Raw genomic sequence first — 239776 nt, 5'->3', positions numbered from 1 at the left:
AAGGACCCGAGTCAATATTTCCTTTTCTCTTCGCTGAGCCGAGGGATGGGATTTTAATTATTTATCCGCCCGAACCCTCTCCGGGCGAGGAGAGGCTGCCGGAGCCAGCGGGATAGTCCTGCCTCGCGCGATTATTGAAGGGACTGAGCACGTACCGGGGGAGGAAGGAGAAGAGGAGCCTCCACCAGCCAGCCCCGCTTCAGTCCAATAATAATAATAATAATAAAAAAAAATCAAAAAAAAAAAAAACCAACCCACAAAAAAAGAGGAGAACCTCGCCACTCCACCGAACAGACCGCTGCCCCCCACCCCCCTCCCGGCCCCCCCCGGCCCCCCCCGCCCGGAGCAGCCCCACGACACACACGCACACACACACAAAAAACAAGCAGCCGGGCTCTGCCTGCCTGCGCCGGGACCTCGGTGCCGTCCCTCCCCCGGCGGGGGCTGCGCGCTGCGGGGCGCACACAGGTGCCGAGCGCGGCCGGGCCCGGCCCGCGGGGGGCGCGCGTGTCCGCGGGGGTGCGCGGGGGCGCGCGCGGGCACCGGGAGACGATGGAGAGCGGCGAGCGGGACATGTACCGGCAGTTTCAGGACTGGTGCCTCAGGACTTACGGGGACTCGGGGAAAACCAAGACGGTGACCCGTAAAAAATACGAGCGGATCGTCCAGCTCCTGAACGGCTCCGAGTCGAGCTCGACGGATAACGCCAAATTCAAATTCTGGGTCAAATCTAAAGGCTTCCAGCTCGGCAACTCGGACGAGGTCAGTGGTGGTGCTGGAGGAGGGAAGCAAGTGCTGTACGTGCCAGTCAAAACCACGGTTAGTAGAGAATTGTCTTCCTTGTTCTATGTCGGCCGCTGCAGCCCGCTCCGGGAGCGAGAGGCAAAGGGGGAGCCGCAGCCACAGTTGGCTCCTTCCTCCCTCTTCCCCCAAGTCATCATCACCATGTTGCGTTTGCCTGTCACATTAGACACCGCCGAGCTCTTTGTGGTCCTTTTATTTAAAGCGAGCGCGCACCAAACACACCCCGCCGCCTCGCTGCCGGTGCCCGGCATCCCCGGTGCCCGGTGCCCGGTGCCCGGTGTCCCCGGTGTCCCCGGTGCCCCCGGTGGCTGTGCGGGTCGGGGCTGCGGGCCCGGCCCCGGCTTTTGTCCCGCCGCCGGCCCCGGCCATTGTGCGGGGCAGGCAGCTGGCACAAAGCCCCTCTGCCTGCTCCGGGGGGTTTCCCCGGGAGAGCGGGGCTTTCGCCTGCTTTTTTATTTTTTTCCCCCTTTATATATATATATATATATATATAATTTATTTATTGTTAGACCGCAGCCCTCGAGACGGCGAGCAGGGGGAATGCGCCTCGCTGGCTCCGGAGCGCGGTTCGGATGCTGGTGGCGGCGGCGGGGAGAGGATGCTCAACAAAGGGAGATGGGCTCGCACATGACCGCACGCTCTATTTTGTTACTCTTCCTGGGATTGCGCGAGTCTCGCAGCCATAAAGCCCAAACTCCATTGATGCCATACGGTAGCGTGGCATCCCCCGGCAGGCTCCGGAGCCGCGGAGCCCGGCGCGGGTCTGACAGCGGCAGGGTTATTATGCTCGGCGGTGGCAGAGGCTACAGATTTTCCTATGTGAGAAGATGGGAACTGTTGGCTCCAAGTAGGTTTTGCCTATTGAACTCGTTATTCTTACTTCTTGTGCTCCGGGTCACCCAAGCTAAGCTTCTTTTGTCTGCGTCTGGGGTGGCGGGGCGGGGGGGGGAGCAGCTGAGAAAGGAAACCCAGCAATTAAAAATATTCCGGCTTGGGCACTGGGCTCGGGTGAGCACCGTTCTCTTTTTTATTTGCAGTGGCAGCTTATCCTGACCCGCTGGGGAGGCTGGTGGGTGGCGCAGCGAAGGGGGCTGCTCGCGAAAGCGTTCTGGGCCTGGCCGTGACGTAGGCTGCTGGGGAAATCTGCCGCTGCCTGCTTCGCCCAGGGCACCGAGCTGGGCATTCCCAGGGCCTGGCGAGATGGGCCCCCTCGCCAGCATGGCCTCCTGGCCATGGGCAGGCTGAGGTGGGGGGATCCCTTTGGAGGAGGTTATGGATATGAAGACCGAGAGCGAAGGGGAAGCGCTGGAGGGAGCTTGTCCCCCCTCCGTGGCTTTTATTCACCAAGGCGTTCTAGGTGTGCCTATAGAGCCGGGTGATTTGGCGGATGTCTGTTGGACAGTTAGGTGACTGATGGTTAATCTCGGACCCCAGCAGGTACTGTAGAGCAAATTTATTTTTCCGTGCAATTTGACAGCAAACGGAAGTCACATAAAAGTTGTCCAAAACAAAAGTCTCCATTTAGGTTGGAATTTTTTAATATCTCCTCTGCTTACTGGGATAATAATTGCAAAGAGCCAGCAGGCAAGACCTTTTATTCCTAAGACTATCCTTTTCACTGCAAGTTCAAAACTGTAAGCAAATTCAGTGCTTTTATGAGTGAAATTACACTGACTACCCTGCTAAATAAAAAGGCTATCGTTACTTTTATGAGGTGGAATTTAAAAATTAAGGGCTCTTCTGGGTCTCTGAGACACAAGATTCACTGATGATCAACTTGTTTATTTTCTCCCACCTTTGCCTGGCCATGAGAGCTTGGAGTACCTCCTTGCATCCCTTCTTCTATTTTATTTTCAGGTCAAATATTCTTTTTTTTTCTTCTTTTTTTTTTTTTTTTTCTTTTTCCATTTTTCCATTAGAGATTTCAGTGAGACGTCGAGCGCCTTGCTGGTCCTACCTTTGTTCTTTTGGAGGATCATACCCTCAACTGTGAATACTAGTGAATGTCCCTATAAATGCATATATGTGTTCATATTTGTATAGAAATAACTATCTTTAGATATTTAAAGCAACTAAGCAGGCATCGTAATAAAAGCAAAGAAGGAAAGTTAGCATGAAATATTCGTAAGCAATTTCAGAATATCTGCACATTAGATGAACAAGGACATAAAACCCCTTATGGAAATGGTCTTGCACTTAGGAAAAAAATCCCTCTTTCCTTCTGCTGTCCAGCACAGATTCATTGTCCAGCAGAAATGAGAAGAGGCTGTACTCAGCACTCTTACACCGCAGGCAGCTCTGAGAAACAAATGTCCTCCTACAAACATGAAGCTAGTGTTACTATCCAACCGCACAAGGCAGAGGAGGTATTTCTATAGACCTGTAGCGTGGCAATTACATGTGTGAGCTGCTGCTAGGGCAGGTGCAGTGCGTGCCCAGTGCCAGGTGCTCCGAAACGCCCCATGGTACGAGCAGGGATGCAGCCCCTCTCCCAGTGGCAAAGCTCCTATTGACTTAAACAGGGCTGGGATTTCACCCAGACAGAAATGGTGTTACTGGGGGAAACACTAGCTTTTCACCGGACAGCAACTGTTGGTAAGCCTTTAAAGCCCCTTCTCTCATTTCTTTGACTCTTACTAACTACTTAAGAGTTTATTAATTTATGATCATTTAGAGACATCCCCATGTACTGTGATTATTATTTTTTTCTTACTGTTATCACATACAGTTGAGCTTGTCTGGAGAGAGACACAACTGGTAACAGGTCCCCAAACTGTGATTCCCTCCCTTGTCCTCTCCCTCTTCTGTGCATCACTTGATCTCACCATAGAGATAAAAGTAATTTCAATTTAAAATTAATCACTGCTGGCAGCATGAGCGCTCCCTCTGCAATAACAGAATGGATGAAATTACAAGTTGGACTCTAAAGTCACAAGCTGGTCAAAAACAAGAAAATAATATTCAAATACTTTGTTAGGAATTATTCTCTCCTTGAAGCTTTAAGATTTGCTGCTCAGCTTTGCTGTCAGCCAGAGAGATTTGCTCCTGATGGTGCTGTAATCCACTGCTGCTGGTAATTAGACATCATTACTGCTGCGTTAAAGGGAAAGAGAGAAGGAGAGAGGACAGGCTGGGGCTAATTAACTACTTGATTCTAATGAAAGGAAGAGAGCCTGATAGCAACTGGGAGGTTGCACCGGAACAGGCTAGATGTACAACACAGGTTTAATTGAAGGAAGGGTATCTTGCAGCCTCACACTAACTGAGGCTTGGTCTACTTTCCTGTTCTGTGGACAGTAGCACGCTAGGTTTTGTTCTGCTTTTTCCTTGCCTGGTTGGTAAGTAGCTCAAAATCACAGGCCTGCTTTAAATATCAAGTTTAAACACACCAGCAAGGAGAATGCATAGATGATTATGTGTCGGCTTAATCTATTTTTGGGTATGGTCTCCTCAAGAGCAACAGGAACAAATCAATTTCTGAATGTTCACATCCCTCTGTGGCCTAGGAGATGCACTGTTGGTCACCAAGCAACAACATCCCCTGCAAAACAGCCATTTTAGGTCCAGAGTGGGACAGCACACAGCACGTTATTTGTATGTGCAACTCAGTGAACATCTCTCTTCCGCAACTTTTCAGATCTCTACCGTTACCATCACGCGTTTTCTTTCTTTACGCCCAAGCTGCGCTTTACGCGAATCGTGAGATGATGCCTAGCCTAGACACGCTGTATAAACGTGCTAAGCCAACAAATATGCCAAATGGCTGACAGCAATTGCTATCGAGTTTTGATGGTTGGTACTCACAACCCATAAGGAGGTGTGGAGCTAATATTACCAGTATAGTATCTTTTCAAACTGTGTACATGATTCTTATGGTGGATTTTTTTTTTTTTGTGTGTGTGCATTTTCTGCGTAGTTCTTAAACTGGAATTATTTTTTGACTGGCAATTGGAAAACAAATTTATTTTCACCACTGCTCTTTCTCCCGCTTTATGTCTTCCATAGACCTCAATACGGCTCCTAAAATCAAGCTTGACTTAAACATAAGTTACAAAATAATGGCCCAGGCTGTATCAGCAGGTTCTAGGCAGAATTTTTCTTTAAAGAAGAAGGGCTAAAATGATTGTGAGATACTGCTCTGATAAAGAGTGTGCAATTAGCAAACTAGCAGAATATAACCTCAAACGCCAGGCTTAGGCTGGTTTTATGTCGTTTTTAATTTGGAATGACTCCACAGACTTTAATGAAATCCCAAGCCTAATGTACGAATTTTCCTGTGTCTCCTTTTATATTTTCCAACTATAAGCATAGAATGGACTTTCATTCAGAAACCAAATTTTGTTCAGTTTAGTTCAATCTTCAGATCCTCCAGCAGGATCTGGTACCTCTTGGATAGCCGCAAGCAGAACAGGGAGGCTCTCCACGCATGTAGGGCTGTACTACTCAATCTGATTACAGGATTTAGGGCTTATAAATTATAGGCCAGTCAGTTCTGAGGAACAGGGTGTATCCCAGCCCATCTCTTGTTCTGTTAGTGGTGAAGAATAGTGGATGGGCGTATGAGTTTATGGTTCATTTGATTTTATATAAATTACTTTGCTTATGAACAATAAAATATAAGAAACAGATCACTCTATAAAATAGCTATATGTCAAAATACGGTGCTTTAAATTATCTTGCATTTTAAATTATGTTCATTATTTGGGGGCATTTTATAGCAATCTGAAAATACAAAGCTTTGCTTCACTGCATTTCTCTCTGGTTTTGTAGCCATCAATATCAAAAATGAATAAATGGGTTTCTCAAATATATATTGGTAGTTCTGTAGCCTGCTGAACTGCCAATGCATAATGAGAGCAAGCACCAAAGAAAGGTGATGCTGAGGGTGAGCAGTAATTTGTCCCAGGGTACAGTTCTGCAGTAGTTTACAGTCCTGTTAAATGCACCTTCCAGGCTCAGCAGCTGTGTTCAAGCCCTGCAGTATCCGTCCCATTTATCTGCCAGCCACATTTTCCCAGTTCAGGTCTCCAGAGCTTCGCCTCCCCCGGTTACCCGTAGCCTCCGTTGTGTCGTTTTCAGACTCCCAATGGACTCCGTGGGGAAGGAGGCTGGTGAATCAGACAGATAGTGCTGGAAAATGGTCATAGCAGATGGAACAAAACCGGTTTAGTTGGCAACTCTTAATGTAGGCATTCAGCTCAGTGTTCCTGAATAAGGAGAATAGCTCCGTCCTGAAACCGAAAAAAATGTTAGTGGCCATATGTAAGGTGCTATCCCCACACGCGTGTGTGTGTGTGACAGAGAGGCAATGGGAGAGGAGGATTTGAGATTTTGTAGTAACAATGTTGAGCTAGAATTTTCCAAAGAAACATGAGCCAAAGAGAGCAAAATTTTAAGAAGGGATTATTTTGAAGTGCTTCTGTAACACTAGTAAATACCATAACAAAAACTGCTACTGATATATCCACCCTGTATGGTAATGCATACAGCGAGAGAGAGGACAACAGATTCAGTGCTATCACCTGGTAATGGCCAGGGTTGTAGCGTGAAAGCCCAAGTCTCCCCAGTGATCCAGAATAAACACTTCCAGTTTAATGTTCATGCTGCTGTGAAACCTTGCTGAGAAGACTGAGGTGACAATGGACTTGCATCTTTGCTGTCCTTCCATAGCCTCTTGCCATAGCCGCTTGCATTGGATTCAGCCACGATGCAACGTGGTAGCGACTCTGTTTCAGACACTTGCATGCTGACTATCTTCAAAGGTACCAAGTATTGTTTCTGTAGCTGCATGGCTATGTGATCACTGAGAGGTAGGAAGGCATTTTTCAGCAGGCTACTGCTCAAATGGGCTGAGAGGCATCGGTAAAACATAATGATACATTGCCTGATCTTTTAATGCTGATAGGTTTTTTTCTTCCCCTAACTTTTGTGGTGTTCACTATTGTCCTCGTTCAATGCTCTAGACAGAAAGGACATGTAATCTGGAGACTACACATAAATACTCAGAAAGACTCCATGTAGAGAGCGCTTATCATGACCATGGGAAGAAGGCTATGTCAGAGTTAATGACTCAAACTTAATTTTACACTATGGAAATAAATTAAAATGGGCTCACACCAAACCATGAGGTTTGGTCTGCTGTTGGAGGAGGCAACTAGCGGCTGTTGGTTTTGGTCTAATGGAAGCGATTTGGGTCCCGATCTTTCCCAGTACACACAGTAAAGCTGTTGAGATCTTGCTGCTAAAAGAGGAACAAAACAAGCAGGGCAAATGTTGAAGAGAGATATAAATGAGGTAAATCTGGAGGAAGATCATGAGATAGCATGCCAGAAAACATGGATCTCTGGGCAGATCCTACCAGATTCTGCAGCCTCCTGTGCACTGCAGAGCGTCACAGGAGTCCTTTTTTCTTTGTTGAGTAGGTGACCCTGGTCAACACAGCGCCCAAAATGAGTAGAGCTTTATAGGACATAAAAGATGTTTTGCTCATGTATATGTCATTTCTGACCTGCCAGAAGCCTCTCTGGCTTTAAAAACACGTGAAGAGATGATATTTGCTGGTGCATGGGAGTTGTTGGCATTGCCCTGCTGAAGCAGTGAATGTGATTCGTGTAGCTTTCTTAAATTACCTTTCTGTTCTGTTTAAATAGATGAGCCAAACAACCTTACATTTCCACTAGCGAGGTATATTTTAATGGCTTGTAAACATAAAATATCCTGGTAGGCAAGAAAGACTTGCTACAAGTTATGGCATTGGACATTCTTCCAGATGCAATGGGCTTCCTTACAGATGATCACCTTAAGCAAAGGTAGTTGTTCAGGCTTATAACTGTTTATTCAATAATTTTGCAACCTGCAAAACCTCACATTTACTGTGTGCATGTGCAGGCATTAGAGCTAGTTGCTGAAATTGAATTGTAGGATTTGAACCATTTAGTTGTATCTGTGGATGCTTGTCAACTTAAGGAGCTATTTGTAGTGAACATTTGACACGATAAATCTGATCTATGGCAGACAACCTCAAGCAAAGACTTTTTTTTTTTTTTAATTATTTATTTATTTTTTTTTTTCAGAAATAAATATTCTGTATAGACTCGGAAGGGCAATTTTTATTAAATGACCTACTTGAGCCTAGGATGAAACTCATTCAGCCTTTTTGACTTGAGAAGCTGTAATTAGGCTCCTCTAGGAAATGAGAGGTTACATATCTTATATTCCAATAAGGCCTGTGTGTTTGAAGGTTTTGTAAATGTTGTTACCCCAAAATTTTTAATACAACAAGGGATGGATACTATAATATTTTGAAAAAAAAAAAGAAAAAAAATGCGGATGAGATCACTTGTACTTAAATAACTTACAGCTCTAACTCACCATACAAATTTTAAATTAATAACTCTTTCATTGTTGCCTACAGACTTAGGCATAGCTCTAGCAATACAGCCAAGTGGATTTTGTACAAGACTTTTGTTTAAGGCAGACTCAGAGCTGAAGTGTCTGCCACTAAATCATGACCTATCTGTGAGGTAAAGCAGCATTGTCTTGGCACATGAGAAGTCAGACTTTTGAATTAACTAATGATTGTTGTCCTGACCTGATAGATAAATAACAAGCAAGTAATTACACAATTATTTGATACATCAAGAGAAGAACAGCTAAAGTATGGCCAAAGGTTTCAGCAGACAGGAAAGACAATCAAATAGGATGAAAAGTTTTCACAGAATTTCATTTTTTCAGTTGATGTCTTCTCTGTGGTGGGTAATGAGGAAAAGCCTATTCTGGGTATACATTTCTCAGATGATGAAACTGAAGGAGTGTCAGAAATAGAGAAATAAAGAAAGAGGTGGTGGTGAATAGAGATATTAAATCGCAGTACATCACCAGGATTAATGCAAATCCAAGAAAACTGGAGAATTCAAGAATGAAGCAACCAAAATATTATCAAAATATATCATTTTCCACTATATATGGTGATGATATTGGAATAATTAGAAAAATCTATTAGAAAGTGGAAAAAAAAAGGTGGTGAAGATAGTTGGTACAAAATAACAGACCAGTGAACCATATTTCAACACCAGAAAAAAAATCATTAAGAAAATCATTAAAAATAGAGTTGTTAAGTGACAATATGAACTGTACCTGGTTGATGCAACTAGTTTAAATTTTGGAAGGGTCAGTTATGTTCCTCTTACCTGTCATATTCAGAAGTCATCTAAAAGTAATTTTCAGGTGAAAATTTACTTCTGGTTTCTTTCTGAAATGAAAACAATCTGATACTGACTTTACTAAAGCTAGATTGAAACTTTGGCTGTGATGACAATCTAAAACTGGTGAAAAGTTGGGAAACCATAGGAAGTGACTTGAGAGCTATATAAATGCAGTCCAGTGTGCATACACAGAGAGATATATATGAAGTATACAGATAAAACCCAGACAAATAAAGAGGTTTCAACACTGGATATAGATGCAAATTAATTAGGTTAAGCAAGTCAAGGAAGGATTGGGAAGGAAAATAGAAATATCATAACGAAGGACAAAAGGAGAAATCATGGCAGGCAGAACTCCCTGCAGACCATTGCCAGGTAATTTACATTTTATGCCATTGTAACACTAGCTTTTTGAAAGGAGTGGAAGATTTCAAGCTTTTCAATCACATTTAAAATGTATAGATTTAGCATAACATATCGAGGGAAATATTTAGGAATAATTTCAAACAAATCAATAAGCGAATATCTTCAATAAGCATAGCAGGGGTAATGAAAATCAGCATTGGGAAAAGTATAGAGAATGATATTGAAAACTTATTCGTCTCATTAATTAAATGATATGTCCTTGCCTTTAATAACATGCTTAGTGCATTTGCCTCATCTCCAAAAGGTCAAGACAGATGAAAGGTCCAGGGAAGGTAACTGAGCTAATTAAAGAAAAGGGGTACTTTTAAATGAAATACATTTTAATTGGTTATACCATACAGAAAGATGAACAGTAAGAGAAAATGCACAATAGGAAACAGAAAACATACAAAAAGGTAGAGAAAAGTTGAGAGAAGTGGTGCGGTGTAAACACTGATGAAGAACAGAAAGAAAATTCTGCACCCACCACTTTTAATCCTATTCCATTCTAGTAAGACTTTTTGACAACTATCTTAAAAGGGAAATTCAAGGCTAGGCCATTGTTTTATAGCTTTTAGTATTGGGGTTGGAAGGTCATTGCAGCCTCAGGAGAAACTCTGACCGCTTCAGCCAAAATCTCTTCCAAGGATTTTACAAGAGAGTGATAGCTCCATGATTCTTGTAAGGATGCAGTATGCTCTTTATGTCCGTTCAGCTTTGCTGACCCCAGCAGAAGTGAGGACAAGGTCATGTTCCTGCCCTTCTTCCTCTGTTCCCCTGGGAGCACCGGCACTGCCGATGACACTTACCTGCAGCAAAGCACCTTGCAGTTACCTGGTGTTATTTTTGCAGCAGCTCTCTGTGCACTGTCCCATACAGCGTTTATTGGGGTTAGTCACATTCCAGCCCATACGGTCAACATAAGGAAAGACCCGTAGAGTGCGGTGAAATCCCAGCATTTTCCCATGCCCTTCCCCTTTGTACTGAATTTTAGTATTGCTGGTGGTCTCAACCTTTCTGCTCTTACTTCATGTCTAGTTGTATTAGTAAGTTTTAGGTATGTTTTCTTATGTTGGTTGACGCTAGGAGAGGAAAATAATTTGGTTATTGTTGTACAATGCAATTAGATGTATCATATTTTGCTTAGGGATTTATTTGTTTATTTGCTGATTGCTCTGAATCATCTTTTACGGACTCCCTTGGAGACTGGGACTAGATGGTTTGTTGGTCACTTTGACAGTAGCATTTTCTATGGCTCGTTGCTGTAGGGATATTACTATCCTGGAAGAAGGAAGGAGATGGTCAAGTTTCAGAGCTCCAGCACTATCCTATGTGGATCAGTGCATGAGATTGCAGTGATTTACATGGAAAGTTTGCAATCAACCACGTCCATTTTCCCATTTACTCTACTTGTGATGAGAAGGGACATGCTGATTTCACCTCCATATTTTTGCCTACTTGTGCAAGCATTTTTTTGTTGGTTTTTGTTGCAATTATTAGCAAACTCTTACTGTGGAGGGAAGAAAAAGGGAAGGAAAAAAAAAGCAGAATTATTAGAGAATTAATTGTAAATGTGAGAGGAATTGGCTCATTCAGGTCAATAAAATTTCTGAAAGATTTTGCTTTTGACCAGCCTGACCAGTAAGAATGGCAAAAATCTAATTAGGTGACTCGTCCCACTGCAAGTCTCAAGATGCAACTGTGGAAGGAAAGAAAGTATGTAACTCATTCTCTTCTCCCTTAATCTACACAGTCACATATATATATTTTAATGACATCTTTTGATAACCTTTATCTTTTTTATCCTGAGAGTTCAGTAAAGCCCCAAAGCCATGGTTACCATAATACTGAAGAACTCTGTCTGGAGTGAGCAAACAGGTCAGCCTTCTTTTACTGAATACTCTATTCCAATGCCAGGCATCCATTTAAAACCTGTAGTTCAGACAGACCCTGTTCTAGTTACCCCTTTTTGTCTCAATTTGGGACTATCCTACAAGGAGACAGAGTAGTAAGTTCTGCATGGATGCGTCAGCAAAAACCAGAACTTCTCAAAGAGATGTATATTGGAAGCTCATTGGACTGTGACACTTTTTTTGGAAAACCTACACAAATCCTCCACTTTGTTCCACCAGTGCAAAACACCTGGTTATCATTGTTTTGGTGTAACTGAGAAATAGGTTTAGCATACGGCGAGCTGTCAGGGAGTTATGTTTACGCCAAAGCAAATAATAAAGCAATAGAAATTAAGCTAGTTCTAAAACTAAATCTGGTTAAAATAAAACTACTTCCTTTCTTTTTTTATTGCCCTTCTATATAGCAAATTCTAATGTTATTCTCTTCAAATCAACCCAATTTTGGCGAGATATAGTGGACAGTGAGGAAACAGTGGAAATGAAAATATTCTTTTGCCTGTATTCCTACTTGAATCCTACATTTTCAACTTGAACCAAAAGAGCTGCTTTCAAAAACTGTGTTAAAATAAATAAACAAAAAACATTCTTAAATAGGAGAGATCAGGTCAAATTTTATTAGTAGCAGTTAGTAGAACATGTTAATTAATAGAATTCTAATGAACTGTGCCTTCTCTGCTATTTACCTTTGAACGTTAATAAATTTACAGGTAATTGCCTGATATTTATTTATTTTTTTATAAATTTGATTCTTAATAAATGTTAAGTCAGGAAAATTTTCAGATATACAAACTTGAAAAATTTTGACAAATTTGCTTTTATCATGTTTGCTGTAATTTGAAAGCAGGCAAATAAACAATGCTCAGAGTAGAAGGCTATATGAAAATATTCAAAGTGAATTAGCAATTTGTCTGGTGGATCCAAAGAGTGACCTACCAGACCTACAAAAGTGCTGAAAAACTGTAGCTGTAGGAAGCTAGAAGGAGTCAAGCTGGTTAAATCCAAGAGCTATGAAGGACCAATTCTGTCATCCTAAATGGCATGGGATAAAATCCCCTTGTGGGACATGACAAGCAGAAGGCCTGTGAAACATATTTTTTAGCACAAAGATGATGCCCCTGTTTCAAAGGCACAATGCACTTGTTCAGTGATGCTTAGGCTTTATAATGGCTGGTACCCAGGGAAGGAACCCACCCAAAAAGCACCTGCCCTTAGTGCTCAATGCCCTGGCCAGTCCATACTGCTTGACTGAGTGACAGTGGCTGGGCTTGCAATAGGATATGCTCAAATAAAGTTCCTCCACTTGTAAAGAATAATTTACCTATACCTGCTAGCTCTTTATGCTATAACATATTCCAACATCATAGACCAGTGCTTGATAAATGTATAAATGTGTTTATAAAGCTTATAAAAGTACATAGAAAAGCTTATTTCCAGCAAGGCCAATGCCAGCTGTAAATACTGGTAGAAGCAAGCTGCCCCCACCTTCTTGGTTGTGATACAGCCTTCTGCAATGCTGGGGCTGTGCTCATCACCCCAGACAGTTCTCCACTGCAGAAATCCTCATATTCTGACTGTTCAGGGAGGGAACCTGATCTTAGTCCTTTAAACTCTCCATATATTTAAGTACATTACAATTGCGTATCTCTCATCTTTTCCCCTGCCCAACTAAACATATGCAACCCATATGCTTATCTTCAGTCACGCTTTTGAGGTAGTTTGCTTGTTTTTAAATATTCTCCCGTTTCTGTGGATTTTGCATTAGGATATGTACTATGGGGAGAATTCAGATCTCTTTCCCTTTTCTGTGTCTCTTTGAACTATGTTTACATTAGAGAAGAGCTGCTTCTAATAAGACTGAAAGAAAAGCGAGATGAGAGAACAAATGTGGTAAAGTGTTAAAGCAAATAGCAGATAAACAAACTTTCACTTAATAGCTCCCTGTGAGCTCATCCTAATGAAAGTAAGTCAGCTTTGGGAGAGGTGGAGGCTGGGGAAAGTAAAGTCAGCCTGGAAAATGCATATTACAAATTTCACAATAACAATAATAAAACTAATGAAATAAACCAGGTAAAATAAGGACAATGCTTCCTGTTAATGTGGTAATAAGACAACTACTGATCTTTAAAGCCAGTATTTATGCAACTAAGCATACCTGTTGGCCACCTATAAATACAGAACAACCTTAAGATGCTAATCACCTAACAATTTAAACTGCCTGGAAAATGTGAGGAAGATGAAACAGATTACTTTTTTTTTATTGCATTTTTCACTGAAATTTCATTTCAGCAGAATTTAAAACAAATTCTGTGCATCCTTCCCAGTATTCATTTCAAATTGGATCTTATTAGTCAACATTTAATTTAATGAATATCACAGAAATGATATAGCAGAAAGTAGCTAAACAGAATGTTGCTAGACTCTAAAAAGCTTGTCTTTATACAAATAGGCAAATAATGAATAGGTGCTGGCTATTCCTCGCAATGCTAATGTGAATATGTTCACCATTGTACAATAGGCCCAATATCTATCTGATGTGTGCAGAGCTACACATTTTCTTCAATCCTTGTCATTTGCCTTTGCTGCTGGAGATTATTATTTACTAATAGGCGCAGAACAGTTTTTTTCCTTATGTTGCCTTTATTTCCAGACGTCAAGGCCTGCTGTTTCTCATTCTGAATTCCAATCCGATGGCAGGTGCCAAGATTCAAATGTATATTATCTATGGGCAGTAGGATCAGCACATTTGTGTAACTGAACTGAACCACTCACTGTGCTGGCTGCATTTTAATATTTTTAATCTTTCTTTGGAAGGCACGCTATTTTGGTGAGCAACCAAATGCAGTCTAAGCTGTGCACAAGAGGAGATCTACAAATGGGTTTCTAAATGTAGGCTTCTGTAAAATCAGAATTAAAAAATAAATATATATATAAAAAAAAAAACGAACTCAAAAACATGTAACTGGAGAACCTATTAGGTTCAATCCACCCACAACCATCTGGAGCAATAAGTTATCTATCTTATTTATCTAAACAAAACTTTGGACATGACATGAGCAGAAATGTGGTGAATAAGTTGAGCTGAAATAATTCGTACCTTAATGTTTTCAAATGTCCAAGACCAGGAAGACTGATTTTAAGAATTACTGAATGACATTACCATAATAATGTGAAATAGACCATTTTAAAGGCAAAAACTGTTCCTATTAGTATCAAAATCCCACTGACTACAATAGTAATGGGATCGGTCTTTTAAGTAGCAAACCATGCTTTAAAAAAATCAATACTTCAATTTCACAAGGTAATATGGATAGCAGTATAGTTGCCTATTCTCAGACACCGTAGTTTGTGGATTTTATCTCTCTAATAATACAGAGGTTCAGCACCTATCTTATGAATCACAGAGAGGAAAGGCACAAGCCGTTTCAAAGCCGTTCCACTGACACTGGCTGAGAAAGCTCTCCAAAGACAGGATGCACCCAGTGTGTCTCCGAAACGAACTGCTACCTCATGACAGAAACAGTGTACATCAGCACAGGTCTCTCTGTGGCACTGATGGCAGGAACTTCTCATTGTGACCCATCCCACTCCTCTGCAACGCCCTGAGATGGATCAGCTTTTCATCTCTCAAAACAAAATGAAAAAAAATACTGGCAGCATTTTATTTTATTTTTTTTTTATTTTTCCTTTTACGTTTCATGTATGGCAGTGTGGATTCAAAACCGAACTGCAGCCCGTGCATCACACAAAGAAAAGATCTGCTCGGGTTTTGGCAGAGAGAGGCACAGGCTTTGGGGAAGGGATAGCATTTGTACCCCTGGCGTGCCCGCTCTCCTGGAGCCTCCAGCTCCCTGTGTCTCACTCCTGGCGAGGCCCTGCAGCTCGCAGTGATGCTCAAAGCCGAGCCTCTGGGGCTTTGGGGCACGCTGTACCCCAAAATCTGTCTCTGGTGGTGGCTGGGAGGAGGAGTTACCATGCCCCAAATCAGGGCTGGTGTGCTGGGGGAAACCGGGGGGAAAGCTTTGATATTGTGTGCCGGCGAGGCGAGGCGCGACGCGGGTGACTGTGACTCCATCGGACATAATGAGTGCACCGGTTCAGCAACCGGCAGACATTTCCTCCACCCCTCCCCCTGCAGCCATATGGTACAGTAAACAACCACCACAGGATGGTTTTTTTTAATTATTATTATTTTATTATTTATTTTTTTCTTCTTCTCCCCCACCCTCCCCACCCCGGGTGCCCCTCGGGGCTGGGGCGAGGCATTTTCTTCCTCTTCTTCGTCGCCGTCGTCGTCCTCCTCCTTCCTACACCCCCTCGCCCCGGCCCGGTGCCTCCGCGGCTCCGTGACTGGATCCAGGGCCGGGGCTGGCATCGAGGGCACGGGGAGGGGGAGCAGGGAGAGGGCGCGGCCGCCCCGCCACCGCTCCCCCCTCTCCCCGCCGGTTCCTATAGTAACAGTGCAATACCTCCGGGACACGCACACACACACACTCACACACACTCACGCACACCCGCCCCTCACGCCCACTCGCGGCAAGCAGCGGGGGGAGCTGCGGGCACGGCCGCGGCGCCCTCCGCCATCTCCCTCCCTCCTGTTCCCCGCCGTTCCCATGGCGACGGGCTGCGGCTGCACCTGGGCGGCTTCTCGTCCCCCCCGCCGGGCCCGCAGCGCGGCCTGCCGGCCCCCCCCGGGCTCCTTAGGGGCGGTGGGGTGCTGTGGGGTGCCAGCGGGGCCCCAGCCGCCATCCCCCAGAGCCAAGGGTTGTGGCTGGGCCCCTGCCGCCTGTTAGCTGCAGGGCCAGCTGCCAGCAGCCGAGCGGTTGAGGGAAAATAGCTCAGATGGCTGTTCTGAGGGACTCTGGCTGCCCCCGGGGGGTTCTCCTCCTCGCACCCCCAGACATCCAGGGTTGGCCCCCGGTTTGATTTCGGGAAGCCCTTGTCTTTGGCAACAAGGCCTGCATCTCGCAGTAAATCCACCGTACCGTGGCGCGATGCCACATGAGACCTTGCTGGCAGATGTCGGGCTGCCCAGCGGCGCGGCAGCTACAAATACACACTGTCAGCAGTGACGTGCCGTGGTTGGCATGGCTAGAGGTGCAGGGAGTGACAATCTTCCACCACTGTCGCTGCTGGTGTTTGCCCTCGCTTGCTGCTTTTGCTCGAAACCAGCACTCGGGACACCTCTTGCCTACAAACCCTGGTGGTCTTTTACAGTGTGTACATAGCTATATGGTGTATAGCGCAGTATGGAGTTACACCTATCGTTGAAGGGTAGTGTTGCTGAACTTACGGCCCTCGAGGTGTTAAATGGGCTGTTACGGGCAATAAAAATGCTTGCATGTGGTTGAGATGTGAAAATGTGATCTCAAGTCTCTGATGTGCAGTTATTAATCAGTTTGAAGTCAGGTCTGCCCCTCTGCAAGTCCCTTCCTCCATGCAGCTGGATGGCAGCCCAGAGGAGATGGGTAGCAGGAATGGCCGTAGCCCTGGGTACCAGAGCGGTTTCTCTTCCAGCAGTAGTATACAAAAACTATTTTTTATCAGCTTCAATAAGTGGTGGTTTGTGTGTCATCAAATACAGCTGGAGGACTCCCATTGTCTTCAATGGAGCACAGCTGAGACCTAAAAGGATAGTAAAGCACCTGACCAATAACAGCATTACCCGTGAAAATAACATTGAATTCCTTTGTGAGAGACTAACCACAGAACCCCATCTGTATCCTGAAGATGTTCATGTACAAAAGAGCAGGAAGCTTTCTCTTCCTTTAAAGTTGTTAAAATAGCTTAAAAAGGGAGTGTTATCAACTGTTACAATTTCTTTGTGAGTCCCATGGTGTTTGTCATTTTTTTTTGAAAAATCCCATCTACAGTCAAATGCTTGTGTGAAAATTCTACTTTTGTGTTAAAAAGAAAAAAAAAAGGAAAAAAGGAAAACAGGCAAAAATCTTTTAGTAATCCTCCTAGCTGTATAGAAGAGATTGTCAATCTTAGCAACAGCTTCCTGTCAGTTCTCAAAATCTCTCAAGGACCCTGGGTATTTCATTATCAATCTTTTGACTGGTGAGTGTATAACCTGCTAGTGGTTAGTGTGGTTCCAGAATTCTACTGATACTGTGGTATCAGTAGAAGCTGATACTGTTGGTTTGTAAACCATGAATGGTCAGCAGGCTGCTGTTAGGGAAATTTGAATTTAAAGTCTGCAGAAGTCCCAAGTGGACCCTGTATACTTAGAAACCAACAGTTTGTTTCCTAAATCAGAAGATTTTTCAGACCAATTTCAGGATTTTCCTTACCCTATTTCAATAATTTTTAATGCTTCAAATACAAGTTAAATAATTATTCTTAAAACAAAGGCCATCAGCATGAAAGATGAGAAAACAAAGGATATAACTTCAGTCAAATTCTTTCAACATAATGCTTAGTAAGCTCTTTGAAAAAAAAATCAGAAGGTGTTCAAATTAACAAAAACAGTCTAAAATTTAATTACATAGATAGGAACACTGAATACATCTTAAATTATATAAAGCTCAGCTTCATAATAGGAGAGTCTAGAAGCTTCAGGTTTTGAAGTTTACAAATCAGATTGTAAAAGCATTATTTGAAAAAAGTTGCATGACTATGCTGCTGCATCCAGAAAGGCTCTGGAAAAGGAGAGCACTCTGGTAAATGACTTGTTGAAGAGCATGCTTCCCAGGTGCCATCTCGACCAAATTCCTTCTGCTGCAACTCTGGGAGCATGGGAGGATTAAACATGAAAGTAACATCATTGCTTTACTTCTTGGGCTCTGTAGTTCTAATCGTTTGACTTGTGAGGGACCAAAAAATCCAAATAAATTGCTACAATACCTGCATCATCAATAGCACACAAGAATTAATTCAGAGAATTTATGCAGCTTGAGTTATACGTAATATTAGAGTCAAGATGAATATAATGTTTTTTTTTCTCTAATAACTCATGAAATCCAATATAACTGATGTCTAGAAAGGATGAAGACAAACAATAGGATACTAGACTGGATGCTGTATCATCTTAATAGTTTTATTTATTTATTTTATTTTGGTGAATAATCAGAGCAGAGGCAGGTATGCTGAGTGGAAAACGAATGGCCATGACCTAGAAGTAGAAACACAAGGAGACAAAAAAAAAAAAAAAAGACAAAACAAAAATGAAAAAAAGCAAAGCAAAGCAAACTAACCAACCAACCAACCAACCAAAAAACAAAACAAAACAAAACAACAACAACAAATAAAAAAATAGAAAAAGGAGCAGCTGAGTGGAAGATCTAACGGGAGAAAATTAAATGAAGCAGCCCTTTTTGCTTCATCATCCAAAACGTGAGGGAGTTTTAGAAAGATTTTTTTTTTTAAATATCAGAAATCATAAAATATATTTGTCAAAAAGCTGATGAGAAAGCATTCCTGACCCTGGGAGAAAGAAAGTGCAATGATGGCATTGTGTTGTGAAGTACTTTCAGATGGCAGGTTCCTGTTAAAAATGACTGAGCAGGATTGGAAATGTTGGCAAATAGATAGAAGGGATAAAATCCCAGATACAGAATAAAACCCCATCCTAAACGCATTGTACCAGCTGCTGACAGCTACCTCAAGGGTCTGTTCGCTTTTCTTAGGCAATGGACAGGCAGCCTGCCATGCCAGTAACATATTATTGAATCAGATTGAATTTAATTTCACACACACGCATAGATAAAAACCAAATACACATATTTACCAGACGTGCAGCTGTGCCTGATGTCTCCCCAGAAAACAAATGCCAGGATACATGCAGAATACCCCCAATGAAAAGTTATGCTGGAAATGATTTGATTTGATGGGAAATTACTGTGTCATTTCCTTTTAAATTCTGTAGCAATCAACATGTAGTACCATAATAGGCTATTTGCAAGAGCAGAGCAGGGCTTGTCTGTGTGGTCTTTTAACATCTTTTTGGTGACCCATGCTTCTTTGGCCACTGTAGATGTAGGATTTTTGCATTTAGTTCTCTTAGTGAGGGCGAAATGGCCTTGTATGTGGCTTGGGTAGCAGGTGTGATTCATCAGTAACGTAACAGTGTATTTCTTCGAGCAGACAGGGCATAAGTGATGTAGATACAGTACATATTCAGTCCGCACAGCTGACTCCATCTGTTGGTGCAAGTGCTGCAAAGCCTTTTAGGATATTTGAAGTTAGTGATTGCAATACAGTGCGAGCAAATGAGTGGGCGCAATGTATTTACAAAGAGAGGGATGTGATACAAAATTTCCTACTACGTTGGCATCCTTGATTTTACTAAATGTTTCAGGATACACATGATCTCCTTCTGCAGTGTGTCTTGGGAAACGTAGTCCAGGAAGAAGCAAGCCTGATAGGAGAAGGTGAAGGTTTGAGGAAAGCAAGCTACAGCTTTCTGTAGGCAAAGCAGTGTCTCAGAACATGAAGTTTAATGTTGAATTGATGCAGAAAGAAACAAAAGGTTTCACTTTCAAATTCCATTCCTGATAACATTTTGCTCTACAGAATAAAAAATGTTATCGTTCATGTTGTCACCAAGATGAAAATAAATGACGGCTCTCCTTGTAATGTAGATTTGAAGCCTTAAACCCTTTGCCATCTCTAGCATGGGTGTGAAACTGTGATCTCCCTCTTTATTTGTATCAGCTTTGCTGAGAGGCTGAAAGTGCTGACAGCATGTCCCTAGTCCTTTGCAGACAGAGCAAGATTTTAGAAAGAATAGAACAACTTGGGAGTTTGAGTCATAGTATATTAAAATCAATGTGAGTCTTCAATGGGATTTTGAATAATGTTATTATTCTAGAAGAAATAATTTTCTGGATCCTTTACAAAGGAAGCTTTTTTTTTTTTTTTTTTTTTTTTTCCCCAGTGCAGGGGCACAGCAGGGATTGGGAGCTGTGGCAGAGCTCTGGGGAGGTGATCACTGATTTCTCACTGCCACCGAGAGGCCCTTGCTGACTTTCTTGGTGGATGTGATCTTGTATGGCACAGAGACTTCCCCTGAATGAGTCCTAGGGAGTGTTCGTATAGTGTCTGTCTTCCAAGTGAACATAACTAAGGGATAGTGGCACAGCAGTTTGCAAACATTTTGTAGCAGGCTGTTGTTGTAGGCTCAGCCAACAATTCTGCATTTACCTCTGCTGGTATGTAAGACTGCCTCTCACATGAAGTGATGAATGTTACCTTTGAAAAGACATTTAAAACAGGACTGAAGATAGTAGATTGTAAACAGTAGGAGACAATCCCTGTACTGTAGGGGAATGGGCTAAGTGACCAGATGATTTTTCTTTCGTCTGTAATATCCCTGAGTTTGTATAGTACTATTCAATTCAAGAAATCCCATAGCACATTGCAAGCTAAACCACGAATTACAGCCGGCTCTAGGAGGGATGGCCGTATCAATCAGTCAGGCTGTACACAACATGTGTACATAATGAGAGGAAGAGAAACATTATTATCATTATTATTATTGAACACATCCGAGAGCTGTATCCCATTATCTTAAGACAGCCAGTATACACAGAGGAGCGAGAAAATGGGCAAGTTACTTAATATTGGTGAATTATGGTTTTGCTTCAGTTTGAACAGACTAGCTTAAACTAAGATATTAGGAGACAGAGCACTGAATTCTAGTGAACCTGATGAATAATATAATCATTATACTGTATTTAATACATAATTGAATTCTAATGCTATGTTTCAACTTTTTCTTCCTGTTCTGGTAAAGAGCTGAGAAATTGATAACTTTATTCTTTTTGTATAAAGAGAGCAAGTGCAGTTATGGATACATGCTCAAAGAAAAAAATGTTAATATAGTGCTGGGTTTGTGTTTTGTTGCACAGAGCAGTACTAATAATTATGAAGATCCTTATAGTTTGCATATTAACTGTTACAGATTTGAAAGAATAATCATGAACTTTAATTATACAGAGCAGACTATTTCATCTGCATCTTTCCTTTTCTTTCATCAAGTGTGCTTTACGTATACTAACATTAGCATGCAAAGCAATACTTACGGTAGTAAATTCGTGGGCATGCGTAGATTAGGGCAGAGACTTGCAAGCGTTTGATTAATAGGGAGTCTTTAACTTGCAAATACTCCAATTTCCTATCTTCTATCATGCATCAAATGTTGGGGAAATCTGGTTACCTACTCGTTCAAAACATCTATTTTTGAAGTACTGTTGAAGAAGTAATGTTTTCCTTCATTATCTATATGTTTCTTTCATTCTCTTAGAAAAGGGATGGTGCTCAACATTATTAGTGATCAGATTTGGAGAGGACCTCATCTTCACTAAAAAAAAATGAGAGGAAAAAACCTACTCTTTACCCAGCAAAACAGCATTTACAAATTCAAGGTTTCAATTTGCAATTACTGATGTTTTGAACTGTTTGCTGTTTAGGGTTGCTCCAGATTCTATGCAGGGAATGTTCTGGGTAAAATTCATGTAACTGAACTCCTTTCTACTAGGAATTTGCAGTTCAGAGATGTATGTTCATTTCAGAATCAAAGGAAATAAAGAAAAATAGTTCCAGTCAATCTCCTGTTTTTACAATTGATGATATTTGTGCGTATTAGATAAGGTTGCAAAATATACACAGGACAATTCATATAGAGACATGTCGTTTCAAGTCTAGGCTTTCGAAGAAGGGGACTGGATTGGAGTAAAGGCCCAAAGGAAGGACACAGCAAGCACGAACCCACTGAATTTCATTGCCAGTGGCAGAACAGACACAGCTTTTGATTCCTGGCCCTCCGATGAGTGGTGCCTGAGCATGCCTGAGAGAACATGCACACAGTCCCTGTGGAAATTGCTGACCATAAATCTGTTTAAGCCCTGAAAAATAGTGTTTGGAGTGCATGAGGAGCTGCAGCTAGACTAAGAGAAGAACAAGGGGGAGAAACAGCAAAAAGTAGTGGGGAAAATGCATTTTATCTTACTGCTTCTCTAAGAAGAACCAATATCGCTCCCACAAACATTAAGTAATCTCACTGCTTTCAGAAGGGCATTAAGTAAGGCGAGGAAGGTTTATATTCTTATAGTGATTATTGAAAAAATGGTTGAAAGAGTTTATTTGGAGAAAAATTAAGTCTGCTGAGTCTTGAAAGAAGTTAGGGAGACCATTTTATGTGGTTGTATTCTCCTAGGGCATAACCCTACCGGCCAAAAAGAATTTGGTGGGCTTTCATGAAGGTTCATCATTGGCAAGTGTTTTCTATCACAAAAACAGCTTCAAGATAGCATTTGATACAGAAGAATGTTCTTTATAAAGAGGATTACCAAAAGGGGTTGTAAAGGCTCCATTTTTCAGTCACTGCCACCATTTTTTCTTAGATTCTTTTTAGATGCATATTTTGTGTGTGTCGCTGTAGCAAAAATTAATCAGCATGGCGATATTGCAGGCCAGTGCTGAGCGTTTATCCTGAGCAAAGTCTGGCCAACGTTGACTTCAGTGTACAGTAGCAGCATGTTTCTGCTGAATGGTGATATGAACCCTCCATCTGCAGATGTCAGCCTCCTAACGATCGTGCTGGTCAGGGCTGAACATATGGCTGCGCAGTGTTTTTCAAAACTTGCTTCTGCTGGCAAGGATTGGCCTCTTCATGCTGTAGGTTTTGTTTACAGTTAGGGAATGGAGGAGGAAAAAAAGGAGAAAAATTGGTGTAAATGATCTGTCTGCAGCAGTGCTTCCTCACAGAAACGTAAGGATTGCATCTGGCACCTGCTCCTGCCTAGGTTACCCAGGAGAGAAAAATGCTGTTGTAAGAGAAAAAAAAATGGAATTAGACAAAAGTAATTTAATTGAAGATCAAGCCTACAAATAAGTTGTTATAGAGCCCCATATAAGTCTGCTGAGGTCATTTCATTTTGTAAAATCTGATCTGCACACACAAACGCACACACATTAACAACTATTATAAAAAAGGCAATATTGTCTGTTTACCAGCTAATTTAGTTTGATGTGCACTTTTGAGTGCACAAGCCCTCCCTCGGGTCTGACGTCGGAGTAGAGTTTTATAAATGCATTTTTGGAGCGATAACTTCTGCAACCCTCATAATGAATTTTCCTGAAAATCATTGTTAGATATTTGTTCACGACATTTGCTGGCTACACTGAAGACTTATTGCCAATATCTGACATGACATTTGCTACTTCTGTTTCAGACCTGGTGGGAGCCTAATTCTCCCTACAGTTCCTTGCTTGTGCTCCTAGCTCATCAGGGCTGTAACATCAGTACTGCTAAAGCTGTGTGCAGACAGAAATAGTGTGTCATGCACAGCCCTGTGAATTCAGTTTTGCACTAACCTGACAGCTGAGTGAGCAAAGGCCTGTATCGCTGATCAGGTAACGCTACCTGCGTAATTACAGCAAGCCCTTCGTAATCCCTGTCCATTAGTCCTTGCAGAAATCTAGAGGCACCTCCAGTAGAGACTGTTAGCTTGTACTCCAGGAAATTCCCACCTCAGAAATATCTCTGTGCTCCCCACCAGCAAGCAGCTTTCTCCCAGTGTGGGCAGTGTATTGGCTATGCAAACAGAGCAACAGCCCCTGTGTGGAGCACGATGTATGCTGGAGGCTCCTGTCCCCTTAGGCACTGGGGCTGGGGACAGCTCTCTCTATTCTGTGCTGTGCCTTGCGAATGAACTTGCTGAATCGGCACCTGGGTTGTACCAGAACCAAGGTTTTGTGTGGGTGATGCAAAACCGCTAATGTTTTCTCATCCATCCCTACCATAAGCTGCCTGTGCAGCACCAGTGCAGCTGAAAATCTGATCCCCAGTGCCTTTACTGATGTTGCTAATGAGGTTACCAATTAATGGCACCTAATGGTCTGTTGTAGCAGTGGTTTTGGTGATGGAGACAGCTGTCCTCTGGGAGCTGTGCTGAGACCATGAACTCATTTTGTATAAGCAAGTGAACAGCTGTTGCAGAAACATAGATGGGAGAGATTAGGTCACACACTTCATCTCCCTGCCACCCCAGGGTTATTCCTTGCAGTACATGGCAGGTGGAAGCAAGTTTAAGGGACAAAAGCCCTTGCTGGAGTTGAACCCAGAGGTCCAGACACAATAACACTATATCCTATTAGCAGTCTTCTGATCCATCTCATTCCCCTGACTTTTTTGACTATTTTACAAATTAGCCAGGCTTTTAAAGCACTTTATTATTATTATTATTTTAAGTTTTCTCACTGAGCAATGTTGATCTGTGGTGTGGTATCCTCCTGGAACCTGATTCTAGTATGTAACCCTTGGCACATATATATTACATTATTTATTAAAAAAGCTCCTCCTGGGAACACCCGTGTATCACACAACTGTGAGTATTTGGAATATAATTCAAAAATACACATTTAATTTCAGAGCCAGCACTTTTGGGTAATGAGTTCTCATCATTTAAACTTCACTTCAGTGTTAGGTTACTTTTGGCATACACTAGTTGCATTTCATCAGTCTGAAAAAAGGTGGCATTATAGATCTACCTTGCATTCCCCTACTGCTTGAATACCTGTAGCACATTTTAAAATATAATTATGCACTTTTGGAAACATCAAAGGAATGTTAAGAGTTAATATTCAGTTAGTAGCTTTACAATTTATTTTTGCTGAGCTGATGACAATGCCAGAGATTGTAGTTTAGAAAAATAAAAACAAAACATATCAAACAGGACCAATCTAGGACCAAACCCCATTAATTTTAATATCCCCTAAAGTCAAAAAAATATTAGAAGAGAATTAGTTGTTTTATGTGATCCTGGTAAACTTATCTGGGACAAACAATTTTTATAATTTTCACGGAAGTGCTATATAGATGCAAAGAACTGCTTCAAGACAAAAATAAAACTAAATTTTGCATGTATTGCCATTTCTAGTAACTTTTAGAAACAAAGTTTCATGGAAATTAGTATGCAATGTGCTGAACTGTTAGACTGGGGAGCTGAAGTCCCCTGTCTTCAAAATATCCACCAGTAGCAGCTGACCCTTCCAGCTTACCTGTAAGACTGAGAAGGCAGTTACCTTGTTAAGCTTTTAGCTTAGCATTGCTATCTCCTCTGTAAAAGTCTTGAAGTCACTGTTTACAGTTTGGCTGATATGATTATTACATAAAATTTAAGAAGAGCACAAGCACATGAAAAAGTGTTTAAAGAGACTGTCATTTCAGTATTTGTACAACTCATGGTCACTTCTGCTTTGCTGACCTGCTGTCCTTCTGTTTTGGGGCTTTAACCTGATGATATTTTTACATTTTTTTTTAGTACAATTGAAGAGATACAAAAAAATTACTACTCAGAGTAACTTATTTGAACTTTTTTTTTGTGTTGCTTTGTAAGGAGAAATCATATTTTATAGCTATCCTAATAATTACCTCTATGTTCAGTTTTACTTTCAGTCAAAGAATGACAGATTATTGTAATAGGACAAATTTTCACACACTTTCATCATGTTAGATGGTAGAACTGAAGTCTTGGCTGTTTTTTAAGCTTAAAAAGTGCCATTTCTTAGAAATCACACAATTATAGAAAATTCTGTTCCTCGTTAGTCCTCTAATGAATCACCAAGAGGGAATAAGTGCATTAAATCTTTGATCATGAATGTGAGCTCAAGCAAAAAGTTCAGATGATATTTGGCTATGTTCCACTCCTCCTCTGTTTGGTTATCCTTACTGTCCTAGTTAAGTGTACTACCTCTCAGCTGCTTACAAAACAGCGGGTTTGAAAAGGGCAAGTGAAATCTACTGAATGTTTCCCGAACTGTAATGAATATTAAATAAATATTAAATAAATTCAAAGACAAAACTTAATTAGCTCTAATAGAAAACTAACCCCCTAGGAAACGGACAGCATCCTTCAAAGAACAGGAAATAATACAATCTGGTAAATATTACATATTAAAAAAAAAAAAAGAAATAGTTGTCACTTTGCCGTTTTAAATATAGACTTCTGGACAAACTATTTGGAAGCAATGTAAGATCAGGAATTCCCCTCTGTAAGCTTTTTTAAAATGAAGAATTCATTGGTGAATTATAGCTAAATTCAAATTAATCACTAAAAAATGCAATTTGCTGAGTTAATTTGTTTTCCCGGTGTTAGGAATCACCAAAAGTGCAAACTGCAGTCTTCCTGGAGGTGTTGTATGTGCTCTTCCTTTCTTTCTGTACAGTTCTAGCTTTGGTTTCATTGGAAATTTTCCATACTTTTCACTAAAAATGATGCATATGGGTTTATTGTTCCTATATTAAATATACCAACTCCAGATAGTTCTGTAGACAGAATACAGCATTAAATTGCTTTCTTTGTCAGAAAACAAAGAAAAGCAAAAGAGGCAAGCTGTAATAAGACTGCATCTAGTGATGAAGTCATCATCTGTCATTTCAGCAGGCTAAGCAGGCAGGAATTTGCTGGATAGGAGGCAGGTAGATGGAGTAACGTGGCAAATACGGCCTCCATGTCAGAACACGTGTTTGTTCAGTTTCTTCCTTTCTTCTGCTCTCCCCAGTCACACCAGGGCAGTGTGTGCCCTGAGTTAGATATGTAAGTGACTTCCTCATCTCTTTGGGTAATGTTCATCACAATGTGCACATGTGAAAAATGCTAGTTATATTAACAAAGCTGTGGCTGCATCTGCACTGGTGTTTTGGTTTAGGAAAAGGAACATGCACTTGAAACAGGTCTCCTGACCACACTCGCTTACTGTGCTTTGTTTCACCTCCAGTGCTTTTTCAGTGCATGAACTGGATACTTTCAGTGAAAGAAAACTGGCATTTTTAACACATGGGCACCTACTGGATTTCAACCAGAGGTGGGTGTCCAAAGCCAGGGACCAGACTAAAGCTAGCCTGAAATACATGCAGGATGGCATCAGCTCCTTGGTATCAACTGCTTTGCTTTACAGATCTGCTCCTCTTGTGCTGCTCTGCTTGCTTATATAGATATCACTCATGGTGTTTGGTTAGCCTGGATCAACAGACTTAACAAATAGTCAAATGTGGCCTGTCTTGTGACTCATTTTTGTTCAGAATGGTTGTGTGAATGTTTAAAAATCTAAGAAGAAATAAAAAAATCAAGTGTTAGTGTGCTGAGGCAAAACAACATCCAGACCTTAGTTAAGAAGTACCTCTTAACTATGAAGAGTAGTCTGCAGCCTAACCTGTGTCTGCTTGTCCATCCATAATTCTCCCAAGACAGAGGAAAAAGAAAAGTTTCTGTCCATCTCCAATATGGAAAGAGCTTTAAATATTTATCTCAGAGACATTGGCCAGGTTATTATCCTGTTCATGCCAAAGGGGCTTCTGAAGATACCTCTGGAGGTACCTTGTCTGTCATGAAATCATTCCCTTTCCCGTGTTACTACATTTCAAGGAAATAAAGGTGACAGACCTTCCTTTTGCTGTTTGGCAAGCTGGTTTTCACAATCCATTATCTGTAATTGCTAGAGCTTAATTTAATAGAGCTAACAATTCATATCAAAAAGATGACCTCGCCTAAAACTTCACAGTAGGACAGTTCTTTCAAGTGAGATCTTTTACATTTATTTGGCACTCAGCACTTCCTGTGTTATGGTCTGTTGACAGAGATTTTGCTTTGGTGTTTTACCATCATCTGGACCAGTCCAAGAGACAAAGGAGTAAGGGACTTCTGCTCAGAACTGATTCGGTCTGTTACTGTTTATTGGGTCTCTTAAGCTTCCCCATCTGGACAGCAGAGGACTTTTTTTTCCACCTAAAGCTTCCATAAAATTTCTGTTCAGAAGAAAATTGTAAACTTTGTGTCTATTGTTTAGTTTTAGTCTCTCATCTCAAATGATATATTATTTTGCCATTTTACTTCACTTGATTCTTTTCATTTTTAAGATTTATTTCCACAGTGAAGTTTGACTTGATAATGTCACATCCAAGCTTTTAGGTTTATTCTTTGTGGGGTTTATTGCTCTAAAAGTTCCAGGTAGAGGATTTGTCAAGTGGAAATGGTGTACATCTGCCTTAATGTAACTTTGATTTTTCTTGTCTCCATCTGCTGGTAGAAGATGAGACTAGCTGTTCAAATGGATCATATAACGAGTAGCAGAAACAATACATTTCAAATAATAAATACCCCTTTTGCTCTTATAGACACCTTCCATTAGGAACTGGATAGAAATGATCAATTTATTTGTTTTACATCACTTAATAACAGCTAGCAAATGCTAATATTTTTGATCTATTGTAGATTTATGCTGCATTGACAGGAGAGTTAGATATTCGAATGGATATACTAATAACCTGAGAATTCAAATCAGTGTGCTGATGAAAATAGATTTGTTCGTTTCTATGGGAGCAAGAGACATTCTTAAATGGTCATCACTCTTCTTAAATATTAATATTTTTTACAGTTACTGAGCAAGCAGATAAAGGCAGTAACAAATAATGGGATTTTCAGTGTGATCATTTAACTTATTTCTGCAGACAGATATATAAGGATTATGTTATACATAAACTACTGGTTTCTGCTAATGCTTATGATACAAAGTTTTTCTGTGTTCCGTTCAAAAGGAATGAAATACCTGCATACAATCATGTCAGGAGTTCATTATGTATAGGCTAACAAGGAGGCTGTGTTATATGCAGAACTTTTTGTAAGGATATATAGTACACTCAGGGTACAGTGAAAATGCATATGAAAGACAGAAAAACGTGATACTAGGCAGCAGAGGTGTGATGGCATGGTTGTGCTTTAACTCTTCTGTAATCTAAAGCGGTATGTGTCAGAAAAATGTTACACAAATATTGCAGCATTCAAAGGAGTCTTACATTTGTGTGTGATTTACGTAATGTAATTAAATATTTAGCTTGATTGTTATTTCCATCTACCCTTAATGATTTGTAGATGCTTCTGACTTTGATGTTTTTACAAGAGGTTTTTATAGATCTGCACGTTTTTATAGAACCACCAACCAAGCCTTTACTTTTATTTTCCATTTCCTTTTATCATGTGTTTATAGGAAGATTTTTCAAACACTGTAAAGATGCCAATAGTTATATTCATTCATGAAACAAGAGGATGTTTTATGAGACCTATTTCCCCCACAAAATTTCAACATGAGATGGTGCCAGGTATTCCCAAGCAAGAAACTACAAGCACTTTTGTTTTGGTGGCTTTAATTTTAAAGGCTTGTGTTAAATCCTCTGCAAAGTAACTGCCCAAATGACGGCCTTTTATTTAATAGATGTTTTTGTAGTTTGCACTAAGAGTTTTATATGTTTGCATCACTGGCAAGCTTTTTCCTCTTCTTTACTCTTGCTAGCCCTGCAGGTTCCACCTCAGTAAAGGAGACTGACTCTCTCCTCAAGCACCATTGTTCAAAGGGATCCTTAGCAGTGGATCCTTAGTGAGAGGTGAACAACTGTCAGTAAAGGTCAATTCTGTCCAGAAACGTATTCTTTATGTCGATAACTAGAAACAAACGAACAACTTTAATCTCAGAGTGCAAATGCAATTTTTAGGGCTGAAAAGGAAAAGGAAAAGAAACATTTATTTGTATCCTAAGCACATAGGAAGATGAATGAATAAAGATAAAAACAAGGAAAACCTGCAATGCAAAGAGTAAAATAAAGTAACTTTTTCACTGGTAGATACTGAAAGCATTCTAGCTCTTACAAGGATGAGTTGCATTTTGGCAGTGCCTGCTACACTGATAACCAAAGAGAAATCTTTGGAAACTGACTTAGAATAGGGGCATACCTCTGTGATGGCTAAAACAAATGCGATGACAGTCAACCTAAAAGATTTAAGAGTCTAAGACCAATTTTTGAAGAGAAACATTCAGTGAGGATTCTATCCTTAAGTCATTTTTGAAAGTGGGACTTGGGCTCTTACCATGATGAAAAAAATGCCTTAGAATACCCCAGTGATTTATAAATATCCTTCTTGCGCTCTTAGAGATGTTAGTAGCCAAGTTGCTTTGAACATGGTCTTTGAGCTTCTCTGTCATGGAGTTATCAAGAAGGGACTCAATTAATATCTGGTCTATCCAAGAGAGGATTTACTCAAACTATCCCTGACAGATACTTGTCTAACCTGGTCTCAAAATTCTCCTGTGACAGAGATCCCACAACCTCCCCAGGTAAACTGTTACTGTACTTGACTATCCACGTTTATAGTAAGTTTTTCATAATGTGTAATGTAAATCTCCCTTGCCGTGGTCTAAGCCTATTACTTGTCCTGTCCCTTGTGGACATTTCATAGCCTTTTAGACATCTGAATAGCATTATCATGTATTCCCTCATTCATCTCTTTTTAGACTTAGTTGAGGCTAAAAAAAATGTCCCCTTAGGCACTGTGAAAATTTTACCCAAAGCCAGCTTAAAAAGTAGAACTGCTTTGTTAATGCCTTTATCAAATAGCAATTTCAGGATAAAAGTGTAGTGTAATGGCACGTGGTAGGAAAGTAATACAACTGCATCCACTTCAGAGACATTATAGTTTAAATGGAGATTTGGGGTTGTATCATTTGCCCAGCTTTTTCTTTGCTGGGATGTCAGTACTGGGATATCAAAAATCTTAGTAAATAGCTATCTCATTCTCATTCAAGTTACTCATCTGGTGTATTGCTTCTGCAGTTAAAGCTTACGTCTCTGCAGAGCATTGCATTGTGCCAGATATACTTCACAGCTTACTTGCAGCAGTTCAGCACCTTTTAAGCACTGTTTTCTGAAACAGGGTCTACCTTATCATCTTATGCAGCACCATGTGGAGTGAAGCCTGACCTACTCATTGCCCAGGCCCAGCCAGATATCCTTATGGTGAAGTTAGGAGTATAGTTGCTAAGTAATAATTCTGTCTTACCCTGAAGGAGTTTCCACTCAGTGTACATCATTTTTTCCTACCCTCTTTGACTGACAAGATTTTCTAAGTTTTTATTCATTTTCTGGCATTTCAATTAGAAGGCATGACATAAGGTTGTGCAAATTTTATTTCCTTGTATTTTTGAAAGTAGTAGTCATGCTTACTATTTTATTCAGCTGAAAGGAGAACACACACTTGAAGAACACAGCCACGTCATGTCTACCTGCCTTTGGATCTCTGTCCAGTGAGGGGACATCTGGGACTACGAAAAAAGAGCACTGGACAGTATGGCCACCAATAGCAGCAAAAAGAGTTTTCTTTTTGAGGTTCTTCTTTGAATGTGTTCTTAATGTTTGTATGTGTCAGTTCTGCTGATGTAGCATCTCAGGTTTTAAATTAATATCATTGTAATGCATTTCTCTTCAATTAAAAAAGAGAGCTCCCCTGTAGGAAATTTCCTAAAACAAAACTCATTAGTAATAAACAGATTAAATCTTTATCAGTTAATCAACACTATAAACTTCTGAGTGTTCTGAGAGTGGCGAGAGATAACACTGTCATAATAAGAGTGTTTGAAATCATTAGGGATCCCACCAAGCCGTTTGGGTGGTGAGAAAATAATGATTGAGGATGGGTCCCCCTGCAGAGATCATGTGTGAATTTCCCTAAAGGTTAAAACTGCAAAAATCTGTTGCCCCATCTCTAAAGATTATTATTATTATTATTATTTTAATAACACACAACAGCAGTGGGTAATACCAAACAAACTCTTACTGATGCTGATATCTGAACATACCATGATGCCACAGAATTTTCATGCAGATGGTTAATGAAATTTTAGGGACTGCTCATGGGATGGGAGCCTCTCCATGAAGGCTAGGTGACACTGTTGCTTCCTGAGGTCTAAATTCAAAGACTGAGTTGGATTGCAAGTGAATTGGCCATTCTCACTTTATTCCTCACAAACTTATTTTGTACTGCGAAACACAGCCTGCTTCATAGCTGCTTGCTCTGGAAAAACAAGATTCCCAATTCTTTCCCCTTCATTAGAATTGAATCCATAGACAGCTGTAAAACAAAAAACCCTCATATGGATGGTCCAAATTGAACTGCGCTGATTAATTTCAGAGCCACTGGGGACTCTTTCTATTTAGAAGTCTTTAGCTACCACGGCACTGTCAGTTATGGAAATCAGTTGGTAGATGTCCTCACTTTTCTGTCACTCATTCCAATCTGACATTTGTGTACAAAAGCACAAATTTTAGAAATATCTCTTTCTTTTCCTCTTATTGTGGTATGTCTTCAGGCAGTATATTTTCAAGCAGGTTTTCTGGGGGTAAATTGTTTATAACAACTTCCTTTGTATTCATAATTACAGTCAGCTCTGTCACCTGTGAATTAAAACCTTTTATTAAATACCTTTATGAAATGCTAGGTACAGATTTACTGGGAGGGGAATAAGAGGATGAAAGAGCTGTTGCATTCTTATTAGCAGCCATATAACGCATTTCCATGCCACGACTGGGACTGCTTCTGCCTTTGAATGTTGTTTGTGCATTTCGAGAAACAAGCATGGATACTTTTTGTATCATTTTTGAAATAATGGAAGATCACTTTCTGTCAAGAAACCAAATGCCCTGCCTTGGCAAAATGGACTGTTTGCAAGGGATAGTGTCATACGATCTTTCTGATCATACAACTTTTTTACCTTACTATTTCTGTCATTCACAGACATGTCTGGGTGACCTTCAGATCTCAGAGGAAGGGTCTTTAACTCCTTGCTGAAAGAGGAGAATGTGTCTCATGATTATCACCACTTACTTATTCCTCCTCTCCTCCTTACTTTTTCCTTTCTTTTTTTTTTCTTTTCAGGATGGAGTAGGTGTAGATGAGAAGCTGTCTTTACGGCGGGTAGCCGTGGTAGAAGATTTCTTTGACATTATCTATTCCATGCATGTTGAAACTGGGCCTAATGGAGAACAAATCAGAAAACATGCTGGACAAAAGAGAACATATAAAGCAGTAAGTAAAAAAAGACAACAACCAACCAACTAAAAGTAAACAACAGTCTCTAAAAGTGTGAATTATTTGGGCTTAGTCACATGGCATACAATTGTGTTTTCTGTTTTTTGCTTTCTTTCTTTCTTCCAGCTGGATTAGTACAGCAGCCTTCACCCTCAAGTTTATGTCTGAGATCTTTCAGTAGTGCATGACAACATACAGTTTACAAATAAGGAGGGCCACGCTTCCTGTGCCATAAGGGCCAGATCCATTGGCTTCAGTAGAGATGTTCTTACTGGTACAAGCAGAGATTTTATTCTTTCTATAATGGTTTGACAATTTCTCTAATAGCTCAGTATTAATTCATTGCTATTAATAGGATGTAGTCTGAAAGAAGACTTATAAGGTATTGTCACAACTTTGCTAAATGAGGTGCTGTACTTCAGCATATGAATGAAGTTTCCTTATAGTTTCTTGCTGCTGACTAAGTATTGTTTTTGGCTTAATGGTATGAAAACTTGTAACTTGCTGAAATTGAAAAGGCCGGACAGCTACTAGGTACAACAAGAGGAGTGTTGAGAGGGCAGCTGCCAAATCTATATACACTGGCTGAGGAGAAAAAAAATATTATTTCTAAGATTTTTAATTGTGTTTTATTGCTTGAACTAAACTGTTTGGCCACTGCCTTAAAATAATGGTAAGTAGCTTTTGTGTTTAGTGGCACAAATATAACACTTTCTTTGCTTGTGGAGAACTGACAAAACATCTACTACACTTTCCCATGGTGCTTGGGATAGATGTGCTTCCTTAGACTCCGATGGGCAAGCTTCCATGCACAGTGATGTGATAGTGCCAGGAACACTGAATGGTTGAACCTGGTCCACCTGCCCAGCTGCTGGACCTTTCTGCACGGCCCCAGAGGGATGGAGCTGGCAGGGGACTGTGCATGGGGTCCTAAGGTGATCTGTCACCCTGAGTACAGTGTTCTTAATCTTAAAATCAACCTGCAGTCATGCCAACTATTTTTAGAGAAAGGCAACCAAAATATGTGGGCACTCCAGGTTTTTCTACACATATCTCAAATTTTAGCCGGAAGAAATAGCTTTCTTGCCATTACTGTTTCCCCCCCCCTCCCCACCCCGCAGGTATATAAGAATCTTTACTATGTATCTCTGAATCCCTTTACAAATATTTTATTTATAGGCTATTTCAGACAGTTTGTTGTGTGATAAGCTCTTGGCAAGGCTCCTGATAATTTGTTCCCGGCAGTATTGACCTGAAAGTAGATGTATGAAGGAAGATACCAGTCATCTGGGTGTGCTTTGTAAGGCTTGGAGTGATATTTCAGGATGAACAAACACAAACTGTCTAAATTAATTTTCATCTAACACCTCAGCCATTTTTATACTTGGCATTGTGTTTTAGAAAGCATTAGAAAAGTAATATTTTCATTGACCTTTATCTTTCTATTTTGTTTTACTTCAGTAAGCTGTTCAAAGGTATAGATCTCAAACTTTGTAGAATAATATATAAGCATAAGGAATGTTGCCAAGTACAAACAGAGGGCTTCAAGTCATAATCCCACAAATGCATAGGACATGTATAATGTTTACTATTACAGATATTTATAAATAATATTTACTACTGTATAACATATACTAAGTATAATATTTACTGCTATAAGAGTCTCGTGATTCCAGGTCAGATAAGAAATTTGTTTATTGTGAACAGCATGAAAGACAACTAGTGTCATTTCCGTGAGAACAATTTGTGCAGATTCAATAGTCTACACAGTACTTTTCATTTGACGTTAACTTTTATTGTAATTGAGACATAGGTTTACTACATTGCTATGAGCAGATAATCAAGGTGCCCAAATGTAAATTTCCATATCATTACCAAAGTCTGTAATATTTTTGTATTCATTTTATTGCTTATTTGTTTGCTAAGGGCATTGAGTCATATTTCCCAAAGATAGGATTCACACATATAATTTTAAAACATTTCCATAGATTGAAAAAAGAAGATAAAATGACTCCAGAATGCCATGTAGTATCTCCTTCTGTGATGATGCTGCAGGAAAGAGGTAGTGTCTTGGGCAACTGTCTTACAGAAATTGTACCCTAAGAGCTTTATAAATCAAACTGAAGTACTTTGGCGGGGTTTAATTTTATTAAGTGAATTGGAAACAAGATTAATTTAGTCTTGTTTCTTTATTCACAAGTCAAAAGTGAGTCATCCTTGACATCTGTAAATGTATATAACATGCATAAGCATTCACCAAGCAGTTTGAGTGAACAATTTTTACAGGAAGGGTCGTTTGCAACTGTATACCACAACTGCTATTTGTTATTCATAATTCCTGGCATGTGATGATCACATTGCTTCTGCTCTCTGACTGGATAACTGGAATGTTTTATCAGAAAAACAACTGGGACAAAGCCACCTCACATTTTGTACAAATTGCTAAACTTTTGAAATTCATAAATACTGTCATGGATTTTCAGTACCTGATTATTTCTAAAAAAAAATAGATGGCACAGCCCTAAGAGTTGCAACATAGTAATTTCAAGTAATTAATTTGCTTATATATGTATGAATCTCTATTTTCAATTGTGAACCTGCTCCATTCAAAATTTTGAATAGTACTCAAGCATGATTAGAAAGGTAATGAAATTGTCAAAGGTAACTTAATTAACCACTGCATTTATATGGAATAACAAATTTGGAATTCGTAGTGTCTTTTCTCTTTTGATAAAGTGTCACCCCAGATGCTGGAGTAGTCAAATACATCAGTATTTCTCTCTGAAAACATGTTCAGAACAGCTACAGGCTCCATTACAAATCTGTATTCTATAGTGACTTGTTTATATTAACTGTGTGGAAATGAATGGTGTTTTTGCAACTTATTTCTGTGTGACTTCCTACAGTGGTGCTGCACAGGAAGGTAAATATGTTGTGGTGCTTGGTACCTCTAAAAGAGCGGCATATTGGAAGGGAGCTTTTAAAATTTTCATGGTACAGCGATGTACCGAACTCAAACTTTAGGATTTCTTGGCACAAATTGGTTATTCAATATTTAAGCATTGGTTATCCAATATTTAAGATTAGAATAAGGTCCCATTTTTTTCTTCTCTGAACACTAACACAAGAGAAAGGAAACGTACATATTCTGTGTGGATGATGTGGTAGAGTAACCTTGAAAATATATGAAAAAGGGTGAGCTTCCCATTTAGCTAGCAGGTTTCATGCTCATTTCAAGTGCTTGACTTGTATACAATATAAAATTGATGGGCTATGTTCCTTGCCAGCATAAGCGTACTTGTAGGTAGACTTACACCAGCAAAAAAGAAGACCTGACTTTGATATGTAAAATGAAATCAAGAGTTGTTATGCTTTTAAATTATATCCAGAATGTTGCAATATTGACATTCATCAAATGGAAGGAGTACTTAATCAGGCATTTATAATTTTGGTTAGTTTCATGGTTCCCAGGGAAGTTTACAAATAGGAAGGCCTTGACTGGGAGATGATTCCCTCACAAATGCAGGATATGGGACAAAAGGCCAGGCCAAGTCTGTGGCTCAGCAGGAGGACAAGTGACTAGGGAGGTGAAAGGAGAGTGGTCCCTGGTCTGAAGAAGGGAAACATCTCTGCCTCCTCCCAGGTCCAGCTCTGAGTACAGTTAGGCCAGACTTTGTGGTCAAGAACTGTTTTTAAGAGTAGATTTTACTTTCCTGTAGTATTCTGAAAACAAACAAACAAACAAACAAACACTTTAGATTTTTATGTTATTTAAACAATAAACTATGAAGAGTAAGTTCCTCACCTCCTTAGTGTATTACATCTGGACAAAGCTTCCATCACTAAGTGAGATGTCTACCTGAGAATAGATAGTGTAAGTCTTGCAGCCACCTTAAACACCTGAAATTCTATGCACTTGAATACTTTTACCTGTGAATCTGATATCTGCCTGTTGAGCCGGCATAGCCACAGTGCAAAGCCTTGAAACATTGCAGCAGTGAACTTGAGTTGTGAATGAGTTGTGATGTCTGAGCAGGGGAAATGGGTCGGTTAATAAAATTCACAGTCCATGAATGAAAAAAGAGCACTAAGATGATGAGCTAGAAGGGAAGTAGGCATGCAAAACATGTGGGAGATATTGATGTGTCAAGGGAACGTAGCTAGAGGCAAGACTCTGATCAGAAAGGTAGTACATACATATACAACATCTGAGGAGTAACAGGAGTCTATTAGGTGCGGGGCAATATCTGGGGTCCTGTTCTCCATCCAGCTCTTGCAGTAATGAATATTTTTCTGTCAACCTAAGAAAAACCTTCAAATTGTGAAACATTACATGACTTTTTTCCACTCTCAAACTAAGAATGTGCTTGTGAGTCCCTTCTAAGCACCACACTGAACATGTCTTCTTTGGGGGAAAAAAATTAAAAAATCACAGGTTGCATTCCCTTCCAGTCCTTCCTTCCCTTGATCAAACAGGGTTAAAGCAGGTTTGTGCCCTAGCTGGTCTCCATCCAGAGCAAATGTTATACTTGGGAAAGCAGAAGAGTATGAGGTTTGTGCAGGGCCTTAATACACTAAAGTACTTGTATCCACACTGTTCCTTTGTGCAAGGTGAAACATCTAAGCCCTGCTCACTTTTTTTCTTCTGACTTGTTCCTGCTTTCTTGCAAAGGGCAAGCTTTGAGTGTCCTGGCAAGGAACCAGCTAACAGGTGCTGCCCATTGCTTTCCTCTCAGAAAGATGGTCCTGTTACATGGGGAGGAAGTGGAGCTGTGAAGTAGAAGTTGAGTATGAGAGAGAACAGCATTTTCCACAATATAGCAGGGTAGTGAGCTCTTGATAAAACCCCCAGCAATAGTATATCTGCTTTCTTACATCAGTCTTCTATTCTGACCTCTTGCTGAGGAAAGGAGAGGAGTTTCCTTGGCTGGTTTGCCCTCCTGTCATCAAGAAACCAGTTTCTGCCACCTGGTTTGATGGCTGTGGGCCCAGGACTGATTTCCATCCTCTCTCTCTCTCTGTCTCTCTCTCCTCTTTGAATTCTTCTTTGAGTCATCTCCCCTCCCCTCATTACCCTTAATTAAAAAAATATACACGCACACCAAAAATTCTCTCTGTTCTGACACATTGTATCATCCAGACTACACATACATTCTTCATGTTAATGCTTTAGGGGTTAATAGGTTCACTTGCAAAATTTCACTCTCTTTCCTCACACTTGTCTTTCCTACTATGCCATATGTGTCCTAAAAATCTGCCTTTCAGTTTAGTGTTCATTAATTTTCCAAATAAAACTTTTCCAAATAAATGTAGCTCTGAAAGCTACATCATCAGAACGTCCTGCAATTAAGTCATCTGGACATTGGGGAGCAAAAAGTCAATTTTGCCCATTTTCTCTGCCCACAGTAACACAATGGGAAGGCAACATGGTTCTCATAGACAGTTAGGGCATACTTCACTTAGCTCCAGTGTAAAACAGATTACATGATCAGGTACTGGATTACTTCCCTCATAGTAGTTGTGTTCTGCATAGGATCCAATAGACAGCACATAGACCAATTCCAGATTTAGAAGGTCTTTTTTGCTGGGTGAAGTTTTGGAAGGGTTAACATATGTCAAAATCTGTTATATTGTAGACCTCTTATGAACAGTGGAATAAATTCATAAAAGTTTTGACTCTTATGCCACTGATGTCAACTATGTTTATATTTTCCTTTGTGTTTAGAGTTAAAACAAAATATACGTAGGCCTGCATGGACTGTATTGTTAGGGAATGTTTTGCTTCTTAACCTGTAACTTTTGGGGTTAAACTAAACACTTATTATTTTGGCACTCTTTGCTTAATGCTCCAGATGTCTAGTTTCTTCTTCATATTTCTTTCCCTTCACAATATTAACAGCATTCAGCTGTAATAGCTATACCTAGCACACAACACCTAAACGTCGACCTGCTAGAATCTGCATATTTTCTGGCTTGTCCATGACGTGGGATACATGATAGTGCATTTCTACAAAGGAACAGAAGATATACTAATGTGCAATAAAACCTCCAGTAAGAATAAGGAATTATATAAAGCTATTTCTAAAGCATCACATTTGAAGAAAGCATGTGTATAATTTGTTTTTAAAGCAATCCAAGTCATATTTCCCTCTTTGGATGCACTCTGGGATACTTTATCAATATGGTAAATCAGATGCAATCTGGGATATTATATCAGTATGATAAATCAGCTCTGCTTGTTCTCTGGTTGGTAGAGACATATGCATGACCAGTTTCCTGTAAATGATACCAAATATATGCCTGTCTGCATCATGAATGTGTGGATGTAAACAATGTAATATCTCCTTTTTTTTTTTTTTTTTTTTAAGAATTGCAATAATATTATTTATATATAATAACATTATTTTATTGCAGGGCATCATTGAATGAGATGGTCTGGCTATATTTTTTTTAGTTAGCTAACGGCCTTGAGAAGAGAACTAGGAACAGTGCTACTGAAGGCAGTGAGAATATACTGCATCAGTGAGGACTGAGTCATTATTGCTTTCTTTCAGATAGAATAGAGGTTAGAAACATTTTTTTTTTTCTGATGAAGTCAGACCACTAAGGTATTTCTGTGTAGTTACTTACAAAGTGTCATAGGCCTCCACATTTTGCTCTGAAAAACACGCAAGCCATCTCCATGAACTTCATCAGTCCAACCTTGAGCTCAAGCTCATAAACTCCACTTAGAGGTAAAATATAATATTTTGTATTCAACCTTGTGTTGATTTTGTTAGAGATCTTCTAGTCTACTGCTGGTGCTAAGCCAGCTGGTTCAGAGCATAGCCAGAGCTAGCAAGCTGCTATCTCCGTCTCACAAAGTAGATGTGCCCTTCTTCAATGAGAAAAGCAAACAGGAGTCTGCACTGCTGGGGGGTGTGAGATTTTTTTTTAAACTTTCTGCCACTGAAAATTGAAAAGAGATTTTTTAGATATATTTAAGCAGCAAGATTAAGGAAAGTTGTGGGTCATGTCCTCTACATATCTCTTTTAACTTGATACCTATTGTGTTATGCCAATTTACACAAGCTGAAGTCTTGGCCTGTAAGTGATTGATACAAATTACAAAGTAAACACGGGAAGAAGTTGGTGAAAACTGATGTTATTTAGGGAAGGGCATCCTTAAAACTGTGTTGCAGTGGGAGGTTGGAGACACAAGCATCTGCTGTGTGGAAAATTTAGTTATAAAACCTGGTTCCCTTATAGTGAGTGGAGCATACCTATCAAATCTGGGACTTAGCTCACTTGCTTTCCATGGAGGATTTTCATCTTTTCTGAGCAGAAATGGAATTTTGACAGAGATGTTTGATTAGAATAAATGGAGCATTCCTATCAAATGCAGGCAACTAATGAATCCATGGGTAAGCTCCATTAATTTCAATACAGTGTTAAATGTGCTAAATGTTATGAGAGAGAGCTTGCTGCATATATGCACTTAGCAATTTTCTTAATGCTAAGTTCCATCTTATTTTCTTTCATTTTATATTCCATAAAGTCTGAGTATAACCAATGTTTTCAAACCTAGAAAGGTAAATAGGCATCTGTTCAATGGTACAAAAAAACCAAGTAAAATGATCTGAAATATATTTGGTAGGATCTCCCACTCAAAAGGGATTTCATTTAGTTCCTGCATTTTCAGATAAATTGTTTTGGGCCCAGGGACAAGTTATGCCAGTTCTTCTCACAGAAGAATTTTTGCTTTTATGCTAATCCCCTTCTCTCCCACCAAATAATATCATGCACTGATCTCTGTGGTGACCAGCAACAGGACCCAAGGGAACAGCATGGAGCTGGGACAGGGGAGGGTCAGGCTGGGTGTTAGGGAAAGGTTCTGCACCCAGAGGGTGGTCGGGCACTGGGACAGGCTCCCCAGGGCAGTGGTCACGGCCCTGAGCCTGCTGGAGTTCAAGAAGTGTTTGGACAATGCTCTCAGATATCGTGTCTGATCTTGGGGTGGTCCTGTGTGGAGCCAGGAGTTGGACTCAATGATCCTTGTGGGTCCCTTTCTGAATCAGGATATCATATGGTTCTATAATTCTATGAAGATTTCTGTTATATATTTTAAAAAAGAAAACAAACAAACAAATGAACAGGAAAAGGCAATATACAGCCTGAACAACAATTCCATGAACAGGATGGAATAATTCTTATTTTATAGTGCATAATTTCCCATGTATTTCCAGACCAAACTCATGTCACATCAAGAAGCACTAATATAAATTCCACCTATATTCCAAAATACAATGTCACTGATGACTTTGGTCCACAGGGTTTCAGGAAATGTGACTTTCGACACAGGTTAAGTAGGTGACAAACAAGCCAAGAAGAGTGTAAGAGGGATAAAGCAGGTCATTCTCCCTGCTCTTAGCATCCTTGTGAGAAGCACAAGCTATTTGTACAATATTTAATCCCATTTACGTCTAGTTAAAGGAAGGTATCTTGTCCTTTCTGTATGCACACTTTCATACACCCCACCTCCATCTTTCTGCACTTCCTACGTAGACTTGGATCAACATAGCCTCTTGATAGGAAATTGAATCCTGCTGCAGGTTTTACAGTAAGGGAATACAAGTGGATATCAGCTGATTCTTCCTTTAATCTCTATTGCTGGGACTTTGTCTTTTTTTTTGGGAAACATCTCTATTGCAAGAGTCACCTTGGTTGGGAAAAGAAGGGCTAGAGATTCTTCAAAAAGCTTGCATTGTTCTGTATATATATATATGTCCTGTAAACATGGGAGTGTATAATAGAATCACAAAAAAGCCATGGCTTTGCCTGGCAATGTCTTGAAAACATCCAAGTTTGGAGATTCTTTCACCCATCTGATAAACCTGTATCCTAGCCTGCTAGTGGAAAAGTTTTTCCTGATGTCCTGTCTGAATGTCCCAAGCCACAGTTGGTGGCTGTTGTTGCTGAAGTTGGTGGCTGAAACTGAAGGTTTTCTCTCCACAGTTCTTGTAACTCCCCTTCAGGTAGTTGTGGGCTGCAATAAGATCTTTCCCTGCCTCATAACTTACTCTTTGTCGCAAAACAAACCCAACCCCCTCAAATCAAGTCCAAGTCAGTTGCTTTGGGCTCCAGGAGCCGTGGTGGCCTGCCATAGGGCCGCCTTCTGCTTCTGAGCCATCTTCTTGAATTGTGGAGGGGCAAACCAGACACAATGTTCCAGCTGCTGCCTTACCAGCACTGAGTAGAGAGGTATAATAACTTTTCTTGATCTGTTGGCCATATGCTTAATGTAGCCAGTATGAAATTTGTTTTATCTGTGATCAGAGTTTGCTGTTGGCTCATTTTCAGCTTGGCACCAACCATCACTTCCAAGTCCTTTTCAGCAAGGCAAAAATATCTATAAAGATATACGCATCCCTAGAGAGAAAGGGGGAAAAATGCAATCTTTCAAAACAGCAATAAGTCCTTCCAAGTCCTTCCTCCTCTCTTTTCTCCTTTTTCCAAAATAAATAAATAAATAAATAAAAATTCCTCTGACCCTCTGACATGTGTGAGTATGTGGTTGGAGAGAATGATTATATTGAAAGAAAGAGACAACCAAAGTCTGTTCTTTCAATGTATCTCCAGGTGATGCACAATCTCTAAAATTGAGTGACTCCCAAATTCTATAACTGTTAATAAAAATAATTTACCTGCCCTGCAATATTAAATCACAAGCTTTCCAAGAATATCTTCATGAACATTCAAATACAAAGTTAGAATAGCAAGGAAACTGTCATCACTGCTAATGCACTGAATCCTGTATCTGTCTACATATTGTTACAATCAAAACAAATAGAGCATATAAGCCAAGCCTTTTTTTTTTTTTTGTATTGATTATAAGAAAAAGATTGCTTTTCAATGTTTTTTTTTTCTAAAAACAAAACAAAGCAAAACAAAAAAAACAGCCCCTCAGCAGGAAGCCAGTTATGTATGAATCTTTTTGTTGAAAGGAATTGAAAAAAACTATAAACAGAAAATGAAGCCCCTATTGATATGAGTGAAATTTTGTTCAGTATCTACTATTAGCCACTAGATGAGAAGTAGGCCGACTGGATAGATGTTTCTTGAAATTCTGTATAGTATGCAGAACACTCTTTCATTGTACTTCCTGGCATTATATGAAAATATGCCTTATTTGGAAATATAACGATCAGTTTTGTTAAGTCATGTTCAATCATCTTATATAATAACACCTATATTTTGTTATTCATTTCAGATTTCAGAGACCTATGCCTTCCTACCGAGAGAAGCGGTGACACGATTTCTAATGAGCTGCTCAGAGTGCCAGAAAAGAATGCATTTAAACCCAGATGGAGCAGATCATAAAGGTAGTTTTAGTGTCAAATAGTGGGATGTAAAGTAATTTTATTTCTAATACCCATTTATATTTGCCTAGCTTAAGTGAGGGTTCATAAAAATTTGGTAGACTGGAACAGTTCAATAAGTCAGATCATCTCATTTAGTTAAGCTGGAAGGTAGTGAATCTTCTGCTTTTGCTTAAGGATGAAGTGTAATGCCATATGCACCCTTGATAGAAAGATGATTTTATCTGGAGGAAATCATTTATTTTGCTAGGGAAATGTTTATATGGAGGCTTAAACATAAGGAATAGATAGACCGCATGTGTTGTCGTTTGGGATAGACATACTCATCACTTTTCAGGTTTCAAACTTGATTTTCATTTTTCTTCAGGAGATTTCCATCTGCACAGCCTACAAGCAATTGAAAATGCCAAAGTTAGAACTAAATGACATAACTGTCTGACTTTGACTGCAAAGTAGGCTGAAGTAACCTCCACAACTAACATATAATGCATAATAAATGTTTTTATTACAGATAATGGAAAACCTCCAACTTTGGTGACCAGTATGATTGATTACAATATGCCAATTACCATGGCCTATATGAAACACATGAAGCTGCAGCTACTAAATTCACAGCAAGACGAGGTACAAACTGAAACCTTTTAAATTTGTTTTTTGTTGTCTTGTATACTTTGGAGGTTGTCTTTGTGGTACCCAAGTAACAGAACTGAAGATTGATGTGGATCCCATCTTTATAATTCATTGCTAGAATAGTAACTCTGAAATCAAACCAAGGCTGTGTGCAAGTAATCAGTTTGAGAGAAAATGTCATGACTTAATGCCCTTCCGTGGTTGGGGGTAATATGTTGTACTGCTTCAAAGAACCCGAAGGTGCCCTCTTACTGTCTGAACCACTGGAAACGATAAGGGGGGCAGCATGTTTGCCTCAGACTTAGCGCTACGCTCAGCAGTGACTTTCATTGTCCTCGTCTAGAGAGCAATACCATCAAGAGCTGAAATGAACACCATGATGTTCTCAAGGTTAGTAGCCAGGATGCAACACATTACAGTGAGATAGATGGAAACCTTAGCAACATCAGCTGATATCTATAAGGCAAAAAGCTTGATAAATAAGAGTTTCTTTTGAAACTTCAAATAAAAATACAGTGAACAAAAAAAGGAAGAGACGTAGGCTGAGAATCAAGCTTCTTAGAGAGAACTGGAGTTGAATTGCTTTGAATTCATTTCAAAAATTATTTTTGTGATTTATTCAGATTTTTCTCAGATATTAAGAAATACTTTGTCAATTGGAGGGCACCTACCGAATTATTTGCAATAAACTATTTTTCCTAGAAATATGTTCATTTACCATTTGAACTGTCAAATACTTAGAAGCCCAGCCATGTGCCAGCCAAAAAGCAGTCCTGCATGCTGTGTCCTTCTGCCTGACTACAAGATTTTTTATTATTATTATTTTTTATAAAGAAAACCTCCAAAAACAACCTTAGCAGCTGGATTATGCCAAAGACCCTGACTGACTCTTGACTTTTGTGGAGTCAGCCAGATTTGGTTTCATAATAAGTAGCTATGGGCTACTGCTGGAGATGTATGAATTATTCAACACCCCATAGAATGAGGATTTTGTCACTGTTGTAGAAATATCAGGATCCTAGTTTCACTTTTGTCTGATACATTTTTTTTAATATTTATTTATTTTTATTGGGGAGGGTGTGGGGAGAGATCCCCAACTCTGTGTTCTTCACACACACAAATGCAGCCTAGTGTGTGCTGGCCCTTTTTAGAAATCTGACAGCAGGATTTCAAGCAGCAGGAGGTAAGAGGCTTTGTCCCTGCACTAGCCTTAGGAGTTAAAGGACTCTTTGATTTCCCCACTTCCCCTCTTTCAGAATTACTCATCCCACAGTAGGGTCAGGCACTCATGATGGATCAGGGCCATCTTCCACAGTGTCTCTATAGCCTGAACGTTTTGGTGTTGTCCTTCTGGTCTGATGACTGATATTTTCATTAAGCCATTTTTTTCATCTGGATGAACCAGTGGCAACAATACAGGGATAGCAGGAAGCAGCATTGCTTGGTATCTCTGTGCCCGGCTCAGTTTTGTAACTCTGATGTTACTGTGTATGAAATGTCTGCAGTGCTGGATTTATAAAAAGAAAAGTAGTTTTTGACATGTTTTAGTCATAACATGTTTGCCAGGGCAGAACGGGCACAAGGAGAGTTCTCAAGATAATCTTTGTATCCTTTCTCAAAGAAACATGGCTAAGAAGTTCTTTTTTAATCCAGGCTGTACATTTCTTACACTGAGAAAAAAAAAAAAAAGACAGTGAAATGTTACAGTACAAAGCAGGAAGATTCCTGGTGCATACATTCAGATTATGTCATGCACTTAAAAACATGCTTGAGTTTGTAAGAAGGTTCTGTTTCCAAGGTTTCATCAGTCCTATCTGTGTTCTTATGGAGGGGGTGGAATTGAGACAGGAGTGAACTGAGATGCCACAACTAGCTAGCATGGTGTTTGAAAGCCTCCAAGTTCCCTCATCCTCAGTTCATCATTTGTCATTTGAGGCCATTGATGAAAGGGAAACAAGCTTGATCTAATAGGAGAACTCATCCACATAAGGGAACTTACATCTGTGCTGTTAACTGGTACAAAGGCCAGTGGCTACCAGTTCTGCTCCCCTTGCCTGTGGGTACATCCAAATTAGAAAAAAGTTGTACATGGTTTGTACAGTGAGGTGGAGATGTTCTACACAGGCAAACACAGGCTGCCCATGTTTGGTGTTGTTTTTTTATACCTATGCAAGTAGCAGATAGCCAGAATTGCGTTATTGGGAGCCCATACAGATTGCCCAGCCTCAGAAACAGAAAATTGTTTTGGTTTAACCCAGCCGGCAGCTAAACACCACACAGCCATTCGCTCACCCTCCCCCCTCCCTCTCTGGGATGGGGGAGAGAAAAGGGAAAGTGAAGCCTGTGAGTTGAGATAAAGACAGTTTATTAAGACAGGATAATAATAATAATAATAATAATAATAATATTACTAATAATAATGTGTACGAAACAAGTGATGCACAATGCAATTGCTCACCACCTGTTGACCGATGCCCAGCCTATCCCCGAGCAGCCGGCCCCCCACCCCGGCTAGCCACCCCTATCTATTGTTCAGCATGACGTCAGATGGGATGGAATACCCCTTTGGCCAGTTTGGGTCAGCTGTCCTGGGTCTGTCCCCTCCCAGCTCCTGCTGCATCCCTAGCCTGCTCGCTAGCAGGACAGAGCGAGAAGCTGAAAAGTCCTTGGCTTGGTGTAAGCACTGCTCTGCAACAATTAAAATATCAGCATGTTATCAGCGCTCTTCTCATCCTAACCCAAAACATAGCACCCTACCAGCTACTAGGAGGAAAATTAACTCTGTCCTAACTGAAACCGGGACAAAAATGTAAGCTGCTGCTTGCTGATCCCTGCAGGGATCAATGAGAAATACCACTGTGCCTTAACACTAGCACAATGTTCCAGAAGATCTTGGAGACTTTATGTCCTGATCTTGCTTTATGAGAAAGCAGCATGCATTTTCCCTAAATCTCAGAACCAGTTTGTTGTGCACCTTGGCCCCATCTGTCTGGGGCACAAGGCTGGTGGACACCAGCTCCCCGTGCCCAGCTCATGCAAGGGCATGACTCTTTTATTTGCTTCTCGCCCTGTCTGGGCAAGGTAGAAAGGTACCCACTAGAGAAGCCCTCACTCTTCCATTTCATTTTATTTTTATTTTTATTTAAATAAAACTTTGAGAACAAGCTGTGTTTGTGCCATTACGTGACGTTGTCCTGGTGTGATGCTGCAGAACAGCATGACCTTGCATGCTGTTCCTCTCTCACTCCTGGATGGCATTTGGTAGTGCCATCCTCGTTCAACAAGAAACACCCATGCAAGCTGGAAACAACACCAAGATCCAAGACAGGAATTGATCTAAGGGCCAAATGCTCAGAAAGAAGAAAGAAAAAGTTAGCATCTGTAGAAACCAGTTCACAATAAATACATGGTAAATCAAATTGTAAACTTTGCTGTTTTTCTAGGTCACTTCTGGTAAGCAACCCAGACAACAACAGTCTGCTGTTTGTTAAAACAAAGTTTTAATTTTGTTCTTTTCTTTTTTCTTTTTTTTTTTTTTAAAGACTTAAGTTAATTGGAAAAGAGTTTTAAGCTAATCTTTAAGGGATACAAAGTTATTTGCCTTATTCTTCTGTATGCACTTGAAATTGCTTTTCTTCGCAGCAGGAGTAATTATCTCAGAAAAATTGTTACTGAAAATATAGCACTGTAGGTTTGTGTGTTGCCTCCACAGCTTACAGAATAAGACTTGTGAATGCTAAATTTTTAGTCCATAAGTGGTTGCATGAACTTCAGTGGGCCTGAAACAAGTGAAATTAAACACGTATTATACACATATTAAAGACGTATGTGAACACTTGTGGGACTAGATCCAAAACTGTTTTGCTTGTGTAACTGAGGACAAACTTTCTGATTGGGACTTTTTGCACTCTATTATCATCCCTAGAAGAGTCTCTGTAATTGGACTTGATGGATAAGTCATATTAAAGATGTATGAGGTAGAATAAATTCCAAGTGATTTTCATGAGATTATATTACTTTGGTCTGCCATTGGCTTTCATTTGAGCATGATAAACAATATTCACCATTTTCATAGATGCATCTGTAAACACAATGGCAATGTAAATTGATGTCATGTTAAGAGAATTTGGTTGTGGTTTCTTATTAGGTCAAGTTGCCATTTAGAAATATTTTACTGTAAGTGGTATGCACAGGGTTACTTGCTTTGCTTGAGAAAGGTGGAAGATTCAGGTACAGAATGTGGAGAGCTCTCCCCAGCCATGCCTGAGTAACAAGGACTTTGCATGGGGTCTCTAGTTACAACCCTGTTTTACAAAATGCTATGGAAACAGTTATGAGTGTGGTAATGCAGTATCATCATAGTTGATCAAACTGCATTTGTCAGACTATCATATCACACAAATGCTGCATGTTCCTTGCTCTTTATGTGCTTTGCTTGTTTGCTTATATACATGAACTATTACTATGTGAATGTATTCCATGCCAGGTATGAGTGGAATGAATAAGAGTGGGTGAGCTCCACATATAATGTGAACAGCATACAGTGTTTTCTGACATGTCTCTGAAACTTTCAATTTGCAGGATGAAAGCTCTATAGAAAGTGATGAGTTTGATATGAGTGACTCTACTAGGATGTCAGCTGTGAACTCCGACCTCAGCTCAAATCTCGAAGAGAGAATGCAAAGTCCTCAGAATCTCCAGGGCCAGCAGGATGGTAAGGTTCTCCTTTCACATAGAAAATGTGGTATTGTCTTGTCTCTCTCCCATTCTGTGCCTTCATTTAGTACCTGCTGTGTCCTTTTCTTCATAGCGAGTTTCATTAGGTAATTTGAAATGTATGTTCCCTTTGTATCAGTGTGAAGAGGATGAAGTTGGTTGTGTTTTTTTCTTTTCCTTTTTTTTTTTCAAGTTAATTTACTTGTTGCTTAGGCAACAGGTGAGTGCTTAGATCACTATATGTTAAGTGTTATTATTTTATTACTTTTATATATGAAATGTGACCATACACAGGCATAAAAGGAAATGAAACTCAAACCTTTCCAAGGCAATCCAGAAGGCTGAGAAAGTTGTTTTTGGTGGTTGAAATGAGGGGGAAGGGAGAAGTATGTAACAGAAGTGTAGTAGTTTGGGAGCAAGGAACGGGATGCAATATTCAGAAAAAAAGGATGAAAAAGACAAACTCCAACAGAGAAATAGAGATAAAAGATGAGAAAATATGACCAGCAGCATTGTAACTCTGAACATTAATTATTTCTAGGTTAGTTGCAACATAAAGCTAATTTGTTGGTGAAAGAGATTGAAGTCTTACTTTGCACAGAAAGAGCACAAATGAGTACACTGATTTCAGCCCTTGTTACAGAATGAGTTAGATGGGCCTGGCTTTAAGTTAAATTTCTCCTTGGGTGTGGAGCTCACGCACAGCCTGTCCTATACAGACTGTTATGGTGGCTCATGGGTGGCACATGAATGAGAAACACCCAAAGTGCAGGTGTGTTCTGTTGCTATCAAATACAACATATTGGTATTCTGTACATGTTACTGTGTAATTTCCTGAACATGTGTGCCAATTCAGAAGGGCTTCTTATATTTCTCCTGAACACTATATATATGGAATTTGACAGTTAAGCTGGATTCTTTCCACTTTTTGCATCATCGTCAGTTGTTACCTTGTAAGGCTATGTAGGTTAGAAAGTGTGCGTGTCAGTGACTGATAGGATCTAGCTATGGGAAGGACCTTCTGCTGTGTTGCTCTCTAGGCAAATAAAGGAGGAGGATGTTGAAGATAATTTGCTAGGCAATTATGAACAAGAAGCAGGGGAAGCCAGTTCACTTTCCTGCTAAGTCTGACTTTTCAGGGCTAGTATGCAATAATACTGCTAACTTAGAGTTTTCAGGGATTCTTTGGAAGGTGCCAGTTTTACGTGTCTGGCACTCAGTGAAAACTGTGCTTTAGAGGTTATCATTTACATATATACTCAGTCTATTTCACATATGAAGTATTTCCTAATAGTGATAGTGTGCATGTGTAACTCTGAAGTAAAAATCACAGCTCAGTGCCATAACCTGGAGAAATGCCTGTCATACATGTCTTAACACATTCTGCAGCTAGTGTAATGCTCCACATCTGATCATAGTAGAACATACGTACGGATGATAAAATGCTGCAGAGCTGTCACTTGCTATTCAAAATCTGTGGCAAATAAATGCACTGTGGTCTTTGAACTACAGGTAGCATGATTTTACAGAATTGTTTTAAATCTCTCTGCTTTTCTTCCCCTCCTCCCAGATGGCACTTGCTCACCTTCTTAAGGCAATACTATTTTTTGTTGATTCTTCTGGCTAAAGCATCAGCTGATAGAGAGATCTGAAATAAGAGCTCTGCCTGCTTCATGGTTTTCCTGTGTTAGATGCTGTCAGGTAGCAAACCTGAGTGTGGCCAGTTATAGCAATACTGTGTTTCAAGATATTGGAGAAGAGGCTGAAGGAGAAACTGGAAGACATCAGAGAAGGGGAAGGAAAGAAGAATGATAGGAGAGGGCAGGGGTGGAAAAAAAAAGAAGATTGAAGGAAATGAATGAACATAGGAACATAAGAAGCAGGACAGGAAGGAAGGAAGACAAAGGGGAACTTAAGTGAACCTAACAGTAGCATTCCTTTTGCTGTCACAGCTTCTACTGTAAAATTTCACAAATTTAATACTTAATTATAGTGTATGCCCACCCAAATTATCACTTAAGCATAGATGTGTGTGTCTGAAGTGATTCCTTCTCCTTTCCCTCGAACTACTTTATATGTCCACGAGAGTTTGCGTCAGCCACCAGATAGTCTACTGATAAAGACACCTGACATGTGGCTTATGTGGAATGTGTTTGCTGCGTTTTGGCAGGTGGAACCTTACTGCTGTGTGTGATTGCCCATGCAAACATGGTTGGGAAAGGTGCCTGTGGTGGAATGGGACAGCTGCTGCAAATGTGCCCTCACTGGTAGAATGATTTGCTAATGGGAATTGTTTGCTAACAGGACTCACTGCTGCCTGGGTTGGATTAGTGACAGATCCAGAATTGGTGTGTTCTGCCACTGGGCATTAGCATGGCCTTCCATACAAGGTGGTGTAAGAATATTTTGGGACGTCTAGCATTCTTTTCCCACGAATTTCAACTGATTAATACTATGATATAATCAGTGTACCCTATAGGAACGCAGTGGTGGGTCTGGCCACGCTAATGAGGGATAGATGGGGACCCCTCTTCCATTTCAGTTTGTCAGAGCACCGTGGAATGCTGACACTACGTCAAGAGAACAAGATGGTTTCATACTCTTTTACCTGTAGCTATACCTGCATCATATTCAGTCAGGTATTTGCCTTTGGAACCCTATTGCAAAGATCATACTAGAAAATTTGACCTGTGGTTTCTCAACATCTTCTAGTCTAGTACTCTGTGTTCTCTGTTTCTCGTGGTTAGGTCATTTGAACCTGAATAGAATTAAGGCAAGTATGAGAGCAACCCACAGTATTGGCTGAAAGCGATTGACTTCTTCATCCAGGAATACCATGGTCAGTAGAAAAGTGCTGAGAAGGAGGACACAGAGAGGGAGTGTGTGTGTTTGCTTGTAACGGATGGGCGTTGATACTGCACAAAAGTCCAGGGCTCTGCAAATGCACCAAGGCTTTGTATGATTCCCTGTATAAAGAATATTAGATTGAAAGGAATGAAGAACTGAGGAAAAAATAAAAAGTAGAGAGAGCTGGTGAACTCTGCCCATAGTAGAGAAACTGTCACAATACTGTGAAGGACAGTTCCCACTTTAAATTAGCCTTTGTGTGCTTTTAAATAACAGGGCCTTGAGTCACACCTGCTGGTGGATGGCTGAAAATAGCATCGTGAGCACCTGCAGGGCTGCTGCAACTATGGGGGAGGAGTTGGAAAAGAGCTGCTGCTCTTCCCTGGGGAGTTAGAAAAGGAAAGCAGCTCTAATATGCAATCGGTTTGTTCCCCAGCTGGGAACGGGGTAGGGCTATCTGGTTACCAGTCCCTGGGAGCTGCTTCCCCTAGCAGCAAGCTGAATAATAGGGCTGCAAATTGCCAAATTGTTCCTTTCTCTTTTGCATCCCCCCCCCCCCCCCCGCTTACCCCTGTTTTTTTGCTTACCTATTCTGGGAGTCTTGTCTGCTTCCTTATACATATATGTGCTACAGCTCCCTTGTCCTAAGCTGGTTCTTGGGGTGAGTGCTGCACGCTGCTCATCTGCAGGCAAAGCTCCCGCATGACAGCTGTCTTTGATTCTCCTTTTTTCTAATAATGCTCTAGGGACTTGGATGTGAGTGGATCAAAACCTTTTGCTCTTGTCTCAGACTGCAGGCAGCAGGCAAGGTTTGCCAACTGAGTCTGAAATAAAGGAGATAGTCTTTTTTTTTTTTTTTTTTTAAATTAGGAATTCAGTGCTTCAACCTGTACAAAATGATTTCTGTAGCAAAAAAAAAAGGACCTCTAGACAGGTCTGTTTGAGGGGCAACAAGATCTTTTGCCCAGAGGCAAAATAGGAGTCTGGTTGCCTTTGCCTGTTAGCTGAAGCTCTGTGCAGAACAGCTGAGTGTGTTTTGCTCACTTGCCTTGGTGGTTCATTGGTGACCAAGGCACAGGAGCAGAGCAGGGGTGCTCTAATTGGACAGAATGTAGAACACACACAACTCTGTCCCTAGAAGAAACAAGGGGCTAAATTTGATACCTCACCATGTGAACTATCAAATAAAAATCAGAGATGAGGTTCTTTGTAAGTCAGTGCAAGATGGAGAATTCTCCTGTTTGCAGTTTTTCTCACTCTACCAAGGTACAGCAAAACATTTTAATGCTTTGTTTGAGTTTGGGTGGAGGGACTTATGTTCTCTTCAGACCAGTTTGTAGAAAATTATAGTTACGTATGTATATATATTTATATAGAAATACCCCTCACAGACATTGTATGGAGACTGTGCTTATAGAGGCTAGATATGAAAAAACGTGTCATGATTCAACCTTTGACAGGGGTTGTGATATAATCTTAGGCCTGGAGATTAGTAATAAGCTTTTCCCATTTTTTTTTTTTTTTCAATTTACAGAAAGTTGGGCAATAGTACTGTTATGTAGTGGAGGACTATTCCTTCAAGTAGCTTGTGGTCATTTGGATGGTGCCGATTCTTTTTCCGCAGCATGCTTAAGTTGCTAGGCTTTCCACAGTGTACATTTAGAAGGTGTTTAAGATTCACTTGAACTATTCCCTTCTCTCATATGCTGTTTGTGGTAAATGGAAGTTTAGGATCATCTAAATACCTGTTTTCTACATCAAAGATGTAATCTTTAATCAACAGCTTCACCTGAAACAAGTAACAGTAGACAATTAAGTAGTTAAATCTGTGCCTCTGTGCAGGGGTGTGGAGTTTACTAGACCCATACTTGCCGTTGTTTTTTTCTCTCTGAACTGAGCCCAAGCTAAATTTTTAATCCATCTTTCCATTCTGAATTGGTTGTACTGTAGTAGTTCTTTCTGCTTTTATCTTTATTCCACTAAAACCTGGACTCTCTGTCTTACAATACTGACTTTTCTTTTTCCACAATTTAAGTGAGATGCATGGGTTCAAACACCAAGTGAGATGCATGGGTTCAGGCCAAAGTGAAGACAGATTGGCAAAGGAGTATATTGGAGTAAATCCTCCCTGCTGTTGCCTATGTTTTGACTGTGCTAGTGATGTAGAGTAAATCAAATGGTAACAAAGCCAACATGAGAGCAGGAGATTCTCAGCACTAAACCCGTTGCAATCTTTTTGCTGCTAATTAAAAAGTCTGTGGAAATGATATTTTAAATTAATGTAAAAAATTATTTCACATTAAGGGGGATTGTGCCTTTAACTTCTGTTCAAGTACTGAAAGGTTTTGCAGATAGGCTTGTTGTGTATGAGGTCTAGTTGTGCTTGATTTCAGCAACGACCCACAAAAGATTAGCCCAAATGTTTGTAGGGTTTGCTTGTCTTTTACTTAAAATCTTGACTTCTTTAGGCTTCAAAACAAAGCACCTGACATTTCTATAGTGCATGGGGTGGACTGAAATTACCACACAATGTCATAAAGCTGTAATAACTTGTGCTATTAAACATAAAATGAAAAGCAGCCTGCTAGTTTTCCTTCATACAACCTCATGTACTTGTAGAAAGTTTTTTAATGTGGGGGACTATCTGTGGCTTGACTGGTTTTATTTGCAATTTGTAGATCATACCAACACAGCTATAATGCTATAAAAGTTGCTTATTATGCTTGTACTTTATACAGGACATTAGGTTAATAAGCATTTTACTCTAAAGCAAAAGGTAATTTTTGCTTAATAGTGTGGGTTTGGGCTGATTAAGAATGGAGGATGTAGCACTGTTAGCTTATAAAGAGCATAGAAAAACAACTGCTACTTCTTTTTTTTTTTTTTTTTTTTTTTTTTTCCAAAATGGTAGAGCGTTTAAAATTGCATTAATGTTGGGGCCAGGAGAACTTCTTAATTTTGTGATATATCCAGACTTTTTGGTCTTGCTCAAGCCAGTGAAACTTGTGACATTTTGGACAACAATCTCTATTCATATGAGTAAGGATGAAACAATAAATACTAGTGTTCTGAATAAGATCTATGATACCTGTCTGTCTCACAGCAATGGAAAAGAAGAGACACATAGCATAAAAGCAGTGCTGATAATATAGTAACTTATGCACAATGTTTTGTGGTGTTGCTCTAATTTCCCTGGAGAGGAAAACCCACCTGTATGGACAGGTTTTATCTTTCCCTTATTCTGGGAGGTTGAGCAGATGCAGCAGAGGCTGAAAGAGGACAACAAGCACTTCCCAAAGACGAGGGCTGAGACAAACTGGCAGGAGGGAATGAGGAAGGTCTCTGCTTCTGCTGCCCGGCAATCTGTTCTGAGGATAAGGAAAAGTCTCCTGTCTCTGCAGTTGTCAATCTGCCGCCTCTCACAAGCACCAGCTTCATTACCGAATAAAGCACGGGATAGCAGAATCACATATGCACGTTGCTGAATAAGTCTTTGGGCTGCGCTGAAGTATTATCTTACTCTTGTCAAAATTACAGGGGTTTCTTTACACAGGGAATTAGGTATAATACATTGCTCTATTTGAGAAAATTAATATCATTTTCACCTAAACAGAGTTAAAGTGGACCTGAGAACTTGGCATACAATAATACTATTATTTTGCTTCAGTGGAGCTACTCCTGGGGTGATTTGGCCCATCAGATTTGCTTTGATGTAACTTGATTTGCACAAATACATGTAAGAGAGAGGTAAAGAAAAAAAAAAAAGCTGAAACCAGAACAGAAATCCAGACAATTGTACAAATCTCATTCCACTTTCGCTTTAATGACTTCTTTAGAGATGATATGTTATCAGCGTGAAAGGCGCTACGAGTGACACTGAAAGGACTCTTGAATGCTGTTACGATGTCAGTGATAATGCATTGTACTGAGCCTGTGCAATAGCTTGAAACGTTGGCCCTGCTGTATTAGAAACTTTCAGTCCTTGGGATTATTAAGGATTCTCTGGAGTACTGGGTGGACTTTTCAGCAAATCAAGTATTTTAATGTACTGGTTACTTATTACAAGGCAGCTGATACTTGGACTGTCATCAGAGGGCTGAGCAGATAGTCTCTTCTACAGTCTGACAGATAAAAACCTTCCTTTGACTCTTTGTACAACTATATATGTTAACTATTTAGCAACAGTGTTTCTCCGTGCAGATTAATGTTAAATGAATACATGGCTAAGACCAGAACTTCAATAACTGGGTGGATCTGCCTAATCAGAAAGAGCTCTCACACCAGAATTTGGGCGTGAACACCCATCTCACTGAAGTGTAGCACATAGATTACTTTTATAGTTGACTTTTTTTCATATGAAAAGCTACAGTACATTCATTTGCTGATTGCAACTTCACAGTCATCTTGTGGGTTGGTTGGGCTGAATGTCTTTCCCTGTACATTTTAATTCTGTCTTTTCTTATCTTTTTTAATAACTTGTGTTCTTTTTTTTTTTTTTTGACACTTTTTAAAATCTTATACTGTAATTAGTTTCAGAGACTAAAATATTATTAAATGTGAATTATGCATTCCATAGAATCTCAGCTACAGTGTGAGTGGTCTGTTGCAAGCAGGGAAAAATCCCATTTCCCGCACCACCCTCCCAGCTGCACAACTGTCACTTTCCATTACGCTTGCCTTGAACAATTGAGTGTGGCTTGTAATGACAATAATTGCCTCAAAATTGTTTGTCATGTTTGGCTTGTTAGCAACAAACTACTAACTGTTGGTTACAATCAAGTTCTCAGCTATTATTCCATAATTACATAAGGGAATACTTTCAGCCAATAATAGTTCCGAAATGAGAATTATCTTCTCACAAATAATGCTTGCAGACCATTCACTCTATTCACAGCCATTTTTTTTTTAACATGAGCAATCTAGTGTTAAGTGAAGCCTACTCCTGTGTAAAAGGCTTGCCTCAGACCTGTATCCTTTTACATCTTCAGAACATGTCTGCAGGTTGCATCAGTGTTGTACAAATCCTCTGTTAATAGATGTTTCACTTTGGCAATAGTGCTCACTCATCAAGCTCACTCTTCCTTACACAGGTACTGAAAAGACTCAATTTGCTTTTAATTTCAATACACAACTCCTTGTAACTAAGCTTAGAAGGATTTCTGAAAATGTTGGTTTGGATTTGGTTGATTTTCTTTGTTTCTTTTTTTTCATTACCTTACCATTCCTCAGGCTTTTCTTTCCCATTTCTCTGTAACCTCAAAATTAAGGAGGGGCATTCTGGCATATGGGTTTAATTTAGCTTTCCAGTTTATCCTTTTGTAGGTAGCAGTTGACTTTAGCATGAGCTATATTCAGAGATGGCTTGATTGAATTTGGTTTGCTTCATTACAGTATAGGTAGAGGTTTTTTGATAATTATGGTTAAAATATATGGCAGACGTTGATTCCACATTTTTTTTCCTATTACATTTAATATAGAGAAATATTTTAGTTTCAGTAAAAGTAATGTACTTTAAAGAAGATTAAATATAGCCATTATTTCTTTACTTCGTTATATTTTAATTAAGAAAGTTCCTTTTTTTTTTTTTTTTTTTTTTTTTTTTCAGGAAATTCCCTGAAGACACTGGGCTATCTTGCAATTTTTCTAATAGAAATTTCTTTAGAGCATATCTCACTTGATTTTTTTTTTCCATGCTGAAAGTTTAAAAATTAGAAGTCATTTGCTAACTAAACACAAATACTTCATCTGCAAAAAGAGCGCAGTATTTTCTCAGCACTATAGAGTTTTGCAATATTTAACACAGAGGAAGTAGATACATAAACTTTCCTGAGATCTGTGAAGCAGTGTTTTTCAAATAATTGATTTCATCTTGCCAAATAGTAACCATATTCATTATTCTGAGGCAGAGAGACAACCTATTTCTAACACTTAATAACAGGAAGGAAGAAATATATAATCTTTCCAGAATTTTCAGGATAGGCTGAACTTCAACGATCTCCTCCAAGTATTCGTAAATTCTAATGGCCTGGTTATTGTGGGAAAGCTAGAAGCGAGAGTTTGCAGGTTGTCTGGAGACAGAAAAATACACAAATAATTAGACAACATCAAGACAGATTAAAATGCAGACAGACTCTGTTACAAGTTTATTTAGCAGTTGGTGACTGGCTCGCAGCTTGCTGGGGGAAGCTCAAGGCTCAAGCAGACTCTTCAGTGCTGCATGCCAGGTGGGCACTGGTGGAACACCCAGACAGACAGACAGACTTCATTAGCTACTCAACCCACTTGGGGAAATGTTGTGGAGATAGACACCTTGTTTGTGTGTTTTGTAAATTGTACTGTAAGTGATGCTGAGAAACCAATCCAGGGCCTCAACTTTAAGGGTTGGCATTCCCATTAGAATATGTTCAGATAAAAGGTAACATAAAGGAAGTATCCAAATTTATGTTATTTACAATTTTCAAACTTAGGTGCACAGAAAGGAAGAGAAATTAATGCATTAGGTCAGCTCCAAGAAACTTTTCTTCATTTCCATCAGAAACCAACTCATTAGTGCACTTGCCTTGCAACTAGAGCATGGCTCTCCAGCAGAAGCATTTCCCTGAGATCTCTACTGCAGAAATCCTTGGTCATAGGCATATTTGCATCTTTACCTCTTACATCCTTCCTCAGATCTTCAGTTTCATTTCAGTTTTTACAAACCCACTTTCTCATGAACTGGATCAAGGAGTCAGCTTAACGCATGTCTGAGAGAACTAGTGATGGCATCTACCAAGCTTCTAGCAGTCCTGATGTCCCATGTGCTTTATTGGGTGGTGGTGTTCCTTAAGAAGAAGGTAGAGTGATTTCTGTTAGTAACTGTTCCAGGTCCCTGCTGTAAACAAAAGGTTAAATTTGTGTACAAAGCAATAATTATGTCTGACTGGAAGGTGCAGTTCAGACATCTCTGTTTAGCTTCATATACCCTGAAACTTGAATTTCACATCACTGTAGACATGGACAAGGATATTTGAATGAGATCATAAACAAGGAAAAATGATGTGGTTCATTAGCAGCTTTTAAATAAGACAAGAGTAACAAGTACTTAGGGGTGATAATTGATTAGAAAATATGATTCTGTGATTTGAGAAACACTGTGATAAAGCTGTGATATCAATGGACTGGTTTGAATTCTTAGTAACAATAATTGCTATTATTGGTTAGATGGGAAAATAGGAGATAGAGCAGGGAATATTTTTATTTTTTGTTTGCAAAAACAACAAAATACAGCAATGTCATTTCACTTACACGTAGTTATTCTTCCAAGAAGAACCAAAATAAGAACTGTACTAAAAATTTTAATGACTTAACTGGCAGAGACATGCAGTGGATTTGTTATGTCGCACTATTTAAGTGTCTCTTGGATGATTATCCTGAAGGCAGCTGAAGCTGCAGCCTATCAAATAGAGGATGAAGAGACAGAACTACAAGATGTGAGGACTCTCAATGTGAATTACCTGCAATGGGGAAAATAGACCCTCTTCAAGAGGTGATGCAAATAGTGAGAGCAGCCAGATGGTCTAGAGAGGCTGAGAGTAAATGTAAGCAAAAAATGTTGTGAAGTGTCTTTTAAAAAGACTCCTTGTTTGTGTATAAAGAATCTATAAATAATATTGAATACTCTACAGGTCTATACCCATCTTCTTGATCAAGGATTTCTATCTGTCTAAAAAAATAAAACTGGTCTGAAAACTGGCAACTTTTTCTAAATAAGCCTCTGAGTTAACTGTCCAAGGACCATATTTTAATGAAAAGTTCAAAAGAACTTTCACCTCTAGTGACCTGACTTTTGGAAACTGCATCCTGCATGATCATGCCCAAAAAATAAGGGTGCAGCTAAAACTTTACTTAAGTCAACAATAAGAATTTCTACAAAGTCCACTGCAGACAAGCTTTCATTTTTCACATTTTCATAATAGGTCCCAAGCAGTTGAACTGATCCTGCAGTAGTTAATGTGGATGATGAAATTGTCAATGGTTCTTTAATTAAACCATTAGTGCAGTTTATGTGGAGATGATAAGCTTGAGATGATATTTAGTGAGTTAGCCAGGCTCTGTCTGTGTTCCTCTATCTTCCTTTTTTCTTTCTGCCACATTTCTGCAATTCTGTGCTAGCTGTTATGTGTGCTCTCTAGGAACTATGCAACTGCTTAGATTCCTGGCTCGGACTATAATCCCTGCTACAACTGTAATCACAGACTTGTAGTTGCACATATTGTTATATCTCTTGCAAATAGGCTCTATTTTAATTAAAAGCATGGATGTTGTAAAGCCTGTTAACAAGGACAAATATTTTTCTGTTCTCTGAATCAGCTACTCAGCAGCATGCTTCCATCCTTTCCCTGGAAAAAAAAAAAGGACCTAAGATTGCTTACCCAAAGAAATGGGGAAATGGTGATGAAAGCATTAAAAAGCATGTGCTACGGTTAGATTTTGAAAAACAAGATGACAGCCTGGCCAAGTTCTCCCCACTGATTTAAAAAAGAGGGTTCTGGGGTGATTTTTGAACATAAATTTTTCTGTTGGCATTGTACAGTGTTGATTTCAATAGAAGCTTACTTAAATGTAGCTTTGCAAAGGAGAGGGTGGACATGGTAAAACAACTGTTTTTCTGAGAAATAATTCTTCACCAGCTAGGAAACCGTGTATATCCCTCACCTTCCAGCCTTTCACAGGCAGCTCAGACACTGCTTTGGCCACACAGAAGAACAAGGTTCTGTTAAGAAGAGCTTCTACTGCATAGATAATTTACTTGAATGGGTAGGAGTAGATTATTAGTCTTTTCTGTTTCTGGTTTTGAGTATTGTGGTTGGTAGTCTGGGGGGCGGTGCTGTTCGATCTATTCAGGCTGGATTTGATTTCTCTGTCTTCTGCTGTTTCTGTTGGTGCTTAGTATGATCCTCTGTTAGTAGAAGATTATGCAGCGATAACACTTGAGATGGGAGCACAGCAAGGGGTTCCAAATCTGACACGTGGCCCACCAAAAAAGCATGCTATAATAGAAATAAAGCCCATTGCTTCTTAGTTGATGTAGGTTGTAGGATCTTGTGTAACACAAAGGCTGGCTATCCCCTGGGGGTGAACACACTGGCTAGTAAGACCCCATACTTACCTGATCATCAAGCATGATGGAGGGAGTGGGTGTTAGTGGTACCAATACCCCCTCCCCCCCCCCCCCAGTTATTTCTGGTCAGACTGAAAACTGTCCTTCAGCGCCTTTCAAGGCAGTAAAATGTTACTTATTCTACTTTTCTATGTAAGTGTATGCTGGATGCCTTTTCATTTGTTACAGTCAGGCAGAATGCACAGGTGTGAAGAGGAGTCAGTTCTGAGGAAAAATCCAGAGAACAAAGGGTTGAAAAGACTGCTTAGGGAGTGGCAGAAATTGAGTTGCCAACTTGACAAGGTTATTTTTCCAGCAGTATTTATTAAAAATAAAGTTAGCATCGAATTATGGAACCTCTGGCCCTCTTGTATATTCCATTACACAATATGGAACAAGCACAAAACTAATTCAAATATACACAGAAGTATCAATTTCTAGGAATAGATTTTATATTTACATACTGTATAACTCTATTTATAAATCTGTATTTCTATTACCAAATATATATCTATTTCTGTACTCATCTATTTCAACAAAATGAAATGATCATTGAAAAGAGAGAGAGCTTTATGACATGGGAATCTGTTATTAAGCAGATGTTACATTTTTCTGTGCTCTAGAGACCATCTCAGAGTGTTCAGAAATACCATAGACTTGGATTTCTGGAAGGGTCAATTCTGTGAATGCCAAATCAAATCAGAGCCAAACACTTCTTGAATTTCCAAGACAAAAAAAAAAAAAAAAAAAAGTAAGATATCTTACTTTCTTGTTGTTCTGATGTGGGTGGAAAAGCTTTTGATTGAATGCATTTTCAGACAAGTCACAAGATGTGTGCCGTCTCAGCCAGCTTGTGTTTTCCTGTTCAACAGAAGCAACAGCAAGAAATAGTGGCTGTCAGCATCTGAAGCTCAGATCACAATATTGCAGGTTGTACCTGAGAGGCAGCTGTAGCTACAACAGCTTAACAATGTATTCTTCTTCCAGGGAAGAAATGTCAAAAATAAATTTGGATGACTGTCTTGTAGAAGAAGGTTCCATAGTGAAGCTTATGTGAAACCTATCTACGTATATATGAAATCTACAGTGAAACTCTTTGCTTCCCTCAAAATTCTTTCCTAATATAGGACAGTGCCCATCTTAGGGGCTTCCTCTTGGAACCATTTCTGGAGGTGCTTTGCAGGTCAAGTCAGAAGTGGCATGGAGAACACAGAGATGGTGTGTACTTGATAATTGGTACTGGTGAGTAAACGGTCTCCTGAGGTTTAGCCAGGGCAATTCTTTAGGTGTTTTTGTTCTTCAGTATGATCATAGAACCATAAAACATCCTGAGCTTATTGAACTCCACAGGCTATGTGCTGTGACCACTGCCCTGGGGAGCCCGTTCCAGTGCCCTATGATGATAGCTGTAATCAAGGCAAGGACTCATAAACTCCATAGCTTTTAAGGCCTGTGCCAAAAAGGAAAGGTGATTTCTGGCTCATTACAGGTGAAAGATTATTTGTTTATTTTTGCTGCTGTGGCGAAGTGCCCAAGTGGGCGGCCACTAACCTAGCATTTTGAAAGGTCCTAAAATTTAGACTGGGTTGAGTAATTTAAAGTTGGATGTTCTTGTTACAGGGAGACCATCAGGAAACAATTCCTTCCTCCTATCACCTTTCATTTGTTCACCTTCATTTTTTAAAGGCCATTTTTTCTGTCATGTAAACATCAAGACAGATAAGGAGAGAGATGGACTGGGGACTGAAAGACTTTTTGCATTAGTGTCAGGGGGATAAAGAACTTTTTTTTTTTTTCATAGCTTCCTGTAGTTATTGGTAAAGAACTCCGATGTTTTTTTTTGTCTCCAGGGCAAGAGTTATCGAAGGAAATAAATAATTTTCAAAACAATCCTTAGCTCACAGTCTAAGGAAGTTCTGAAATATTTCTCCTCAGTACTGCATATTTGGTTATTTGCCAACTGTAACTATGTAATATCAAAGATGAATGGTAGTAAAGGATGGGGGCTGGTGGTTGTAAGACATGAGAACAGGATGGGGTAGAGCAAATGAAAAGTTACGCTCTCTTCGTGCTGATTTCTGGCTGGGATTCCGAGTATGAGAAGAGAAAGGCAGTTTTAGAAGCAAGCAAAAACAATTTTCCAAAGAGTTGTCTAGAAGACAGGAAGAGAGGCAGTAGTGAGGGGCTGGCAGAGGCGTAACTGGTAGTTAGACATCTAACTCCTGCAGAGATGTAGCAGGAGAGAGAGCACTTTTCTGCCATTCAGCCTTTGAAAGTGCTGCTCTTGGTGAAGGTTTGCAAGTTCTCTTACAGTGACTCCATGAAGAAGCTGTTTAAAAGTGTATTACTTGTCAGTGTGTGAAAGGAAAATGTCAGTGCAGGCAAATATCTTGCATCATATTCTCAGTGGGCCTACATTGTTTTAGAGCAAATGAGGTTCCGACCTTGTTTAAAAACAGATGTTATTTTCTGTCCACCATGTTGATTTCTGTGATAGCTGATAGTTGTCCTTACATCCCTGTAAGTATGAAAAATGTAATGTTAACCTCCTTAATTATTAGGCACATTTTATAAGTCCAATATACAGTGACAATACAAAAATCTGCTGAAGTCCACTTGCTATCACTTCTGATCTTCAAACGGTGAAGAAACCAAATAGATGTTTGTGGTAAATGCTTGCTTGATTTCAGTACAACAAAATCTGTTCGAGAATGCCAGCTAGTCAGTAACATGGCATAAATGGCATGCTGTATTATGTTGTCTAAATTCCAGAAGAGATGCTGTCACCTCTTCCACCCACCCTGTACATGTGGAATATCTTTTCAAAGCAATCTGAGGGTGTTTGCCTGTGCATTTAAATTGATGCCCTGATTCAGTTTTATTGTTCTAAGTAGTAATACTAAAGGAAGTGTTTTCAGTTGGGAACATTTGGGGGAATATTACCATCTTTGTCAAATGTACCCATCCATACAACAAGAGTGGCAGCAATTGCCAATGACTCAGAGCGTCATTAATCCAGAACGTTTAGAGCTATTAGCAGGGATAGCAAAGCTTAGAAAGGTTACTCTCCTATCTCCCTAGTTAAATCTGAAGGCCAATGGAGCTGAGGAAATGAAGCAAGAATGAGATTTAGAAGAATGTCCGTTGCCTTGAGTCACAGCACTATATATCTTTTAGAACCTGAAGGTATCAGAAATTGCCACTAATATGACTGAAGGCCAGAACATAGATTGCAGAAATTAAAAACAACAACAACAAAAAAAAAACTTAGCTGTAAAATAATTTAAAGACAATACTCAAAAGGATACATTTCAGATTATAAACTGAGTTACCTGTTTGGGGATGCTGGAATTTATTGACGCTTTAAGAAATGTGCCCAAGGACCCTGGTGAATGGGTAAAGAAGAGGGAGGACGTTATTATCATATTGCTCACATGACAGTGAATGGAGGTGTTGGAGTTTTTTTGACATCTATAATCTCTAATAGGAGGGAGCTACAGAGTCAGTGGAAAAAGTTCTGTCCTATGTTAAATCTGCACTACTCTTTAATGAAATTTGACAAGCTTTCGGAAGAAGGGATGTTTTTTGGCCCTGAAAACTGCAAATAAATTGTATTCATTTTTTTCCTGGATGTTCACACTGATTCAGCACTGACTATATATAGATTTTTCTTTTCTTTTGACAAATCCACTCCTCTGATATTGAGGAGCAGCTTTCAGACTAAGCTGGAAATCTGAATGGCATTTTAAGATCCACCTACATCTTATGAGATAGTCTTTACTACTCTAAATTAGATTTTGTAAACATGTCAAATATGAGAATGGGTGGAACATATGGTTTGGCCAAAGGTATCTGAAGTAGGAGCCTTTTCTTTCTGCATGCTACAGCTCTGTTCAGCCTGAAGCATGATAGGCACTTTTAGTGACACATTCACACAGGAAAGAAGAGCATATCTGTGAAGATAGGCCAGAAACTTCCTCTGCTTGTTGTATGACACGGTTACATAAAAAGCCATATGGAAGCTGTTAGATGCTAGTGTCTTCAAGGTAGGGCTTAGGCCTTGCTTTTGCATTTTGAGTCATGACATTTTTCTCCTTATATCTAACTAGATCCTGTGCAAAGAAGTGTTGACTATAAACACAAAACACCAGTGAGTTCCTTTGTTCTTTGTTTTAAGCACAGTCATTGATAAACCCTTTGGAGTCCTCATTAAAAAAAAAAAAATGTCTGTGATGTTTAGGTTTGAAATCAGGTCCTAGGTCTTTATTAGCTATTGTTAGAGTCTCACAGATCACACATCCACATGTTTCACCCAAATGAATTTTATATAGTTGAAGTGTACCAATGTACCCTGCAACACAAAGAAGATTTTGGTAGAATAAATAGATGGATAGTTTCACTGGTTATTCTGATTCCAGATCTTCGGTCTGTAACAAGGTCTACCTTGGGCTGACATCCTCTCAGAATCATCGGAGCCCAGAATATTCCTCAAACTCATAGCTTTTTACTACTAGCTTTCAAATGAGAGTTGCTGACACTCTTAGCATTCTTGTTCCATTTCAGGAACATTCAAAGAAGTACATAAGAGAGTTCAAACTTAGTTTCCATTGAGCTTGTAACTTCATTACTAACACATGTGACCATCCCATGCTACTCAGTAGTTTTCAAGCCACACCTGGAGTACTGTGCCTAATTCTAGGCTCCACAATTCAAAAAAGATGCAGACAGAGGCTCTAAAGGAGTACCACAAAGATTATCAAAGGGTTGGAGAATCTGCACTGTGATGAGGTAGGTTTTTTCACCCTGGAGAAGAGAAGGCTCAGGGAGACCTCATCACAGTTTTCTAGTACTTAAAGCCTGGTTACACAGAGGACAGATGCTCCCTTTTCACATGGAGACCATGGGCAACAGATACAAGCTGCAACAACCGAGGTTTCATCTTGATATAAGAAAGAAGTTTTTTATAGTGAGGACAATCAATCACTGGAACAACCTCCCCAGGAATGTTGTAGAGTACCCATCACTGGAGATTTTCAGGATGTGATTGGACAGGGTGCTAGATAATCTCACCTAGGCTTCCTTTCCCATTAAAGGTTGTACCTGATGATCTTCTGAAGCCCATTCCAACCTGGGCTGCTCTGTGATTCTATTTACATTACGCTGAGGTAGATGCACTCCTGTGCTTAGTGCCAATGAGAGGACCTCAGTTAAACGAAGCTGTTTCCTACTGTTTGCCTTTTTACTGTTCATTTTCCAAAGACTCCATAACAGGAATATACAGGAAGAGCTGAAGGTTGTCCAAAGGCTGGCTCTCCCCAGCTTTTGGCTCTGAGAAAGCTTCAGAGCAGCAGAGTAAGGAACAGGAATTTGAACTGTTTAGCTGAAGGTTTGTCTTGGCAGGGTGTGTCAAGAATCATCAGAGCTGCAAATTCATCTCATTTACAGACAGCATTCTTCCTGGGTTTGGAGGATCTGGCTGGTACGCTGCCAAAGGAAAATGCTATTTGAATAGAGAATAAAGAATAATAAATGGTGCACATCCAAGGTATGTTCAGATCCTGAGAAGTGTTAAATACTAGGAACTAGGATATTTCTTAAAGTTTCCAATTTGTAGCTGTGTATACATTCAGAAATGCAAAGAATCCTTGTAAATAAAATAACCAAATCACGTGGGACTCTTTCCATTTAAAATAGAAGATACGTATCTTTTTTTTTTTTTTCTCATTTTTTCATGGCTCAAACAGCCTCACAAGAGCAGGTTATCACTGCTGGCACAAAACACAGTTTCTGCAGAGTAATATTGCTTCCAGTGTTATCCAGGTTGCTCAGCCAAACTTATCATTAACAAGTTTGGCAACACCCTTAGGCAAAGAGATGATTTGATAATGAATAGCCGTCATTCTATCTGAATAGACAGCTATTGGACACAGACTGCCAAGAGATCATCTGCTGAACTCTTTGAAACTATGAATGCTTAGCTGCAAATATTTTAAACGCTCTCTTTTTGAACTGCTCAGCCTACAATAATCAGTCAAAAATAGCTTCAATGAGAGTGTATTGGAAGTTCTTCCTCAAGGGAGAGATTTTGACTCTGGCACACATTTTAAAACATTGTGCTTCCCTGTGTGTGCTCAGATCTCTTTGGACTCATTTCACAGTGTTTCATTCATTAAGATGATCTATTTTTGATTATAAATGCCTTAAATTCTTTTTAAAAATCCCGTGGCATGGTAAAGGTTTAATGTTTTAGGTGTTGTATTTTCTGTCTTTGTGTACACTAAGATGTGTAACGTATACATAGGAGATATTTTCTAGATACTGCTTAGGTTCTAAAACTAAATACATGGTGCAGAATTACATTTTTCTGATCATTTTAGGTGATGAAAGTCAACTTGGCACAAAGGTCCATCAAAAGGCAGTTGGTTTCATGCATAGATGCCAGGAGTGTTCTTTAAACAAGATTCAACTTTTCTGATTGTACATATCAGTTCTTCACCAGCATATTAAGGAGATCCCACCAAAAATCTGTTGAACCCAATAAACAGTTTTTACTTAGATGAGTTTTTTTGATTTGGTATTTTCTTGAAGATACAACACTGTGAAGAAAACAAAATGATAGGTATTCCGAATCTGAAATATATATGAAAGAAGTAGTATATGGAAACCAACTAAAGTGGAGCCTCTTATATGGGTAAAATGGGAGGCACTCTGGCAATGAAAATTTTAAATTTCATACCACTTTCTAACTGATGCTGCAAGATGCCAAGTGTATCTGCTTAGGAAACAAAATCCCTTTGGATTCCAAGAGAGAAAAAGGTAGTTAATAGCATCTAAATGAGCAGTTAAGTGTTAAGCCTAAATATCACCAAAGCCTTTTAACTTGTCACATGAGAGAAGCACGATAGCCAAAGTCTGGATACACAGATTTTTCTCTTCATCTCTTTGCCTTTCTGTGTCTTGCTGAAAGCCTGAACCTTTCATTTTGAGAAGCGTGAGAAAAATAAAAATTATAAATGTGTAGCCAGGCCTCTGTTTATCTGAACCACCTGGTCAGATAATTTAGGGAAATTTCATGTCATGCCAAAAGTTCTAAATAGGCAGATTGAATAAACAAAGTCTTAAACTTTTAGTCTTGAGAGTCTTATATTCAGGTATTAAATCTATGTCTTTGAAATTATGTTAAGCTAATGAAGCCTGATTTTTTCAAAGGTCATTGGGACTTGTCATTTACCAGTTCCTTTACTACAAATCATTGAAGGGAATCCTATCTGTTTTACATATACTTACAGGCACTGCAGTGTGATAACTATGCCAAAATGAATAAAGAATAGCTAAAATTATTATTATTATTGTTATTTTTTACCAAATACCAGCTATGTGACTCTAGTTATGGCTAGCTTAGAGTCACAGCTAGCTATCTATAGCACATGACGACATTGTCCTGTCCTTCAGTTCCTTCTCCAAACTAGGGACCTGTCCCAAGCCATCTGAAGATGACTTCTGACTTGCAGGTCTAGGTTTCTTTCCACCAGTGAGCAAAGTGAGGAGGAACAGTGTATGTGCAGCTGGGACACGTGCCCAGACTGGGGAGGGTGGAAGTGCTTTCATGTCCCTTTTGAGACTCAACCTGTAAGCATCTCTCTTAGAGTGTTTTGCAAATATTTTTCATTTAATCTCAGGAAATTTTAAAATGTCCACTGCTGACTCAACTCAGATTTTGGTTTTGATGACTAGATTTGTAAAGGTATTTAGCTATGTAATTTTATTAAAACCAATGAGAATGAGACCTCTAAATACTTGCTGAATAACAGTTGTGAAATAAAATATTTATTATGTTTTTTCTACTTTAATAAAATTTTGCTGCAGTTTTGCTCCTTAGTTTTTTCTGTATTAATTTCTGAAGAAAATATTAGGAAAAAAAAGTCATGTAATCACCAATTACTCTAATAGCCACTAGAGGTCTACTGATATCAAAATTCTGCCAACATCAATTATTTCTGCAAGTATTAAAAATTCTTCATCCAAAAGAAAGTGCTTCTCATTAAGCATTAGTTGTTTGCTTTGTGAGGTGTATCATTTAATTTTTTGAATACTTAACCTCTCGGTGCTGTTTTTAGTCAAGCAGTATTTTGCTGAAGTAGGGAAGAGTTGTAGTGTAAAACCTACAACTGAAAGGAAACTGAGACTAAAAAGATCCCCAAGTATGTTTACCAAGTGAGTATATTATAATGTAAATCACTGGGCAGAATATTTCTTAGTGGTTAACCTTGCAGCAAACAGTGCTTTAATGAAATTGTTAATGGCTTTTTATGGCATTATTGGTTTCCATCTGCCTCGGAGGATTATATTTATATTTCTAAAAGTAAAAGAATCTTCCTCTTTTAAACGCTCTTAATATGATGCTTTTTAAATTTCTAACAACAAGTGGGAATTAGATTACTGTATTTCCTGTAGGCCTAGTTATTCATCACAAGAACAGGAATGTATTCGTTGGAATAAAAGGGTTGATGCATTATATTAATGACTTTCCTCTAGAGAATTCTCTGAAATCAGGTGACAAATATTGCTTCTCAGCCAAAAAAAAACAAACCAAACCAAAAAAACAACAACAAAAAACACAACAACAAACCAAACAACAACAAAAAGGTAGATCATAGCTGCCCTGTGATTCCTGAGCTCCTTACCTAGAGTTTGTAGGGAATCTGTCCAGGGCATGAAAAGACCCATATAAGACCTGATTGATGCATAGAATTAAACATGACTTTATTCGTTCCTGATCAGCAAAATGTTTTTACATTCTCTTTGTCATGGCCTATTCCAGCCACAAAACAGCAGCCTGTTTGCCTCAACTTGTTAATGCACAGATAACATGCGTAGTTTTCATCCCTCACTGAAGGATGAAGGCTGTAACTGTGTGTTGATTTCAATTAGCTGTCTAAGGCAGTGGCAGGTGGCTGGCAGCTAAAGAAAAGCCAATAAAATCTGCCTTTCTTTCAGACTATTTATTATAACAAAAAAATCTGATGGCCACATCTGTCAGTCCATGTTTATGAAGGTGTCCACACATTCCTCCTCCTGGGTCAGAGTGCTTGGTGTGAGAATGTCTCTTTAATAGGATGGGAAGTCATGAGTGTGACAGCAGAACAACTCAGAGGAAATCTTCTTACTATGGGATTTGTAAAACCCTTGTACAAATGGCCACTGTATACATCAGTCATGCCTGAGGCAGTTCTCACTTATTGCCCTTTATGGAAATATTTCATTTTTCTCCCTCTTCACTTTAGAGTGAAAATAGTATATGAAGAGGGCAATGCTTTTCCCTACCCAAAGAAAGACCTGTGAAATGAGTTCTTTTGAGAATATCCTCGCTTTCCTCATTGAACAGGGAGAGAACCAGCCAGGTCCTTTTTTGCAGAAGGCAGACGAGCAGATTTATTCGAGACAGTGCTGGGAGGTGCAATCACGTCTCACTGCACCCGTCCAGACCCAGCACCCCTGCAGGGATTCCTCTCTTGGGAGAGCAGGTGGTGGAGCTGCTATGCCCTCCCTTATGTTACGGGGGAAGGGTAATTTTAAGTTGCTGTCAGGGCTCCAAAGGAGTCTTGCCAGTGAGGCTGGATGGAGCAAAAGAGATATGGCAGAGTAGCTGGGATGCATGAGGACAAAGGGTATGCTCTCCAGCCATTGTCTCTCCTAGTCATTATCATCCATTCACCACTTCCTAGCTCAGCTTCTGAATGATTTGATCTATTTTTATCTAGTACTGGAAGCTGGAGATTATTATTATTGCTGTGTTTGTATTATTAGTAGTATCTCTCTTTCCATAGTGGCCAGGCATTTTTGTGGTGCTAGGACCCCCATACAGAATTTGTGATGACCATAGCTTCGTACAACCCTGAGTAGTTCTTTGAGCCTTGGGCAGTGGGAAAAATACTGGAATTGTCTGACTTTCTCTGAGCATCCCATACTTGAGAGGAATGACTGCTGAAAATGATTAGTGTGAGGGAGAGAAAAGGTAAAAGATATATCATGGGCATGGGCCATAATGTTTTTCATATTTAAGTAAAAACAGATGTAAACTATATGAGGCTAATGGGGCATTGCTTGCAGAGTCTCAATGTAGCAAAACTAATGGAAACATTTTTTTCTTTTTAGCTATAAAATGTAGTGTTTAAATGGACTTATATGGCAGAAGGGGTGGAGCCTGTATGGCATTTTTTCCAGATGTTTGAATTCCTAGTTATCCTTGCCCCAGAACTGGTGACTCACCTTTTCAAAGCTTTATTCCCTGTATCTATGCCAACAATATATGAGCACCTCCACAGTTTTTGTTGTTGTTGTTTAGTATGCTTGAGGGAAAATGGAAAGGGCAACTTCTTTCTCCTTCCCTTGGGTAAAATGTGGCAAATTTTCCACTCTCTGCCTTCCTTTCCCTGTGAGGAAAAGATGAGAAGTCAAATGACAGTTTATTAGCACTAGCTATGCTCACCCCTGTCTCAGGCTGGGACCTCAGCCAGAAACATGATTCAAGCATTAGGAGTAAATGAGAGGAATATTGTTCACTGCAAGATTCCCAGCCCTTCCTCAAACTCACAGATAAACCCAACAGATTTGACTGAAATCACTATGAAAGCATCCTGAGGACCTTAAAAGATTTATTTATCTTTTTTAGCTTTCATTTATTTTGTTTCAGTTTTCCAGAAAATGTGGTTGGTTTTAAGACAACTGTAAGCAGAAATAATTATTCAAGCAAGACCCAAAGAAACACCTAAATGATATGCAAAAGTCCAGTTTGGTAAACAAAATACAGCTTTCAGGATATACCCATATGTACATATATAAGTATAATTTAGTAATGATTTTGAGAATTCTGGGCTTCTAATTTGGGGACTTGTTACCATGAGAGTGAAACTTATAGATAAAAGTTTCTGGAGTTTTTTTCACTTTATGTGTGAGACCAGAAAATCTGGAAACTTGAAGTATTTAAATATTGTGTTCACATTAACCACATTAATTAAATATCAGAGATTCAGTGAACTGGATATGGATAACATGCTGGTGAAAGCCGTCTATGGTGTTGGTTTTATTAACTGAATCAGTGTACTGTATATTTGACTTAAGGGTAGGGTGTCTATAGATAGAAAGCCCTCAGGCCTGTGACTTAGAGACAGGAGTTGGGTTTGTGCGCTGCAAGCTGGGTGAAAGCAAGTCTTGGAAAGGGTTTCCCCATGGTATTGAGTAATATACATATAAATATGTGCAGGGAAAAAAATGGCTTTCATATGTACCATGGATGCAGTGTCTGGAATATTAATATCCCTGCATTTGAAGCCTTTACTTCCCATGACAGCCTAATGAGCCACTAAAAGTGTCTGTCTGCTTGTCCTGAGTGAGATGATGTTGTTTGTGTTGTACTGCAGGATGCTGAAGTGGGGTTGTTTGACTTCCATCCCCTTGTGAACCTCAGGAAGAGATGTACTGAATCTCCCTCCCATAAGGCTATCCTGAGAAACTGTTTTCTATCTAAATAAATACCGTCTCCTGGGGATCTTTTAGAATAGTAACCACGCTGTGACTGCCAGCATCTCCAAGTCAAAATCTAAAAAGCTGAACTACAGCATCTTTAATATGAAGGCACAGTTAAGATGCATTCCCTTTTTGATGCTTTATTACTTACTGGCTGAATAGCATTGGCTTCCTACCTGTTTCTATATGTAATTTAATTTGTACACATTTAGTATTGTTTGGGACTAAACTTCCTTAGGGACTTTTGTTCTACTTATTTGCTATACAAAAGCTAGGGTCATCTGTGATTTCTGAAATTTCTTAGAGTTATATACTAAACAGGGGAGGGAGGAGGTTAAGGTATACTACTGTATTCCTGTGTGAGATTTCTTAGCTGGAAATATATATGTGTGGCCTGTAGTATGAGTCTAGTCCATCAGTACCACTGATGCGAGCTTCACAAACAGTTTGTGTGTTCACAGTAAGTGGGATACAAACCGAGTACACCAAGTTTGTTGTTAATACAGCAGACATTGTGCAGTAAGTTCAGTGTGCTCTGGCAACACTACTCTTTTTGCACACTGCTGCACAATTGATATATGCATAACAAATTATGCCAGAAAGCACGAAATGAATTTTTTCACCTATGTGCAAAACAGTCATCACTGCTGTGCTTATCCAGTTTGAATGATGCCTTCTAAACATGTTGGGTTCACTATGTGTGCCAGAATATGTTGGTTTCCAACAGTTTGGCAGTCCAGAATGGACAAATGTCCAGAGTTCTCTGGCTCTGTATAGATAAAACTCTTCTGCAGTAGAAATTTCATAAAAAGCCTTTGTGATGATAGTTTTATAAAGAAGAGTAGCAGATTTGAACTTTCAAGTCTACAGCTTCTGAATCTTTTATACATAAACTGATCTCACTTTTGTATACTTATGAAACGTTAGCTAAAAGTCTTAGTTGCTTCTTCAAACTCTGCTTAAACACTACAGAAATGTTTGATATGGAATAAGAATTCATTACCATATTATGCTTCATGCCTTTCCTTGAACTTTACTGCATTGCTACACCTTGAAAACTGATGTTAGAAAATAAAAACTGGCACAAGATGCTCTGGGCTTAGAGGAGACACAATGAAGAAAAACTAGAATGGAAGGTAGTGTGGAATGAAGAGACATCAAATAATCTCTTGGGCTCTTCAGTCTGAAAAAAAAAAAAGTTGTCTGCGAAAGAGGTATGACAGGGATTTGTACAATTGTAATGGTTGTATAGAGATAAGCATGGTATTATTCCACATTTTCTTATACTGCAAAAATTGGGGCAGTTCATAAAATGAGCAGGCAGTAAGATCATAAGAATCAAAAGATGGTTTCGGACTCAGGACATCATTAAGTTGTGGTATTTACTGTCACAGAATGTTTCAGAAGACAAAAATATGAACAGCTCAAAAGTGGAGTGAATGTAGTCCTGAAGCATAGATCCACTGATGACTATTCAGCACAGCTTCTGAAAATCTTAGAAGCTCATGAAGGATTGATAGCTCGAAGTTGCAAGGATGTACCAGAAGGATTATCATACATTTTATTGTTTGTATGGTCTTAACATCTGCTTAGTATTGGGATACTTAGCAAAATGAATCTGCTCAACCCACTGTGATTATTTGTGCTTGCTTTTAGATATCCAGGCATCGCCTCTGTATGTTAAATCCTTGATAGCACATGCAGCATAGTATCAAAGAATCAAAAAAGAGTCCTGCAGATACGGGCAGTGAGAGGATTTGATTCCCCTAACAGATCAGCAGAGAGAGAATCTGTAGCCAAACAGGAAGAAAAGGCAGTGCTCAGTTGCTTGCAGTATTATGAGCGTGCTCTTTGATTTTGTGCATATGTTGTGTTAATTATCATAACAAACCATCATAAGGCTGAAAGTTACCTGAATCTCTGTTTTACCACCCCCAATTGTTTAGTATACTAAATAGAATAGAAATAGAATAAATAGAATTCTTCACTGAAAAGCATCTGATAATTATGTAGAAAAATATTTAGTTCTGCCATCCTAATGTCTTTTGGAGTTTGTTACTGTTGACAATTTGATCCTTCCCCTTCCCTTTCCCCTGCACTAGTGGTTGCAGGAGAAAAGAAAAAAAAGAAGAGGTCAGACAGAAATGAAATACCACTGAAAAATTAATCTTTATGGGATGGTAGGAGAAAATGTCTAAGCAGCCACTATGGAAGTGACCAGTGGGAAGTGACCCAGTATTGAGAGGAGGGGATGCAGAACTGGGGTCCATTGGATTTGTGTGTTTCCTAGTTACCTCTGCCCTGGTCTCTTAATTTCTCTTCGTCTCATTTCCTGTCTGGAGGGTGAAGGTGATAATATTCCTTTAAATCCCTTTATTTTCTGTCTTGTTTGATTTAACAGTAAGCCTCTGGGCCAGGGAGTTTCTTACGATGCGTATGTGCAAAGCTGGCAAAATGGTGACCTAAGAGCAGTCAGGGCATGCAAACACTAATGTGCTTTCTTACATGTGTGCATATGTTAAACAGAAATACTTAAACAAAAAAAAATAGCCAACCAATAAAAAAACTACTTGAGAAAAAAAAAATAAATACATGGGGAAGTCCTTAGCTATTCATTTCTGCCCTTTTTTCTCTCTTTCTTTCTTGTACTCTGCTGCCATTCTCTCACTTTCTTTTCCTTAACCTTTCTCAGATGGCAAGAAGGCGGCGTAAAAACAAAAGCTTCTCTCTGTTTGATGGCATACTTTAAAAGAAAAAGTAAACTGTGAGGGAATCACTGCCTGAACTGAGTGTGCCTCCTCCTCCAAGCATGTACTTGGGTGGTAACTAGAGCGCTGCTTGATGGCTGCTCTGCGCTGCAGCTGGTCCCACCAGCTTGGCTGCTCGTGCCACCCTCGTCTCCCTCTTCTGTGCTGCAAAGAGTGACACACTCGTACATGCCTTGGAGGCAGAGCTCAGTGAGACGCAGGTGTCACGGGCAGCCCTGCAAGGCATGCCTACTGGCAGCGTCAAACCAGCGTGCCAGCTTTGCAAAAACAAATCAGAAACACACAGCCATCCTTCTTGTGGGGGGACCAGTACCCTCTAGCACACGCTGGTTCTAGGAAGCAGAGCATCCATGACCTTTTAGTGATATGGTTTCAGGAAATGTGGAAAAGCATTAAAAAATAAAATAAAATAGACTTTTTTTTTTCAGTGAAAGTTATTTTCAGTTTTAAGCTTGAGATGTGGAGGGAAAATGTTGCCGTTCTCATTTTGATGTAATTGAATCTGAGTGTTGGTGGGTAACCGTCCTCCTGAATCATGTTTCCTAGTGGGAGATTGGGAAGTGATGCCCAGATGGGAGCTAGCAAAACCCCACACATCTCACCACTTCTCTGCATGGCTGGGGCTAGGCTGGTGCCAAGACTAGCTCTCAGTGTTAGCCTCACCAATTTTGACTCATATAGGGGAATATTAGGCTTGTTAGCATTTCTATTTTAGAGCTACCAGCCATGGGATGGAGGACTGGGGAAGAAGTAGCACTTAAATTCCTCAAGATTTGGCTACCCCACCCTATGATGCATTTAGTATAACGTTGAATATTTTTCATTTCTTAAATTAGAAGGTCACAATATCACTTAAGTCACCCAGTGGAGACAAATTAAATTATGCAGGACCCACATAAGCCTCTGTGCATGACTGGGATTCCAGCCCCTAGTCCTGACCATCCGCATCTCACTGAAATCAGTTTTGCACCATGGGACCCCAAAATGGTTTTGTCACTACTTAGCTAGGTTTTGAGCAATTGTTTTATTGTTTGTCCAAATGTCTTAGCCCAGGTTGTAAATCTCAGTCCAACTATCATTTATAGTGAATGTCATAGCATCTGCCCCTCTGTATCTGAAGCAGCCAGACCCTGATGCAAGCCTGCATGACATCAGTGAGTACCAGACTAGATCTTTATTAAACAAAAGTTAATCAAGGTATTCTGAGATCTCATATGCAGAATATATTCATGTAGTCATGACTAGAGAATACAATTAAATGTGTATCTTTGCCTTTTTCATGGTGAGCAAAGTATTACCAGTTAAAACCTGAATGTTGCAAGACACACTCTATGAAAAGATTGTTAAATATGTGCAATAATTCTCATAGACTTTAAATGAATTTGTCATAGGAATTTTCCCCATTATAAATGTAGTGCTTAATCTCATAATGTACTGCAGACCAGCTGTATTTGGTCTTAGGGAATAAGCAATAAGGAAAGTTTTCACATGATCTGAGAATTAAGGACTACATTTATACTTTTTATTTGATGCCTTAGGGTGGACAGTCCATGGAAGTTCATTCAGGTAGTGCTGTTTCCCTCTATTGTGCAACCTATTGGAAATTGGCTTTCACAAATTCACTATTCGAATGTTTGTTTTTCTCAAAGCAGGAAAGGGAAAAAGATATCAATCATTGTCTTAACATGATATTTATTATTTTTTTTTTCTGCTACCTTACTGTATGCATGTAGTGTGCTTTGCTTTGAGCATTACAATACCCTGTGTATCAATTTTTCCCCACTTTCCTCCTTTACAGCGTGTACACTTAGATCAGTTTTACTGTACCATATCCATTCTGTCCCTGTTAACGGTTCCTCAACTTTTATGTCTGTCTCTGAGAATTAGATAGCAGATGTAATAAGCAGCCAAGGTTATGGCCCAGGCAATGCTCTCACGTCTCAATTTTTGTTTATTTATTTTTCTTATATGCAATACATAAACCATTTATTGAAGTATTGGTGTCCCTTCAATAATTTCTGCAATCTAATTCTTTGAGTCTAATGCCAGGTGAGATATTGAATCGGTCTCTTCTGTTGAGAATGTAAAATAAAAATTTAAGGGATGGTCTCATAATTCCTGTTCGAGATTCCCATTCTGGAAACTGAGTTTAGCTGTTGCTCCTACCAGGCCCAAAGAATTATTCTTTACATGCCTGCCAGTGAAACTTAACAGAGCTTTGGACAAAGGTGGAAACAGTGAGAGGAAGTAAATTTTTCTTCATAATCTTCTTCATGTCCTCTTAACGTGCTGTTGCTTCAGCATCTCATACAAGCCTTCCTGTGATGCACCTTGTAGCAAACTGGAGAACTGAAGGTATTTTGGTACAGATCTTGGTACTTTAAGAGTCTTAGACCTAACTATGTAACTGAATGTATGAAAAGCATCTGTCTTACAGCTTGCATGTTCTTTAGCTCCATTTTATTCTCTTCCCCAATTTTCATTCAAGCAGTCATGTGATATTATGGGTACATTTCTTACAAATGTGATGACATACACTGAACCAGAATAAAAATTTGAGTATTCAACACTTTTCCTGTACTATAAGTTCCTTGATTATGATGTTTTGTCAAGCCAGAACTGGCTGGCATAGATTTCTTGTCACTTTTTGTAGTTATGCAATGAAACATAAATTGCTTCTCTTTTGATTTTGGTACTCTTGGTCTTACACCAAATATTCATCCGCAGAATTTTAGAGATAAATAACTCGGATAATTTTTGTCACTTTGCTGGGCCATTAACGTGGTACCACTTTTCTTATTTTTCCCTCATCTTGATTCCTCTGTGTGTCTGTCATAAATGGCAGCTCTTGGGGAAACATCATCAGCCAATTTGGTATATGTAAAAATTGTTATTTTCTGTGATCTTTAAAATAGGAATTACTTAAAATATTTTTTCTCCAGTTCTGAATTCATAAAGCTATTCAGGGAGCATTAAATATAACTTCTTGCCTGGCATGATTGGGAAATTGGCATTTTTTGGTCTTTCAAAGCTATTTGTTTACAGAACTTTCAGTCATCTCACTATGTTTTTGGATCCTATTTCCAGCTTATTTTTAACATCAGTGTCTTTATCCTGAACTGTAGCTTAAATTGATAAATGGGAGAAGAAACTAAATTTTCCTAAAAGATCCAATATTATATGAGGGAAAAGCAGACTTCTTGTTATATTGAAAACAGACCTAAGCCCATTCAAACATAGAAATGCACAGCAGGTTGGTCATCCAAAGCACTGTAGTGACATGACTTGAAGTACCAGGAAGAAAATTTGATGCAGCTTCTAAAATTAATTTCATTTGAAACCGTAAGGACTATAAAAAGCATCTACCATACTGATAATACCTATTTCAATTGCATTATGCTGTGGTATTTTTTTTTTGAAGTAATGGAAAAGAATTTATGCATTTAGAATGCATGTTCCAGTACAGCTATTTTGGCTGCTGGAAAGGAAATATCAGAGAAATATGTACTGAAGAGTGGAGCACTTTTTTTTTTTTTTAAATCCTTAAAATTTATCCAGAAATTACTTTTACAAAGCTAATTAAGATTAATTAATTTATTTTTCTTAACTAGTTGTACTACTTGATTTTTGTTTTCAATGCCTAATACTTGGATTTTTAAAAAATGCTTGGATATTTAAAATTAGCTGATAAAGTCAGAATGGATATTGTGTTCATTTTAACATAGAGATGCTCCTTTCTGACCAAAGTTATGAGCATTAAAAGAAGAAAGAAATAAACACACTGGTCATCATGAAATTTTATTTATTTATTTATTTTCTGACAAGCCCAGCCTGATGCTAGCTGTTTGGGTAGATTATGCACAAAGACAGGTTGTAGAGCAAAATTCACATGAATAAAGCTAAACAGAAATCAATGAGCTTCTTTAATAGAGTTAAATGTAAATATTTGAAGTAATACATACAGAAAAGAAATTATTTCAGAGAGTGTATTTTAACAGTGTATAAATAAAGATAATAGCACTGAACTTGGAAACCAGATTTGGAAATGGACTCTCTTATTTCAGAATGTGAATAGGTTTTCCTGTCTAAATTTACATGATGCTAAATGAGACTTCTTGTGATATTACCTAGATGACATTTAATTTAAATATTTTAAATATCCATGCCTAGATTTTTCTGTTTGGGAATGTACAATTTAAAGTTCACGCTTATGTTTAGGTAGATACAAATGATCTGACCTTCAAAACATCTTGCATTGAGAGGGAAGATAGGAAATGTGAATTTTTCAGTGTTACAGCTGGTATCCAGGGAACTGCACATGAAAAACTCAGAGGTCTTTGCAGGTCACGTTGGTAGAAACTGCCCTGAAGAACAGGGTTACTATGCAGAAGTACATAATAATGCAGTGTATAAATACAATGTACAGAGGAAGAGTCAAGAGCTCAAACACATTAAGAGCCCAAACTATTAGTATGTGAGAGAGCCGCTGAGCTTGTGGCTGTTGTAAGGTACATCTATCTGCTGAAAAGAAAAGAGTCAGGGCTACAAGTCTGAGCACTAGAATGCCCAAACATTCACTCAGTTTAATTGTTAGCTCTCTTCAAGACCTGTGTTGGGCCATTTCAGCTTGCTTGCTCCAATGTGAATCCGTTGTACGCGAGAGTATCCCTCAGCAATGGGGATGAAAGCATAACCCACATGGGCTTCCTGAAGGCTTTTAAGAAGGCCTCTCCTAAAGGTTCTGTAGTGTCCCAGTGGCTGAAAAATCAGAAATGGAGAGTATGAATAAATATTTATTTTTCTCAGTGGAAAGAGGTCATCAACGGAGTCTAAGTGGATTTGCAGTAGGACTCTTATTGTCCAAAATATTCATAATTAGTTTAGAAAAAGGCTGGATAACTAGGTGACAGTTGTTGTTGACATGGCTAAGTTACTCAGGATCAAAAAACTAATCCCGATTGTAAGGAGTTACAGAAGAATCTCATGGTACTAGGTGATAGAATAGCATAAGAAAATCATCTGTAGTGAATGTAAAGTAATAATAGTGAAGAAATATGATTCTAAATTTATATACAGTTCACACTGGCTGTCAGCTGGCTGTTACCATTTTGGAATAACATCTTTGGGGGATAGTAAATAGGTCTATGTAAGCATCAGCTCATTGGTCAGTAGTGGTTGACAAACATGTTGGTATGAATTGTTAGCAATAGCACTAAAGGTATGGGTTAAACAGGGTTTGTAGTTAGATGTTAAATCAGCTAGTGCAGTTGGAGAAAGTAGACAAACTTTTTTGTATACAAATCTTGATGAAGTTGGGGATAGAAGGAAGAGACTAAAGAGCTTAATACAGATGAAGAACAATGGGATCCAGCAGGAGAGAAATAGGCAACAAAACAGTGAACAGTACCATCTGCTTTTTCACCACCATCAAAGAAAGAATGTTGGGCTAAATAGACTTTGTCTGACCCAGCATAGCAATTCTTATACTCATGCCACATCCCTGTATAAATTTATGTACCTACAGTGCCATTCCACCCTCCCTTTCAAAAAAAGGGTATTGAAGAAAAGGTACAGGGAAAGGTGACAAGGAAAATCAAACAAATGAAATAGTCTGCATGAGAGACTGGACTACACACTAAGACACTTTAACCCAGAAAAAGGATGACTTAAGAGGACATGACTGACGTCTATAAAGTCACAAGTGGCAAGCAGAAGATTAAGAAGGACTGTTTATTTGTTGTCTTTCATAATAAAAAATGTATGATGAAATTACCAGAGGTCATGACCAGAATAAATAAAACAAGACAGTTTTTCTCTGCATCACAAATGGAGGTTGTAGATGCCAAATGCTTATACAGGGTCAAAGAACAACAACAACAAAAAAATAATAGAGAGAAAATCCTTGAAGAGCAGAGTCTTTAAACAGATTTTTGCATTTTTTAGATGCAGATCCGATCTGCAGATCATCCACATCCTGTCCATGAAGTTCACATTCAGGCTTCTCTTGGGAACAAGTCAGCCAAGTCCCTCTGAGGATTTGGACACCACAATGCAATGTCATTAGTGTGCTTTTTACAACCAGCACTATGGAGGATTGTATCATCATTTGGTTAACTTGGGCTTACCATGCAGATGAGAGGGTTTCAGCGTTATGCAGTGTGGACAAAACTGGTCTAGCATGGACACAACTGGTCTAGCATGGACACAAGTCAGTCTGCTGTAGTCGGCCCAAAGGACAGAACTCACTTCCTGAGGAGGTCCACAAGGTTAAGAATGTAGCCAAAGTATATTAGGTTGGGTCTGGGAGCTGTCTGACCTAAAGGTGGTAGAAGGGTAAGATAGGGAGGCATGCTTGCTCTGTTCTCACTCTTGTGTCTAGTCTCTAGCTGGTGCCTGGTGTTAGGGCCAGGAAATTATGTCTGTTCTTACGCTCTTTTAGGAGAGTGGTAAGAGCTCATTGCTGGAAATTACAGCTTGTATTTTAAAGCCAGTGTTTATTTCTAACCCCTTTTTGAATAAGACTGTCTATCAGGCATAAATATGACGTAATCTTTTATTTTTGGTCTCACTCATCGGAGTTTGTACTGCCTCAGACTAGCCTGTGTAGTTAACAGAACTGCAGAATCTTTGAGTCTGGAATGGACCTCTGGAAATTGCCTCGTCCAACCCCATTGCCTGATTAAGAAACTGAGGAAACTAATTTTTAGAAGACATATAAGCAACAGACATTTGAAAGCGCGTATTTATCTTTGCTATGCCTCTCCACCACTCCCAGTCTGATGAATTAATCCTACAGGCCTAGAAGAAAGAACATCTTACTGTATCTTAACTTCTGACCTTGTCTTGCGTTTATGATTTCAACGGAGAAATAATTTTGTTTAATGTTGTTAAATGTTGCCCATGTCTCACAATAGGGTATCTTATCCTTCCAGTAAGTACTTCTACATTTGGCACTACATTCCCCAAATCCAAAGCATTGTTTTAAGAAGATAAAATGATATTATTATTATTTTTTATAAGTGCAGGCTGTTTTATTTTATTTTATTTTATTTTATTTTATTTTATTTTGTGTGTAAATTACTTTGGCAATTTGAATGAAATCACAATGATTTTTGCATATTCAAAGATCATCTCTTGAAATGTGTCATCATTTACAATATCACTTCATTCAAACCTGACCCTAATTCTGTTAATACCTACTGCTATTTGCAAACCTTGAGTAAAGTCAGTGAATTGAGAGGAACCAGAGATGTAAAAAAACAGTGTAAGTGGTACAGGAAATAGATCCTGATTGCTTAAATTAACCAATGGATGGAATTACAAGAGGCGAATGCTAAATTGTATGAAACCTTTCCAAAAATGAGATTGTGTTTAAGAATAGTTTTGTTACCTTCATGAAGTGCAAAAGCAAAATAATTATTTTTAATTTATATACTTAGATTTATTCTAACCATTCATTTTGCTCCTTTAGTTCTGTGTTTAGAATATTAAAACTGATGTTTGCTATCACAAGGTGGTTGTACAGCTTGCACTGGTGTAGACTTCTCATTCTTGATTTATCACTACATTAGAACTGAAATGCACTCAGTGTTTCATACCAGGAATTCATCTGACAAATGCAGAATGTGAGTTACCAAGATGTTTTTAAAGAGAGAAAGGAACAGATAGGGAATTAAGGGTTTTAAAATCCCAAATCAAGGGTTTGATCCTGCAAAGTACTGGGCACAGTAGCTCTGTTCCAGCAAGACTTACATGTGCTTTTGTTCAGCCCCAGTATTTAGCATTGTTTAATTTCAAATTAACAGTTCTTAAAAAGAAGATTGATATTCCCTTTCACCCACAGATTTCAAGCACTCTGTGAATAGATATATGTACAGAAACTATACAATAAAAATGAGAATTCAATGGTGATTTCTCAGTTAAGCATAGTAAAGAAATAGAAAGGAAATCAAAACAGAAACCTTCACTTTCTTGTGTCAACTTTTCATGTTGGACTCACATATTAGCTTTATATTCATTTCTTCTTTCTTGTTTATTTTCAACATAACACCCTCAGACTCCTCATTTGTGGCCAAAGCTGTGAATTCATGCAGAAACGAAGGACAGGATGCATCTTCTGAGCTCCCACATTTTTTCCTTAAACTGTGGGTGTCTTGTTGAGAGGAAAAGTGCTTGCTGCATATTCACCTCTCATCCCCTTCCCAAACAACAGGGTAGACAGAGGGCAAACTTCAGACTCCACCCTCATTAAAGGGTAGACTGCCTTTGAAAAAGGTAGAGCAGTGGTAGCAGCTTATTTCTGCTAAGGACCGAGAGCTGACTTATATACTTTTGAGCCTTACCAACATGTTTCTTTTCTCCTAGTATGTTACAGGTACGTGTTGCTCCCTAGTCAGACTAGATTGCTTAAATATGTGCCATCATCTTTAATTTTATCTCATTCCTCGTTCTGGCAACTTCTACCCGGTTTTATTAAAACAGTTGACTTTCCCTGGGTATACATATATGCATATACATATGTAATAGAGATAGCTGTGAGTTCTTGGATGTTCCAGGAGATCTCTGAACTTTGCAGAGTTAAAGTGCCACTGGTTCTCCACATGTGTGAGAGGGTGCATTCCTGCTGAGGGAATGATATGGGTATCCACCAGCAATAAAGTCCAAGAAGTTTCAGCCTGAAATGGGAAAGATGTTCAGGGCAAATTTGGACCCAGTTTAGTAAGTGGATACTATGAGTTTAGGGTGCTGGCAGGGGAATCCATTTGCTACTCAATTACTAAAGGAATACAGTACTTATATTTTGTGTTTGGTCAAAAGACTGATTTTCCAGAAGAACGAGACTCAGTATTATCAAATGTAAGTTCTGTACATGAGCATTAAGGAATGCATGTTTGCATTCTAGGGGCAATATTTACTGATTTCTACAGTTATAGTTTGTGAAACAAAAAAGAAACAGAACTTCACTTTCATTAGACATTATAGTAGTTTAGCTATTTTCACTGCATTAATCTTGCTGATAACTATTTCTTTCACATTGTGAGAAGACAGCGTATGACAGGAAAAATCTGTAACATCATTCAACATCTGATTTTTTTCTTCAAAACCAGTTTGCATGCCTACAAATATCAGCATTTCCCAGTGGAATTGAAGGTGTAAAATATTGTCTCTTGAGCTCAAAATCATTTAGCCAAAGATTCTTCAGTATTTGGGAATTCTGGCTGGATGATTTCAAAAGCGAAACCATATGTCATTTACATGATTTAGAATTTCTCCAGTTGTATAGAACATGAGTGGAAAGTGGTAAAAAAAAAAAAAAAAGGGAAACTAACACTAATTAGATGTTAATAAATACAGGTGCTATACTGTGTAGTGTAATTCATTTCACAGCAAGCTGTGGGATGAGTCAGAGACAGCAGATTCTGAGTGATACTATTTTGTACATAGGCATGTATATTCTCAATACACACTAAGATCCAAATTAAGGTAAAACTGAAGGGGTTGTGTAACAGATATTTTTCAAAATTCAAGAAGTGCAATTCTGTCTAGCCATGGAAAATAAATGTAATGATTTTTGTTGGGTTTTGTCTGTTCACTCCTCACTGTAAATGCAACCAGGGTAGCAGCTGGAAAAGATGGCCATTTAATTATAAGTCTACCCAAGAAGATCCTGACCTGACCATCCTCATGCCCCCATTCCCCCAGACTTCCCCAAAATTTCCTTACCCATCCCAGGCAGTGAGGTGCCTGTAAGAAGAGGGTTCCTTCCCTCCCCAACCAAAGCCTTATTCCTGGCCATACCAGGTCTGCTGAGACCAAGTTAAGTTGGGACTAACCTGCTAGCTCTCCTGTATGACTTGCTGTACAGGGAAAGCTGTTATATCTCTGCACACTGTTTTGCTCCCCTCCCCTCCCCAGTAGGAGATCTGGCTCATGTGCAGCTTGTGGGCTCTTTCTCTTTCACGTGTCAGAAAGCATAGTGGAGGCTCCTTGCTTTTAAAATTTCCAGAGAGAGAAATGGATTCAGATAGTGTAGATTTGACTCATCTACAGCTCTTTTAGTACTCAGATGCAGCAAGACATTTCTGGGGCTGAGGGCTTGTGTGTCATATCTGCTGATGCTGTGTTGTGTGTGTAGCCACACACATCACATGCTCAAGAGAGAAGGCACAAAGGAGTAAGGAATCAGTTCTGTGCAAATGGACGGTTAAAAGCATGGTTAAAGACTGGCCTTACGTTCTCAGCTACTGCTTCTTTAACGTGACAGCTCAGAGATGTGCTTGTGTCTGAAATAACACAAGAAGGCACAGTCAAGCTCTAGCCTCCAGGAATTTACCATAATAATATGTTGTGTGGTGTTGTAAAAAAAAAAATATGCACAAAGAAAAAACTTTTGCATGAAAATTTGATTGAACAATTAAAAATGCATAAATAATTGAAGTGACTATAAAAGCTTTCTATTATTCTCATTAAGAAAAAATGCTTAAAGCATAGGATCCAGACATTATTCTGGGGCAGCAAATAGCTGGTATTTACAGTATGGATTACTTGTTTTTCTTTAGCCTGATGAACAGGGCTCCCAAAGCTTATTGTGGCTGTTTTCTCATTTATATGAGACACGTGGCCGCTGTGATTTGCTTTTGTCAGCATCCCCTCCCCCCTCAGCATAAACCCCCGCGCCTCAAACACAGATGTTGTACCGTGCTCTTTGTGTGCATGTATGTCTACAAGTGTAAAACCGGGAAAGAAAGGCTGTGGCTAATACGCTGGAAAACCAAAGCTGAAGCTCAGGACTTGGCTTGAGACTTCATTTCTTTATTACGGTGAGATGTTAGCATGGACTAAGTGTAGGACTAATGTGTGTGAACGAGTAGTGTTTAATAGCAGCCACACTGCTTAGAAAATCAGCAATTTAACGTAAGCAGGGATGGCAGTTTCATTAAATAACGCTATGATCTCTCAACCATATTCTTAACTAGTAATCTCCCCGTAGCAAAATACATAGATAATCAACCTCCTAGCCTGCCAGTAAACTTGCAGGGGAATTAAATCCTGGAGGAAGGAGCCCGTAGCCCCGGAGGAAGGCTGAGTGCATGTTTCACTGTCGTCTTTTCAGCTCATCTCAGTGGTCCCACTGCTAGAATGTGCTCTGTTGTCATGGCAACCCCATCTCCTGCTTCCTACAGGAAAGATTAGCTCGTACTGTGCACTGGAGAGAATTTAGGGGAAGTCAAGCTAATCCCTGGGTGCACTGCGAGAGAAAGGTTGGACCTCGCCTGAGGGATGCTGTATCTGCAATGATAGAATTGGCCTGCCACAGACACTGGTATTTAAGTTGAAGAGCAGAATTCACAGTAAGTGTCAGATCCTCCAGAGAGGAATATTGAATGAGGTTTTCTAAGTCTTGCCGAAGACTGTCCCATGCCAACAGTGGAATGACAGCAGGAGGCTGTGTGTGGAATACCAATATGTTTCACCCGTTTAGGTGGTATTTCAAATACAGATTCAGAGCCTTAGTTCCCTGGAAACTAGGTGATAAAATTTTAAAACATCATTGTGAGACGCGCACCTAAGAACCTGGAGCATGTCTCATTTGGTGCATAACGCTGAACAAGCGATGATGAGCATGACTTACAAATTGTGTATGCCCTGTGCGGCGTGCTTAAGAATTCCTGTGTGCTGAAAAATAAGCGGGAAAGTGTGATTTGTGTGTGCTGCAAAGTCAACTGAAAAAGTGCTGAACTATCAATATTAAGCATGAAAACGTACAACTCTGATTCAACAGTGGTTTTTGCTTCATATTAAAACCCAAACAGAGGGAACATGAGCTTTTTAAAGGTATAGTCATGATACAAGCTTTTATTTGAGGAAAACTCATTTTAATGTAGCTAAATTAAGATGGTGTGTGACATGATGCAGCATGTGAAATGTGTGTCTGTTTTATTGCTTGTAGTAGTTAAACAGAGAATATTCTAGCTATTCAATTTCTGGTTATTTTAATGCTCTAGCTGTCTTTGATATGGTCCTGTATTTCACTTTAATAGATGCTCAAGTCTCCCAGCTTTTAACTAGATGATTTGCAATAAGGTTTGAACTGTCTTTTATTACTGTCAGCTTTTCCTAAACTTATTATTTTTAACAGAGTTTATATGTTCAGCCTATGTATTTTTACAATGTTAGTATGTGTATTTTTCCTGTTGAGTTTTTAAGTAAAAAAGTAACTTTATGATTAATATATACAAATACTGTCTAATTTAGATCTATTTATGCATATGTTTTACATGTATAAAATGTATGCGTATGTGTGTGTGTTTCTGCAATACATACATGCATATATATATGCAGACAAATGGGGTCTTTGTTTTAATGAGGCCCGTTAGTGATTCATGATTATATATCACTGGGGAAATAAAAGACCTGTTTTCACTTTGAAGAATAGGCAATTTTCGCATATCTAAAACCTTTCTTGTTGCAAAAACCTAATAAACACACTCAGTCTGCTTGAAGAAACAGCATATGTATGGTTCTCTGTGTGCCTGTAGAGTAAAAAGGGAAATCATCTTGACTGATATGATGAAAGAACACTGTGTTGCCATTCCAGTGACCTGGGTCTATGAAATGGGTAGTGAAGGGACATTTGTTTTCTTTTATTCCCTCCCAGGGCAGCTCAGAAAGAGTCACGCATAAGCTCCAGATTGGTTAATACGAGTGATCTCAGAAAACTTTTTTTTTTTTGGTTTCATTTACCAAATAGTAAGAGCATTGATAATCAAAGAGAATGTCTGTCTTCTCTGTAGATGATAAAATCAGTAGCCAGTGTATACTTATTATATAGAAGACTATAAATAAGCACAAAATGTACAGAAGCTTTATGCCATTATTCAAGCTGGCCCTTGAATCTGTGGGAGACATATGGGTGACAGAGAATCCACACAACTGCTGAGCAAACTGAGAAAGCACTCAGAAATTATTCTTCATTATCCTTCCAGTTAAAATATTGGTTTTAAAAGTCTCTTCTGTGATAAAATAACATACGTTTGCCAGATAATTCATTGTGTATTTTCACAACCTCTGTGAGGCTATTTTATAGTTACACTTTTTAACATAGCTATTTATACCTTTTTAAAAACTGTAAATGTTTAATTGCACAAATTTTCTACCTTGTGTGTCATTTTCTTAAATTAACCAAGATGTTGGATTTTTTTCTCTCAAGGTCATGTTTTGATACCTTTTTTTTTTTTTTTTTTTTTTTCCCCCCTTCCCCTAATGTTTAATTTCTGTATTGTGTAAGGTTGGCTGGTCAAACATTGACTCAACTTTTTCTGTCTTCTGCAAAATGTGGGATTTTAGGAAGTTGGTCCAAGTTTTATTACGGCTGAATTTTCATAAAGGGACTTGAACTCCTTATCTGTATTTTTAGACAACTTTAAGCACTAACACAGTAAACAGGACTACTTACATGTGAGAAAGTGCAATAAGGTTGAAAGCATGCACCTAAACCCATTACCTGTGTTGCATTCTCTTCTAAGAAAAGGCTGAGCATACTTGTAACAGTGTGAGAGTATCACACACAAGGGCAGATCCAAGTAGCAGAGACAGCTCAGACTCAGGAGGTTAGGCCTCCAAACTTGAGGGAGTTCCTATATAATCTCTGTCCTTTGATTAAAGATAATTCATTTCCTAGAGTTGCCAGAAACTAAGAAACAGAGGAATGTCTGATTATTGTATACAAAAATAAACAAATATATAATTTAATCAGAGTCCCTAAACTCCTAAAAATTACAGATGTAGCCTCTTCTACCAGGTTTCCTCATCTGGACTTTTCCTGCTGTGAGAACTCTTTGCTGCCTTACTGCAGCAGGTTACTCCCCTGCCCAGCCTCTTGTCTTCATTCCTGCTCCCTGCAGGTACTGCCCTCTGCCTGAACTGCCTCCTCCCTATGCCACCCTGTCCTAGTATTCAGGCTGTCTGCTGGCTAGATGTTGAACTGACTAACATCATGCTCTCTGATGTGTCTTTTACATGCATAAAAGTAGTATGATGTAATGTATATACTGGATCACCAGGTCAAAGTTGAGAATTATGACACCAATCAGAAAAATATTGTTATTAGTGTGTTGCTCTCTTTCCTTGAAACATTTCTCACTATTGCCAAAATTAAAAATATAATAACAATAATAATAATAATAAAATATTTATAAAGCACAGCCCCTGCCTACAACCTGAGATCTTCCTCCATTTGGAATTCATGGCTAAAAATTTGTCCCTTTCTCATTCAGGTACTAATTCAGGGAAAAAGAGGTAAGATGTTCAACACTTCCCAGGTGGTACACTGCACCTCACAGAACCTGGCCATCTGTTAACATCCAAAAATATGCTAAAATCACAAACTCTATTCTACCCCAGCAGGAATCTTGCTGCTGGTATTCTCATTAAATCAGTAACAGAAATCACAAATTTATACTACATACAAACTTCAGGCTCCATTGCGTCTTTACATACAATGTATGTCTCTCCACATTAGAGTTTTATCCATCACATTTTAATAAGAAGACATGATATTTTTTCTTGGTTGCAAGGCATTTTTTTTCCTGGGGCTTATTTGTCTCTTTAATTCTTTTAAAATATATGTAGATGTCTCATATTTCTAAAGAGACCATAAATAGTTTGAAGGTAGTGAAAGTGGCCCTCAATGAAAGAAAAGTATCTTCAGCTGAAACAGGTAGTTTAAATCTAGTGGAATTTTATTTGTCTTTAAACATAAGCTCAGATCTTCTGATTTTTATTTATTTATTTATTTTTATTAAACAAACCAAGGATTTAAAAATATTTTTGAGTTGAATTTGACTTAATTCAAAAAAGTAATAGCCACATGGCAATATTTTGGATATTTTAAATCTCTTTTATCTCCTTTTCTTCCCCAAAGTAAAACTCTGAAGCCAGTAGTTGTATGTAAATTGATTAATTTAATGGACTGAATTATTTCCCAGGCAATGAACACTGGCTGCTGTTGACTCTAGTGAGATTAAGAACATATATATCCAAAGGTAGATTTCAGCCCTGTGTATGGTGTTCTTCTGGCCAGTTTTGTAGCAGTTAATTAAAAAGTGTTTTCTCAGTGCTGTGCTTCTGGCTTTGGTGTAATAAGTATTTTATATTAGCTGAAGGACTGGGCAAAATAGCAATGCTAATTTTCAGCAAGGACAAATACAAAGGGTAAGGAAACAAGACTTCCTGGGCAAATTCTGTTTCTACTGGTAGTTGAAATACCATGTGTTTTCTGGATGACAACCCTAATACTAATATAAGTGGAGTTGTTGTTGTGACCCCAGTATTATTGTAATTTTTTACACTGCTAGCCGTAGCAAACTGAATTTTTCAGCCTTCCCTAGAGGTCATTTATGAGACTGTGACAGCAAGGGTCTACAAGGAGCATGAGGGGCATACAAGCACCTTATTGAGGAATACAAAGGTTTATTTTACTGGCAGAATATTAAAATGTAAAACACTAGTATAAATAATAAGAAAATTGCAGCTGAGGTAGAAATTTATACAATGGGAATCTGGAGTTTCTCTTGTTCTTTTACCAGAATCATCCAACTGGAATTTTACAGGAGTTAGGAGAATAGTGTGAGCCCAAGATTTGAGTGATCAGTCTTTTCACATGTAGTACGTTTTAATTTCTCATTGCACATTTATTCTTGACAATATATTAGTTATTGGTGTATTCTCGTGTGGACCCCTTTAATAGTCTGTGTATAGGTGGATAAGTAATTTTGTGTTTGTCTTTCTCTGCTCATTATAGTTGGAAGTGTTTTCTGAAACATGCTGAGTAGAGGAAGATAAGAATTGTTTTTGTATTATTGTAAGTTAGGTGTTTCATTATTTATGTACAAAAAATAAAAATAATAATAAAACGTGCGTGAACCAACTTTTTAAGTCTGGGGTTCTTTTCCCCTATATTTCAGACAATATCCCTTTATGGTGGGATTCTATCAACGCCATAAATACATTATCGTTAAGAATAGTTACTATCCCTATGTTCTTTAAGCCGTTTATTTACTTCAGGTTTCCATTGCTTTATCACTTTCTTATTTTCAAAATATGTTTTGTGTATGTGAGTAGTTGAGCTGAAGTTAGACATAAACCACCTGAGATGTTTGGCCCTTGCAAGACTGCTGTTTGTGTGGGTTGATGACAACATTATCAGCAGTCCTGAAAGCATCTGTGATTCGTGAATACTTTCAGCCGGTGGCAAACCAAATGGGATCTGATCAAAACTGTGTTTTGGAAATTCAGCTCCAAGAGCAAGAGTGCCATGATATTCACTAATGTAATTCTGTTCTGCTCTTCATTGCTATGTAAACTACTGAAGATTGTTTTTAATGGCTCATATTGTGGTTATCACATGATACAGAGACTGCATTAGCAGTACCAGTCCTTTTTCTATCTGCAAACATGCTGTCAGCATGACTCTACTTCCACTACAAAAGCTAAGCCTCTACTCCCTGTATTTCATCTTAATTTCCTGCAGCAGCAGCAGCTGTGTTGTTGAGCTTGGCAGGTACTTGTAGTGTAGGAAACTCCAGGCACTGCAGATTTCATTGTGAAGTTAGAAAGAAATGCATTTTGCAAAAACAGACTGTTTGAGAACCTGGTTGTAACATCTACAGAAAAAGGACTTCCACGTCCACGATTTTCAATACAATTATCAAGTGTTTCTTACCCTTTGTTAGAAATATGTTAAATTATGGTTGTCCCAGGTGTTCTTCAACAAAAGAAGATAACATTGAAATTAAAGCAGCTCTCACAAAATTTTGATCATGAAAGGCTTCTCAAGTTCAGCCTGAAAGCTTTTGCACCAAAAGCCCAAAAGCATTCCAGGACATTTTAGCTAGGGTTGAGAGATGAAAGTTCAAACCTCTTATCTGAATCAAGTTGTGCAGCAACTGGAATTTAGGTATTTTCTTCATCACTGATAATTGCTCTATCTCCATCTATATGGATTTTTCTCATCTTTGCTCTGTTGATGTGTTTACAACAGCATATTCGTTGTACAGGAGACAAGCACTGACTTTGTATCCTGCTGTTCTAGGGCTTCATCTAATTTTGGGGAGACAGGAACCAAACTCTTATACTTAGCTCTTTGCAGAAAGAGGAACGCCAAGAATATCTTTGAAGTATTACAAACTTTTCTGAAGAGGAAGACAATATTCTTAGAATGCTTTCTAAATGCTTCTCTATTGAAGCTGCTATAGTTGACACAGGCTAATAAAGAGAGGTGTTTTCTTTTAGGAAGGCTGCCCTTTGAGTCCTCCAACATGTCTTTGTTCATGTGTTGGAGGATCAAAGATGGCAACTATTTCTTTTCTTAGACAGCTGAAACTTTTTAAAGTATTTGGACTGACGTATGCAGTATGATTGGTCATTTTGTGTAAATATTTTACTATATGCTGGAGACTTGCACTCACTTAATCAGGGGTAATAAAATTATGCTTTCCCCAGATTGATGTGCAATTTTTGGATCAATTCAGCATCTAGCCTTGAGGCCTTCTTGTGATTCCAAAATGAAACAATCTCAGAAGCTGCCATACCTGGAGCACCTCTGGGTAACATCAGCAACAAGCTTTTCCACCCTAATTTGTATTTGAAGTGGAAGTAACAGATTTGATTGGAGTACTTTTACTGTTGCCAACTTTACCTTAGATTATACTTTTTGTTGCGTTGGTTGTATTATTTCTTCTGATGGCAGTTATTTACAATTGCAGAAAAGGAAAAATCTGTTCTGTGTAAGAGGACACTCTAGGCATTTCATGCTGTTGAGTATGAGTATTAGTGTTTGCTTTTGCACTAAATACAAAAATAAGAGCCCACCCAGATTGTAATAGTTATTGTAAATAACATTCTATTCATGATCAAGATTGATACCATGTGTTCTACTTTGCAGCATGCATAACTTTTCTGCTTAATCCAATGATAATAACTTCCACACAGAATTAATGAGCTTATTCTATTCTCAAACCCATTTCAGATCCATGTTCTGCTTCTAAATATTTTAGCTAAGCTTCTGTTAAACACAATTCCTTCAGAATTGGTACATTGTTATTTAGGAAGGAAGGAGATCTGTTTATGAAGGTGATGATAGAATTGCATAGCAATGATCTGGAATTTGAAAGAACTTCCCAGGAACCCTGGTGTTTTGAAGGACATTTTTATCTTATTTAAGGAAGAGAAAGCAAGTGTTACTCATTGTTTTCATTGGTTTTGCAAACACTTTATATTGTCCAATTTCTCTGGACGCTTGGGAACAGGTTTGTCATACGCTAATAAAAACAGTGCTGTTTCTGTTCCTAATGTGCATTTGAGTTAGATTGAAGTAGCCATACAAGGATGACCCCTTCAAGATGCAAAGTGTGTTGTGGGCCAACCAATCTTGTTTGCAAAACAATTTTAAAGAGAAAACAAATTATATAGAGGATTTTGCAATATCATTGTCCTCTACTTTGTGCTTTAAAATAACTCCAAGCATTTTCATTAGTGCTCTCGACCCAAGTTTCCCTTTCCTCTCCTAGCTAGCTTGACAACAGAGAACATCATTGTGCTCAGAACGCTTTGTTTACCAGCAGCAGCCTGCCACTTTCCACAGACAGAGTAGTTGGGCCAGCTCAACAAATGGTCATTTCTCACAATTGTATGCTATCCTTCATTCTTACCCAATCCCATATTATAATGAGGCCGAGTGGGTATTGTGGTTGGGTATGGCTTTATCATTTTCTTTTCTAGTGCTTTGAGCTTTAACTTGTACATAAATAGTTAAAATTTTAGTGAGAACAAGACTGATTCACTGTGATTAAAACTTTCTCAAATACTCTGTTTTCTTTGGTAATGGTTCCTCACCAATACTGTAAAACGCAGGAAAAGCAGGTGCTACAAATACCTGAGTGGACTCCCCCATGGCTGAATCCTGCAGTGACACCATAAGCCTTTAACTGAAGTAGAAATAGGGACCAGTTAGTTTCTTTCATAAGAAATCTCTCCAGTCTGCAAAGAACTGCAAAACCGTTCATGGATTCTCATGGAAGAACGGTGTTTTTGCTCTACTTCCTGGCATTGTTGTTTATTTTGGTTTTGAGTCTAGGTCATGATGATATTTCAGCAAGGGCAACCTGGCTACTTTTAAAAGGAAGGAAAGTTTTGAAAGTTACTGAAATAGTATTATATCCAAGAACACATAGGTGTGTTTCTGCTGGCATTAGCTTCTCAAGAAGGTAATCTTCTTAGTCTTCATGTAAAAGTTTTCAGGTTTGCCATCTTTCATTTATACTTTTTTTCAAGGCACTCTCTTATGCTTGTTCTGTTTCCCACCCAAGTGCAGTCCACTGCATTGCAGAGTCCATGGGAAGTAAAGGTTTAAAAACTTTACTCAGGTGGCTCGAAAGTTAAAATTTTTAAGTCTGCAGCTCTAGAGAAGAATAGCAGTGGATGTACCAGAGCTATTTGTCAGAGCCTTTGGGCTTTTGAATTTTCTACTCATTGTATCATATTAATTTGGTTTACCAGAGATATTGTGCTGACAGATTACCTAGCAAAATCATTCTCTTTTGTCTTCAGATACCTGTTATTCTAGTTGATTTGTAGATGATGCATGAGCAAGTGCTCAGCTATACTTTAGGAACTGTAAGGAATGTATTGGCTTTGATATCTCTGCTGAAAATATTTTCTGAAAATGAAGGAGCATGTTTTAATATTGCTAGTTAGATTGGAAGCCAACATGTCTATCGGTATCAGTAGTATGATGCAGTCAGGATTTAAAAGTGGTGACTTTAATGAAGGCGGAAAAGACCTTGCTGTAGTATTAACATCTTATGGAAAGTCCATGGTCTTCTATCTGGTATCATCCAATCGGTGATAGACATCAAATCATGGATGTGGATTTATGGACATAGTTTGCAAATCTGGTGTTTTTCAATGAAGGTTACGTTATATGATTCAGGATTATACTGTCCTGAGGCATGTTACTGGAAAACGCTAGGAGCTATGCCATGCTAGTAGGAAAAAATACTAGAAGTAAACTGTCATATAATGCCTGTACATCTCTCAAGGCCATTCTGGCATTCACTACATGAGAGAGGTTTTTCAGACTGATCAAAGATAGGCTAAGCACTGTTTTTCTTCCTTCTGCTTGATGTTTATAACTGTAATCAACATGCTGGTGAGAATCCTGGTGTGGTTATGTCATTTTTCTCAGTGGCAATATTTTTGTGTTCAGGTAGAGCTTCAATAGCACTGATGACTGTTGTCACCTTTTGCATTGTTTTGCTGATGTTTGGGCTGGTGTTTTAACCTTGTAGAAGCTTAATATTTTTAACTTGTGTTTATCAGATATAGTGAAAAATAAAATTAAGAAGGCATAGTGGATGCATCGTTCAAAAATCATTGCATTCCAGTTGGAGAGAGGCCATCAAGTTTGGTATTAAGTGTTGTCCTGTGTGACCAGAATACTGCTTTAACTCAAGCAGTGAGGAGACCACTCACTGTAGTTTCCCAAGGCATGCTCAAATCAGGAAACAGTAACGTACATACTGCCAGGGACATTTTGGAGTGACAGGATAAAAAGCAAACTGAATTCCAGGGGGACACTATATCCCCCCAACATGATTATTTACTCAGGTTTGTAATAGCAGCTTCCCAAGCCCTGGAATTATTTATCAAGTTTCTGGACTGCAGTTTGTCTGTAACAGAATCCTGCACTTGACTCACTGAGACTCTGTCTTTGCAAAAGCATTAATTACATTATGGTAGTTTAATAAGAAAAAAGCAACCTTAACAATTCACTAACACTCACTTTCCTAACATATCAAGGAAGTTTTAGTTCTTTGTTGATGATGCTAGAACTAGAAAGCCTGTAAGTTCCTACTTCCCATTTCATATACTTTTCCACTAGTTCTTCTCAATTACCTATTAATTACCTCTTTTTAAACTGAATTTCAGTATATGAATATTAGAGGCACTTATTTTACTCTGTCTACTGAGTTAGAAATTTTTTCTGGAAGCCTATATATTAATGTAAGTGGAGAGAAGCCTATATATTAATGTGGTTGGAAAGGATGTGACTGAATTATTCTAGAGCAAAAAGCAAATATTTTGAAAGAAAAGAAGAAAAAAAAGGTTGCTTTTACCAATATTATCAAATAAAAATGAGAAAAAATATCAAAATGGGAGGAAATGAAGCATTTTCTGTCTTCACTTTCATTGTACACTTGTGAATAACAATAAAATATCTTTAGCTTACTTGATACAAGTCTTTAAACTATACTTTCCTGTGTAAAAGCATCAAAAAATTAACATTTTGAAATCCTGAGAGGTACAAACCTGATGGTGATATGTCCAGTAAGTCCAAACTGTTTGTAGAAATATTTTTCCTGAGAGCTATACTATTAACTCTCTCTCTCTCTCTTTAATTTATTATAGAGAGACTCAAAATATAGGTCTGATTGGGTCAGAATGACATTTTGAACTTAGAACTATGCTTGGTTTTACTAACCTAAATAGCTACATTATAGCCACTAAGACTGTGTAAAAATACAAAAATAAAGCAAAAAAATTTTTTTGCAAGTCTTCTCTAGAATGTTTCTAAAATAAAACTTAAAATATAATCCCAGCATTTGTTGAACTTCAGCAGTACTCTTGGTTCTCCTGTATTCAGGCATGTGCAGGTATCTCTTCCGAATTCTCTTCTTTTTCACTGGGTATGTAAGACTTAGTTTTACTTGTTATCTTCTAATGACAGGGAAGATGTTAAGAGACATATGACTTATTCATATTTCAAGAGGAAACTTCTGCTCAGACTTCTACTAGAAATACAAGCAGACAAGCAGATCCAGCAATTTATACTGTAAAGTTTGGGGCCTCAAGTAAGAGTTTGGATTACATGTTGCTAAGGCTATATGAAGCTCAAAGTAGCCATTTGAGTTTGCTCTCCAGGCTTCTCTCCTCTTTCTCTCCCAGTTTTACTCACAGAGTGGTCTATAATGAGCCTTAGTTGTTCAACCTTGTTGCCTTTATAGCAAAAAAGATGGAGGTTTGCTGAGGGGGTGCAGAGCTGTCAAGCAATCACGGGTCTTGCTTGAGCTTGTGCTAAGGTCTTCACCCTTCCAGAATGAAGTGCAGACTGCTCTCTGTGTGAACCCACTCAGCACACCAAAGCTGGCAAGCTGAACTGTAGATTTTTAAGGGTTTTATTGAAAACACCAGTATTTGGGGCAAGCAGTCTGTGGAGAACTTCCTCTACTGACTCCAACTTGATCTTTTGTCTTTGCTTTTGTCTTCTGGCAGATCCTGATAAAATAGAATCTGACACTGCACATGTGCACTAGATACAAGTGGCAGATAAATTTAGCATAATTCCTTTCAGCCCCATTTGGGTTGATGCTTAGGAACCAAACTTGAACCTACATGTTACTCTTTGGTCTGTTGCTGGCACAACACCACATTGTTTTTGATGTCGTAAATGGCTGCTGCTGCTGCTGCCTTTAGCTAGAGAAGCATAAGCCTCTTCCAGGATGGGCAACTTTCTTTTCACTTTAAGGAAAATGTTTTTTTTTTTTTTCTTAACACATTGCTCTCTCAGACTTCCTTTTTTGTAGATGTATTATGTCTGTAGTTGGAATTTCCCTCAGAACTAAGGGATGATCTATCCCTAACCCTGCTTGCCTCCCTGTCTCCCAGCCTCTGCCAGTTCCTAGTTTTGTATCAGTAAACTCTTTAAGCCTGTAGTCCTGTTGAGGAGGAGTACAAGTCAATATGTCTGGCACCACTCAAATGTCCGGCTGAGAACTTGTTCCTGCAATGCTTGTCCAGAAGTGGAGCTCTAAGCCACAATTTTCAATGCCAAATGACATTTTGCGTGTCAGATAATACAGACTAATAACTTTTAGAAGAATTGCAGGTTTTCTATATCAAGAACTGCTTGACAGAGCTTTCACCACAACAGTGCCCTAGAGGTTTCTCCAGAATACAGAGAAAATGAGAGATTTTTCTCCCCAGATGCAGTGTGGGCCATGTCTTTTGATGTGGAAATGCCAAAGCACAAGTACGAACTAGATGCATTGTGATAATAAGACTACTGTGCACCCAGTGAGCTATTCAATTGGTTATTTACATGTGCAGTACCCTCCTAATAGCCATTCTGCTTCATCTCCTTGTGTGCATGCAGGAACAGAGCTCTGCAGGCAAAGTAAGCTTGCAGCACTCAAGATTTATAAACGAGCCCTTCTCTGACACTTATCAGTGCTGTGACTGACAGGGAAGTATTATTTTGCTGATAGCTGCTGATGCCATGGAGTGGCAGTTGTTCACTGTTCTCTTATTTAATGTTGTAATTGAATAAAATGATCTGCCTGTTTTGTGCCTGCACCAGGAAAATAGAGACATTTATCCATGGGAAACTTGTTAATTACTGGTTTTGTTGTTGTTGCTGTTTTGTTTGTTTGTTTAATAACAAAATAAGATTTACAGCCTGGTGAAAGCTGATTCCACAGTGTATTGCATGTGGTATACCAAACCTATAAAACTTAACTTACTGTACCCTCACTGACAATGGCAAAGGATTAGTTTTGTAGTTTTTTTTTTTCTTCACCCTTTTCATAAACTGATACAGTGGGTGATCACAAAAAGTTACTCCTGACCTAATCTGTCACCACTGAAGACAGCAGTGAGGAGTTCACTGATTGGCATCACATTGAAACTGATGGAAATTGCAGGCTCAAATTTGAGAGCAGCAAGTTCCATAGTTGAATTCACAAAAGCCAACCATGTCAGGAAAGCTACATGTATAAAAAGGAGGAAAAAAAATGTTAACGTTAGTAATGTTAACTGAAGAGGATGACTAATACATATTCTTGCAATGAAGCAAATGCAGTCCCACTGAGAATGAAGAGACTGAGTTCTTTGCACATCATCCGACTCCTGTCATCTGAAAGGCCCTTGCCTACCTCTTAATTCCAGCTCCTTGTTTCCTTGTCACAGTACTGACATTTCAGTGAAAACAGTGGTAGTAACTTTTGTGAGGAGCAGAGAAGGGTGCTTGAGATTTACACAGGTTCAAAGAGACACTGGATATTTGCACGGAAAATAAATCTGTTGAGTGTCAGTATGCTCACAGAGACCACCTCCAGCTTAGGAAGACCTTGAGCTGAAAATCACGAGGGGCTGGGCAAGCCATAGGGGGAAGAATTCTATATACTTGCCTTATTCTCTTCCCTAAACATCTCCTAATAACCACTGCTGGAGATAGGATGTTGGACTAAGTGGATTTTTGATCTAATCAGCTATGGCCATTCTTATACTTTCTGAAACAGGAAATAATAGAGGGTCTGAAATCACCTTTGTACCTCCAATAATTCACCTGCTGTTCTTTATCATAATATGAAAGGGAATGGAGAAGATGAATAGATATAGTTGATTTTGACTGGCTTTTAAGTTATGTATTGAACTCATGCTTGAAACATGACTTGTGATATAAATGAAGCATAACCGAATACATAACTGTGACAAATTGATATTAAATGGTCATTGTGAGAAGTGGTGGGAGTGAAATGTGACCTCGCTTTTTTGTTAGTTCCTTTAGAAAAGTCTCTGTAATTATTTTGTACTACAGAAGTTTCTGTGAGTCAGTAGTCTATGCCACCTTTTGTCTGATTCACTGTGTTCCTCTTCCAAAATTGCCTGCCATTGGTTGCCACTAGTAGAGAGTTTTTTTCAATAGCTCCAGTTTTGAAGGATTGGTAGTGTGACTTGGGTTTGTGGAATTACAGAAAGAATGTAACTAACTTAGTTTTAAATGTTTGCTTTTGTAGCATATTATTTTAATCAAAGTTGTATTTTAACATTGAAAAAGTTAAAGCAAGTGCAATGCTGAAGCCAAAGGTTTAAAGAGAACAGCATTGTAACTCAAAACCAGTCTGGAGTCTGTCACTTTTTGGTCTGCAATATTGTCTGTTGCAAATGGTCCTGCTCAAATGAATCAGATTGCTAAGGGTGTAAGCTGTTGTTTACCAAGACCTGGGCTGCTGGTATATAGCCCAGAAATTAAAGCAACTTTCATCATACAGGACTTTGGTAGGCAATCTCTGAGTGGTTTTTATGACAGACAGCCTGCACTTGCACAGGCTTCAGTCTCACTCTTCCCACTTAGCTCACTCATATCCAACCTCCTCCTTTTAGAAAGAACCATTACCCACCTTACAGTAACTGTAGCTCTCAGAGATACTCTGTCAACTGGCAACCCACTCAAAGTGTTCATTTAACCTTGTGTGCATGCTGCCTTGGAGTCTGCAAGCATCAGGGTGTGTTTGGGCTGCATATGTGCCCTTATCCCATCTCCACTTCTTAGAGCAAGACGAGCAAAGTGGCCCCAACAATAGCCGTCTTAATTTGGTGTGATTAATCAGGCTCACTACCATCAGAAATGGTGCTAGCTTGTATGACCCCCACTCATATGGTCAAATTTGCCTCAAAAGAGCCAAAGCTGCTGTAAGGTCAATTGCCTTTTCCTCTGTTTTTGTCTGCTTCCTAAATAAGCTATCTGCTTTGCTGTGTTAGAGCTGCTTTGGTATCATGGGGTTCTCATTTCATTCTTGGCATTAATGAGACGGATTAGCTTCTTGACCCATCACCATTCTTTCAGAAGATCTGAGCATCTGGGTGGTGTATGGTTGTGGGACTGTGCCACACTGCTGCTGTTAGAGCTGAAGGCCAACACTATGGATTTCTGACTAGTAAAATAAGCAGTAAGTTTCAGGTAGTTGTCATTACAAATCTCAACTATAGAAACTAGTTAAGCACACTCTAAATATTAATTGAATTCCAGTTTGACAAGTAATTTGAGGAAGAGAGATGATTTATTCAGAGATCTGCCTTTATATAGAATGATTTGTTGACTCTCTCCTTGAGTTACCTGCAAGGAATATGAAAAGTCTGGGTGAATTATAGTACAAAATTGTTTGTTAACAACAATGCAAGAGATCCTTTAAAACATCTGTAGATTTTTCTCTCAAGGAAATAAGCAACACTTGTATGCATTTGAGGTTCACAGTAATTCAGTGATGCTTATATCAGAGTTCAGATCTTAAATTTGTGCTCTCAGAAAACTGGTGTTTGAGGGACTTGTTATTCTAGTCAGATTTCATGCACTCTTCAACTTGCTTTCCTTTAAGAGAGCACTTACTGAGAACAGTGCTGAGCATTTGACATATCTGGTCTAAAGACAGTTCTTTCTGGGTGGAAGAATTGTATTTTAACATGTAACAGGAGAATCTCTAATTCTAGTAAAATGTGGGTTTTGACCATTCATAAATCTACACATTGTTGGCAGGAGAACATAATCCTTTAAATTAAGACCTGATTTCCTGCTCTAAATCAGTGTGTTCTTAAACTGTCAACTGTCATGGAAATCACCTGCAGAATACAAGGCGTAAAATACAGAGAAACTGAGTTTTGGCAAATGTTTAGGCCATGCTAATGAGAATGTTTGTGGTGGATAATTGGAGTGAAGAATACAACAGTTCAGAGAATCAAATCTCATATTCAGAGCACCTGTTTGAGCATATTGTTTGGGATTTCTTTCTTGGCATTGTCTTGTCTTTCAAGTTTCCTTTGAAATCAGGGAAAGAATCTAACACAACGGTGACTGCAATGAACTTGGAAAGTTCTGCCCCTCTCCTTTCAGCTCCTGGTGTGTGCAGCTGTGGATTGCTTCCTTGAAGGTCTTCCCGTAAACATAAGGCATATTTTGAAAACATGTTCTCCTTGCATCAGCAGTGTGATCACTACCCAGGCGTGGACTGATTGCGCTGGAGGCCAGGCCCAGTCAGGCCCCAACAGCTGCCATGGTGTTGGGAGGTCCCAGGGGTGCCGCCATGTTCTCTGCCTACATCCCTCTACCACCATGGGGCTGCACCTTTGGCTTCTCCCCTGTGGTGGCTGCAATTAGTGGTGTCCTTCATGAAGCAACAGCCATTGGCAAGCTACTTTGGAGAAACACACATGGGCAGCCATAACTGAACAAAGCCTCAGCTCCCTGAGCCTTCCTGAGCCTGCATGCCCATAGCTGTTGTGCCCCTGCAAGATGTGATAAAACATATTTGGAAAGGGAACAGGCTTTTCTCCACATCAGCTTACTGTTGCTGCGTTGTGGTGATCAATAAAGGTGAGCAAACTGCAAGCAAACCCTGTGTGCAAGCCACTGCAGGGTGAAGCGACAGGGTGAGATCTCGCCTCTTGACCCCTTGAGATTTTGTGGCCACCAGTGAGAGAGGTCCATGGGACAAGTTCCCACCAAACTTGCATTGCCCCTTGGTGGCCATGCATCAGCCATGTGCTCTTGCAGGCCTGGTAGGTACAGGAGCAGAAGGTGTCGGGGCCCTGTCAGGAGAGCAGCCCTGCCTTGGGGAAAGTGCTATTCCTCTCCCAGGCCAAACCCCCTTGCCTTTTTTCCCCAAACTAATTAGTCCTGATGTGGTTTGTGTTTGTGTACCTCAAGCACTGATTAACTCCAACTTTAGAGTAGCCTCGTTCTTGGCCAAAACAGACCACCTGCCCAGGAATGACAAATGCACTAAACCTTTTAATTTATTTACCTTGGTAACATCTGTAAGGAGCTACCAACACAAAACCACTATTTTTTTCTTGACTTTTTTTTTTTTTACGGCAATACATATTTATGTTTATTTGCAAAAGTGAGCTTTATAGCCATTGCAACCATGCTCCTGAACATTTTCCTGACAATCTTTCCTGTTTCTAACAAGCAAGGTTAAAAGACTGTAAAAGCCAGTTATTTGACTTCAAAGTAGGACTGAGATTTACCATCAAGTAACAAAGCTTTTGCTAAGCAAAGCCAAAGTCATGTATCTACTGTATTATTATTTCAAAGTAATATAATACATGACAATATTTATTCAGCATAGGAGTTTTTCAATGGTTGTATTTTAGAACAAGTATAAAGGGTCTGTTTATTTTTTTCTTTCACATTGTGATGGTTACACATACAAGTTTTAGTTGTCAACCATTCATCATATAGAAAAAAGAAAAGGAAAGAGAAAGCTTTATTGTTTATGATTACAAGCCAAAGCTAACAGCCTTGTTTTGGACTTCAGTGTTGCTGGATCTGGCTCCAGACACAGCTCCCTTCTTACTCTATCATTCTCATTTAGCCATCTGTATCCCTTTAGTGTCTCCTCTGTGCTGTGTGATCCAGGACACTCAGATGCCAGCAGACAAAAGTGTCCTAGGGGATCAGATTTGACTGCTGCAGAGAAGGTAGTGCCCCCAGCTTTTAGTTGGGTCTGTGCATCCTCTGGTACTCACTTTTTTCTCCCATTGTTCCCAACCATAAGGAATATTCTGAATTCTTCGGAGGGAGGAGCATCCCCTACCTGGTGAACAATTCAGCAATTGGTTTAATTAATTTGCAACTAACTGTCACTTGTTACACTGCTGATTAGCCAATCAAAGAAGCCAATTTTCTGTTAACTGTCCTAAATATGAATCATCAGTAACCAAAGCATTTCTCTCTTAAATAAATATTTTTTCCTGATATTTCAGAGCTTTTAAAATGAGTAATAAATACAGTTATTTGTTTAAAAAGAAATAAAATCCCCTATATTAGAATGCCATTTTCTAGTCCTGAATTGTAAAATTGTGTATTTATTTTTGAAGCTGCATTAAGAATTTTAACCTTTTTTTAAAACATTGTTATTATTAACGTATTATTATTAAGGCTCTGTAAGACTTAAGTCACGGGGCATGGTAGAAAGTTTCTCTTTCTACCTCTTCACCTTATTCATTTATGTCACTGAAGTCTTCATGTAACCTCACGTCTTAAAATGAAAATGTTTCCATTGATCTGTTGCAAGTTATGTTGGTGCCTAGCAGATAAAGTTGTATGCATTTAAAAATCCTATTCTTGGAACGCTGTGTCTTTTACTGCATATACATTTATATTTACATGCGAGGTAATGTAAAAGTGGTACATATCAAAAGAGAACATGATTTCTCTTTTTTTTTTTTTTTAAGGCATTAATTTTAAAACATTTAGTAAACTCCAAAACTGTTCCAGAGCAAAAGCATATAAAGTATGCTTTTTATTATATATTTTCATGAAACTAGATTTTTTTTACAGGTTTACAAAACAAAATCTTCAGAATTTATATCTTATGACATAGTACTGTTGGATGAGTACAGCAAGCAAGACACTGATGTATGATGGCTCACCTATGGCTTTCTAAGTACTAAATTGAATTAGAACATTAACTATTAATACAGTATTTTCTTCACTTTTTAAATTCTGATCTGAATAATTGTGAATAGTTGTTTTATGCTATATTAACTGTGGAGAGTCAAGAATTTGGTCAATCGTAATTTAAAGTGTGAGTATTTTTGAGCACATCCCTTCAAGAATATATTCTTGTGTCTTTCTAAACTCCATATGTATATGAATGTGTTTGCTTCTTTTCCATGGAAGATGTTTAGGAGGTCACAATAGCAGCTGTTACATTCAGGTACTAATATATTAAGGTCCATTTCATCTTGTACCTCCAGTTTCAGTCTGTGCACATTCCTGGCTGCTAACCCCCCAGTTTTGATTCCAGCTGTCTGTGGATAATCTGTCAGTGGATTATCCACTGTCTGTGATAAACATAGGCTTGTAGAGCCCTGGGCAGGAGTTTGCACCATTAGCTAAACCATGTAAGTTGCCACACAAGAGGGGCTTTGGAGAACAAGTAAGCAAGCTGAGGTCCAAATTCTGCAGCTGTTTCATCCACTGAAGGATGAATTGTTTTACTAAATAGCCAAAGGACTGTTTAGCAGTAGAGTGGCTGAGAAATTAGCACAGTTGGCAAATTCCAGTGCTGACAAACACCGGATACACAAACCCAGAAGCATGTCAAGACACATGTTAACCAGACGATTTAGCTGTAAAATCTTAATGCTAACGACACCACATCCAGAGTTTTCAGGTGTAACTCTTAGGCTGATTGATAATTTAAACCTTTATTAAGCAGTATTTTAAAATGTATTATGATACATAGTGAATGAGCAAAATGAATGAACACATGGGCAAAATGAATAGAGCATCATTGCTTCTGGATTTGGCTTTTCAAGTATAATCGCTACTGCCAGCAGTGAATACATCAGATATATTTACATTGTATCTTTGTAAGAGGATGTTTATGGATATGACATATGCTGCTCTGCACCCTTAAAACCTGAGAGCTAGAGTCTCTCTCAATACCATGTGCATCTCTGTTCACTTCAGAAATATGCAGTACTGCAGTAGTGAACACGGTATAAGAATAAATAGATCCATAGACATATGGACAAACAGATGGATTAAGACAGACTTTGTCAGTTTTTCCCTAAAAATCCAGTGTGATACTTAGCTTTTGTGTACACAGTGACACTAAGGTGTCAGCCCAGATCATTTCCCTTAACTTAGTAATATTTTATGGATTTACTTAAAGTTTTCACTTGAAAATATGGAGGAGTGTGTGTGCACATTTTGCAGAAATGTACTGGTGTTAGTAATATAAACCATTTTACTTCTATTTTTAAAAACATTGTGAAGGTATAAACTATGTTTGAACTGGACAGAGATGATGATGTGGCATGTGACTGAAAATATATATTTTTTAATAGATGATTCAGCTGCAGAGAGTTTTAATGGCAATGAGACCGTGGGACACAGTTCCAATGCTTCAGGGGGAACACACTGCAGGGAGATGGCAGAAACCAACAGTAATGGCAAAACAAATCTGGAGCAGGATGAGCAGCCTCTGAACCTGAGTGACAGTCCCCTCTCTGCTCAGCTGACTTCAGAATACAGACTAGATGATCACAACAGTAATGGAAAGAACAAATACAAGACTCTCCTAATTTCTGATCTCAAGATGGAACGGGAGGCAAGAGAAAATGGAAGCAAGGTAAGATGCTTCCACATGCTCCAGATATGAAGTGTGTAGCTTAGAAAAGGAAAAGTTTTGTGAGGCCAAACCAAAGGTTATTCCCAGCTATGCATTTATGCAATTTGTCTAATGTTTGTCACATCGTTTCTCAAATGCTATACACAGACTTGTATGCTCTGTTGCACATATATGATGCATAAGTACATTAAGTGTATGTGGGTGTACATGGGTGTGTATATATAGATATATAGGCATATATAATGTGCTCACCCTGGAAAAAAATATCAGTGCAGTTCTCCATCAGGCATAAATTTTGTCAGTTCATTTACTGAGAACTGTCTACATTATTCATTTTAAATATATATATATATATTAAAATATGTATGTAATGTAATACATATACATATATATATGTACTGGGATACATATCTATATGTATATTTATAGATGACCATCTCATTACATGTATTATGTAACTGTAGAATGAATCCGCATGAATGTTAAGTGTGTATACCCAAACAAATTACTACGTGTGAATTAACGACATCTGAAAGGAACTGATTTGGTTCCTTCCTGATTGTTTGTATTATGCAGGTACCTAACCTGAATGAAAACTGACAAGTTTGCTTTAAGAAGCTGAAATCCCCTGAGGGCTTTTCTCTGTAGTTTCCATTATGTGGGTAAGGAGAAGCGAGGGTGGTTATATTGTGAATAAAGAGAAATCCTATAGACTAGACAGCTAGCCTGATAAAATGATATTTGTCATGACGGCATACGGTAGGGAGGGTGAAGAAATGGCCTGTATCATAGAAGTTATCCATTGATCTGCTCTGCTCTTATTGGTGACAAGTTCCTGCTTTTTTTTGTTTGTTTGCTTGTTTGTTTGTTTTGTTTAACTCCCTACTGGATTACCTCTTTTACAGCGGCAGTAATGAGATGTTAGTACTGGATCCAAATAGTATTAATGCTGGTCAGTAGCTTTCAGTAGCACACTACAAAATAACCTGGCAAGATATACTTTGAACTGCCACATTCTTTGCAGAGCTTTGAAATAGGAGTGATATGGAAAATCACTTTTACTAGTTTATTCTGAAAGGGATTGTACATAACTGATGTCTGAAGAACAACAGTTATTTACAGTAAAGTTTTAACTCCTGTCTCCATTGCCTGTGGAGTAAAAATAAAAACTTGAAATGTTAACTCAAGTGTCTGGTTTTGGTGGGTATGAAAAAGGAGACCATATAGGTTATTGTTAATCATTCTCTTTCTTGGCCATTCTAGTTGAGCAAATCATATATCCCCAAACTTTCTCCATCAAATTTTAATGAAAACTTATTTATGACTTATTTAAGTGACTTTAAACTTATTTAAAACTTTGGTCTTAAATAAGTTTTATTTAAGACTTATGACTTTAAACTTATTTAAGACTATGGCTATTCAGAACATTTTTAATAAGGTTAAAATTTCTAGAACAAATGTTCTGAATAGCTGTAGTCTTAGAGTGTGTATACACTCCAGTGCTGGATTTACTCAGTACTTTGACTATTGCACAGCGAGTCCCAAATTGGTGTATACGAATGGTATTTTCATTTGCTCTAGGGCGCATTGTTCCAGTGAACCTTCTATAAGCCAGTCACCCAAATAATGATAGACACACAGGCTCTCTTGCCTGAGGTACATTACTGCTTCTGCCATTACTCTTGTAAATACACAAATAAACTTGGTGAAGGAAGGGTGGAATTTTAATGTGGGATGCGTTTGTAGCTAAGACAAGAATATAGCCTAATGTTACATTTCCAATTTTAATCAGTTCCAACTCAGATGAAAAAAAAAGTTATTGAAAAGTGTTAAAAATCTGTTTGTAATGAGCTGAGATGACAATCAAAGTCGTCTCATTCTTTGTTATTCTACAAATTTTAAGAGGCCTGAATCATCCCCCACATCTATATACTCTTTCATCACTCACTGTCATTCTACCCACTCTATACTGTGAACAATATGCAAATTCACCTCCCCTTTTTGTCCTAGTGAAACTCATGTTTATGTTTACAGTTCATTTATATGTATGATTTATTAAGTGTGCAGTAAAGATTATTAAATATGGAGTGAAGACTTCAGGAATAACACTCTCCGGATTAAAAAAAATAATAATAATGTCAGAGGTTTGTAGAGTAAAAGAATGTTTTTGTGGCTGCATTCTTATTTTACAGACATATTCTACTCTTTTTAAATTTAAAAGTAATTACAGAAGTTTTTAGAAGTAACAACAAACATTTGTGTATTAGAACAGAATGGGCTATACAACACCTCAGTGTTTCATATACATACATAAACACTTACAGAAATCATTACTACTGGTTTATCTTGTGCAGTATCTTATATGCTAAAGAGTCACAGAATGTTTTACAAGCCCTGGACCTGATCAAGGAGATCCTCTTGTGCTCCCCTGGTGATTCAGGATACTGGGCTCCTCCAGAAGAGTGTTCTGGCTGTTACTGAGCTGAATCATTTTGAACAATGTAGAAAATCTGACTCCTAGTTGGTTGCAGTACCCACGTGATGCACTTGAGCAAGGCAGTCACAAGGAACTAGCCAGAATTTTATAATTTTCTGCCAAAAAGGAAACAAAACAATAGAGAAAAAAAAAAAGCAGGGTTGACAATAAGACAATTATAATTTACTACCTGCCAACTACCCTTTTTACCCAGAATATATCAAGTACATGGGGTGTTTGTTGAATACATCTAGGAGTTCTCCCAGCATCTAAGAGCACCCTCACAGCTTCTGACCTCCATCCATTCACAGCTGTACCGTTATCAGCCATGATTAGACCTGAGTAATGGCATCTTTAGTAGTGATGGGTGAGCAAATGTGTTTAGCATAACCTCTAATCATGTTTTCATGAGAAAAATCATCTGCAGTGTTCACCAAATATCAAATTAATATGCCACTTATTGTAATGTGGAATTCTTATCCTATCTTTATGTGGCTGAACTGAGAAAAGTTACATGAGGAACTAGTGATGACAATATCTGTTTTCTTAATAAAGGGAAATATATTTTAAATAATTGGGCTAGCATTGCAGGACGTAATACATTATGCTTCCTTCAGCTTCTACAATGGCCTATTCAGCCTGCAGAAGATGTTGCTTGCCTGAGCTGGCCAAATATCTGTGAAACCCACCGGCAAAGGGACAGAACTGGGAAGATTTTTTGGCTGATGTGTTTCCTACCTGCTCTGTCTAAATCACCTTTTTAGATACTGCATCATCTATGTTTTAATTAACTTGAAGCCCCAGTTTTCCTGGTCAACTTGCATTCATTCAGGCCTGTCTCTAGGTTTAAAGATCACTTACACTGTCACATCAGAGCCAAAAAAAACAAACAAAAAAGCAACCAATCAAAAAAAAAAGAAAACACAAATGATTTTTTTCCATTACATTTTACCTCCTCCACCAAATCACAGATGTCTGAGCTTATTTTTTCCTGGAAACAATCAGTTTTCTTACACTGTATTGTAGGTATTTGGTTGTACAACACTATTTTCAAGAATTTTTCTTTCACAAGTAGTGGTGGGTTCAACCACTTACCAATACAGTTCTGACTGATTATTTTGTACATGCTGCAGAAATATGATCAGTATTATTTGGAGAAAAAACTAATGTTAGTGTTTCCATCATATTTTCTTTCTAAATCTGACAGGTAATTAGCAAATGTTTTATGAAATTGGTTACTTCTTTGTGCAACTCTGAATTTTAGAATATCCATCTTGTCAATACCCATTCTAAGCAGTTATATGCTTATGCTATGTGGAAAGTTTTCTAGATAGAGGCGTCATTGTGAAAGAGTGATGGAGTACCAGATGCTGAAACAGGGCTAATTAACATTTTCCTAAAATCAGTGCTATCTAATGTACACAGAGAAAATCATTAGTGATTTGTAAGGAATATATATTTGGGGGGAATAAATCAGGTTTCCTTGTCTGAAAAGACTCTGATGAATAACTGGAGATTAGATAATCCTGTGAACAAATTTTAATTCAACTTTGAAAACTAGTAGGGTTGTTATTCGAAGAATGCTCTATTTAGTCACTTTAGAATATGACTTTAAAAAACTGATGTTGACAACACTCCTTAAACAAGAATTATACTTCAGAGGACAATCTAAACTTTCTCTTCGAACCCTCAGTTTCAGGCAGCGAGCATGTGTGGTAACCTCTTCTTTGTGTAAAAAGACCACATTCTCTGTGGGGTGCCATATTGTAACATAAGCTTAAAATCTGGTCCAGAATGTCTACCATTAACTGAAAAAATGTTACACAAGGAAGAAATGGATTTTCACAGTCTTCGATATATATATATGTATATGTAAGTATGTATGTATACATTTATGAGTATATATATGTTTTATATATTTTTATTGAGCTGATATTAGGGAAGTGATCCTCCAGTAAGACCCAGATGTTCACAGCAATATAACTTCTTACAACCATTTAGGGCTATACTGAAATCAGTGAAACATTGCCCAGTTGCAAAAATAGGTATGTATATATCTTTACAAGACTGAATCTCTGTACTACAGAAGACTTATAAAATTACTCACTGTAAATGCTCTGCAAATGTAGTTCTTTGAATTTAAATAGTTAAGCAATGAGATTTTTGATTTCAGATTCTTGTTATTGTTTTTTCTTACACCATATATTTTGTCTTGAAAACTCATATAACTTTATCTCTTCCACATCATTTATTTCATGAAATATAGCAAGCCCAATCCTATTAAATGATTTTGTTCTTTCTGCATTGGGATAACAAAGTTATTGTGATATAATACGGGAAAATAGTTTTTTGAGATAACCAGCCATACTTATATTATGCTGTATATTCTACCTAGATTAATAAATACTTCATCATGAGTGTATTGCAAAGTACATCCCTCACATGTAAAACTTCTGTTTGGGATTTCCCAGATAGAAACATGTACTACTGGTCATGAATGCCTAGGAGATACAATAAAGTGAGGTAACAAGGAGACACACACCATGTGTCCATTTTGTCCACATACCTACTAATTGTGGGCAGTTGGCTGTCTTTCTTTTTTTCTGTCACACAAAATCTGTGATAGTAAAATTGGATGCCTTCTGTCCCTCTGGATGCATGGTAGGCCAAGTTAATATGCGTTATCACAGAATTATAGAATGGTTCTGGTTGGAATGGGCCTTGAATATTATCTGAATATTATCTAGTTCCAACCCCTCCTGCCATAGGCAGGGATGCCACCCACTAGATCAGGTTGCCCAGGGCCTCTTCCAACTTGGTCTTCAACACCTCTGGTGATGGGGCATCCACATCTTCTCTGGCCAGCATGTTCCAGTGCCTCACCACCCTCTGAGAGAAGAATTTCCTCCTAACATCTAATCTAAATCTACCCTCTTTTAGTTTAAAACCATTCCCCCATGTCCTGTCATTATCTGACTGAGCAAAAAGTTGCTGTCCATCTTTTTATAATCCCCCTTTAAGTATTGAAAAGCTGCAATAAATGGTTACAGTCATGATTTGCTCGAGTGTGCAACTGGCTGCATGGAGAAGTACACAAGATTAGTAATTTTTCTCTAAGTCTGCAAAGAAAACCAATTTTAAAGGAGAGAACAGTAAATGGTTGCTGCAAGCAGTGACCTTCAATTATAATACTGCATTCTAATGTGCAGAGCATTATAGTTACAGTGGCTCACAAGACTGCAGAGCTTTCATGGAGTTTCTAAATGGAAGTTCTTACTTTCTGTTACTCCTTTAATGCTAGACTTTTAAAGTGTTTCTTACGCATTTTTTTTTTCCCCTTCTGCTTAATGTGAATAACAGTATTGTTGTCATAGGCCACTGCCAAGGGCTGTTTGTCTCCAGCTATTGAAACCAAACTATCATTGCACTGGATGCATTTACACTGCTGCAGGTTAGCCTGGCAGGCTGTATGTAAGAAAGGTCCCAGTCTAAGATGGCATTTAGAGCCTATAACCTTGCCTGGGATCTGAAAGCCAGAGCATATGTGAGATGCAGAGTGAAGAGTCATTTGAAGTTCCTGCATGTCACTCTAGGTAAAACTTTAGTCATCTCTGGTGGTTAGTCCAACTGTAGCATCTTGCAACATCCGTTTTACTGGGGCTTACCATTACTGAAGAAAACATATTGAATCCAAGTGGTCTGACTGGGGAAAATAATAATAACAACAACAACAACAACAACAATAATAATAATAATAAAAAAATAAACAGATTAACCTGTTATAATATGATACTACATGAATCCAGTTTCCAGAAGTGCATGTGAATTTAGCCATAGATAGACTCCATCTCTCCAGAGTGAGGTAGAATTAATTTCAGCATGTTTCTTTCTTTCTCTCTCTCCAGTTTTGTCAGTAAAATAATATGAAAGGTCATTTCTAATGTCCAGTGAACATCATCACATCTGACATTTGGTATCTGAGGCATGCACAGTCACTGTCACTACAATGTCTTTTGGCTTGCATCTTACATCTTTGGTGTGTGAATGCAGGCTGAAATGTTCTGTTGAACTATGCACATTGTTCTTTCTTTGCTATGCTTGGATTTGTACAAAGGTAGAAGGCATGCTAATGTTTTCCACGGTTGCTTGGGAGATAGACTGCAATGGAAACAGGCCCCTTTTATTCTGCATATGGAACAAATTAATGAAAATTGCAAAATGTGAATGCAAGGAGTTTTGTGGCCTCCTCCTTGTTTCCTACCCAATCATATACACAAGAGTGAGAGAAAGTAGCCTGTTTTCTCTTTCCTATTGATTCCTACTTCATACATAGGGTTTCTATAGGTTGGTCTCATTGTAAAGACTGAGTCCTTTATATTTTGCTTTACTATTTTATCAGACACTGTGGGTTTCATTTCCCCTACATTTAGAAAATGAGAAAGTTGAGAAAATCACAATTTTCTAGCTCCAGAAGTCAGTTTATTGGTTAAAAGATAGGAGAAAAACCTATATATATATAGGAGAAAAACGCATAGTTCTATGAAAAAAAAAGTCCTTTTTTTTTTTTTTCTGCCCTTTGATAGGAGAATTGTTATATGCTACTGGGAGGCTTTCTGGTAGCAAAAAATCGATGTAATTTAAGGATCCTTTTCCTTTAAAAAAGAAGTTTATAAGACAGTCTTTTCCAGACTTGAATCTTCTGGTTTGGGGGTTACCCATAATAAATGTCTAAGCAGACTATTATGAAGAGAAAAAACTACAGGTGCAGGTGTACGCAAAAATTAGTGCAGTGTTTGTCAGAAAATATGAATGCTCTAGGATTCTCTAGCAGTCGCATTCATCAAAGCTCTTTGTCTATGATAACATCGGTTCTATGTCTAATTCCTCCCACTGGAAGTACATTTAGTAGCTGTTTTTCATGTTCTGTGAAAACTCTTGAAAATGAAATTGGTTTCCAGCAGGGCATTCATTACAATGATGTAAATCCAGAACAATTAAACTGAAGTTGATGATGTTACTCCAGATTTACATATCTGTAATGGAGAATACAATCTGGCTCCATATGCATATGAAATCCCAGCTAATGTATAACTGGAATGGAAGACAATAATTTTTAATGTGACCTTTTATAAATTTTCTCAGATTTTTTTTTTTTTTAAAGGAAAAAATGCACTCTGGTCAAGTAGCAGACAGTGGTGCTGTTGATTCCAGATTGCATGTGTATTACTCATAGATCCAGCTGTCTGTCTTCATTCTCACTCACCTTTGGAGCCACTGGTCCCTCATACTGAAACAGAAGCAGTTGTACCTGGAGGGGATGCAGGATTTTGTCCAACTTGTTTTTAATGGCTGGACATCCGTTCAGACAAGTGAGAAAGCTCTCAAGTGCAGCAACAATCAATGAGGTAAGGTGTATGAAATTACTATTTTTTTCCCTGTGTACAGCCAAGCACTTTTTATAATTCAACAGCCTGGGAACCCATGTCTGTACTTTTCAGGAAAATTCCTGTTGACTTGGGTTTGTTCCTGACAGATACCTTCAGGGCTGGGCCTTGTTACAATTAGTAATATCTTCAGTGCCTCACTCTTGCTTTTGTGTGTCTTTTCTCTTTTCTTAGGAAGGAAATTGAATTTGTGTTCAAGTCCTACCGGGTCAAATGGTTCACAGCAGCTTTTTCTTCTTCTGTTATCACAGCTCCTTCACCAACTAGAGAAAGACTGGGAGCAAATCTTGCTCTTGGAAGATTAAATACTCTTTGATGGTAAATTAAGCAAGATATATTGGGACAGCAATAATTGCTACCCACTGCAACTGTATTTAGTCTTAATATTATTTACAGCTGATGAACTGTCACTTTTTTATTTTTCAGATAATGGAGGCTGAAGAATTGATCCTCAAACCTGATTTGTGATGAATGGCTTGATAATTGGCCACTTCCTATACATTGCATTTCTCCAAAATTATACTGTTATTTAAGAAGTTGATAATCCTCAAACTCTATTCCTAATTTTTTCTTATGGTATTGAATTCCTTTCTATAAACCAAGTCGGCTGCTGAGGAAAGAAGTCAAAGATTTTTTTTTCCTTTTTTTTTTTTTTTTTTTGCTTTAATGACTTTTATACAAACATGTTGCCGAGGTTTTTAAATAAATATATTTGTTATTAGCGCTTACAGACATCTCTCCTTCTAATCTTGTATTTTTGTTGAATGAATGCCAATAGTCAAACGTCTTGCCACATATTTGACACACCTTCAAACATACCGTGCTTTTGTGTGCTCTTCATTTTCTCTCTATAGCAGTTCCTGGGAATAATCAGGCACAATAGAACACTCAATGCTTCTTTTAGATCCTCACTTATTCAGGGAACTGGATTTGCAAGGTGACATGAGAGTGGTTTTAATAATAGAAGAAGGAAAGAGGGAGAAGTAAAATTCACCTTTAAAGCTATGTAATCATTCTGCTCTTTTTTATCTTTCTTTTTATCGCTTGTTTTGTATCCATCCTTTCATTGCTTTGCCTTTTTCTGTTAATTATCCTCTATTCTCCTCCACTTGCTTATATTTTCCAAGGAAGACCTAGCTGAAAGTTTGTGCTTATGAACAAAATAGTAGATTTAGATAACAATATCAATTACCAGAAAAAAGGACTGCAAGGAATCACCAGAGTTACCGAGTCCCCTCCTCTGGAAATGGCAACCTATGTTATAGACATTTAGTCCAAGAGGGTCCACAACAGTTTAGCTCACTAAAAGCCACAACATCCATGAAGTTATCATTAATAACCTTCAGCCTTATAAGAAACAACAGTGGTGCAGCTGTAACATGCCACAGGAAAAAAGTGAGGTACTGAAGTCATCGCTGATGCCCTAGATCCCTGCAGCAGCAAGTGATTTGCTAGGTGAATTTCCCAGATGGTCCCTTTCACTTCCTAAAGAAGAGGGAATCAAAACCAACCACCTCCGGTAATCCCTATCACTTTGTTTAGAGTTTTGTCTGCCCTACGTTTCATCAAAACATACTGCCTTACATTTCACCTCTAACAGTGACCAATTTTGAATACTTCAAATACATGACAAAGCGCAGCTACATTATTTACTGAGGCAGGGAGGGGATGGTGTTGCAGGTAAGCAGTGGAAGCTGTGAAATGTGTGCTGTGTAAATTTAACACAACTAAGCGACATTGATCAAATAATCTTTCAGAACACATGGAAACAAATAAGCCACTGACTGTTATGTAGATTAATGAACAGTATTCTTTTGCAAGCACAAAAAAATCCTGGAAAATGGATTTGAGAACTACATAAACAGACATCTACTTTTCACTGGGCACTGATGACAGAGTATGAAAGCACAACCAATTATGAAAATATTCTGCCAAAGGTAGGGGTCTATAACTGTTATGAGTTTTCATTCCAAACGCAGAAGTGTGACATAACATAAAACGTTTTAATATTGAATGAATTCTATATGCATCTGTTAGCATACTAAACGGCTTCTTCTTGGAGCTCACAGTATTTCTGTATACTCCAGCTGTTACTTGGATCTTTACATGGTACAACCAAGTATTTCCCATACATATGCTCAGCTGTTTTGGTCACATATTGTCATTATAGATGTTCTTTTGCACCTATTCAGTCTGTTTTCTTAGCTCTTCCCATCATGAAGATGCCATGAGCTACTCCCTCAATCTGATGGGTAACAATACATGCTGTTCTGTTCATATATACATACATACACAGAAACACATATATATACTTTGAAGTATATGTGTATATATATTTATTTATATATCCTTTTTTTCCCATTGTTTGATGAGAACAGTCCTATCCAGTGGCCATGACTTGAAGTTGAAGGCATCATACAGATGAATCAAAAGCATACGATGTTCTCACATCTCTTGTTGAGGCACCTGCCATGGCACACATCTTACCTTTGTGTACAGATGCTCCAGTAGACAAGAGTGTGTGATTGTCTTTCCTTTGCATTTTATTTAAAGTCAAAATGTGATCTTGTATGTTGCTTCTGACTATTTTATATTCAGTGCTTGGGTAGAGGTCATGATGTAGTTTCCTCCTTTCATGTTTCTCATGACATTTGGGAGTTGTCTGACTCCATCAGGAAGATCCTTTGCAGAACTCTTTGGAATTTCTGCCCTGTACACTCTGCCTTTGCGCTCCTGTGCTGTGCTGTGACTCAGGCTGAATAAGAGAATCTGCAAGTTAAACAGGGAAAGGTGAGTTGATTTCCGTAGTGGTTAGCATGAATGGCCCCAGCATGGCATGTCCTCAGTCTGGACATGTCCTCAGTCTGTTATACTATGAGCTCCACATGAGTGCTCAGAAGACCACATAGATATTCTTTTGACCTTTTGTACTGAATCAGTGATATTTATTTTTTGTCCACCCCCACCACCACCCCACCATCTTTGTACAGTTAGTCATATGCTCTTAAAAAATCTTTTACAGATGGAACTCCGTGGGACAGGGCCTGTATCAAAAGTTGTATTGAACAATTAAAATAAAGGTTTTAAAACTTCCTGTTTCCCTCAGTGTGGTTGCTTAGAGGGAATAGCTGTGTTTAGTGGAAAAGAAATCAGATGACTCTGGGGCATGTCTGCCACCTTGTACCCTTTGGTCTTAGACAGGAGGTGGAGGAACAGAGGAATGAGATGCAGGCATCTTGTGGAATATGCTTCTTCTGTTAATGTGCCTTAATGATGACTGTCTCACAAGGCTGGTGCTTCTGTGTGATGTAATTCATCAAATGTGTTTTGAAATCCACCTCTATACATAATAATGCAATTAAATGTCCACTCTGCCTTCAGGAAACACGTTCAACTTTACATAATATTGAAAAAAGATTTTGGAAGCTATAGTGGATTTGAATATGTGATAAAACACTGAGGAGCTGAAAAACTTGCTACACGAGGATGGAATTACATTACTAGAGATAAAGCAAAGTGGCAACTTCACAGATCTCATTGGTTCTTACCAATTAGTAGATTGTCTTTTATTTTAGAAGACAGTTACTAAAAGACTCAATGGATGAAAATTATTTATTTTTTCAGTCAGGTTGGAATTGAGATAAGCCATTTTTACAATGACTGTAAACAACCATTCCTATGAAAGTAGATGATTATTACATGAAAATATTCTGTGTAAGACAGTTGTTCTTTTTATAAACTTTTGTTCTACTTCATGTGCAAGTCATTTGGCATGATTGTCATGTAGGAAAAGGGTGAAAAGTATTTCCTTCTGTTAAAAAGTTATCAGGTGATGTTCTACAGTGCAGACTTTCTCTTCTGGCCTTAAAATCCATGAATATGCAGAAGTGTAAAAGCTGAAAAGGCTTTTAGTCTCTCAAACTGCCAGTTCCCTGGCATAAGCTTTTGAAAAACCTGGTTTCAGTGTCAATATCTCACAGACCGTAGTAGATCTTTGCCCTGCATGCATATGGTTTGGGAAATAAAACCCAGGACAGAATATTTATTTTTGCTGCAGTCACCATGCCAATCCATGATCATTCTTATTAGTATAAGAGGTAAGTAGTTTTTAAGACTATCTCTAAACTGTGTTGAGATCACCTTTTATCTTCTTTACTTTTCTCTTCCTATTTATTCATTTATTTATTTATTTAATTTATTTATTTTTCCAACAGGAAATTAACAGGAACTATGCTGCTTTGCTTTCACTCTTTTTCTATAGTTAGATTTTTTAAACATATTTAATGCTTGCTCTCTAATGATGTTTACAGTGCTAACAACTTATATCTAGGTCTGTATATGCCAAATTAGCAAATTAAAAATGAATTTAGGCTTTTGAATCTACCATTTCACTGTGAGGCACTTGGTTATCTCTACTTGAACTATTCTGCCCATAGGAGGTAGGCAGTGCCAGTGAACTTTTGCTTCACTTCTTATCGTCTTTTGCTAGTAGAGAATTATGTCCCTTAACCTTTATATGATGCTACAGTGTTACTTTTTACTTTTGTCATTTAAAATCTATAACTTATACAATTTCTTTAATTTTTAGGATATACTATTTCTAATAAGATAATTCTGTGCATAACTTTATATAGCAGTAATGAGAAATCTATACCTTAACTGATATATTAATTGCCAGGGGTTCCTGTATCTTAATTCTTTGCATTTACGTAACATGTATGGGATTCTCAAAACATCAATAAAAGTAAATCAACTTAATATTGGATTGCTCCTGTGAAGCAGGTATATTACATCATCATCTATTCATTAGTAAATACAGGCATGAACATAATTCACTGACTTTCACAAAGCCAACAGAATCCGTAGGAAAGCTGGAAAAGTAATTTGTTTCCTGTGTACAATTCCTGAACATTAATCACAGTACCAATACTTATCTCCAGACATTGCTGTTCAGTTTTGGTGGAGACGGTTTGCTGTTCAGTTTTGGTAGAGGCAGAGTTAATTTCTACTGAATAGCTGTTGGAAAGGTTCCTCTGGTTTTGTTAGCATGACTAAAATTTAAATTAGTTTTAAATAAAAATTTGTTAATTTATGCTTTGCCAGAACTGTAAGGATGACAATTTCACTGATTCTTTGAGAAATCTGCCTAGCCTTCATCATGAAAACATATGTATGTATATACAAGAGATTTTATGGACCATATTATTGATAGTTATGTGAATAAACCTTACTTGCCTTCAAGTTATATATTTACATTAAATGTATTCATATACCTTCCCTGTAGGGTGTATTCACGTAACAAAAAAGGTAGCAGCTGTGGCAGTTCATCCTGGTTTAGGTGGCAGGATGGGATTCAGTTGCATAGACCCGGGCATTTAGTACCTTTGTAGGGACGCTAGAGTAATCTGTGCCCAGCACGCACCTCTCTGGAAGGATGTGCGTCTCACACTGTCATCGTGGCATATTTCCCAGCACTGTATAGTACTCTCATCCCATCTTAAAACAGAAGTGGGCCTCTGTTGTCTTTAAGGTAGTCATCCGTTTCTCTTTTAGGCTTCTGTCTTGGCAGCTGTGTGAGTTCGGAGTATTTTTGTACAAACTGCAGTTAATTCCATTTACCTTGATGCCACAGTGTATATACATATGCATTTTTTTTATATTAATATGTATTCCTGAGGACAGAAGATTTGGCCTCTGAACTTCTTTAAATGTTTTTCAGAAGTGACCCTGGCCTTACAGACTTGGACAAGGTACAGCCATTATTTTGCTGATTGCATCATTGATTGAACTAAGTAATTATTTGAGTAAGTAGCCAAAACTGAGAGAATTGCAGGATAATGAGATGGCGGAAGTGTCAGAATGATTGTTTGAAGCTATATAGCAGTGTGATTTGACAGGTAAATTCTGCTTAATTATGAAAAAAAAGGACAAAATGAAGAAAATAGTTCAAATTACTGAAGCATTGGACTTTACATCTAGGTTTTTAACTTATGTACAAAGTATGAGCGTGTGTATGCATGTGTGTACCTGTATCTAAGAAATTGTTTGACTTCCTCCTTAAATATTACTTCTTACCATACAATGTTTATTTTGTGATGCAGGTATATATAGCTTGCTTGGCTAAGTGCTCTCCAGGTTGCTAAATTTATGTCCTGCTTAATAAGCATATGTACTTTCCATGTATTTCTGGCAAGTGTTTTTGATAGTGTGCCTTATGCACACCTTTAAATTACAGATTCTTTTTCCAGCAGACCATTTTCTAAACTTACTTACTTAACCACTACAGACACATATTTAATGTTGGCACCAAGAGATCCTGCAGTGGTGTATATCATTTATTCATTTTACAGGGGCTGGGCACTGTGTATAACGTTCACTGTTTTTTTGGCAAATGTTAACTGAAACGTAACATAGAAAACATAAAAAGATTGGAAAAATAATAGCTTTTTAAATTATTATTTTTATTTTGTACTTTAAATAACTAAGAATGTACAGAGCTGAGGACAAGAATGAACCTCTGCTTCCTTCCTTCTCCTTTGAAATGGCTTTGTGTCATCAGGATGTGAAATTTCCATTGCCATGCAGGCCCTTTATTCCCTCAGTTCATGATCTGCTGCATGATTACTTACTGAGAGAATTCAGCTCAATCCACTTTGTATGGTGGTCTTCTCTTCATATAGAATTATCCCAACAGATGTTTTCATGAGTTTCAACATCACTTACACTTGTGCCAGAAGCAGAAGTTTCCCCTGTTGCCTCTGCTACAGTACATGAAAGCAAAACCCAACAGAAGAGTCAGAAAAGCTGCCCGTTCTAAACCCAGTTCACAGCCCAAGTCTTATCTTATCACTGCCTTAGCTCAGTGACCTTTTCTTGTCATTGTTCATTTCAGAAAAAAAAAAAAAAAGTTCAGAAAGAGAACTTATTGACTAGAACAAGTGATGAGATTGGCAAGAATAGAGGAGATTTCCTACCTGATCTCAGGAGCACACATTTTAGATCATTGCTTTACCTTTGAAAAAATATCAAAAGGGTGCAAAATTCTGAACCTGTGGAGAAACTGGTGTACTATTATGGAGACTTTAATTTAGTAAGTAGCATCCAAAATGCAATTAATAGAATTTTCACTGACCAGAATTGCTACAGATTTTGTTGAAGCTGGGACTAGACTATATTTTAATAATATATAATTTTAATTAAATATAATTATATTGTTATAATATTTTCACATGGTATTTTTAAGGGAGTTATTCCAACAGTTCTTCTAAGTAAAGAACAAGGAAAAAAAGGATCCTGTGTGTAGCAGTTCAAAAGCAAGACTGGCAGCAGAGCACTGAAGAGAAATATTTCTGCAAATGGCACATCAGTACTTAGAGCAGCCTTGAACATCAGCATTGTCAGAGGACAGCAAGAGCAAGGCTCCTCTATCAGGGAAGGCAATCAGGGAGCTGAGGGTGGCTGTGGCACAAGGGCCCTGTGGGCCAAGCCCAGCCCCACAGCACCCCACAGCTAGTAGGGCAGGGCTGGTGGCAATAGCAGGTCCCACCAACAGCCCAACAACTAGCAACAAGCAAGAGGGAATGGGCAGGTTCCTGCTCAGCGTGGGAAGGGCAAGCAGCAAGGCAGGACCAGCCAGGATGACACTGACCCCCACCTGCCCATGGTGTAGCTGGAGCTCGGGGCTCAGACTTGAGCTTCACTGGGGTTCCTGGGCAGAGGTTGTGGGATGGGGGTCCTGGCAGAGGTGGTCAAGGCAAATAAGGTTCGATGGTCCTGATAAGGATAGGGATTAATAACAGGAAATGTTAGAGGGTTTTAAGCAGCAGTTGGAAAGAGGAGAGGGGAGGGGAGGGGAGGGGAGGGGAAAGGAAGAAAAAAGGAAAAAAAAGAAAGGAGAAAAGTAAAGAGAGAAAGACAGACCTAGTCATGCAGTGCTCCATCTTGAGAAGAGACATTTTCAGCTTCAACACTTTTCATTGTTTGTGTGCAATTATATCTTCTTTTTTATTATAACAAGATGATAAATATGTATTACTTGTTTGTTTAAGATATTAGCATGAGCATATTAGAAAATGTTTTGGGAGTGCTGGCAGGGGAAGTATTTCCTTGTGATAAGATTTCAGTGAGAGGCCCTTGGTGAGGAACACTGTCTGGAGTTAGTGATGGATCAGAACAGAAGGTACTCCATGTCTTTGAAGTCTTACAGCTGGATGATTTTACTCCATCTGTTTTGCAAGGTGAGAGTGGACCTGCCAAATTGCAGTGACATTTTTTGTAATTCCACTTTTAGTAAAGCATTGTAAAAGAAGGTAGATTTAATGTAGAAATATTTCCTTCTTCTTCCCTCTGGAGTTTGTCTGAAGGATGGCTTGCAGGAAATTTTTTTGCAAATCAAGAATTCTGAGGCAGTAAAACGGGGTGGTTTGGCAAGCAGGGTTGTAAGCTCTTCTCCAATTTTCTCACATTGATAACAACGTTAAGGAGAGTATTTTGTGTTTCTTCGCTGACTTCCGAAAGGCTGAATGGTAAATGGTAGAAATTTTTGCTTTCATCTTGTAAACCTGTTTGGGTTTGTGTGTGTGTGTTTTTAAAGAAAGCTAAGGCTGTCCTAAAACTCATGTGGAACTTTGATTAAGTATATCACACAGAATTTATTAGCAATTAAAAACTACTGGATGGTCCATTTACCACATGTAATGTCTCCAGAGGCATTGAAAAGCAATGCATTAAAGGGAATGTGGCTGTGTGCAGACATTGCTTCATATGTTGCTTAACCTCTCATAGGCTTGATAAATAAAAGTAGCTACTGGGAAAGTTGGATCTTTTTAAAAATATCACCTTATCAAATCATTTTCATGAAAGTTATTTCGTGCTTTCAACAGATTTTGTATAACCATCGCTTTACAGTTCTTGCCTTCAATCAAACTGTGAAGTTAAATTATGTTAAATAAATAAATAAAGATTATCTCCCAGACCTATTCAGTATAGTGAACTATGTAATAATGCCACAGAATATATTAATACTTATATCTAAAAAAATAATAATACATGCTCAAAGCGCTATGGAAGTGGTTAATAAATATAGGATTCTTCATGGATGCCTCCCACACACCACTTTGAAATTCATTCTACCTAGAGCAAAAAAATTCAAAATACTTGTTAGATCTTTTCAGAGCATGACTTTCCATAAAAATATGTTTGGATGCGAAGTGTTCTTTAGAAATTTTATGCCAGACTGTTCCTGTTTTACAAATGACCCAATAAGAAATATTTTTTTACAACTTGGTTACAAGGAGTAGTTTTATCCCCCTAAAAATACTGTTTTGCTACCCATATGGTGTTGTTTATTCTATCAATGTGAAAAGATCTGTTTGTTGGGGTGCTGATCATTGCCTTGATTTCATTTTCTAAGGATATGTTTTCAGCTCTCTCTGTCTGTCTCTGCCTAACCTTTAAACCTATTGACAGATTTCAAATTAATTTCATAAGGTGGGAATCTTGGCCATGCTAAGTTCCTACAAATTCAATGAAAATCTGCATTTGGCTTAAGTAGAAAGATCCAGGGTACTACATTCATGAGGGCCTTTCATTTCAAGATGTAGAAGCTGCTTGGGCAAACAGTACTCTCTTAGGTCTCAACAAGCCACAAGCTCTCTCCCTGTAAGAAGCAGGAGAGATATGGAATGAAATGGAGAAGGCATGCTGGTGAAAACTTGGGAGTCTAGGTCAATAGGATGTCAAATTTCTTCCATTCTACTTTTTGAAGATCAACTTGTTTAATCTAAGTATAATAATAAGTATAATATTGGGTATTTCTGTATAGGAATGAGTGAGTGGATATAAATGCTACTCCTTTATGGGATTCATAGACACAAGTTACAACTGCCAGAATGACTACAGAATCCCTCTATTTTCTTTGTTGTTATGGCATTGTTGGAAGAACTTTACTGCACAGAAAAAAATCAGTGGCTTGAACCCATGTCATTGCATTCATTTACAAATATGCAGTTGCAAATTTCTTGATGAGACTGAAGAAGTCATATTTATGAGAGAAAAACAATTTCTATATACTATTATTGCCTGTGTGGTGTTACTTTAGCAAAGGAAAACAAAGGTACTATGACTAAGACCATCATGTGGATTCCAACTCTGTGTGCTTATTGGTGGGGCGCACTGGGCATGAATCTATGGATAATAATTGTCCTATGCCACATGTGAACAGATACTTGTGTTCAGAGTCCTATTTAAAGGTGTTACAGACCCAGGGTCTGTGAAAGGAAATCCTGTTGTATTTATTTTGTTGACTAGAGGATGAGCAGGTAGTTTAGTATATGGGAATTAAAACAAAATATAAAAAGTAATATTACAAATGTTGCCTTTCAGACAGGTAGACTTTGTTATTTTATAAATTCTAGCATTTTAAAGCTTGATGGCATATATACCTTTAAAAACTGAACGGACATACATGTTTGAGGAAACCTTCTATCTGGGGACCATTTTATGAGCCATGAAGTTTTCATCTGGATTTCAGAAAATCCGTCTGTAATCCCTTAGCTACAAAATAAACACACTGCTACCTTTTTAGACCCCCTACAAATTCCTTCTGGTAAGCTGAATCACAGTTTCATTGAAGACCTATATTTAGAGACTCTTGGCTCCTAATGTCCAGTGCCTATTTAGATGGCACTAGATGTTTTCTAGTTGTCTCAAAAACTTTTGTGTGCAAAAAATCAGTAAAACAAGAAGAACATATGAGTTGGTTTTCTGTTTCATGCAGCTATCTTTAAATCCACACAGTTCAGACTGTACCCTAACCCTTAGCACATACACTGTTGAATTATCAGTCATAAGGAACCAGTAAAGATCTTGGCATAAAAGCTCTTGATGTCTTCTTGGTACGTAGATCCTGGCAGCTAAAGCAGCTTCAGGTACACAGGTGTTTTTTTCATCCCTCCTGACCTTCTGCTCTATATAGTCAGCTCTGAGCTGTCTCTGATGCAGCCCACTAGGCAGAAAGCAAGTTTTATTCAGGAGAATGTTCAGAGAGCTGCAGGGATGTCAGCGCCAGCTGATCACACTGTATGTGTGTGGCAGATCAGGCACACAATGGAAAAGGTTTCCCAGATAGTGCACATGCAAAAGACATCGTTCTGCTTAGGTTCATTAAACCTGGTTACTCACTAGGGAGGGGAACTTTACTAAACTTACCCTTTTCTTTAAGTGTTTATAATTAATTCCTACTTACTGGTTTCCTATTCTGTGGTCTGGCAATACCACAGAGCAGAATCATTGCCACTTCCAGTGATGATGACAGGGGTGTTCACAGAAAATTCCTCAGTCTCTCACGTTCTGTGCATCTTGTATCTGGGTTTAGTAAAATGCGACAGATGAGGGTTATGTTTCCCATGTGTGTTCCAAAAGGATCTTATAGCCTGACAAGATCATAACACTGCGTGTGTTGAACTCAAGTAGATTCCTGTGAATGATGATAATGGGTGAGCTCACAGTGTAGGCAGTTGCACCATAAGAGGGGTGCCACTTTCTCAAACTAGACATGTGGATGACATTTTTATTTTTAAAATTATATTCTATTTTGTTTTCCTCTCTGTTGTTCCAGTTTCATCTATGGAAGCCAGGGACAAAGAAATAGTCATATAATATAAGAAAACAAATAGAAATGGACACAAACTTTTAAAGCTTTAGACCTGCTCAGATCTGGATGTGAACTTTTCAGCTAATTCTCCGTATGTGATAAGCTGGCTTGGTATGGTATCAAATCCCTTTTTCCTGAATTGAGAAGGAACAAAGTTTAAATAATTTGGGTTGGATCAAGATGCACAGAAGTTCTTATAGCTATTCACTGTTCCATAGTTAGGCATTTGCTGAGTTGTTATATGAACACAAGAATATGCACTGATTGCTCTTGTTTATTCTGTGTTTTTTATTTATAAATTTATTTATTTTTCTTCTATACTTCTAGCTGTTTTTCATCCCAGTGATCTTCCTCTATATACGTTGTGGATTGGATGTGTTTTTTGGAGGAAATGTTCTGCCAAATAGGATTTTCTAGTCTGCTAAGGGAATTTTCCATTGCTGGATGGTGATAAGAGTTGAGTCTTGTGCAATGGCTTAGTAAGACTGAGTGAATGCATGTAACAAGGTGGTCCCTAGAATTTACAACTCAAAATATCTCTAATAGAAGCTAAAAATGTTATTTGTTCTAAATGAATTTAGGCTTTTGCAGACCAGCTGTACTAGATCATGTTGGAAACTCTGTGCTGCTTGATGGCTGTATGGTTCCCTCTGAGCTCAAAGTACTAATGTGACACAAACATTTTGCAGTAAAAAAGGATTATGCAGCTACAAGAAATCACAGAGAATAGTGGAGTGAGGAGTCAAGTTCAGAAGCGTTCTTCTGTGCTGGACAAAGCTGTGTGCAATTTTCTTTCCAAACAGCAGATGCTATGGGAGCTTACATTATGTCACGTTATCCTGGAGGAAGACAATTCTCACAGACCTGAGAGTTTAAGAGGCTGCTTTCAGGGCTCCCTTACAATCAGGCCACCCAAAAGCTTTAGCATGCTTTAGTATTATATATTTACTAATTTTTGTACAAATGAGAAAGTGCTGTACTATCTCAAGCAGACCAAATTATGGGTTACGGTAAGAGTTTCTGTTTTCTTCAGGATGGTGCCACGGAAGCTGCAAGCCAATAGAGATACTTAATTATTAGGGATGTAGAAGGCTACTGTGATCTCTCTAATTCATCTGGGGAAGAGCATTTGTTCTTCCATGCAGCTATGTTGTTTGCTAAAATTGGTTCCCTGAACAGTTTGATCAGGAATTACCTTTTCTTTTGAGAGTTATGTGAAATACTCTTGATAACATTTTACTTCATTCCCTACTGTCAAAAAGACAGAACATATTTTTATCAGAAACACAGCCAGTGTGGCTTTAGGACTGAAAGGTTTTTTTGTTGTTCCTGTTTCTTGGTGCTTTTTTTGTTCAATTGCTAAGGACACATTGGCCTGGAGGAATGAAGGCTAGAGACTGCCCTAATGAGGAGTTTTCCTGCAATATTCTTATGCTTGCTGTCATGTGCTAACCTCAAGCAATAGGTCTGGCTTGCTCTAATACAATGCTTCTTTTGGCAAGGTACAGTAAATGCTTTATTTCTCCTCTAAACAAGGAGAGTCAAACTACAAGCCATACACATAAATCAGACAAAAGATTTATGAGCAGCAGATAAGTAGGGAACTAAGCAGTAATCTATTCCATCTGCTTCAACTATGGACATCTCAGATGCTCGCCTGTCAGTCAGGCTATCACAAACCAGGAACACTTCCCACTGGTTCAGGAGCCCTGTCTTCATTTGTCCCCTTTGATTGGTCTCAAGTTCTTAATCTCCCCACCTGGCTCTCAAGCAGTAATTAAGGCAATTAGCCTCTGCCTCCCTGGGCTGGTTGCTAATACAATCCAGCTGACTTACCTCCAGAGACGATTTATAAACCTCAGTGAATAAAAAGGTTGCTGCTATAAACAGATAAATGTAAAAAGCAAGAACGATAGCCTTTCTTTCTCTCTGATTGTGTCCCTATACTCTACTGTATGCAATATACTCCTGTGTTGCATGTGCAACAGATTTGTGTAATGTCCCTGTTGTGTTCCCAGCTTTCCCCAAAAAAGAGATATTTAAGATTACTTAGATCAGGTGTAAATGGCTGTTCAGTACTGGGTTGTATGCATGCTATTAATCAATTGGCTTTTTATTTTTTATTATTATCATTTTTGAGTATGTCTCTGAATATGTTACCATTACTGTCTTTTTTCCTCTAATCTGTACTTCTCAAGATGTAAATGGTTGGTCAGACTCACATAATCAGAAGAGGAGGAGTGAAAGGAGTGTCTCCTCTAACCTATTCTGGCACATGACTCTAGTGACTGATCAGCACAAACTGAAGGAGGGAGAGCCTAAATTTGTCTCAAACAATGGAGACAGGTGAGTTGGAGTTCCTGCCTCCACTGCGTCCACCAGCTGTTCTTTAATCTCCTTCCCAAACATTTGTATCTCTACCATGGTCAGACTGGAAAGGAAAAATGTGGGAGAACATCTGAAATGCCACTATATAGGAATGAAGTAGGAAGGGGAACCAGCAAAGGGGAAAACTTAAAATAAATCTGGAAAAAGCACACCAAGAAAGGTCCTTTTTTTGTACCATTGTTAAACCATTTTCCTCTCTGGTCCTGATCACCAATTTTAGTCCCTCATTATATCATACTTTTGTTCTCTGCATTGTGTTCTTCTTGCTCATATGAATCAGGATAAAAATGTAATTCAAAAGTGCTGCTCCTCCTTCCTTATTGGAAAATACAGGTCCACAGCTCAGCATATAACCACATGTTTAACACATCCAGCTGCTGTGCAGTCTTAGGCAGACTTTATAGGGAGTTGCCGAGTTCCTGACCCTCAAAAAGCACCTCTTTTGCCAAAGTCCTGGCAAAAGGACTTTGAAGAAGTCCTTCTTTGAAGGAAGAAAAGGGCAAACGCATCCTTCATCTTTGTGGCTTTCTCTCTTTCTACCTAGTGAAAATGAATGCTCCTCTCCTTTGCTGCTGCTGCTCTTGTGACACAGGAGCCCTGCAGTCCTTGCCTATTATTATCCCCACATCTGTCTCTGCTGTTACTTTCTGGAAGTTTTTTTTTGAAACTTTGTGTGCCTACCCCTCTCATAGTTTCCATGTCTAGCTTTCCTGTGATACACAGGGACAGGAAAGAAAAAGGAGAGCAGGATGAAAGTAAGTGTCAAGGAAAAAAAAAATTATCGCCTGTATTACTGATATAATTTGAACTCTTTGGCTTTTGAATATGTTTGTTCCTTGGGAATTTTGTTCTGCAGATAGCAACTCAGGCATATGCAAGCTTTTTCTATGGCAGAGTAGGAAACATAGTAAAGGTGGTGGAGTGAGGGGGAAGGTACAGAGTTCTTAGATTCTCTACACCAGTAGTTCTCTTAGCAAGAGCTATGCTTGTAGCTGACCATCTTAGATTTGATGTCAAGGGACATTCACAAATAAGCACATAATTTCCCAGTGTAGATTCTCTGAGGCTTGAGAAAATAACCTTATGTTTCATGTTTGTAACTGAAGAAGAAAATGGGCTATTGAACCCTTTTGATGTCACAACATAACTTTGTGGCAAGAGGGAGCAGAGAGAAATTTAGGGACGAAGATATGAAGGAAATAGTAAGAGGGAAAAGAAGAGAGCAGTGCAAGAGGCAAACAAAGCAATAAGAACGAAAGAGAGAAAGAAAAGAATGAAAGATCCTTGGAGAATTCCTAGAGAATTCCTTCCAGCTTGGAAAAACAGGTCTAAGTTGAATCACAGGACATGAACAGAAGGAGAAAAAAAGAACAAAAAATTGTGGCAATTTTCTAGTTCATTGTAAATGTTTGGTAAAGGGCGCGTGACTAAGCCATCAAATTACATGTCGTTTGTATTCCTTGGTGTAAGCAGTGAGGAAGGAAATTTTTCTACTTAGGCTTTCCAGCAGCAATGTGCTCAGGATTGAAAAAGAGCAGCCAATGATGCCATTTTGACATGAAGTCCTGCTTTTCTGTGTTTATGATTCCTTCATCTCTATGTGTGCAGGTACTTCTAAAAATTAAAATCCTAGAAACAAAACAGCAACCTTAGGGCAAATAAACTGCTACTCAAGAAGTTATTTCAGTTCTGTATCTCAATTCCTGCTTTTGCTGATGACAGCTTCATACCTAGGTCAAGTTTAGAGGCCATGACTGCAGCTGTAATATGCAGTAAGTACTTTTGTTTTGAAATCTAGTAGCAGTTTGAGATATTTTTTTACCATTGGCAGTAGTGCTGTTGTCTACCAAGAGGTCTCTTTGAAGGTCGATTGAGTTTTTCAGGGGCTCTAATGGTCTTCTGTAAGAAAGTTCCTGTGAACCTTGACAGTTGCAAACCTACAGATGCTCTCGGTTGTGTTTTATTCTTCTGTAACTTAGCTTAGGACAGGGTGCAAAGAGAAGAGTGAGTCTTGAGGCTTGAATTGTTATGACTGTCACTGTGATACTCAGATTTATATAGCTCCTCTCCATCCTAGTTACTTCCTAAATGCATTTGACTACATTATACAGATCGCTGTCAAGTTAAATAGAACTAGGAGAAATTAATAGCCTGGTCTTTTTACAAAATAGTTTGTACTTTTAGCAGCCAGTTGTCTAGCAATTGATCAAAGAATGATGGACATGTTTGAGTACTTACTGGTGGTCACAAATGCTCACTTCACTGTCTCCCTGTAATGTGAAACTTGGTAGTCACTTAAGTATATTTCATAAGAAAAAGCTTCTTTTATCTGCATATAAGTTGTGATACTTCATTATAAAAACAAACAAACAAAAACAACAACTGACAAATGGAAGGCTGTGGAATCAGAATGAAAACTGTAAAGGTTCTTGGCAAAAAGTCAAAATTTCACCAAAAATTTTGAAATGTTGGTTTTCTAATAAAAGTATTTGATTGTTGCATTTTCACAAAAGCACAAGAACCTCATGGGGGGGCTTCCAGGCTTTTGGCTTCACAGTATGTTATGCAAAGTATGCCAGTGCTATTCTTAGGACACCACTTATGAAGTCTCCTCACTTTGATAATAAAACAATACTTTTTTTTTTTTTTCCCAGTAAGGTTGGATCTTACAAGGGTATAACATCTACAGTTAGATCTTCTGGATTGATTCTGAGAGTACTGTAGGAAATGTTTAAATCCTGTATGGCCTCCTGGTTTGCAGAAATCCAGAAGCTTCTAATGGAGCTTTTTCGTGTGGCAGCCCCTGTTCCTAAAATTCACAGAAACTCTGTGAGATCCTTTTAAAGCTTCAGAATAGTAGTGTATGATGCCAAAAATAATTTAGGCTTTTATTTGAGTCTGTCACCATTTAGCTTTGACTTTTTAACTCCCACAAATGACATTGTATTTTTGCCAAAAACACAGCAGCCACATTGTACAACATGACCAGTTATTGTGGGTTATATAACTAGTGTTTGTTTTTTTCTTTTATTTGGCTGAAAGTTCCTGTCTTCCAGCATCAATAACAGGAGTTCTAGAAGTCATTAATAAAACAAGTTTGTAAAATAAAAGCTTTGAGAAATAGGCAAGTCTCCTGCTCTGTTAAATCAGCTCTGCCTTGGCACTCTCGACACTGGTGGGTTGGGGAGGTTTGGACACCCTTGTTCTGATTATCCAGGAATTCTGCTACTCTAGAATGGCTGGGGAAACATCTTTTTGCCGAGCAGGAGCCTTCCTGAGTGTGCTGAGTCAGGTAGGAGGAGACTGGTTCTGGATGAATTAGAAAGAAGCTCCTTCAACTATTGCCTCTAAATATACTTCATTCTTCTACTTGTCTAAGAATTCTCAGTTGCATCTGGTTTTACTCTCGACTTAATTTCTGAGTTTATTTCTGCTAGAGCATAGGGTTATATTTCAATAATGTTGGTCAATACCAGTGCAGATAGACCTAGGATAGACCATATTTTAGCTAAAAGAGAAAACCACAGGAAATCTTTTTTTTAGAGTCTTTCAATTATTTCTTATCTTTCCAAAGATAAGATTTCTTATCCAAACATAAGATTTCTTATCCAAACTTCTGTCTGTCCAGATATATCCTTCTGGAATGAAAGTGTCTTGATAATTGAGAGTTTACTTATTGCTAATAAATGTGCCTCTGTTGAAAGAAATGGTATAGCAAACATAACATGATATAGTATGGTCAATTACTGAGAAAGAATGGTCTTGGAAATAGTTACTGTTCTCTCAGTGAATACTGTAAAAACAGTAAGTGTGGAGCAAAGACCATGTCAAAGATAGTCCAAGAGGAAAAAAATATATTTATTGTTCAGTTATTTACAATAGGAACTAGATTTCTTTCTGCAAACAGAAAAAAATCTTTTAATGTTTCAGTGTAATACAGGTTTTGTGTAAAGATGTCTTACACAGTGTACTCCAAAACATTTTACATGTCAAAATAACAGTTTTATAGAGTCAAACCTATGAAGATTTCATCTCTCTGTTCTTCCATTAAAAATGCTGTTGTCCTCATGCTCCATATAGCAGAATTATATATGGTGACGCCTTTCCATTATCAAGGGTGGAAATTTATGAGGAAGCTGGAAAGGCTGATTGTGGTGTAACAAGGGGAGCAAAATGGTTATAGTCAGATACAAAGATACAGGTAACATGAGCAAATGTATGACAAGTTTAAGAAAATGAGGTTAATTGGATCTTGAAATAAATGGTGAGACATTGGAATTGTGTTTGAGACTTCACAGTCTTTTCTGTAATGAGAAAAAAATGATGGGCAGTAAAGTTCTACACATATACAGTATGAAGGTTTAAAGGGAATACGTAAAAAGGGTAATAACAGTAAAGTCTGAAAGAGAGGAAGGCATAGGTTTTAAGAAGAGTTTGGAAAAAAATGGGTTATTAATGAAAAATCATAGCTGGACTTCTATCTATAAAAATTCAAAGAGGATTGCTTAGGGTAATAGCTGAGCATTAGTTTTCCAGTTCTGCCTCCTCCTTTCCTGTTTGAATTAAGGGGAAAAATATTGGAATGTTTGGATTCATAATTTCATCTCTTTTAATACCAAAAAGGCACATATGTGCCAAAACCATTTTTTTTCTAATGTGTTATTTATTATGTATGTATGATTTAATGTTAAACAAACAAAAAAAACACTCCAGTGAGCAAGTTCCATGCAGTGTTCAAAATTCAGTTTGTGTAGGATATGAAGTTGAGCTCCAAGACACCAACGTTCACATCAATTATGATTTTAAGATGAAAACATAGGATATAAGTTTTCCTTTAACCTTACAAACTTAAACTTTTAATTTCATTTAAATTAAAAAAAAAGAAAATGCATGATTCATACTCAGTGAGTTCAGTGAAAACCAGTATGTCACTTTCCTCAAAAACCCACCATATATAGAATGAGTTAAAAATGTTAAAGTTAAATGAAAAATTGAAATTACATTCTAATTTAATAAACAATTTTGGAAAAAAAAAATCTTAAAAACAATCGAACCTGGTGTCACCAGAATATTCTAATCCTTTTTTGTATCATAGAATAATTTCTATGAAAATATGCATACACAGAAGCATACGTGAAAATGCATTTGCAAAAGCACACCTAATTTGCAAGAGCATTTTCTGAAATTGTAGTCTTTTGTATATTCAGTGGGACAGACTGACATGTAAAAAGAGAAGTAAGAAAAAGTTGGAGGTACAACCCCAACCGAGGGGATAAGCAGAACTCCATTAGCTTTATATTATGAAAATTTTATTTACTTATGATTTTTTTATTGTTTATTCTTACAGATATGGAGACAGATTTCTAGAAAGGAATTAGGTATAGAGAGTAGAGTGTTTTCATCTCTACCTACCAGTAAATACTGTTTCATGCTTCTCCTTTCCATGCAGTATGAAAACCTGCATTAATGTCTGCCATCTCTTCAAATTTCTGTAGTTTTTGAATGTATAATGTAGCAACTGAAAGAATTACACACTATACAACTAAATGTAAAACTGTAAATGTAAAAAATGAAGATTTTTTTTTTTTAAATCACACTAGGTTTCCTTCAGAGACCTTTTTCCCTGAAAGGGTGGGGTCTTTTTTTCCCTTTTAACATTAAAAATCACAAAGCCATGATTTTTCCAATTTGTGGTCATAACAAATAATCAACATCGATTATTTTTTTGTCTCCAAGTAGCATTTGGTCCAGTCATCCACAACCTTGTCTATACACTCACTGAGATACGCAGAGAAGCCAAGAGTCCCTTGATATCAGTTGCTGAGAAAAGCCTCATGCAATGAATTCATGTGATATCATCCATCAAATCATGTCTGATGGCCATACACCAGGGTCTGAGCCTACCAGGCACTGGGGGACTATTGGTAGACTGCTTTTATTCATGTTTTAGATTATTTATGTGTTATTTCTCTGAAACTAATACAACTTCTATTGGCAACATTGGGTTTCTGCATTACTATCTATTGCATATGTTGGGTATTCTTTTATCTTGCAAACAAAGTGATGTGTTCTTTCTGCTACAAGCATATAGAAATTATTCAAGCAATAAATGAATATATTTTTCATAGAAAGGCCTCACGTGGAATAATACATGGAGTTTTTGGAGTTATTCCTTGAGAAATGCAGACAGAATACAGAGCTTTTACAGCAGCCAAAGAGAAAGAATGGTCAAGAATTTGGAAAACATGAGTTTCAGAGAATGAATGAATTTTTAGGAAGTGAAGATTGAGGGGAGGGGACATGATAAGAGTCTTCAAACATCTGAAAGATTCTTGTAAGGAAGAAAGAGAATGCTCTTTTCTCCAGGTACATGTTGTCCATTGCCATATGGGATAGGTGAAAAAGAAACAGGCTTAGTACTGTTTATGAAAGTCTGAGGTAAGTGTTAAGAATATCTTAGTACTTCTGAGGATGGTGAAACATTAACCTAGAATATCTGGGAGATAGATGCATGTTAACTCCATCATTGGAAGTCTTAAGATAACTACCAGACAAACTGTGGTCAGGAATGATGTTCAGACCTTATTCTGCGGCAGCAAGATGTCCTAGATTATACAGTGATGTCCTTCCAAGTCTTTATTGTATGATATGATAAATTCCTTCAGGTTACATTGTTACTGACTTGTGATTTCATAGAATCATGTAATGGTTTGAGTTGGAAGGGACCTTAAAGATCACCCAGTTCCAACCCTTCCGCCATGGGCGGGGACACCTCCCACTAGACCAGGTTGCTCAAAGCACCATCCAGCCTGGCCTTGGAACACTTCCAGGGATGGGGCATCCACCACTTTTCTGGGCAGCCTGTTCCAGTGCCTCACCACCCTGTGAGTGAAGAATTTCTTCTGAATATGTAATCTAAATCTCCCCTTTTGTAGTTTAAAGCCATCACCCCTTGCCCTATCACTACACTTCCTGACAAAGAACTTTCTTGTAGGTTCTCTTTAGATACTGGAAAACTGCTATAAGGTCTCCTTGGAACCTTCTCTTCTCCAGACACAACAATCCGCACTCTCTCAACCTGTTTTCATAGGAGACGTGTTCAGCCCTCTGATCACCTCTTTATTTATTTATTAGAAGGATGTTGGTTATTTCATGTTACAAGCTCCTGAAACCAGGTTATTAGACATTAATAGCCTTTGATTTTTGTAATGTAGAAGAGTCTGATGCTTATTATTGCAAAGAAGAGATTGAAACAGTGAACTTGGAACCTTCAGAAAAAGACAAAGACAAGACCTTTGTATTTTTAAGAAAACTTCATGATTTTCAGGGAGGCAGTGACCCTGGATTTAGCATTGGCCTTGTTTGTTTTCCTTGAATAAGTTCTCTTTACTTTTCTATCACTTCCTTTTTATACCTACATTTGTCAAACACAAAGATTTCATGTGTGGAACATCTTGTGTCTATCTAATGCTTCCACTCCATAATCACTTTAATCTTGCATTGCTGTCAAGAGATGTGTGTATTCCCTCTATCTTCTACATGCTCACACCCTCCTGCCAAACCCAAAGGTTTGTAGTTTCAGGTGGTGAACAGGAATCAAGTCTTAAACATACTGGCAAAAGGAGTTTAAAAAAAAAAAAAAAAGGGCAGGGGGTGGGGGGAAGATTTTTAGCTAGGATCACTTCTCTAGTCCTGTACCTTGCAGGAACTTAAAATTTATGTATTGAGGGATGCAGAGAAATGAATGAGATGGTACCTACCTGGCAAAAGTGGGAGCAGCCTTTTTGAAAATTGTGGACCTTAAGTCATCAGGCTTCTAAGACTTAGAGCCAGAAGTGCTAAGGAAAAGCTGTCCTCTGCCTCTGCTGTCTTACTCTGTTTACCACTGCAGCTGCTTAGTAGAGTAGCAAAAGAAAATGCTTATCATTTTTCACACAACTGCCGAGTCAACACAAGTGAGAGGAACGTTCTCTTCCTTCTCTGCCTAAATATTCATCTGTGTATAAATATAAAAATGTAGAACTTTTATTCTTAACTGAGTTTTTGTAACCTTAGTTTGTTGACCCACCAGCGAGGAAAAAAAACATGACAAAAACATGACTTTTTCTGCTAACGTACACAGTCATCAAATCCCCAGTGAATAACTACTTCTGCCATGCAACTTTTGCAGAGCATGCTATTCTCTAATTTTCATTTAAAATGTTAAAGATGTTCTTGAAATAAATATTTTGGAGAGAACATTGGACAAGGCTCTCTATGCAATGCTTTCTTAAAAAAAAAAAAAAAAAAAAGAGTATTGCATTTTCTAGAGACAGCTAATACATTTTGGCCTGAATTTCTTTCCTTCACAAAAGCAAATCTCAATCCTGGTGCATAATTTATGATCTTGGCATCCAGCCCAAACATATGTACACGTTGAAATCAGTTTTGCATCTGTTTAACTATATGCACATGAGTAGTCTAATTGGATTTAGTCTGATGAAATGACTCATATGAAATCAAGTGTTTGCAGAACAAGGGTTTCAGACAGTAGGGTTCTTCAGGGCAGTAGCTTCTGCTTGCTATAACTTTATGTGATGCCTAGCACAGGAAATGGATTTTAAATTATCTAGGAGATCTCTGCATGCTGTATAGCTGTAGTAAGTGGTGAAATTAAAAAGTACCAAAGAACAAGTCTCAGTCTGAAGTCAGATCTTCTACTGCATAGCATTTGTATATAATTACAATGTGTTTTTTTTAAATTATTATTATTATTTTTTTAAATCAATCTTCTCATTCCTTCATAACAGGCTACCAGGCTGCTGCTGTTGGCCTTCTGGTAGCCAACAGCAAAGTTAAATACTGTTGCTCATATATGCTAGATTCCCTGATATGTTATAAGCATCATCTCCTATCAGGATGGAACTGTATTCTTCTTGAGCCTAATTATTCAATGAATTCAACACCTCCTGCAAGGAACAGTGATCTGAATGGGCAACAGTGTAGATACTCATCATCTTCTGAAAACAAAACATCAGTGTGCTAAAGAAGAAAATGAACATTTTTTTTTTTTCTGGCTCTCCAAGGTCATCTTCCCACACCACCTCATGTCTGTCATCCTGAACATTGGGATCAGTGGTAATTTTTTTGCCTTGTAACTGTGCAGTTGTAGGAAGAGGAGGTGATGCTGAGTTTACTACTTGTTGGAGATATTTCTATCCAGAGGCTGGCTCTTCCGTTTTCTTTTGATGTTTTTTCATTCTCACTTTGTCTATTATAGGGGTTTAGGGAGTGAAGAGACTCTTAAGAAGGGGTATGAGAGAGAAGCTGCAAGATCTGATGTTAGAAGCATTAGAAATTAAAAAGTGGAACTCAAGGGGATTTGTTCTGTGAGAATATAGTCTGGGGAGGATAGATAAGGAAGGCTTGGAGCATGAGTGCTGGAAAGGCAAGGCAAGGAAATGAATGGGAGTGACTGCAAAACCAGTGGTGTACAGAGGACCAAGATGAGATGGAAATGAAAATAGAAAAGAAGAAAATAGTTGGAGTAATAATATAAAGCAAGAAATATACCTTAAAGATGAATGCAGTTTTGTAGGCCTTTCCCTCCTACCTCACTGCCCAGCCACATTCTGTGGTTGATGAAAACAACACTGAATAAAAGACAGTTTTAGTCTCAGAATGTAGATCAAGATATCATTTTAACCATGTGTATTTGAAATCTATTCTTGCTTGACACATTATGCTCTTTATATATACATATATATGTTGGTTGCATTTAGACAAGAGGCACCAAAAATAGAGATACATGTGAAATTCATCGTGTAGCACCTGATACAGGACTCTCTGAAGTTAATAGACTACAGTACACTTTGAAGCAAGAGAGGAATATCTTGAAATATTACAGGATTAAGATATTATAGAAGTAAAATAGAGCTCTGAATTAGCTAAATGTGAATCTGATGGCTCTGGTGAAAATACTGTGATACTTTTGTGTGGCTGGTGCAAAGCTTTGATCTTAAAGTGTTATGTTGTAGAAAGCTTTTCATTACTGATGTCATTTTGTGGTTTTTCAGTCTGAAGCGTATGCTGAGGAAACAGGTAAATGAGGTCTTGATATTTCAAAGAGAAATGCACAGTATTTGACTCTTTTGGTAACTGAAAACTTTTTGGTCTCGGAAGTGGATAGCACTTTAATGAGATGGTCATCTGATTTATACAATAAGCTGACTATTCTGCTCAGGGGAAAAATCTGAATGCTGATATGAGGAAAGAAAATGGTTTTGCTACATATTTCTCATCAGAGCATTCATAATATTAACCAACATACACATCTCTAATTCGGTTTGGGGTTTTCCAAGTGAAAACTAGAACATGATCATCTGCACATTTTGAATGTTTTGAACATATAGCGGCTCTTGAAAATATGTCATACTGATTGAATAAATATCAGTGTTTCCTACTTATATCTGCTTTGCCTTAAAATGTGTAATTTTTAACACTTTGGAGTTTTGTGGAAAATCTATTGCCCCTTATTTGCATCTTGGCTAGTATTTCCTAGAAGCTTCTGTATGTAGTATTTGAGTCTGTATGGCAAGTACCTCAACTGTAATTATCATAGGTAATTTGCTAATTGATTTACTGAATTTGCATCTGGTCACATTTTTTATTTTTTTTAAGTATTGAAATGAATATTATTGTGATTTGTTTACTCTTACAAGGATCGTGAGCACACAATGTTGAACAAAGAATAAAAAGAAATCATGGAATTATTTAAATGTTTATAAAGCATTTTTGATGAGCAGACCTTATTTCTATGGTGAATTTTTGCAGATATATACATATCTATTTTTTAAATCTATTTGCAGTCCCCTGCACATAGCTATTCAAGCTATGACTCTGGCAAGAATGAGAGTGTAGGCAGAGGTGCTGAAGATCTGTCTTTGAATCGAGGAGATGAAGATGAGGATGACCATGATGAGCAGGAAGATCCTGAGAAGGTTAATGAGTCGGATGGGGTAGAAGCTGAGCGACTGAAAGCTTTTAATGTAAGTCCTCTTGCACTTGTTGCTTTGTTACCTCTACTACCTCCTTTTACATGGCTATTTATGGTAAGTTTGACAATATGAAAGGCACATTAATTTAATTTGTTGGAACTTTTTCAGTTATTATATTAATGCACATTAAACTCTTGCCAACAGATAACAGATTTACTGTGTTTTATTTAGAATTTAAGGCACAGTGCCATCTTTACCAGTGGAGAAAACAAAGCTTTGTTTTGTGTGTGTATATGTGCCTGTGTGTGTGGATGTGTGGATGTGCATGTTCAGTCAGTGAATGGAAAGGGGCTGTAGCTAGTTTATCAGAAGACCATTCCAGTGGTCAGCTGTTCGCTATTGCTTTCCCAGTGTATGTAATTATGCATGAAAATGCAAGCAATTGTTCAAACAAAGAAAAGTGAGATTCACTTCAATAAAATGATGTAGCAATCACAGCTTATTGTTAATGATGAAACTTAAGTGGTGCCTATTTTCACAATCTGTTCTGGTTTATCTCACAAGTTCTGTATCCTATAGACTATTCTTTTCTTGTTCTTATTTTTTTTTCCTTAAATTAGCTCCTCCCCACACCCCAAATAATCCTTTAAAGAACTGTTTGCTTAATATTTCTGGCTTCCCATTACAAAGCTATTCCGTGGATAGAAAAAAATGTCTTCCTATCAGTAATCAAGACAGAAAGCTAGGAAGAGAAGAGAGCAGCCCTCCAAACCCGTCTCCTCTGTCTCCCTCTTGCCAACAGATGTTTGTCAGGCTGTTTGTAGATGAAAACTTGGACCGAATGGTCCCAATCTCTAAGCAGCCAAAAGAAAAGATCCAAGCTATCATTGACTCATGCAGGCGACAATTCCCTGAGTATCAAGAGCGTGCCAGAAAGCGCATACGTACTTACCTCAAGTCCTGCAGGCGGATGAAAAGAAGTGGTTTTGAGATGGTGAGTTTTGATTTAAAACCCAGCCCTAGTTTCCATCAAAACCCCATATGTAAATCCATGACACTATTTTGTTTTCATCTTAGTGTCTTTTTTTTTTTTTTGGTTTGTTTATTTATTTATTTTTGGTAATACCAGGTCAGAGTTGTTTTTTTCCCTTCTTCATTCTTCCTGAATTTTTTCCCTTTCTTCACTGGTTTAAAACTTATTTGAGACACTAGAATTCACAAGATGAACTAGTATGGATCTGTAAGAAATGAAAAACAAAACAAGGTATAAGGAGAGAAATCAAACGCTGGCTTATATAGTGACTTATTTCCTTTGCAGGACTACACTTAGAGATTTTTTCCTGGCAAAGTCTTGAAGTAAGATGGATTTTTCTTTAAAATGCCTCTGCTAACTGCATTTGTGTGAACTCTATAAAAAATAGATTTTGCTAGAAAAATGCTATATCTAAGCAAATGCCCAGTGTAGTAACATTGCATTGGCAATGGTTTGTTTTTTCTTTCTTGCACATTTTATCCTACCAGCTATCAGTAATGGTTACTCCTTTGAAATCTTTCAGTTGATATATAGATATACAATACACATTCAGTGATTTTAAAACACAGGTATCAAGTTTACATTTTGATCTGTTTTAGTAATTGTAAGTGAACCAAAGACCATGAAAACAGTATACAAATGGCAGTGTTTTCAGACGTCAGTATTTTGATATTATCCAGTAGCTTAAGAATGGGCAAAGAATAGCTCTTCTCACCAATTGGCAAATTTATTATCTCTAAATAACTTTTATATTTCCAAACCCCAGGAAAACTACAAAAAAAATTAGCATCTACATACCTTATGCTTGATGTGTCTTAGCTATCTCTCTGGCCTTTAGATGACAATGAAATCACCTCATCATTACAAATAGATATCATTTAGTGATCAAACATACCATTTTTATTTCAATGAATCATCTGCAAACCCATTGATTACATAAAAATACTGGGCATGACTGAATTTTACTGTTTCTCTCTTTCTCTCTGTCTTTCTCTTTCCTGCAGTCTATGCAGAATACTTATGTCCATATGTTGTTTTAAAATGGTAGCTGACAGTTTAAAGAACAAAATATCAAGTTTATTGTAGGGTAAGACCATTATTGGATATCACAAACAGCAGAGACAGGAACTAAAATTTTGTATGTGTTTGTGACTGTGTGGCTTTATTATTTGAAACATTGGGATAATGTTGTTTCTGAACAATGGAAACAGATGAAAATAGACAGTTAGAATAAAGGGCATCTGTACTGATAAAAGTGCCAAAGATTGACTGGTGATATACATGTCAAATTGTATAGCCTTCCAAAATAAAAGAAGGAAAAACAGAAAGTAAATATTTTCCGTGATATAGTAAGTAGAATCAAATTATATCCATTCACTCTGGCTGAGAATAATTCAGCAACATCAAGTTCAGCTTTCATAGTGCCAAATATTTTTGCTTTGCTGTATTTTAAAATAAAAATACTTATAAAATTAGCTGATGCTAGCAAGTCTCCTCACTGTTCCAATTTATGGCCTCATTACTGTCATTACTCATGCTGATGAGCAGTTATGTAAACTGACTTTTTTTTTTTAAATCATCTGAAAGATTTGCACAACTGCTTTTCAGTATGAATAAGGGGTTTACAATCTGACCCATAAAAGCTAGGTTGGTTTGACTTTAGTGGATTATGCATATTTGCAAAGGTTATTTTCGTATGAATAAGGGTTGCAGGGTCAAATTTATTCCTGGAAGGGGAAAAGGCGCGGAGATTACCAGGAACGTGATTCAAACAGGCAACCTTTATAGTTCAGAAATATTCCCTATATTTATAATATTACATTTTATGATGGGTTTTATTTCTTTTCAAACAAACAAATTACCCTCTAAAATATTGACTTTGCTGCCCATGAATAGAAGTGACAAGGCACAGGTGTTCATGCCAAAGATTGCAGCTTTCATGGGCCAGATGGGAAATCTGTCCTGCTTCCCTGTTTGCAGGTAGGAACAGGAGACAAAGTCTTTGGAGCAGCTCCCTTTTAACTTCCTAAGAGAAATACTAGTGTTTTATGTTTGTCTTGAATAATTCTGAAATGTAACACATATCCATTTTTTGTTTTTAATTATTTTCTAATTTCTAAATTACTCTATTGGTAGCTCATAACTATAAGCCATTTGAAAAAAAAATACTATCATGGACTGAGGCACTTGACTGTATGATTATTTTGAATGTACTCACCATTTTGACAGTGGAAAAGAATCACTTTGTGTCTGGATAACAACATTTGTTCAAAGCAATCGTGAAAGGACATGTCGATGTTGATTTGAATCAGGTGCTACACACAGCTATGGCAAAACAGGATAACGATCTCCTCAGGAGCAATAGTGCTACCGTTGTTATATAAAATAGGATATCAGATAATAATCTCCACAGGTGGTTCCTTTTACTATAGAGATATTAAACACAAGTTTTTCATTTTGTTCAGAGCCAGAATGCCATGTTTTGAGCATCTAGTTGCAGGAGAAAAAGAGAATTAATTTCATAGATGGCATGTGACAGTTCAGACTATGCGGAGTGGTGCAGCTATCTACAGCATCATATTGCAAAGTGAAGAGAAAATGTAAACACTAAGTTTAATTAGTGTAAGACTGCATGGTAAAGATGAAAAAGCATGCCTGAAGCCTGCTTCTGTCAGTTATTTGCCATCTGTAGTCCAAATGACAGTTCTCACTGCATAACAGGCTAGTTCTAGCTCTGAGGCAATAGGAAAGGTTCTGTCTCATGAATGTTTGTGTTGTTAGTTAATATTTCTTCTTATTAATATTTTTAAGAGATGCTTACAGTTATTCTCCTACTTATGACAGCTTGGAGTCTGTGGAATCCAAGACAGCCTTAATAGATTCTTGTTACAAATATTCTTTTGAGGAATCCCCTTTCTGCATTGAAAATGCTTTCCTCATTTGATCTTCAGCTTGTAATTGTGCCACTTGCATTTTCATTCTGGCACAACCATATCCCTCAACAAGGCATTGTCAAAGTTTTTCTCATGAATTGCAAGATCACTTTTCTCCTCCTATTCTCTCTTGCTTATGGTCTATTGAGAACGTTCTCTTACTATATTTTGTGATCTTGCTCATAATTTTCCATTGGGAAGGAAGTTTGTTTAGTCCTGAAATCACTGGATTTTGGATGGGATCTCTGGGTTATGCTTCCACTTTAAGAATTTAGAATCATAGAATAGAATCATAGAATATCCCGAGTTGGAAGGAACCCATAAGGATCATCTAGTCCAACTCTTGGCACCGCACAGGTCTGCCCAAAGTTTAGACCATGTGACTAAGTGCACAGTCCAATCACTTTTTAAATTCAGACAGGGTTGGTGCAGTGACTACGACCCTGGGGAGCCTGTTCCAGTGTGCGACCACCCTCTTGGTGAAGTACCTCTTCCTGATGTCCAGCCTAAACTTCTTAAAGAAATTTCTAAATTTTCTAAATTTCTTAAAGAAAATGTTTGTTTTCCTCATCCTTTGACCATAAACAAAAGAAAAAATGAATTATTGCCCCTCTCTTAAGGACTGATGTTAATGAGAATTCCTTTCTATACATTAAGTGGTTGTGATCTGTGTATGCTAAACAAGAGTTTTCTCCCTGAAATAGTCAAATGACTTATTTCACTAATCTTTTAAAAATATGTACTTTAGACTTTTCCCTGCCTATGTATCTGTGAAAAAATGCCAATTGGCAAAATCAAAAAGGTAATAGACAGCTGCTGAGTACACATGATATTTACTTACTTAGTTACAGTCCAGAAAATTGTAATGTTTGAAAATTGTAATGTTTGAAATGATCAAATGGAGTTGAATTAACTTCTTAATCCAATTTTCTTTCTACTATCTGCTCCTTTCCATCTTCAGGATCTCCTATCATCAGACTGAGTTTATACATTTCATTTGAAACCACACCTTAAAGTTCCTTTTGCACAGATATGCACTTTTTCCCATGTGTGTATCAAGGCTTAAACTCTCAAACATAAAAAGTTTTGTTTAAGCAAGAGTAAACCCTCCTTGCTGGGCACTACTGTCATACAAAGAAATACTATCAAAGAACCAAGTGTTACTGCTGTTATATATTGGAGAGAAAAGGCTAGTTACAAATGTCTTTCATTGTCTGAAGATGTTTGGATATGTCAGCGATGAGGAAAGGATTCACACCATGACTAAAGACCGTTCCTAAGTAAGAAGGAGCTGAGAAGAACAATAACAGGATCTATCCTATTGATTGCTATCTATCAATAACAAATAAGCAAGCTTGATGTCTTTTGCTGCTTCTGTGTTTTGTTTGTTCTAGTTGGCTGTAAGAGGTGATTTAACAATTTGCAACTGTGCACATTCTGACCAAGATGTTTTAAATGCATCTAGTGAGTTGGAGTGCTTTTTTATTGTGATTGAGTGACTTCTGTGGGGACTGGTTTTCAAAGGGTGGTATGTCTTCTGAAATCTGCCTCTTGGAAGTGTCTCTCTTTGTAGGTTTTAGCTTTACAGAGAGGAAGTTTTCATTTCAGTTATTTAGTTTTGAGTAGTCCAGCTGCCGTTGCAGTCACTTGGCTTTTCAGTCCTCCAGGCCTCTGTTGACCGTAAAGGTCATAAGCATTTTCAGGAAGATGAAGGTCTGTGGGTCCAGGTATGCAAACCTAATCCTGATTGATTAAGCAGAGAAGCATTAAGAAAATTATCACAAGAACAGTTGCATGAGTATCTAAAAATAGTAACAGAATTGTTATTTTGTACTGTATCCCAAACTGTCCTGATTTGTCACTTCGCTTTCTAAGCATTTCTCCCTTGTGAAACAGTGGTTAGCATATGCAAGTTCGACAAGTAAGCTGTTTAAAAAGGGGGAAACTATTCTCTGGCAAACCGTGACTTTTTGCAGTTGGTCTCACATATCCTGAAAATTTTCAAGAAACAGTTTCTTTAAAGTTTATAATCCTCTTCCCCCTCCCCTCTCCCCACAACTTTTAAATGAATACTGAAGTAATTTTTCAGAACTACATTTTAAGGTTATCTCAAATAACTTTTGCTTTTTAGTAACTGATGCAAATATAAGCAATTTTCAGAATGGCTAGCAGAAGAATTTACGCTGTTTCCTGTAACTTTGGTATATATGAAGAAGATAGCTTTGGGAAAAGGCATGATATGCGGAAAAAAAAAAAAGGATGAAAACTAAAAAGTGAAAAATACTTTGCAACCTGATATTAATTGGTATTATACATTCTGTGAGAGGAAAAGGTAGGAACGTAACTTTGCCATTTGTTTCACTCTCTTTCCGGAAAAATTGCAATAAGTTATGAAATAGGAACCACCACCACCACTGCCTCTCCCCAACAACTATTTTAGGGAAAGATTAAAATCTGAGATAAAAAGAATGTTCAGCCTTACTGAAATTGAAGATTGAAAGAATGAATTCAGGAAGAAAAAAAAAAAGTACTAAGTATATCAGTTTTCTCTTGTACTGTGATTCTGACATATTATGACCCCTGCTACAGTATTACTTGATGAGCTGGCTTCTGTCAATGTTCACTGTTTTGAATTAGGAAATAATGTTAAATCAGACTCAGTTGTTTCTGGTCCTCTGGAATTTTATGACCAAACTGTTCGCTGCTAGAGAGCGCCCAGTTCAATCTATTGAATCCAAACCTATCTCGGACAGAGTTAGTTCAGCCCAATGATTTCTATGGTTTTCTTTCACTCTGAAATACCATACATATTTAGGATAGAGGTAATCTCACCTATGTTTACTAGCTAAGAGTTAAGGTGCTAGAAAAATTAGTTGAAGGGCTCCCTCAGCAATCAGTGAAGCCCATAGATGACACTCTCCTGAGAGATTATCCCCAGCTGTCTTGAGAGTAAACTTCTGGAGATACCTGTCTTTTAAAAGAAATGAAAAAGGAGCCTAGATAACTAGTATGGATGAAAATACCCAGGTTTTATGCAGATTAAGTTAGATGTATCTTATTTCTGTTATTAACAAAAAATAATTAACATTTCCAGTAGCCCAACTGAAAATGCTTTCTTAAGTAAGTGGACCAGGACTTGGCTCCATATGTAGGGGCGGCAGCAACAAGAGAAAAGTAGTTGGCTGAAAAATATCAGTTGCTTAACGTATGGGAATTCCTTAACACAGGAATATGGATATGTTGGTTTATATATATGTTAGGTATTTAGGTGCTGTCAAATCAATGTGCAATATGCAGTGTTTCAATTAAATGTGCTTTAAAGCTGAAAACTTTAAAAACGTGGTATGATTATAACTGAACATTTCAAAAAGCCTCCTCTACCTCTTAGGAAAAAAATACTTCTAGTTGTTTCTTTGAATTCCTTAGAAGGTGTTACAATTGAGTATTTATCGCAGCTTCACTGCAGGCTGCAAGACTGAGCAAAATACATCAAAACTCAGTCAGAAACAGTTGCTGCAAGTGTTAAAATGCCACTCCGGTTGTTCATATTTCATAGTTCTCTAAATAATTATAAAATTACATCCAACAGACTGCAGTACCAAACTTTACTGTGTAAATTTAAAAATACTCTGCAGAATTTTTTCAGAATCCTTTTAACTGTGCAGTGTAGGATGGTTCTGTGCCATACAACTGCATTACACTGAGTAAAAAAATCTCATTGAAGATAACCCATACCCTTTCTTAGAAGGTATTGTGGAAATTTTCTGTGAAAACTGCTAATTAAGGATTGCATACTGTTATTAGATATATGTTAGGGATTTTCACACATTGTCTTAGATCTTAATACGTTATTATGAAAGGTTTGTGGCATAATATTTCATTTTGGCAATGAGCTGGTTTATGATGGATAAGGAAAATCTGACATGCAGGAAAGCAGTAGGGAGCTTTGCAGTGTGGGGAACACAGACTGCTTGGGTGCCTCTGGAAAAACTCAGTAACTGCCAGCAAGACATCTTAGGCATTCATCTTCACCTTTGGATGGCCAATTGCTTTGGAAAATTTGTTTTCATGTTTGAGTAATAGTTAAAATATGTTCTCATTCACACATTTATATTAGTTGTTAGAGTCTCTATGAACAAAAGAAAGTAGCTTGCATGTTTACGTGCTTGCAACTGTCTTATACCCCAAGACTCTCCATTCTGGTGTTAATTGACCTAAACTACAAGGGAGTATTTATGCACAAATGCCAGGATATAAAGTTTTGTGTTTTACCAGGTGTGCATGTGTGCCCATTATTTGACATAATTGATAGCTGATTTTTTTCAGAACCGTGTCAGACCTGTGTAAAGTGTGTCAGAGTACCTAGACCAAGCTCCTGTATGAAAAGTTTGGCTTTTATTTAGAAGGAAATACTAGACCTAACAGAAAATGCTAATGCAGTAACTTTACAGGCAACAGTTTTGTAACCACAGGACAGCACACACAGCAGGTTAGAAATGTCTTTCTGGTGAATACACTGCTCCTAATGGTTTAGACTGAAAATAGTCCCTGTATTATATCTGTAATTGGTAGACTTGTACTACAAATGCACATTTGAAATTAGAAAATGACTTTTTTAATATTTTTTTTTTAGATTCCATATAGAAACAAATTATGTGAACATTGAAAAAAGGGCATTTTATGTTTCCCATAACATTACTGAAAAGGCACATCACTTCAAACAGCAGACCTGGTGATATTGCATATAGTTGATGTGTGCTGCAAAATGGGTATTTTTCAGCATATTAAAAGTACTAGCCTCTGTTATGTTAGGGAACCACAGATTATATTAATAGAGTTATTTTTTAGAGGATCTTTGCCAAAGATTCCTGATTTCAAGTATGGAAAAAATCAACAAGTTTGCAGAACTATTCCATCACTCCAGAAAGCTTGTTGTAAGAGCTTTAATTATTGAGAGCCAGATCTAACCACCACCACCACCTCCTCTGAAATATTTTGATTAGTTTTAATGTTCTTGAAAGCAGACCAATGGTTATTTGACTTCAAAGGAAAATCAGCTAATTTGGTTTTTCTTGAAGAAATTTGCTAAAATATATTTGCCAATAGTTAGTTTTTTTTTTTCTCTTCAGAATGACATAAGGGGTTAATTGTGTGAAGTTTTCATATTAATTTGCACAAAAATTATTTATTTTAAAACCATGCAGAATGTCCCGTCCAGTATGGTGGTTAAGTGTGCTTGTTTCTTTGTCGTCATCATCATCATCATTATCTTAAGGCTCTGTGGTGGTCTCAAGAATCAGATTTAAACTGCCTTGAAAGGCAGTTTCAAATATGAGAGGACTGGAGGTGGTTGGTCATCTCCTTTGGGTTACTGAGGGAATTTCAACCAGCTCCTGAATGTCAGTCTTTTCAAAAGGTGTTAGAAACAGAGGCATCCACATGTACATGAAAGTTAGCAGACTTTCCTTACATCTTTTGTTAAAATGCTCTTCACCTACATTGTGTTAGGGGTTGAACATGAGTTGGGTGCCAGCCGAAAAGAAGTACAAAAACAAAGAACTATGTGTTCAAAATGTGGCTGCTGTTTTAGTGCAGACACAAGCATTGTTTCATTTCCAAATACAGAAGAGTTTTGTATACTGCTGCTGTGTGATGGACCAAAGTATATAGTCTTCTCCAAAGGTCTGTGTTAAGATGTTTTTTAAGATTCCATCCAAGTTTTATTCATCTCTTCACCTGAAAATTACTATAAAATTGCCACTTGCCTCTTTTCTATCCGTCATTGTTTCAAAATGACAAAAATGATATCCTGCCTTCCAATTTTGCCATGTGAGTTGTTTGTTTTGATGATAGACTAAAGATTAGAGGCTTGGTTGGTATTTTTTTTTTTCTACACATGGGTAGTTCCAGTACAGCTATGTCCTGATTTACATCACTGTGAGGTGACAGAAATACAAGTCTGGGGCTGGGGCTGTGAATGTTATGTATCAAGCAACAGTAGGTATGTTCTGCCAGTTAGAGCTGGTCAGGAATTTTTTGTAATTTTTTTCCCCTCCCCTTTAAGAAATATGAATTTGTCCAGTAAAATGAAACCTGGTTTCCTGCTAGACCAGGGGGCAGGTTGTGGATCCAGGGATTGTTTGTGGAGCCTGTGAGCTCTTGGAAATAAGGACTCCATGGCTCCCACATTTCCTGATGTACTCTCAAACATGCAGGAACCAAAGCTCTGCTATCAGCAGAAAGAACCCTGGCAGCCTAAAAAATACTGGTTTGCCTGAGACCTGCAGGCTCCCTTCTGCAGAATTGAATGATGTTGCTTTTGTCACATTTCCCTAGGTTTTTCTGTCTCACCCTTGGATAGGGAGTTTAGAAATGTGCAGAACCCCACAGGGACTGGGTTGGCTTTATAGCTGGTAGTCATGACAGGGGTCATGAATAATCAGAAATATAGAAAATGAGGAAGTTAAGCTAAGCCAGAAGGGGCCTTTGAGCTTAGAAGATCGGGCAGTGACTTCAATTTATTTAGAAATACATAATAATAATAATAAAAAGATTATTTCAAAGTGTTTTTTTCCCTCTTAGGCAAGGCTTTTCAAAATTGATCTTTTTGACGTATCACAGATATGGCATTTCATGGACCAGAAAATCTTCTTTTTAACAGCTCTACTATTAGTGACAGAAGACTGTTCATCTTCTCAATCAATGCCAGACTAGGGCTCTGCCTGAGCTGAGTTGATAGAGCATGAACCTTAATCAGATGATTTTCCTCCTGTGCATTGTTACAGTATTTTAATCCCCAGGTGACTCAACCATGCATTCATTACATTCTCCCTAGGGTTCATTCTAGATAATTCTTGACATGCACATATCAACAGCCGGCTGCAGTGATGTGTGAGAAATTACAGGTTAACACATATTTCAAGAGGAGTATACTCCATTACTTGGAGTTTAATTCATTTTTGCAGGTATTATTTTTTGAGTTCAATGTTTCAATGGCGAACATAACCGCTACAGTCTTTTTGAGAGAAACGAGTGTTTGGTTATAATGGTGACTCATTTTTAATGTTAATAAACACTTCAATAAACTCATTCTCTCCCATAAGCAAATAATCTAGGGAATTGAGTTCATTTTACCTTTTTGTCATTACATTATTTTCTGGGCCCATACCATGCCTTCTTTGTGTCTGGTATGTATGTATGGTTGTAGCTCTGAGCTGTAACTGTAGCTGGAGAAATTAGCCAGGTGTTTACTCACCATTTTTCTGGACCATTGTTGTGTGGCCACTGTTAGAGGAACACACTGAGACTTCCATGCTGCTAACATAGTTGATGTACCTGAAACATATATAAAATGGTGGCATTTATAGTGATGCTTGGCCACCAAATATAGAGAGGAATCTAGCGTGGCTAAGTGATGCAATAACATATTCAGATCATCATCACCAGAACATCACCATTCTAGGGAAGTAAAATAATTTTGTCAGTGAAAGCCTCCCTAAAAGGCTTACTCCCTCCTCTGGAGATCTGAGAAAGGTGTCTGCATGTACTGTAATGTTAACTTTTGTAATGACACCAGGGTTTAACATCTGTGTCCTTCACCTTTTGAATGATTTATTTTCAAAAGTGCGTGGAAATGCATTGCTGTGCGAACTGTAAACAAGTTCAATAGGTTTTGTTCTGTCAAATCAATCCAAATGTCATGTTTTATTGCAGTATTGCTGGTGACTGTCTTTCTTACACAGCTGTTGCTGATGCTAGAGAGCTTGTTTTGAGTGGGGAGAATTAAGCCAAGAGCACTAGAGATGGAGACCATAAATCCATGTCTATTTCTAAAAGCTAGTTCAGCCTCTGGTCCCAGACTGCTGTCCCACGCATTAGAGAAGGTACAGCACGAGATAATCAATTGCCATTCTGCAGAGGACATTCAAAGTCCATAAATGGATTTTAATTTTTAAAGGTAAAAATGTAGTATTAGTAATGGTCTCCTAACAGTTTCTGGAATATTATGAAAATCATAAAATCAGTTGAGCCAATATAATGAATCTGTTCTAAGGTTGTATAAGAGCTGAACAGAATACTTCAAAATCTGCTTCCAAAACTCAATGACATTTCTCAGCAGGTTCACAACTATGTTTTGGGGAACAAGAAAAGGAAATCAAATAAACAAATACTAAATAACCACACACACACACACACAGCCCCACTCAGTCAAAAACAAAACAACACAAGAAAAAAAAAAAAACTCCACATATGGCCAGTTCCTCAGTAGCTGTAAAGTCACGCAGTTCTTTTGAGTCAATGAAGCTTTGAAAAATATACGGAAGTTCAGAACGTGGTCTAATAAATTGCAGTCTCTGGAGTGCACTATTATATGTGTACATAACTGTATCTGTGATGTTGTTCTGATTTTCTTTATTTTCTGGATAGTTCTAATATATCTTTTTATACGAAAGAATAAGACTAGTTTTATATTGTGAACTTCATCTCCCAGATTGTTTGGTATGTAATTAGGAAAAAAGATGTGTAAATAGTCTTCTCAATGAATGGGCGGGGAAGATCATATTGGAATTCATAACTGACAGCAGATCAAAAAATATATCATATTATATATAAAATATCATTCTTTTTATTTTGCTTTGTTTTTGTGATTCGTTGCACCTTTAACCAAAAGCATGTAAATGCTGTGAAATTCGTAATGAAAGGTTTTGTATGGGAAAAATGAACCATATCTAGCTGAACCTCAGAATATCTACATTGTTGGAAGGCTGGCATTATCAAGAGAAAAACAGATATTTTAAAAGTCATTTTAATCACATCAGTCATTTTGCAGCAAGAAATGCAAATGTTCATATACTACAGATTGAGACTCCTCTGAAATGTTCTGACAATCTGTTATGTTGTGAGTGATGTTTCAGTCCTATCACTCGTTTTTTTTTGTTGTTGTTGTTTTGGTTTGTTTTTTATGACTATAAAAAACCAATAGTCATCTCTGTCACATGCTGTACGGGATAAAAAGCCTCTCAGTTTTCTTAACAAGAATCAGACGGCCAGGGTGCTGCTGGAACGCAGAGAATATGCCACTGTCTGTTCAAAGTACAGCGTAATGAGCCAGACTAAACACACTGGACAATAGAGCTGTGGGGGGAAAGGGCTTCTCATGGATCCGCGGATCAGCTGCAGATTTAACATCTAACTAGTTTCATTTTTCATCTTTACAAGTTCCATTTCCCTGTTTTGTTGCTATAAGCTACATTTCAATGAGCAGACTTTCCTGCCTAGGTGATGGTATTTGTATGCTTTTGATAAGGATATTGTGGATTATGCTAGAAATAATTTCTGTTTCTTTTTTCTTTCATAGTCACGACCTATTCCCTCACACCTTACTTCAGCAGTTGCAGAGAGTATCCTGGCTTCCGCCTGTGAGAGTGAAAGCAGAAATGCTGCAAAAAGGATGCGGTTGGATAGACAACAGGTACTGTTTTGCTTGGGGGTCTTCCACATCCATATTTATAAATGCACTGGACTCGTTTACATTGGATACCATGCAGAAAGGTGGTGCAATCCCTTATACATTTCTTGCGAGCATGGGTAATGAAAATACAAAAGCTGTAGTTCTTTAAATGATACGCCAGCATGTCTTTGTCTACATATATTTACATAAGATGTATGAGGGTGCCTAGTGTATTTATAAAGTCCAGCTGGATAATGCTACATATTTGCTTTTTAATGGTTGTAGATTTTGAGGACATAGTGTGCAATCTGCCTACTAGACTTACAGGTAACAGAACATGCAGTATATATGTTACATAGATATCAGAAAATGTGCATGTATACATGAGTCAGAATGTTTAGCTGTGCACATAATCTCTTTCAAATATTTGTATGTATTTGTAAATGTAAGGTGAAATTGTGTATGTTTCTGAAAATACCTATTTGCCTAAAAAAGAAAAGTTATTATGATATAGATGTATATATACATAAATGCTGTCAAGTAACTTACTAGTGAGATTTTTTAACCTCGTATAAATATTTATTTATTTATTTTTTTATGTAATTGTGCACCTGTTACATTGTGTGTTAGGATTTCATTGTTTTTAAATTGCTAAGAATCACATGTTTTCTTTCATTATTTTAAAGCCAAACTGGTAACTCATTTTACACTTTGATTATTTAGTTACTCTGAGGATACAGTCAATGTTTAACATTTTTATTGCAAAAAACATTTACGCTTTATTTCCCTTTGTGATTATCACAAAGCCCAATTCTAGTAATATCTCAGTTGTTCCTGAGATATGCCTCAGTCATGGTAGATGAACTTTTTTTTTTTTTTTTTTTTTTTTTTTTGTGGAATGCAGTGTTTAAAAGAACATTTTCTTTTTATACATAGTCCATTGACTTCTTTCAGGTCTTTCCCTAACTAAAGAAAGGATACTTAATACCATACTTGGATTATTGTTAATTAGGATCTGAGAGGGAATACTGCTATATTTTTTCTGCTTTTATACTTTTTAAAAAATATTTTCATCAATGCTGTACATTTGCATTAAGATTTAAAAATAACATGTCAAAGCATTGTAATGTTAAGTATGGCTTAGTATTCATTCAGGTTGTGCAGGTTTTACATGCTGTCAATTTTTCTCTGATTTGTCAAGTAACAATTAAAAAAGAAAACTACAAACTCAACGTGCTTGCCTTAGTCAGGGAGACTAAGAAAAGACTTGTCCAAACAGCAGTTACTTTCATTGCACTGTCTGGAAACTAACCTGACCTCAGTAATTACAAAAATAGTGGCTCCTTAGTGCAGACAGGGTAAAGCAGAATTTTTGAGTGATTTGAACAAGAAACCCATAATACTCTCCAAGGAGTCAGAGAGCTGTTGCAACGAGCACATTGAAAAGGCTGTAGACAGAAGTCAGAAAGCATATTAATAGGATTTTTCTTACTTTTATTTGTGGTGCTACTATCACTGAAGGATTTGGTAATGATTTTCATTGAGGGGTGAGGTGTTTCTTTACTTTTACGTACAGAATTCAAAACTTATCAGTAGCATGGCTTCAAACTGATCATCTTTCTTTCAAAGGTGATGTTAATGTAGCAAAGTTGCCTGCCAAGAAGAGGCATTGGAGTCTGCTTCCTTCAGCTCCCTCCTCTTTTTGTCAGTGAGTTCCAGGCACACTGTGGAGACAGTTGCAAATAGCCCCAGCTATTTGGTTCAATAAACAGTAAATTAGCTCAGTTGATGTAGATTTGGTACTTGCAAAACTATTTGTGAATTCGGGATAAATTTGCTGAATAGTTTTGTCTGGAAAAAAATGTGAATGTGTTAGCTAGCTCCATAAAACCTACAGTAAGAAACTTACCCTAAAGGGGGGAGTAGTTAAGACAGTCATTAAAGAAGTAGAAAACCTTGGTTCTAGCCCCAATTCCATTGAAATGTAATTATTTATTCCAAGTACATAATATTAACAAAGTAGATTGAGAACAAAGTATTCCAGAATATATCTGACTGGGGTATTTAAAACAAACTACTGTGTTCAGTTCTCATGCTGAGATGGGAGGTAGACCTGTATCCAGGGGCAGTCCGTTACAGGTAAAAGGACTCTATCCATCTTTTATTATTTTTATCTTTTATTTAATTTTAAATTTCATTCACTTTTCTTACATATAACTCAAATGAAACTTTTTCAATGATTTATTTCTTAAATAGACCAAGTTCCTGCACTTTGGTTACAACAAGGCCGTGCAATGCTACAGGCTTGGGCAGAGTGGCTGGAAAGCTGTGCAGAGGAAAAGGATCTGGGGGTGCTGATTGATGCTTGCCTGAACGTGAGCCAGCAGTGTGCCCAGGTGGCCAAGAAGGCCAACGGCATCCTGGCTTGGATCAGGAATAGTGTAGCCAGCAGGACCAGGGAGGTGATCATCCCCCGGTACTCTGCTCTGGTGAGGCCTCACCTCGAGTACTGTGGTCAGTTTAGGGCCCCTCAGTGCAAGAAGGACATCAAGGCCCTGGAGCATGTCCAGAGAAGGGCTACGAAGCTGGTGAAGGGCCTGGAACACAAGCCTTCAAGAGGAGTGGCTGAGGGCATTGGGGTTGTTTAGTCTGGAGAAGAGGAGGCTCAGGGGAGACCTGATTGCTCTCTACAACTACCTGAAAGGAAGGTGAGGGGAGCTGGGGGTCAGCCTCTTCTCGCAGGTAACTAACGATAGAGCCAGAGGGAATGGCCTCAAGTTGTGCCAGGGGAGGTTTATGTTGGAAATTAGGAGACATTTCTTCTCAGAAAGAGCAGTCAGGCATTGGAACAGGTTGCCCAGGGAAGAGGTGGACTCACCACCATCCCTGGAGATGTTTAAGGAAAGGGTAGATGAGGTACTTAGGGACATGGTTTAGTGGTGGGTGACATCGGTGATAGGCGGATGGTTGGACCAGATGATCTTGGAGGTCTTTTCCAACATTAATGATTCCATGATTCTTTGATTCTAAGGTCGAGAAGGTTCAATTCACCCTGCTTTTTTTTTTTTTTTTTTAACTGTTCCATAGCTTTGAAAACAAAAACAAATTTAAAAACCAAACCATACCAACACAAAACTTTTCTTCTTAATATAGCTCTACTTTTGCTTTGTAAGTGTAAATTTTCAATATTGAGCATTAAACAAATGGGGTGGACTCAGGCTTTAAGGACCCTTCAGTGGAAGTTTGGGAGGAGAAAAGGGGAAAAAAGATGTAGATAATGAGAATTACCACTTCATAAATTTTATCAAGAGAGTTTCTAACAGAGGACAAACATTTGATGGTTCTGGAAAGTAGATTGTTAAGAGGATATGGTAAGAGCACTCATTCAGCACTTCCCCTCAGACATGAATGGAAGCGTTGCATTAAAGATGTTTTATTGCATGCAGCAGAGTGAAGGATTGCCTTTTATTTTTCCTCTAGAGGGGTAGATCTGTCTTAGATCAAGATGTAATTTGAAACCTCATCACCATCTTTCGGAAGATATACAAACATACATACATATTTTATGGATAATATTCTGAAATATATTTTTCAGAATATGGCATATGTACATTTACAGATATAGATAGAAAACCTAATGCATATGTATGGGGGACTTTTCAAGGAAACTCAGTAATTCAGTCAGTCAGATCCTTTAAAAACCAGGGTGAATATCAGAAGGTCCTGGCCACACTGCCTTGTGTGTTCACTCTCTTGTTTTCACACTTGTTCGTTCTCTAATTCTCTGTCCCTGCCTGCAGCTATGCAGAAAATATCTATGTATTTATGCTGCTGAAAAGTGTCTGCCGCAGGTATATTGTCTCTGGCTTGTAGGTTCTCTGGAGTGAATGGTATGTGTTTTAAAGAGCTGCAGTGCCCTCACTGAATAGAGCCACCTCCACTGACAAATGTGGTTGGTGTCAGCCCACTTTCGTGTTCCTTGCCTCACTCAGATAGCTCAGGGACACCTAGCCAGTGCTAGATTAGAGTCTCTAGACGCTAGATTAGAGCTAGATTAGAGTCTCTGTGTTATGAGCACGAGTCGTATGTCCAGTCCTGAAATTAAGATAAAACTTCATCAGTTTCTTGAAATCCCTTTCTTTCTTTATTATTATTTCTTTTATTCTTTCTTCTTATTATTATTTCTTCTCCTCTGTTTCTTCCCCTCTCCCTGGCACAACATGGTACCATAGCAGGAAGTTCTGAGCATGCTGTGTGTAGGTCTCTAAGGCAAGTCTGTACATCAGTAAAATAATGTGACTTTCCAAACTAAATATGGCTTTGCCTATAGTAATAGTGATTTGATTAAAAAAAAATCCTCAATTATTGCTCAGCAAAAATAACCAGCTTAAAAGTCAAAATAATGGAAAATTTTAAGGGCTTAAAAATTCTGCCTGCAAAAATCCAATTTTGAAAATAAGTTATGGAAGCTGGTCTCACTGGCATCAGTTACTTATTGTCAAAATTATTTTTTTTCATAACAACCATTTATTTCATAATTGGAAACAATGTAATTTTGTCTGTAAGGAAATTAGTAGCTTTCCACAGTTTTTGAAACTAAGAGTAAAAACATTGTCAGTTTCTGAGACTTCTAGGTAAGGAATATAAATGTGTTTACCAGCTTGGACGATAGTGTTTTGGCTGTCTGTGTTAGATATTACTCAAGTGATCTCTTCAGCTTCAGTGCATTTTCATTATCTTGAAATCAAGCTCTGTTGATTGGCCTGTAGCTTAAGTGCTGGAAGTTATATATTTGAAATATGTTACCTGACTGAAGAGTTCTGTTGCTTCCACTTTTTAATTCTGCCTAATATTAAAAATACGTTATTCCATTGCACAAATTTTATAGGTTTATATATTGAAATTTGTATAGGTTTACTCATACTACTGCCAAAATGTGAAATGCCTACAGACACTGGCCTGGGTTTGGTTGATTTTCCACAGTGCATATGAAGAATGAGGGTGCGAAGGCAACAGGGAGCTTTTGTGTTGTTCTCCATACCATCTCTGTGGAGTCCAGATTCTAAAACGGAGTAACTCCAGTCTTGAATTTTGAGGACTCTTTTTTTTTTTTTTTAATCACAATTGATCAAAAATGTAGAAACAATAAGTGGATTGACCTTTTGTTACATGCTTCAATCAGAAATAGAAGACGCATTATCTGAGTCCTTTCTTGTGCTTCTGAGTGATGTCTTGGGTTGCTCCCTTGGGGTAATCCTTCAAGATCCTCATTACAACTCTAGCAATTTTCAGTATGTACCAGTTGCTTTGAAGTGAAGATTCTGGTCTGCAGTGAAGGTTCTAGAACAATATCAACAAGGGAGTCTTGAAATAAATTAAGTAGAAGTAAAGTACAGACCTCCCTTTACATACATTCATTACATATCATGAAGAGGATGACTTCTTTTATTGTATCCCTCACTTTACAAACCATATTGTCTTGGTTGGGCAAAAGGAGAGTGGTTCCAGAAAAATCTGGAAAAAGTCATCCTGACATTGCTGTCCTGGACAGTGAATTGAGATTGGGATGCCTCTTCTATGTGCTGCTGCTGCTGCAGCAGAGGCCTCAGCTCTGTGGCTATGTTTCATGACACAGAAATGAAAGTTTTGTTTTAAGAGTTTAACCTTTGTCAGTCTCTGCTTCTTCAGAAAAGTTATTTCCATGATGTAGTTGTTATAAAACCTCATCATAAGACAGTGTGCAGCAGCGCTGGGCTAGGGTACTATGGTGGTTTTATCTTGCTGGGCAGCTGAGCTCCGACACAACTGCAGCTGAGCTCCGACACAACTGCTCTCTTAATTGCCCTTCTCAAAGGGAAAGCGGGAGAAAATACAATGGAAGGGGCCCAAGTGTTGAGATAAAGACAGGGAGATCACTCAACAATTATAGTCTCAGGCAAAACAGACTCAGCACAGGGAGATTAATAAAATCAATTACCTAGTTCTAACAGTTTAGAGCAGTGAGAAACTAAAAGCAAACTAAAACTACCATCCCCACCCCTCCTCCCCCATCCACCCTCTTCTACATCCTCCCCCCCCGAGCAGCGCAGGAGAACAGGGAATGGGGGCTGGGGTCAGTCCCTGACACTTCATCTCCTCTGCTCCTTCACAGTCACTCTCTGCCCCTGCTCCCCGTGGGGTCCCTCCCACGGGATGCCGTCCTTCCTGAACTGAGCCTGCGGGGGCTGCCCACAGGCAGCAGCTCTTCAAGAACTGCTCCCACATGGCTCCGTACCACGGGGTCCATCCCCCGGGAGCAAACTGCTCCAGCACGGGTCCCCCACGGGCGGCAGCTGCCCCCAGACCCCCTGCTCCTGCGTGGGCTCCTCTCCACGGGCTGCAGCTCCGGCCCGGGGCCTGCTCCTGCGGGGGCTCTCCATGGGCCGCAGCCTCCTCCAGGCCACATCCACCTGCTCCACCGGGGGCTCCTCCACAGGCTGCAGCGTGGAGATCTGCTCCGTGTGGGACCCATGGGCTGCAGGGGGACAGCCTGCTTCACCAGGGTCCTCTGCACAGGCCGCAGGGGAACTGCTGCTGTGTGCCTGGAGCATCTTCTGGGTTCTGCAGGGCTGGCTCTCACCCCTCTCTCTCCCAGCTGCTGTTGCACAGCATTTTTTTTTCCCTTTCTTAAATCCCAGAGGCCCACCCAGCGTAGCTCCCTGGCTCAGCTCTGGCCAGTGTCGGGTCCCTTTGGAGCCGGCTGGAGCTGGCTCTGGTCTGTCATGGGGCAACTGCATGGCTCTGGTCACAGAGGCCACTTCTTCAGCACCCTGCTACTAAGCCTTTGCCATGTAAACACAGTTCAGATACCCTGTGGAAAAAAAAAAAGTGCAGGTGGATTAGCCTTGTTACCATTCTTTCTGAAATTAAAAAGACCAAGGGAAATTCTTTAAGGGAAGATCTACGAGCAAATAGGAGTTTATGAACATTAATATGTGCATGTGAGAAGAACCTGCACTTTTAATTTTCCTAGGGATGATGAGAAGTTGAAATCCTCCTTTGGAAAAGCAAGTAGAACAATACAAGGAAGAAAATGTCTTTACTTTTATGAGACACAAGTGGTTGGTTGGTGTTTTTGTTTTTATTTTTTATTACAAGCGCCTTATGTTTCATTGTTTTGTCCCTTAGAACTGATTCTTTTCACATGCTGTCATGATGCAAAATTTATGAATGAGCATTTTCCTTCTAACTGAAATAAGGTTTGGGGGATCAAGACAAAATTTGAGCATCTGGGAGAAAGGAGGGAAGATAAATAGCAGAAAGTAGAACAACTGAATCATATAATATTATGTCTCTAGAAGTGTATGAGCCTTTTTGTAGACTTTATAGATAGATAGCCAGATCATTTAGAAAATTGATGTAGCTTCATTGGTGATTTGTACTAGTTAGGAATGTGGACCCTTAAGAATTCATTATTATATTTGTAGGTAGAATAGTGGTCTCATTTGACTGCAAAACCAATGGATTGGGTTCTTTCCTCAACGAGGAGAGTCCATGTTATTCTAGCAGTTTTGACCTCCATTTCAGTGAATAGTGTCATGGAAAGGTTACCATAGCATGCAGAGTTTTTTGGATATCTAAAGGAGTGAGCTACACACACTTCTTCTGTCCTTACGCCCTAAGTAATAGGATATGCAATGCATGATTCTTTTATAGTTACGTAGCAAATTACAAGTTGAGACGAAAGAGAGTTTAAGCTCAGAGGAAAATGAAAGTTATCTTACATATCTCCCATCCTAACAAAGGCATTTCTCAGCTGAAGCTTGTGCTTTTTGAAATAGTAGGCTCTCCACAGAATGCTTGACAGTCATTACTTTATAGAACATACATGATAAGAAAAAAATTACTGCATTTTAATTTTTAAAAAGCTAAATGTAAAGAGTATGGTTTCCTTTCATTCCAGACACTAGCTGAAAATAACAAGTCAGACAACTTTATAGGCTATGAAAGGTGATGTCCTCATACCTTTGCTGCACAGAGCAAATGGAATAATACTTTTCTTGTAAAACACACAAGTGGTTTAGTTTGATTTAATTTAACAATTCTTTATCACTACCTACAAGGCAAATGAGAGGTAATACAATGAGGCTATTAAGCTATGTGTACATCTCCATGTGCACATGGGAAACAATTTCCCTTCCACTGAACAAACCAGTTATATGCAGACTTTAATTCTTCATATCAGACCATATTTGGAGATAGCTGCAAGACAACTTTGCAATATTACTTTCTTCATCTCCGCTTTCATTATTTCCCTCCCTATGAGGTATCTCAAAAAGTTCCCTCAATATAAACATTATATATATATATATATATATATGTTAAAAGATATTTAAAATTAGGATAAGTAAGATTAGAATAAATGTGAGGTGATATTTCTGAGCCCTATGAAAGCTACCTGTTTAATTATAAAAGGTAAACTCAGTAAAAGAATCTTTGATTATTTGAGCTTTTCAAGTTGGTAAGAGCAAGTCACTGTGATGCACTATGATGTTATGAAGCAATTCTTTAGAACTTAGCTAATAACATGATAAACATTGAATATGTTTTGAAGAAACTTCTCAGCAAGGTGGCAGCTATGATCCCCCCCACTGTGATTTATAGTCAGGCAAATTAAATATCAATAATCTATAATGGTCATGGTGGAGCAAAAGATAATACCTAGTCCTCAAGGAAGAGAAATTGTAACGATCCCAGGTTTACACTGAAATGTAAACAAGCATAAATTTGCAAATAGGCCCTTTAAACACATTCTTCTCCCCTGTTCTAGTCTGGGGGACAAAAGGAAGGCAAATCTAAAATTTTCAATGCTTTAGTAACATATGAATAAGGGGTTAAGACTATTGCAACATTTAGTAATTTTAACAACGTTGCTTTTAGCTGTTAGAGGAGTAAGAGTAGGTGGCTATTAGGTTTCTGACAATGCAATTATGGCCTAGACACATATGCTGGGAGCTGACCTGACATTTGCCTCTGGATAGTTGTCATAGCAGCAACCTGAATAGAGCAGCTTGATACAAGTGCCAGTTGCAGACTGGATGCAGGTTCTGTGCTAATACAATACATCTGAGTATTTATATATGCACACGCATACTGCCACTTGGAGATCACAGCTACTGTGTTTCCTTCCATTTATATCTAATTCCTGAATGTTCATTTTTAAAGAAACTAAGGTTTGTAAGGAGATGTTAATGATCTGCCTCCATACATTTTCCGGTGTTGTTTCTCTGTATGTAACAAGGGGGTTGACCTAACAAAAGACTCTTCAAGCACAGTTTTATTAACAACAACAAAAAAGCCTGGCTATTGCAGACCAGGAATAGTTTGTGTCTCTATTAAGAGGGAAGGAAGTTATTGGTAGACAAATTGCAGGTAATTGTAAAACTGTTTTGGAAGAAACTAATTAAAAATCTGAATTGCAGGGAGGGCATGGACCTCCATTTCAGGATTACTCTATCTGGTTTTTGGCAGTGAGGGGAAAAAAGACCTTTAAACCTTTATATTTGAGGACAGAATTTCTGTTTCAGCTGTGCCACTAATTCACGGCTTTTAAATCTTGATGCTGAGCAGTTATTTCCTGTATTACAATTCAGACAGCAGGAAAGAAGGAAGAAGGATATACATTTGTGTCACTATGTGTTGTTTTCCTTCCTGATCAATGAATACTGCAGCTCGTAAGAGGAAGGAAGAAACAAATAGTAGGACTCTTAAATGCTCTCTTTATTCTGTTATTTTTGTTGTCTGTTTTCATATCCAGGGCAAATTTGGACAATACTGGTTACAGAAAAGGGAGTTATGCAGAAATGTCTCCTAGTGGAGAGCTGGAGAATGCCCTTTGAGGCAGCACTTCTATGACAGAAAGCCATGAATTCAGCAAGCATGAGGAAGTGGTCTTGTTTCAGGGAGACTGAGTCCTTGCCACAGCTCTTCAGTATGCAGGAAGAGCACGTCAGCTATACATCCTTTTAAGAGGTGGAGTAGGGTGCTCTTCCTCTTGGGTTTCATGGAGCATAATTTGCTCTGGAGGATGGGAAAGAAAAGATGCTTCATCCATGCTGACCACAAATGTCAGCACTGCAGAGGGATGAGGGATGGGGCCACGTCCTTTCTCTGCTGTGTATTTCCATAAGACCTGAAAAATTCCAACTCAAAGTGATTTTTGCTTCAGAATGGGAGGCTTGTGGAGTCTTAGATACTAGAAAAGAGCAAAGGGAAACAGACGGTTCACTTAATATAAAACAGCCAAATAGGAACTGGAGTCCTAAAAACCGCACAAGACAAGTCACTTTAACTTGCAGAGTTCAATGACTCTTACCATATGAAGTCTTTATTAATAATAGTTTTTTGTGTGTGTGTTCAGGTATCTCCTTGCGATTTGGTATTTAATAGGGACTGGACCAATTTCTGTACTTCAATACTTATTTTATCTGTGTTCAAAATGATCAGTAAGAAGACTTTACTGTCCTTGGATACTCACATGCCAGTCTGCATTTCAGGCCTGGTGCACTTCCATCATTTCCCCACCTAATGATTATTTTACTTCTGAGTTGGTCTATGGTTTGCTTTTGTGGTTGCAAATGATATGCTTTAACCACTGAGGCACAAAATGTTATGCAGGCACCATTTAGCTGCATGTGAATTATTGTCAAGAGATCAAATTATGTACCAGTATTGGGAAACTCGGCTTCCTACCCACAATGCACTGGCCATATTGTCAAGGGGAAGAAAATAAGCAGTATGCATTGTAATTTTAAATTCTGCTGCCTTTCAAGTCAGTGGCAAAATTCCTGATTTCAGCAGTGCTGGATAGGGTTGTGCTATTAGCAGATGCAGCTGGAAGGGACTGCTGAGTATCACAGGGCAACCCCCTCCTGCCACACTCCAGCACAACCTACGTTAAATTTGCTACATGTATTGGAAAGGAATAATGTGCAAGGCATGCAATTGCAAATAATTTCATGCCTTGGATTTACACTGAGGACTTAAGGTGAGCATGTAATTTTTCACCTCGATACAGAGATCATTAAATTAGAAAAAGCTTTATTTTTCCAGGCTCTTCGTGCTTAGCATATATGGTTGAATTTCAGGCTGCTGACTTCAGAGAACATTTTAAACACCCAGAGCTGCTATATGAATTAAACTTGATGCCAATGTAAGTTTACTGTTTTGGAGGCTGGTAAATCTGAAGGCTCAGAAATGGAGTGTCAGGTTGTTTTTTGGACAATGACTTTAAAACAACCTTATCCCCTTTTCTACTGCAGGTGGAATGCAAATGAACAGGGACCAAAACAGTTGTCTTCCCTGTGTCTTCTATATTTGTCTCCTGTCAAGGAGACAGAAGAGGAAAAGCCAGTGGAAATGTAGATATGTTTTCTCTTCAGGCCCAAAGATGCAGGGTTTGGAATCAGGCCTTTTGTTCTTCCTGTTCCCATGTTGAAAGCCAGGAATATAGAGATTTTTAATTATCCCTCCCTTTCACATGAAAAGATGACATTAAATGTGAAGCTTTTTCTAGTCTGTCTGATGTTTCTAGGATAAATACATAATAAAAAAAAAATCCTTTTTTTTTCTTTTTTTTTTTTTCTTTCCTTTCCCATGTTTAGCTAATGAATTCACTGCACACACCCTCCTGTTTATAGCAGAGGGAGAAGATGATGTTTCTGGAAGTAAATCCTTGTTATCATACAGAATTTGATCCAGTTTAATGAAATCAGGGCAAACCCAGTGTGCATGTGCAAGCACTTATTTTTCAAGGGAAGAGTAGTGTGTTTTGGTTTTGCTTAATGAATTAGTAGATTTAGAAGACTTTAAACAATGACAAATTACTCCTAAATTCAAAGCATCAGTTGCATAATAGATTCAGTTGTATGCCTCAGAACACTGCAATTCCTCACACAGAAAATGTATGTGGAAATGTATGCACAGACTGCTTCTGTTTGGTAGCAGGAACTTGTTTGTAATTCAACAATGGGCTTGATGTCCCTAAACTATATTTAGAAACATATTTTTCCAAGAAAAAAAAAAAAAAAGCTGTGAGAGCAGGAACTGAGTGCATTGCCTGGGAGCAGCACCAGATGCTAAAGAGGCTAGGCACAGGGCAAGGCAGCCAGGCAGGCTGTGGCCAGCAGCCTAGGCATCGTGCCAGATGAATCTTCCCTTGAAATGAGAATATTTGGGGAACAGATTTGTACTGCAGTGCACAAATTTCATGCTTATTACTCATGGTATTTCATATTAAGCTTCAGTTTTAGTGTCTCTATTAATGAAGCAAATCAGACAGTGCATCCTCCAAAGACCGGTCAAAGTTCATTTCTTTGTTTCTTCCTACTGCTTATGTGACTGTGGTTTGATGACTGTGGAATCAAAGGCCATACCCCAAAGCATCATTTCTTATCTACTGAATTTTCTTTTAAAATACAGAACTAAAGTCAAAGGATATGCACCGAGTTCAGTCAAAAATTTAGAGTAGGTCTTCTTCAGTAGCAAAACATTTTCCTGCTACTAAATAGTTCGAGACAGGGTGGGGCGGTTGTTTTTTGGTAGTGATGGCGTTTTTTGTTGTTGTTTTTTAAGATACCTTTGATTTTTAATATATATTTTCTATTTTCTTATTTGTTGTTGTTTAACTGTAAAAGTCAAGATGTACCTGAGGCAGTGTTTAAAAACAGGCATCATGTATTCAATTAATAGAAAGAATTCTGGTTTTCAAAAGCATATGGTACAGGTTTTAAGGAAGATTTGAAATGGAGTAGTTACCAATCAAATGTGTGAACCACAGGGCACAGCACTTCAAAATATCTGAGCCTACTGTTGAAAACAAGAACCGGTCATTAAATGTGTACAGGAAAACAATTGTTCACTCCCTATTTTAAGACAACAAAAAAATGTTTTGGTAAGATGACTATCTTTAACTTCCGTGAGAATTTACCTGTGGAAGAGACACCGTACTGTAAATATGGCAATATGCGGGAATCTCCAGGGCTTTTTGTTTTTTTTTTGGTTGGTGGGTTGATTTTTGTTGGTGGCGGTGATTTTGTTTGTTGTTTTTCTTTTCAAGGCAGAACACAGAGATATTTTTAATTAGGTGAAACTGAGGAACTTAATTTAATGTTGACTTCAAGCTCTTCATGTCTAGGCTATCATCTTCTGTTTCTAAATGAAGAAGAATTTCATTTAGGATTTAATAGAAAGTGCTTTGGTCCATTCCCCCTGTCACAAAGACTAATATATGTAATATTAAAAGAAAGTGTAGGACAGAAGAGAAATAGGAAAAAGCTCTAAAAGTCCAAATCATACTCCATAATTTTCCAATAAAACCTTTTTGAGAAGTTGCATTTCCATACCCTAGAGCTAGCAGGTGTATGGAAAGCTGTTTTGTGTCAAGAAAATATGCTGTCAGTGGTGGGAGTGATATCAGTTGTAATGCACCAGACAAGGAGACCTATAGTGGGAGGTTTAATTATGTTGACCGTGATGATATTGTAGTAATAAATCTGCAAAGCTGGCACTAGCATTGCTCCACTACTCCCACACACTTTTCCCTGTTCCCCCTCCCTCAACATTTGATTCACGAGTTTTAAAATTTTCTCTGTTGGTGCTCTGGTGCCACAGTCCTCCTGCACTCAGTGAAGTAATGTTCACCTACCCTGGCTGAACGTGTTGCCCATCATAATCACCATAAAATGGCATGGTAGCAAGGGGGAATGGAAAAGTCTCTTGTTACAGGAGAGTGTCACTGAGGTAATTTCTTGAGGACAACACACACAAGTATGAAAAACACAGGAAAAAAAATCTTGATTGTGATCATAAAAGTGGAGTTGCCTGAGGCATGGCTAGGCTTGTTCTGAATGAGAAGAGTTTGCTGCAAAGGAGGGATTTCTCTCAGTTTGCATCCTTCTGGGTCTGCAGCAAGTACCGCTACATCTTTGTCATCATACATCAGTTTCAGTAGTACATTGATTCCTTCAACACCATTACCTGCAGGCAAAACTGCTCATGGGATAGCAAAAGATAACATTGTTTTCATGTGGTTTATGTTGTTTCTATTTTGAAGAAAGGTCAGGTATTCCGGCTTCTGTGTTTGTACTGCTCGTCAATGAGAATAAGCAAAAATGATCCATAGCCATTTTCTTCAAGGTGCTAGCTGCTCCAAAGAAGTTGGCTTTGAAAGGACTCTAAGAGATACACAGACACATAGATATATTTATTTTTATTTTTTTCCCCATGGTCAGAAACCTGTGCTTCACTTCCACTGAAGTTTTACCTGTATTTTCTTCAGACTTTCAGTTAATCTCATTTTAGCAGGGGCATCCTAGACCATGGTGCTTCACATTTGGGATCAGGCACTTACCAGATGAGGTCTCTTAGGAGCTTGCTCAGCAAGCCCTGATCCCTTGCTCCCTTGGTCCCATGTTTTGAGCTATCTTAGGATGCAAGATTGAGGGAGATGGCCAAGAAAGGCAAATTTCATATTCTTTCTAATCCTATCCTCTGTGGCAGGCTGAAGGACTTGGTGATGGAGTCTCCTACAGAAAACTGCTTTTACTTTACAGCAAAATGTTGGCTGAGAATTGATGCAGAGATTCATATAAAGGACATGGTGATTCTCAAGGTCAACAGCTAAAACAAAACCTGAATTGGTAATTTATCAAAGGCCTGAGGCAAGATCCATGCTGTGCTGTTCTTCAGGTCAGAGTAAAAATCTGCCTCTGTTTCTGCCTGTCCTAAGAGAAGAAAAAGATCTGTGAGACCTGGGCCCTATCAAATCTCTTCTCTCTGCTGGTACAAGGGAGATAGAGCAAAAGCCCCACATGCCTCCACTTCTCTCATCTTCTTCCACAAAGCAGAAAATTGTAGTTCTGAGGGCTTTCCTGCTCTTTGCATGGTACCTTTGTCTGAATTGAAACGAATGGGACTTCCTCCATGATAAATGTCATATATATTTTGTGAAATATACCACGAACATAAAGGAGTTCTGCCAAAACTCAAAGGCATTAGTACAGTTTACATAATCAAGCTGAGTCTAGTTCCACCTGTTAAGATGCCTGTAAATGTTTATAATCTGGTGCCAGCCACCACTGGACACGTTATTAAACATTACATTGAGGAAGTCAATGCTGTGCATACACTGCAGTGTGCTATGCAGTCTTGCACTACGCCCCTGTTTTATATGTTGAGCCATTTTCGATTAATACTGTTAGCTGAGAAACCATTAGCTAATTTTTTTTTTTTTTTTTCGTACATTAAAACACTAGACAAATAAAAGCATGGCCATGTCCAAGTTTCAGATTTCCCTCTTTAGTAGATAAGGAAATACTCAAATATCTTATGAAGAAAGGTAACTGCAGCCTAAGACAAGAACATCAGGGGCAATAGAGAAATTAAACTTGCATGACAGTTTCCAGGGGAAAGCATATGGAAAAATCAGCTATCTAGATCTTCACTAAAGAACAGTGAGTTTATCTCAAGCACCACAGAAGAAGGTAAAAGCTATTCTTCTGTTTGAACAGGGAGAGACCTGGCCCTTTAGAAGAACCCAGTTTCTCTTTCCCCAGCGGCTTTGCATCACAGTTATCTAAACTATAACAGTAGCTTGTCCGTGCTTCCACGCTCAACCAGCAGCACAGGTGACCTCTGAAAGCTCACGTTGCTCTTCTGCTACCACAGTGGATAATGAACTGGCTAAAGCTGACAGGCCATGAAAAATGATCCCTCTGCTTTGCTATCACTCCAACAAAAGTGATTCTCTGACGATTCCTTGCAACAGTCTGAGCACCTCTTCCAAAAGTTTTCTTTCTGTGGGTGAAGTGGCAGTGGTGGAAAAAAACAGACTCAAATGCTTCTGTGTGAAAACACTAACCTGTTATTTAAGGTTAACATACCCATTCCAGTCTACAAATAATGTGTCATTCAGTCAGAAATAAGAAGACTAAGGTTCATTTTTCCACACAATAGCACCTTTTTATTTTGATCTTCTTTTTCCTTGTCAGTCTCGTGCTTTCATGTCTTGTCAAACACTGTCTTGTGTCAGTTTTGATGCCTGGTGACAGCACTGATGCTGGAAGTTCATTCCAGTGTTAATAACCTAAAAGCAAAAGGAACCTACTGCCCTTCTAATCTGCAACTGTAGCACGGTGTTTTGCTTTCTTTGCACTATAGCCTGTGTCAGGGGGACAGTTTGGAGATCCTTGAACTTTTGGCAGCTAACTCAGCATTTTGATAGATGCTTTTCAAGTTCCCGCATGACTCCATTCCTATTACAAGGAGTTTGGGTACATAACCAGGCTCTGTATTACAGCTGATTTAGCTTAAGTAGACTAATGCAATATTTCCTCGCTATCTGAAAAAAAAGAGTATTTATCATTTTTGTCTCTAAAACACAGAAAATCATTTTGATACCAGACTTCATAGCAAAATCATTAGTAACACTTCTGGCAGTAGTGTTTGATAGTCTTGCATCTGCTTGCTACCAGCACTTTTTCATATGATGTTATGTCTGTGCCAGAATATTTCCTAAGAACAAGCCTTTTCATAAGTTTTTTACATACTTGTCTTAAGTATGTAAAAGTGAAGAAAACGAGTGGTCAGGGAGAATGGTCAGGAAAAATATAGTCTAGATTTGAATACGGAGGATGGAAATAGAAAGATGTTCCTTTCAAGAGAAGAAATAGGGTGTGTGCATGAGAACAGCATTTAGAGTCCTCTTGATTTCACCAGTAAGTCCACTGCTGAATTGTCAAAACATTTTCCAGTGTAAAGAATATCTGGCATGAGTCCTGTGAGATTATTTGAACTTGTCTTTGTGTTTGATTTTAGCCATAAATTTATTCTCACTACTTCTGCGGAAAAACCCAGGAGTCTCTCTCCTGGCTGTGCTTAGACCTCATCCATAATTCTATTGCTTTATCCTCTGACAAAGATCTGGAATGTCTTTTATGAAGGATGACTAGATTTAAAGTGGAAGGAATCTGTCCAGAGGCACAATTATTTTTTGAATCTATTTGTCGTGATGATTTTGGACAACAGGTTACAGGACTCTCAGTGGATTCATTATTTTAAAGAGTACTGTGACCAGCCTGAGAGGTGGAGAAATACTCAGCATAAGTATCTGCCTTGAATAATTTTGCCCCTCAGATAAAACACATGTATGGTGTGTTTTAAATGTTTTCCTAAACAGACTATAAAGATTCTGGCAATTCAATTTTTGGGTTTCAGCTGTAGGTCTGTTATGGTAAGCTGAAATCTCAGGTAGATGTTAATTTTGGATTAATAATACCTAAATATGTGGACTGGAAATTTTGTAGGACTTCATTCAAAATAGTTCTGAGGTATGCAACAAAGTAAACGAATTAACTTTTCTTCGCACAAATTGATTGGGATGCCTGGGGACGGAAACCTGTACCAGCAATTTTCTCATTGTAAATTCTGAAACTGTGCTGTCTTCAACTGAACATCTGGCTTTTTCTTGTTGTGCTCTAAGAGAAATAAGGATTTCTGGGAAAGGTAATATCTTCTAATAGATCATCTTTTGGGCATAGAAGTTCTTCTCCTGGTCTAGGAAAAGGTGTTACCTATTTCTACAAGCGGTACTTTGGCTCCATGCTTAGATCAACGTTGTAAAAGCACCTCCTACATGTTAAAAAAAAAAAAAAAAAGTTGTTTTTCTTTTAAAGGACTATAAGTATTCAGTACCTTAAATATGAAGGTCAGCCAATGAAAAGGACTACCATGAAGCTTCATTTGGATTTTAAACTCAGTGAACTGTGTGTGTCTTAAATTTTGTTTAGGAATCCCTAATCCTGAGCAGGTTTTATTTAGTGGACAGTAATCCCAACACAAACCTTAACAACTTGGGGCGGGGAGAATGTGCAGTGGAAACCAAAACTAAAAGAAACACTCACATCCATCATTTATGGAAATGCCATTTCCATCATTGCTAAGCACAGTGAGTCAACAGCCTTATTGCCATGTTAAAGGAAAATTTACTCTACTGTGATGTGCCAAAATAGTATTTAGGTGTCTGGGCTTCCAGGATATTGGTCATAAAATTAAAAGGTGTGTCAAAGACTAGAGAATTAATTTAATGCATTTAAAGCTAATAAAAGGTGCAGTGTTCAGTCAGAACAATGTGTGTCATCAAAGCAGTTGGTAGTATCATCATCTGTTAAGATTACCTGACACTTTCCATTATAGTACCAAGTATGCAGTTTGATAATAACTTCATGACCTTCAGCCCCCAGGGGTTACTTTTACTGTTCTGTATGTGTCCCATCTATTAAACTCTTTCAGAGAAAACTGCATGTTTTCAAGAATGAGGAAAAATTTATCCTTTAAGGGTAGTTTTATTCTTAAATATGTTTACCATTTCATAAAAAGGCACTCTCTGTTTGGTCTTGACACTACAGAGGATTAGGAGACTGAAATGAGTCCCAGGAAGGAGGGAAAATTTTGGATGGGACCATCGGTGCATGTGACACTGATGAAATACAAACTAGGAAATGAAAGGACTTGAGTACATGAAGCTATTCAGGTATCAGGGAGCAAGAGACTTGTTTGGAAAGGTGTGATTAGGGTTTAATAACACAAGAAGACTAAAACTGAGATGGAGGCTAGAAAATGAAACTGGAGAAGCAAGGAGGATAGGATGATGAGTCAGGCATTTGGAAGACACAGTATGAAACAAGTTTGAAGAGACAGCGTACAAGGTATATGTTATCATGTCGTGAGAAGGGAAAACAAGTGCCGTTTCTGGGTCTCCAAGAAGGGGCCACCCTCCTGACCCTGCATGGGAATCCCATGGCTTACCCTCCTTCAGATGCCCTACTCCATGCAGGTGGATGCTCATGGCCTCTTCACCTGGCAGCTGCTGAGGCATGCAGAAATCTCCCAGCCCCACAGCTCCTGCAGATTCAGCAGGGTGTCCCCATGATTAAACTTTGGAGTTTCTTCACCTTATTAAAAAAAATAAGTAAGTTACACAAAGAGAAGCACTTTATATTGATATGGTTGCAGAACTCAAGCATTTCCATGTTAAGTAATGCTAGCTTAAGGTTGCCTTTGTTGCCAGAATCTCACCATCTGAAAAACAGTGATAAAAGTCCCGTCTAACAAGAGTATTGTGAGGATTAATTGGGTATGCTTTGAAAAGTGCTACACAGTTTTATCACGTATTTCTGTTTATTTAACTTTTGAATCAAAAATCACAGAAGTAAATTGGTGTGGCCCAAATGGGAAAAATATATGAAGCATTATCTACTTTCTTCTAAAGCCACACTACAAGCTATTGAGGCTGAAAAAAAATTAAAGCACATGAAAGCATGTTTTGTTTTTTCACGTGAATAAATTGATTTTCCTATGCTGAAAAAAATGGAGGACTGTATGCAAATACAGGGTCCCTGACTTGCCTATCTGTTTGAAGACTAATCTGCATTTGAGTTTTTCTAGCCTCAAAGTCGTCTTGTAAGAGCAGTATTTATTGAGAAGAACAAAAAGCAATCCACGTTAGGCATTTTAGCATATTCAGAAAGGAAATGTCAGGCAACGTGAGGCAAGAATGTGTTTCCTTGTTTCTCTCTTTTCTAACTGAGTGGGGAAAAAAAATCGCCTTGACATAGGGCAGTTAAAAGCTGGTATTCTGAGAGCTGTTAATCTATTGATCTGGTAGACAGTGCACTTCATGAAAGCAGTAAGTCAAATGCATGTTACCGTCTCTGCCATATTTGGAACATTACCATTTATATTCTTGAAGTTCTGTTAGCTTTTTGGTCAGCCAGCATTGTCCATGTGATTATGTGCTTATTGATAACAGTGGACCAAGAGCCAAAGCAACAGCACTGTTTGTTCTTGATGGGAGTGCACAGAATTTCTGATGTTTCTGTATTTATGGGATCAAAATTCAGAGTAGCATTGATTTGCCAGGGCTTCTTATTTTAACAAGATATTACTTTATTTTATTATTTTGTTGGTGGTGAGGGAGATGGAACAAAAAAAGGAGCTTTGGCATTGTTAGAGTTGCTTCCATAACAAACAGATTTCTTGAAAAGAAATGTCTATACTGTACTTCCTTTGGCATGGAGAGTGGGAGGCTGGGATGCTGCCAGTGAGCTTTGCTCTTTGTAGCACAAATGTGGTGTTCTGCACTAGCATCTGCATTGCTGTGGAGGGTATTTTCCTTTAAACTATTCCTTAGCTGCTCAGAATATGTCAGAGTAGGGTTTCCTTGGTATACAGGTTATGTAATAGTTCATGAAATAGTTTCTGATTATATGCTGTCTTTAGAAGGTTTTTTAATCTCTACCATGATAAATAAATGATTAAATAAATAAATGCATCTATTTTCTTTTTTAAGGAAAAAAAAAAAAAGAATTGTGTTCTCCTGGTACAGACTTGGGCGTAAAAGTAAAATGTAGATATCACTGATATATACCAAGTTGTAGATCACAGTATGTACTTCATGCTGCCACTTTTTCAAGTGAACAGGTAACTTTGTATTTTAGCATGCTTTGGTAGTTAAAAGGTATTTTTGCCTTTCTGTGATTTCCATCATTTTCCAGATGATATGCTCAAGACCTAAATTACCTTTCCTCCAAAATAAAGTCAGAAGAGAAATATTGTTAGAAGGATGACTTATTTCCATTGCCATATACAAAATGAAGATGGTATAAGTCAAATTCTAGATGGACAGATGTTTTATCTGCTTCTTGCTCGTATTCCTTATTAAAGGTAAATTATATACAGTTTTAAAATGGTTAGTTAACACTTGGAAGGTTTTAAAAAATTGTTATGAATTGCAACAATATGTGTTCCAGATAAGTTAAACATATTAATAAAAGGTTAGTTAATTGTTGCTGATTATTATGGAATTAAAATGTTTTTTAAAAATCAAATTTAAAATCAATTATTAAGCCTTTCTAATTCAAATGTAATGTAAGGGGAAAGCATTTGTCAAAAGAAAGTGCTGAACAAGTAACAGAATGATTGAAAAATCTCAGTTCTGGAACAACACTGTGTAATTTCTACAACAGTTTAAAAGCAAAGACAATTAAGATGAAAAGAAAGAAGAGCATTAATCTGTGCAGAATAAATCTTGGGTATATAAAAATGAACACGATATTCATGTTCTCCCTACCCAAGAGAAAGAGAGCTTGACTTCTTTATCCTCAGCATGGCTGCAAGGAGAAAGTATGAACTTTTGCCTTTTAAGTACAAAAGATTCCTGAAAAATGTCTAAATCCCAGAGGAGTGTATGAGAGGTGACAACCAACCCCCCTGTTACCAGGCTAATGGTTCATCATCCTGCTGGTAGGGCTAACACCTGAGCCTGCTCAGAAAAAGGTCGTCCAAAATCCTACCCTGCTTCTACATTTATATGTCCTGAAGCACTGGGCTAAGCACTTAGGAAAGGTCCAGATTTCAGGTCTGAAATGTATGGCGCCCTATTCATCATTTGAGTACAGCTGATTGGCATGCTCTTTAAAAATATATGCAATGTTTAGAGGAAGGCATCTTTTGTAATCAGGCAGGAAATCAGAGCTCATACACAGAACCAAGAGGCCCATGCTCAGCATCCTCCTCAACCCATTTCATGCCCCTAGGGAGCGCCTTCACCAGGATTACACCCCAAGCCCCACCACAGGGCACGCCACGGTGTTTCACAGGTCTGTGACTGGTTTGATACAAAGTCCTGGGCTCCCAGTCTCAGAGCAGCTTGTGAATTTTGTGCTAGGGAGATGCGGAATGAGAGGTATTGACAGGGAAGGGAGCAGGGCTGGAAGCCTCTCCGGGCAGCACGTCTCTGCAAGGGAACTGAGTCATGCTCCCTTTCTGTTTGTTAACTCTCTGCCCATGAATTGTGCATTTCTTTGCACTCGGCAAGTGGCACAGCTTCAGCTACGACTCCCACCGCAATTTCGCTTTTAGCCTGGTTGCTAGGAGATGGTAGCATTGAGTTCAGGTCCCTTCCTTGCCACAGCTAGCAAAGACCTTGCATCCCAAATTTGACTCCTCTTCACTGTGTCTTGCCACAAGAAGCCAGAACTCAGGTCTCCTACCTCAGCCACGTGCTCCAGCAGCCAGGCTGGTACACATCAATGTGCTGCATCCTTGCTGTGCCCTCTGGCCCAACTCTGCTGTGCTCAGCTATGAGCTCAGTGCACCAGCTCTGCAATAAACTCACCGCCGTGTTTTCACTTGAATGGCTAGAGGGCCTCTGGAGCCCAGCAAATCCATGGGTCCCAGAAAGCTGGATAAGGAAACACAACCTGAGATACTCTGCTGAGCCATGGGCTGGCATTACATGGCTGTACAGTGATTCTTCTGGAGACATCAGTACATTTCTTGCTAAAGATGGGTCAGATGGTGTACATGCAGTTAGGTATTTTGGCAGCTTCTGGGAGTTAGTCCTCTTTGCATTGTACCCTTTGAACACAGTCCAGTCCTTGATAAATTTGGTGAAAATCCCTTGCTGGTCTTTATGACAATAAAATGAGGCCCTGAGTGAGTCTACGGCATGAAATGTCATCTAGTTTTAGAAATAAGGGTAGAAGACATCTCAGCCTTGACAGTGTTAAGGATTTGGATGAAGATTTAAGCTTGGTCGTGAAGACAGAACTTTACTGTATAGCTTATAATTTTTTTCTCATAGAAAATAATGCTTTTTCTTTTATAATGGCATTTGGAGATTAAAGGTATATGATATTAAAGTTGAATTCCTGGCCAAAAAAAAAAAAAAAAGGCATTGCAATTTTAGCTCTTTGTTTAAGTCTATTATTGTTTAAGAAAATACAAAGGAGACCAGTTTGGCCAGTTCTCTAAAAAATGCAGAGCTTAGCCTCCGCTCATATTAGTGCTCAATAGACCCCATTCTGATTGTTTATTGAATTAATTATGTGATGGTTCAGTATTCTGTATTAAATATTAAAAGTTTATGTTAATAATATATGTTCCATTTCATGAGTCATCTCACTTGAGCCCAAGTCTTTTTAGCCAATAAAAGAGACAGGGATATCTTCATCTCAGAAAAGTTGGTGGCATCTTATTTGAGAGGTGGGACTGACTAATGGTAATGGGAAAATTACTTCAAAACATGTTTAATTTGACACAATCTGGGCACTGTTTGAACTATTTGATCCTTCTGTGTTGGTATATACATTGTTATTATATATATATATGTATAAAGGTTTATAATATTTTATATCATTTTTAGTAACTTTGGTATATTTAGCAACAATAAAGAGGTAGTACAGAATCTTACAAAAAGGGGGAGATGATACTCACAGATCATTGTTCAGTTGACTACTCTGAAAATGTCTTCAAAAAAATCTTACCTGTGTTTATAAATACTGATGATCTATACAACCATTTTATTCGAAACTACTGACATATATTTTCATCACATAATGAGTAGAGTCAGGCCTATTAAAAAAAGAAAAGTCTACAAGTTAAAAAGAAACAAAGAAGCTCAAATACAATTGCAAGCTAAATCAGAAATTCTGACGCTCAAATCCCTCAGTGGGCTGAGCAGTCATTCACTGATTGTTTTCCTTGTTTCCAACTACTAAAACACATTAAATCTTTTTTTTTAAATGTTTTTCCCTTCCCCCCCCGCCCTCCCACCAGTGTCATAACTAAAGTTGCTACTGGGGCATTCTGTGATCATGAGTGGAGGTGTGGTGCTCCCAGCAGTAGATACAGCAAACATAGATAGAGAAATATACACTTTCTTCTGAAATGGGATTTCCTGTAGGGGAAAGTTGTGGGGCCGTTGTGCTAAATCCTGTTCAATATTTTGCTATCATCTAAGAGGTAAATAGGGAGCATGAGAGGAACTCATAGTGTACAGTCACTGCTTATACACGAGGCTACAAATACTTTCAAACCATGTTTGCAGAGGCATCCTTACCACTTGTGTGGTAAGTACCATCCTTGTGTGGATGGTCGCTCATTCAGCCTTCTGCAAACACAGGAAATGTGGTTGTATTCTGTTCCTCTATTCCTTCTGTCATTTCTGAGGCTGGTACATCAAGAAAAGGAGTTGGTGCATTCTGTATTGGTTTGTTTTACTGAGAAAGAGATGGTTCTTTGACTCAGAAGGGTCACACCCGTAGTCAGAAAACAATGGCTCCTTTCTATTCTTTTCCATGCTATATCTACACAGAGCTGGATTTTGCGGGAGACTGTGAGCTCTTCAGGATGAGAGGATGCCTCTTCCATTTTGAGAAACAGTGTTATTGGCTAGTGGAGCACAAAAAAAAAAAAAAAAAGGTCTCAAATTTATGGGAAACATGTATTCTTGCTTTTTTACTTTGTATTTTTTCAGCTGATATTCTATCACAGACACATATGTGCTTGATTGACATGTATTAAAATTTTATGAAAGCAATGGATGGGAAGTCTTAACAATGGAAAAGACCCTCTCATGCAAGACAAAATGTGACAATAATTCAAAACCTTTCATTGTTTTTGCAGGATGAAGCTGCTCCAGCTGACAAACAGTACAAACAGGAGCCAGCCCAGGTCACTTACTCAACATCAGCTGTTTCCAGCACACAGGAGGTGTTGTACATCAATGGAAATGGGACCTACAGTTACCATAGTTACAGAGGGCTCGGAGGTGGGCTGCTAAATCTCAACGATGCTTCTAGCAGTGGTGAGTTTCCTTCCTTACAAAATATGCCTGTGTGTATATGTGCTCATGTGTACATTTCCCCTGCTGTACAGAAAGCTAGTCCGAAGGGTTTGATATCCATGGGCTATTATCAGATAATGAGCAGGGACACAATCCTGCAAACAGCGGCTGCTGAGCAAAATGCTTGTTCACTGCATGCTAGTCTCATTTCAGTTTCAAGGGACTAATTCACAATAGGGTGAGACTGAACCTGAAGTTCCTAACAAAGCAGAACAAAAAAAAAAAATGCTGGGTTAGATCTTCTGCAGATTTGCATGACTTTATGGGAACATACCCTGTTATTATTGTCCTCTCCTCTACTGATCACAAAAGGAGGCCATTAGTATCTTTGTGACTGGAGTTTGAAAACACTGAGCTCCATATTTTGTGAAGGAAATGAATTGGCCTGAATTTCTCACATGGTTTCTCTGGATACTTTAATTTACTCCAGATAAGGATCTGGCATGACAAGTGTTAAATGAGAAATCAGCACATCTATTTATACCCTGTGCTAAAAATGGTGCAAGTAATTATGTGTCACCATGAGGTTATATGCCCATCTGAAAAACAAAATAAACAAAACAAAAAGCAAAACAAAACATCAACAAAAAAACAATAAACACCTCAGAAACAAACATGTTTAAATAGTATTCCTTTCTTATATTAGCAAACAAACAAATGTATGTGAATTGTATCATTTGTTTGAAATGGTGCCCCTTACTGATTTCATACAAATTCAGAGCAAAGGAAATGGTTTACCCACTCTGATAAGAAGAGTATTGTCTGTCTGTCAGAGAAAAGTGATTCTCTGGAAGACTGAGGGGCTCTTGCCTCCAAGAACAGTATTTAAAAAGTGTCTCAGAGGACAGAGAAATCCCTGGGTTGTTGTCCTGGCTGATTTCTCACTGGTTGAGGAGTGTGATGCTTCAGGTACATGGACTGGCTTTGGCAAGACAATAATTGTTCATCTACAGCCTCAATTTTCAACATGCTAAGCAATTTTCAGAATGTTACCAGGGTTGCAGCCTGCAAAGCGTTAGTGGTGTATGGTGTACTGGTGACCTTCACCTCCGTGAATGACTTACATAAAATTTTCTATAGGCTTAAAAAAAGATAATATTTTAGTTTTCAAAATTCTTTGACTTAAAGAGATGATTACAATTGTTTCTACATGCATGAAAAACACATCTGAGATATTGAATATGATCTCTGATCAAACATTTTTATAAGAGTAAGACAGCCATGGAAATCTGTTTTCCTGGGAAAATGTACAAGAACTTTCAAATTGCCTTTTACACTGTGGTCAGAGAATGTCCTAATCACTTCCTGCTAAAAACAGTTGGTGTTTGCTCTTTCATCCAAGTAAGAGCAGGATTAAGCTTCCCATATGACTTGTTTGTCAGCAGAAGCCATCAGAATTGCCCTATTTCACATAATCCTAAACTGTGAAGGAATCACAACTGTTCTGAATCCTTGTTCTTCCCTTCAAACCTTTTATACAGGACACATTTTTATAACTCCTACTTTTCAGTGGATTGTAGGATTTAGACAAAAGTATTTTGTGTCACTTCAATATGCACTTCAATTTTTGAAAATGAGGTACAAATTTGACATCAAAAATTAGTTTTGCTTTCTGATTAGAAGCAACATTTTCTTCATATCTTTAATGCAGAGGACTCTAGTGCTTTTGTCATGATTAAAGTTCAAGACGGGTTTTGTAGGACAAACAGTGGTTCTCCCAGGACTACCAGATGATGCACAACTAATGCAGCCAGGTAACTGTGCAGTGCACTGTACTCCTCTGCATAGCACTGCTGGGGTGAAGGGACCAGAAGATGCTGATGGTTTGCATACTGATGTATGCCAAAACATTTTTTCTTCCTTGCCTTTCCCTACTTGCACTGGAAAATAATCTTGTCTGTACATTTTTATTTCTTTTTTTTTTTTTTTTACTTTGGGAGACTAGTAAACCACTGCACCTCTTCCACGTGGTTATGCATTGTTGAAGCATTGTGCAAAGGCATCCGTCTTCTCCATAGGGATCTCATAGGATCCAAAGCACATGAGCTGCACAAACCAAAAGTCTATGTGCTAGCATTTGGAAACCAGTTGGTGATGCTTACAATCTAGCTGGCCACTCATTTGTGACCCACCTGCCATTTCACGACGTTCCTTACAGAAGTTGTGGAATAGGAACTCCATCAATTTCTTAGTCTCATTGACACAAAAGCAACCAGTAGCTAAACTGATTATCTCCAGGCTATTGAGTGTAAAGTGCTCTGCCTCCATTAGCTGGTTTCCCTATTGGACAAATGGGAGGATTTGGGGGCCAGTTCCTAGGGACTTGACCATCATCTCTGACATGTCCCTGGATATTTGTTTTTTCATTTGTGGATGGAGTTACAGTTGAGAGGGGTAACAACTTCCCTCCTGACAGACCTCACAGGGTAGTTGTTTGCAGTCATTATTATGTTTCAGGGACTCTTGTCCCAAACATACACAGGATAGTTCTTTGTGAATTGCTTTCAGGACCTAAGAAGTGATTTTAAGAATGCATTTCCTCTTCAGTTTAGTAACTCATCAAATGCTTTTATCACCTTTACAGACATTCACCTAGTGTAAAGATAAATATACACCTCAGTCAGGATGTGTGTATAAACAAATACAGTCTGGTTTTACATATCTGCTAAGACAGGAAAAAGGAAGAGAAGTTGCAAAAGACAGCTAAATCTTGCTGTTTGAATTTTTATTTCTGGAGATTTCCCCACAGTAATATAATGACCATGTCCAATAGTTCTCCTATCTAGTAATCCAACTGATGTGTGTGTTTTAAATGCTGTGACTCATTTACTTTGGTTATTTCCTCCCCTATAAAGTTGATCCCTACTCCGCTCCCATCTGAAATACTTAGCTATATGCTCACCCAACGGTTTTGTAGGTCTGGCTCAGGGACCTCTCTGTGCCTGCTGTTGCAGTGCTTCCCTCCTCAGTCTGTCTTTCCACATGGCTAATTACAGAACCATAATTGTCTCCTTACACAACTGTATGGGGTGAGCCTTCATGCAACTGCTCAATATGAGCAAGCAGAATGCAACAGCTTGTACAGTGACCCTTCCTTTATTGTAGTCAGGGGAAAAACAAAACAAAACAACAAAACAAAACAGACAAAAAAAAAAAGGCAGGAAAAGGCTTGGTTTTTAACCATTAAGGTCCTTTTCCCCCTGCGTTTAAAACATCTAGGCCAAGCCAGCTCAACTTGAAAGCTTCACCCCATCTGCAAGAAATCTATGGGTTGCAAGAGCCTCTGTCAGCCTGTATACAGGCTGAGGAGAGGCCTCTGGGCAAGTAGCCCTTGACGATGTAGATGTTCAAGGAGAACTGCTTATTGAGAAGCGTGGATTTCCATGGCTCTAATTTTTTAAGGCTGAGGCAGTTCCTGCTGCAGAGGTGAAAAGAAAAGCCCAAGGGTGGGGTGAGTGCAAACGACATTTGCTTGCCAGCCCCCAGCCAGCCACAAAGGCTTCAGCTGGCCCCATTCCACCATACCTGGCATGAGCCTGGATGGACGCCCAGCTCAGGGACAGGAGGATGAGTACAGGCAACAGACTGCTCCGCTGGGAGCAAAATCTCTTGTTGCCACCATGAGCTGTCAGAGTCCCTGCATGCTGCTGCCTGAGCCTCTCCTGGCAGAAGTGGAATCACCCCAGGTGTTTCTGTCTAACAGGTCATAGTCCACGCTCTCCTGGTGACTACCAACTGTCAGGGCTGGCTTTGCTGAGCCTGGTTCTCCACAGCTACTTTGTTTCCTGAGGTCCATTTTCTCTAAGAGGATGTGCAGTGTGTTTCTGCTGCCTTTGAAGGGCCTCCTGGAGCTGATCTGTGGGCTGTTCCTTCTGTGTTGTCCTCTGGTTTTCTAGGCAGAAATGTCAGTCATTTCCCTTTGTATATGTAAAAAGAGAGATTGTGTTTCAGACTGAATGGCAGACTGGCCATGCCAGACGCTCCCTTGTATCATGACATGACAAAGCAGCTGTTCTGTCCCCGTTTCTCTACACAGATCTGCAGCCGCCCTCTACCACAGCTGCGAGTCAGCACTGCATCCCAGGCACCACGAACGTCCAGTCCCCTTCCAACTCAGGTGAGTCCTCCCAGCGAGTCCCAATAAATTCACACTGCAAGCAAATCCCGAGCCCCGACAGGCTGTTTCTGTAGCCCCCTTTCCCACAAGCAGGCCTGAAGAGTGTGGCCTGTCCCTGTGGGGACAACATATCCCTGTTGCACAGCCAGTAGCTGCTGGACTCCTGTCACACTGCTCACGTCTCCCTGCTGCACCAGGAGGGCTCTGGTCCCGAGGCCATTCTCCACTCCATCCACGTCCAAATGGGCCTTTCTGGTTCTTCAGGATCCTGCAGAATCTACCACGTCAACCAACTAGCCCAGGCTGCAGGACTTTTGCAAAATGGGAAGCCCCCACTATATCTTGTACACAGTCCAACTTAACCTCTGTCACTGTTTGTTACTAATAAACGGTCGAATTAATTGCAATCCCTGGCACAAATGTTGGTTCACACAGTTAATTTTTCTCACTGATCCCTCGGTTCTTTCTAGAGCATGTTGTGCTCCAAAACTGAAGTTACTGTGGTGTAGCTACTGAACCAGCAGAGGTCTGTATGAGCTGGGCAACTGCGTTTATTCTGGGCAGTGCAGTGCATCCCTAATGAAGATGAAGAATTATAGAGTCATAGAAACACAAGGTCGGAAAGGACCTAGGATGAAGGCTGCTGAGCCTCAATGTTCAGCATGGCTGTGCTGCTCTGGGGCAGGGAGAGGAAGGCTGAGCACTTCAGTCCAGTTCTTCATATGATAGCAGGAAGTAGTTATTTCACTGCTCTTTTGTGCAGTTTAGGTCAGAGATGCATGCGATTGCCACAGGGCTTGTCGGCTCGGTGGGATACAGGTGCATTAGGTGGGCTGAAAGGTTAGATAAAAGTAGAACATACTGTGTGCATGACGAACAGGGCTGTTAAATTTATCAGCTGTAAGGTTATACAGAGCATGTGCCGTTCCAAGCATTGCTCACAGAATGCTGAGGAGTATAAGCCCAACCTGGTTCCTTCCCTTTAACTCACACTACATTTGCACACATGCAAAGAGAGTGTTTTTGACACTAGTATAGGCAACAGAGAAGTCATTTGTAGGAATTGCGGGTACTTATCACAGCTGAAATTGTTATGTAGACTCTCCTTTGTGAGGTTACAGTATCTGGGTGCAGGGTGCAATTTCTGTGTGCCTTGCCAAGCCTGTATGCATTCATGTACTGAAATGCAGGGGATGGTCAAGTGTAACAGTTTTTAGAGGGTGATGTTGCTGGTAACAGTGATGAGAGAATTCACAGGCATCTATGTCTCAAATTTGACAGTTTTATAATGCAACCTTCATGGTAACATGAGGCATGCGAGAGAAAATTGCTGTTACGTCTTTTCTTTTCCAATCTTCCCATTATGCATTCTTATTTTCCTTGTTTATAACTTTGACAAGCTTTAACTACTTGAATTGAAGTTTTCCCTCCAGAAGTCAGCTGCAGGGTGAATATTTTTGAAGTTGTTTCATCAAAAGCAATTTAGCCAAAGGTTATTGGGAATGCATGTCATTTATCCCATGTGTATATGAGGAGCTCCAGCACCTCTGTGAAATGTCCCAGGAACATGCTTGGTAGGGGAAGTTGCCATGCATCTGGGGACTTTTCCTGCTCCGAGAAAATGTGCTCAAATTTGGCGAAGTTGTAACCTTCTGTAAAATCTTGAACATTCAGTAGAGGCTTCTTGGCGATAAAGTAGGAAAAAAATAATAAAGAGTCCAGCACAGCATATCCAGTATGCAGCTAATTCTTTAACTGCTGCATACTCACCACGACATGGGTGGCCTTAATGTAGGGGGTGAACAGTATTTTCCTTGTGGTTTCTTTCTCCAGCTTTTTATACTACTGTATTACTGCACAGTTTTCTGTGTTCTTAGTGCTGTCCTGCAGAAATCAAAGTGGAGATAGAAATAAAAGACAAAACAGCTTATTTCTAGTACAGGTGGAGCCTGGAGCATGAAGAGACAGAACAAGACTGATGGTGTTAGGAACCTGGCAGAGTGTGTTTAGTCCCATTTCAAAAAACAACAAAATGTGCTGTTGGGAGAAATTAAATGATTTGACCTATGTTGTGGCAAAAGTGGTAGTTTCTCTCTGTGAAATACTTGCTGAATTGTTTATTAAGATCATCCCCGCATTTCTGTCCCCCCTTCCTCCTCCTCCTCTTCAAATTATTGGCCACATGGCATACGCAAGTATTATTCTGCTCCCACCATAGGAACTGGGATGAAATATCTGTGGCTTAATTGGACAATATCTTACTTTTCTACCTTAGCACAAAGTTCAGGAGACATTCATTCAAGCCAGACGGGTGTATGCCATGTAATCCTTTCATTGAAAAGCAATGTGTTTGCTGATTGTTGAAAATGCATGATGCTCAGTGGCTATAGGCATTTCTGTGTTTTCACATCTCTTTCCTCAGGCAATATACATATATATATATATATATATATGTACACATATTTCTGCTATTTAAATTAGCTGAAAATGTGTTTCCCAGAGGGAAAGGTGTAGGAGGGAGAAAGAAGCTTAAAAGGTCCAATTCATTACTCTCGGTTTACTTGATCTGAGATCACTTGGCACATAAAACAATAGTTTTAGGCACATCTGTTCTGTTTGGAGGCAGGAGAAGAACAAGAAACATTGACAGATGCATAATATCAAAATAAAACATTCCTGCAATAATAAATACATCTGATTTGGGAAAAGTAACATGCTTTGATAGTTGTTTCTACTTAATTTTATTGGAGTAGATGAGAATCAAGTACAATATTCACTTCTTCTAAAGCCACTCATAGGAAAAAAAAAGGGGGAGAGGAGAATGGATGGCGTAGAAAGACGCATGAGAGATTTCAAAGCACGGGCAAATGTATTTCCATGCAATGCTACAGGCTTGGGGCAGAGTGGCTGGAAAGCTGTGCAGAGGAAAAGGATCTGTGGGTGCTGGTTGATGCTTGCCTGAACGTGAGCCAGCAGTGTGCCCAGGTGGCCAAGAAGGCCAACGGCATCCTGGCTTGGATCAGGAATAATATAGCCAGCAGGACCAGGGAGGTGATTGTCCCCCTGTACTCTGCTCTGGTGAGATCGCACCTCGAGTACTGTGTTCGGTTTTGGGCCCCTCACTACAAGAAGGGCATCAAGGCTCTGGAGCATGCCCAGAGAAGGGCTACGAAGTTGGTGAAGGGCCTCGAACACAATTCCTGTGAGGAGTGGCTGAGGGCACTGGGTTTGTTTAGTCTGGAACCATAGAATCATTGAAACATTAAGGTTGGAAAAGACCTTCAAGATCATCTCGACTGACCATCACCCTAACACCAATGTCACCCACTAAACTATGTCCCTAAGAGAAGAGGAGGCTCAGGGGAGACCTGATTGCTCTCTACAACTAACTGAAAGAAAGGTGTGGGGAGCTGGGTGTTGGCCTCTTCTCGCAGGTAACTAGGGATAGGACTAGAGGGAATGGCCTCAAGTTGTGCCAGGGGAGGTTCATGCTGGAAATTAGGAGACACTTCTCAGAAAGAGCAGTCAGGCATTGGAATGCGTTGCCCAAGGTGGTGGTGGAGTCACCTTCCCTCCAGGTGTTTAAGGAAAGGTTGAACGTGGTGCTTAGGGACATGGTTTAGTGGGTGATATTGGTGGTAGGGGGATGGTTGGACCAGATGATCTTGGAAGTCATTTCCAACCTTAATGATTCTATGCTCCTATTTTGCTATAAATAAGTTTCAATGTTTTTTATATCTTTGCTGAGAGAAAGGTTAGATGCTTAAAAACATACAGCTTAAAAAATATTTTTTCTATTCTCATTTATTGTATGCAGTAACGGTAACCATTCTGAGAGTCATTGGCATATTTCTTATTCATTTATTTCAGTAGTTGTTAATTATAAGACTGGTAGCTATCCAGTGACAACACACAATTCTTAAGGGATTTTTGCTGAGTGAGTTGGTACTGTCTGAACTATCAGTACAGTACATCCAAGTCTGACCCATATTTTGGAATTTGGTATAAATCATGTTGCTAATGAGTAGTGTGTGAGGCTATAACTAGCTCCATTTAAGTCTTGCAATTTACAGGAAAGCCATTTGTCCCACAGTGTATTTAATGGCAGATACTACCAGCAGCTTATTTGATAAATGATTGTCTAGCACACGGAGAGTGGGTTTTTAGAGTTTTCCTGTTCAGCTTGATTTGGTTCCAACAAGAACCATTTCACCTCACAAGGGAAATTAGGTCTTTGTTACTGGACTGAGGTGGTGAATGTGAAATATTCCTGTGCTAAAGCATCAATCAGGTGGCTTCTCCAAGAGGCAGAGGAACAGTACCTCAGTCTTCAGAAATAGTATAAAAGAAAGGATCTGTCTCAGGAATTTGTTTAATCCACAGTTTAAGAGAACATTGTGAAGCTATAAAAACTTGGAAGGTGACACTTAGGAGTTATAACAGTATGCACTAAGAAAAATAAATAAAAATATTCTGTCTTCACCTTTGCAATGTACACTTAATCTTTGCTTGAACACTGTGGAACCTGATAATGTTTGCATTCAGGATTTTTAATTGTTCTGAAGTACTCTAGGATGGGAAACAATGCATTAAATCATGCAGTATCACCTTGGAGGAACCCAACACTGCAAAATTTATTGCCAAAAAATCGGATTAGGCTTTCCTTCTGTTTAAAGATACATTCCCTTGTTCCTGTGAAGATTGGCTGTTCAATAAATACTGATAAACATATGAAGAAAATACTTAAAGTAAGGACAGTCATTAAAAGAAACAGGGTATAAGCTGTTCAGCTTTCTCCAGGTTTAGTCATCTGTAGTGATGACTTCTGGAGACAGAGGTATATGAAGTGTCCACAGTAACCAGTTATTTTAAGAAGCATTCAGAATAGCTGTGATTTATTTGCCTGGATAAAGAAACGTGGTGGATATTTATTAGTATGCTTTAGGTTTGTGTCTTTCAATAGCCGATTTGCACAAAAACAGGGAAATCTATACTAGAAGAATAAGATGCATTTACTCCTTATCTCCTGAAGGACCAGGTATGACTGATGAAGCTACAGATAAGGCTAAAGCATTTTTAGTAGAAAGCAGCCTAAGCAGCCTTTAATAATCAGTAATATTGCCAGTAAGTGTCTATAATAGATATTAAAAGCTGAATTCAGTATAATACATCATGTGGTGAGTCTCTGAGTAAGGTATTGTCCCAGATATAAAGCTTGTCCTGTCATAAACAAGCTTTGGAGGTGAGGTGTAGGGGTCATGTAACAAAATTAAAAAACTGAAATCCTTATCCCCACATCAAGCATGGCTTGTCCTCTTTCTGTTCAGCTTTCTGCCAGCACATGCAGCTTCTCTGCCTGGGAAGGCACTGGCGTATTCACAATCCTAAAGCCATAGCCAAGAACACATTTCTGTATGTCTGGATTTCTTTGCTTTATTGCTCAGGGGGCTTTTCTTTGAGGGGAAGGGGAACAGCACTGTTACTTGTTAAGAACTTAAGGTAGGAGTTGCAGAGTGAATGAAATCCTATTTTCCTACTATATAGAAATAAAAGAAAAAATAAATAGTTTGAAGTATCAGGGCCATGTTAAAATCTGAGATTTCACATTTCTTATGCATACAAGAACTCAGCATACAACAGAAGTGTCCCAGACCAATAGAAGTTTTGGGCCCTGATGTTTTTTTTGTGAATGCAAATTGCACATTTGTCTCAATTCTTAGCTGCACTTGCACAAAACTATTTCCAGTTCCTTCAGAGATTCAAAGATACATATTCCAAAGAGTTGAAAACAAAACAAACACACAAAAAAACACACTTTCTTCATGATAGTTAATCAGCACTTCTAGGAATAGAGGGCCAGTCTTTCAATTTGAGTACATCAGTGTGACTCTATAGCCTTGTGAGGAATCACACAGACTTACGCATGCTGGACATCTGGTCTTCACCTAGTTTTCCTTTCAGAGTGGTGCTTTTACTGTGTGTCTTTTATTTTTATAAGGAAAACCTCACAAGTGTAAGCAAGAATGCTTCTATACATTTTCAAATTATGAGTGAAATAATATTCTGTTCAACCACTTAAAAATCTGGATTACAAAGGAAAAACAAACAGAAAAACCCCTACAGTTTCCTTTCAGAAAAAGATGCACTTTGCCACAGCAGCTCTGTTGTGCCCTATATTGTGTGTGTGTTTTTGGCTCTGACATGAATGAGAATCAAGGAAAGAGCATAAAAGTTAAAGCAGGTTCACCTGGAGCACACTGCCTTCAATATGTGGTAGCTCTTCCACTGCTGCCTCAATAAATATAAAAGTCTTTAATGGCTTATTACAACCATTCAGTCCAGCTGCCTTTATGATGTGTATACCGCTCTTCCCTGTGCCAGGTTAAGGTTTTATTTGGAAGCATCCTCTGAGCTTCTTCACACCGTGATCATTTCCCAGCAGTGTGTGGTCACACTGAAACAAATTCATGTAGGATGATTGTCCTTTTATTTATCCTTTGTACACTGGAAGTCATTTAAAGTCTGTTCATTTACGCCAGTGTAAAACTGGATAATACAGTTGTAAGGCTAAGTGGTGTTCATGCTAGTTGCATAATGGGAAATAGGAAGATCTAAGAGGACCCTTTCTGTTTGAGTAGTTTCTTTTCATAGACCCAGCTCTACTTTCATTCACTCGGGGGGAGATTTTCATTAACTTCAGTGCATGTGGGGACATGGCAGTCTTGACATCCTTTGTGGTCTCAGATGTATAGTTGCATAAACGTAAAAGAAAAATAGGTAATGTTTATGACCAGATTTTCAGCTTCTGGAAATCAGTGCATCTCTTTCCACTAGCACTTAAGCTAGAAATATGTTTTTGTACGTTGTGATTCTGATGGAATTATTTAGGAGGGTCTCTGGAGTATAAATTGGTGTGTTTGGTAGTCGAATATGCTAAATTATAAAATTATCCCAGTCTCTTTAGGAAGTCTATCCACAGTGGTGCCAATCCTGGGAAAACTTTTGGCACTGAAACACATTTTCCAGATGAAACTCAACAGTGAAATTCATCTCATAGGAAAGCAAAATACATTGCTGGAGATAACTTGATCTCAGTTTTCAGGAGAGTATTAAGACTAAGATCAGGCCAGGCTGATCTTCTGCCTGCCAGAAGTATAGATTTGCTACACTGTCAAAATGAATGAACAGTGTTCATCCAGATTTCCACATAATGAACTGCTTCATAGGTATACTTACCATCTGTATCCTTCTATGTTAAAAAAAGTCCTGAATCCAATTCTGCCTGTCCAAATCTCCAGGCAGAAAAAAATGTATTGTGTTAAGTGGAAAATGCAAACACCTCATCAAAGCACCGTATGTTTTAGCTAATAACTGTGGTCATGCTACCAGGGAAATTCCCCACAAAGCTGAACTTCAAGATAGCAGGTGGTTTAGTCAATGACAGTAATCTGCAGATTGCCCTCAGGAGTTCTGTCTTCTGCAGGCAGCATACATGGTCTGGAGAATATTCTTTGATGAGAAGTGCTAGACATAGTGGTACAGCGAGGAAGCTGCCAATGCAACATGGTGATTGCTGCAGATTCTCTTGTCAGTGTTCAGACCTTACAAGATCCTTGCAAAATATTGCCAGCTGTATGCAGCCCACAAAAAAAATGGTAGTGTATTACTTACTATACCAACCAGATTCCCACTGACCTCCTATCATTCACAACTAATGATTTAAATAAAAGATCACAAGGGCTATTTAAAAGATCACATGGCATAAGGACTATTTAAGTGAAAGACCATTTATCTACCTCAGTAAGTGATTCACAATCTGGCCATGTGCTAATTGAAGCACAAAAAGTTGTGAAAATAGATATCTAGAGAGCGTAAGCTCGATACTCTGGGATAAAAACAAAAAAACCACCACCAACAAAAAAAACAAGTGTGCAGATTGCCATGAGGGCTATGACAGCAGCTAGAGCTGGGGGGGTGCACAGGAGATGAGCTTTCTGCATGCTCGCCAGCATCAGATCCCCAGGCAGTTTTGGGGGGCATGCAGATAACACTGTTGGGATACCCCTTAGAGGCTGGCAGTGGACTTGTGTTATGTCAGCTGAATTTTAAGGGCTTCTGTCGTATATAAAAATAAATCACTGTGGTTCCTGTCAAGGGAATGGTAACTGAACAGTTGTTGCGCATATGTGCTGCTTCTTACCGGCACTCAGCTGAGAGCAGGTTTTGCTGCTGTGGTTTTGTATCTACAAACCTGTGGCAGTGAAATGTCTTTGGCAGCGGGATCTGAACCTTCTCTTCTTTTCCTTTGTTATCTGCAGGTCCAACAGATCTCAGTATGAAGAGGCAGTTAGCAACCAGCTCTGGATCCTCCAGTAGTACAAGCTCTAGACCCCAGCTGAGTCCGACTGAGATAAACGCAGTGAGGCAGCTTGTGGCAGGGTATCGAGAATCAGCTGCATTTTTATTGCGTTCTGCAGATGAACTGGAAAACCTTATTTTGCAGCAGAACTGAGTCATGTGAACTACACTCTGGCCTGGTCTTATCTCAGAGTTTCCACTAATGACATTTTGATTTCGCAGAGCACACACTTCAGTTACTGCACAGTCTTTTAGGAGAGTTAATTACCATAATGCCACACTGTTCTTGATCCATAAAGTGATGTGTTAAGGTGCTTCAAGTGAACTTCGACCTCTAGTATTTCTGAGGTACTTTACTGTGTCCAGCCTATTGCTTTTGTTTTAGTGTGTCAGCATAAATATCGAAAAAGTGGCTAGAAATTAACTCGTTCTAACAAGTGGAGGAAACAGAAGATGCTGTGATGGTTTTTAAAAAAATAGTTCAAGATCCAAGTGCAATATTAGTGGAATGTGATACTGACTCATTGGACTTAAAGCTGCAGTATATGGCAAAACGTTGCCAAATGTCCTGTTGCTACAGGGCACAATTGCAATTAAAAGGATCTTGTATTTTAAAAAAATGTAATTTTTATAAAAAACAAAACAAAAGATTTTTGTTTTCATTCAAGATTTTTCATTTTTACTTTGGTAAACTTTTTCACTGGTCCTGAAAATGTTTTGAGGAGCTATTGTAAGTCCCCCCTTCCTCTCTTGAACCCCTGACTGTGCCCTTCTCCCCAACTTCATATTCTTTCTACAACGAGTAACTCCTGATGCTGGATAATTCTTCCCCCATGTACTGTAAATTGTCATCTATGGAATACCTTCCAAAGGAAGCATGCATTTCCTGCATTCATACCATTCTCAACTCCATTCTGTAATATATTGCAGCTTTATTAGCGATTAATAAAGAGTTGAGGGTTTTTTAAAAAAAGACATATCATTGAGAAAAAAATAAAAAGAGAAATTGATTTCTTACGGTGAGCTCATCTAACTCCATGATCACTGCTGCTGTCCTATACAAGTCCCTCTAGTTGTGATTGGATGTAGATGATGAATGTTAAGAGGTTGCAAGTGACAATCTGAAAATTTGCACTCGTGTGTATTTATTTTGTTTTCCTTAATTTAAACAAAATTCTAATGGAGGAAGGTCACTGACACTTCTGGTATGATTTGTATAATTCCCAGGCCTAGCTAAAAAATGTACAAAAATGTAAATGGATGCAGCTGCAACTATTATAAAACTTTTCTCTCCCCTCCCCCACTCTTCCCAACCCCTCTATTTCTTATTTTATAATATTGATTACACATTAATGGTGTTTTCTTTGTGCGCTACGGCAGGCTTATTTTTAAGTATATAGAAGAGGTACTTTAGTTTATGCTTACTGTACTATCTGTTCTGTTGTTTAGCTTTTGTTGAATAACAAGTTTCTTGTGCATTCCTAAATTTGCCTTATTTCATGTACAAAATTTTATGTAATTCCATTTTTGACAATGAGTTTAAGGCATCAGTGATATTTTATATCTACTTGTTACATATAGTTTTCCAAGTAATGACTGTGATTGTGACCAAGTAATGTGCACTTTTTCTTGTAACTGTGGACATTGCTATGCTTTTTTTTCTCTAGTGTTTCTAGAATTACTGTTGCTTACAGTTATGTAAAAGAAAAAGAACTTTTGTGATACTGTTGGTGAATATTAATGTGAAAAAGCCTATGAAATATGAGTATTTTGGGGGTACATAGATACACAAACATCTCTTAAGTTGTGGACTGATGTTCACATATTTAAATGAGAATTCAAAACCTGAGGGCTGGAATCATTTCCTCTGTTTTGTTTGGGTAAATAAACAGATTTCTGTGTTTAAATACATGATTGTGAAACATTATAACATTCAAATTGACATAGCATTTAAAGCTGTAAATATTACTCTCTTTAAACAGGAAAAAGAGATTTCCAGTCCAATTCATGCAGACAGCCAAAGCTGATTTCTCAAAATTATTGATAAATCCAGTAGGCTTATCTAGCTGAAGCTTTGTTTTAATGAGGAATTTCCTCAATAAGAGCAGAAGCGTGTGGTCCATAAATCATGAGATCTGAGTCACTAACATTTTATAGCAGTAAGTTGGCTGGAGGCAACACCATTTTGCTACTCTGCATTTATTTTTAAATATCTATTGGGTGCCTTTTTAAAGGCACTTATTCTTGGATATGAGAATGCTGTTGCAATTTCTTATTAACTGTTACCCATCATTTGAGAGATGCATTTGCTTCTTAGATCTTCTCACCATGCTTGTGAAATCCTGTAGCTCATCTACACCACAGAAGTGTGGTTCCCTCTACTTCTGTCTCTCCAGGCATTCAGAAGTCTGTTAGGAACCAAGTGCCTTTTTCCTCTCTTCCACGTTCAGATAACTACATCTTATTCTGTCTCTTGCTTGTCAGGAGGGGATGAAGCAGGTATCTTGTGCCATGCTGCTATGTTGTCTTCAGCCAAAGAACAGCTCTGGCACACATTTTCCTCAGAGAAGAAGGGTAAAAACTGTGCTTAGGTTTCCAAGTTTCCTTAGTTCTGTTTTGCAGGGCCAGTATGCCTCAAGCTGCCAGTTAAGCAGCAACCAGCAGTTTTTTCCAAGAGGCTGTTTGCCAGCCAGGAATGCTTCTCAGCTGGGCAGCCTCACTCCTTTTTAAGCCACCCTGCTAAATCCAGATAAGGACAATAGGCTAGAGGAAGAGGAGGTAAGAGATTTAGATCAGTGTTCTACCCTCTGACTCCTCTTTCCTCTCCGCCAATCCTTCCTTCTCTTGAGAGAAAAGTAAGAAAGTTGCAGGTCACCATGTGACCTTCAAGGCCTGTTGCTAGTCTTCCCTTTTTCCTGCTCCACCCTTAACTTACCTTAATAGTTCCCCAAGTGTGACTTCTATACCACATCCTCTTCTGGCTGTCTTCTTTGAAAATTTTAAGGCCTTCCTCAATTACAGGAGCAATTTACACTTGTCTCTAAATGCTCAAAGAGATACTTAGCTTTCAGCCCTCAAGTGGTTTATCTGTGCCATATTCCAGCAAGCTAATGGGATTTTTACTCTATAGCTGCTTCCACCTCTGAGTACGTTTTTTTTTCATCTCCTCTTTAAAGCAATCACAGATTCAGCTATAATTTTAACTTTCTGTTCTATGAGTATACTGAAATTCAATCCCATCCAGTGAGGGAGAGACAATAAATCTCAGTCCACTTCTGTGTGTGCAAATATAGACCAGACATCGCAATTAAGTTTGCCCTCTTGGATCTAATATAGCTCTCAGAGCCATCTACTCTCTGCCTGCCTTGAGCCTCCTAAGGAAGAAAGGGCTCAGGTGGGGAAGATCTCTCTCCAGCCACAGGCTGAGTCAGCTATTCAGAAATAAATTCAGAGTTATTTCTTTTCCCTATCCACATCTTCTGTAACCAATGCCTACTCACCTCAGGCTAAATAAATTTTGCTGTTAGGGTAAGGTCAATCCCTTCCAGCACAGGCACATCCCTGAGTATTCCTGTCTAAGACTGCCTTCACAAAAGCATTATCCTTACATTCAGTATCATTATTGTACCAGTCCTTCAAGTTAATGCATGCCTCAGTACACCTCATCAGTGCAGGCTGTAGGTGTTGGTCTGCCTTGACATGGCCTCACATCTTCCCAGCTATCCTGGAGGTTCCTTGGGAGCAGTCCTGTAAGACCTTCAGTCTTCCAGGGAGTTTCTGGAAAGGGCGGTTTTCATTGACAGGACAAGTAACTGTGGGTAGCAGTTTTAGAAACAACCTTAAGTTGTGGGTAGTAGACAATCCCACCAGCTTGGTAACTTACTGGATTTATTTACTGTATTTGACATTGTCAGCGGAGAAACTGGAGCCAGAATTCATGAAAAGAGATCTGGGGTCAAATGGATTCTTCCAGGTTGGCACCTTGCTCCTTGTCATCAAAGAACACCACTGTAACAGTCACGATGATCATGAGTATCAGAAGCTCCAGAAAACCACTGCATGGGTAAGCAAGTGTTTGAGAGTTCAAAAGCTGTCCATCCCTTATGGAGAATCTTCTGAACGAGGAAAAATAGATGAGCATGTACATGATCATAGCTATAAAAATAATCAGAAAGCAGCTATACTGAAGGAATTAGATATTCTTGTTGTAATGATCTGTGTACCTGTTGACTACCTTTTAAGTGGGGTAAGTTTTGTGAAACACTGAAACACAGAGAAAATTTGTTTTTCTCAAGTTCCTATCCCTGTGTTAAAAACTTACTATAAACTTGTTAAAACACCTCTCAGTTTGACTCTGAGAGGCTCTACAGACATTCGTAAGGAAGATGTATATTTTTTTTCTATCTACAGCCGATCTAAATAGAGGCTGGAGTCAGAATTTAGCCCCGACAGCAGCCACTATTGAAAAACAGTTACCAGCACATGAAAATGAATTGTGAAATAACGGCACAAATCAAGCAATTGATTGGTTACTGGAGTAAGTATGGAAGAATATAAAATGGCTGCACTGGACAAGACTGATCTTTCACTTACCCTTGTATCCTGGCTCTGACGATAAATAAAACATATAAAGATGTAGCAAAAATAGCAATACAGAAGAATAGAGCAATCATATAGAAATGCTTTCTAAATATATGCCCATGACCTTCAACAGTTTGAGGCTATCATAGGTTGTCCCTGGCTGCAGGTATATCCCCACCCTGTTTGTTGCTCTCTCACTCCTTCCAGCAGGATGAGGGAAAGAATCAGAAGGGCAAAAGCAAGAGAGAAGAAAGAAAAAGAAAGAAAGAAAGAGAAAGAAAAAGAAAAAGTGGGTAGTGTTTAATAATTGAAGAATAAAACAAAAAATAAACAAAAAAAAAAGTGATGGAAAGGCAATCACTCACCACCTCTGATCAGCAGACTAGTCCCTGAACAATGACTACTCTGGAAAAGCTTCCTTCTGGTCTTATTGCTGAGATTGACATTATAGGGTATGGAATATCTCTTTGGACACTACAGTTCAGCTGACCCAGTTGTCCTCTCCCAGCCTCTTGCCCACCCCTTGCCCACCTACTTGCTGTGGGTGGGTCACAGTGGGAAACAGAAAGTCTTGATGCTTTGTAGACACTGTTCATCAATAGCTAAAATGTTCATATGCTACATCTGATGCTTTTTTAGCCACAAATCCAAAGCACAGCACCATATGGGCTGCTGCGAAGAACAGAACATCATGGGTTGGAAGGAACCTTAAAGATCATATAATTCCACCCCTCACACCCCACTATGGGCAGGGACATCTCCCACCAGACCAGGTTGCTCAAAGCCCCATTCAGCCTGGCCTTGAACACCTCCAGGGAAGGGGCATCCACAGCTTCTCTGGGCAACCTGTTCAGTGCCTCACCACCCTCATAGTACAGAATTTACTCCTAACCTCTAATCTAAATCTAAATCTCCCCTCTTTTAGTTTAAAACCGTTCCTCCTTGTCCTATTACTAGCTGCCCATGTAAAAAGTTGGTCTCCAAAGAAAGTTAACTCCATCCCAGCCAGACCCAGCACAGAGGCTCATGAACTTCCTGACTTATAGGATGTCTATGTCATTTGGAATATGAGAGTATTGGCCAAAATCAGGACTCCATTGTGCTATACACTTTCCAAACATAGTGAGACATCATGTTGCCCTGAAAGCACTCCTATCTACATGGATACCAATGCGTAGGAGGAAAAAAACAGGCAGAAAAGGCAAGCGAGTTGCTTGAGGCCATGCAATCTGTGAACGCCTGAGCCAGGTCCTTTGACTCCTTTCCAACATGCTGTCCCGATAAGCAGTGTTCCAGATGTGCCAAGTACCGAATGTGAAGTCCAAAGATTGAATTCTGTTTTTCTAGTAAGCTGTCCTCAGGACTGGATCAAATGTTGGGGAAGAGGATGCAGAAATGGTTTTATACTCTAAACCAAATAACCCATTTAAATCTCTTTTACACTGCTGAAAAAAAAAAAAAAGGAGCACAAAGGAGCTGGAAAGACTATAAAATTAACACCTGCTTTATGAATAGAAACTTTATGTTGCACCACCTAATTCAGTTAATTTCCCTGAGTATGAAGAAAGATTTTTTTATGCAAAGTTTTTTGTTCCCTGTTCTAACAACGAATGTCTGGAAACACAATGGAAAAGAGTTCTAATTATTGTGACTACATATATAATTTATTTCGTAAGTATAGCTTTGCTGTGGTAAGCCAACTTTAAAATTATGGTGTAAGGAGAGTTGAGAGAAGGATCTGGTCTACCAATTGTGTGTAGATAGGATTGTCCATGTTTTCCCTGAGAGTCTAAGTAACCACTGACTCAGCGAGGGGGCGGATCACAGTAGCTAATTAAAAAAGAAACAGTGTTAGAGTTTTCAGGGTTTTGTAGAAAATATTTTTAATTGAAGTTCTTTTTTTAAAGCTTCCCTGGAAACTTAAATCGCATAAATTTTTGCTTTTTCCTGCAAGGCTGGTGTTTTATTATTGTAGGGTTGCTAATCAGTTCTTGGTGCTTTTTTTTTTTTTTTTTTTTTTTTTTTTTACACTCAGTCACAACATAGCAAAACACTCAGAGCAGGAAAAGCACTAGGATTTTATTTATTTATCTTTTAATAAAGCATAAGCATTTTTGATATTATTATTATTATTTCCAACATCTCTGTTTAACTTTTTAAAATGAATTTTATTTGTGCTTGCAAATTCAGAGTGTTGTAGCACCACAAGTTTGACCTATTTATTTTCTCTCATCTTCTGTAGGAGGGAGGGAAGGATTTGTTATATGGAGGAATGGCTTCTAGCTGAGAAAAGTTCTTACTGCCCTAGCCAGCAGGCAGCTTTATTGGCTTTCATTTGCTGCCTTGATACTTGAAAATTGCAAGCTACAAAGCAAGCTTCACTTGCAGATCTGTTCTCTAATAGTTAGCACGGGCTAATTTTTAAAACTTTTTTTTTTTCAAACACTTTTGAATAAAAACATTTAACTATTAAAAAATAAACTACAGACTAATATCAGTCTTTAATGTCCTACATATAGTTGTGGTACACATTCAGAAAACCTTAATGATCTCTGTGCTGAAGTACAGAATCATATGATTGCTCCTTTTTAAATTATTATTAGTGGAGTAGGAAGAAACAGTGAAGAAAAAACAAGAGGGAATTTAGGAAAGAAGAAATAGGGGGGAGGGAAGAAACTCTTCAGCAGTTCAGATAAAAGTTTTTATACAGTATATGAAGTCCAGATTTCTACTGCTGTGTGGGAAAATCTGTACAGAGGAAGTCCACCTTTTAATATGGATAAGCGGGTCACAGAAGGTGGTACATGCCTGTCTACTGTCCATGCCAATTGCTTTCTCACTCTGTTACCTTACAAACATTATGCTGATGAAGGGCTTGAAATCAAGCTCGATTCAAAAACTACCACATAGTTATTGACTAAAGTTTAGTGTCTTAAATACCAAATCCTTTAGATCCTAGTATCAATACCTCGACCCATTACTCCAATGTGTCAGAGTATGCTGTTAGGATCACTGTATGCTGCTAAAGAAAAGCTTTCTTTCCTATCTCTTTTTGTCTAGTCATTGCATTTCTAATATTTTTGGGGCTGAAGAGTTTGTGGAAAATTTCCATGAAATGCTGTGGCTAAGGTATTGTGGGAAGTCTGGGGATGTTTCAGTAATATTTTAGAAGATCTTCCAGAGGCAGAGGTCCCTACATCACTGTCAGTGAGACTTCATACTGATATTTTAGGACTTGAAAGAGAATTCCATTTTCAAAAAATTGAGAGAGAAATACGTTTATTAACGGTGGATGCACGTCATTCTAGTTGGTACATTTTTATGATGTAAAGAAGTGAAAATGAGTCTCCTCTGGTTAAAAAAGAGACTGCCCATCCTTGTCACTAATAAAGGTAGCTTTTTTTTTTTTTTTTTCTTTTTAGAGCTGAATAAGGATACTAAGAGGGATATTTTTTATTATTATTTTTTATTATTAACCTTTATTGCTCCCCACCAATATTAAGTTATTGTTATAGTAATACTGTGTGAATGACACAGTACAATGAAAGAAATCAGTAGGTACTAGGTGACCCAAAAAGAGCTAAGCCCTGACAGCACTCTTCAGATCCAGAGCTGTTTGCCTTAAGTTACTTGAGTCACGACTCAGCTTGACACATTTTGGGTGGGCACTACTTAGTCTATTTGTCACTCTTTAGTTTACTGAATTTCTGTTGGTCAACTATTGGAAAGAATTACCTACAGTTCAAATATTCCAGATCCAGTCCCAGGCTATGAATAACATCAATGGATAAGGGCCACTCCTGACTGGTTAAAGAGACAGCACTTGTTGAACAGAGAGCAACTCTAAGCTTAGAATATATTTATAAACATGAGAAGCAGTAACCTACGTCTTCTAGCTTTACCTGATTAAGATTTGGTAAGCCCCATGAACAGGATGCCCTTATGACTTGTTGGAATTCCAGTCATAAAATTAACTAAAATATTAAGAAAATATTGAACTAAGGAAATCACATCATTTATCTGGATGAAATACAGCATTGATTGTTGAATAGTGTAGAGCAGAGTAGAGTAGAGTAGAATAGAGTAGGATAGGATAGGATAGGATAGGATAGGATAGGATAGGATAGGATAGAATAGAATAGAATAGAATAGAATAGAATAGAATAGAATAGAATAGTTCAGTTGGAAGGGACCTACAAAGAACATCTAGTCCAACTGTCTGACCATTTCAGGGCTAAACAAAGGTTAAAGTATATTAACGAGGGCGTTGTCCAAATGCCTCTTGAACACTGACAAGCATGGGGCATCAACCGCCACTCCAGGAAGCCTGTTCCAGTGTTTGACTACCCTCACAATAAGGACATTTTTCCTAATGTCCAGCCTGAACCTCCCCTAGCGCAGCTCTGTGCCATTCCCACACATCCTGACACCAGTCACCATGGAGCATAGGCAGTCATATCCCTCTGCTTCCCCTCCTCAGGAAGCTGCAAGGAGCGGGGGGGTCACCTCTCAGCCTTCTTTCCTCCAGACTACACAACCCAAGTGTCCTCAGCTTCTCCTCACAGGACATGTCTTTCAACCCCTTTACCATCTTTGTTGCCCTCCTCTGGATACTTTCAAGGGCTTGTATATCTTTTTTATATCATGGAGCCCAGAACTGCACACAATATTCAAGACGAAGTCACACCAACACTAAATATAGTGGGAGAATTTCCTCTTTTGACCATCTGGCCATGCTGTGTTTAATACACCCCAAAACATGGTTTGCCCTCTTGGCTGCCAGGGCACACTGCGGTTCATGTTGAGCCTTCAGCCACCAGCATCCGCAGAGCCCTTTCTGCTGAGCTGCTCCGCAGCCACTCAACTCCCAGGCTGTACCTGTGTCTGGCATTGCTCTCCCCCAGGTGCAGAACCTGACATCATTTTCCTTTGTTGAACTTCATGCCATCAATGATTGCCCAGTTCTCCAAGGTATTTAGATCCCTCTGAAAAGCCTCTCATTCCTGCCGGGAGTCAACAGCACCTCCCAGATTAGTATATCAACAAACTTGTTAAAGGTACAGTCAACTCCATTATCCAGATCATTAATAAACATGTTGAACTGAACTAGCACTAGAATTGAGTCCTGGGGAACACTGCTAGTGACTAGCTGTCAGCCAGAAGTAACTCCATTTACCCAGAGGTAGCTCCATTTACTCAAACTTTGAGTCCTACCATTCAGTGGGTTTATCACCCAACGTAGCGTGAACCTGTTCAGTGCACAGTTGGACAATATTTCCAGAAGGATGCTGTGAGGGACAGTATCATGGACCTTACTAAAATCCAGAAAGATTACGTCTACCATCTTCCCTTCATCCACCAAGCAGGTGACCTTATCATAAAAAGACATCAAATTACTAAGGCAGGACTTCCCCTTCATGAACCCATGCTGACTATGCCTGATAATAGCTTTGTTCTTTGAATGCCGTTCAGTAGCACCCAGGATCATTTTCTCCATAACTCTTCCAGGGACTGAGGTTAGACCAACAGGTCTCCAGGTTCCTGGGTCTAGTCTCATGCCCTTCCTGTAGATGGGTATAACGCTGGCTAGCTTCCAGTCAGCTGGGACCTCCCCAGACTCCAGACATTCAGTATATTGTTGAGAGGGATCCAGCTGCTACATCCACTAACTCCTTCAGCACTCTGCGGTGAATCCTGTCAGGCCCCATAGACTTACAAACATTCAACTGATGCAGCTGGTCCCTTACAAATTAGGTGGCCATGAGTGGAAAAATCACTGCTCCCCCAGTCATGGTACTCCAACTCAGAGGAGTGAGCAGCCCAAGATCTATCATTAATATTAAAAACTGAGGCAAAAAAAGACATTTAATGCCTCTGCCTTTTCCTTCTCCTTACTTGTTAGGTGACCATCTGCTCCAAGTATCTGTCCAATTTCTTTCTTTGATCTCCTTTTACTCTTACTCCTCTCCCATGTTATAACAGTTCTTCCAGTGATCACAGATGAGCTCACAGATGAGCTGGGGGCCAGTATCAAATACCCTGATATGTGTTGCTTTCTAGGAAGCTGACAGCTCTAAGATGAAGGGAAAAAGCTCTTTCATTATTCTGATTCTCCTTCAGTACAAAAAAGGATAAACATTTAGTGTGGGAGCCAGAGACCTTATATTCATCCACTGATACCTGTGATCTATTTTGCCAATATTCACTTGCAAAATTTAGTTGCTGAGTAGTAGACTGAGCACAAGCACTAATAAATGGTAAACTGCACTGAAGTGGTTGTTATTTGTGACAAGAAGGTATGCTATGGTAGCTTTTCCTTGTGAATATTTCACTTTTCATTGATGTGAGAATATTGGTTTGAAATTGAGGACACAGTACAGACGTGTAAAAATGTGCCCAGCCTGGCACCGAACAACCACACGTGAGTTTTTGCAAGCTGCTAAGCAGCAGCAGTTTTGAAAATCAGTCCCCTGAAAGGTACTCAGAAGAGAGTAGCTGCTTTCCTCTATCTTTGAGAAACACTTGGGTAGTTAGGACAAGGATTTAAGGTAAGTACTTCCAAGAATGGCTCCTGTCTCTTTTCCCAGAATAAGGACAATTAACCCTTATGGTAGGAATTCAACAGAGACCTGACTTCCCCCCAAAGCAGTATCTGAGATGATACCAGTATAATGTAGCAATCTTGTCTAGCTACTTTTCCTTCAATAATGCCGATGAAACAAAGTGGAGGAGTGCTATGTAAAACCCACGCTTGTCAATCTAGAGAAGTTTTATCTTTAAAGAAGATTAAACAGTTTTGATTCTGTTCTGTAGATGGCAGTGCTTATTGCAGTGCTGTCATATCCAACACTCAAGCAAGTCTTAGGTGCACACTTGCCTCATGTGATCAGCCTCTCCAAGCCAGGAGCAGAAGGGTTTCTGTGTAGGTACTTGGTGAGTTATAGCTAGAGATCTTAGTCAAGTCTTGCTTGACTAGAAGTCTCCTCGTGGTTAACTAGGGCCCTTGACATAGGCTTATGCTTGATATAGGCTCCTAGTGTTTAACTCTTGTGCTCCTCCATGGTGCCTACTTAACCTCATGGCATATTTGCTCTCACACTCTTGTTTGGCTTTGTTACTATATTTGGTAGGGTTTTCAAAAAAAGAAAGGCTTTATATTTTTTTTAAACTGTTCTGAGGAATCCATTTAATAAGACTCCATTTATTTTCTCATACTAAGCCTTTCAATTCAGTTGTAAACACAACTACCTTAAAAACACAGTTGTAGCTTCAGACGATGGGCTGCAAAAATAATCTAAAATACCTAAAAAGGATTCACATACTCCTGGAACTTACAGCAAGAACTTTGCTGAGAACATGAAACAAGGATAGGTGAAGGAGGGCTTATAAATTTCTAATATGTTATGCTCCTGTTTTTTTTCCTTCCCTTGCTGAAGGGTAACAGTCCTTTTCATGTAATGTGTTTGTTATTTTAACCACAATGTTTATGGACTAATAAATGCAAAACAACAACATTTTAACGTGCTTTTATTGGTAGCAAGAGACATAATCAGGAGAAGTCATCAGGTCAGCAATCTGATCAAACACTTTATTACACTGAAAATGCAACATGTCTGCACAGGCAAAGCCTTGAAAACTGAACACCCTATCTGGCATTCCTGCCCTCAGCTCGCTTGGAAGTTTGTGGGAGCTGAGAGTGTCTACTGCTCTTCAGGCCTCATGTGTTGAAGGTGAAAGAAAGCATGTGTCAGACTGTAATTTGTCACAGCTTATCTCAGTGAATGCAGGTGTGTCTATGCTAAAACATTTCTCCCACTTTCTGGTCATTTACCCCACTCTGGAATGTGGATATTAATAAGATCTTCACTTATTTAAAGGTGTGTGTTTGTTTCATCATTCTCTTAGCAGGAGGAAAGAGCAGAGATAAAGTGAGACGTCCACTTACAGTCATACTTTTCTACGATGTTCATACATTTATAACTGCTACTCCATTGGGGCACCGCAATGTTACTGAGTGGGGATGGTTCTAGTTAGCCCAGACACCTTATTGCCCATCTGACACACTACCATTACTTTTAATTATTTTCTCACATCAGACAGGTTTTTCTGTTTGTATGTTTTGTTTTGTTTTGTTTTGTTTTCCTGGAAGGATGAGATGGGGATCATCGCAAAAATGGACAGTGCTGTGAGTGTGGCTTGACATGTGACAAAAATATCTAAACAATTTGCTCTTAGATGTAGCAAAGTGTGTGGCATTCATCTTGAATTTTGTTCTTTAAAGGAGAAGTTATCATGAATTTCTTCAGAGGAGGATACTCCTCAGTTACTTGCCCACCCCATCATTTGTGTGTCCCACCGAATGGCAGGTATGGCTTCTGGAATGAGGGAAAGGGTTATATCACACAGGTGTCAAAAAGAAATTTTTGGGTAATGACAAAGGCTTTAATCCATAGTGCACCCAAAACAAGGGGTCTAATGTCTGTGTCATACCTTCTGACAATATTAACCACCATTTTAACCACCGACATGCAGTAAGTTAAATAAAATTTCACAACAGTTAGTGTTTATTTAACCACTTCATCCCCTACTAAACCGAGAATTTTCACAGGTTGCTGTACCATGACACCTACTGGTAGAGATAACCAAAATATATAGATACAGCTCTTTATGAATGATGAAATAGATGCTTCTGTTTAAACCAGGATTTTGTTTCTCATTGAGGTGATTATAGTACATCCACATAGACAACACAATTACTGTGACTTAGAAATGGGGTTGGGGGAAAGGAATGGTGGTTGATCCAGTGCCACAGTGTTTGCAAGGGGCAGGTACAGCCCAGGTAAGTCTGTCTCAGGTTAGCATTTCACACTCAGCTTCTGTGCCTTGACATCCTTACAAGTCACTTTGTTTTGGGATTTAGCTTCAGTTGAAGCTCTATTTCATTTCTGTTTTGTTCTAGCTAAGAGAGCAGAGCAATCATGTAAGACACCCTCCAAGATCATCTGGTCCAACCATCCCCCTACCACCAGTATCACCCACTAAACCATGTCCCCAAGCACCACGTCCAAATTTTCCTTAAACACCTGGAGGGAAGGTGACTCCACCACCTCCTTGGGCAACGCATTCCAATGCCTGACTGCTCTTTCTGAGAAGTGTCTCCTAATTTCCAACATAAACCTCCCCTGGCACAACTTGAGGCCATTCCCTCTAGTTCTATCCTTAGTTACCTGCGAGAAGAGGCAGACCCCCAGCTCCCTACACCCTCCTTTCAGGTAGCTGTAGAGAGCAATAAGGTCTCCCCTGAGCCTCCTCTTCTCCAGACTAAACAACCCCAGTTCCCTTAGTCACTGCTCTTGAAGGCTCGTGTTCCAGGCCCCTCGCCAGCTTCATAGCCCTTCTCTGAGCATGCTCCAGGGCCTTGATGTCCTTCTTGTACTGAGGGGCCCAAAACTGAACACAGTACTCGAGGTGAGGCCTCACCAGAGCAGAGTACCGGGGGACGATCACCTCCCTGGTCCTGCTGGCTACACTATTCCTGATCCAAGCCAGGATGCCGTTGGCCTTCTTGGCCACCTGGGCACACTGCTGGCTCACGTTCAGGCAAGCATCAATCAGCACCCCCAGATCCTTTTCCTCTCCACAGCTTTCCAGCCACTCTGCCCAAGCCTGTAGCATTGCATGGGGTTGTTGTGGCCAAAGTGCAGGACCCAGCACTTAGCCATGTTGAACCTCCCATTGGCCCAATCCCATTGGCCTCTGCCCATTGACCCAACCTGTCCAGGTCCCTCTGTAGGGCCTTCCTACCCTTTGGCAGATCGACACTTGCCCCCAATTGGTGTCATCTGCAGACTTCCTGAGGGTGCACTCAATTCCTTCATCCAAATCATCAATAAAAATATTAAAGAGAATGGGCTCCAACACCAACCCCTGGGGAACACCACTGGTGACTGGCTGCCAGCTGGATTTCACTCCATTCACCACCACTCTCTGGGCCTGGCCGTCCAGCCAATTTTTAACCCAGCAAGGAGTGTACCTGTTCAAGCCATGGGCTGCCAGCTTCTCCAGGAGAATACTGTGGGAGACCATGTTAAAGGCCTTGCTGAAGTCTAGGTAGACTACGTCAACAGCCTTTCCCTCATCCACCAGCTGGGTCACCTTGTCATAGAAGGAGATGAGGTTGGTCAGGCAGGACTTGCCTTTCATGAACCCATGGGCCTGATCCCCTGGTGGTCCCGTATACATTGTGTGATTGCATTCAAGATGACCTGTTCCATCACCTTTCCTGGCACTGAGGTCAGGCTGACAGGCCTGTAGTTCCCCGGGTCCTCCTTATGACCCTTCTTATAGATAGGCATCACATTAGCAAGTCTCCAGTCATCTAAGACCTCTCCAGATGAATAAGACCACTGATAGATGATGGAAAGCAGCCCAGCAATCACATCCACCAACTCCCTCAGCACCCTCGGGTGGATCCTATCTGGTCCCATGGACTTGTGACAGTCCAGGTGGAGCAGCAGGTCTCTAAGTGTTTCCACCTGAACTGTCATTGAGAAGCAGCTTGAACAGACATTCTACACAGGCCACTGGAGGTAAGCTTGACTTTCTTTTTAATTGAGATAGAAAAACAGCTGGTGGACCATCCAGAAGACACCAGGGATGGGCTGAAGGTGCTGTGAAGAGAAGATGTAGAACTGAACTTTAAGCCCTTTTATATGGTTGTCATCGTCAGGGTTGTTTAGACTTACAGACATTCTCACAATATATCATCTGTCCTTTGTTGGGGCAAAAATACCCATATAAACAAATACAGGAAGCAGACCTGGTGTGAATAATAGGCAGGCACTGGTGGGTTGAACTTAAAAGGCTATATTTTACCACACCACTCCATCAATGGGTGCAGAATTTTCCAAAATGTTTCTAAAACAAACAACTTTTTGGCATAATCTCAAAATATAAAGCCTCTTTCCATTTCTCAGTGCAAACTCCATTGGGCTCTGACCCTTTCAAGCATTTTATTCTAACAGACACACACTCCTATTTCTGTCACCACCTTGAAAGCCATCTGCTTCACTAATGTGTCTTGTTTCATTACTGAATAGAATTTCCCTATCTGACAGCACACTAGCAGCAGTTTTGTTCCTCAGGATATGGTTTACCAGTGAGCTATTATCTATGTCTACTCAAGCTTTTGAGATCTAGTCTAGGTTTTCTCCTCTTATTAAATTACCGTAGCAATGTCAGTTATCAAATTGTCATCCCTGTTAAGTTCCTTCCGCTGTGCATAAATCCATTTTCACACTGCACAAGGCAGAATCAAGCAGCTTTTCCAGCAGTTTACTAGTGGTATGTCTGGCCACTACTTCAGCTGCATAAATCATCTTATGTCACACAGATATGAATGGGAGCTTAGGTATATATATAGAGAGAGGAGAAAAGGATAGTAAGGATGCCAGCATTCATCGCTTATTATTTTATCTCTCTCCTAGTAATAAGGGGCATAACAAAAGGGATGTTTTCCTTCAGCAAGTTCCAAAGCAGTAACACAGATAGCATAGTTTCCCAGCTAGAAAAGTACCTTTGCTTTAACCATTTTTGAGAACTCCAGTTTGAAAGTCAAAATATTTTTTACCACACAACCACCTCTTTAAAACCTGTGATCACAATTTGGCTGCTTTCAGCTGGATTTCACCTACAAGTGTTTGTTTTGTATTAGCTAGAGAGGCTCCTAAGCAAATAACAGTTTTGTCTGAGTTTTGTGGTCCCCTTTTACTGCAGCCAGCTTGCCTCACTGGTTTGTGCATGCCAAAAACAAAGAAACAAACAACAAAGTGCTTTTCCTTCACTTGTATTTTCTTTTTGCAAATGAGGAGTTGCTTTTGGATGTTCCTTTCAGCAGCAAATTGCCCCTCACCTGAGATAAGACAGTGTTAGGAGCCTTCTTGAGAGATCAGACTCTTGTGATACCTTTATCTGATGTATTTGCCATGCATTACAGATGCTGAGCTAGAAAATTTATCTACTAAATCCTTGCAGAAGGTCTTTTTTTTTCCTCATTAATTTACACAAGAGAAGGTGATATCTGAGACATGCTTTTCCTTGAAAAAAAAGCTTAATTGGGTAATTACAGCTGACATGTCACTGTCGTAATCCTGGGTAAAGTTATGTGCCTATTCACACAAACAAGTTACTTAAAATGGAGTTCCCCTACAAGCACCAGCTTTTCAGCTATTTAGCAGTTACAGAAACACTTTCCCAGTGCCATGTCCTGTAGTAGTGCTATAAACAAGCTCAGAGTATTGCTTTCAAGTTCAGTGCAGTGAGTTAGTTCCATACCATCCACTACCCCATGCACTGCCATTGCATCCCCGTATCTTAGCAAAAAAGGTATCTGCCACATTGCACATCCTGTGTGTCCACTGAGCATGGAGCAAAGGACCTGCTGGGGCTTGTGGGGTGGAAATAGAACTTGGTACTTACAGCCTCTATTGAAAACAAGAAAATCATTTCCATTTACACATCTACATTTAACTCTGCATAAAGGCTGCAGGCTGTTCATGCATTTGACCCACCAAATTCTCCCTTCTCTTGACAACATTTTCCCTGTATTACGTTGGTGACTTAGTGTGCTAGATCCGGCCAGATCCAAACTGTGACCACGCTCCCCTGCCCCATGCCTGGGGCCTCAGGAGGGAGGCTCAGCTCTGGGCTCCCAGACCCGTGACAGCTCCCCTGCTTTGGCCAGGTCTGAGGACACTGTGCCTCCTGAGATGTAGCAACCAATTTTTCACCTCTGTTCAGGCAATCAAAATCTGAAGCTTATCCTGAACACACAAAATCTGCTGTTTCTTTTCTTCATGTGCCATTGTGTGTGTAAGAGGAAAGAGTGTGGATCAACATCTGCCTTTAGTCAACACAGTCAATCGGCTTAAGAATGTAATCATCTAGAAAAAGGAAGGGAGGCTAAACTGCTGTCACTTGCTGCTAATAAAAGTTACAGCATTAAGCTGCAGCGGGAGACGAGCTTTTGTTCACTCTGAGTAAGCATTTGGTTCTCTGTGTGCCTTACGCTGGGGCGACATTGTACTTTGAGAAGGGTTCTTACAACAGAGCAAACTTGGAGGAGAGATTTATTCAACGTGCTACTTACGCTGCCATTCATTTCCAGTGTCCCTGCCAGTTCAGTGAACATTAGAGCTTGAATAAAGGTTCCCCATCCTCTACCATCTAATTCTGCATTGTTAGGCACAAGCCACTGGTTTTGTTTCTCGGGTTTGGTTGTTTTTTTTTGTTTTCTTTTTCTTTCCTTTTTTTTTTTTTTTAACATCAGCTGGTTGGGTTTGGCACACTAATTACCATTGTGTCATAAATTCAGTATAATGGCTGCACTGCAGGACCAAGCAGACAGGCTGTGAGGCAGCAAGCCCTTACTTAAGCAAAGGAGAGCTTTGATAAATAGTAATACTAGCCAGAAAAATTATTTTAAAAATATTTGCAACAAAGTATGGGCTCCATTACCTGATAGATATCATACTTTAACATGCCCTTCCCTTTCAATATATTATTTCTCTGAATTTATTTTGGGTTGTGTATTTGGAGAGAGTTTTGCCAGATTTACTTCTCACATAGCAAGCACTAGGAAGGATGCTAGAATAATATTTACACACACAACAGAGGAACATTAATTTGGACTTCTGAATTGCCCAGTCAATGTGCCTAAGGACTGACCTGGAAAATCAGTATCCTTGGAGCCAGTACTTTCCTGATGTTTCAGGTCTTTGTCCTTTCTGAGACTTTCAAGAAGGATACCAGTTTAACGAGTAACCATGATGTCCACTGTAAAGTGCAGGAAGGGAGTCAAATCTCTTTAGCTAGAGACTGAATAGGTACCTCCAAGTTACTCCCTTCTGTAGTGCTGCTAATGTTCTGGGATGAAGCAAGAAAACCAGGGCTAGGGTGGCTGACCAAGTGCGCAGCAAAAGAAAAGTTCAATATCCAACTGCAAGACATAAAAAATTGAAGACAACATAAAAAACGAAAAATATTCTAATTAAAACAACAGCTCTGGTTGACCAACTGGCTACTGCTATTCAGATAAACTGTTTCTATAAGGAATCCCACATTTTAATGAGCTTTCTACATACTGTAGAAATGTAGAAACATTCTAAATGTATAATGTAGGTGAATATGATAGTAATGTTACAGCTGTCTACATTGTAGAAGTGAAGATTAACCGAAGCACTTGAACTGGGTGAAAAAAAGGCTGTCCTTCCTATAAAGAATGTATTAAAAAGTATGTTAGCTTCTCAGTGAACAAAATAAAACTCCTGGACATTAGTTCACCATTTCAAGTTTATTGTTTGTAGCATCATCAATAACTGAGGAGCTTGGGATGACAGTTTTTTTTAAGATTTAGTTAAACATCTGTTTCTCTGTTCCTCTGAACCAAGTCCTGCACTCTCCATTCTCTACACACAGCACTTGGGACTATTAAAAGCATTTAACAGCAAGCATTTAATGTGAATCAGCATTAAGTGTATCCAAGACGCTGAGATCAGCCCTTGAAAGAAAGCTAAGTGTGGTATTTCAAATAATGTCGGATGGTAATAGCGGGTGAGCACTGACTTTAATTGTAACTCGCTGCAGTTTGCTGCCCTGTGTGGTGAGAAGCTATTGTTTGTGCACATCAGAAGCCACAGCATGCCTCAAACACCCAGAGGGTGACTGCAAAAGCAGCAACCAACAGCTTCTCATCTGAGTTATTCCTGATCACTCACTCCTGGCCAGGTTAACACTGCCCACGAAGGGCAGGCAATGCACCCCCCCAGTAACACCATGCTAGTGTCCACCCCATGAGTGACATAAAGCAGGGCTGATGGAAGGGGAAACTGTGCGGCAGCTTCCCTTGAGAGGTTTTGGGTTTCCTCACTTGAGAAGGAAGTTGTTAATTTCTTGCTGGGTATGCAAGTTAAGGCAGACAGAGGCGAGGCATTGTTCAGCCCAGAAGTTTAGTACTTAGCCTGAGATCCTGAACTGGAAGTGACAGTCTGAGCCTGCAGAGCCATTCAGGGAAGAAAAGAAGAGCAGTCTCTAAGCCTGACAGTTATGTGCCTCTCTGGTACTGTAATACCAGAAACATGTCATGGGATGATTTGAATAGAAAGTGTTCCATTTAATGGGATTTTGGTCACAGTACTGTGGATCTCTTTAGCAGCATAAAATGTACATTTGAAGCACTGCCCCTTTGCCTTAAACTCCTGGCTCATTTTTCTTTGCTAGTGCCTTAATGGCAGGCACATTTTTTTCAAAGGGAGAAATGATCTGCAGCACATATAGCACTTGATGGCTTAACATATTGCACTGCCGGCTGCTGAAGGCAAAAAACTAACCACTGCCTCTTCCCTTTATCTGTGTTACATGCTAATTGATGTAACTGCAAGAAAAGATAATTAATTATGGGAATGTACAGTTACTTTCATTGAATGAGAACACTACACTTAAGACAACCAATATGGCACACCTTCAATCTCTGGCTTGCATTTTGCTTCCTCAAACCCCTTGTTTCTTTAATCCCTTTTTACTATTCTGAAGAAGATGAGGCTTCATGTATGAGACCTGCGCTAGGGATAAAAAAGGGGATAAAACAGATGACAGAGTAACCAGCGAAGAGGACAGGGAAGGGAAGGCTGATGAGAGAAGAAGTTGATAGGAAAAGAGTGAAGGTATGTCTCTACATTTCTCATCAGATCATCCTTTGCCATCATATGCCCCAGTTCCGAGTGGGAAATTGAGTGATTCACAGAGGAGCTGCCTAGAACCACCTGAGACATCCATGTTACTTCCATTCTACAACCTGCTTTCTTTTCTGAGGCAGAAAGCAACCCTAAGAACGGATACTGCTTTCAACAATGCTGCAAGAGAAGGAAGGAAGGAGGGAAGGAGGGAAGGAGGGAAGGAAGGAAGGAAGGAAGGAGAGAAAGAGAAAATTAAATTCATACTACCAGAATTCTACAGTCAAGAGTATACAATTCTTGACCGGTTCCCACCTACTGTCTCAAGCTCCACAGAGGCCCTCCCACCCTGCAGCCCAGCGGTGTGCTCCTTTCCCACACAGGAATCTGTGACAACATACTCACTTCCCCTCTTCAGGCTGGTCATCATCCTCATAAATAGAAATAAGCCTTCATAACCCTACTCTACTCCTTGGTTACCCTTCAAGATGCTCATTTTACCTGTGGAAAGCAAATCCTTAAATCCACTTCCTTCTGTGCCTCCTTCCTTCTCCCAGCCAGTAGCTTTTGAAGTGGGGGCCTATCGATATCGTAATTCTCTCCATCAACACCACTTACTGGCTACTATACTCTTTTTGAAGACTAAAACCATCGCCCAGTTTTCGCTCTGAAAACATTACCTGTTGTCTTCTGCTATTTCTGCAGATCCATTAACTATTTGCTAATGTTCTTGCCATTAACAAATACTACGTGGTCCCTTGATTAAATAGAGAAGCCAGTAGTTACTAAATGTTCAATATTTGCTTACAGGGATAACGTCTGAAATTTTGAAATGCAGGAGGAGAAGCTAAGTGGGATTGGTGTGCAAATAAGTAACATAATCCAAATGTGATATGCAAATTACACCATCTTTATAAAAATGATGGAATTGCCCCATAAATGATATTTTACAGAAGTGCACACATTTGGGGTTAAGGGCAGGAGAAGTAATTCCCCAAGAATTACTGGTCTGAGAAGAGGATCTGCATTACTTTTGTTCTTCCTTACTTTCAACATCTTGCTTTTTCTACTTCTCATGCTATATTTGTTTTGCTTTCCCTCCTTTCTCCTAACCCCTCAGCCACATAGGCTGGGCCCCTGCAAATACATCCCTGCCCAATACATCATTGTGCACAGGTGCAGCACAAAGCACTTCTCCAGCCCGTTTCTCGCCAGCAGCAGTGAGACAAGTCACCTGTCCGTCCACATGCAGAAGACATTTAAATTGCAATTCAGCACAGGCCTGCAGGATTCCAGTTGAGCCACGCTTTTGTCCATTGTCCATAGCTAATCTCATCCTTTTGGTCAGTTTTGTTTTGTTCTCTTTTCTTCTCCAGCCCAGTGTCCCCGAACTTGTCTGTCTGTCCAATATGTTTTAACTTTCCCACTGATTGGCTCAAGGGCTAGGTCTCAACTTCCTTGGGAGTCCTGAGCTAATGCTTCCTCCCAACCTCGTAGCCAACCACCCTCCAGCAGAGCAGAAAGGCCATTCTGTAAAGCCAGGGTTATCCTTTGATAGGCATAACAGGCAGAAAAATAAATAATCCTGTAAACAAGGGATCTTCTCCTCATATGAAGGTCCTTTTTCCTTGGTTTCTTGGTTCATCTGTGATTCTTACCACCACATGCCTGAAAACTCTGTTCTCATCAATGTGCTCCCATATCCCAGCCCTCATACTTTGCTCTGACCTCCACATATCATTGAACTGTATTGCTAAATAACTAGAATATGTATATATACTATTTTAGGCTGAAATAAATTTGGTTTCCGTGTGTTCCTGCTCACTAAACAAGTGATCGTGCTTCCAAACTCAGTGCAGGCATATTAGCACCACCTTCCACTTTGATGTGCTGATAAGCCTCCTATCCTCCCACTCTTTTTGATGTCTCTCTCTGCAAGACATCCAGATGTGATTGTACAACAAAGCATTTCACATGTTTGTGATGAGCTGCCCCACATACCTCCTCATCCCCCCATAGGAGTCCCAGCACCCTGTGGTTGGCTACAGGTCCTCTGGTAACAGCATTTCTAAAAAAGGGTATTCCTGGGAGCCACACACAGCTGAGCTGCATGTGTTTTGTGTCGGTAACAGTTTTCCAGCTTGTCTTTGTCATCTGCAGAGCCCCAGCTGGTGACACTTGCCATTTTCAACAGTGATGCTGCTGAGGGTCTTTGTAGGATCAGTTCTGCATCAGTTGAAACCTTTGTACTCACTTCAGTGGGTGCAGTTTTGACCGTCAGAAAAGGCACGACTGCACTTTGAGGTGTATTTAACGATTCAAAGACTTTCCTCTCTGCGCTATGTAGTTCACCCTCCAACAGCTCTCACTTGAGACCTCCTCTGATTGCTTTTCCTATTCTACTTTAATCTTCTTCCTTATCGACCTCTGTTGTTCTTCTCTTTGATACACCATCTACTTCCAAAGTTTCTCTGTCCTGTTACCCATATTGTTTTTGTCTTCTGTCTCATGCCAGCAACTGCATTTTCTTGGCCTTTACACAGAAATTCACCCGGGGGCTCCTTTCCAGAACACTTCTTTGACCTTTGTTTAAAAAAAAAAAAAAAAATCACAATTCACAGCATTTACTAACACTTGCAACTCTGTACTTACTAGCGTGACACAGATATTTCTCTCCTTAGGAAGGGCTACCAGTAAGAAACCTTACCCTCCAACTGAGTTATTGACTTTTTATAGGTCAGCTTTTTTGGCCCATTTTAATTTACATACTGCCTGCCTTGACTTTCAGTTGAAATCTTGTCCCTTTGGCAAGGGGAAATTTCCCTGCCACAGCAAATGAAAAGATTATATATCAGAATGGAATCGTTAGCATGACTTTTCTTAATTAAAACTAAGAATTGATTCAAAAAGTCTTTTTAAATTATTTTAAAGGAAATTAATGTGGTGTTTGATTGTTTGTTATTCTTTATCTGTCAAAAGTTGTATTTCATAGGTGAATGACAGGGCAGTATTTCCGAAGTGTAGTAATCTGCAAATTATCCTGTGATAGTCCTGTGAGTGCTACCTTAATCACAAATGGTGCATATTAATGAAGGTCCTAGACAGATGAAAGAGAATGTTAAGGAGTACATGAAGCTTGATGGAATTAATACAGCCGACACTGAGTTGTGCTCAGACTGAGCCAAACAGCTTCAAGCTACGTTTCTGCAAGAGGGGGAGGGAGAAATCCCAAGATGACAGATGCCGTGCAGAGCAAAGCCCTTTCTAAAGAAAGAAATAAATCATTTATGTACAATATTCACTAAAAACTGCAGGGGGCAAGAGACTGCAGGTTTTACTTTCAATAAGGAAGAAAAATGCATATATAATAACTGCTCTTGCAAACATACACTGCATATGGAAAGCAAGTTCAGGAAAGAGTCATTCCCAGTGACTGTCTCAAACTTCATGAAGCTGACCGCCCATTTATACTTAAGCAGACAGGAAAAATAAACTCTTAAGGCACAATGCACGACAGTGAAGTGAAGAGCCTCCTTGTGGTGTGATTAACGCTGTTATTATTGGTTACATCACTGCAAGCTGAGGGGCATGCAAGTAGCCAGGCCAGTGCCCAGTCCTCCCACCCACTCCTCCAGCATTGCTGCTGGGCTTACAGCACGAATGACCGAGTGCTGCTGTGCTTCAGCTACTTCAGGCTGCTCGATGGTCCCTTGAGGGCTGTTGGTGACAGACACTGTGCAGAGGAGCTCTGGGGGACTACTTCTTCTGATCATTGGCGGAGTGTCCCTCCTTGGAGATCTTCAAAAACCACCTGGATGTGGTCCTGGGCACCCTGCTCTGGGTGGCCCTGCCTGAGCAGGGGGTTGGAGCAGATGGCCTCCAGAGGTCCCTTTCAACCTCAATCTTTCTGTGATGCTGTGAATCACACAAAGAAGGCACAGCCTGTAACTCTTTCTGGCCCCTTTCCTTGAGTTACATTCTAAGAGGACTGCTGCAGCAGAATGTCTGGGTGTCTCATAAAGCGAATGTAACACTAGTCATCATACACATTCTCAGAAGTGTGTTAATCATCATAAGATATGCCTGTGAATATTTCAAAGACCTGATTTTTCCTCTAGTAGCATCTGTTCTTTCCAGGGGGGCATTTGTGACTAATGACACTGATTGTACCAATCTCAGTTAAAAGAACAGAGATCATATAGGCAAATCAATTATGTGCCCAACCTACAAGCATGCCTGCCATGTACATGGAGGCCAGATAGCCCATCCAAAACCCAGATTCCCAGGGAGAAAAACAACACAGCATGGAAAAATTAGGCAGTGTTTGGCAGGCCTGCACCGTGTTGACTGTCTTATGCCTTTCTCCTGATGTCAGCAAGAGCAGCACCAGTCAGCCCACTTACGGACTGGATGCTGTGTGTTTAAAAGGGTGAAGTTTGGAGGGGCTGTTGGTCTTTTTCAAACATCCTGGCCTTGCATCTGCTGGAGTTAAGGAAACGGGGCCATATCTTATCTCTTCGAGCGCTTGCTGCAATAGCTGGTGTGCACATGTTGCTGTCAGCTAAACCCACAAATGGCTTAATGGCAGGTACATAATAGCCCGTTAGTACAGGTTTGCCTGGGATGCTGGCAGGTGTTTACATGAAATTTTGCCCTGCTTGTCACAACATATAGGACAGCCGGCACCTGGCAACCTCCTACTGAACAACACATCCTTTGATTGCTCTGGAGCGGTAGCAGCAGCTGCCGCCAGCCTTGTTAAATAAACAACAGGTTCTGCACCTGCTTGAGCAAAGCCCTGAGCTGGCTCCCAGCTGGGCGGTGGGTGCACAGGTAACCCTGTCTTCCCTGCCCACCCTGGCCACAGGGATTAGCAGGGGGGTGCCAGCACCACTTTGTCCTTTGGCTGGGAAGATTTGCCCTGTCCCTCTCTCCAGAGCATGCTGCTGAGCCAGGAGACGTAGAAATCTCCCTAATTAGATTTCCGATTTATGGATGGTTCTTGTCACATGCACACAGAAACCCCAGACACAAAGGCACAATGGTAATGAGAAAAAATGACTACGGCACAACATCCAACTGCCTGTCCCTTGTAGAGCACTTTGAAATAGTGCAGAACAGTAATGAGTCATTTCTGAGGAGCCAAAGGCATTGTGTAGGACAGGGCTTTTTGTCCTTCAGAGGCTGAAACTGTGCAAAAGCCAGATTTTTGTTAGGTACAGTCAGCAAAGACAAGGGAACTCTGTGTCCTGGATGTAACAGGTGGGGTTCTACTCTCAAAGCTGGAAACGATTATTTTATCATTCCCCTTCCTATCAGGTTTAATTAAATATTGGTGCCTTATTAGATTCTGCACTAAATACACTTGTCTGGATCCGCAAACTTACCAAAAGCAGGAGGATTACCGGGGATGGGGTATCGCTTACCTGCTGCCATGATTCTTCCCCCTCTGGTTTCTTTCCTTCCCCTGCACACAGTTGAGCAAGACGTGCTGGGAGCGACATGGTGGCTGCTCTTCCAGCCTTCAGCTGGTGGCAGGTGCCTGAAGAGGTTGCACAAAAAACACGAGCAAGTAAAAAGGAATAAATGCAAAGGTGCTTATTATTCATGTGTAAGACAAAAGCCAGTGTAAGAACAAAATAATTACAGCAACGAGAGTGGAATTCAAGGTGAATGCTAGGAAAAACAACAAATACAACAAGCAAACAAATGAAAAAAACAGGTGATAAAAGATCAAGACGGTCCATTTAAAAGACGTATGATACTTAGTTTGAGGCAGCACTCCGAGAGCAGAAAGCCATGCTAATTGGGCTCCGTTCTTTTGATCCACAGAGCAAACTTCCTCCATTTAGATGTTTTCTTGAGAATTAAAAGGCAGAAAAAACTTAGAGGCAGCTTTATGCCAGTTTTAACACACAAACACAGAAAGGACCATCTGTTGGGTCTTTCAGCTACAAGAGAGATGAAAGGGAAAAGGTGAAACAGGAGCACTGCATCTATTTTGTAGTCATGTATCCACCCAGACATATGGATATATTAACTGCGCTTTGGCAGCATTAAATTCCTGACAGAGACAAGTTGTTTGTTACTAATCGTCCACGGAAGCAAGCTGGCAGAGCAAATCCCCTTCACACAGTCATATGGAGCTTCAGGTCTAAGAAACCAGTAGCAATTATCAAGAGACTATTATCTGCATTTAACTATTTTCCAACAAATTGTTATCAGCCCAGTTTGCAAACACAGCTGACAAATACAGTAAATGCTGTTGAAGCACAACAACACAGAAATGCCTGAACGCTAGCAGTGGCCACAGCCTCTTCTCATGCTCTGCCTCTCAAACATCATGGTGCCGCAATCACTGCAGTAGTAAACTCCATGTTTTTAATAGAACCCCTACTATTTACAGATATGAGTGACAAAAAGGGATTGCATTGAGCAGAAGTGCAGGCTTCAGCTTAACTAGTTCTGAGGGAGTGTAACATTTGGCTGTTTGTGTGATCACGTTGCCTTCTAGTGGCTGGCCCCAGCACCCTCATACCAGGAAGGTTTCAGGATGCTCTTCCTTCCCTGAAACACAAATGCATCCAGGGTGCGGAATATGTTCTTCATTCTTCCTAGTAAAGAAACAACTCTCTGACAAGTCTCATGTTCTGTGTTGCTTAGGAGGCAAGAAAGTGCCATCACCAGTAATTTTTGTAATGACACACATTACTGCTTATTTTGAGTGTCTTCTAGGAAAAATGTTTTGCATCTGTTTTTAGCTCTCCACAACCAGTAACAAAGCAATGAATTTATCATCTCATGGTGCTGACAGGCCTGCTTCTCCATCTGCATGAGCAGAGAAAAAGAAAGAAAAGACAAATCAAGAGTGAGGAAATTTCTTTCAAAATACTGATCATGCAACACCATGCAGTGAAACGAAGTAGGACTGGAACTGCAGGAGAGCTCAGAGAAGAGGCCAGCTGCCAGGGTAAACTCCATTTTAGCACGTGGGGTGACAATGGGCATCGAATCTATCAGCAGATGAAGGAAAGCAGGAGAGAAGGAGAGATGATGCAGCCAGGTGGGGCAGTCGGCCCAGCCAGATCTGCAGGAGGAAGAGTTCCCTGGGAAGGCAATTAACTGAAAGTGCTCTGCAGGGGTGGATCCTAAAACGCTTATCTGCAAATGCAAGGAAAGTCATTACAAGAAGAGGAATTAGACATAACTGCAAGAAAACACTGACTAAGCTACATCACTGAAAGAGGAAGCCACATGAAAATGGCCAAAGATATGGACTATTTAAAGAAACACAGATACAGAAGACATTTTTTTCCTCCTTTGATGTATAAAACTAAGGCTGGGGTGGGGGGACAGGAACAGAGGTTGGACACAAAGAACAGAGGGAAAGGAAACATAGTTGCAGCAGAAAATTTGAAGCAGAAGCAAAATCTTTAGAGGAACAAAGACTGGATCATCAGCTCAGAGGGTAAAAGAAAATGTGGCAGTGAGTGAAATGTAGGAAGCCTGTTACTAGAGTGCTGAAGAAAATGAAAACAAAATGGCAAGAAATTTGAAGGAAAGACCTACAGCTGTGCAGGCTAGAAGGAGCAAGTGTTCAGTGACAGACTGCTTGGGCCTGGAGAGGAACGCAGCAACTGATGCTGTGGACAACTTCAAAAAAAATCATCCCCCCTCCTCCCCCACTTCAACCAGTTTATTATCTCAGGAGAAACAAGGTCGGTTCCTCAGTGTTGAGGACTGCTGATTAACACAGCTAAGGAAAAAAATGTTCAAGTCAAAATGGGATGTTATCAACCAAATGGGATGTTGTAGGCATGTACTGAACAGCATTATATAAGAGGCTAGATTAGACTCTTGTAGTTCTCCCTCTTGGCTTCAAAATCTATGAATACACTTGTAACACATGGCTGTGTCATTCCCACCTGTTCTCCAAAACTCGGCACATGCACACATTGCATACATAATGGTGGAAAAAAGGAACATATACGTGAGCAGCAACTGCTTTCAGTGCAATCTGCATGAGATAAACATGACAGAGATGAGTTAAGCACACAAATACACCACACAAAATCCGAGACTGTTTCATCTATTCACAGCTCCGAGTGCCGACTCTTGGGGAACTGCCAGTTCAAAGACAGTGTATATATATACATATATTCTCATCTTCCCTGAACATCCAAGCAGCAGAATTGGTGGATATATATTTTTGCCCTTCTCAAAAAGTAGTTATAGAACTACGGATCTGAATCTCATGCAAAGTATGAAAGAATTGATCGGTATACATCTAGCAACCCTTAACCTCTTTTTTTGTAACCCAATCATTAAAAACAAGAGGCTCCTCATAGCTATGAATTTATATATAGTAAGACTGCGTAGCTTATGATCTCTTTCTCAAAGTGATTATTACCCAAGTTATGGACCTTGTAGAATATTCCTTTCTGTCAGTCCAGTGAAGGAACAGATGCATACAAAACTCAATTTAACCTGCTAAATGCCAGATTTTTACACAAAAGGCCATAAGCCACCTTTTATCTGTTTTTACATTCTTGGGCAATGTCACACTGCATAAGTGCAGAATTGCTTGAAATGCACAAATATAGTATTTTGTCACCAGCATATTCAAGTCACCAAGAGAAAGGGAAAAAGGAGTGTTAAAAATATTGCTAGCAACTTCATTTTGGTTTTGATGTTTTGAGAAAGACGTGGCTCAAAGCTTAGTACTGTTTTCTAATGAAATGTCTGGTAAAGTATTGGAAAAAGAAATCACCCCAGACTATTGTAACCACTGTGGGTCTTCTGATGAGATGATCCTGCAGGTAATAGGGAACATGGACATCAAGCCTGTAGGGAGCATTTTGCTGAAGCAGCCAACATCTTTCAAGTGCAGTGACTTCACAGAATCACAGAATCATCTAGGTTGGAAGAGACCTCCAAGATCATCTAGTCCAACCTCTGACCTAACACTAACAAGTCCTTCACTAAACCATATCACTAAGTTCAATATCTAAACATCTTTTAAAGACCTTCAGGGATGGTGACTCAACCACTTCCCTGGGCAGCCCATTCCAATGTCTAACAACCCTTTCAGTAAAGAAGTTCTTCCTAATATCCAACCTAAACCTCCCCTGGCACAACTTTAGCCCATTCCCCCTCGTCCTGTCACCAGGCACGTGGGAGAATAGACCAATCCCCACCTCGCTACAGCCTCCTTTAATGTACCTATAGGGAGCGATAAGGTCACCCCCGAGCCTCCTCTTCTCCAGGCTGAACAAGCCCAGCTCCCTCAGCCGCTCCTCGTAAGACTTGTTCTCCAGACCCCTCACCAGATTTGTTGCCCTTCTCTGGACTCTCTCGAGCACCTCCTTGTCCTTCTTGTAGTGAGAGGGGACTTGAGAAGAAACTATTTTAACATACAGATAAAAAGAGTTAAGCTGTGCTAAACAAGCAAATATGTTTGGTATAGAGTAACTAATCACTACAACAGTGGCTAACTAACTAAAATACCACCTCATTCTAAAAACAATAAACTTATCCCTAAACTTGAGAAAATTATTCAACTTCCAAACAGCAATTCCTTATTCTTCAGGAAAGATCAAAACCTCCTCCTGCACTATTTTGATAAGCCTGATAAGGCAAACATATTTATATTTAATAATTCTACAATACAATCTTTCCAGAAACTCACAGGGTAGGTCAAATTAACTGTATTCATGAGACAGCTTGAAAGTAGAAAAGAAAGCAAAGTTCAGATTTTAAATATAAAAACTCTAGGATTCATTTAGATGAAGTTGTGTCAAAGGAGAATTCAAAATGTCTTTGGTATTCTTCAGGTTCATCATAGCACATTGAATAAAAATCAAAATGCTTTTTCCTTAATCTTCCAAAAAAGATTAATAACCAAATTAGGCAAAGTGGAACAATATTAGCATTTGTGTCTATGAATTCAGATATTCACACCACCATTCTGAATTTCTAACTTAATTTATTTAAAGGAAGACAAGAATAAATGCTGGTTATTTCACATCAGCATCCCCAGCTATGTTACACAGGCGCAGGGTTTCCTCACCTTGTGAACGGAGGAAAAAGCTTTTTGTTCCCAAGCAGGTAGCTCCGTTTTCCAGCATATACACAGGTACAGCCACTATGCAGCTTAGTGTGTATATAACACTTCATTACAATTCTTTGCATACTGGCACCAAAACAAAAATCGGTCTCCTAGTATCCTGCCCCTGGAACCACATTAGCCTGTCTATTTGCAAGCAATGGGAAGTTCATCACAAGAACATAAACTGCCATCTTAGATTCAGAAAAACCATAGCCTGGGGATGACGGATTTTGTATGGGGTTCCCTAATCAAGCAGCCTTTCTGGGAGGACTCCTATTGTGAACAGGGGGAGCCAATTCATCCATTTGCTTGATTTTAACTTAATCACTCACTCTGAATTTGATGTGTTAAAAGCACATCATGTTTTGTTTGGTTTTTATTGTTGTTGTTGTTGTTGTTTTTTAAACAAACAAAAAAAAAAACAACATGAGGAAATCATTGGTTATGTCTACATGGCTTTTTATGTTCTGTCATTACCTTATTCTGCTTGTATTTGGAGTTGGCTAGAAGCAAGCAAGCTCAGAATGAAAGCTAGACATGCTTGCAAATGCTGGGTTTCAAATGGTGGGCCCAAGCTAACAAGCATTGCTGAGAAGCAGATTTTTTGTTGCTTCGGGTTGGCAAGACATTGACACGGCTATGTAGCTTCCAGTAAAATGGCATTAGTGAAGAAAGCTCACGTCTGCTCGGGGCATGTGCAGACATTTTCACAGACTGGGGGAAAAAGAGAAGGAAAACAGAGGGTTTTACTCGTTGCAAACAACAGACTTGGTGCCTGCACTGCAATCACCCATCAGCAGTCTGTCTGCCACTAGTAAGAAAGTACCAACTAATGCTGGTACGCCATGCCTCGGCGAGCACGGCACCCTGTGACAGCTTTCAGAGTCACAGCTCCATCCCTGCTAAGCTCCCAGGCAGCCCAGCAGTTCCCCACGTCTTCTTCAGAGGCCATGTTTACAAAGCTAACAATTGGCTTATGATTAGTCTTAATTTTCTCCTATTAGCCATACATTTGGTCTCTTCTTTTAAAAATACTATAATTAAGGTGAAGTAAATGCTTAGTAATCCTGATTTAGAATAATGACATATTATCCATTCCTAATTGCTGTCCAATCCTAATTATTTCCTTGGAGCATATACCTGTTCACACCAAGTTTTAAAGGCAAGAACTGGAGCAACCGCTTGGGACCTCAGACCACTGAGGACAGGGCAGGAAAACATCCACTGGCGTCAGAGGAGGTGGCAGTGCAAGACAGCTGCAGTACAGCCAGAACAGACACTCCACCATGCCTTTGCTTCTGCCTGGAAATCCCATAAGTGTAACACCAGCTCTGCATCCAACGTTCAAATAAAAAAAAAAAAAAAGAAGAAAATGCCACTTTGGAGTGTGAGACACCGCATGTCAGAAGTGTGACGTTAAGCATATGTTCATGTTTTCCTGTTAAGACAGAGTATTTCACATTTCATTTTTTTATATATACTTTAGATTACAGATGACTCTATTGTACCAAAATATTGGCAGCTGCCTTCCAGCACGGAAGACTGCCTTCCACATTCAGTGAACTCTCCATGCTTCTGACTGTAAAACATTTGAGCAGCCTCCTGGATATTGATGTTCATTACCTGTACGGTTTGCGTAACAGACACGCAAACAGCCCAATCAATAATATCAGTTCATATTGACTAGCTATTCCTACCCTGAAATAGGAATGTCAAGCTTCAATTGATTCACGTTCGTACACTGTGTAAACATAATTTAAAATTAACATGTACAAGATAGAGCACATACTATTATTACCTTGCAGAGTAACCCAGGGGACGTACTGTAGCACAAAGGCGCCGTACTAGACAGAACTAGTCAATAAAGCGTAAGGTATAATTTGCCACCTAAATATCCCATAAACTCCAGCTGCTGCCACAGAGGCTCAGCAATGGTCTGCTCTTGCACTAGCACCAGCAGCTCCCTGTAAGCTACAGGAAGGGCAGGAGGACAGGGCACAAAACACGGCCAGCCAACGCCGGGTGGCCCAGGAGGAGAAACTAGTGCTGCAGCTACAAACAATAGCTACAGGACCGTTATAATGCCAGTATGAATGGTAAAAATAAATAAATAGATAAATAAATCCTCAGATTGAAGAACTAAGAATTAAGAACTAAGAGTAGCAGCTCTCCAGTTCCATGAACAGGTTTCACTGACACTACACTGGTGATGGGAAGGACCATGTTTTATCCATCAGCACCCTGATGCTGCAAGATCTCTGTGCCCTACATTTTTATCTATTGAGGGCTCATGAGATAGTGTTTTCAAGGAAGAAAAAAAAAAAAAAAAAAAAAAAAAGAAGCTCAATGATGAGAAAAAAAAAAAAAGATACCATAGAGCAGCTGCAGCTGTAATTGGCTGAAGGGCTAACAAATGACCTAATATTCTTCTAGCTAGGATTTATCCAGCTGCTCACTGTTCCGATTAAATAGGACTAATCTGTCACATGAAAATTGCTTCGCTGAGTCAAGAAATAAACGTACCTGTTTCTTAATTTTTCTTTAATTTTATTATTATAAGATAAAGCTCCATTTCTCCAAATCTAATGTTTGTCCTAAATTATTCATGGATAATTGTGTAAATTAACACATAAACCTACTCCCATAGAGCTCTCTTATGAAGCTGCTGTATCTGATCTTTATTTAAAGCTGGGAATTAAAACAAATCTCAAGACAAACCACCAAAAATCCCAGACTTCTCTATCAGTGAATATATTTCATAGAAGCTACTGAGTTTTTTTTTCTAGTATTTGACCTCTGAAATAGGAAGCTACTGCAGTTATAATTAGCATTTGATTGATCCCAGTACATACATATCAGTTGTTCCACTTCTGATAAATGCTTTGCATTCCAAAATAAATATGTCCAATTAAATTGTAATCGGTATGAGTTTTTTTGAAGTGATTTAGTTCTCCTCATCAAAAGCAGTATAAAAATAACATTAAAACTGATTGAACTTTTGGTAGGAATATTTTCTCCTAGGCACCACCTACATACTGGTGCTGCTGTCCCTGATAGGAAGAAACAGTTGGTCCTTCACAGGCAAAGAATTTATAAACATTTCTAGAGGGCAAATATGTTAAATCCTAATTATTTTATTTATGTAGCTGCAAATCCCATCCCTTGCTCCTTCCACCTCCCAGCCTGAAACATTACCAAAGCTTCACTGGTCTGCACAGGGCACCTCATTTCAGTCCTTTCTCCTGATCAACTTCTAACTATCCTGTCTTTAAATTCTGGCTGGCAGACAACCACTCTTTTCCCCTAAACATTCCAGTGTGAACATGCCAGCCACACACTAATGCCTTCTGGTCTTCTTCTACCACAGTAATGGAACATTTTCCATATCATCTTCATCATTGCATCAGCTTTCCTCATACTGAGGAGAGTAATGATTTAAAGCCCTGACTGTGTTGCTATCAGAAGAACTACAACATTTACTATCAGATAACACACTACAGGATGTTATACATCTTTGGCTAATGTCACTGTGCTTCAGTCAGCATTATAGGTCTACAGCTAATACATGTCCTTTAAAAGTACAGGAACTTCCACTTAGAGAAGATACTTGTTATGAATCCACTTAATGAGCAGAATTTTCTTTTTTCCAATGACATTTGTAAAAGCTCATTTCCAACACTGGAAATCTTTTTGTATTGAAATACATGACAAATCTTCCCTATAAAGTCATTCAATAGCTTAACATGCATACAAACAAGCAAAAAATATTCACCGTGGCAGCATTTCCTTTTCCCAGTTACTCAAATGATCTCCATCAATATCATGTTTCACTTGTGCTCCATATGGCTGAGGTTATATTTCAGTATCTTGCTCCCAATCAGTTAGCTTCAGTTCTGGGACAGCTTCACCACTGAAATCAGGAAAGAAAATGAAAACACTGAAAGGTTCTTCAGATGTGACTGGTGAAAGGGACACTTAAAAGAAATAATAATTAGAAAAAAATAAAGACTGAAATGCTTATGACCTAACTTCCAAGAAGTTTATCATTCATTTGCAATAAAAATGTGGTTTAGCTACCAAAGGAAAGCAAAGCTTTAAGGTGACTTATATTTCACCAGATGGCAATATCAGAAAACCCAGAAATGGGTTTTACGAGATCAAACTGGCCAGATAAAACATTAGATTTTGGTGGAATGATGTTTGTTGGATCTGACAGAGTACCTTCTACAAGGTGTACATCTCAAAATTAGGAAAGTTCATTGTTTTATTCTCTTCAAATCAGTAATTGCAAACTTACTACCTACAGTGTGTAAGTATACAAACAAATAAAAGAGTCAAAGAAAAGAGTGTCAACACATTTATTCCTAAATTTTATTTATATTATTGTTAATGAACCAAGAGTGTGAGTTTTGGGAAAAAAATAAAATGTGACCTTGCTTGATCTGTTTTCCCTTCTGCTCAAAAAAGAAGGCAAAAAAGAGAAGATAGTATTAAGAAAAGGTGCTATACACACTAAGTGTGAGTGAATGTTTTTACTGAAATAGCTGTTTATAGATATGGTCATTTAGCAAGAAACAGAGATTTGAACAACCTACTGACTTGCCTTGGGGACCCAATCACCAACCAGTTCATTTCAACATTTCTGACATTTGGTCCTTAACTCCTTCAGACATCTGGGAGCCCTTGGGACTGGGCCTGCCTCACAGAACAAGACAGGCAGCAGCAGTTCCAGGGAATGGGTTTCTCCTGGGCGGAGTGAGAGTTTTCTAGTGCTAAAATTGGTGGTACAGGGTCAGCTCCCTGCTAAGATCACTCCTGACTTGCCATTTTCATCTCAAAGCTTACATGAGAACTGTGCTCTGTATAAGGTTCTGAAAAGTTGATCTAAAAAGAAATGTCAAAGCTTTTACCTATCATAAGAAACAGAGACTCATAAAATTGTGAGCATTAAGTCTTTTCAGTCAAGTGAAATAGGAAAAAATAGGTGTATATAAAGGTTTTAGGAAACACATCTGAATTTGCCATCTTGGGCACATGAGTACTTACAATAAAGTGTCAAATAGAGACTAATGCATACTTATATTTTACTAATTCCCTGGTTTCAATAAATCCAGTATAATAAAATTGACAGATGCTCTATTACCTACTCAAGTGATTCATGAAAGGCCTGAAACAGCAATGCTGCAACAGGATATGCCATCTGTGCTGGGGTTTGTTTTTCAAAAAAAAAAAAAAAGAAAAAAAAAAGAACTGACTGGTGAAGTAGTGGTGACAGCATATGAAACAAGGAGCTTGCCATCTTTACCTACAGAGGTAAGATAATTACCAGACTTGGTTACTATCTCTCTATCCATTGTCTATCTAGACTGTTGTTTCACAAATACTGGGGGAAAAAAAATAAAAGAAATAATAAAAAAAGAAATTTAAAGCAAAATCAGATTTTTTTCAACTCCATTTGAAATTATGTTAATTGGCATGCATTTTTAATGACAACATTAGCAGCGAGTAATAAAAAGTCAGCAGGATCTACACATGGATAAATAACAACACAGTAATGATAATTACATAAACCTTCTGTGTAGTGACATGTGGGTCAGGAATTGAATTTGCACTCTCAAATTAAATCATCTATCAGGTTCCCACATCATCAGTAACAAATGTCACCAGTAGGTTTCTTTCTCCTGTGTTCAGAGTGTTCTTGTACTTCTGTTAGTTAGCACCTGATAGAAGGTTATGTTTCAAGGGCAAATCTTGACACCTACTGGTACTCAATGGCAGTGTTGATTGCAGAAGTGTAGCATTTGAGTTTCAAAAAAGAGTTTATTTCAGAAACTTAGAGAATGTAATTTCTACTTTATAGTTAGAAATTTAGAAGGTCAACTGTGTTTTTGAGAAAAATGAGCCACTTAAATACATGTGTTTATGTTTACATACTGGCATAACTACCCTGCTGAAATAGGAACTTATTTTAAGTGGGTGCCTTTATCAGTGAGTATTTAAAGACTGAGATTGAGTGAAGAGTTTCTGAATTAGCACATTCCTGAAATCAGGCCAAGAAGGGAATGTTTGAAGTCAATGGAAACGTATCTTTCAATTTTAGAGAAAATAAGCTTTTTATATATATATATATAAATATATACATAACATATATAATGGGATATGCTTTCTTGTCATTATAGAACATGCTGACAAAGTAGCTGAAAATAATTCTCCTAAGATCATAAAAACCTGGTGTTTCCAAACAGGACTTTATTCTCTGGTACCAGAAAGCATTTGGCAGAATAAGTCACATAATGTGGGCTGTTTGAGAGCTCTAAAGTTGTCATCTGCCCTGCCTGCCTTGCTCTAGGCACAGGGGGGGCAAGGGTTTTCTTACAAAGCCTATGGTCCTAAGCTACTCTATCTACGAAAAATGAAAGCTAATCACATACCTGATGAACTGAACACAACTCACTGCATTTTGGTAGCAGGGGGCTGCAGGGTGTCCTGCACTGGAGTAGGCCATGAGTTGCCCTGGTCAGGCAACAGCTGGGTCCATCCAGCACTGAAATTGGTGTGAGCGATTACCCACCAAAACTTCATATCGAAGAAGTACTTGGTGTCTCTGCTGAAATGTAAGAAAAAAGCAGCTACAAGGGAGCAGGAGACACATGGGAAGACAATCAGGGAGTGAGCCACAGGGAAGGAAACATTTTTGGGGCCAAGACGTGACCCATGCTAGAGTATGGACAACCCTGAGGGACTGTGGCCATGGGTGAACCTCATTGGAGCAATAAGCATGGAAGGAATAGGGACGGTCTGAGCATAACAATAATAAAAATAATAATAAAAAAATAAAAGTAATTTGAGATTAAAGGGAGACCAAAGATTTTTTGCTGTAAGGAAAAAGGAAGGAAAGTGGGTTACTTCCATGTTTTTGTTTGCCTAGCTATGTGTCCCCCCCCACAAATATGTGAATCTGAAGATGGTGTAAATTGGCAGTGTATTAAATCAAGTAAAATTTCCCCCAGTTGAGACTGCTTTTCCCATAACACCCCTGCCTCTTCATTTGTAGTTTTTGAAATAGATAAGATCTAATGAAATGTTCTGTCAATTATGACTTATACATTTGTGCTGGTGGTGAATCCACCACAACTCTTGACAGGTAGGAAGCTCTTTATCCTTTATCAGTTTCCTGACATTGTTAAAAATATGTATTTTAAATTGCCCCATTTAGCTTCCAACCACTAGATTTTGTTACACCTTCATCCAATAGCATGACCTAATGATCCATGTACAAGTCACTTCTTTAACTACTTTCAGTATTTAGATACCATGAACTTTCAGAGTCTTTTTTTTTTTTTCACGTTTTCTATTTTTAATCATTCTACAGTTACTTGGCAATTTCTCACCAATTTTTCAGAGCTATTCATTAGTTACGGACACCAGACTTGGTGGGTTTTAGTAGTAAAAGATATAATACAATCTCTACATTCCAATTTAAATCTAAACAAGACAGTCTATTGCCAATAAAAGAGACAATAATTTGTTAAATTCAGTCTATTAAATTTAATGGAGGGGTAATACAACCTTTTTAACTCAGTCTTTGTGCTTTCTAATTTTACCTTGGACCAATATGTATTAAACTGACGTGCTGTTACTCAGTTTTCATGGAGAAAAAAAAAAATCCTTTTTTTTTTTATTCATAGATAGTGTAGGTACACTGTGGTGTTCATGAAAGTTAAGTTATATTTTTGAGAGTTTCTCAGAAACTCTCTGAAAGAAACTCTCAGAAAATCTCTGAGAAATTCTCAGAAAGGATAAAAAAATCAGGGTTAATTATATGCAATATTAATTCAAGTGCAATATGCACTTAAAGTTTGATAATGGGGAAATGTAGGCAGACAAACATTTCAAACAAAAAATGAAGAATTAACATTTTCTTCCCAGAATAACCCATCCACTTTTATTTTCTATTAAACTAGCTATATTAAGTATGTATAGATCATTAATGTTATGAAAAGAAATGCATAAAATCTAGTAATGTAATGAAACACCTCTCACCCTTTGGATATTTATTGATAAGGTCAGAACTCCATCAGAATTACCTCTGATTTTGAGAAGTTATTTTTATTCTGAAATTTTAATTCCAAATGGCTTGATAAACTCGAGAAGCCCAAGTTAGATTATGTACAGTGAACTGGAAAAAAAATAATAAAAATAAATAAAAAAAGTTGATTATCCAGCTTTATATATTTCACCTCCATTTAAATAATTTCTTGGAATCCAGCCGCCTCTCCCACAGCCAAGACAAGGCATCAAAAAGAGGAAGAAATAATGAGGATGTTAGCCTCATTCAGAAATGTGCTTCAGGAGAGACAGATTTGGAATTATTAACAATCACAGTGATGCGGTGATGCAAACAGAATTTTAAGTTAAATTATTTCAGTCCAAAAGTTCTGTGCCTTTTTGTTACTTCAGAGCAAGTTTTATTGAAATTTACAGATCGCTGACCTGTGGATTGATTTTCAATTTTAACGACAAAATCTTAAACAAACTCAATTTTACAAGCATTATTCAGATTACTTCTCTTTGATATAGTACATACAGTGTTCAAAGTGATGATTTTTACCAGAAATATCACCTGAGCACTACCCATAGTTACCTCTTAAGCATACTGATCACACCTTGGAATCCTCCTCGCAACCAGGTGTTTTCAAAGGCCCAAGTGGTAGTTTCTGACCCTTTTGAAAGCCAACATTTCCTTTCAATGAAAAAAAAAAACACAGGTAGGGTAAATATATGACTCCAGTATGGAACTGGGATGTGGACAGGGCACCACTGGAATCAGTAATTTCGATGTAAAATTTGTTGACCAAGATTGACAGATTGTTTAATGACCAGGAGAGCAAATTCATTGCCATATGTAACTTGAGCAACTGTCCTAAGAAAAGCCAGAAATGGTATGTTCATCAAAGGAAGCTTTCTTTTTCTTTCTTCACTGAACATTCCTTTCGCAGAAATGGTGAATATGTGCTTTCACATAGTTCACATAGGTCAAGCATAACTATTCTGTTGGGACTTGTGAGATTGCATATATAGCTTTTTATATTATTTTTTATTTATTTTTATTGAGAAACAAGCAGAAGAAGAATATTCAAAAGCTAAACAGTGAAAAACAGGAGGAAAGGTAGACAATGAGAACTAATAACTAGCAAGATTTCTGCTTATATATAGTGATCATTAATAACTAGTAACTGCAAGAATAATACTATTTTCTTTATTGCAATAAAATTTTAATTTAATGTTAGAAGGAAATGATTTTTTTAAAAAATTCTTTGATGTATTTTTCCATCTGACAGCTTTGAGGACACAAAATTGCATAAACAGATCAAACAAAGCTGGTACAGGGCTCACACACGTCGTCATATACTGAAGAATCCTTTTCAGAGACCAGAATACAGAAAAGAGTCCAAAATAAACACAAGAGGAAAGGATAGTCCTGTATTGTGTTTACATGGCAAGGGTTTGGTAGCAGGGGGGCTGCAGGGAGGGGCTCTGTGAGCAGAGCCCAGCAGCTGCCCCATGTCAGATCAGAGACAGCTCCAGCCAGCTCCAAAGGGACCCGCCACCGCACAGAGCCAAGCCAGGGAATGATGCTGGTTGGGCCTCTGGGAGAGCAGATTTAAGGAAGAGAAAACAAAACAAAACAACAACAAAAAATATTCACAAACAAACAAACAAACAAAACCTTCTATGCAACAGCAGCTGGGAGAGAGAGGGGTGAGAGCCAGCCCTGCAGACCCCAAGGGCAGTGCAGCAGGAGGGCAGGAGGTGCTCCAGGCACGCAGCAGCAGCTCCCCTGCAGCCTGTGGAGAGGCCCCTGGTGGAGCAGGCTGTCCCCCTGCAGCCCATGGGTCCCACATGGAGCAGATCTCCACGCTGCAGCCCGTGGAGGAGCCCCCGGTGGAGCAGGTGGATGTGGCCTGGAGGAGGCTGCGGCCCATGGAGAGCCCCCGCAGGAGCAGGCCCCGGGCCGGAGCTGCAGCCCGTGGAGAGGAGTCCACGCAGGAGCAGGGGGTCTGGGGGGAGCTGCCGCCCATGGGGGACCCGTGCTGGAGCAGTTTGCTCCTGGGGGATGGACCCCGTGGTATGGAGCCATGTGGGAGCAGTTCTTGAAGAGCTGCTGCCTGTGGGCAGCCCCTGCAGGTTCAGTTCAGGAAGGACGGCATCCCGTGGGAGGGACCCCACGGGGAGCAGGGGCAGAGAGTGAAGGAGTGGTGGAGACAAAGCCTTAGGGACTGACTGCAGCCCCATTCCCCATTCCCCTGCGCCACTTGTGGGGAAGAGGTGGAAGAGGGTGGATGGGGGGAATAGTGGTTTAGTTTGTTTTCTGTGTTTCTCACTTCTGCAGATTGTTAGTAATAGGTAATAAATTTCTCTGTTCTCCCTATGCTGAGTCCGTTTTGCCTGTGATAATTGTTGAGTGATCTCCTTGTCTGTATCTCAACCCTTAAGCGCTTTCCATTGTATTTTCTCCACTTTTTCCTTTGAGGAGGGGGAGGCTGTGGTTGGAGTTCAGCTGCCCAGCAGGGTATACCCTTCACTTGTCCATGTGGCACCTTGAGTCCCACATTGGACACCTCTTTGCCTCTTAAAACATATCTAAGAATTATCATCACAATATACTCTTACATCACAATCATCACAGTCTTCACAAAGTCCACTTACATAAAAAAAAAAAAAGAGGCAGAGAGAGAGAGACAGAGAGAGAGAGAGACAGAGAAATTCTCCACACCAAAATAAACATATCCTCACAGCACCATCAAAGTGGACAAATTACACGCACTCAATCCCTCATCCCTTCACCACGTTATTACAATGCATTCTTCACAATTACTCCTTTATTAAATTCTTTGCAACTATTATGTTCTTAGACAATATCCAGTCCATGTTTTGTTTGTTACTTCTCTTAATTATCATCCTTATCTCAAATTCCTCAAGCCCTACATATTAGCAAGCCACATCTCTATTTCCCTCTTGAGAATATAAGAGTGCTAAACTGCTGAATGAGAACTACTGGGAAACACAACGATGAAGAGGTGATGAATAAAAAGTACAGCTATATTAATCTTACACTAACATTTTTTCAACAAAACACAGTATCAAATGATAGAAGGAAGTCTATATGCTCAAGATGAAAAGGCTAAAGCATTTCTTTGCATAGATTCAACACCATGCTTAGGATTACTATATTATTGCCTGAGATTTTCAGTCAAAAAGTGTGTCTACAGTGCACATTCAACAAGTCTGATAAACCAAGAATCTCTATCAAATTTACTGATGGCCCAGGTATGCTCGTAAATGTGATGCATCTCAAACTCTGTATGTTTGTGCTTTCACACCTAATCTATATGACTCAAGTACAAGAAATAAATCCTATACATCTTGACAGACTCCTTCTCTGCATCTATGATTGTAAATTAAGAAGCATCCAGGACCTTTGCCAGCACTTAAACATGATCATGTCTGCTTATAAAATATTGGAATATCCTCTGCAGAGATTCTGGCATGTGCTGAGAAGCACCATTCCAGGAAATTCCTGAGGATGGTTCTCAAGTCAGAACAGTCCAAGCATCATTCCCAGAGGAGTACCCATGTAGGCACCTAGTTTTGCAGCTATGAGAATTTATTAGCAGAGATATGAGCTGGACTGTGCCAATTAGCCTTGGAGCTCACAAGCATTACCAGGCATGGTTAATTCAGTAGCTCAGACAGCCAGTATGACCTGCTGGGTAGGAAGAGATTTTGGAGAAGGTCTGCCTATCTACTAGGGTAATGCTTTCCAGCAGAAAAAAAAAGAGGACTTTGTCATATAGATATGCTCTGTAACTAGGATGTAGTGTGTATGTAAAACGTATTCAAGTTCATATGTATTCAAAGAGTAACAGTGATTAGTAGCACCCACTCACTTTGGGACAGTTTATGTCCTTTTGTGCTGTGTAACACAGCTGCATTTCCCATTACTTCAGTGTAAATACTGCGGATCTATTTGCATGTTAGTGGGAGGATGAGCTTAAAGTATGTTAAAAACTTTGGGGTTGTAAGCAGGCAGACAACTAAATAATAATAATTTTAAAAGATAAGAAAAGGTTATGTGTTTTGTCATTGATCTTAAGTGTAAGAAAATCCGCATCTACAAAACCCATACTATTTAATAGTAACATTTTGTACCTACTAGCAGAAGGGCTTTTTTTTGTTTGTTTGTTTTGGTTTTCAGACACAAACAAGCACTGTTTACTTTTCTAAATATCTGCTTAGTATTTATTTCTTCTTCACTCCTGCCTCTGCCAAGGCTGAGGCCTGTCCTGCTTGGTAGAATGATAGAGAATTTATTTATTTTCTGCAACAGCCACTTCTTGGCAAAGTGACAGGGGTCATTACTGCACCGGGCTGATAGCAGCAGCCAAAGCATTTGTTTTGCTATACCTTGGCTGGATGTTCTTATCTGAGGTCCTTCTATATATGCATTCCAGTTCCAAATAAATACCAATAAGCAAAAAAATCAAAACATAACTATAATTTCCACTAGTTTTTTTTTGTTGTTGTTCTTTTTTCTTTTTTATCCCTTATATATATGCTTTGAACATGAATAAGTCCCAAACGAGAGTTTTTAGTTTGTACACTTGCTCTGCTTTTGTAGGAGGTGGCCCCAAACCACATATTAACATTGGAGGAAATAGTCTGTTGCTCCTAGACAAGTAACATAGATCTTTACAAAAGTAAAACAAGCATAAAATTTATCTAAAATCCTACAGTTGTCAACTTGTACTCATTTGCACTTTCAAACCCTGGAGTAAATAACTACAAGCTGTATAGCCACAGAAGATTATGCAAAAACAAGCAAACAAGCAAACAAACAAAAAAATAAATTCTGCCAAATGGATAACAAGGTATCAAAGTGCAGCTAATTTTAATTCATTCTTTATTACAGGTGAAGTAGTACCTTGAAATGCATTTTTTTTTTGTAGTGTCTAAAATCTATTCAATCTATTAGGTTCTTGAGTTTTTACACTATACAGACATTATGCTCATTATTACTTCATATTTTAACTATAGTTAGTTTTTCAGCTCATTCTCTGATATTCAATAAATACCTGCCCATTTTTTTTTCCTTCTAGGACTAGCTGTAGCTTGATGAAAAAATATGCTGCGTCAAAGTAGTTTTCTTCATACTATGCCCTTATGATCTTAATGTCATCATTCACCTATTGCATGTTATTGTTTTCAAAGATCTTGAAATTAGTTTAATCTGTTAATTTTTAGAATTTCTTAATAATGGTTGAAAGGTATTTTAATATTTATTTTAAAATGTCTTTATGGACTGGGATTGTCCAGTGAGTTTTCTTGTGTTTCTTCTTCAGTTTGACCAAATCTTTGAAGAATCAAGTCAATTTTACTGCAGGGAATGGTTAAGGATAGCCAGAGAACAGCTTTTAATAATGCTTCCTCCTCATGAGCACCTCTTTCCTCATGAAAAGACAGTGTACAGAAAGTAGAAACCCATAGTACAAGCGTGTAAGGATGAAATCAAAAAGACCAAGCACAATATTAGATTTAATCATCAACGGACATTAAAAATAACAAATAAGTCACTTTTGAAATACATCAGCAGCAAGAGGAACACCGAGGTGGCAGTTGGTCAGCTACTTAATGGAGAGGGAAAGCCATCTCTAAAGAGGTCGATTATAATCAAATAATTAATGCAATTGGTACTGGAGACAAAAAGGTACTATCTCAGCCTTGAGTAGGTTAGAGAATACTTGTATGAGTTAAATGCTTTAAAAAGACTTTGGCGTAATGGTTTTTACTGGGTGGCACTTGAAGGGGTGGCTGGTTCAGCCACAGGGCCACACAAAGTTGTCTTCCTGAACTCACAAAAATGCAAGGAAGACTGTGGAAGGAAAACACAACTGTCTAGAGTTCAAAAGAGAGAAATGGAGGAGTGGAGGGAAATGGTGTTATCAGCTTTACTTCGTTCTCTGTAAGAATGCTAGCACAAATTAGTATTTATTAATTAATAAATAGAATATAGAATAAAACAGCAGCAGTCAACATGAATTTGTCAAGAAGCTGTGTCAAACCAGTCTAGCTTCCTTCCATGACAGAGCAACAGGGCCGTGGACTGAGAAACAGTAGGTGTCACGTCTTGGTTTCGGTACAGCTTTTAGCACTACTTCCATGACATTTTCATAAGTAAACTGGAAAAATATGGTCTAGACATCACTGTTAGTCAGTTAATCTAAAGTGGTTGGAAAACCATTCTCACATATAATGGCAACCACGCTGGAGTCAGTTCTGGCATGGCTCCAGGTCCTTCCAGCATTTTAGTTGATGAGATGGACGATAGGGCAGTGAGCTCTGAGGAGGCTGGGCTTCATAGCTCCCTGAGGTCCCTTCCAACATGAAACATCCTATGATACAATGGTCCTATTTTTCTGAATTTCTAGCTGATGCCTCCCTAGGAAATAGTTTGTTGGTGGATAAGATCAGAATTTGAGATGATCTTGACAAGTTCAAATTATGATTTAAAATTTTAGAACAGTATTGAGCGGTGATAAACAGAATTTCCTACACAGAAATAATTAGTTATTTAAATGCAGGATGAGGAAGAAATAGCTAGAAGCAGCTTTACTGGGAAGGATGCAGAGGTTAGTGGGACCAACCTGAACCTGAGTCAAACAGGCCATGGACAATGAAACACACTGTTCTGGGACACAGAGCAGAATTTTAGCTTATAAAGCATACAAAACACTCCTACTGCTCAGCCTCAGCTGCGATAAGGTATTCACTCTTGGGAACTGAATGGCAAAGAGGATTTGAACTGACTGGAGAGACTCTGGAGAAGATCAATGAAAATGATAAGAAGTTGGAAAACATGACCTATAAAGAAAGGCTGAATATTAGGCTTGTTTAGCTTAAACAATGGAAAACCAAGAGAGACAAATTAACAGCCTAACTATCTAATAGGCAGCTGGAAAGAGGAAAGGAGAAAGTTATTTTCAATGTCTGTGAAGCATAGATAAGACTGAATGGGCTTAAACTGCAGCAAGGAAGATTTGGGTTAAATATTAGGATAAGCTTTCTAATTGTAAGAAAGTGAAGAGCTGAAACAAATTGTCTCAATGACTTGAGGCCCTTAAGAGTGAGTCGAGGACACCACTGTCAGCAACCATTTCAGTTTACTGTAGGGCATGCTGGCTTTCAGATTTCTGGCAATGCCATTTTTGTGATTCCGTAATACGTGAATAAAATCAGCCTTCTTTTTTAGCACCAGAAATACCCTAATATTTGATCTTGATTTAAACATTTTTTACGGCCGACTTCCTAATGCTTTACTCCCCTTTGGTAGTTTTTAAATGTGATTAGTTTTTTCATCATGTCACTTCAGCAACAATCATCAGATGCCAGAGAGAACAACCCCTTGTGACTGACACCTCACACATCTCTCTCTATTCCTCCAATGGTTTATTTCATTTTCTGCCTAAGTCTCTATAAATCCTTTTTTATTAAATATTCAAGTACAATTGGCACTGGTGTACATATCATTCTTCTTTACTGTCACATGCACACTTCATAAAGATCTTTACGTTATTTCTCTGAAAATTTAGAAGATGCAAAGTGGAGAAGGTCAGTATCTCAAGCTCAGTAATACTTGATAAAGGCCCTTGAATCACATGGCTATTTTCACTGCCCTTTCATTTAATTTTAAAGGCAAATTTATATTTTCCCCACCCAGTTTAATTGTGTTCTAGGTAAAATGACATATTTAACAGAAATATGATGGTGAATGTATTTCTAGATTACTTTTTAAACTGTTTTACACAGGGTAAAACATAAATCAGACTTGTCCAGCAATGCAAACAAAGACTTTTGGAAACAGGAAACTAAAGCAAGGCTCTGAAATTCCTAGTTTAGGAAACCAAAACAAAGATACTTACTTTGAAAAATACTGAGCATACGGTAACTTTTTAATTTTCTAACCAAAAATACTATAAAATGCCATCAAACAGATGTTTTTAAGAACTCACATATCAAGTTTTATAACGTTATGCTATCAGCTAGTTGTGGATCTGTTTTTCCTTAAATGTTTAAATTTCTCTCTCAACTTAGAGCTACAAAAGTTGTTCTTAATATTCACAATCCTGCACAGATGTTGAAATTTTAAAATGACTGGCAGGATCACTTGTTCCAAAAACATAACTAAAGTTCTTTTTTCAATAGTCATATTGACTGCCTCCTTATCCATGCTTATTCTCAGTGACAGACTATCCTGGTTGGCTGTGTTTTCCTGGTACCCTGAGGACATTTATTTGGATTTCCTGAACTGTAAATACTCACTTCTGGATGGAACCCAGGACAAATGGTCTATTCTGGCTGCAATGGGACAGCTGCTGCTCACAATCATTATGAAATCTGAGGCTTGGACTTTTCCTGTCAATAACCTAAAGGAAAGCAAGGAGCATACTTTAGGATTATTGCATCTTCACAGCTAATTTTACCTGTATTCTCTTCCCCAAGGGCTCCATACCACGTTGCACAATTCATAAGTAAGCAAGTGGAGGGTGAGCCACTGTATACAAAACTCTCCACCATGCTCCTTGAAAAGCCAGAAATGCACCTACCATGGATGGTGGGCTCAGCTCACAATGAAGGGGCATGAAAAGTGATTTTCAGGGTGAATCTGAACAGTTGGGAAAGAATCAGAAGCAAATAACTGTTTACAGCAAGGCCCAATATTTGCTACATAAAATATGTCTCCTTTATATTAATATCAATGGGCATTTATTTACTCAACATAGCAAGATTTCTTAATAATTGAAGTCAATTATCCAATATATTCAGCTTATTTTCAGATGTGTTTTTTCTATGTGGGATCCTAAACTGTCCTCTACATCAGAGGTATATGCAAGAGGATGCTCAGAGATATTGGAAGAAAACTCTCAGCTTTTTGTTGGAGAGACACAGTGATAAAGACTATGAAGGCTGACCTAAGCTCTAAGAAGAGACCAGGACTAAGGACACAAAACAGAAGGGCTTTAAAAAGGTGACCTATACACAAAAATTAACATTTATCCAAGGTGTCATTAGCTTCCAAAAAGTCCCATCCAGGCATTTTTCCCCCCATGGACATCGGAATCAACTCCAGAAATCATCACTACTGGTGAATAAACAGACATCTCCCAGGCTGGGCACATGAACTTTCAGTATTTAAAAGTAAATGGCTGTCATTTAACTGAGATATAAGAAACTCCTCTCATCAGTGCCTGCTATATATTTGGAGAGTACCAGGTGTCTGAACTATTTCAACAAATGTTGCTTTATTTCTATATCTAGCTCAGTTTCCTTAAAAAAAAAAAAAAACAGACATACTGATAACATGCTCTGACTCCACAAGCAGGTACCAGTGGTTACCAATGCCCATGACTCCATCTACCTCCTTTATTGTGTAAAGCAGTCTCCAGGGTGGTGGTGCACGAAGGCATTGTTATTTGGTGGACCGCCAGCTGCGAGCTGTGTGATCTGACACGGGCCAGGTCTGATCACAACACACCCTTTGTACACCCAGCAGCGATAATACCTTCCCGTTTATTTGCGAAGTGCCTCGATACACAGAGCTGCGTTGCTGTCTCTTTTCATCCATGGGTGGCAAAGCAAAGAGCAGAAAAACAACAACAACAACAACAAAAACCAGCTCTGGCCCCAGGAATAATTAGTTACAGCTTACCAGTACTTCACTTCCATAGACTGCAGGACTTGGACAGAGCTTGCAAAGGTAGGTGCCAAAGTTGCCAAGTGCAGGGAAGGCTGATGCAAGCTTCAAGGCATCGCTTCTATTGAGAGCCAAGTTCCAGCACCTGGGTGGGATGGGGAAGGAGGATTTGTTTTCACTACAGCTACAGCTCCGCACTCAAGAAAGAAAAAACCCAGGAAATCTGTGTATTCACGGCTACTTTTCTACATGCTAGATGCTTTTCCTGAAGGAAATTGGAGAAATAGACATTTTAATTTTTTTCTTACTTTTAATTTTAATTTAATTTAATTTTATTTTATTTTTTCCCTCTAAGACCATACCAGGGAGCTTTCTTCTGATGCCATCTGCTGGTTGAACTGATACGGTCTGTCTGGGCTGACCTAAGGAGAGCACACACCACGCACACAGGAAAGAAATCACATGGCTTAAATTGCTATTACTTATAAGATCCTTAGGAAACACCACGGAAAAGACAGATACATGTGCTTTAGTATGAAATAAAATGTGCAGAAACATTTTGCAGATTTAAAAAAGTAAAAAGAAGAAAAATAAACAAAAGGTAAATGTGTAGCTATAACAGATCTAAGAAATTGATTTGAATTCAATTTGCTAAGATGAAAAATTGTAAAAAGAAATTAGACTGAAAAGCTACTACTGTCAGAAGCAGAGCTGGTCCCTGATTTTGCACAGCTCCATGCAAATATCTAAGCAGAATTAAATAAGTTAAATAACCTGAATGACAGCACTAGGTGAAGAGTTTGCCACATGGGCATCAGATATGAAAAAAATGGATCACCAGATTCTGAACACAGAGTGTGGCACTGTTTTCTTTCTGGATTACATAAAATTTGGCTGCTAATCCCCATGAACAAGACCATCATTTGCTACCACAATTCAAATAATGATAGGAGGCTAGACAAAAGGTGATGTTTAAGAGGCACCGTCCTGAGCATTTCTATGCAGACCTATGAAAAAAGCTATTTGTTGCCACAGTCTAACATTTTCACCCTAAACCACTACTACTCAAAGCTCTCTTTGCAGGGTAAAATGTTGAAAACTTTCTTTTCTTTTTTTTCTTTTTTTTTTTTAATCACATCAGCTATTCAATTTTCACCTCAGGAAGGCCTTCCAGACTTCAAAGGATAACTGGTTTAAGAGAGATGATTTGGACCGGTCACCCTGCATGCATAACTGCACTATGGGCATTGAATTTTTTCTGCCATGGGGATGAGAGATGACAGAGGTGCACACCTAGTTGAAGAGTTGTTACATGCTTTCTGGATGGGGTTAAAGGCGGAGGCAAATAATAGATTCATAGAATATCCCGAGTTGGAAGGGACCCATAAGGATCATCAAGTCCAACTCCTGGCACCGCACAGGTCTACCCAAAATTTTAGACCACGTGACTAAGTGCACAGTCCAAACGCTTCTTAAATGCAGACAGGCTTGGTGCAGTGACTACTTCACTGGGGAGCCTGTTCCAGTGTGTGACCACCCTCTCGGTGAAAAAGCACTAAGGTACACCAGACATTAACTATCCGAGGCAATATAATTATTTTCATCCACAAACTATTCTACTTACAACAACTTAATATACAACACCTAGTTTATTCTACTAGTATAAGATGATAATACTTGAGTTACATCAGACGTCATTCAGACTATGTCGTACATCATTGTCATTTAAAAATCCTTTACAAAGGACTGCTTTTTCTCTCACATTTCTGTTTCACCAACCTGTACATACAATGGATGTGCACAAGCAGGATCTCCTGCCTAAGGCACTGAACAGAAAATAAATAAACAAATGGCAAATATTATTTTATCTCTTTATTTTTTTTCCAGAATATTTTAATATTGAAGCCCAA

At 38.9% G+C, this 239776-nt stretch overlaps 1 protein-coding gene across 4 annotated transcripts; it reads left to right on the top strand.

Annotated features, from left to right (window-relative positions):
• Positions 1 to 552: 552 nt before the first annotated feature.
• NOL4 (nucleolar protein 4) lies at positions 553 to 189851 on the top strand. 4 transcript variants are annotated; one of them, XM_035553232.1, is made up of 12 exons: positions 553 to 819; positions 33031 to 33180; positions 43433 to 43544; positions 44053 to 44165; positions 48753 to 48885; positions 105861 to 106144; positions 138953 to 139132; positions 139884 to 140075; positions 152406 to 152519; positions 177003 to 177183; positions 181259 to 181339; positions 189658 to 189851. In XM_035553232.1, the coding sequence occupies exons 1-12, from the start codon at positions 553 to 555 to the stop codon at positions 189849 to 189851; spliced, it is 2001 nt and encodes a 666-aa protein (XP_035409125.1). The 4 variants fall into 4 exon arrangements, with proteins under 4 accessions (XP_035409125.1, XP_035409126.1, XP_035409127.1 ...); XM_035553233.1 differs by lacking the exon at positions 181259 to 181339; XM_035553234.1 differs by lacking the exons at positions 139884 to 140075; positions 181259 to 181339.
• Positions 189852 to 239776: the final 49925 nt, after the last annotated feature.

The sequence above is a fragment of the Cygnus atratus genome, chromosome 2, assembly GCF_013377495.2.
Source record: "Cygnus atratus isolate AKBS03 ecotype Queensland, Australia chromosome 2, CAtr_DNAZoo_HiC_assembly, whole genome shotgun sequence".
NCBI lineage: Eukaryota > Metazoa > Chordata > Aves > Anseriformes > Anatidae > Cygnus > Cygnus atratus.
This window is presented reverse-complemented; position numbering and strand designations above follow the sequence as displayed.

What these genes read in the sequence shown, in the direction of transcription:
- NOL4 (XM_035553232.1), top strand. Translation starts at nt 553, where the DNA reads ATGGAGAGCGGCGAGCGGGACATGTACCGGCAGTTTCAGGACTGGTGC. An exon ending in AGATGGAGCAGATCATAAAG is followed by an intron (nt 43,545 to 44,052) that starts GTAGTTTTAGTG and finishes TTTTTATTACAG; the next exon opens with ATAATGGAAAACCTCCAACT. An exon ending in AGCGACTGAAAGCTTTTAAT is followed by an intron (nt 139,133 to 139,883) that starts GTAAGTCCTCTT and finishes TCTTGCCAACAG; the next exon opens with ATGTTTGTCAGGCTGTTTGT.